The 286,559-nt window shown below is 43.0% G+C and overlaps 3 protein-coding genes across 24 annotated transcripts; 2 read left to right on the top strand and 1 right to left on the bottom strand.

The window, feature by feature from the left end:
• Positions 1-56,106: 56,106 nt before the first annotated feature.
• On the top strand, positions 56,107-130,761 carry TRAF3 (TNF receptor associated factor 3). Of its 10 annotated transcripts, none has more exons than XM_075029794.1 (12): positions 56,107-56,229; positions 73,881-74,020; positions 95,532-95,788; positions 98,832-98,883; positions 101,162-101,266; positions 102,166-102,333; positions 106,996-107,076; positions 109,762-109,836; positions 111,633-111,725; positions 116,239-116,379; positions 121,410-121,584; positions 122,844-130,761. In XM_075029794.1, exons 3-12 carry the CDS (start codon positions 95,547-95,549, stop codon positions 123,413-123,415), a joined length of 1,704 nt encoding a protein of 567 aa, XP_074885895.1. In that variant the 5' UTR covers positions 56,107-56,229; positions 73,881-74,020; positions 95,532-95,546; the 3' UTR covers positions 123,416-130,761. The 10 variants fall into 10 exon arrangements, with proteins under 10 accessions (XP_074885895.1, XP_074885893.1, XP_074885897.1 ...); XM_075029792.1 differs by having other exon boundaries at positions 73,878-74,020; XM_075029797.1 differs by lacking the exons at positions 56,107-56,229; positions 73,881-74,020 and adding exons at positions 56,595-56,649; positions 57,396-57,451.
• A 6,226-nt stretch (positions 130,762-136,987) lies between these two features.
• On the top strand, positions 136,988-158,928 carry AMN (amnion associated transmembrane protein). Its single transcript, XM_075031056.1, has 12 exons — positions 136,988-137,030; positions 139,280-139,398; positions 139,527-139,571; positions 148,846-148,933; positions 150,460-150,695; positions 152,273-152,410; positions 152,493-152,601; positions 153,709-153,791; positions 154,779-154,965; positions 155,708-155,882; positions 158,229-158,358; positions 158,644-158,928. The coding sequence occupies exons 1-12, from the start codon at positions 136,988-136,990 to the stop codon at positions 158,752-158,754; spliced, it is 1,464 nt and encodes a 487-aa protein (XP_074887157.1). The 3' UTR covers positions 158,755-158,928.
• Positions 158,929-164,789: 5,861 nt separating this feature from the next.
• Positions 164,790-266,530, bottom strand: CDC42BPB (CDC42 binding protein kinase beta). Of its 13 annotated transcripts, none has more exons than XM_075029780.1 (38): positions 265,985-266,529; positions 236,591-236,682; positions 223,179-223,262; positions 219,593-219,688; positions 214,969-215,117; positions 211,053-211,146; positions 207,652-207,852; positions 205,626-205,874; positions 204,563-204,642; positions 203,402-203,568; positions 203,183-203,302; positions 201,200-201,333; positions 197,607-197,849; positions 195,856-195,966; positions 195,152-195,396; positions 194,867-194,972; positions 194,173-194,297; positions 193,289-193,394; positions 191,502-191,650; positions 190,777-190,871; positions 190,609-190,688; positions 187,945-188,034; positions 187,428-187,517; positions 186,917-187,022; positions 184,321-184,457; positions 183,598-183,737; positions 181,961-182,042; positions 177,885-178,101; positions 177,441-177,503; positions 173,399-173,995; positions 170,650-170,747; positions 170,454-170,538; positions 170,181-170,301; positions 169,972-170,089; positions 169,019-169,057; positions 168,776-168,887; positions 168,612-168,682; positions 164,790-166,555 (listed from the first exon to the last, which is right to left on the bottom strand). In XM_075029780.1, exons 1-38 carry the CDS (start codon positions 266,160-266,162, stop codon positions 166,424-166,426), a joined length of 5,202 nt encoding a protein of 1,733 aa, XP_074885881.1. In that variant the 5' UTR covers positions 266,163-266,529; the 3' UTR covers positions 164,790-166,423. The 13 variants fall into 13 exon arrangements, 11 of the variants coding, with proteins under 11 accessions (XP_074885881.1, XP_074885882.1, XP_074885884.1 ...); XM_075029781.1 differs by having other exon boundaries at positions 170,181-170,298; XM_075029783.1 differs by having other exon boundaries at positions 170,181-170,298; positions 187,428-187,502.
• Positions 266,531-286,559: the final 20,029 nt, after the last annotated feature.

The raw sequence follows: 286,559 nt of genomic DNA, 5'->3' as shown, positions 1-286,559 counted from the left end.
CAGCTTTATGAAATAACAGTGTAAGCGTGGATTTTATTTCATAAACCAACTTCCAGTCTGAAAGATACAGTGTGATGTTTGAGAGAGAACTGGGTATCAAACCTATTATCTCATTCCCCTCTAAACCATGCTCTGGCTTATCCACCCAAATCGTCTTTGAACTAATATAAGGCAAATGTAATTTCTGCTCTTGCTGTTAGTGAACAAAATGTGCATGTGTGTATGTAAAAACAAACAAGAAAAAAAAAACAACCAACCAAAAACAACTCCATCCCTTCACCCCCCCTCCTAAAACTCCGCAAAGAACCTGCTGACGGTGGTAGAGGAAGTGTTTGCTTTGCTGCAGAAGGGCTAGGCAGAGAATTACTGTAAAATACTAAGGCAACTAGTTTCTGAAGTCATCAGGAAGGGAAATCTTGAGGACAGTAGCATACAGGAGGTCTGAACTTTTAGCAAAGATGGAGAAATCACCTGGAAGTCTCCCCTACTGAATGGGAAAAGTTTGCATGGAAGAAGGCCGCAGGCCTAACAAGGGCAGCAAAGGGCAGGGACTTGTACGATGGGGAAAAACATTGATCAGCCGAGGAGTTTACACTGGGGAGATCAGGAAATGGGAGTAAGAGAACTGCCAGATGTCATGCTGACTTCTGTTTGTTTCTAGCCAGAGATGATGGTGAGGGAGAGGTTGAGATGGTTGTTCTGACTCTGTCCAGATACTTAGTTTTCACTAAGGTCGTTTGGAACAGGAGAAGTTGTGTGGGGTGATGGAAATAACACACGCACATGCGAACTGGGAGGAGCTTTTCCCCATCTGCACATTTTGGGGGAGCAGATATAATTTGTCTGACACCTAGCATATGAAACTGTATGGCTTAGCAAGACCTGAATAAGCTTTTAAAATGGAAGATCATACTATGTGACTAACAAAGCTGTGAACTGCTTTCTAAAAGAAAAAGATGAATAGGAGGTCTAGGCAGGTGCAGACTTCTTGATACTGCCTTGTGTATTCAAGGTTTAGAATAAGTCATGATGGAAAGGAGAATTAGGTGAATTAATAAAATAGAAGAATGGCTGCAATGGGCTTGCCAGAGAAAGACTTGTGCCTGACTAGTCAATCACAAGGTGCAAGATTCATCAGTGGATACGGATATCACTGCCTGAGCTCGCTGTCCAGAATCCCTTAGAGAAATAAGCTTTTCTAGGGTATAATTAATTTAATCCTAAATTAGATGTTGAAAACTGATCTAATGTATTACATCCTGAAAGTGCTTATTGCTCCCCTTATTATAGATTATAGGCAGAGCCTAGGGCTCTGTCTTGGCTGTGGAAGCTGGGCATTAACCACGGTAGTGCCATGGCTGCCTCGCCTCAACCCCGGGAGGGGGCAAGGACTTAGAAGGGCTGGGGGTTTTGCCTGTTGTCTGTAAATGGCACCCCAGGGGTCACAGGTTAAGTAAGATAAAGGCAGTGCGGATGGGCAAAAAATTAGGCTGGATTTTAGTCTGTCCATAACCTTAGCGAGGTGGTTCTTCCAGGTTTGGGGACAAATCTCTGCCATAACCCTAAGCTCTGAAAGTTGTAAAGGAGATGCCATGGTTACTGAGCTGAACTCCACACAGCAGATTCTTTCCAGCTCCCTGCTTCTTGGTACAGAAGGCCATTGGGCAAACTCTGGTTTGCCAGTTGGGTCTACCCTTACTGCCAGCTGGTTTTCTTCCTCCAGAAGAGTAGTGGTGTTGAATCACAGGGATTTGTACTGTTGGCAGGGTCACAGCTTCTGGTGGAAGGGTGCTGGAGGAGACATGCCTACCTCTGATCGTATCTGTAGTCTTCCCCTGTTCCAGGTCCCTGGCTGCCTGCAGGTGGCCAGCACGTTGCAGAGGCCAAGCAGCTCTCTGCTATGAAAGGTGAAGAGAGGTGCTGTGAGCGTGTAAGAGTGCTGGCTGTGCTCCACCAGGATGAAGCTGCTGGCTGACAGCTGTGTGGGTGAGAGCTGGGAACAGAGGGCTCCCTGGAGCCGCCAGGTCCGTGGCTGTGCTCTGCGGGGTGGGGTAAATGGCTTTGGGATAGGGGAGACTAAGAGGGATGCCCTTGGCCAAGTAAAAGTTGCGTTGTGGCACTCTGGTCTGGATTTTGCGTGTGCTATTCTTGGTATAGAAGCTGATTTGAAGAAGCCTTGACTCGCTCCGGTCGCCTTGCCAGCCTTGGACCGCAGCCCACAGCAGCCGGGCCACTCGCCACTGGGATGCAGTAACAACTTGTTCTCCCAGTGCCAGACCCAGGACCTTGCTGCTGGCGTGGGGAGGCTTGGGAAGGCCATTCACGGGAACACCGGCAGATTCCCAGAGATTCCCGCTCAGTTGGTTTGGGGGTTTTGTGTTAGCTTATGTTTTCTTTTTCCTCATGTAAGATGAATTGGGTTCCCTATAGGAAAGATTGGCTTGAAGGATTCTGTTTCTTTTAATTTCAGTAGCTACTGGATGTTGCGTTTCCCCAAACTGCAGCATGGCATGTCCTGTAGGCTTGTCTCCATCGTTGACAACTGAATTCCTTGTCCTGCTTTCCTGTAGGGAGGGTCCCTACTCCTGTCCTGCGCTCTTTCCACATGAAGGAGGATTAAATCTGCCTCCTGCCATGAGATATAGTGGGAAATCTGGGACAGGATTGGAAACTTCTGCAGCTTCTAAACAAGTATGTCCTCCTGAAGGTCCCAGATCTTCATTGCTTGTTGAAATATGCCTCTGATAACAGAACCAGCTCCCCTGTGGCTTGGTACCTTTTAAGTACTCTAGAAATGTACCTGTATTGGGGGGGGGAACCTCACTGGACCCAATTTCCATTCTTTTGGGCCCTCTCTTGAAGAGTCAGCTCAGATAAGAAGTGTCATCATTCGCTGCCGAATGTTATGCCGAAAATGTTATTCTTGTATATTTCCTATCATTTTTAGCCTTTCCAGTAGAACTTCAGGGACAGCTTTTCTGATGCCAAAAGTAGTTTTGCATCCCTGATCAGTATGTTGTCTGTTAATATTCTCCCTTAAAAAAATAAATTAAAAACAGCTATTAAAAAAAACAAAAAAAACCCCAAAAGCAGTTAATTGGATGTTCTTCTTTAAGCTAATTCCCTTTTGCTGCATGGCTGGTTCTCTCCTCTTTGCACGATCAAGTCTCGCTGGTACAAATATTCTGAGAAGATAACTTCTAAGTTTAATCAAATTCTCCTTTAAAAGTATTTGTATACAGATTCCAGTTTCTGCAATTAATCACGGGAGGTCCTGGGTTCAGTGCCATGCTGTACTCGGGAAGCAAACAATTCTCTGTGTCTGTGCTTTATCACAAGCAGCCTCTTGCTTTGACTTTCAATGAGTGACCCAGAACCACAGTGGGATTTAGCAGCAGAAAAATAATTTAAGAGAATTGTGCTATGCACACAAGGAAGATAAACTAGTCAAGCAATTTGTTATGAACAATGCCTTTAGCCCAAGGCATGGATGGATAACTTCTCTTCCTCCTGGTTTTATTTTCGTGCATTGTTAGCTGCGAGTACTGCAATCTGCCTAGGGGTCCAGATTTGCGGTTCAGAATCCAGCATCAAAAAAAAAGACCCATAATAAATAACTATGAATTGACTTGCATCTTCACTGCCCTCAATTGTGCGCTGCCTAGGGCCTCCGTAATGTGAGATACGCTAAGTCCTCTTCTGCCAGCCTGTCTCTCAAGGTGCAGAGAAAATATCTTACAATAAGAGGAGAAAACTTAACTTAATTTTTATATACTTACATGTATATAAATAAAAATTACTCATGACTCCCTAACTTCTGCTGGATGTCCCAAGATATTTTTATATTAATGCTTTAAACTGCAAGTCCCTCAGATGAGGAAGCCTCTGCTACAGGCATTAAATAAATAGTTGGGAGCCTAATCCAAGCCTTGTTAGGTGCTTTTACATAGTCTTCAGTAAGAGTTGGACCAGGTGGATAGTAAATAACTTTATAATGTTAGGGCAAATGCAGTTTCAAATGATTACCCGTCAGCCTCTCATTAGTGTCTGTGGCCAAGCAGAAACTTGACAAGGAAAGATGTGCCTTGCTAATGAAGGAACGCGTCAGCATGCTGTGAGAAGCAGCAAGATTTCAGCAATGCTTTATTGGCTCGAGAGAGCATCTAGCACCTCTGAATTGCTTCCTTGTTGGTCGGTGAATCTGTTTTGAGGACTTGGAGGAGGGCATTACTTTGGATTCAGGAAACTCTTTGCATTTTACTTTGTCCACTGGAGATGGTAATTTCCTGGATCAGACTGGTTAATCTCAAGGATTTCACTAGTAATATGTGTTAACAAGAGGGCAGTCTTCTGTCCTTCTGCAATGTTTTGCTTTTGCTCTGGTATGAAAAGAAAAAGTAATCTGTAAAATGAAGTGAAGAAGGTTTATATCATTTTTGTTGCTGTTTTTGTATTTGAAGGTTGCCAAAAGGCAGTGGAATCATCTCTGTTTTTCTTGTAAAGGTGTGTTTTTTCATTTAGTAACTCAGTGTTGTTTCTACAGCCTCCTGGGACGGAGAGGTCACAATGCTGTATAAATGAAAGCTGAGTAATTGAAACAATTTTCAATGTTTTCATATTTTACTAAAAAGTTTAATGTTTACTTAATGCCCTGTAAACACTCAGGAGAATACATCTTTATTTAAAAATTCAGAACCTACTAAAGGCTTCAAACAACTGCTGGTTACTTGCAGGGACTCACAGCACTGCTGAGAGTCATTAATGTGCTCATGGTGGAGGAGGAAACTGTAATTTCTGCTAATTTCTGCCAAGACTAAGTCAATGTTAACTCACCTGTGAGCTCAGGGTAGAGAGTAGTAATGTCAGTGTGAAAGTGTTGATGTCTGTAGATGGGAAGTGTTAGGATGTGTCCTCCCTGTGGATAAGTAAATCCTACAATAATGCCCAGTTAGGGCTTGGATTGCCAATCTGTGGGTGTTTGGGAGGTAAAACCCTTCGTTAATATTGCACAGGAGGAATTATGTACCTAAGGAAGAAGGCATTTCCTAATCCTTGTGATACATGGCTACCAAAGGTCCCAGAATGTCATTTTAGGCAGTGCACTCAAGGTGTTGTACAAGAGATTTGTGGAAGATGTTGTCTGGCAGCAAAGGGTTATTTTTGACTTGTATAAAACAAGCCCTACGAAAAGTTGATGATGGTGGGAAGGGGGCTGACTTGAGGAACTGCGTGTGGTTGTGAGTGTGGCCCTGTTGGAAGAACATTGCAGAGGCTGAGGTCGCATGTTGGAGTAGCAGACTGAAGGGATGGGTCCTTGTTTGGATGCAAGAAGCTTCTGGAGAGAGGTGTCGGTGTGGACTTGCTTTCTGAAGGCTGAAGTTCTCTGATGCTAGAAGGGTATTGCCCTTGGCGTTGGCTTGCTCCTTGGCAATGATGGTATTTATAGCAGGTTTTTCTGGAAACTCCTAACCAGGGATAATCAAAGCACAGAAGAAAGTTGGAGAGCACAAGAAGAATGTCTTGATATTATACACATCAGCAAGATTGCTGGGCTGTGCTCCAGCTACAGACTAGCGTGGGCGTCTAGAAATCAACAAAAGGTACCTTAAACCTACGTTGGGAGTAGTGGAAGCACCGTCGCGGTGTGTGGGGGAGCTGGGGCTTGGGACCTCTGCCATGGTCCCACCTCTAAGACCATTCCTGAGTAATGGACAAACAGTTTGGTCTGTTTTCCATGCTGGGCCTGGCTGCACATCACAAGATCCATTTTTCATAACAGCCTTTTATAGCCAGTTGTTTTCCCAGAATAGCGAGAGCTTTGGAGAATACTGTCCAAATTTCTGCAGCGTGTGACTATTTTGATTCTAAATGAGTTGTTTTGTAGGCAAAACCCAACGGCCACTTGCCTGGGTGGCTCTAGCTCGGCTTGGTTTATTTTCCATATACTAATTATTCCTGTGAGATTCAGTTTGTGATTTCTGTTCAGCTGTTGAGGTGTCTCGGGTGTGATGACAAAGTAACGTGTCATCTAAGTAAATTAGTGTGTGAAAACTGTATGTCCTGAAGTGTTTGGGTAATGGTTGCAGAAGCCTTTGGAAGCCACGTGTTTGTGGCTGGAAGCTGGGCAGCGCATGTGTGCTGCTCTCTTAAATATTGCCTGCAGCAGAAGCTGGGGAAGAATCTGTAGACCCTAAGAAGGAAGGGGCACGGATGTGCCCTCGCATTTCCTCTTTGCTCCTTCCTACCCCCCTTACAAGGTCTTTCGTGTGGGAAGCTTGGTGTAAGTCCGGATTACTCTGGCTGTTCAAAGATACTGAAATCTGCTGCTAAAAAATCCACGTCTCGTCCAGTGGTGAAGCCGAGGCTACAGAAGGGTGACAGCAAGAACAGCAAATGACTGGAGGGAAGCGGTGCAAGTCCTTGGGGGATGGAGAGGAGGCACTGAGTGTAGGCTACGCCGTGGGTGCAGGGAGCAGCTCGCAGCCCTGAGGTGACTGGATTTACTTCTGCAGGAGATGGTTTCTGACCAGGGAGGTGGACAGGTGGGTGCTTCAGCCCAGGCTGTGAGGTAGGGCTAGAAATTAGGTCTTGATGAAGTCCTGGAAATGAGGCGGCAAAGGGAATTAATCATTAGCAGAGCTGAGTGACAGATGTGTCACATTCTTTATTGCTGTGAAACTTTGAGTTTGGTTGTCTTTCTACACAAACTGTTTCTCAACAGCCTGTGTTCAATGCAGGAGTGCCGGGTGGTACCTCCAGCCTGTACTTTGCCAGTGTCGGTAAAGCTCTGAGGAGGAGAGGATGGGGAAGGTGTTCCCAGTGGCTCCAAAAAGTGATTAATCTTGTCAGATGACAACCCAAGCAATACCTAGTGCAAAGGATTGGGAACTGCTTGAATAAATTATGAATCACAAATGATTTATTTGGGGGTTTTCTCTGAAGAGAAGTCTAGATGAGTATAATTTGAGGGGGAGGCACCAGCTGTGCTAGGATGCATGAAGGACCCACGCGTCTAGTGACAAATGATCAAGTGGGATGAAATCTTGTAGGTTTTGAATGCCAGAAAGGCCCACAGCCATGTTTTGTGTGGATTATCCCACCACACAGAGTTAATAGCCCTAAAACGTCTCAGAACCTGCCTGATGACCTCTGCACTGAGACCGCGTTCAGACCCCCAGGCTGGCCATACTTGCGGCTCTTCTGCAGCTCCTCAGGGTCTTCGCTAGGTCTTCTAGTGCCTCTATCCCACATTCCTGTCTCTCCAGGGCTGGGTTTTAAACCCACAGCTGCCTTCTGATGTATCATGGTAGTTTCCATGCATTGGATGTCAGCTGGACCTCCCCAGCTCTGCCAGGGGCCGTAGTGGTGTAGAGGCTCCCACAAAGCAAGTCCACGCTTGCTCAGGTTAGCAGGACAGCAGTGGGAGGAGGTGGTGCGTGGGAGCACGTGTTCGGCATTTGGTACCGGAGTGAAGACTGTTCCTCCAAGTCCAGCACTGTTGATATTTAGCTCAAGGGCTTCATTCAGCCTCCTGAGCCAAGCGGTGCTCTTTTCTTTGGGAGGTGATGTCTCAAGAGGACAAGCCATCTATGCAGGCAATTGTGGGAGCTTGCCCTAATTATCCCTTTCTCCCCTTTCCTCTCCCACACACTTCAGCAGTTCCCATCGGGTAAGGAATACCAATTTATTCATAACGACTTTTGCTTGATGTGACTGTTTCCACGGCCTTTATCATATCTCTGTGCTTCCAGAACATCAGCTCTGTCACACCTGTAATTTATTCTTGAGCTGTAATGTAGCTCTTGGAAAGATGCCCAGGTTTGACTTCAAGCAACGATGAATTCACAAGGTCCCTAAGCAAGTTGCTTCAATTGTAAGTTACCTTTGCTGCCTTAATTTGCCCAGCATCTTTTTTTTTTTCCTACTTGGTATATCTCATTGCATCTCCTTCTGCTATGTTAAAGACTATTATCAGACACTTCTTCTCAACCTGGTACTTGTAGATGAGGAGGCAGCTACATCTTGGTCTGAGTTTGGATGAACTGAGTAGTATGAGGTTTCTGCTGTTCTCACGAAAGGCAGACTTTATGGAACTGAAATGCCCTCCACTCAAACCCATGGTATTTGGCACTGGTGGTGAATCTCCCTTCCCCTGTGTTTCCTGGCATAAATTGTTTGATAGGTAGGTTCCTGTTTCATAGTTGCATTGAAGATGCTCTGGAAGTCAGGGAGCCTGTTTAACCTGATCCTATTTCCAAGCTTTCTCTTTTACAAAAGGCGATTTCCTCTCTTTGTGTGTGTCCTTGTGTCAGCCACAACTTGCATGGGAAATAAACATACGCGTGTGGCTGCTTTGCCTGTTTGAGGAACCTGGCAAGAGCCCATCTCCCAGCATGGCAGAGGATGCTGAGTGCAGAAAGTGATTAAATGTTTGTCTAGCAAGCAGAGCAGTGTGTTTAGCTGCCTGGAGGAAAAGCAGACTTGTGGGACTCGAGCTGAGCTCATTCATTTTCTGATCCCTGAACTAATCTAACTGAAAAAAATGAAATACAAAATGAGAGAAATTCTGCAGTCTCTGCAACTCTGTCTCTAATTGGCAAAGTCCAGGTAAGAGGCTCCAGGTGTGAAAAGAAGTCCCTGAGAAAAAAAATGTGGCTTCCTATGGAGGCCGGGAGGGGCACCAACATCTCGAGGCAGAACCGATCCGTGGGGCAGGGAGCTGGGTTTAGGCTCCTCTGGGAAGGGCATGGGGGAGGCTCCAGTCCCTGACCCCCTTCCCGAGGATACCGAAGGGGACTGCGGGCCAGATGTGCTGCCTCCCTCCTGCAGCAAGGACCTTTCTAGATGTTGCCTTTAACTAAGAGGCACCGCTAACAGGTTTGCATTCCCTGCGGTGCTCTTCCGTGCCACCTCTCCGCTGCTGTAGGGGGAGATGGGGAAATGGTTAGCCACTGGTGAGCGTGGCAGTGCACCGAGCAGCCTCATTAGTCGGCATTTAACTTCTCGTCTTCCTCCTCCTCCCCTGTTTATCTCTGGTACACACCTGTTGCAAGTTCGATCAAAAAAAAAAAAAAAAGGGGGGGGGGGGGAAGGTGAGGTTTTCCATGCCCAGGAAAAGGGAGCGCAGACCCCCTGTCGGTGTGCTGTCAGCAAATATCGAGCATGGTTGGGGATTAATTAGTAAGAACCCCTGGGTAGACTTGTTGAGCAGGAAATGCCAGCCCCAGAAGAGAGCCTAGTGTCATGTTAAGGACACTTGTCGGTGTGTAGTAACTGTAGTAACCGACTGCACAAAAATAAACACGTTGCTAAATTGCTCATAAATCTTACCCTGACCATGGGATCTGTTGGGTTCCAGCTCAAGCCAAGTGCCATCAGTTGAAGTGGGAAAAAGGCAGCGGGATGCTCACTTCCCCTCGGGAGCTGCTGATGGTTCTGGGTTGAGCCTTCCTAAAGGTGACTTTCCACCCAGAGGTGATGGCATTCAAATCTCCTCCCCTCCTGGAGAGGATTGCTTTGCACCTAAGTCGAGCAAAGCATCTCCAGCATCTGAAATAATGGGAAAGCTCTGGGATCTGTGGAAGAGGCTAAAGGAAGGATAAATGCAACTACTGAAATTGCCTCCCACTAATGCAGTGCCGGCAGTGTTTCAGCCAGTCGGTTAGGAGGAATGGTTATGGAGATACTTGATTCTGCCCAAGTGGGATTTATCAGAGTCAGCCTGCTGCTGTCCGTCAGCAACGGAGAAAAATTATGTTCTACGCTGGGAGAGGAATTTGCAAACCCTGGTACAAAATGAGTAACAAGAGTAAATCAATTGGAGATGCACTGTGCTTATTCTGGGAATGGCAGAGCGAGCAGTGCAGCATTTAGTTCAATTGGTAGTATTAGATAAAATGCTGTATTTCATATGTAGGCATTTACTGGTATTTCCTTTATTTTTAGAAATGCTCTTGGCTTTTGTAATCATGCTTCATTTTGGTGTTGCAACAGTATTATTGGGAAGAGAAACAGCGGTGCAGATGCTGGTTTTTTTCTACAGCACTGTCCCCATATTTCTTTCAAGTCTTGGGGGTAATTAGGGCCAAAGACCTGCCCAATTTACTGCAGCCTGGTTGGGTTACTTGAGGGCGAGGTATCTGCCTGCAGGGTTCCTCACCGCCGCTGCTGCCGCCACGTTGGGACCCTTCTGCATGTGCTTTTGCTCTGTCCCTTTAGGGACATGCCCCTCTTACCATGCGAGCCCCCAGGCCTCTGATTTCTGCAGGGAAAGCTTGGCTTAGCCTTTCCCCCAAGCCTGTCTCTTCACCTTCAGGGCATCGTTTCTCCCTGTGGCTCCCGAAACAAGCCCAGAAGCGTTGGAGCCCTCTTACAGCCGCACCGACCTCGGAGCTGCGCAACCAGCCGGTGCTTGCGGGAACCCGGGGAGCTTCCTCAAAGCAGGACAACTTCTCCATATGCTGTATTATAAGTGCCTTTATACTGGGTTGGAAAAGTCGAGCCTTCCACTTCGCTTCTCCAGGAGCCGCTGTCAGCCCGTGGGCTGGCGTCCCTCCCACCGCCCCTTGGCTTCGGTCACCAGCGGTCCAGCAAGGAGGCTGAAATGGCACGGGGAAAATGCTCTTCCTTTTCCACACTTGCGGGAGATGGATTAAAATGTTCGTCGCTTTTTTTGCCTCTAACAGAGAATTGTAATTAAATGTCCCTTTCCTTAATGTCTCCTATGGTAATTTGAGACAACTTATTAAAGGCTCAATGACTGTCGCTGCTGCATAGCACTGCCTCCTCCTGCCCAGTACCCCGAGCAAGGTCAGGGGTCTGTTGTGTGAGATGCTGCACTAATGCACAGCAAGATGTGACTCTTGCTTTAATGACCTCCTTCTCGGTAGGTAGCTGGGATCTGTGAACCCCCAAAGGAGGCCTTTTTTTTTTTTTTTTTTTTAGAGATGTTCCCTGAAAAATAGGAGTGAGAAGAATACCATATTTCTCTGTGATTGCTTTTAAAGAGGAAGGGTTAGCTATTGAAAATATTACACATGCCTTTGCCGATCCATGCTCAGGCATGTTGATGTGATGGACCAAAAGAGAAGCAGCTTTGTTCAGTGAAACAGTGTTTCTCAGTAGGAAATTTCCTACATGAAATTCTCCCCAAGTAAGGGCAGCAGCACAGAGATGAAGTGTCAACATGAAGCTTCAGCTGTGGAAAGGAAAATATATTACAGCTCTGAGGAGAAAATGAAAAGAAATCCAGCATGCTTTAACATGCATACTTTGCTAGGACTTCCACCACTCAGTCAGACTACTTCTCCTTTGAAAAAATAAAAAATTGTAGTCAATTAAAAATCAAACCGTCCCATGTGTATGAGTTCAAGTGACTGGGCTGGGTTTTTTTAACGTTTACTTCATGCACTTACACTAACTGAAATGCTAGTTATATTGAATGAGTCTTTAAAAATGCCCTGGCTTCACTATATCCCAGCAAATGTCACTGGAAAAAGACATTTAATTATAGCCTGCTTCAGGAAAAAAAAAAAATCAAGGTTAAATTAATACTAATGTCTGTTTGAAAAATATAATAAATGTTAGACTAGGTGAGGAAGCATGAACAATTGTCTGCAGCTTTGCAGGATACTGCTTTTGCAAATTCATGGAAAATTAAAACCCATTAGCATCTTGAGTACTTCGCAGAGGAGTTCTAGCAGAAGTCGTAGCTGTTCCCCTGCCCTGCTGGAAGTGCCCTGGGTGGCTCGGCCCATGCTGCGAGCTCCGGGCGATACCTGCCCTGGGCTTGATTCACTGGAGCCTTCCTCCCGCGGAGCCCCCGGTCAGGTAAAATGTAGGTCGGCTGCTGCGGCATTGGCCTCTGCGGGGAAGCAGGAGCTCGGTGGAGCCGCTGTGAAGGTGGGCGCTGGGCTGGGAGTTGGCAGCCTGGGGCAGCATCAGCGGGTCGGGGTGGGAAGGGGGATGCAGCGGGTTTTAAACCCCGGTGTGAGGTGAGGCTGCGGGTTACGTGTGGCTCTTAGCCATCGGGGACGCAAATTTGTTCCCTTCGCAAGCGCTGAAGCAGTAAAACGTACTGAAAGAGCCAACCCAGAATGCCTGTCAGCCTTTGGATGAGTTTATACAGGAGCTGATATGTAGCCAAAGTGGGAGGACTTTTACTGCCATTAGCAGATGTTGGTGGCTGCCACTCTAAAAATGAGCTCGGCTGTAAATCAGCTTTTCTACCTCTGCAAGATTATTTTTTCTTTCTCTAGTTTTCACGTTGCTCAGAACAGCATCAAATTCTTCTCCATCCCCCTCTCCCTCCTCCATCCTCTCCTGTGCCTCTGCCAAGGGCTAAAAATTCCCAGTTTCCGAACGTGAACGTCGAGCTTGCAGCAAACCCTGGGGGTTGCAGTGCTCCGGATACAGAGGACCCGCCGAGATCCGGCAGCAACTGCTCGACCCCTCGGCAGCGCCGGCCCCCGCGGGACCAGCCCCGTCCCGCTGGGTAGCTCGGTCACGGAGGTACGGCCACAGCGTTGGGTGGAGATGTCCAGATGTTGGCAACAGCTTCGCACAGGCACCACGTGTAGGTGGTGGTGGTGGTTGTGGCGGGGGCAGTTGCCTGGCTGGGGTAATGACTTGGATGCATCTTAGTGTAAGAGATGAATTAACAAGTATCCCTGCCGGCTGCAGAAAGGCATCGTCTGCTTGTCTCTGGCTGCAAACTTACTGTTCCCAAAACTGCTCTGACGGGGCTGCTCTGGGACGCTGCCGTTCAGCCCCACTGTCTTAAAGGAAGGAAGGACTTGCATAGCACTGAAAAAGCAATTCAGCGGGACTTGGTCGTCCTCAGCGCTGGCCTTCTCGCTCTTGTGCACCCCAAGTGTCCCCGTGCTGACATCCTTAGTCCCCTCCCTGGTGCAATGAGCCCAACCGGCCTCGTTCTGCAGCTTGGAGAACAGAGCTGCCATCTCCCCTTTTTCTGGATGTACCCAACGAAGGGTTTCATGTTTCTCTTATAGATCCGGTCCCCTCTAGCAATCCCTTCGGAGGCACGAGGAGGGTGGAATTGCCCCCCAGCACCCAGAATAACACCTCGTTATACATTTGTATGCTGTGCTGGGACTGTAGGCGTCGCTTCCCATGAAGTAGCTAGGCTGGAGATCCCAGACCGAGCCAAATTGCTTTCGGCTCAGAGGAGTTTCTTCACAATAATTTTCCCCCCCCGAAACACTTAAACTCATAACACTCAAGCTGTGGTTTGTTATCTGTTGTTTCCATAGTTGTTATGCTATGACTAGCAGATAGACTTTTAGACAGGAGACCACGTGTTTACTGGTTTGTAATCTTTAATAATGCTATTTTTGGATTTGAAGGACAATGATCCAAAATCAATATATATTTTCCCAGCATAAGCAGGTCTGTGCCAGCCTTGGCCTCTGAATCTGGCTTCCTTCAGTATGTTCAGAACATTAGCTTAGGGTTTTTTTATTCTGTCTCTTTTTCTTTTTACTTTAGAGGTATCACTTTCTGCATTGCCTTCACCTACTACTAGGAATTGGACTTTTATTTTGTTTTCTTTCCCTTCTTTAGTTCTGCTTCTCTTTACTTTTTTTCTCCACAAACTCCTGCCCCATGATATGAATTTTCATTCAGTAAGGTAAGATGGATCCCACCCTGGTTTCAGATGATGGTGACCAACCAGCTCATGTGTAGATAGGTACCTGTGTTGTAAAGCCTCTCTTTTTATCTGATGGAGAAAAATCCCCACTTCTAGGATACGACTCCTCTCTTCCTAAGCTAGATCTCTAAACTAGCTGAGATGATGTGCATCCCAGAGGTGCCTGTTCTCCTCCCTTAACCCACAAGGGACCCCAGACAGGCAGTGCAGACGCAAGCTTCCATGCTGGACATCCTGAAAGTTGGGGAAGATGAACCCAAACGCTGAAGCTTAACATGTTTTCAGCCCTAGAATAGGAACTCGTTACTTGAAACAAACTCTTCAACATTTTGTTTTCCTCTGACATTCAGCTTGCTTCTATCGATGATAGAAATTATTTTCCTACTGTGATAGCCGAGTTCAGCAATGAGCACGGTTACATTTTCTTTTCAACCCTTTTATTGAAACTCTATCTACCCACTCACAGAAGTGTTCAATTTATAAGACACCTTCATGCTCACGCTGACATTTCACTCTCTGGGTGCCTTGGCTTCTTGAGAAATCCCCGCGAGCAGTTCCCTTCCTCATCTTTGTACCGAGGCCATCTGCTCCCTGCAGGGCTGGACCTTTGGGGTTTCTTTCAAGGTACGTTTCTGTGGGTCCTCACCACGTTCTTGTAAACACACCAGAGTTGCAGAAGCCCACGTGTATTTCCACACTGGACGGAAAACCCTTTGTGCAAATATGCCGGGCTTTGCAAATCTTTTCTTGGGTCTTGCAATTCTGGCTCTGCGTCCCCGGTCTCTGGGGCTGGGATTTGCTTACTCAGTCCACTGTGGTTTTTTGGCCGGGATTTGCAGTTGTGATCTATAGCAATGGTGAATCCTTGCTGGGCTCTTTTAGCAGGCTCTTTTCCAGCTTTGGGTCTCTGACAGCCCTTACAATCTAGCCTTAAACTAGGCATTTCACTAGGCTATGGGTTTGATGTAAATCTCCCATCTCAGATCTCAGAAGCTTCTGTCTTTATATGAAAGCGGTATCCCTCCAATTTTTTTTTGTAAGACTGCAGTGTTGTTCTATTTCTTTTCTACTGTCACCTAATAACCAGCTCTTCCCACTTAGCTGTAGACTATTGAGCAAGACTAATCCTATTGACTGTGAAAAATGATATTTGTTTTAAAGCCATGCTTTGCTTGTCTTCCTTTTGAGCATGTCTTCATAAAAATAAAAGCTTGCATGAGCCTTTTTTGATGGTATTTCTGGTGCTAGGCACCTTCCTGTCTCTTCCAAATTCTCTCAGGCAAGAGACAAGTGTTATAATCCATTATTTAATTTCATATCTCGTTTCTCCTTTACCCCTGTCAGTTTTATCCACTTGATGCCCTGTGCTCTCAAAGCTTCATGTGTCAGTGGGTAACTTTCCTGCGATAAAGGCAAGAGATTACTTTTTTGGAGGAAAAGCAGTGATTTTAGTAAGTCCTATTGCCTTGGTCTTGCCTAGAGCATTGAGCTTTTCAGCCGTAGTACATCAGTGATGCAAATCCTGCCTGCAAATCCAGCATGGATTTCCTGTGTCTGGTCCCAAACTGCAGCATGGCACTAAGATATTCAGATATTCAGGTGCTTGAGAAGACCAGAAGATTGCTCTTGACTCAAGAACTTCAGACCTGATTCTGCATTTCCAGAAATACGGATACACTGTTGTTTTGAAATGTCCCTTTTCTGGCAACCCCATTCTTACCTGGCCTACTGAAGACAATATACCTTGCAATGCTGGTATACGATTTACCTCCTTGACGATTTCTGCGAGCTGCCCTGATGGGAATACAAGAATTCAAGCCTGCAGCTGGATCCTCTGGTATACAAAATCCTGAAATGACAAATTAAGCTTTCAGAAACAGGTACAGTGTAATTCCAGAGCCACTATGGAGCATTTTGTGTACATGCTGTTCCCCTGCCTGATCGCCCATTGTGGGTTATGATGCTTTTTCTTCCCCTCCCTTATTATGTGCAGTGAAAAAATGGATTATTCTGAGCATTTGAACAGATAGTTGCAGCCCTCCTAATCCATGGGTAAGAGATGCTGTAATATTTATTAGTCTGTCAATAAGGATGCCTGGAGAGGAGAAAAAGGAGGTCTGAAATACAAACATGGAAAACAAACAAACATATATATATGTGATATATATTCCTCACAAACTAGCAAAGAGAAAGCAAACCGGTATGTCCATGGTCTAGAAACGGGCTGCTGCAGTGAAAGCAAGAGGAACATTATCACCTAAACCCTCACAAAAACTGCAAATCAACATTTTCTGAGCTGAGCCACTATAAAAGAGGCACCTCTGCATTCCATTTCTAAATTAATTCATATAAAAGCAAAAAACCCCAACCAACCCCAACCCACACATGCCAAAACCCTGACAAATATCCAGCCAGCTCCAGTTCCTGTTGCAGTGCAGATCATTGCTAATTTTTCTGTAGAATGAGTTGGTGCCAGACTGTTACCCTGATGCTTTTGACTCGGGCTAGAAATGTCCTGCAGCTCCTTTCTTCCCCTCTTCAGGAGCGGGAAGGAACGATTTTCCCCCCTTCCATGATTAATTGTTTCACATCCTGGAAAATGGAATAGAAGGCTTCAGGTAAGGGGAAAACAGTAATTCCTTGTGACGCCGGAGACAAGGTCATGAATGCATCAGCGGCCAAGGATTTCCTCATGTTTGTTAGCAGCAAATGTGAATTTGTTGGTGGCTGTGTGTTGGATTAATGCTGAGTCTTGCGCTGCGTTAGCAGTGTGGGTAACGTGAGGGATTTCTGGGGAGGTTTTAATGAAAGAAATTCTTGTGATAAAGCGAATCTGAAGAGTATCTGCTCACTGTTGCATGGTGAAACACTAGGAATGAAGGGTACAGGTACCTCTAACCAGATCACTGTGAATGCCATTTGATTTTAAGCAAGAGCTTGTGGCAGGACACGTGGTGATGATGTGAGTAGAGATGCCACCTTGGGAGGGAAGAGCTGCGGGTCCAGACACAGCTGGGCAGAGGGACGCACCGTGCCCATGTGCACCCACAGGAGACTCGTGGATTTGGCATTGAAGCTCAGGCATCCACAGTGCTCTGCTCCAGCGACCCAGCCAAAGGTTGTTCTCTGCCACTGTGGGCATCTGCTTGCAGTTTCCATACCTAACCTCGCCCAGACAGCTCATGTCCTCTGGGACTGGTGGGGAAAAAACTGTGGAAGGAAAGGGAGGTACAGAGATTAGGGACCAGTTTTGGTGGGGGAGCTGATGCTCCTTCCCCAGGAAAAAGCACAGCTTAGTTCAGTGCTTGGGCTGCAAATGTCAGAGGCTGGCCCCATCTGGCTTTGGTGGGAACCAAGGGAGGGTTCATGACCAAGGAGAGAGGAGGAAGAAAACAGCAGAAAAAGGTAAAGCAAGGAATTAAAGTAATAAAGGAGAAAAGACGGAACAGAGAGCAAAAGCAGAAGGAAGATCCTCTCTCCCACCTCTCCTGCGGTCCCTCTGGTGCCACTCTTACCCCCGGCTGCATGGCCACGCTCTCCAGCTGGGCTCGTGCCACGGGTGCCAGGGTGGACGCGGCTGCCGAGCTGCCTTCATTTAGCTTGAGCAAACACATCGCTTCAGAGCGGTAAAACAGAAAACGAGAACATCGCATGGGTTTGGGGGTTTTTTTTTGGAGTCAAGTTGCAGTCCCAACCTGGAGACCTTGGGGCTGGCAGGCGGCCAGCTCCTGGTGACAGCGTGGTGCTCGCAAGAGCACCTCAGGCCCCAGTAAGCACAGAACTCCGGGTCTAGCTCAGTAAATTGACCTATTACGTGGAATTTGAACATCCCAAGTTGAGATCCCCTAAGGCAGATAACCCTCCACTGCTATCTGGAACAATAGCCAGGAGCCAGCCAGCTGACCGGCGGCATTAGCCTCCACCCTGCCCGATTGCCCTTTGCAAAGGGAGCCCACGGGGGACTGTACCAAAACAACCCCAGCCCAGAGGCTTTCAGCTGTGACTTGAGATGCAGCCAGATGCATCGGTCAGTGTTGCCAGTGCGAGTGACTTCATGACCTGGATCGAGCGATGCTTGCTTCACGGGGGAGAGTGGTGCACAGCGGTCCACAGGTCCCGAGTAGGTCAGGGTTAGCCGGAGGCAGCGAGGTCTCTTGTTACTAGCTCCTGGACAGCTTGGCAGTCTGCGGGTAAGTCTCCTGCCAAAAGATGATCTACAGCTTGTAGCAATGCATGCGGTACAGAGTGCTATTGGCTGGATCTCGCCTTCACAGGGAATGCAAAATGGGTATTTTAAAGGAACTTCCCCTGTTGTTCATCCAGCACATCTTTTGGGTATGGAGAATAGGTAGAGTTCTGTACTCTATACTATAGAGTTTGCTACTCTAGTGAAGGAGTGTGGGATGGAGGGAGTGTGCTCTTATAAGAGCAAAATGTCAGTTTTACACAGTAAAGACAATTCTGTGCGAGTAACAAGTGCCACCACTACACATCATCAGGTACTCTTTGCTCATTTGCGTTCTTCAAATATTGCCTGAGGTAGAGGAGAATGCAGATAGTAGGTAGGAAAGGAAAATCAAATTCTTATTGTCTGAGCCTGAAATGCATAACAGAGATACTGCTCTCCCACCCCCCCCATGTCTATACACAATTTTAGCTAAGCCACTGGGGGGTTTTCTGTGTTTGTAGGGTATCTGTAACTTCTGGAGTGCCTTTTCCCTCTGCACACGTAACAGAAGTTTTAGGTGAATTTAAGTGAGACAGCCCGTTAGTGAAATGCTAAAGCAGTGCTCGAGCCGACTACATTTCATTTGCGTGTCTTTCACTTCCCAGTTCTGGACCATCAGCCAACTGTGAACTGGGTTCCAGCTAAGCAGCTAGCGACAACAAGCTATTGCAGGCAGCTTCCCCTGCCCTCGCGCTGCAGGTCTCGGAGCAGAAGGTCCCAATAAATGCATTTAATAACTTTACACGTTAGGGTGCAGCGATCCAAGGCACTCACTCTTCGGGCCAGGCAGGAATCCCTTGTCTGCCATCACTGTCTGCAACCCTGGAAGTGATTGTGCACGTTTTTAACCTGAACGGCTGTGTTGCTGCGCTGTGTGTGATGGCGTATAACTCACAAATAGGAATCAAACTGAGCAGCCTCATTCATAGGCATGATTAGCTGGGGTCATTAAAGTTTCCTTGGTTTTGAAGCTACTACGCTGTGAGCTTTTAGAGGGAAGTTTCAATTCTGCTCTACCTAACCAGGCAACGCTCAGTTTTGTTCATCCTGAGGTTGAGGGATGATTTTGTTTTCTTTCGCATAAGCTTTATCTCCTCATTTTTAGAGATAGTAACGGGAAATAAAAAATGAGCATAGCAAAAGGTGGCAGACCTGTTTTCCACTGAGATTTGGGTGGTGCGGGGAATTGGTCAGGGACGGAGATGTCAAGAAAGGCAGGGGCGGAGGGCTCTTGCAATGGCAGAGGGGAGGTCGAGGAGGCCACGGAGCGGTGGGACAGAGCTGGGAAGTGGCCTGGGTGGGAGGAGGTGGCAAAGGAGGGCTGTGACATTTCCTAGGGGTCACCGTGTGGTGTTTAGAAAGCGAAGGATGTATTGAAGCGGCTCCCAGGCCAAAAAGGAGGCAGGTAAAGCTGCCTGAGGACAGAAAAACAGCTATGCTACTCCCCTATTTCTGATGAAGGGGAACAATACGTGTGCTGAAGCCCTGCAGGCTGGAACGCGGCATGTTGTGTTTAAGACCAGAGGTAACTTCATTAGAGCTGTTATATTTAGCCTGTCCTATAAAGACTCTTATTTCTATGGAATATTACATAGAAACTGTTACTATGTACAACACACTAGAAAAATGTGGTTTCTGTCCCACAGAGCTCACAATCTGCTTCTGCAAATTAACTTTGCTGACAAAGGTTAGATGGCAAAAGGTAGAATATTTGAATCTGTGAATTATCAAATACATGGACGGTGAACTCAGAGGAATAGGTCCAGCGGGGAGATCGAGTCTCCTGTGCTGATGTGATCACACCTCTGGGGTGGTGCGGGCTCCCGTGGGCATCAAGGAGCAGAGCTGGACCGGGGGCCCTGCAGAAGGTACCAGTTTTATACAGAAAAGGAGGAGACCTGGGGTAAGGGTGAAGGAGACCAGCTCCGCCCAAGCTTTGATGACATTTTCAGATGTTGAGTGAGATTAAATCCCAGCCTGCCTGGATGTTACCAGTGGTCAAACACGGGAACAGGTCGCCCAGAGAGGATGTAGCATCTCCACCCACGGAGATACACAAAGCCCGACCGAGCAACCTGCCCTGGCTGACTCTGCCCTGGGCAGGGGGTGGACACACCGTCTCCAGAGGTCCCTGCCAGCCTCAGCCATCCTGATACTGCAAAACATCCAGTCCCATCGCTCCTATTGCTCCCTCCTGCTTGGAGACACAGCTAGTGCACCGTAGCCCTGTTGTAAAGCTCGAGGAGGATGCCCTGAACCCCCTAAATGCCAAGGAAAGTGGCACCAGGCTGGCCCAGGGTGTGCTGGGAGGCCAGAGGGTTAATTCTGAGAAGCGTGTGCCTTTGAAACTGGCACTGAAACTCATCTCTCAGCTCCCCAGGGAAGGCGTGCAGCTGCCGCTTCCCCTCGCGCCCTGGCCCCGCACCCCGGGGACGCCCCGGAGCCCCCTCCCACCCACCCGGCCTCCACCCAAACCTCAGGCCCTCTCTCCCCTAAGATGGTCTGAAAGTGCTGGGGGGACCCATGGGACCAACTCCAGGCTGGGGCTGGGGCAGAGCAGGCCCCCAGGGACCTGCCCGGCAGGAGCTGTGCCTCCGTGAGGAGGTGGAGGCACTGAAGCATCCGTCTATCCATCCGTCTATCCCCCTGAACGAGTCGCAAAACCTGTGCTCTGGGGCAGAGGGAAGAGCCTGATGGAGGGAGCTGCTCTCTGGGCTCTTCCCACCCCAGGGAAAGGAGTTTCCTGGGAGAAGCCACGAGCCACTTGGAGGCCTCTTGCAGGGGCGACGCTCTGGGGAGGGTCCGTGTGCAGGGCTCAGGTAGCTGCTTTCTGCTCTGCCCGCCGGCGCTTTTGGACCACGAGGGGCCCCCAGGTTTGGCGCAGAAAGCCAGGGCTGGGCGACCACCTTCGGCAGGGGCTCAGCAGACGCTGCCACGTGTCACACCTCGCCAGGGAGAGGGCTGCGGGTGGCTTGCTTTTAAGAAGCAAGCAAGCATCGCCTGGACAGCTGTGAGCTGAAGCAGTGCCCTGGTCTGCTCACTGGAGGAAGGCTGAGCAGGTTGGCAGTCTTCCTCGTCCCGTGGGAGCTACGCCGGGATCCCGCCAGCCTCTGTGCAGAGGGGATGCAGCCTGCCCTGGTGTCTCTGAGACGGGGGCTTTTGGGAAGCCTTCAGCATTGATGGCATCGGGGAGAGAGATGTACGACTCCGAGACTGATTTCTGGAAATAGGGGGCCATGCTTTAGCTAAGTAAAAGTTGCTCCCATCGCTTGGCCGAGACAGGAGAAGGCCGTTTTGGCAGCATGTTGCTGCTCTGTCCAGGCAGTGGGTGGGGAGGAGCCATTCAAGGTGTCAAATGATAGCAAGGAGCTAAGAAAAACTGCAGGGAAATTATTAACCTCAGCTATAAATACTCTGTTAAATTGCCATAAACTGCGTGCGGTGGTTAGCATAAGACGCTGCAAACAAATGGTCATTCATTCAACTACTAAGCAGGGCTCCTAAACCACAATTAACATAAAAATGCTCTACCTCAAGAAGCCAGACTTTTATTCTATTGTTTTTCTATTCAGAGCAATATTACAATGCTGGAATGCGCCTCAGCAGCTTTTCAGGCCTTTCCCATAATATAGAGCAGGCTTATGCAGGCTGTGTTAGAAAGAGCGTCTGCCTGGTTGTGTGTCCCCAGCAGAAGCTGAATATTGGCGAGGGAAATTCCTCCACTAGCAGCATACTTATAAACGAGGTGGTTTCAGATTTTACTTGCTGAAAGGAAGAGGTTTGGCAAATTGGTTGCACTTTGTTTTCCATCTGGGCCATCATGGTACTGGGACCCCTAATGAAAGGTGAGCCGATGGAGGAAAGCCTGGTTAGGAGAGACTCAGGGCTTTATTCCTTGTGGAAGTGGAGCTGTACACCCAGCAGCAGAGCAGCAGCACATTAAGCTGTCACTAGCGATATGCGTATCCAGCAGCGGGAGAAGCCAGGGATTTCTTAGCTGGTAACCTCAAGTCTGTATGACTGATTTTGTTAACCCTCTCAAAAATCTGTCTTTTTTCAAGTATCCCCTAAAATCAATCAGGTTTTGGTCTTTGGTACCTGGAACATGCTACAGACTAGTACAATTCTCTGCTTGCTTTAGCTTAACACTTTGAGTTTTCTATTTCCCTGCTGTAGACTGTGGTCACCCACCTAGTAATTAGAAGGCGGATCTTCAAAGCATGGACATTAAACAGAAGCCTCCTCAGATTCAGTTTCTTACTGTGTATTTATCCAGTCTACAACTAGATTTGCACAAGTGGGATGTCCGCTTAGCATATTTTATATCAAGAAGCACCTTTTCTGAGAGGAACCTTCTTCAACTGATTTCCAGCGAGTATCTGAATGCACCCAGATTTGAGGAGGTCTTGATTTATGTGTGTCGACACTTGGTTAGCTGGCAGCTCCAGGCTTTGCGTGGAGAAGCGCCTCATCCTGAAAATGATTGTTTTAATTTCATTCTCACGCTAAAGGTAGAGGATATTAGAAACCGAAGTCTTAATGGCTCACGATAAAATATGGAATACCAACTACCCATTACATTTGTTATTGTCTCTTTCTTCTGTAAATCAATATAATTGAATTTCTCCTAACTTCTCCAGTATTGCATGAAGCCACGTGCAATCACAGGGGATGCTGCACAAAGATGAATAAGCACAACGCCTTTTAAATGAGCAAAGCACCAAGTAGCCTCTCTGTAAGATTTGTTTTGCAGCACACTCACGTCCTCCTAAGCTGGCCTGGCTCTGTCCTAAGGGGAAGACTCCTTTCCCTGCAGCAGCTGGGACTTTCTGCAATATTCAGAAATAGCGCGTGGACTTCTCACTGCCAGGATGGTCCTGGTCTCAGGAGGGGACGAGACCCTCTGCTGAATAGGCTTTTCAGTGTCAGTGAATCGATTCCCAACTGAAGCTTGTCTCTGCCTCAGTTTCCACAGCTGTCTGACTTTGCCAGCTACCTGGCTTCTCACCTGACTTTAGTAATTTCTTCTCCTTTGCCCAAGATTCCTGTTTTTTAAACTGAGAGACACCGGGTGCTAAGGCCCCTTTTGCTGTTCCTGCTACGCAGCTGGCACATCTACCTGCCCCCTTCTGCCTGCCCTGTCCCCAGTGCAGTGCCCGTGTGAAGGCGTTCACAGCGCTTCCCCTCCCTACCCGTCAGAGAGCTTACCAGAAGGGAGGTGGCTGCCCCATTTTACAGAGAGGGAAACTGAGGCAGAGAGCCAGGTGTCTTCTACGGGATCATTGGGAGGCAAAGGTGGTGCTGGAAGTAGAGACTGTGTTTCCTGACCTGTAGGTCTGTGCTCTCACCTCTATCGCTTCTTTACTGGGTGCCTTTTACCCATGTTAGTGCTGGGCTGGAGGCAGGCTGAGCACAGCTCCTCCAGCCTCCCGAGAGGCCTGGGTGCAGGACCAGGCTGCCTCGTCTATCCCAGGGAAAAACCAGTTTTTGTGCTTCACTGCATGCATTTGTAATTCCCCAAAAGCTCCTGAGGGACCCCAGGAGAAAGCAAACAGCATCTTGCATGCTGGGAATTCCCCAAATGGGGTCCAAAGCTATGAGCTAAAATGCCAGTGTTTCACTTTCCTCGCTGTCTTCACAGCAAGGCTGGGGGTCCTCGCCTGCCCCTGCGGCTCCTGCCCACACGGGCCGCCAGCAGCCAGCCCATCTCTTCCTATCGGGAGGGCGCGCATCTCCCTTAAATAACAGCAGTTAGAGACTGAACCAGCTTTCGATCTTGAGCTAGTCTTCTCCGAGGTGCAGGGCAAATTCGTTCGGATTTGGAGCACTGGTCCACGCTTGAGCACTGTAAACCGTTCAGACCACCCCTGAAGCGGAAGGCTGTTAGCTGACCCTCATCTTTAATCACAGCAGTGACAGAGGTGGGATCTTTGCACTTGGCAAACACGGCTGGGGCGCGCAGGAACCTACCCCAGGCAGGGGCAGAGCTGCTCCGGCGAGGTCCAGCTCCCCTCCGCCGGCGGCTGCGGGGTCAGCCTTGCGGGGCAGTCAGGGGTGCCGTGCCGCAGGAGAGGCAGCGGGTCCAGCGGCGACAGGGCAGTTAAAGCTCAGATTTGCACAGCATCGGCGGAGCATCCGGCCCCGCATTTTGCTGGGCTGCAGTCACACTAGCTTTTGGGGGGGGTTAACCACACTCCTGGGGCGTGCGCCTGAGCAAACCTCCTGCGTGCGTGGCCAGTGATGCCATTGCCTCCAGATATGGCTGCGTATGGAAACGGGCACATCGTCCGGCTGGGATGGATTAGAGCCAGCACCCGTGGAGAGGGCTTTCCGATCCCCACCCGGCGCAGAAGGGCTTTACTTGCTCAGCACACCCAGGGCGAGGGCATAGACTCTTCTCCTGGCTCGCTGCAAAGCGGACTAGTATGCTTATCAGTCATTAACCTCCTCCCCCACCACCGAGAAACCCCCTAAAAATCCCAAACCACCATAAAAATGTGTTGGCAGAATAGGAGCGAGTCATGCAGTGATATTTGGAAAACACAATCTTGTTTTCAAAATAGATTAATGATGGGTTTGGTGCCGGGGAGTCTGCCCTCCCCACCCCCCCTTAGAAAAGCATTACAGGCAGGTCTGCAGTCCAGCAGTATAACTTCCTAAAAAATAAATAAAAGACTAGCTAATAATAACAGCGCCGCTACTATTACTACTAATAGCGTGCTTCAGGCTGGCAATGTCTGCACTTTTACAAGCCTGCTCTGAATGAGAGGAGCCGGGCAACGGGGAGGTCACAAGCCAATTAACTGGGCTCCACCCTGGCAGGGGCAGTGGCATTGCCTGATGGAAACTTAATGGCGAGGTTAAACGGCTGCCCCACTGGATCCTAATGCAGTCCATGTCGTTCCGAGCGGGAGCTAATTTGACAAATCCGAGGCTTTTCCCTCACATCTTGCTGGAGGCCAGGCTCTTCTCTCACCCCGCAGAGCTGTGCTGGCTGGAGGTGTGATGAGATGTAGCAGGAGCTTTAGAGGATCGTGGCGAAAAAAAGCCCCTTGCATATGCCCTGAGCAGCTTTTTCCCTACTAGAGCTTGTTTGGGGTAAGGGGAGAAGAGGAGAGGTTGGGTATATTTATCTGGCAGAAATTCACTTTTGCAGATGACCGTCGCCTGCACACAGACCGCTTTGCCTGGGTATAGCCTGATCTAGTTACGCTGGTAAAACCCCGCCAGCGCAGCTCCAGCCCCTACCCAAAATGTTCCTGGCAGCCCCCGGCGACGTTTTATTCTGCGGCACAATCTGGTCCGAGCACAAGCGCTGCTTGGAGGGATTGATGCCGTGTCCTGCCGTGAAGGATTTTAGCAGCGGTTCCTGGGGACGCAGGGCAGAGCGGGGCTGTCGGCAGCAGCCTGGGGGCCGGGGGATTGCAGTCACATGCTGCGACTGCAGGGCTGGAGGAGAATTAGTAAAATTTGCTGCAGGATTCCCACACCCTTGCAGCAGAGACTGGCACTGCATCCCGGGGGCCTCTGATTCAGCTCTTTCTCCCCTTGGTCTCGATTGCCAGCACTACGTTTTTATCAGATACTAGGGACTACGAAGTGATTTTCCTAAAAGCTGCTATTCAGAGCAATCCCCCCCCCCCCAATGCTATTATTTAATGAAATCAATACACAGTGTTGTTACGCGTTACGTTGTTTGTAAGCTATAAGCTTTCAAGCTAGGAATTGGATCAACATTATTCAAAGCCTTTTCAATTTGCCATGCCTGCCAACTTATATGTTGATTGTGTTATTTTGCCCAAATAGCATCAACTTGCTAAACCATGGGAAGAAATTTAGGTACGTTAACAAGAAGGATTAGAGTCTGTCATCAGGATTTACCTGCATGTCAGCAGAGATGCGGCTGCATATACTTTATTTTTCCTATCTGTTGCTCCGTTTGCTTGCATGCATGTGTACCTACAGCACAGCCTCCTTCCAGGTACCGTCAGACTGCACCACGCGCTGTTTGCTAAAATGAAAGCCAAGGTGCGAGCCTGCAGAGGCGCTGGAAGTTGCATTCGGGCTGTGCCAAGTCTCCCTGAGCTCTCTGCTGTGCCAAAGCTTCGCGATCGAAGCGGTAACGCCGTCAGCGTTCCCTCGCCCAGGGACACCCACCTGGGTCACTGCAGCAAGGCTGGACTACGGCTGCTGCTAAAACAGCCCCCCCGCCTTCCCCTTCTTGAGCAGTTTTTTGAAGTGTAATTTTGCAGTTGCATTAGCGCAGAGTTTGGTATCGAACTTCTCTCCTTTTTTCATAGGCAGAAGGTGGGAGGGCAAATGAGCTTTGCTTAATAACGCTATTGATGAAACGGTCCCAACTCCTCCATGAAGTTCACTGCTCATTAAAGAGAACAGGCTGCAGCTACGCTTTTGGCTGTTCGCTTCTTTCAGCAGTGCCCCACAGACCAAACGGCAGCACTGCAGCTCTCATCGCTGACACGGTATCTTCTTTTGCACAAAGATCATTCAAACCATTTTCCTTTGAAACAAAAGCTTTGTAGTTAGCAAGGAGATCTGAGGAGCTGCTGTCGGGTTAGGGGCTCAATGAGGTGATGAGGGACTGAGTGAACGAATTGACTTGCAGCATACAGCCGCAGCTCCCGCAGGTCCTCTGGACTTATTTACATGAGACGTTTTGGTTTTATCCGCCTGAGGAGACACCAGTACATCCCTTCCCTTCCCTTCCTGGGCAGACCCGAAACTGTGTGTGTAAGTGGTGGTGGGAGAAAGTGGGGCTGGAGAAAGGGGACAGAGGAGACAGATGCTATCAGAGATGCAATGGCCCGTGCTTCTGTTTTGCCAGCTTCGCTATGTTGGTCGGAGCAACGGCTTTTTACCCTTCTCTTGCCAAAAAAATAGCTGTGCTGGCAAATGTCCCAGTGCTGATGCGGTCGTATCACTTGAAAAGGACTTTGCTGGCATTATTTGCTCTCTCCCAAGAGCCAGTCTGAGATATTCCAGCCGAAGGACGTTGCGATAAGCTGCATTTCCGTAAGGGTGTTTGCTGGCAGATGTGACCTGTAGCTGGGGAAGGTAGGGATAGTCAGGAAGGAAAAGATATCCTTTTAAAAACATGAATCAACCACTTGCAAATTTATATGCATTTCTGCTACCAAGAAAAAAAAAAAAGAAGAAACAAATCCCAGGTTTTTGGGGTGCTCCCCTGCATGCTTTTTGAACCTCTGCAGTTACTGTGAGAGCCAGACAAGTGCAAGCAGGAGAGAGGGAGTAGTTTTATCTTCATGAGAATGGCTAAACCACAGAGACCAAGGGCTTTGTCAGGGGAGCTCCAGGAGGTCCTGTGGTGGCAGTCTGAAGCCTGATTGCCTCTATCTGACCACCCCAGACTTTGCTGGACGTTACTGCCTGCGTAGCAGTGAATGCGAGTCCCTATCTTGGTTGTGAACAGTCCCCCCAGCATTAGTGGGCCAGCAGGAAAAAATAGCAATGGCTCCTCACCTACTTAGAAGTGTCCCATGTGAGGTGTGTGACACACACATTTTGCTGTGCTGTGCTCTTGTTCCACACGCAGGAGTTGAGAACTTCCCACAGTAAGGAGGTCTAGGCAGCACACAGCCGGCTGCCTTGCCCCCAGTTCCTGCAGAGAGCCAGGGAGCTGCAGGAAAGCTGGGGGGGGGACACGGACTTGGGCTAAATGGTTGCTATGAAAGTGAGATTATGTGCTCATATTATCACTCTGTCCTCCTCTGATTTTGACAAAATTAGACAAAATTTCGGAGACCTCAGAATTTTCTATCATCTCCTTCAGTTCCATGAATATGTAGACCTGTTACCACTCCTAGGACAGGGATGGGGCAGCAACTCATCTTTCCCTGGGTATCTGGGAAGAATCCAGCCTCACCTTTAAGATCTTGTTTGTAGGAAACAAACTTAATTTATTTGGCTGCGCACAGTATTACCTGCTTCTTTGACTGCTTGCACTTGTCTGTTTTACTGTATGACAATCCCAAGTAGGGCTCCACGATGCTGAGACTCAGGGCTTGTTTAAAGCCTGAGGGCAGGACAGCCTCGTTGATGTCTGTGCTGGACCTCATCATGGCATGCCACAATGGGAGGTGAGGGGTGAACAGTGGAGCAGCAGCTCTTCAGATGTCCCCTATGGACAGGTCTTTCAAGACAGCCCCTGGCATAGCCTGAAGATGCTGACGAGTGCTGATGGCCTGCAGCATGAATGATGAGGTGATAAAGACCAAGATGTCCCTGGCACTCATCAGGGTCGGTTTGGCTGCCTATGCCAAAATCCAATGCGAGTTTCAGAGGAACCCCCACCTGGACCTGGACCTGGACCTGGACCTGCACCTGGACCTGGACCTGGACCTGCCAGTTTGCTTGGTGGGTAAGTCCGCTGAGCGGAAAGGTAACAACAACCTGGATATGCCTTGGGGAGGACCCTAATGAAGTCAAAATTAGATGATGGCAGGTTGGTAGAGATGGGGGTGATGACAGACTATACTTTCCTTCTTGCATCTCAGAAGGAGGATGGGTGCGAGAGCTTGAGACAGTTCATGCCAGGGTGCTGAGATACCTCAGGATTGTGCTCAAAGCCTGAGTTTATGTGCTGCCGCTGCAAACCAGCATCAGCACTGACGCAGTTTCCCCGGTACTGATGGTGCTCAGCAGGTATTTCAGGGCTGTGATATGGGAGTGAGGCAGGGCAGCATGAACTGAGTCTCACGCAGACACATGTACTTCTGGCACAGAGTGGACATGCCTCTGAGGCTTACAGGGCTGGCACGGGCGTTGCAGGATCAGCTGGTTACTGAATCACGGGGACCAGGGCTGGGAAGGGATTTTGGAAATCCATCTGCCTGCCATCAGTGATACCAACGGTGCTATCGCTAGCAGCAGTGGTGTAGGATAGTCCTTTCTTCGTCACCAGATGGTCACAGGATGTTCCAAGCCCCTCTGTGATTGGTATCATGAAAAAATGTATGCCAAACTCTCTGGACTCTGAGCTCTCCATGGGCTTTAGATCCTATTTCTGCTCTGGTTCAGCCATCAATGTGTAGCACCTGGTAAGTGCTTCTGCTTGGAGCAAAGTCTGATCTCCATGAGCTGAAGCAGTCCAGAGCATGCATGGGCTACACGGGTGGAGTGTAACCATATTTACCTGAGCGCACTTCTGCAGGCTCTGAAGGTGTAACTCGTTTCTCTCCTTGCTTCAGGATATAGACAAAGGAGAGAGGGGCCAAGTCCATGTCCTCTGGATCCTGGAGGAATCACTTGGCAGACGAGCAATGGATGAGGTACTCACATGGGAGCACCACCTCTGAGCTCCTGGCACAGAGAGAAGGTGAGGGAGAAGTGGGGAGCTCTTCCCCCGTGGTCTCAGGGAACCAAAGGGAAGGGCTCACCCTGAGGATGCTGGTTTGGGCAGTCCCCTAGGCATGGGATATTACGTGCCGCCCAGGCAAAAGGGATAGATTCCTTTTTAGATGCTGAAATTAAGAGAATAAACCCCAGAAACTAAAGGTGTTTTTTACACAGGAACTTTAAAGTAAGAAAAAAAAAATCCATTCAGAAAACAAATCCAGACACAAGCCCCAAGGTGGGAGTTAAAACAGAAGCTGTTTCCCCTCAGTAACATTCATGGCAGAATTCACTTTACTGCAGTGTAATGTCATAGCACACAGTACATTGGCACAAATGATGTTTTAGGCAGAAATAAAACTTGTAGTTTGAATGTCTTTTAAATTCATCCTTTGTTTTCGTGCCAGCCATTTTCTAATTTTTTATGTAATCTCTTGCTTTCCTTAACAGAAGTAGAAAAACCCCAGATCAATGGCAGAGGGAGGTGTATGTACCTTCATTAAATGAGAAAATCCCATTACATAGAGATAATGCTCTGACCCCCATCGCAAACCTTCAGCCTTTGCTAATGCTGAAAGGATACTACCAACTTCAGCGTCACATGACTTTTACCACAAATAATTAAAATGTCTCTATTTTTCTAGTGTGTTCACTGGGTAAATTTCAGGATATACTCTGTGTTATCAGTTTTGCTGCTACTTTCAAGTAAAATCAGCTATTTTGTTTCCCTTGTGGTTCTGGATGGCTCTTTTCTTGAGTAAGAAGGAAGCTCAAAAGGAGACTTCAATTATATATCCAGAAAAGCATTCAGTGGAGAGAAAAGGGTCAGGTGTAGCACATGAAATTGTCTGTATTTTCTAACACTTTCCCAACATCAGGCTGAAAATGTCCCATGAAATTCACATGCATCTTAAAATAAAAGGGAAAAAAACCCACAACTGGAAGATTTTCGTGCCTTTGTTTAGACTCTGGTCAGATCAGAGAACTGCCTATTTGCACTATTCATGCTAATTATTTTCTCTGAAACAAAACCCGCACAAAACAATGTTGGGAATTTTTTTTTTCTTTGGGTTGGCTTTTGTGGTGAGCATTGTATTTGCTTCTACAGCACATTTTTCCATTTGTTTTCATGTACTTTCATAACTCCTACAAAAAAACCCACAACCTTTGCAGGATAACTTAGAACAAACCCTACTTACTTTAACAGTATTTTTCACGGTGCAAGTAATATGCACAGCTCATCCACTGATGCAGTCCTGTGGCTTGAAAGGTGTTTGTTGCATTATCTCACTTAGATAATTTTGTAGGCGCTGGCGAACGTGGCTTTGAAACAGTCAATAAAGTAAGGTGAAAACCTGAATTATCTTTGTTTTCACACATTTTGGAATACTGATAGAAAACTCAAGTTGCAACGCGAAAAGAAGTATTGTACGTGTGCATTTAGCCCTACAGAGTCATCTCAGTTCAGCTCCATGGAGCCCTTAGAAGTGGTTATGAGACCAAATGTTTTTCTCATTCATTAGACGGCACTGGCTGGCAGGTACTTCTGTACAGAAGAATGTTGGGACTGATGTAGTTACGAGACCACTTTGTGACGTGAGCTCTGATCTTACACCTGGTGTTGCTGTGTCTGTGGGCTGCAGAGCGGACCCGCGGGGTGTGAGCTGTAAAGAAGCCACAAAGCCAAGAGGCACGGCTCCACATACCCATTAGCCACCAGGAGAAGGGGTGAATTCCTGGTCCCACTGAAGTTGGTAGGAGTTTTCTCATCCACTCCAGTATGTTTTACTCTGACTGTCTGGTTCTTCGGCTCCAAAACACACATTTTTATCTCTTGAGCAAAAAGAGAGTCCCTGCAGCTGTCGGTAGTAATAAGTCTCTTCAAGTCAGTCACCGGGGAGCAACTTCACTCATTTGTACACACAAAGCTGGTGTAATGCAGGGATGTCAAAAAGCGACCGTGGCCGGCACCTGCAGACAGGCTGAAAACGTCGATTCTCATTGACTTCGGAGCTGCAGTTCTGTATTGACTTCCAAAGAGTTTTCCCTGCATGAGAACGGTGGGGTTTAGCCTGGAAAATGCTAGAGCCAGCTAAAGGAAAGTGCTATTATAGCTGCTGATTATAGATGAGGAGTGTCTGTCGGGATCTCCCTTCCTTCCCTCTCCAGCCCAGAGGAGTTGCTTGAACTGGAAAGCAACCAGCATGTGGAGTATGACATGGGTTTAAACTTCAAGTGTCTTTTAAAGGTGGCCAGTTGTAACACTTCGTAGAGAGATGCCACAAGATTTGTTCTTTTCTTTTTTTTTTAAAAAAAGGTGAATTTTATTTTTCTTGGAACAATTGAGTATGGTGGCTTTTAAAGGAAATTAAGCCCAATTTTTTTTCTGCATTTTTGAATGATAACTAAACTAATGTTGCTGGCAGTGAGAGGGCTGCTACTGAGTCAAAGGACAGCAAAGGTTCCTGTGCTTGCCAGCAAAGCTCCCCCTGGACTGAGTCTGGTGTGGCAAAGAGTTCCATATGGTCCCATATATCTGTGTGTGTGTGTGTGTGTGTGTGTGTGTGTGTGTGTGTGTGTGTATAGAGAGAGATATATATTCTCACGTGTGTGTATATACCCATATGTAGACAGGAGTTTTTAAAAACAAAAAACTAAAATCAAGGAAATAAACCACTTACCAGATCCTAAAGGGCTCCTGTCATTCAAAAATATTTTTATTTTGAAATATTTATGCTATTTAAAAAAATATTTCCTATGAGGTCAAGATTCAGAAGTATTGTCTCAATAGATTGCGTATTTTTTAGGAGTGTGGAGGGGTTGGAGGGCAAGGTTAAGTTATCAGAAATATCAACAACAGGCTATGTGAGTATCATGGCAAGTATCTGAAGACTGGATTGAATTTTATGCTGGGTTCATGGTTTGGTAAAGGGTTTTCGCCAGTGCTGTGCTGAAAACCTCTCCCTCTGCCCGTGTTTTGAATGTGGGACAGAAAGGGCTCTTCGAGCATTTCTTGTCAACAGGGATGAATTCTGGTCTGAGAACAGGGAATATTTTCTAGCACATGATGTAAAAGGGAAGGGGAGATTAGTTTACTAGCTTTGTGCACTTTGGCCCTTTTACACATACTAATTAAAGTGGTTTGATGGTAGTTTGAGGATAGTATTAGGATCATCTGTTAGTCAGACTTCAAGTTAATTAACCAGCCAACCCGCTCACACTGGAAGGGGCTCGTGTATGATTATGAGTCACCCACTTGGGTAACTGATATTTGTTTATTTTTAGGCAGACTACAAGGCACCCAGACACTATGGCAATGGGTTCCAGATCAGTACTTTAAATATATGAAATATACTGGTGATTTGGACCTTGCAGATGAGAGAAGTGCCTGCTTGCTCACAACCTCTCCCTTTGTAGATGATGAGGTCAGGCTCATCACATGAAGACAAATTCCTTATCCTAAGTATAGTTAAGGCTCATTCCTGAAATATACAGAAAGCATTATTTTGGGATGGATCTGTATGTGCTTTTGCAGCCCTTGATTGGCCCTGTATTCCTAAGTGAAAAAGTTGGTCTTGTCCATGTAAGAATATAAATATGCATGGCACTACATTAATAGCTTTCAAATATGTTTTGTGCCTTTGTCCTTTGCTCTTGAAGCATGGTGCTGGGTCCATGAAAGCATGAGAGCTTGGCAAAAGCGAGGTACAGAAAGCACAGTGGAATTTGGGAACAGAGGTGGGGGTCTTTGGGACTGTTGAAACAGGCTGCCTGTCTTCGCAGGTGATTGCACTATATAATCCCTTTAATGAATTCATCAAGCTCCGTTTCATACTGAATTAAGCTCCTGCCCTTTGCTGCCCCAGCGCCACGCTTCTCGCTGCCACCATAAACGCATTCATGGCCAGCTCAGAGCCGTTTGTTCTTGTGCCAATGCTGACTTTTCTTCAGTAGCTTTTTTTATAGGGCATGTCCCAGTCTGTTCCGTCAGGAGCAGGAGGAAAATTTTTCTTGTCCACCTTTCTGTATGGGGAATTTGGAAACAGGAGGAGGGCTTTGTCTAACTGGGAGTCTTCCAGGGGCCAGTGCCTCCTCTTCAAGCGGAGTAAGTACTTTTCTCCGTTTCCCCTTCCTGTCCTCAGTTTTTACCTCCTCCATCCTTTCCTCTATCACACGTTTCTCCCACCAGCCTCCTGTTTTGCTTCCTGTGGCACCTGGCGCATGCACTCCCTGTCACGTCTGTCCCCATTTTGCTCCCTTTCCTCTCCGCCATCCCTTTGATGCCCCGGCCTCCCGCAGACCGGCTCCTTCACCCGTGGTGGTTCGGGTTCCCCTTCCAGCTCAGGTCGGGCTCCCTCGCCTCCCGGCCAGGCACTGCTCCGTCAAGGGCCAGGCACAGCTTTACAGTGGTGGCTGAGGACTTCTAGTGCTGGTAGCTCAGGCCGGTGCTCAACCCTCAACAGGGGCGAGATGTCACCCATCACGGCTCTTCAACTCTGTTGCAGTGAAACCATGGTGCTCGGGGTCCTTGGCTCACCCCTTCCTACTCGTTTCTCTCTTCAGGGTGTCCCCTGGCGCTGTCATGCTGCATCTCCCATGGGTGGCCTCAAGCCTTTGCGGAGGGACCAGTGTCCACGTGCCTTTCCAGCTCAGCCATGAACCTTTGCTGTGGGGGGGTCAATGAGGAGCGCCTGGGAGAGGGGGCTGAGAGACGAACCCCGCCGCCCCCCGGGGTAAGGCAGCCGCCCGTCTGCTCCATGTGGAAGGGCAGCAGCGGAGAGAAAAGTGACACTGTCTCCATTGCTTGTTATTTGCTTTTGGTCTGGGGGAAAGTATGGGGTAGGGGGGCATAAAATGTCACCGATTCCCCTGCAGAAGTGACTTTGGACCGTGGAGGGTGACGGGAAGAGAGAAAGCCGTAGTGAAATGCAGTCCTGGTAACTTGTTCGTATTGCTGGATGCCTTGAGTCCCACACATTTATCTGTGACTGTGAGATATGGAGCGTTACTTAAATTGTGTAAATAATCATTTATTCATTCTTACTCTATGGCCTGGTACACAGAAAAAAATATGCTTGGAATAAGGTATCTTTCTGGAAAAGTGTCATTTTTATAAGAATTGCATTAAGCGAAGAGTTCACTTAATTTAAAATTCCCCTTTTGTGGATTTATGTCTTAATATTGCAATTTTAACATTGTTTTTGTTTAGTGTATTTTGTGTAAGCAGTCACTTAATTTGCAATGACTTTATTTTATTATTACAAAGCTGATTTCTGTGTTTTCTGGTGTTTGTTTTAGCATTGTAACTACATAAACACAGTCTTCCCTTTGATTTCCAAATGGAAACCTCTGCATTTTCATTTTCCTGAAATGAGATCTTTTAAGATTTTTCCTTGAAATTGTTTTGCTGTATACATTTCATGTTTGGTCACTTCTACAATGAAATTTGATGAGCTTTCCTTACAATAGTTTCCAGTGCAATAGTACTGCAGCATGAGTCCTATGATTTTGGTAAATGCAACAAGAAGACTTTTACATGAACTCTTTCTATATTGTGGTTAGTTAGGATTTGGAAAAGAATTTTTGACAATTATGGTGAAATTAAAGAGAGGTCCTTTGTGCATGAGTTCAGACTGAGACAACTTCTCACAGCAGTTTCATCCCAGTTGTCGGTGGTGGGGGAATCACATTAAGGAGGTTTAGCACTGGGTGATTGGAAAGGGATTTTCTGCAAGCCATGGAGGCCTGGCAACAGCAGCGTGATGGGGAAGTTTTTCTGCATGCCTTCTGGCTCTTGGCTCAAGCCAATGGCACAGATCTCACGCTATTGCAAACACTCAATTAAATCACCACTGTATTTTATAAACAATTTAAAAATATCAGACGTAGCAAAACAAACATGGAGATGACAGAATCAGTTTTGGTTTTAGAGGTGGCGGAGAACAGAACATCCTTTTCTTGGAAACACTACACTTCCAGCAGGAAAGCTGCTCCTTTGCAGCGTGTGTCATCTTCTCCAGAAATTGTTTGCAAAGTCTCAGGCAACACTGGCCCATGGAAACCCATGTGCCAATGTTTGTAGGAGCATGGGCTCCCCACCTCTCCCGGGGATGTTTGTTCTATCTGTCACCTAAATAAAAATCACTCTTGCAATTCTTGCATATGAGGGCTAAAAATTTTGGTATGAACTTAGGAAATAAATAATTTGGATAGAGAAAAAGAAGTGCTTTTACAGACCTAGAAGCAGCTGTCCATTTTGAAAAGCAGTGGTAAAAATCATGCCTGGGCTTTGTCTTGAAATCTGTTATTTTAAGCTGATGGCCAGGAAGTAGGTAGCTGCCATGCTTTCCACCTAGGCAACTGCAGCTAAGGGCTGGGTTTGGCTCACTGATGTGTGAGAAAGGAAGACCAACCTCCCACTTCAGGTCTCAGGTTGTGTTGATGCTTGAGTAGTTTGAAAACATACTAATGACCCCTTATTTAATAAAGGAACAGACCGAACCTCACTTGAACATCCCAAATACAGCACAGTATTAATTAATTTCTCCAAAGTAACCTTCCAAAGTTAAGCTGCATATGAGTCCTCCTTTGTGTCAGTGTCCTAATGTACTTGAAGTTCTCAAAGAGTTACCTGATTTTTGTCTCTTTTGGCTGACAGATGCATTTCTGAGCAAGCTTGGAGGCTTTCATGCAGGTTGCCCGGTTGCCCACATTTCATGCTCATCTATCGGGTCTTGAGAACCCACTGTGCTGCCGTCTGCCCCCATTTGTTGATGTTGCTGGCAGATATGCTGGTGCAAGGTGAGAAACTTACAGCTGAGATCCTGAGGGTTCATTTAGCATGCAGCATAGATGCAGCAGCTCTGGAAAGCTGCCTTAACTTGAATGAGTGCTGTATCCCCATCGGGTGTTGCAATGGCAGAGAAATTACAGGATGCCTCACTGTCTTTGTTTTTGCTCCTTATTCTTTCTATATCTGGCTCTAGCAGCCCTCTTTGGGGTACAGATTTTCTCTGCTGGAGTCATCCTCCCAGAAGGCTTTACAGTCCTCTCACCCTGGCTTAACAGCTAAATGTCTTGCAGTCTGGGAGCGTCCTGAGGTTTTTACATCTGTAAGGCAGAGCTGATCCTCCTGCATGGACTAGATAACCAGCTGGATTAGATGACCTCTCAAGGGACCTTCAAACCCTTTCTTCTGTCATCACACCCCTCAAAGAGATCGTCCAAGTGCCGGGAATGGGACTAAGGGCTGCCTGAGGGGTCGGAAGCAAAGAGACATAAAATGGGTATTTCCACAGAAGGGCAAGAAATGACCCTGAGGACTAAAATAGACTGGTGTCCTTCTGTGCGTCTTTGCAGTTAAACTCCCAGTATCACACATGTCGTCTCTGGGGGCTTGGGAAGAATCTAGAGGGACCAATACTCTTTAGCCTCTAGATAACACTCATTTAATTCTTGGGCTCTATACCTTAAAAAATTTGCATTGAAAATATCTATTAAGATTAGGTTCTCTTTCAGTAATGATTTATTTTTGTCAAGGACTACTGGTTTCATTCTTGGGCTGGTGTGCTCAGCTTTAACAGTCCTTCAGCTTCCAAAGTTTCTCTTGAAACAATGCCCAGGTTATTTAAAAAAATGATGGTCCCAAAGCAAAAGCAAAGAGCAAACCAATTCAGCTTATGAAAGTTTACAGGGAATGGGGGCAAATATCTGTTTAGCTCTGTTTCAGTTTTGTTGGCATAAAGTTAAGATGTATAAAATGTCCTGGAGTTTAAGATGTCAGTCCTTCAGGTGACTTCATGCAGGTGGGTCACTGCGTGATGTGGAAAGCCTGTCCGGCTTCCTTTGTTCCTATCCCCTCTCCCCCGCCAGACCCAGCAGCACTCTCAGCTGTCAGCTCCCTTGCCTGAACCCTGGGCCCAGGTCTGAATGGGATCCTCCTGCCAAGCCGGGGAGGTGTTTTTATCCTCCTTCCTTCACAGGGAAGTAAAGGGAACTGCAGCAAGAGAAGAAGAAAAATCAAATCTCTTCACTGGGGCCTGGGCAAATAGTTGACTCTCTTGAGTCTCCAAGTTATTTTTGTTTAATAAAACGCAGCAGAGGAGGCTTTCTCAGGAGACTCTCTTTGCTTCACTGTGTACTTCGGGGTCAATATTTTAACAACTTGTTTTTCCTCGCATTTGTACTTTTACAGTAAGTGTTTCTGCTGGCACGGCTCAGGTGGGACTGGCCCCATTCAAATGCAGGTAGAGAGGAATAAACAGCTGGGACCCTCAGCCTGTCACACTGCGATAGAACGAACAAAATGCCACAAACATACGCACCAGGCACGGGCGGTGGGAGCTTTCTCAGGTGTCGCTACAGCCGATGTGCAGAGAGAGCACATGGGCAGCAAGGGGCAGATCTGTACACGAGTAAGTGGAAAACCATGATCCTGAAAATCCCTCTGTAGCTAAAACCTAACTCAAAGAAGCACCTTGGCTTTTGAAATGAAAACTCACTGGAGAGCTGAAGTTTGTGTGCGTGTGTGGAGGCACCCTAGTCCTAAAGCCAAAAGCGTGTTGCTAAGACTGTGCCCACGCATCTCCCCACAGGGACGCCAGACGACAGGATCTAACCCACCTCCAACGTATCCGTAGCTGAGTTCTCTTGCAAATCAAGGTGAGGAGACCCCCTCGTTCTGCAACGTCTCTCCCATCCTCCCTTGTGCTGGCCCAAGGCTCTGCTCCAGCACAGCCACAACAGCCTTGCGAGCACCCCGTGGCTCAGACCCTCTCCAGGCGCTGGAAGGCACGGGGCTGCTGTCTCTCCTGCGTTAGTGCCTGGACCACTGTGCTGTGGGACACAAGGGAGGGTCTGCCTGCCCGCTTTCTGCGCGGGGCAGCTGGCAGGAGCAGCCCGCTTTTCTCCCTGGGGCCCTGCAATCCCTTCCCTGGTGTTTCAGGGGTAGGCGTTTGCTCATGCATCGAACACCGTGCTCATCCCTCTACTTATGGGGGAGAACAGGGGCTGGGGATGGCTGTGGTGCCAGCCAGAGCAATAAACCTGCAGGGTGCCTGCCTGAGACCCTGCGAAAGCGTGGAAGCAGGATGGGTGCAGTGCATGCTCCCTCCCAGCACCGGCCACGGGGGCTCTGCCGCAGCCCGGCCCGGCACAAGGAGAGTTTGTCCCACAGGAGGTGACCACCCTCTGGGAGCTTGCACGCCGCAGCAGATTAGAGTGGGATGGCTGAATCAGCTTCCCAGCAGTGCTGTGCCCACCCTCCACAGCATCCCTACAATGGGGACGGTTGCTGAGGATGTGCAGGAGCTCCTGAACTGCTGCAGTTGTGACAGTCCACTACATTAAATTAAAGCAGGACTGATTTTTGCTTGATAAAGCAGGGTGAAAATGTGGAAATCAACACCTTTAAGGTATTTGGAGTTACACAGGGTTGAACTCAGTCCCTCACACAAGATCTTTTAAAAAATAAAGGTAATGAAAGTATTAAAAATACACAGAATTGATTGGAGCAAAAGGCCTGTTGTCCCAGGCTCAGGGTTCTGCTAAATTCACAAGGCAAATTAGAAAGTCATTAATAAAGGATAAAATGATGAGTGAGTGAGGTTTCTGCCCATTTGGGGTCTGCAGTGGGCACTAGGTGAGGAGGACAGATTTCTGGGGAAGTTGTTAACTGTCAGGGCTGCCCTGCCCAGGCTCTTCTCTAATCCCAGAAACCACTAAGTTACTAAGATGGGTGTCTTCTACTCGATCTCAGAAAAAATTATGTAGTCAGGGAAACCGGAGGAAAGGATCTGGCCGAAATCTTCATTTCCACCTGGTTGGGCTTCTACTTCTTATTTTCTTTCTTCCCTCTGCCTGTTTCCTCTTCTCTCCTCTGTCTGCTTGTGGCCCTATTTCAAAGTCTGCATTAGGCAGCCAAGATGATTGCATTTTGTTAGAGTACTGTGAGGGTGCTCAGAAAGGCTGAGCAGTGCCCTGAACAGCTGAATGTTGGTACAAATCATCTCAGAGGAAATGATAAGAGCGTGCGCTGTGCCCTTTCTTTCACAATGATATGGAGAGGAAGAGTCAGCACCACAACAGCCGCTGTGTTTTCTGTCTCTTCCCTCTCGCTCTCCATTCGTGTGATCTTGTCTGTTTTTCCTCTGGAGGAACAAAAGAAAACAACATCTGCTCTGGCCCATTTAAAATAACCTTTTCCCTTTTTGCCAAAATGGACAGTTGTTGTCACCTCCAGTACCTTACAAGAGCCAGTCAAAGAGTGGCTTTGCCTAACGGTAGGTCATTCTGTAAGCAGGAAAAATAATGAAGCCTTTTTCTCTGCAGATCTATGTTCCTATCACGTAAAGGGCAGTATTGACTTTTAAGTTAATTATACCCCAATCTACTGTTATCTCTGCATAAAGCATAAATGATATCATACTCTGCGACTTCCATGTTCTTCAGCCACTCTGCCTCCCTCGCCTCCCCACGGCTGCTCCACTGCCTTCAGCTGGCTGGCTTTCCTTCTACTTTCCATCTTCCCTGCACATTACAGCTTCTGTGTTTTTCTGCTGTTCCAGGTTTCTCTTGAGATCATCTTGTCATTTCCTCCTCCTTTTTAACCCATCTCTTCCCCTGACGTGACCGTTCTTCTCTTTGCAGGGCTGTGCAAGCTGCTGTTGTAACTGTAAATAACAGGAGGGCTGTGGTCAAGCAGTAACAACTCCCAGGACACGGGGAGCACCAGGGGAAGTGGGGCGATACCTCACCCCACTCCCCCCCCCCACCGGTGATCTCTCAAGGTCTCTCACATCCCCATTAACCACAACAGACCCTCCAGAACTAGCCGTGCTCCAGAGATGGGACCCATCAACGGTCCTTCTCCACTGTTGACCATTTACCCACTGGCCGTAATCCAGCTAGGGAATCTCTTTTTCCTGCTATCTGCCATTGCACTGCAGGGACTACAGCTCTTTCATGCACCTCTTGATAGCACAGGGTTCATCCCAGCTCTCAGCATGGGGGTGGGACAGTAGCTGTAACGTCGGTACCAGGGCCCATGCGGCACAGCAACCAAAGGAGGAAGAACTGAGCTACAGCTACTCCTCTCTGGTACTCAATCAGCCCTTTGCACTGTGCCGTGCACTTCCTCAGTGGCTGCTATCTCTTATTATACATTTTTAATTGATTAATTTTTCATCCTTATCCTAAGGTCACACGTTCATGGCAGTCATTGTCAGCACCCCGTGTTCATTTCATGTAAAGCTATATATAGACATTTCCCAGATGACATATCCCTAATGTCCAATATCCTTTTATGGCTCGTGTTAAGTCAGATTTCAGACCTTTAGACTAGGATGTGTTTAGTCCTTGTCTGGACCATAAGCCACGCTGCTCAGGAGAAGCTTGTCGGTGCCACCGGCGTGACTGCAGTTACGCAGCTACATGAATTTTCCATTTTTTTTCACTTTTTTTTTTTGTCATTGCATTAGCCTGCCCTCTTCCCTTTACTGCCTGTCCTCGGCGTACTATCTGAGTGTGGCCGGGAGGGCTCCTGTGTCTGGCCTTTACCACAATGGCACTGCAGTGGCTGTTGCATATAGCGTGAGTTGAGGCACCGCGTGTACTCACCAAAGCACTATGCTTCCCCTTTCTTTTCCCTTACAACATTCCTCCCCTCCTAGGAGCCAAGTGATATTCTAGAAATTGGGTGACACGAGCAAAATCATCCGAGGTCAACTTGGGAAGGTCCAAACCATGCTCTCTGCTTCCTGGCCACTGGGTTTTATAAATCACATAAGAATTTAATTAACTGCGAAGAACTTTACTTTCTGTATTAAATTCTATTGAGATTGGTTAATGGGGGAAAGAAGGTGCGGGGGGAGAGATGTGCATTGCCCAGCTGATCTCATAAGCCTTATTTCTTTAGGAAATTGGGATAAAATGGGAAAGGGAATAAGGGTGTTAAAAATAACAGCCTTACTTGATCCTTCGCATATCCGATGCTTTTAATATTTTCTCTCTTTTTCAATATGTTAAGGAGGATATGCAGGGCTGAGATGCTCTGTCTGAAGCCTCGGACTTCATTTACCAAGTTGAAGTTGAGTTAGCACCTCCGAGCCTCTGGAGCTGTGTCTTGCATCAGAAACAGCACAGCTCATTATCATCCCTGAACTCTGCTCCTATCAGTTGCTGTGCTAGGTGATGCTAGGTGACACATGGAGGAAAACAGGTTCTCTTCCAGAATATGTGAAAAGGTAGGTTTGACATAAGATTAAATCAATAAGAGGAAGATTGATGAGCATTCATTACCTGTAGTTATTGAGAAGACTGTTTTAAGAGAAGGGAAAGTTTACCTTAGGACATTTGTTCCCCTCCTTTTTGTTGTACAGCTGCTTGTCAGTCAGCTCTTTGGCTGCCACAGTTGGGACTGTGTGCTTCAAGGTGAACTGTTGCTTATTTCAGTTTGCCTTAAAATGTTGCTTGGCACACCAAGGTAGTTCAGGAGATGATTGATGAGCAATGAGACAAGCACGCAGCAGGGACAGGCTGGACAGCTGGGATGACTTCAGCCACAGTCCAGAGCTGATCCTATCATTTAAAGGGCAGGATTGGGTCAAAAGGAAAAAGGATGCTAAGGGAGAAACGATGAATAAGGGAGAGACAGTTTCAAAGGCTAGGAGACAGGCTGTGATACGGTAGTCACCATAGTGATGACGAGGGAGGGAGGCAGAAGACAGGGCAAAAACAAAGTCAGTCAATAGTAAAAACATTCAAGGTTCAAAAAGCAGCCTGCTGGCTTTGTGCATGTCTGGGGATCCTGAAGACTGGGCAGGCACCGGCTGGCACCTCCATGCCCTTCTGCTGCTATTAGTTTTATTTTGCTAAAGGTACATTTCAAGTTCTTATTTTGACCATCACAGTAACAGTGACGACAATGTTTTAGCTAAAGGATATTCTCTTTCAATACAAGTGACTCTTTGCTAAACTTGACTGTCTTTTACTAGTGCCTTTGAATTGTTAGTGCATTTATTTGCTGTGAAGGAAGGATTGCCCTACTGATGGGGTAATCAGAATACAGCTACACCAGCCACAGCAGGATCTGCAGATCTGTGGTAGACCCCTTGGTCCTCCAGTGCATGGAGAAGGGATGGTAACATCAGCAGGGGCTCCACAAAAGCCACTATGCTGAAATGCCAGTTATCAAAAATAGTCCAAAGGAGACACTGAAAAGAAGAGACAGCCTTGGATATACACTACAACTTTAGAAGAGACTGCAGCAATTTAAGACATGATCATCCTTTTAGTTGTTTGAGTTTGTTGCATCTCTGCCCGAGGTTACCATTGTCACAGCAGAACGGTTCACCTGAGTGCTCTTCATCTGCTCCAGTGCAATGTCTGACCAGTTAGTTCTTGCACTGGAGCAGATGAGTTATGTCACAAGCAACTCTGCCAGCCCTGTTAAGGGAAAGCAAAAGTTTTCAGCCCAGGAGTTGTAGCTGAAGGACAAGGAGCTAATTCCTTACGCTGCCACAGTTACATTTGCAAGAGGCCATCTGACCAAAGCTTTAAATCCGTCCCTTCCCATGGCATGGACATCTTACTGCACACCACCAGGCAGTGCCTTTCTCCTTTCAAAATTCAAACTGGGGCCAGATGCCTGAAACTTTGCCTTATTGTGTTAGTCTGTTTGTTGTTGTTTTTGTTGTTTCTGTGTCAGCTGCTGGAGATGACACAAGAGGGGTTAGAGCATTTGACAAGAAAGAGATCTATTCACCTCCTGTCTATCAGCAGAGCATCCAGGCATAGCTGGAACTATGCTGGAAGAGAAGACCCTGCAGACCTTTTGAAGCTTTTTCTCTAATTAGAGATTCTTGAGGGAGGAGAAGCAGGGAGAATAACTCTGTTCCAGATATTACAGCACCTATCCCTAAGTCTCATAATCCCAGGACATCCCTAATAATTTAGCTAGTCATGCCTAGTCTTGTTCTGTCTTTGTCCCCTCAAAACTTTATTCCAGACAGCAATGTTTCTCTGAACTGTGGGAAAAGAGACATATAAGCTTAAGAGACAAAATCCTTAATGCTTCATAGTAAAATCGTGGTTTTTTTTCTTTCTTTCTTCAGAAATCAAGTGAATTTTAGTTTTCCTTTCAATGAGGAAAGGCCTTTGACTATGCCATGAGAAGTTTAGGGGTTTTGTGATTTTTGCCAGATTTTTAAGGGTGTAGGATGGACTGAATCTCTGGATTTACTTCACATTCAGTAAATATCCTCACCAGACTACTCCTCCCATTCCATTTGGGTTGCAAAACCAAGTCTAACCTTGCAGGAAAGAGGGTGTCAAGCCTAATTAGCCCCTTCCTTGGATCTCTTAAGCAGGCTGGACCACATATTAAAGTTCTTGATTCTTGGACCCTGCAGTTCTAGACAGCTTTCAGGTTTCCTGGGCCCTCCTACAACCATTTAAAAATGTGCATGTTCTGTGAACTGTACTGCATGATGAACTACTGAAATTGTGAACCTGAATTACAGACAAAACATCCTGGCCCTTACTTCTGCATGTATTTTTATAGTATTTCAATACTTTGTGTTATATGGCCCTCGTAGTGTTCAAGCACCAACAAGAGCTCAGATTACAGCATGGCAGTCTTCAATAACCTGCCTTTGGGGTTTTTTTTGGCAAAGGCTTCACAATGGTACCCTGGTGTGGGGCACAGGCCTAGAGGTGAGAGGGATAGAAAGGAAAAGGGAAATTGCATAAGCAATAGGGAGGAGAAACAGGAATTAACGTGATTAAAAGATGGCTGGTCCTTGGTGTAAAGGCATTGACAGTGTAGAAAGAGAACAGTACTTGGATGGAAAATCCAGAGATGGAGGTTATAGTGAGGCCATCAGAGAGACTGGGATGAGGATGAGATCCCTGAGCAATGGAGAGTGAAGTTAAAATGGGAAAAGTGAACAGCATGAGAGGAAGCAGGGATGTGGAAAAGACTGAGATGCAGAAAGGTCCATTTTAGGGGAACGCCCACCAAGATGTGCGATATCCCCTGTCAGTGCATGGAAAGGCATTCAGGCTGCTAAGCCTCCCTGTTCTGCTGTCTATAGATAGCAGTGAAGCTGTGATGGCAGGAGAGGTGCTCTCCCCTCCAGAGTGCACGGCATTGTAGAACTGTGAGCAGATACTCCATTAGGTCAAGCAGTAGAAGTCTGTGGAGTGGATCTAAAGAGCCTCCTCTTTCCAATCATGAGAATATGAATGATTCCAGATGACAGAGTAAAAAAAAAGTCTTCACTCTCCTTTCCCTTGCCTCAAACTAGAAATCTACATGTACAATTGACAATGAGGTTGAAGTTCAGGTGATTCAGAAATTCAGATGACTCAGAAAAATGACAGAATAAAGACTGCATTATGATGCAGTCCTTAGTGGGATACTATTTTTTCCAAAGGACTTGAATTTCTTCAGTACACAAGATGGACAGAGGATCCCTTAGTCATCCTGTTTTATCTGCAGTATTTAATGTGTGGCCCCCTACATATTTCATTGTGTGTCATTCAGGCTTGTTTTAAAAGCCATCTGTTTCCTCCTAAGTAAGGATGCCATATATTTGTTTTTCTCTGGTACATCCTTCTTTTCTGCCCTTTGAGTCCCATCTGGATGATTCTTTTAGGCGATAAACAGGATTTTAAAAGAGAGTTTGATGGATAGGTGCTCTTGACTTTGGAGGATTTGAGAGTTACCATGTAAGACCTCTATTCCTCTTACTTTTTGTCAGTGATATGGTAGCTCAAGTCCTAAAATTTTCTCTAGTGCTCATCACTGCTATTCTTGAGGGCTTCACAAACACTCAATTCATCTTCATATCAGCCTGGCGAGGGTTTCATTTTGGTCTGTTATTTTGGGGAAAAGTTAGGTGGGGTTTTAGATATAAATTTCATTATCCGTCTTTCAACTTTGATTATAGGGTGCATCTGTCCAAGCAAAGACCTTGCCAACAGCATGCTAGTAGCACAATGGATAACACCCTCTGGTTATAGATCAGAAGACTGCAAGTGTGACTCCTGGATCGTTTCTATTTTGCAGGCCACATGCTTTTCCCTTCTCATTCAAGGTGTTTGAAGCATAGCATGGTAAACTCGCTTTGCCATCTTGAATGCCTTACTAGCTGAGTGTGCAAATACCCCATTTTCACCCACTTTCTATAGGACTTGGTTTGTGTAGCTCCAAGTACGTCTTTAAGGTTAAAGTGAAATAGAGATCTGGAAGGCAGGAATCTCTCTTGCTGCACGCTTCACATCTAAACCCCAACAGAATGACCCATTACTCGGAGACGTAGCGCATCCTATGGAAAAAAAGTGATCGCATCATTAAAGGCTTCAGAATTAATATTAAGAAGCAGGGCAGAAGCGATATCAGTCAAACTGAAGTTGCACACACAGGCTTAATTTTAGTGCTTCCTCAATTCCCCCATCACATTGTTCTTACTAGATCTTGATACAAATGCTGGAACTAGAAATGGAATGACAAGTATGCTTAGCTGAGCTGATATCAGTTCACTGCAAAATATATTAGCTGTGACCAATAAAGTCAGATTATTTCACTGGATTTACTCTGGGTTTATCCTAGTGTAACCCGGAACAGACTGTGGCCCAGTGGGATGGGAAAAGTTACACTTTAAAGAAATAAATCTCACCTATTTCAAGTTTTATTAGCTTCTGTTTCTGTTGTGCCTTTCAATTTTTATATTTGTCATATACTGGGGCTTGGCTGGATGAAAGCTTTAGTCTTCATTGTGTTACAGAGTTTTTCTAAAGAGTAGATGATGTTTTTAAAAAGCCAAGAATAGACAATACGTGTAATTGTTGATAGTGAACTTACTCTTGGCTCAATTTAGCCTTTAGCGTGACAAAGAATTTTATCCAAGAGCATAGTGAATCTATATGGTATTGCCAAATTGAATAATTTAAAAATCATGAGTCAGATCTTTAAAAAAAAATATTATGACATGGACTTCTAATTATAATGTTTGGGAGTGAATATATGTTCAACTCATTTTGCTTTGCCTTCTGATTCCTGAGCCTTTGCAGTGTGCTCAGGTTATATTTTTAAGCTTTCTATCTACAACCATGAGAGCAAGAAAATTACTGCCTTTTTGTTTAAATGAAAGAAAAATGAGAGTTTCTCACATAATCACATTACTCCCAGAGCTGGTACTTTGAGGAAAAAGCCTCAAATATCACAAAACTTAGGATAAAAATTGTGAGAATTGGCAATTTGTAGCTCCTCAAAGGTGCCTGAGTTTTAGATATGCCCTTCTTACAAATAAAGAACTTCCTGAAGTATATAAAAAATGCAAAGCTATACTTCAGCGGCAATACCATTAGAAATAACTTCTCCTTTTCCAGGGAAAGATGCAGATTGCCACCTTCTCTCCACAACCACTGAAATGGGAGGCCCAGCTACAGAAAAAAAAGTTCTGATCTTAGCTGAGTCAACAATCTGTTACCACAGTATGGATTGGGAATAACTCCAGGAAAGTTAGTGCAAATACCACAGCTTTCCACTTTGGATCTAAGATCAGAATGTTTCCTGATACCTCGGGGAAACTGGAGGAGGGAGGGACACTGGTTTTTGGTTTTATGACTGTCTATTATCTCAAACAGCCCAGGAAAGGTTTGGGGCCTCCTTCTGCTCTGGATTACGTTGGTTTAATTCTGCAGCAATTGCATAAAGACAAATTATCATACCCCAGATAAGACTGAGGCCAAAGAAGAATTTAGCTTTTTGCAACTTTTAGTTCAGTACAAAGATGACATTAGATTTTGTGCATTTTAACTCACATCTGTCTGCGACAGGGGAGCATTTAATTCAGGACGTGGAAGCACTTTTCTCAATGGCTAGAGCAGACACTGAAGACTGAACTCAGGAAAGTGGTACAGGATCTGATATGGGCTCTTATCTCTCTGGGATATAATCTAGGAAGAATGAAAAAGTGAAGAACCTGGAAACCGCTGTGGCATGACCTCGTGAATGGAGAAGTCCCATTGTCCCACCTCCCTAGGGATCCTCAGAATTCAGCTATTCCATCTGAGGCTGGACGTGGCAGCCTCTTGTCCTCAAACCCAGTGACAACATTTGTCTGCTATTATTAAAGTGGGAGGGTTGCACTCAGAATGTTCTGGGGCTGCTTTGGCTACATCTGCTAATATTACAAGAGTGCCTGGGCCTGCCTGCAGTTTGACAACAGGTTCTGATCTATTATTATCTGTTTTTATGAACAAATACATGCACATCTCTTTTTGCTTTGCAAAGAGTCCTTGCTTTCCACACTGGCAGCAGATTACTGGGTGTGTCCTGTAAGATGACCAGATGATCTCTCCATACATCTGCTGCTGCTCCAGGGGTTCTTTACTCTTCTTTCCCCTTTGCAGTCTAAGCATCTCTCCTGAGTTTCAAGGGACCTTTTTTTTTTGTCATGAGGGCAGCTACAGCGAAGTGTTACCACCTTTTGCCCCTTTTTCTGTAGGGAGATGCCTAGGACTGATACACCATCCCATGGCTACAGCAGATGACCACTGCTGGCAGCAGTAGCTCACTCATTTCGTGTGGAAAACCTTCAAGCCAGTTTTGTGAGGCACGCTCCTTTCCAATCATCTGAAGGCTCTAAAGGAATTTTTCTAATACTTCTAGCTCTGACTTTTGCAGGGCCTGAGCTAATATTTCACCACTTTCACAACAGGTCTTTCAGCATCTGGAAGAGCAGGAGGGGCTTTTCTCCAGCGGGTATGGCTCTTGTGTGGGTTGGTGCCAACAGAACTTGTCTGTAATCCCCCCAATATCAAAACAGCAGCCTCTACAGTGGAATAGTTGAAGACCCAATGTCCAACAGGTCTGTTTGTTTGACTTCTTCTTGCTGCTTGGGCCTTGGTGTGGGTCTGCACCAGAAGTCTGAATAGTCCTGCACGATTAAGAAACTCAAGGTAGTTACCCTACCAGGGTAGCTCTCTTCCAGGTGCCGTACATGAAAGATCCACAGCTCATTACAACTGTCTGGCAGCTGACTGGCACTGGCCTTCCTCACACTGGGAGGCCTCCTCCTTCCTCATCCCTGCACTAGCAGTTCTGCCATCCTACATCTCTCAGGTTCATTGGAAATCTTACTCTGGATAGCCAGCTTGCCTTTTTCCTTCTCAGCTTTTCTCCCCAGTCTATGTGCTCTTGAGTCATTACTCCTTTATGCTAATCATTGGAGCTGAGTTCTTTCTAGCTCTCTTTAATTACTGTCTAGCTTATATATAAACCCCTCATACTGTAATCATGGAGATAGTAAAGATTATGCAAATGCTGATTAGGGTGTAATGTGGCTTGCAGAGCATTCATCATAACTGGTGAGAGGGGAGAAGAAGGGAAGCTTGATTCTTAGGGGCTAGGCTGAAGCTGTCCTAAGAGCATTTAGATTTTACTTTTTTTACTTGAAAACTGAACACATTTGATACAGAGAATACCGAAACTCAGCAAGGAATATATCTGAATATAATCATGCTTCCCTGAAGATACATTTAAACTAGATACCTGTTCTTGGGTCTCACCTATGTGATACGTGGGGGGTGCTAAGACAGTCAGTTGTTTGCATCCCAAGACAGCCACTCTCATCCTGAAACCACCTGGAGCACTTTTTGTCACTTTCTTCATATGCACAGGGCAGAAACCTCCCCAAACCCTGTGATAAAAAATTATAGGCGAAAGTGAAATTATTCTAAATATGAGTCAGTGAATATACTGATCTTCTTTCCTCCCCTAACTCTGAAGACTCAGGTGGATAAGTAGAATCCAGCTAAGAGAGATCTTCAGACAAACAGCTGGGTAATTATTTTTTCTTTGGAGTTACCTTATTTTATGTATACTATCATGAGGCAGAATGAATGGTACCTGGGAAACTGTAAATCTGAATTACCAATTACTATACAAGGTGAGAAAATTGCTAAGAATAGTGGAAAAAACTGTTGAGTAACAAGAGGCAGACCAACAAGGTACTACAGGCTTTATGGTAAAAGCCAGAGACAGAAGGACATCATACCATCACACAGGTGTGCATATGTCTTAGAACCAACACCTGCGGATCTACTAAAGGGCTGCATATATGTTAAGACAAAGGCTGGTGGGGAACTGTTAACGCCATGAAGGAAGTCCCCAAACTGTGTCTGTAAGAACTAGATCCAGAACGGAACATCCTTCAGTAGCACAACAGTATCTCTGTCATACACGCAGGGCAGGATCCATGCAATTTAACAAAGGGAATCAGGGTTAGCTTTATCAGCTGTAGCTCCCAAGGGAACAGTGTTGACAAGAGAAGTGTTGTTTTCCTCTAGGCTTCTAGAACAACGATTCTTTAGATGATGATTGCTCCTGACTGGATTCTCTCCAGGAATTTGCTGGCATTACAGCGTAGCAAACACAGAGGTTCCATCTCGTGGTAATCTCTTTGGTACTGGAGCCTGGTAGGTCCGCCTGGGTCAGGCTGCGTATGAAGTCAGGAACAAATATTTCAGGGTCTGGAGATGCATCTTTTGCAGACAGTTTACTTATAGCAAAAGAACACCCAGAGGCTCAGACAACCTTCATGAATACTCTGAAATCTTGCTTTAGAACTTGCTAGAGCAGTGTCAATAGAAGTGGGGTAAAAAAGCCTCTCAGCTGGCACAGCTGGAAACAAATCTGTTCTGATGCTCTGATGGCACTGGAGGTAAGGCACACAGCTAAGCTGGAAGCCAGGAAAGTGATGAGACTCAATGACCACCTCTCAGTCATCTCAAATGCTCAAATTGTTCCTAAGCCTGATTCTCACAGGTTGGTTTGTGTTCCCATGACTACATGCAGAAAAGGTGAAAGTAAAAATAGTTACGTCACCCTGAAGAAACAGCTATTATTGATTACTGTGAGGAGCCAATAACAATTTCTACAATAATGAACAATTCTCAGCACTGAAAGTATACTCATCTGGTCTTTCTGCCAATATTAGGTAAGGCTTTTTCCTCTTATATGATTAGATTCTGAGATTCTTGATGAAGAAAAGATCCTAAGGATATTTTCAGAAATAGATGTATCATCCAGAAAATGAGGGCATCTGGATAAATCAATACAGCTGTTATATTCATGTCAGCCTTTTATTTTGCCAGGTATTCAACAGAATCCTTGCAGTTGTTAGTTACAAACTAGTATAATAACTGATGTTTTATGTCTGGGGAAAACTTTTGGACCAAATCCTTGTTCCTGATAAAGCTGCTTTGTGCTGCTCAAAAGGCACAAAGCAGCCCTTAAGATGCTTTTACCGGTTATATTCAGATTCAGCTGTCACAGGGAAATCTCCATATGGTAGAGAGCTGGTCTTGCTGAGTTTGCACTCTTCCCATCACAGCTCTGATTTTGCAGCCATACTGAGAGACAGACGTACAGCTGAAGCATTGCTGTGCTCTGGTAATTCCCTGCTGTGGAACCGTATCTTGTCTCTTTTTCCAGGTACAGCTTAGAGTTCACGTGAACCACTTTACCGGCCTCTTTGGAAATCCACTGACATGCACTCAAAAATTTCATTTGACTCCAAAGTCAATTTGGCACAGGCACAATGACAGTCCTGATGGTAGGGGAGCCTGGGGACCTCAATATATTTTTAATAGTCTCAACAAGAGAGTAAGAAGGCCCTAAGATTACTGAGACACAGTTGTGATATGCCATACTAATATATCTTGTCAATTGTGAAGCGGATCTATAAGCTGACGTGGGAATTACAATTAGCTTGAAAGAAAGGAAAAATGTCACATAGCATACTCATAAAGGCATATATAACTAACTTCTGGAAGACTTGGGGAATGTTTCACCTCAAATGCTTGTCATTTAGAAAGCCATCACTTTCTAGGAATTTAAAGTAGAAAATCACTGCTTGGGCAGGGGAAATCTTTTTTTCTTTAAGCAAGTGGGCTATCACATTAGACATTATTGCTTAGTAGCAGTTGAAATAAACCCCAGGGAATCTTTATCTCATGTATAGGATGCAGTAAATGGATGTGTATTCCCATGATACAGCTCCTCTTGGGCTGTGCTTCAGCAATGAAAAGGAATATAAATTTAATGATTTTATTACTCTGTTAATAAGCATCTTCAATCCAAAGCATAGGATGAGGAAGCTGCAAGTCAAGAAGCTGCCTCAGTGCCAGAAACACAGAAACTGGGTCCTGCTAAGTCTTGCTCAGATCCACAATAGGTATCAATTAGGAACGAAACATTACCACCTTCTGCAGAAACTGTGGAGAGGGCATGTACAATGCACACGAATCACAATGCTTAGAGTTAGCATTATGCACAGAAGCAGTGCCACACTGTACCTGAAACAGCAGGGCTAATAAGGATGTACTGTATCATTACTAATTACAAATGTTCAGCTGAATGACTGTTAATTGCATTAAGCAAACTCAAAGAAGAAACAATGGTTTGCTGCCCTCTCCCCCTGCCCCTCCTCAGGTTTACTTCCAGCATTAAAAATAACCTGTTGATGCCACTTTTGGGAAGATAGGACTGGAAATGATCCCTCTCTACAACTATGCAATGACCATTTTGTTTAAGAGGTCTCACAGAATACCTTTCCTGCAGCCACCACTCATGGAGGGTCACAAAACACTTTTCAGTATCAGGTAATAAACTTAAGAGCTGCAGTAAAAGACCAAACCTCTCAAGCACAATATCACAGAAGACTATAACCAGGACCCCTGCAACAAGGTATTTGCCAGATAAGATTCTGAGAAAGTGGCAGGGGGAAAAAAGGCAAAACAGTCCTTTGCAAGGCTCACCTGAGGGAAGAGGTTTTGTTGCGACCCAAATCTGGCAATCAATTCAACCGTACGCCTGTGAGCAAGACACACCACAAACCACCTGATGATTTAATGTCACCAGTGTCCTTTCTACATCCTGTTTCCGACTAATTTCCAGTGCTTCAGAAGCAGTTGAAAAAACCCTCACAAGCCAAATGCAGATGGGGTAGAGGACTAGAAGAAGCCCTGAAGCTTGGGAATGGTTGAAGTACAATGCCAAAGGTCAGCAGCTCAGTCCCCTTTAAAGCTCCCTTGGCCACACCGAAGTATCATGGGCCCAGTTTAAAATAACTTAGGTGCTTGTGCCTAGAGTACTGTGTTTCTGCTCCTGGAATGGTTAGAAAGCTTTCCAGTCTAAGTGTCCTCATGACCAATTTATAATCATACACCCTTGTGCTAGTATAATTCTTTAATTTAAATAGTTCTCCTTCCTTGATATTTACTGTTTGAATGTATTTACAGTGAATCATCATGCTGTTTTGGCTTCATTTGGCTAGTTAAGGAAGCAAAGCTTGCTTGCTTGCAGCTCCTGTTCAATGCAATCTCTGCTCCCCTGCTACCCCAGTATTCCTCTTCTGCACCTGTGGTGACCTGAGTCAATCTTCTCTGATTGTAAGTCACGAGAATGGGACATAATTTTCCAAAGAAGGGTCCTTAGTAAAGCTGTATTAATACTTCCCTCTCTCTACTAAAAATACCCTACTTTGTGCATCATAGACTCACATAAGCCTTTTCCACAGCTATTCCCACTGGCAGCTCACAGTCATTTTCTCATGGAGGAATTCACCCATATAGTAAGGTCAGATGAGTAGGCCTAAGGCTATCAGAATCACCACCTTTCTCCTTTCACTATAGAGTGTTTTAGGCACAGGGTACTACTACTAAGCTTGAACAAATCCTTGCTTTGGCAATTGTAATTTCCTTTACCAGCTTCTTTCAATATCTCTGGGTAAAAATCATCTTTGGGTTCCTCTGTCCTGTCAGCCTCACAAATTTCCTCCATTTCTCTAAGTCTGCTGTTCTGTGATTCCAAGCCTTAGACAAAGATCTACATTTCTCCCTCTTGCAGTTTAACATAAGCTCGATTAGTCCGTGATCACTCAGTTCAAGATTAGTTTCAATACTACGGCCTTCTACAAGGTCCTTGCCACTTATTAATACTAGGCCTAAAATAGCATCCTCATTCATGGACTCAGTCCTTGTTTGCTTGAGAAATCAGGTTTCTATGACACTCGAGAACATTTAAGCCCTACTATTTCCCTGTGGTATTTTCCAATCTGTTTCTGAGAAATTATAGTTTTCCATAATCACATGATATTCGCTTTTCTAGATCTTCCCCGTACCTTTTGGAGATAACTATCCCTGTCCAAGTTTGTAATGGATTACCATCCTTCTCTCGGTAGATTTTTTTTTTCTTTGCTCTCATGTAATTTTCCAATGTAATGCCCTATTATTTTATTTCTTCAAACCATTTTACTAAAATATAGTGTTACTCCATGGTCTTTGCCATTATTTCTGTTGTTCTAAGCAGCTACCCCTCCAACAACTATATTCTAAACATTACTGCTAAGCGGTGGTGTGCAGCGTGTAGCAGCACCATTGAGACACTGTTTCAGGCCCCAGTGAAAACATTGCTTATAACACGAAATTCCAAACCAGTTAAAGACAAGACATTCGTGACACATCTCGCTGTAATAACCGTATTAGAAATCTTTAAAATCTTGTAGTCATGATGTGGAAAAAGAAAAAACCACTAAAGCACTTGAAACAGTAGATATTGCTCTAGATCAATGCTTTATCCCTTTGGCTACAGACATTTTTAAATGTGGAAAAGCTTCTGACATGTTTTAGATGGTATAAGAATTTGTTTTATCTTTTTAGGGAAGAATACATTAATATAGCTGCTAGAGCTACAGGCACTGGAATCCTGTTATGTTTTTTTCCTTTTTTTTTTTTTTTTATTAGGGCAAAACAAGAAGACACATATACAACAGCAAAAAGAGTGGCAAGGGAGGATATTGCAGGTTTGTCTCTGATAGAAACTTATTTGCAGCCTCGCTGCTGGAGAAATCCAGGCTCGGTGCACAGTCCTATCAGCTGGTCCAGAGCTAAGCAATCTTGAACAAGTGATGGGAACATTTAAGACATCGGTCTTAGATTGTCTTTCTGATCGCAGGTTCACGGCATCATTTCAAAAGGCGCAGCTGTCTTGACAGCTAAACCAGCCTCTTACTGGGGACAGCAGCGAAAGGCGGGAGAGATAGAGGGGGGGAGAGAGAGAAAGCAGAGAAGTGGGATGAGGAAAAAAACAGCACACAAGGCGGGAATGAGCAGGGCGAGCCAAGCTTCGTATTTTAGGGGCTGGTGAGGACACAGCCGGAGCTGGAGATGTTTGGTTTTGCAAGGGCAGGTTGGTGTGGGCGTTACAGAGTTCCGGGGGATGAAGACCGAAGAGGGTCAGGATGGATTTCGGGACGCGGGGAGATGCTGTAAGCGGCAACTATGACGCAAAGCTTGTCCGTTCAGGATCACGCATCCAACTGTTCCTCCCTAGTGATCCCTCGATAAACAACGTCCAAAAAGGATGGTGACCTCATCCCACTGAAATTAGCCAAACACCACACATTTCTCCGTGTTCAGCGCCGCACATTCCTTACAGCTCCGGCTCTCCCGGCTCCCTGACCTACCAGCCCCACCGCTCCTCCCGCAGCTCCGAAGGCCCCTGTGCGGCAATTCCTCCAGCCGACCCCGGCCCGCGCTGCCGACGGCTCCGGCCGAGCCCCCCCCCGGCTCCGGCCGAGCCCCCCGCACCGCTTCTGCGCCAGAGCCGCCCCCCCCTCTTCCCCCAGCAGCCCGGTGAGGCGGCGGGGAGATGACAAGCCGCAGAACGCTGCCCCGCGTACAAGGGAGGCCGCCGGTACCGGCCGAGCATCTGCCCTGTGAATCACGACATGCCGCGATACCAGCGGAGCCCGCTGCAGGCATCTATTTAACCCGGTCCTACGGGGCGTCAGCGTCGCCCCCCTTCCCCCGCCGCCGGGAGAGCCCTCTGTGGAGGGGGGACGGGTGCCTCCCGCACCTCCGGGACACCGGGGAAGGGAACACACCCCCCGCCCCGCCGGCCGGTGACTCGGGGTTGCCACCCACGGTCGGGGCCACCTACGGTGGGCTGCTCCCCGCCTGCGGCCGGCCCGGGCCTCCCTGAGGCGATCGGCCTCCCCGGGGCGGGGGGGGGGGGGGGGGGGGGACCGGCTCTGGCTCGCTGCTCTTTTCCGATCTTTTCCAGACTCTTCTCCCCCTCCTCTCCCTCCCCCCGCCGCGGTGTTTCCTCCCTCCCCTTTTTCCCCGTGGCATTTTTTTTTAATTATTATTTGAAATAAAGGCTATTGTGTTCGAGGCGACCCTTTGTGCGGGGTTGCTCCCACCCCCCTCGGGGCGGAGAGGGGAAAAGCAAGCGGCTCTCCGCCGCGCCGATCCCTCCCTCCCCGGCGCCCCGCGTCCCGCCGCCATCCCCCGCGCCCTTCTCTTCCTCAGCGCTCCCGCCCTTCCCCCAGTGCCCAAACGGCCGGGCCGGCGCAGCAACGCCCGCCCTCAGGCCGAGCCCCCGCAGCGGCGGGGCGAGCCTCGGCACGGCTACCCCGGCACCACCCCCCGCCCCGAGCGGGACGCGCCGTCTCCTCGCAGCCCACCCCGCGCCTCCTTCGCCGCTTGCGGAGGGCCGGGCAGGCGCCGGGCGGGACGGGCTCCGTCTGCCGGACGGGGAGCGCGGGGGCCCCCTCACCCCGGGTCGTGCCCGCGGCGGCGGCGGCGGCGGGGGGGGGAGGGGGTAACGGCGGCATCAGGTGCAGCCGGGGCAGGCGGGCAGGGCAGGCCCGGCCCCCGGTTGCCGCCTGCGCGCTGAGCGGCTCGGCCGGGCCCGCCCCTCGGTGTGTGAGGAGGAGCCGGGAGAGCAGCGGGCTTCGCCGGGGATTTCCAGCCTGAGCGGGCGGGAGAGGAAGTGCGGGGCGGGGGGAGACGGCGCAGAGCGGCAGGGACTTTCCGTCGGGCTGGCGGTCGCCTTCGCCGGGCTCCAGCTGCCGCCCGCCGCCCCGCTCCCCTCACACGCTCGCAGGTAGGGCGTCCGCGGGGCTCGGCGCGCCCCGGGGAGCGGCGCGGTGAGGCGGCGAAGGCGGGAGGGGGGGTAGTGTAGGGGGGGGCGCTTCACCGCCGCCGTGGCGGCGGCGGCTCCCGCTCGGGGCTCCGGCACCGGCCGGGCTCGCTTGCCCACACGGGCTCCCTGGGCAGAGGGACGGGGCCGGGCGGGCGGCGAGAGCTGGGCGGGTGGGGGTGCTCCCGCGGAGCCGGCGGGGGGCAAGGTGGCGGCGCGGCGCTGATACGAGGCATCTGCTACCAGGCAGGGGCCGAGCGCGCTTCACCCGCAGCCTGTTGCCGGGACCTTGGCGGCGGCTGGTGCCCGGGGACAGATCAGCCCCCGGCGGGGGCGGCGTGGACTCTGCCTGCCCGGACGCACTCGCACTCCAGGGCTTTGCAGGTGCCCCCTTTTCACTTACTTACTCCTGCCTCCCCTCCTCCCTCCCCCCTCTCCTCTTGCCTTCTCCCCCCTCCGCCCCGCGGTGTGTGTGCGTGTGTGCGTGTCGGGGAGGGAAGGCGAGGAGAGGGGAGGCCGGCCGGCAGGCCGGAGCGGAGCCGTGCGGCAGCGGGCGGCGCGGCGGCGCTTGCGGCGTTTGATGTGTCGTTTGAATGCAGAAGCCTCGCTCCGCTCCTGGCTCCCTCCATATGCAGTGCTGGGGGCGGGCCGACGGCCTTTAAAGGGGCACTGCCGGCAGCCGCCGCGGCTGGGAGCCGAGCGCGGGGCCCCCCGCAACTTTGCGCCTCTCCCGAGGCTGCCCTCTGCGGCGGCTCCGGCTCCTCGGCTCGGCTCGGCTCTGCGCCGCCGTGGCGGTGCCTGCGCCGGCGGCCGCTCGGCTCCCGTGCGATGGGGACTTGGGCGGCCGCCGCCGCCGCCGGCGGGGAAAATCCGGTGCCGTTGGTACGGAGCTGGCCCTGATCGGTGCGGAAGGAGTTATATTTGTGTAAAGTCTGTCTGCCGACGACGGCCCTGCGCTATAAGCCCGTCTGCCTGGCGTGAGCGGAAAGAAAAGTGTTTTGTTTTCACGCCATTCATTTTAGGGGCTGATTCGCGACACCGCGTTTTAATACGTTAAATTAACTACCGTGTTGTAGGTTAGAAAAAAATAACGAGTGTTTAAAAGTTTATACTGAGTCATTCCTCTGCAGATGAACCTATGACTGACTCATAATTTGAGAACTGCAGTGGCTTGTAAAATAGGAAGGTAAGGCATTTACATCTTGATTTATTTGTATCTTGAACTGTCTAAGATATGAATTTTCTGCGGAAAAACAAGAGAAACGGTATTAATGCTGAGAGGCGTGATCTCATGTTCTACCGATCTGAGCTCGTCTGTGACGTGAAACACTGTATGTGCACCTCTGTGTGGATCTTTACCGTGCTTTAGGACGTTTTTCATCTTTTTCTATTTCTGTAGTAGTAAATTGTGGGAAGTTCCAATGATACAATTTGAAATTTGCAGTCTCCTTGGGTCGGTGACTTCTCTAGCTTGTTGAGACCTAACCGAGCCTTGTATATTGTAATTCGTGCTTTTTTTATTTCTTCGGTGGAACTGTCTATTTTTCCTTGCAGGCTTGTCCTGTAGAATGCGCATAGCATTATTGAGCACTACACTGAACTTGCATTCATAGACTGATAAGGAGTTTAGTGTATGATGTGAAGGTGTACTAGCGGTATTTAGCTTAGGCAAATGAAATAGTGTAATTTGGAATGGTTTGTAAAAATCTGTATTTAAAACAGCTACTGACTTGCAGGGAAGCCTGGATTTAAAGGCTACACTGGTTGTTAGAGTTAGAACTAAGAGATCATAGCCTATACTGTATGTTGCTCTTTAAAATGAGCCATTTGGCTAAAAGTGTCTATAAATGGCAATCCGTACACACCATGTATGGATTAACGTAAATGTTATTAATTGTGATTAGGGAGAGGGGTTTTGTTTTAAGGTGAGAAATACTGAACATTTTGACTGAATCGGAGGTTTTTTATGGCTGAACTGGGAAACCCCTTGTCATAAAGCTTGATAACGGAAACATTGATGTTTCATGACTTTGGGCATTGCAAGCAGACGGCACTATGAGGTTATAAAAGTTGCTTTGTTCCAACGTGAAAATGGTAGGTGTTTTACTGAAATATGACTTGATGAGAAGCTTCCAATAATAGCTGGACCTAGAATATAGAAAGGTAAAGTGCATTCAGTAGCAAAGCAAATTAATTCTAATCAAAAGAGGGTGCTAAATGACTCAGTCTTTAGGCTTTCCTGAAGTCCTTCTGCAGTTAAGTTTGATGATACCAATTTTGAGAAGCCATTATTGTATGGATTCAGAGAATTTGATCATCCTGTAAGCATATTTACTGTTGGTATCTTGGAAAACTGTGTAAGATGACAGTAGTTAGCATCAGTGACAAAAAATTCTTTATGAAGTCTTACCAGTCCATGCTAATAGAGTTTGTCTTCTAAACGATTTCATGATCTCATTGTATTTTAGATCTTTATGTTGTTCTTGGCCATAATGAAAAGTTTAAGTGAGATAAGAGGAACATGTTTTTTTCAATACTGAAGTCCAGCTGTTCTGTTAGTAGGTATGGCAATGCTAAAAATGTGAGAAGCCAGAAATCTTAATTTTTAACTTCTGTTATTAAACCACTGGAACATAAATACATTGATAAGTAGATGATCGGAGTTCTGCAGATGGAAAGGCAGTTTAAAAATAGGAATGACTTAAATCTACTCCAATATCTTAAACTGGCTTTGTATGAATAGATATTGCAAGAATAACACGTTTTGATCTCTGATATGTTAGATGATGCAATAACTGGATTTCATTAGGTTTTTTTATTATAATAGTGTTTCTTAATTGAAGGTGCCGAATCTTATAACGTCTGAAGACTGCTCATTACACGTTGGTTTCAGATGTCTGTGCTTTTGTGCACAGTTCCTTTAAAGAATTGCCAAGGCTTAATTTTTATTTATTTTTTTTTATGCCTGTGGGTGGGTACTTTCTGAATGTGATGCTTGTATTTGAAACCTCCTGGCATTTTTGGCGTATGGCTCAGGAACACCAAAAGTGGTACGAGAGAGTGAAATTGGAGATTTCAAGATGTGGTATGGGGAAAAGAAGCCAAGGGAGGGAGAGTTCTGTATTTTTGTGCAACAGAATAAAGGTGTGATTGTAGCACAAGAGGTAGTGCTGTAGTCATGCTAGGTTTTATCTTATACTTTTAACCTGTGGTGGTAAAGTGGTGACATAGAAACAGCAGTGAAGGGCTGGCAAAGAGAGTGTAACTGGTCTCCCAGCTCTGCCTACTGGAAGCCCCTACCCTCATAAATGAATAGTTTAAAGCCAGTGTGTGTTTGTTTTGACAAATCACAAACACATTTCATTTTTTCTATGCCTTTATTTTAAGGTAGAAAGAGAAAGGACTAGAGAATTGGAAGGAAAGGGGTGGCAACTTGCAATGAAAGATCATGAGGTGTCTGCAAAGTAGGAAGAGGTGCTCCTCTTCTAATAATGCGAAAGAAGAGAAAAGGAAATAAAGACAAAAAAGCCTCTAGAAAATGAGTAAGGAACGTATACAGTAGAAGGATCTTAGAACTTATGGAGAAAATAAGGCAAAAGATTATTCAGTATTGGGAATTGAGAGAGAGAGAGAGTCTTTGAGGGTGTTTTCTTCCTGGAGATCTTTTCTACTGGAGCACTGATAGCAAAGTATCATTGCCACTGTGAGTTCAGTTGCTACTGACTGTTGGCTTTGTAACTAGGTTAACAGGGCGACTGTCTCTAAAATTATATACAACAACTGTAGGTCACTAGTCCTCTCCACCTCCCCCAAAATGTTAAGCTTTTGATTTCCACGCTGTTGTTCTTCCCTGCTGCTTTGCTCTGCATGTGTAAAGTGTGACTTTAGTAGAATTCCACGTTCTGCAGTTCATCTAGTCAAGGGCAGCATGGGAAGTGAAGTCTCAACACATTTGTGGTGTTGGACATGTGTGACAGCCTCCATCGCTGGCTCCCTCCTTGTACTGAAAATTGGGGTGTTGTGTACTTTGACGTCAAGACTGAATTTTTGCAAGTTGCAGACATTAGAATTGCAATGGGCATAGCAGGAATGCTTTAAGTTGGAATGCTTCATAGTTCCAGTATTATTTTCTATAGTATCATAAAATGATCATTTATGAAATAGATTTCTCTGATGTATAGTGGAAACATTCTGTAGATTATTTACAATGATAAAAATTGCTAATGATTCTGTAGTATAGTTTAAATGCTCTGAAGTGCATAATATCCTTTCACATATGGTATATGTAGCAAATGCTTCAGTCAAAAACATTAGTGAAAGAAGTAATGAAACTTCTATTTTACATGCTTTAATGATGACTGTATGGAAGCTCATAATTAGAAAAATTTAACATTTAGACTAATACTGAACTTTTGTCTAACTTTGTGGGTTTTGCATTAATATGAAAAACATATTTTTGTAAATAAAGTAAGATATTCCCACTCAAGACAAGCTTGAAATGCCATGTGTCTTTACAGCTTTCTTGGGCATCTAGCAAAAAGAGTTATTTTGATTTAGTCTGTCTTGAAAAGCATGTTGCAGATGCTACTGTAAGATAAGAATTGCCTTCCTGGCTGCCTCTTCATTCCTGCAAGCTTTGACATCTATCAAGAAAGAGAAGATGGTCCATTGAAGATGCCAGTGTGAAATCTAGGAGACCTGGAGGCTGTTGGTTTTTTTTTTGTTGTTGTTGTTCCTGTAGATGTGTGTACTGTAAGTCATTCAGTTAGGGCCAGACTGACAAGGGGCTTTGATGTTGCAGTATGGAGTGATGTGACATCATGCCTGAGTCCCAAGGGCAGAAGGGGGATTCCAATCCAAGTTTCCTACTTCCCTGGGGAGTATTCTCATCATCAAGCCACAGGCCAGTTAAGAGTAGTGTCACTTCCTTCTCTTGTAACTCTTCTGCTATGCCAGGAATAATCAAAACTCAGTGTGCCTGAGAAACAGAGCAAGAGGAAGCATGATGTCTCAGTCAAGCGGTTAGGACAATTACCAGGATGAGGAAAGATACATAGTCTGTTCGTGCTTCTTCCACTGCTGTTTCATTTATTGTTTTCTGGTGCATTTGAACTTGATGTTGAGATGCTTGCTGACGTGATCAACCTTGTCAAGACAGATATTTCCTTAAGCATAGAAGATGTGCTGGGGAAGAAGAGTACTGATACTTGGGTGCTGCTTGGGTTAGGTGGTAGCTGACTGGAAGTTCTAAGAATGACTTTGATGAAGCTGATGGCTTATGTGTGTCTGGCTTCTGGCTCCACATACAGACCATTTTCCTGGTCTGTAATAAAGTGGGAATAGTGGAGCTTTCCTGCAATCTGAGGACACAAAAAATGATGAGGTGCTGAGACCCAGCAGGGTGGTATAAGCGTCATCTGTTGATAAATGAAATGAATTGCAAGTGCCATGTAGAGGCATCCTGTTCTGTCTCCTCTACAGCATTGCACCATTCTGCACTGTCAGCATCGTGGGACAGGAAGCAGTATTTGCTTCACACTCTTCCCTTGTTGCGTACAGCAAACGTGCAGTGCTATATGAAGCTGAGTGTGCATGACAGAATTTGTCAGTGGTAGCTATTCTGGTGCTTGTACTTGTTACCAACTTTCTGCTTTGGATGTTCTAGAAAAGTAACGTTTTCTTATTCTATGGAACCAGCTTACATGATAAATGTGCCTAAAATAACTTTCTAACAGTTCATAAACCAAACTTTGGCAATGTAAATGGATTTTGTTTTGTAAGCTCATCCATGTACTTGAGAGAGGGAGATAATGAGAACAATTATTAGAGGTCTTATAATGGCGATCTTGTGTACTGTACCAGTTTGAGTATGCCCCTCTCTGTCTTTCTACAGAGAGGAACCTTCTGAAAGTATGTTGCCTTGCATGTTGTCGCTTCTAACTTAATGACTTGCAGATGTAAGTCTTGATTTTTGCATTGGAAGTATAGCCTTACAATTTTCACTCAACTTGTTCTTGTTTTAATCTCCTTTAAACCATCCCAAGTGACTCCTCTTTCTGCATTTTATGTTCTTCAGCTACTAAGGGAATGCTTTTGTCCATGATGTACTTCTCTTCCATCTGAAGTTGTTTGGCCAAACAGTATAAATGGTCTTAATTTCTCAAGCTTGTTCCTCTGATTCTTAGAAGTGGCTTAATTTGAACTGCTTTCAGTCACATCTCTTTTAATTTTAAAGTTGTTAAGGGATGACTTTTATTCCAAGGTGGTTTCATCCTTGCACTTGAGCAAAGTGACTGCATTTTCCCCTTTACTTCAATTTACATCACTTTTCTCTTGAAATACTTGTTTCCAGGCTTGTACTTAATTTCACACCTGGCTAATAATTTTTATCTGCAAATCCACTTTTCTTTGACCTCTCTGTAGCTACTTGCTTCTTTGATTCCCTCTCTACTCTACCTCCCACTCCATGTGAATTAACAGACTCTTCTCTTCCAGGTCACTAAAGATAGTCTAAAATGTACCCTACTGTTGTCTGAAGTACACATGTCTTTAAATCTACACTTGCTCTCTCATTCCATCCTTTTTACTGTCCTCTTTTCTGTTCAGCACAACACCCTTGAGAGAGGAGTATTGTGCTTTTGCCTGGAAATGTTTTTATTGTTGTGGTTGAATCTGATCAGGATACCAGTTCTACATTCAGTAGGTGCCAAAGGTAAAGTGCTTGTGGTTGTAAAATGACATGTTCTCAAAATGCTACCATTTGGCTGACAGTTTGAGTAGAAGGAAGTTGGATACCTAAATAAGTGAAGGCTGCTGATTTGCATATGTGCAAAATCTAGCAGTTCTGTAGCAGTTTTAGAACCCTTTGATGCAGTAATATTTTCATTGCCTTCTAAAACTTAGCATTTTGGGGGGCAAAAAAGAAAGGATTTGAGCTAACTTCATTTGAAGTTAATAATATGTATTATCACTTGAAGTCAGCGGTATCTTTTCTGTCTTGTTTTCCATCAGGAGTTGAATCATGTTTCTGTCTACAGAATCTCGGTGTGCTATATTTCAGATTAGCAAATATGTCTTACTACTCACCCATGGTGTCAATATGTAATGGAAAACCAATGGATCCTATGTTGCAGTTAAGCTAGTAGATATTGCTGTTGTGTTGCTCATACTGTTTGGCAGGGGGGTTTGTGTCTGTGTTATAGCAAGGTATTTTGACACTTTTTTGGAGCATGTGCAGAAGAATGCTCTTGGCAGTCTCTAGGAAGATAAAACAAATTTATTGTTATTTGCATGTTGTACTTCAGCTATTTTTCAATACCTGGGACCATAAATTTCCCTTATTCCTCTTTCTTTCTTACAAATTCCTGAAAACTTCACTTGCATGTCTAAATAATCCTTTTCAAAATGAAACTTCCAGTATTTTGGCCAGCAAGATTTTGAGGGAGTTTTGGGGGATTTACTCGGTTGGTTGGTTGTGTGGGTTTTTTTTTTATTATTTTTTTTTTGTGTGTTTGGGTTGTTTGGGTTTTTTTAGTTGTGTTTTTTTGTTTGTTTGTTTGCTTTGTTGTTGTGTGGTGGGTTTGTTTGGGTTTTTTTTGTTTGTTTGTTTGGTTTTGGTATTTTATTTTATTTTTTAAAGAAAGATTTAGGACAAGCAAATAAATACCCACGCACTGCATTCTGTGTATTTTTGCTGAGGACATTCTCTCAAAATAAATGAGGAAGAAGCTTGGAATTGTCCTGTTTGTATAAAGCAAGCTGTTTGTACATATAGCCAAAATATGATGCTGTATTTTTTCAGAATTATTTACTAAGACTTCTGGTGTATTTTTTTTTTTAAATATGAACTCTCAATTTATTAGTTGGCTGTTCTGAGATGAGATGGGGTAGACAGATGTTGGAAGTCCTTTGAGCTATACATAAAAAGGCAGTTATTCCAGAATAAGAGTGTCCATATGTCAAGTTAATTGGAAAAGTTCAAAGTAGTTGAACCCTTACTTGCAATGTTGTGATTTATATAAAGAATAAGGAGGACAAAGTGCAGCGAGTCAAAAATACTACTTCTTATAGATCTGTTTTGAACATAAGCTCTGTCATGTTTGTTTGCATGAGAAAATGTTAATGAGATAAATAGTGGAAGCTGACAACAGTCATCACGCTACATGCTTTACTGATGCTTACGATAATTTGCTACCCATCTCCCATAGTATGTTTTGTAGCAGAAGTGCAACCTGAAGATGTCTTGGAATGCTTAACTTCATCTTAAGCAGATGTAGATAGTGACTTCTGTTGCTATGGTTAAGGTCCAGGTTTGTCCATATTCCTTACACTTCAGAGGTACTGACATCTCTGTTTTGGTTTCAGAGGGAAAGTTTAAACATGCTTAAGGTAACTGTATTTTTAAGCTGGCATTGCTGCTTCACAGTTACTGTTTTGCTTTTGTTTTGTTTTGGTTTTTTTTTTAAAGTGTTTCTAACTAAAATCTTACTAAAATTTTATCTCCTGGTTAAACAAACATCCTGTTGTACTTAATAAATTTGTGTGTGAATGTAATGTTTGTGGGGAAAAAAGGGAGTGTCTATTGTCTATGGAGAAATGATTTGGCTTCTCTTGTAGCTAATCAGTTTTTATAGAGTATTAAATAGGCCATGTGTTAAAGTATCAGTTGTTAACACCTCCAAAATAAAATGTTTGTCATGTTAAAGAAGGGGAAAAATTGGTAAGCTCTCCATTAGATGGTGCTGCTGGGATTGAAATATTTATATACCTAATGGAAGCAGACCTCTGCCGAGAACTGTTTTCATGGCTGTATTTTATTTTTTTTTTTTTTTTTAAAGGACTTCTCTTTAAAATACTTTCCAAAGGCAGGGATACATGCAAACTTGCTGTTTGTGGGTTTTTTTGTTTGTTTGTTTGTGGTTTTTTTTTTTTTTTTAGTCTGAAATGAATAGATAAGATACTAAAAAGACAGGCTGTCTCCATGGGAAGGAGGTATGGAAGAAATAAATCATAGGCTTTTTGCATGGGTGATTTAGATTTTAGCAGCTGCCTCTGTTGTCGCTCTCATCTGTTTTAAGTGTTGACTCTGTGTTATGTTCATGCCCTGCCATCATGTAGATGGGGATATTGCAGTATTAAAGAAATATATTGTCAAGAAATACTTGATTTAAAAATCCAAAAATTATTTAGACTGACTGTTATAGCAATAACACCCTCATGAATCTAGTATTTGAGTTCCTGTCATCTTGATGACCCTTTTCCACTACCATTTCTTTTTAAAGAGCAGTATTTTAACTTAAACATGTTATGATAGTATTCCTTTGCCTGAGCCCTGATTCACTAGTGATTTTTAGAAAAACTTAAGGGAACAAAGATGGTGCCTTACACACAGAGGCACTGAGTACCACCTTGAATGCTGTAGGTGATCCCAGATGGTCTGAAGTTGATGCTCCAAAAGTGTGCAGTCCATATGGCCAAACCCTTATCTGCCAGTCCTGCGCATGTCTTGGATATTTTAGGGCATCTAAAATTATACTAAACACCCATAATTGGACACCTGACTTGTTCTGCAATAGTTAGAGTTGAGATGCATATTATATAAAAACCCCATGCATTAGCAAGTGTATTTGTTAAATACTCCTTGCTGTTAGGATTCCTTCACAGATAGCAAGACAAGGTTGCTGAGGTCTTTGAATTCTCCTGCACCACAGGGCTGCAAGTAGAACCCCCCCCCCCCCCCCAATTTAGAAATGGTATTGGTCAAGAGTGATAGAGTTAGTCAGGCTGGGTTCACGAAGCCACAGCTCTTGTCATATTACCAGTAGAAGTAATTTTAGTGTGATTTAAAGAATCAATATAATTATGACCAGGTAGCAAAAAAGTTTAGCAGCATTAAATAGCACTGAGCAAGAAATGTAAGAGACAAAATCTTTCTTAAGAAACAGATTTTTATTTTTTTTCTTTTGAAGAAGTAGTAACTTAGCAAAAATCCACTTCTTGAGGTTGGAAAGTTTAAATAATTTCAGATCGAGCAGCGGGAAGCCTAGCTTAGCAGACTTAGCCTGAGTTTAACAGCTGTTGAAGCGGTGTGCAGCAGCCAGTGGACTTCACATGTAATCTTCTGTTTTCAAAAAAAGAAATTGAGAAGTTTGCTAAAATCTTTGTTGACTTTCTAAGCTTGGCCAGGGTTAAAATGTGTGATTGCCAGGTGCTGTTATTTCCTCAAAATCTAGCAGGTTGAAGTAATAGGCAGAGGGATGATTCTTCTTGGTCTTAATCATCCATTTTGGAATAAGTCAAATAGGAAAAGTTATCAGTTATGTGATAACTGGAGAAATGGACAAGCTGTTGTGTGAGAGAACTTGGCCATTAGTGTTTTATCAGTTTGCTAATAATAACTTACAGCTTGCTAATAATGACGCTTAAAGGGGCAATTAAAAGATAGCAGTTATGATGTCATCCAGCCATACAATTTCACATCAAATATGGACTTGCTATTCTTCAGTTACTTGATTGGCTTGCTAAGAGAGGCCAAAACCGAAGGTGGAAATGAATTGGGCAAAGTTAGTTGTGCTTGTTCACCTTGAATAGAAAGTCTTGATTCTAACATTGCCATAGGATAGTGTATAGACAGAAGGGTGATAGTATTCTGGGCTCTATTACTATTTAATACTTAAACATTAGCAAAACCTAGCCTTGCTTCTTCCCTCCTACCTCAACTTTCAACTGGTTGAGTTTACAGGCTAAGACTTGGCAATTAATAGGATTTGTCATTGTATTTTGCTGTGCTTAGATTCCAGAAGGAGGAATAACTATTGTTCCTACAGTCAAAATGACATCAACAGCGTATCCCACAGGAATGTTGATCAGAGAGGGCATAGTAAGGACAGTCAGGGAAGAAGTGGCAATGTGTTGTAGCATATTAAGGATGCCTACGTTTATTTTTAGGTGTAGAAGCTAATGAGGGGAGGTCTAGGGAGTGATAAGAGCAGTATTGTGATAGACCCACCAAAAATGGGTGGGATGGTAAAGCTTATTTTCTGTTTTAAAAACATACTAAATGAACAAATGATCAAACATGAGATTTGGCGTAAATGAAGGATTTTATTTGCACAGGTATCTTTTGAGAAAGGCGCATGGGACATGCGCTCCTGTGCAAGAATTCATTGATGTACAGGAAAGTTCTTGTTAGTAAATACGGATGCTTGTCTTGATTTAATGTTGAACAAGAGAGGAAGGAGCTTGCTAAAAAGATGGAAGAAGGAGGCAGCTTGTGAAAGATTAACTTGAACTGATAAAACTCGGTATTTCTACGAAGTGAGGGAGGAAGAACAGCAAAATAGAGAAGAACAGCAAAATAAGGACAACAACAAAATTTCAGAAGATTTGTAGGTAAGAAGCCATAGGAAGCATGTTAGTCTTAAGAAGAAGGAATTCAGTAAAGTTATCTTTTTTTAGGGAACAAACTTGAGTTAGTAATTTTTATTTTCTTTTGCAATGACACGCAGCAACAGACTGTTTTGGCTAAATCAGTACATTGCCAACAATCTGAAATTTGAGAAGAAATTGTATGAATCGAGGTGATAGTATTAAAGATGAGTAAGAAAGAATGGCATAAGTGTGTAGGGAGAAGATTGGAGTGTTTGAGCCATAGAACAATATTAAACTAACATGGGAGATGAAAGGATAATGAGAAGATGTTTTTCCTATGGTCTTGAGCAGTAAGAGGGCATTGGTCCAGTAGCCAATATGGAGGGAAAAGTGACAAAAGTTGATGCCAAGAGAAATTAAGTAATTAATTCTTCTTTCTTCTATCTACTTTAGACGAACCAACTGATATAATGCATAACTCAATTAGCTGTTAACTCTTTCACATCTGTTTGGGATAATTGATTGAGGTTAAATGCAATTCAAAAGGGTTTTTGTACTTGATCTTGTTATTAGTTTTCTGTGATAAAAGTGATGTGAAACTGAGTAACGAAATTTATTTTCCAGAGAAACTAGAATAAATGTTTTGTTTATAAACATCTGCAAGATAACAAAATGATGGTAAGGGCCATTAGAAATTTGTCCATAGTATTTTATCACAATTCTTTCTGTATCCTGATGAAGGGTCTAGGGGACTGAGGAGAAACAATCTAGTTTAAATGACATGGCTGCAAGGGTAGCATGCAAGGGATTGGAAAAGCGAGCAGGAAGATGCAGGTAACTGTCATCCTCTTGGGTAATATTGCCTAGACATCTGTATTGGCTCCTGAGATAGTTAAAATTTTCCAACAGGGACTTTAAGGACTGAATAATAGAGAACAAATTTAGTACATTTGCAAATGGATACCAAACTGGGAACCCCTGTAAGTATTCTGGAGAACAGAACTCCAGTTCAGAATGAACAGGCCTTGATGGGGTCAGTGACATTGGGTAGCTCACTGCTCTTAAGTTTTCATATGGCCTATGTTTTTCTTGCAACCAAGGAAGCAGCTTCAGTTTCTCTTTTTCTCCTGATTTCAAATACTGAATCCAATTCAAGATGTCATTGAGCTTCAAAGTACTTGGCCTACAGCCTCTTGTATTATCTTAAATGAAATGCCTGAACCTGCTGTTAAGACTAGATGCAATGTGTCAGTCTTGATGCTGTTACCAACACTGAAATGAAATCATGTATTTCCGCCACTCTTAGAGTAGACCCAGAGCTGCAGTGTGCTAGAACTCACTTTGTACCTTGGGTAGTGTTTAAACCACCAGTGAACATGAGTTTTATGTTGTAAGACATTGCGAAGTGAACTGTAAAAAGCAAGGAACCCAAGGAGCCATGTGCGTTATGGTTTTTTCCCCCTTTTTTTTTTTTTTTTTTTTACTACCACAAGTGTAGTAAATTCCAAATGGAGAGGTGGGAAGGCCAAACAAAGATGTAGCAATATCTTAATGGCTGTAGTTAGTCATTAGGACTCAAGCATCAGAGCCTGTTGCCAAGTATGACATACAATAGGTAAAATAGAAACAAGAGCGTTTAGAGAGCGTTTTAATAATACATGTTTCTATATGGCCTTACTCCCTGTAAGTGCTCCCTGATCCTATATGATATGGTCCTTAAACTGCTGTTGTCTCTTTGTTCTTCTGGTCTCTAGTAATTTTTTCCTGTAGATAGAAATGTTCTTTAAGAAACCTTTATTGTTGTAGTGCATACAAGTGACTTCTGAGATGCTGTTTCCTTATGGCCTCCAGTGAAACCACCCTACATATCCAGACGTTAACTGCAAGAGTAAAAAGGCCAGCATATAATGGCTGTTAATTAGTACAGAACAGTTCAGCTTCCATTGTTCTAAACTAATGTAGGATATTAATCTGTTTTCAATAACTAGGATGAGACTAAGTGGTGACTGGGTCATTCTTTCTGCAGACACTCAAAGACTCATAGAATCATAGAATGATTTGGGTTGGAAGGGACCTTAAAGATCATCTAGTTCCAACCCCCCTGCCATGGGCAGGGACACCTTCCACTAGACCAGGTTGCTCAAAGCCCCATCCAGCCTGGCCTTGCACAATTCCAGGGATGGGGCATCCACAGCTTCCCTGGGCAATTTGTTCCAGTGCCTCACCACCCTCACAGTGAAGAACTTCTTCCTTACATCTAATCTAAATCTACCCTCTTTCAGTTTAAAGCCGTTAACCCTTCTGGTATCACTACATGGCCTTGTAAAAAGTCCCTCTCCACCTTTCTTGTAAGCCCCCTTCAGGTACTGGAAGGCTGCTATAAGGTCTCCTCAGAACCTTCTTTTCTCCAGGCTGAACAACCCCAACTCTCTCAGCCCGTCTTCACAGGAGAGGTGCTCCAGTCCTCTGGTCATTTCTGTGGCCCCCCTCTGGACTCGCTCCAACAGGTCCATGTCCTTCTCATGTTGGGGGCCCCAGAGCTGAACACAACACTCCAGGTGGGGTCTCATGAGAGTGGAGTGGAGGGGGAGAATCACCTCCCTCGTCCTGCTGGCCACACTTCTTTTGATGCAGCCCAGGATACGGTTGCCTTTCTGGGCTGCAGGTGCACATTGCCGGCTCATGTTGAGCTTCTCGACAACCAACACCCCCAAGTCCTTCTCTGCCGGGCTGCTCTCAATCCACTCATCGCCCAGCCTGTATTTGTGCTTGGGATTCCCCTGACCCATGTGCAGGACCTTGCACTTGGCCTTGTTGAACTTCATGAGTTTCACACAGGCCCACCTCTCAAGCCTGTCAAGGTCCCTCTGGATGGCATCCCTTCCCTCCAGCGTGTCGACCACAGCACACAGCTTGGTGTCATCAGCAAACTTGCTGAGGGTGCACTCGATCCCACTGTCCATGTCACCGACAAAGATGTTAAACAGCGCCGGTCCCAGTACCGACCCCTGAGGGTGTGTGGTCAGTCCTCTTTGTGAGAGGCTGTGACTGTGGCAGAACTAGTTAGTCCAAATTAACTTTGGAAAAGCAGGCGGGGTGAGAATTGATATCAGGCTGATGACTTTTCAGGATTATGTTAACTGATAAAACTGTCCTACTATCAATACTGAATGAGCAGAAATGCATAGGGGAAATAGATCTTGGAATGTTACACATTTTAAATCAGTAATACCATTGCTGCGGTTTGCCCAAATGTAATTGTTTCTGGTGGTTGTCTAAACACAGAAGGCTTCAGGGTTGTCTCCAGTCCATATTCAGACTTGCAGATAGTCAGACTGGAGGTATAAAGTCTGTGAAGTCAATATGTCAGTAGAGAACTCTTTAAGTGTTCTTAAACAGGGGGCTTTATCTTCTAATGTCCACAAGCAGAGCACTGTAGACGGATAGAAGTCTTCATTACAGAAAAAAAATGAGTCTTTCAGGTGTGTAGTGTTGTTCTGTCTGCCTTCATCCTTTCGTTTTTTCCATTCACCAGAGAACTAGATCAGGGGCTGGACTATAGGCTAGAACATAGCTGTTTGTTGCCGCTGCAAGGATGTATTTTTTTTTTAATCCATCTTTTGCCTCTGGTCTAGTTTGGGGTTTTTTTGTGTGTGTAGGGGTGTTGGTTTTTTTGTGTGTTGGGGGGGGGGGTTTGTTTGTTTGTTTGTTTGTTTGTGTTTTTTTTGTTTTTTTTTTTTTTTAATTTGCATTGTGCATTTTGTGTTTTGGATTACTGTACTCAGGTCTTTCCCTGAACCATATTGTTAGACAAGAACAACTGAAGCCTCTATAGCATTATATTGCTATCTGAATTGAGGAAATTGTTTTCATGGTGTGACCTTAGTTTACGACAGTAGCTCCAAGGGTTCTGATCTCTGCAGGGCCATCTTGCAAAATAGCGGATTAAGCTTGCTCCAGCATGATTTCCAGATGTCTAATGCCCTAGGAAGAGCTGTGCTTACTCTTGTGATTTGAAGTGTAGTAATTGCCTTAGGTGGAAAACCTAAGGCAGACCACAAAACCAGTATTGTTCTGGCTGTGGTTTTTTGATAAGGCATACAGGGAGCGCAGCCTGCCACTTCATGGAGGGTGAGGACTGGTATTCAGTATGTGGATAAAGATGATGCAGTCCATGTAAGTACAGCACTATCAAGACTGACAAGAAAACTCTAGTTGCGGGTGAGAAGTGCTTAGCTGTCCTGGGGAACTTAAAAAACTGTACTACTGTCTGTTTTCTGTGTGAACTGGTGGACACCTTTGGGTCCTCAGGATGGTTCCCAGAGATTGCTTTGGCCATTACAACATGGAGATGTTGCTTTTTACTTGGGCAATGCAGCTGTATTGCTGGTTGTGGTCTGTATGCTCCAGGGATAGAATTTAGGCCTTCAAATGAATAAGTGCATCACCAGATAACAGAAAGAAACATGCTTTTTGTTGTTTTGCATGCTTTTTTCTTTTCTCTTTCCGTAATTACAAGTTTGTTCTGTCGTGCAGTGGAGACAGCCCCCTTAACTAGGTTTCAGTTTAAAAAGGAGCATATAGTTATTGGAGTCAGAAGGCCTCTTTCATTCCTTCTTCTGTTATCATCAACTAAGACAAAATGTGCATAATCACAAATGTGGCTTTTGCTGGCAGATATATAGGTAAAGTAAATTGTCTGTGAGAAGAAAAGTGAGATAGAATGTCTTAATGTACTGTAGGGTTGAAAGACTGTTTCAGTAGGACAGAACGCTTTTTAAAGGATTTGCATCACCGTAAGTAAAATAAAAAAAAAGGACCACAGAAACAGTTGTTCATACATTGCATTATGGAGCCCTAACACCAGGAGCTGGTAAAAGATGATGAATTTAACTCTCTGAATTTGGGCTTCTAAACTTCCCCCCAACCCCACAAACACAATGCTTTGTGTTCTGTTAGGAAAGTTGTATTGCACTGTCATGGTAAGAGAGTTGTACTACTTCAGTACTAAAACAAATGTGGTGTTTGTGCTTTTGAGACTTTACATAGTAGGATTTAGTTTATGATCAGTTTTGTAATTTAAAGTCTGTTTTAGAGCTCTAAATCCTAATACTTAGGTATTTATGAGCCACAGCATTAATTAAAAATATTTATTCAATTTCCAGCTTTCAACAAGTTGTATAATTAAAAAAACAGGCTTACTCTTAAGTATCATTAAAAATATTTTAAAAGCAGCAACTAAAATATAATCTGAACAATCTGTATTTTTAAATTGATTATTTTTAGCAGAATAAGGTGAATAATATCTGAGCTGTGAGATGTTTTGAATTCACTCTTTAATTTTAAATACAATCTTTAAGCTGTTATTAGCCCTCTGAAAACTGAGGAAAGATTCTTTCATTCAAGCTACTTTACTTTGAGTGAACTGGATTTTATGCTATAGTGGTGGTGTAGCATATTTTCACCGCTAAAAGAAGGAAAGAACACCTTTCAGTTCATTACTGACTGTAGGGATTCTAGGCTCTCGTTAGCTTTTATTTCACAGTAAAGTGAAAATGGAAGAAATAAGATGGTATCGTGCTTTCTTGTAAATCCATTCCAATTGTTTCACTAGTATGAATTTTCTACAAGAATAAAACTGGTAACTTAAACTGCTTCAGTTCTCAGTATCACAGTTTAGAAGTGGTGATGATGTCCTAGCCAATATATTTTAATACCATTTTGTGGTAGTATTAAAACTACCTGTGTTTTCAATGTTCATATTTCCTTCCTTTTATATCGGAGTGTAAATCTTTCCTATGCTGAATAGGTTGAAGTACAGTAGCTAGTAAAATTAGACCTGTGTTGTGAAATGGAGCATGCATCTCAGATAGATAGTTTCTTTTCTTGGTTTTGGTTTAGGTTAACAGAAGTATCTTTACATCTGCAGTTTCTGGAAATTTAAGAACACTGTGAACCTCTGGCCAAGAAAAATTTTCCCATTATGTAAAACATTCTTGCAGACTAGCTTGACTCACTAAGTGGTGGCAGTGGTGACTTCCTCCATGAAGTAAATAGACTTTTGCAATGAATTTTCTAGTGAACTGATAAATCTCAGTGCAGCTTTTTGATTTGCTGTAGTTTGTTATGGTTTCGTGCAACCTTAACCTACTATTTCTCTTTTCTGCCTTCAGGCTTGTGAGAATTGTTTCTGTATATTAATAGGAGATGCTTGAAACCGACCTTACTTGTTTCTTTCCCAGCAGGAAAGCCTGAGTGCTTAGGCTTTAACTGAATCAAGACCAGCTCTCAGCAGTGGGAGACAATATATTAATCCATTGGAAGCACAGACTGCTGTCTTGTGTGTCACTGTGGTTTGTGTTGTGAATTTTTTTCATGTAAACAGGTAGGTAGCAACAATTCTTCTGCTGTATATATTTTTGTGATATGTACATTTTAGAAACCTCATGAAAGTTGTGTGAGTTGGGGTTTTTTGTTGGGTTTTTTTTTGGTAGAAGTAGTATTTGTATCATGGCATGAAACTGTAAAGTACCTTGTTCTCCTTTGTGTTTTCACATCTTTAAGTTGATTGTATTAATTTTACAAATCATCTTCAGTGCCTGGACTTGCTTTAGTTATGAATGAGGGTGATACCTCAGAAGTCAAACAAGTTTCATTCTTATTTCTCTAAGTAAACCCACTTACAGCCTTGCTCTTTCTTATTCTGTCTTCCACACAATCAGAATGGACTATTTAGCAAGTTCTTCTGCACTCTTTGCCTGATGGAATTAATTTGGCTGATAGTATATGGAGGTTTGTTTATTTATAAACTTTTGTTTCATTTTATCAGTTCTGTTGTATTTGTGAGAAAGGTAAGCAAATTATCTCAATTTTATTAAACATCTGAGGGAAAGATTTTTTTTTTTATTTTTATTTCAAATAGCTTAAAAAATACGATTAGAACTCTCACAGGTGGTAGCCAGCTTCCTCAGTCAGCCACAGCCCAATTCGGGAAACTACAGTATACCTTAGTTGCAAGAAGAGAAAACTTCCTGAAGCTTTTAGAACAGTACATTAAATGTTTGAGGTTGTGCTTTACTTCCTTGTTCCGCTCTACTTTTTCTGGAGTTTGAAAAGAAATGATGCTTCTACAAAAAAGTTAGTAGTCCTTTTTGCCTTCAGTTTAAGCTGTAAATTAGGAATGGATAAAAAAAGAAGTGAAACATGCTCCTTTCAACTTCTTGACACATAGGAAATTCCTCAGTCCTTCAGGTGAGTGATAGGGATTGTGTCTTTAGAGAGTAGCAGCAGGTGATGCTCTGGGACTGCTCTATGGCCTGTTCCTCAGAGTAGGTGCAGCTTTAAAAGCTGGAAGGTAGAGAGGCTTTTTCAAAATTTGTGGAAAAGGGGTAAAAATAAGCTTTTTGCTATAATAACAATAGACAGTATGTTAAGTGCCATGACTAAGAACTTCTCGTAAGTAATAAATTATGTAATTAATGATGCTGTTTATACACAGAAGTTCATGTTCTTGTTACAGTAAGTTCTTTTTTTGTAGATTCACATAACAGTCCTTTCTAGGTTGTGATCTAGATGTAGCACCTGAAGGGTGCAGGAGGAGGAAATAGTCTGCTGGAGTGGTTGGATGCTATCTTGGCCTTTTCTCTTTCTGTCTTACCCTCCCACCAAGAATACACGGGACCTCGAACAATTTATGAAACAAACTTGCTATCTTTCTGTAAGATTTTCTTCCTTGGCCCCATTTTCTAACTTAGTGCTAGGTGTTTTTTTTCCTAAGAAATGCTGTATGCATCCTCGATAGTGTGTGAATCCCAGCCAGAAAGCAACTAGGCTGCACGTGGCTGTCTTCAGTGTCCTGAAGCAAAACAGGTTAAAAAGTGTTGTTAAGGCACTAGTTTTAAACTAACTGAGGAAACTGAAAGATACTATGTTGCATTTTTAGGGGAAAGGGATATTTTTGTTCTCCCTCCCCCCAGCTTTACCAGGATACAATTATGGTTTGGTGTTCCTTATTACTAGTTTTTTTTTTTTTTTAACTTTTGGCGGTTCCCAGCTTAAGACTGAAGTCCTGTTATACAAGGTAATATTTATACAAGTATGTGAAGAGATGGGAACTTGGTAGGTGTCCAGGTAAGATCAGAGAAAGGAGGCATTATATCTGTTCCTCAACACAGGAGAATAGAAATGTACAGAAGTACTCTAAGTCATGCAGAAAGGCTCTGATAGCTCTTCTGATTTTTTTCTGTTTCAAAGCCAACATGCCTTTTCCCTTTTCAATTCATTATCGTATTTTTCAAATGTGGTATATGATGTTTGGTCTACAAACCAGAGAAGAGATTTGAAACTGAAGATGACCTTTAGTGTTAAATAAATTATTTTCAGCAGAGACAAACTTAAAATAAAACTAACTAAAACTTTGTTTGGGAACCTAAACTGAGTATATGTTGTCCGTTACAGGAATTTCAATTTTAACTAAGCCATGTTAGAAAAGAAAAAAAAAGTAAACCTGCTGTTTCAGTGCATGGAAACTCAGGAGCCTCTATGAAGAGTAAGCAAAGGACTTGGGCACAGCTGTGAGAAATTAATCTTTCTCCCATATGTGGGTGAGGGAGTGGGTAGTAGGTATGTTCATTATATCTGCGAGTCTGTACCTATGTTGCCCATTACTTTTTCTTTAAAAGGCCAGCATAAACCTTGTTGAAACACACCACAAAAACCAACCAACCTTTTCACTGCTGTGAGCCAAAACCCAAACCCATTTCCTTTCTTCTTAGCCCCATACAATGTGCTCTGAATGCTGGCTACTGCCCCTTCTCTTGGCAGGGTTGCAGCAGAAGGTAGAGAAGTGCTGAATTGCGGCTGGAGGTTTCTGAGCTTTCTGTGTCCTTGTCGGCATGTGTTCAGCCCCGCCTAACGTTTCAGTGAGGCCAAACCAGAAAAGACTGGGTAGGATCTTCCTCCGTGGAAGATCCATGGATCTCAAGGAATAATAGGTTGCTGATGGTAGGCAGCTGGGCTGCTATGGGCTAAAAGATCTGGCCTTGAGCCTTGCTCCGCAGGATGCAGAGGGAAGGAGCAGTGATGAGCCTATTGTTGCAAAAGAGTCAACAACTGGCTGATTGACACTCAGCACTCATTGTTGCTCCCTTAGCTCTTAAATGCAGCTGTGGAGAATGAAGAAGCGAGGTGGGGGAGAAAAAAAAAGTGAACCCAAGTAAAAATTAGACTTCTAGTGTTCAAAGAGGCAATGGGCATAAATTAAAAAACCCATAAAATTCCATCTAAACACAAGAAAAACTTTGACTGTGGGGGTGCTCAAACACTGCAACAGGTTGCCCAGAGTGGTAGTAGAGTCACTGTGTTTGCAGATACTCAAAACCTGATGGGACACCGTTATGGGCAGCGGGGTCTCGCTGATCCTGCTTGAGCAGGGGGATTGGACTAGATGATTTCCAGATGTCCCTTCCAATGCTCAACCCTTCTGTGAAAGCTTCTTTAATATTCAGATGTATTCTTTAGCTGCTGTTGTGGAACACTTGGGAAATAATTACAAATGCCCCTGCTGGGCATTACAAATGCCGGCTGGGCATTTGTCTCACAAATGCCGCTGCTGTGTAATCACGGCAGTTTTAATTGTATAGGGAAAGCATCCAAGTATTAAAATAGTTAATTGACTAAACTCCCTGATTTAAGCAGCAAAAGCAAAAAAACCCACCAGCACCACTACGTTTTGCCCCAGACCCAGAAAAGCCCCAAACACCCCAAACCTTAAAAGACTTTTTTTCTTTAGTTTTTTAACCCTCTAAAATATTAGAGGTTATGAGAATAAAAGGTTGCTTTAATGTAACTTATAAACAGTGAAGTCACTAAATAGAAGAAACAACTTAAAAATTTTAAAAATGGTTTATGTTTTTTTCCCCAATTCCCTCTAGTTTTGCCACAAAGTAAGATCCCAAACTTATCCTATGAAAAATGAAGGAAAAGAAAGGCAGGAACACAAGAGGAGAAACAGCAGAGAGAATCCTAAGAGATCCCACCAAACTCTGCAGTTTATTCCTTTCAGCCCACAACTAGTAAGACCTGAGGTGATTTGAATGAACTTTTCTGTAACTGTGTTTCTTTCCCTGGCTCTTTTAGTCCTCCCCTGTTTGCGTTTTGCATAGCCCTCAGAAGGACTGCAGTGCAGTAATTGGCAAGGAGGGAATTACTAGGAAGGAAAATCAAGCTATGGTGATTCCTTTTGCAGTGTTGTGTTGCTGAAATCTGCATTTTGGAGCAGGAGGTAATGAACGGGTGCCTTCAGGTTTCCAATTCAGAGATCTGACTGCTTGCAAAAGAAGGGTGTGGATAAGTTTTCATTAAGTGTCCCTAGTGTGTGCATGGCATGCTGGACAGCCATTAAGTTTATTGATGCAGTGGTTTGTTTTTTTTCTTGATATGAAACACTTCCAGTTTCTGCCTAATACTTTGTTTTTAATCCTCTGTGCTCAGACAGTGGAGAATTAAGGTAAGGTACTTTTTGTTGCCTAACACATAAAGGATAATAGAAGTAATTTCTGCATGTTGTAGCATGCAACAATAACTGCATTCTGTTGGAAAGTAAAAGTTTTGATTACCTTTTTTATTGCTTGTAACTCATTGAAATTCATTGTAATAAATTCCTTGAATTATCTAGTATATTAAAGTTGACAAACAGTTACTTGTACTTCATATATATTAAAATCTCTTTTTGTAGTCAGTTTTCACTTTGATTATCTAATATAATAAGGAATTGTTTTCAAGAACAGTGTTCTGGGAATGTCCCTCTTTTTATGATAATCTTAAGAGCTAAAAACCCAATCCTTTCTATGTCTTATCCATGTCTTTGGATGTTTTTTTAATGCCAGAATTTAAAGGGTATAGCACTGTCATAATGCTGCTGTTTAGCTGTGGAGTGCACTTTTTCAGTAAGAATGAAACCTTGGAGGTGCCTGAATCCTCTGTGAATCAGAAGGGATTGCTGTTGTGTTGGGAGAGAAAGGAGAGGCTGGAAGTACAAAACTCTCTGCTCTAAATTTAGTTTTATAGCTAAGAATATGAATGGACAGTGACCAGGGCAGTCATAATTAGTGTCTAAACTCAGGAGGGGAGCTTGAAAGAGCTTTAGAACTTAAATTTCTTGCTGAGTTACTGTATAAATGTTTATTACAGAAATTCATACTTAATTCATGACATCTGTAAGAATTATGGGTGATTTGCAATTTATATACTCTTTGGGTGGGGAAAGTGTTGTACAGTTGCAGATCTCCTTTTTGTATGTAAGAGTTCATTCCTCTAGTTTTCTGTAAATCTCAGAGCTGGGCTATTTTTCCAGCTGCTTTGTTTCTAGAATGAGCCAGATTGGGCTTTCTTTGGCCAGTGTGTTTCTTTTGCCAGAGTCTGTAACTGCTCATGAGCCTATTACTTAATATGATTCTGGTCCAAAGTAGCGTGGCTGTTACTTTATTAGTAGCAGTAGCCTTTCCTTTCTACCCCCTGAGGACCAAAGGTGAATTGTAGCATGTGACAAAGATCAAAAAATCAGAAAGCCACAAAAAAGACTCACCTATAGCTGTGGAAGTAGATAAATAAAAGGACTAGATAAATGTTGTCTTGGTCTCATGTTACCAAGCCACTTACTTTAGACATGATAATGGGAATGAGAGCCCATCACATTTACTGGCAGGTACGCAATTCTGTGACTGTCTGAACTTCCATAACCAGCTCTGTGTAACTGCTGAGGCTGATCCATCTTCGCAGCATTCTGTGCAGGATGACAGCTGGGAACACGCTGCCGAGGTGGGCCCTTGGTGCTGGTCTGCTTAGTGTCATCTGGGAACATCGCTGCTCTGGCACTACGGAATAGCTGCTCAGATTTGTCAGAGTTCACTGGCACTGTTGGACTCTGTGGTAGGTGGATGCAAACTTCATTGACGAGTTGAGAAACTAAAATTCTTGCAAAAATGTGGTTTGACTGTATATATTATAAATAGTCAGGTGAGGTTACTGCAACGTGGTTACAAAATGTTGTTGCTGAAGTGTAAATATGAGAGAAACTGTGGGGACTTAAGATTTAGTCTACTGGTGGCCTGGGCGTTGTTGTAGCATGGTTGTATTTAAACTTTACTATCAACATTTAGGAATGCATATAGATAGAGATTGATGAAGATTTGTATTAATTATGCTTTCAGACTCCTTTCCCCTTTTTCTCTGTGCTTGTAAAAATTCCAGGATCAAACAAGCTTGGCCAAATCAGGTTGCTTTCTTCTAAAACCAAATCAGGTTGCTTTTTGGTTTGAATATTGTCATGGGGTGTTTTTTTCAAGAAACGCTCTGTAGAACAATTAGTTACTTTCCCAGAATTGGGCTGATGTTTCCAAATGGAATTTAACAGACTGTTACCAAGAAAATGGTACTGCTTGGAAGATTTTGTATAGTCTGTAATGACATGTAATGTGTCTGGGTGGAGAAGTTTTTGAGTGTGTGAAGGCAGGAAAAATTAGCTGTGATCTTTACTTTGTGCATGTCCTTCGGTAATGTTGTGTTGTTGAGAGTCCTTTCTGAACAATAGTGGAGGAGAGGAAAACGGTGGTTGAAAAATCACATGTTGGTATGTTACCTGTAATGTTCTTTACGTTATTATTAAAAATTAGTTTGGTACTTCCTCAGTTTCATTAGACTAACTTTTTACAAATGCTGAGAAGCCTGTTACAGGGTTTTTCAATGAAGGTAACATAACTTAAACTTTTCTTTCTTTAGGGCAAAGAAAGAAACCGGGCAGACTATAGCAAAGCTCCCCTTATTGGCAAGAGTAAAGAGAACTCTAACAGAGCATTGAGAAAGCCTATTCTCCTTTATCCTCAACCTGCAGATCAAATGAGATTCAAATAAAACACAGGAAAAGTAAGCAAAGTCTTCCAAATTTGGGGGAAGGGAGAGGTGTTAGTGTGTGAAGAAAAGAAGTGTACAGATTTGATCAAGAAAACTGTTGCACAAACTGGAAATCAAAAGCTTTTTTAAACTAACAATTCCCCTTTTAATATTGTAGTCTCTTCAGTTGTCTGTCAAGGAGAACTGTTATGTGAGAAGGAGTATATAATTTCCAGACTGATAGAGAGTTTACCTGGTAGCAGATAGCTAGTGAAGAGGTTGGAAGAGGCAGTGAGTAAGAGCAAAGGCTGGGCTGGGAAGAAGACAAGAACTATCAAGGGTTTCAACCTTGATGCCATTCTGACAGCAGCTGTGATACTGATGAGGTATTTAAATGGAAAAGGGTCTTGTAACCTGTTCTTAATATGAACCTCTTCTGAAGAGTAGATTGTAAGAAAATACATATATTTTATGGAATTATGTTACTACTAGTTTGGAGACTCACCTTTAATCTTCTAGTGCTTGTAACTTGACTTGTGGTTGCTTGAAGCTGTATTCACATCTATGTCAAATTCTTTGGTGACACTGCCACTGCTTTGTGTGGCTGTGATACAGTAAAATTCTTCCTTGATGCTTTTGTTTTTAATATAACTTTTTTTGGCTGCTGGGAAAAATCTTGCATTTGTCAAGCATGAAAATTCTGAGAGCCTTGGATAAACTTTGAAGGAGAGAGATTTATTTGGAATTATAGATTTGATGTACTTTCTCTCATAGGTTTCTTTTGCCTTTTGTTTGAGTGCATGGCTAAACTGGGCTGTACTCGATCCAAACTTCATGAGCTTGCTAGCTAATGGTTAGGAGACAAATTGCTATTACATTTATGTAGTAGTTCATGATTTATTTATTTTTTCTACTAAAGCATGGGTATTTGTATAGAGGAGAACATTTTACCTGAACAGTCTTTTTACAGCTTTGAAGTAGGTGGTTAGGACTCATGGAATATTTTTTTTTTTTACCTACCTGTCATCTTGAACTTTACGGGAAATCTCCTTTTTGCTTTGTTTTTAATTCACTATCTAGTCATACACATAATATTTCCTCCTTACATTGAAAATGTATTACAACTTTTTGTGAGGATGAGCATTTACTTTGATGACTTTGGTCTGAATTTCATGTGCAATGCTTGGTTTGCATTGCACTGCTGCTATGATGAAAGATAGATGCCAGTAATATATATTGCAAAAATCTGTGTTGTTGACTTTTATGTTGTGCTTCAAGGTAAAACTTGAATGTGGTACTGGCAGGCTTGATTGAAACTACTGGTCAAAACTCAGCAGATGAGAGAAAAAAGGGGGCTTTATAAAGGATAGTATATGAGTACAAGAAGTTTGTATTAATAGAGATGAGCTCTTACTTGCATATAATATTCAGCTTAGGCCACTTTTTTAAAAAAAAATGTATCTGGACATGATTTAAAAAAAAAAAGGGGTGATGACATACCATTAAAGACTTAAAATTTTCATGTGGGAAGAGAGAGAAAATTGGGATTGTCCTCATTCAGCTGAATTTAAGATACTGTGGATTTGCCTTAATTACAGCTGTTGTTGGTGCTCTATCCTCTGTAAGTGCACTAGTGAAATCCCTTACTTCAGCAAGACACAGAAGCTGTTTGGATTGATAACAAAATGTATCCTTGTTCCAAAATGGGATAACCTTCACTTATACTTATTTGCTGACAGCTATGCTGGTGATAGGTGTGATTAGTAAAAACTCTGGTGCAATCAATACCTGGGAGAATAAATTACTAAAACTATATAAAGGAAAAAAAAGTACAGCATGAGTTTACGTATACCTAGTTTAATAATTCTTTTTTTTTTTTTTCCTCTGAATAACTCTCTTGAAAAGTGGAAGATTAAAAAAACAAAAGAAGCAAGGAAAAACTGATTTTTGATACTGTATGATTAACCTACAGAACTCACTAATCTGAGATAACAGCAGGAATTTTTTGCTCTTGGCCTCAAAATAATTGCTTCTAGGGTTAGCAGAGGAATAGAGGAAGCGGGGATCATGCTTAACATGCTTAGGAGCTACCTTTTTTTTTTTCTTTTTTTCTTTTTCCTCCAACTGTTGTATGTTGCTAGAAAACTTTCAACTATGTCTACTGAAAGCAAATACTCCTAGGCTTGAATGAAATGATGACATGATGTCTGTGCTGTAGGCTATGAGCCTATCCACTAGTGTGTTGCAGAGGTTGTTTAATTATGGAAAAGAATCCCAGAACTGGATTGTGCCTGGCTTCATGCATGTATATTATGGCATTTTTCATGTATTTTTGGACTTTATGCTATATTGTAGGAAGCACATTTATAAATGTTCTTAATTTGATTCAATCTTACACTTTGGGGGGGATCTTCTAAAGGCAGCACTACAAGAGCTTCCAGAACAATGTGAAGCAGTTAGAAGAAAGGATTCTTCACAAAAGCATTTATAATGTTAAGGTGGTAGTTCTCCTTTATATATAGAGATGAGGGTACCTTGACCTCTCTAGCTGTTTGTCTATAATATTATACCTAGTGTTTTCAGATCCTGAAATTGTTTCATATAGATCATAAAGCATTGGGCTGCAGTTTAGTTGGGAAGTATTATGAAAAAAAATCTCTTATGAGACTAAGAAAGGCAGGCAGGTGATTTCTTCTTATCCAGACTTCTAGGAGGATTTAGACTGGTGACAAATCTCACTAGAAGAAGAGTCTAAAAATAATACTTTCTACTGATGTAAAACACTTCAGGCCAGGGATGCTATAAAGGGTAAGCAATATAGTGCTTATTTTACAGTTTAGGGGGAAACAAAATGGTAAAGTCTTAAAATCATGTAGCACTCAGTAGAATTGATGGAAAAAAATTCCAAACCACTGCTGTAATATTGGAAGCTTCATTGCCTAGATACAAGTTATTTGTAAAAAGTGGGGAATCAGCACTCTCTGTCCTTTAAACTCTAATCTTAGGACTTAAGCTGCTTGCTCTTACAGTGACTGTCCTCTGCATACTTTTAAATCTGGCATTTGCTCCAATTGGAAGTTATTCTGTGCATTCTGCATAGCTAGACTGTGCCTACATGGATCTTTATAATGCAAGCAGATAGTCTTTATCAGCATAAATTCTCCAAGGAATCTCTGAGGATTCTCATTTAGTTTCTAGTGCAACACCTGGAGGCTTTCAGGTTTGAATTTTCAAAAATAAAAATGCACGTTTAAATGTAAGATTGCCATTAATACATTAAACAAAATTGCTCTATTCAGTATTTATTTGGTAGAGGTGAACACGATTTCATTAATATTAACTAGAGGAGCCCTCTGGCTTTAAGCATGCAAAAAGAATTTTCAACTAAAACTGGCATCTTCATATTCCAAATCTCAGAAATCTTTCTGAGGCTTTGTGGATGGTGTGGAAAGCACCAATTTTTAACATGTCTCTTCAGCAGCAGCAGTGCTGTACAATTCTACCAGAAATTTCTTTGAAAGGTTGCTGTCTCCTGTGTTAAACTTTTTTTTGGCTGTGTAACAGTGATAAACGCTTGCTTTTGGGTAGTGATATGAAATTTGGTCAGAAAAATTTGTAAAGTACTCTTACAATCTTCACATTAAGTATATTGTAGACGGACAACATCCTCATCGATTTTTGTTAATTCACAAAATCCAGTGCAAGAGAGAAACATTCAAAGGTATGTGGGTTTTTTTTGTCCATAGTAGTATCCTGTCTGAACTGGTGCTGTAGAGATGGCTTGTTTTCAAGATGTCAACAATGTCTATTGATCTGAAACCTCCAGAATAACAGTTGATAAAAACCTGCAGGCAGCAAATACAAGACTTAAGGTTGGCAAGGCAAAATAATAAAATAGTTTGATGTATGGAAAAGTAATCACAATCAGAGAGAGAAACTAGGCAGTTGCATGCAAGTTCCAGGTAAAAGAATCTTTTAATGGGACTTTGCAGCTGGAAAAACAAATACCATTATACACCAGAAGGAATTTGTGTCTTATATAGACTTGGCCTTCAATATTGTATTCCCAAAGCCTACGTTTACTACAAGAGGAAGCAACAAGTTCCTTCCTTTCTTACATTGCTGGGAAACATGTTTTGAGAATTTAAATCTTCAGTTACAAAAAAACCAGTTTCTTCCATGAAAACCTTTTGTAAAGGTAAAAAATACTGTAGATAGCAAGTGAATGTGAAGTTCTGATTCTGAACATTCTGACAAGTCTGAATTAAGGGTCTATGTCTTTTTCCAGACCTTGTTTTTTCCTCCTGAAAGTTCAGCTTCAGTAATACATTTTTACTAGAGATGTGGAAACTAGAATGCACTTTACTATAACTAGAAATACTAGCACACGTGTTGTGGTGGTTTGGTTTTTTTAAATTATTTTTTTTCTGTGTGTTGTTTTTTTTCTTCCAGATTCCATTTACAATGTGTTTCAATAGGTTTTTTCCTCTAATAGAAGAATCTTAACAATGTGCCCCCCTGTCACTTTTCCCAAACTTCAAGATGTTAGTAATAGAAAATACAATATAAGCAGTGAAGTATACAGTACGAGCACTGAAATCACTGAAGTTAAACCTGCTATCACTTCATTAAACAAGTGGACAATGTCTGTGTCTTCCCTCATGTTCTGATAAATAATAAAATAAAAATGGCGAGAGAGTTGCCCTTATGCCCTTTTTTCCTTTTTCTTCCTGAATAAGAAGCAATGATTTTAGACAAAGCTGAAGACATCATCTAGAATGGTGGAAAAATTCACTTAAGATTAGTGAGAGGTTGGAATCTGTGCATGAATGAATATTGCCCAGGCAGTTTAATGTTAAATAAAATATTCCGATGATGTTGCTTGCTGTTATTAATTTCTAGAATTTGGTTAGTATTTAGGGCAGTGTGAAAAAGTAATTCTTTCTTATCTGTGTTTATAGTATGCAGTGGTTGACTGGATAAAATGGAAGAGCAGGAAATGTTTTATGTGGGTGAGTTTCCATAGGAGACAGGATAGATAGATGATTTTTTTTTTTTTGAGCATTGGATGTAGGCTGAGAAAACTTATTTTGGTTACAATGGAAAGAATTTCTTGTGGAAGTGAGATATCGTGATCTCAGTTTCCTGGGATAGCCATTTCTAGTTCCGCAGTACTTCGTTACAACATTAATTCAAAAAGTGCAGAGCCATACTTGAAGTTGCATTCTGTGTCATTTACCAGCTTACTCTATTCTCTGCTGTGTTCAGAATTTCTTGGGAGGATTATTTTGTTAAAGATGAGCTGCATTTTGAAATTAGATTAACTAATATTTTGAGGATTCTTGAGAAGGCAGTTTTCCTGTAATTATTTATAATAAACCTCTTGAAGTGCTTTTGGTTTTTTTCTTTTTTTATTTTGCTTTTCATGGACACCTTTGCCTTCACACGCTTTCTTCTTATGCGTGTGGAAGATGAGGTGAAGAATTTTAAGACGGGTAGTACCTCTGCTTAGATTTCAAGGCTGGATTCATTAAGAGTCAACACAGATGCACTCTGCCAGAAATTGGCAATATAGAAAGTATTCTTCATGCACTTGCCAGTTAGCAGAGTAGATAGATAGACTGTGATTTGAAGAGTATCTGTTGCTATTTTGCTGGACTTCTGAAATTTCAATAGATTGGAAACGAGTATCTCTTTGTTTAAGAGAGTGGAAAAGAATAACATCCGTTGATAGGTCTAGGTTTAAAAAAAGAAAAGGAAAAAAAAGGCTGACAACTTTTAAGACAGCAAGATTTTTTGATTACTACTTGGTGATTTCAGAGATGAGACTTTGGTGTATTAAGTTGATATAATTTTAAAGCAAGTTGTTTCTGATAAATCATGCAGCAGATTTTTCAACCCAAGTTATGCCTTCAAGAAAAGGGGACTTTTTTAGGTCACTAGGGGATGAGACATCTTTTTCTAGGACACTATATTTTGGCCAAAATGATTGCGATATACTATCTGCCTTAGCCCTTGTTGATCCTTGTTAGGATGTGTCACGGGTAGTTCAAATTTACTGTTTCCCAGTCACAGCAAGCATAAGTGGGAAACATAGTGAATGACTTCTTTTTTGGGTGTATGTGATTTGACATTACCACTTGTAACTTGTGAACCAATGACTTCTATGCCGTGCAATAAAAGTAAAGGAAGCGTTAGGCTTGGTGTAAAACGAGAAGTAGAGGAAATCTGGACTGCTGGAAATAGCTTCCCATAAAAACAGAGTATTCAGAATGCAAATATAAACTGGTTTTGCTAGTTCTCTCTTCAAAGCATATATAAAATAATTTCGTAAAAGGAAGCTACCTTTAACTTGAAATATTATTATCATGGCATTTCCCAGAATATTTGATCTGAATATTTTTCTTTTGTGGTAGATCGAACTTTTCCTTTGTAAACAGAGCCAGAAGTTACAAAAAAATACAGTGTTGATCCACTTCCTCCACATGGGACTGGCATATCTATCTCAATCATGGACTTCCCCTGAACAGCAGTGGAAGAGATTAAAATACACTTTGTCCTGTGATCATCTGACTGTCTTTTGATCTTTCCTATTCTTCAAATGCTTCTACTAAAATCCTTGTATAGAAATATGGATCCCAACTGGGGGTTAACTTCATAAGTGAAATGCAATAACCTTGTATATTTTCTCTTCTCTCTCCTGCACCCATAGACAAGAACCAAAACTGGAATTCAAAATGCAGAAGGGCGAGCTTGGACAGCATGTCTCTTATCTGTTGTCTTGTGACCCAGGCTTTCAAAGCTTAAGAGGTCTTTTGATTTCTAAAAGAGGCTTTTGGTTTCTTGCACTTCAAATGACTTTATACTGTATTTTGGTAGCCCGCTGAGATTAAGAAGTAATTATTGAAAGCTGTAGATAGCAAGTGTAAGTCAAAATACAAACACTTTGTTTTTACTACTGCCTCAGGCTGAATCTTAAAGTGGTTTTGCCAGCCCATATGTCATGATTCAAAAGAATGCTGTTAACTTTCAAAAGAGTAATAGTTGAACATAGCATCACAAAAAAATCAGCTTTCCTAAAGGGCACTGAATTACTTTACTGCTCTTTTTTTTTAATAGTTAAAATTTTATCCCTTTTAAAGTTAATTTGTTTGTTTGGGTTTTTTTTGTTTTGTTATGTTTTCTTCCATCAGCGCAGTATGTGTTAGACTGAATGTGAATTCTATTCAACATATTATTGGGTAGTTACTAAAAGTGTCAGTCCCTGGGCTCTTGGATACTCCAAACTATATTAATACTACATTATTATTTATAAATATTCCCATTCTTATCTCTTAATGCTGATGTAATTACTTTACACATCTATCCAATGCTTTCTTTTCTATTTAGAATCTAATTTGTTACACTGAGCAGGAGGGAGTATACATTAGAACTGTTTTCATGAAAGCATAGTCTAGCAGGCTTGCTAAATTGAGTTCCCTGTACTGGGATGTTGTTCTGTTTAATCCTGTAAGACACTTCACATGAATGTGTAGACTCGTTGAAAGAAATAGAGCCAAGGAAAGTGATAAAAAGTTAAAAGAATAAAGCAATGTAAAACTTAGCTTATGGTTCATTTTCTGCTATTCAATCATTTTGCAAACTAGAACATGGGAAATGCACAATGGTTGCGATTCAAGTGACATGCATGATTGTTCTTTTGCAAGAATATCAGATAACATTCTTGGTTATACTTCTGATTTTCTAGTTCAGATAGGAAAAGAAGGACTAGTCTGTACCATCCAAGTGAAAAATAGTTTTGCTATTTGTTCAATAATTTTTACAGAATAGAGCCCTTAAAGATTATGGTGAGATCTGGTTTAGTTGCTTGAGAACATAGCAGTTTGTGCATTGGAACAGCCCTTTTTTCTACATAAGAATATCACGCCATAATTGCTATAATAAAAACTCCTCACAGAGGAGTCTTAAGGACTGGAAGAGGTTGCTTGTAGAGGTTGTGGTATCTTCATCCCTGGAGTTTTTGAAAACTCAGCTTTGGACAACCTGATCTAACTTTGAAGTTGGCCTTGCTCTGAACAGGAGGTTGGGCTAAATGGCCTCCAGAAGTGCCTTCCAACCTCAGCGTCCCTGGGATACTGCACTAAAAAGTGGCTGTGAAGAGCTTGCAAATGGCAGAAGCTTCTTGTGTGGAGAATGCTCAGTGTCTTCTGTGTGTTTTCAAGGGCTTCTGTCCTACTTGCTTATATCCAAGTAGTGATTTTTCCTGTTGATCTCATGTGTTCTATTATGTATATGATCTCAAGGTCTTCTTCACAGTAGGTTTATGTTAGTTTATGCAAGGAAGGTGGATGCTTATGGAGGTATAGGGCAAAATTTAAAGTAGTTAAAATACCCAGTTTATTTTAACACAAGGAAAAATAAGTTTTAAATATCAATGCTGCTTTTATTTTCATACAGGAATTGGTCTTAGTATTTGAATGTTTTGCATAAAAGAAGATAAGGAGTGGTCTTGTCTCTTTCACTGTGTAAAGTTGTATCTAGTGTTGGTGACCAGCAACCCTTTCCCGTCCTCCCATAACCCCCTCAGAATTTTCTTTTGAAGCATATGCTGGAAATACCTCAGCACTGGTTAGCTGATCCTATATATGCTGTATAGAAATAGTGAATAGTGCTTCAAGCATGACAAGTACATGGAGGAAAAAAAAAATAAATCAGTAGTTCCCCTGTACAAACAAGAGGAGTGAAAGTGCCAAGACTTCTGACCTCACACATGGCAAAATCGATGGATGGTCCTTTGCTTTCAAACCTGCGCTCTGGTGCTGCTTCAGTCACTGTCTAGGTATTTTTGTGGAGTGATTCAAGCTATTTGCATTTTATTTAGCAGTTGTTCTTCTGTGCCCTTGTCCAGACTCAACAGTGGGGCTTTTACCAGAATGCCAGGCTGAGGGGTGGCTGGATGCTGTGAGGATGGCTCTCTGCAGTAAGACACCTTCATGCTTAAGAGCTCTAGAGTCAAGATTCCCATGGCAGCCTCCCTGCTCAGCTTTAATTTTTTTTTGACATGTGTGCACTCAGTAAATTAATAATATGTTGTCACCAATATACTGCTTTCAGTTTGCATTATTGTTTTAACGAGTCATCGAGGTACAACAGTATATGTTGCATATTGTAGTCATGCTTGGAAATAGAAGCAGAACCAAGTCAGAAGATTTGTCTAAAAGATACTGAAAGAAAGATGTACGTTCTTTTTAGTACGTATGTGCTAGGAATTTATTAGAAGCTATAAAATGCTGAAATGTAAGACAAAGGAAAAGTTAAGGTTGTTTTAATAATTTAATTTTAAGATAAAGATTTCTGTGTGAGAACTTGAAGCAATAATTCTTGGTGATAGAAAGCATATGGGCTGGGAAGACTGAAGAGCTAGAAATACCACCCCAGGTACTTGATTATTTGGTGCTCTGAGGCTATCCTATAAAGCACAGAAGAAAATTCTGTGAAGAGTGAAACTGATGAAGTCTGGTTTCCTAGTAATCTGTGCCCTACATCCCTTTTTTTAACCCCTACTCCCCCTTCCTCAAAAAAAAAAAACCCAAACAAACAACCAAAAAAAAACCCCTGCCATTATTATATTGGAGGAGACTAAGACCATGAAGTTTGCCTGGACAAGAAGGAGCAGGTGGTCTTGTCTGGCTTGGATGTAATTGTGTACTGACTTGCCAACTGATAGATCACAGGTGGTGATGACCGAGGTACTTTTACAGCCTCTTGCTTAGTGAGACACTACATTAGGTTTCTCTTTCTGTTCCCCACATAGCTGCTCATTTTCATGAAACCTATCTGTCCAGTTGGTTCCCAAGTGTTTTTGAGAGGCTGGGAGGAGAGACAGCACAGTCACAAGCCCTATCTCATTAAAAGCTAGACTAAAAAAACATACCCCACACTACCAAAAAAATTACCTAGTTAGAATGAGGCCCTGAAGTTTGTGTGGTTTTACGCTTTTTAGATAAGATTATATAAACTGTTTTTTGAAGAGGAAAGATTGAATCATCTCATTGGTCACTCTTCTGCTGTGATCTTTAGCTCCCTCTTGCAACTTCAGGTTTCTTTTTCAGAACTTAATTTAGATACTGTTGTTCTGTTAGGAATGTCGTTCTGTTTGGGTAACTTCTGTTTTCAGTGCAAATTGTAATTTGATTGAAAAGCTTTTCTGTCCTAAATAATAACCAAATTAGATTGTGTCTTCTGTTATCCTCTTCTCTGGTAGTGTAACAAAAACACTTACTTCAAATAACTTCTTGACCTTTTTGAATTTTAAAACTTCGGCAAAAGCTTATTTACTTTGTATTGTCAATATGTTGAAAACTGTCTTCATGCAGAGCTTGCTAGCTGCCAAATCCTGTGGTCCCTTTTGCCATCAATTTTTTGGGGGGTGTTTTAGATTACATAAGAGTTAACACTTTTCCTGGTTTTTTAGATGCAAATTGGTTTTGAATTTTTATAGAAGCTTTACTGTATTTCTATGTTGCAAATTGGTTTTATTCCCAAAAAGCAAATAAAAAAAATATATGTGGTATAATACAGAACACTAATGCAGATTTCTAGGATGTTTGCCCTCTCTGTGGTGAGAACAGCATCCTTGCTTAAACAAGGAAAGAGAAAAATGCTTTTTGTTCGGGAACTCCTATGCTTTCTAATTCTTGGAACATCTTTGTCAGTAGATTCACTTTTGTTTCCAGTTTCTAATGCTCTGTACTAATGTTAGTATGAGCTAAGTAACAACAAATTGTTCTAACCTTTATTACAGTATATACAGCCTGAAATATTAACTGGGGTCTAGCCTCAGATACTTGAGTAGCACTTATATTGAACAAGAGTAGTGACAAAAATGCAGTGCAGTGAGACCTGACAGACTGGAGCGAGCAGTGTCACCCATCTGATGACCAGAACAATCTCTGCTTCTGTTACTCTGCAGAAGCATGACTATAAGCATGTGTTGGCTGCAGGAGAGGTGGCTGAAGGAATGTAATCAAGAGTGGACAAAACTGACCTTGGTGACTGTGCCTCTTTTTATGTGCTTATCTGGCCTGAAAGGTGGGATTGTCCAAGATTTAACAGTTTTAAGTCATCTAAAAGTCATATTCTTTTATTGTGATGATTTTTCCCAGGGATTAGAAATTGGACCAAGAAATAGCTAGTAGTGAATTAAGAGTTAAGATTTAGCTTGCTGAACAGGAACCAGAGTCTTTGACTTGATGGCAGCTTGCCATGCCTTTAGGAACCGGAGGCCCCCACCAGAACTAGCCTATCTTGAATGTTCTAGCCAGATTCCTCTCCCTGCTTTCTGGAGGTATGTTATCTTCACTGCTGTAAGTGCATGGTATCTTACTGAGGTGTGACTTCAAAATTGCTTCTTGTTGGCAGTTTGAAACATGATTATGGGGGTATAATCTGAGTCCTGCTGTTAAAGGTTCCTGAAAAGGAAAAGAAGACGTTGCAGATGACACCCTGTAGTGGTATGTAAACCATAATAGAAAGTTGTTTGCAAAAGGGTGGCAGCTGAAATGTTTGTATTATCTGCACTTGTGTTCACCACTGATCTCATACACAGGTGTAACAGCATGCAACTCACATGCATGAGGACATAGCTCTGTGCATGCAGATTTGTGTGTGCAGTTTGATAGACATCACGTCTCCCCACTCCCTTGTTAAATGCAGCTCTTTCATTGTAGTAAGGAGTTCTTTTGGTGTTCTTTTAAGCTCAGTTCTCTATTGTATTTTATTGCAGTACTTCATGAATGGCTTCCTAGTTTTGCTGCATAAGATAATGCTGGCAGTTCAGAGTATCATGGAAGAGAATTCCTCACCAAGCTGGCCACTCTGCTGCTGCGCTTTTTAGCTTTTCTGGTCTGACATACTTCTTCATAAAACAGAAATATATAAGCTGAGGCACACAAATATTATTCTTAGGCATATTGCATAGTAAATTTTATTTATCAGTGTGCTTTCTGGTTGTTTTCTGTGACGAGGTATCCAATATGTCACTTCCAAAAGTGGAGTCCTGTGGAGCCCTGTGCAGCTTATTTTGGTATGAAATCTTTCTCGCCAGCTGACAGTCCAGCCCCAGAGGAGTTTCATATCTCTATGAAACTCTCACCTGCTGCTCATTTGGCATTCAGTACTCTTTCTCAGTTAAATCTTGAATATTATTCTTACCCCTGCCTGCCTCATTGTGATTAATAAACTGAATAGTTTCCCTGAAGAAATCATGCTATTGGAAGACTTCACATCTCTAATCATCTTTAGCTTCTTTTTGTTTGGAAGAAACTTAATGGGGAAACAGATGTTCAATAGTTTTGTTGTATGACTTGCAAGTTCAGGAACTTTGTGCTTTCTTGACTTGCCAATTCTCCTGTCAGCATCTCTTTTAGTGCCTCTTTTTCTGAATTTCTTCTGTGGGTCAGAATCAGGCCATGCCTTGTTTTATTCTGGCATTTTAAGAAAAATCGCATTCCCTGTCTTGTTCTTACCAGTCAACATTCTTGAAGTTGGCTTTTGACTTCCAAGAGTTGACAGAATGGTAGAGGTCTTTAATATGATTAAAAAAAAATGCAGTTGCAGTGGGAAAAGAGGCATCAGTATCTACCTACAAATTATAAATCAGAGAACTGAAAACCTTTACAGATTCCTAAACTGCTAGCTCCAAATGAAGCTCTTCCCACAGTTGTGCACAAGAAGCAAATCCATAGATAGCATCCAGATGGGTGAAACTTAGCTTATGGAGTTGCACTTTTTTCTTTCCCTCTCTTGCTAATCTCCTTTTCTTTTACAGCTGCAACAAAGTGCCAAGTCCTAAGCTCATGACTGGGTTCCCCTCTGTCCAGTCACAGATGTTCAGCAATGGCTGTCATGTCTTGGACAATCTCTAAAGCTAGACTACTTTCATCAACTGCTTTCCTTTCTCACTCATGTCACTTCTCTTAACCTCCTTGTCTCTCAGCATCACATCTCATTTCTTGTATGCTGGTTATAGTCTCTTGAATTGCCTCTTCAGTATCATCATTATCTGGCTTTTTGTTTGTTTTTTTTAATGGTTGCTGCTGAAACTCCAGTTCAGGCTTTGCTTACTTCCCTGGTCTGAAATAACCTGAATTTCCTCATTAATGAGGACTGCAAGTTACTTACAGTTCAGCACTGATTTTTCTGTTTTTTCAGATACTGTTCTGCCAAGGCACTAGACTCTGCAGTCTTTGAACAGTAGACAAGGAACAGGCAGATATTAATTCAGATTATGCACCAGCATTTATATTTCCCTTTCAGTTACTGTAGAAACTGTTTTGTTTCTTTGTGGGGTTTGTGGGTTGGTTTTTTTTTTGGAGGAGGGGGAGGAGGTGGTGGTGGTGGGAGGGAATGTTTGTTTGGGTTTCTTGTTTTTCTGGTTTTGAATAAGACCCAAACATCGGATCTACTGAGTTATGAGGATGGTTTTCTTGCACTCTCTCTGTGTTTGATGGAGATACAGAGACGCTGTCCCCCTGGGGCAGGGGTCAATGAAGTGTGGATTTGTCATTCAGCACCTCTATCCTTACTCAGCTGATGTTGGTAAAGACATGAAATGGTATCAGTGATGAGATGCAATGATTTTGTCTTTTGTTTCTAGAAATAACAGTTGGCATCAGAAATGAAAGAAATTTCCTTGGCTGTTTAGTCTCCATGGAGAATTCTATACCAAAACTATAGATGCAGAAATGATTTACAAGAAAATACGTTCAATTACAAGTACTTGTGTGGTGGGTTTTAGGCTTAGCGAGGGAAGATAAGAGATGACAAAAACAGTGCACAAGAAGGTTTGCGTGTTTGGGATGTGAGTCATTCGACTCCCTTTGTCGTATTGGTGGACATACTTTTATAATTGAGAAATGAACTGGACCTCATTTCTTCATTCTGCTTCTTAAAGTTGAATTATAGCGCTCAAGGCAACTGTAGAGCAGTGGAATAGGTTTATATTTCAAGTGTCAGTTAACATGGAGGGAGAATTGGAGTATGCCTTTCTCTTGTAAATAGCCAGGCATTTCTCTTATGTAAATAGATGTTGATCCTCCAACTGTGCTTTCTCCTTCATGTGCTGAGGTTTTTTAAGACCACTTAACACTTGTTTGACTAGAAGATAAGCAAGGAAATCACTGAAAATGGGTTTTAAAATTTAACCTGGGGTATTTTTCCTCTGTTGCTCTGCTAATACTTTGCATGCTGACCTAGAAGAATCATAGTCCAAGATAATAGGTACTGTAATTCAGTCTTCAACTGCATTAATTATTTTTTCATCTGCCTGTCAGTTGTGCTTAGTCCTGGTGAATTAATCAAGTGGCCATGTTATATAGGCCTTTCTCCTCTGTTAATTAGACTTGTATCACCTGTTCCCTTCATGTGGGGATGTACAATGAAAAGGTTGGAAAGTGTTTAAAAAGTAAAAACCTGTTGTGTTGTTATAAAACAGACTTAAAGCAGCATGTCTTATACCTTGCTATTGCATGGGATAGACAGGAAGAGTTGGCAGTGAAGGTGCATAGACTCCAGATATGCTGTATAGTGGTTGTGTGCTTTTCACAGTAGCATCTGAGTAGTAGCGTGCACAGTACTGGACCAGTGCACCTTCACCACCACAGCCCTTGCTGCTTCCTCTGCTTCAAAGAGAGAGAGAAAGACATGGAAGAATGCAAGCTCTGTTCTTTTTTGTTCCTAGAGTGATGCCAATAATTAACTAACACGTTGCTTTCAGGAATAGGTTTTAATTCTTGACCTTCTAGAGCCATTGAAAAATATAGAATATTTTATGGGTTTGCTACGCTTAATAAACTTAGGCAGTTACGTATGTATTATGATGTGTGGACACATATTTTTTCTTAGTGCTTTCTGGTTTTACGTAGTCTCTCAGAGATGCTGTGTTTGTTTTATTTAAATGGAAAAAGAGGTCTTCATTTCTCAGAAGTTTTCTCATTTTTGCTTCACAGAAACTATCTTAGAGCATGGACACCAGTAAGAAGACAGAACCCCCTTTATCTGTGGAAATGGTGCAACAAAGGGCCAATCCTGATCGCAGTCCTTCGGCATCAATTTATGTTCCAGAGCAAGGTGGCTACAAAGAGAAATTTGTAAATGCTGTGGAAGATAAGTATAAATGCGAAAAATGTCACCTCATCTTATGCAATCCTAAACAGACTGAATGTGGACACAGATTCTGTGAGACCTGCATGAATGCCTTGCTAAGGTATGTTTTTTGTTGTGACAGAACATGTTAATAACTTTGTCTTGTGAACCGCTGAAAATAGCGTGAACACCGTTGTAGTTTTAGGAATACATTAAGCTAATGCCCTGGCTTGAAGCAGCCTTCCACTTGTTGCTTGCTTGATTATTTGTTATCCATATGCTGGTGCAAACATTTGTGTTCTACTCTGGGTCAGGATGAGACAACTAAGCTTTCCATCAGTATTGTTGGAATGGTTGTTAAAGTGGTTTAATCCCATGTAGTGATGTGCGTTAGATAAGAATTTCATTGCCTGTGGAGCCTAGACTGAGTAGCTATTTCACATGACTGGTAACATGGCTAGTTTGGCGTAGAATGCTCTTAGTGAATTGTGGTTATGTGAGGAAGTGAGCCTGCAGAGGCTCCTTGGGGTGATGGTACCTAACCTAGCTGGGGACCCAGCCTTACAGTTGAGTGGTGGGACCCTTGGATAAATGTAACTGCTTGTGGAGCTTCCTTTTCCCATAACCATTCTAGCTGTATGTCCTGGGGCTTGTATGTTTTGTGGATTCCAGGAGGGTCAGGAAGGCTGGCTTCTTTTACTGAGATGTTTGGGCCAGAGTGCAAAGTGGTGGTGAAGTGAATGTTATAGGTGTAAAATTAATGCTGAGAGATTCAACCTTTCCTAGTCTAGGTAAGAATAAAAGTGTGATCATTCAAGGAGTATCTAGCTTTTAACAAGTATCTGTGCATCAGTAGAAGTATATTTCTTTGCCTCTCAATTTTGATGCATTGCTACTGATTGTATTCAGCAGTGTGATTTCAAAACTTGGTCTAATGTTTGGAGACCATTCTGCAAGCTTTAATCTCCTGGGGTAAATAAGCAGTCAATACTTCCATTTGCTACTGGGAAAACAGAGGTATAGAAGACATTGAGCTCGCTGGATGTTGCACACTGCACTACTAAGAGGATTTGACTTTAGAAGGTCTTGGTGATCTCGCGTTTACTTTTTGTGACCATCCTGACTCTAGGTATTAGCTTATATTTCCCTTGGAAATACTGTAATCTCAGATGTATATAAATCAAGACTACATGCAGCATGGCAAAAGAAATTGGAGGATATTACATCACTGTGTCTCATGATAAAGAGTAACCTCCTGTATTGGGCAAATACAAGGGTCCATAGCTCACTAATCCACTCCTGTCGGTTTTGTGCTACAGCATGTCAAATTTAAAACAACAAAAAAACCCCGCCAACTTTTTTTTCAATACACATTTTCAGGTGAGGTGTAGTTTTCATTTAAGAAATGCAGTTATTTCTTTTGAATATATGTTTTTGGAAGAGTCTTACATGGTTAATAACAGTGACTGCAGAAAAGCAAACACCTGCCATGCTTGATGCGTGCAGATGGACAGAGCAGATCCTTAACAATCTAAGCAGTAACAATTCTGGCATTGCTGTAATCTGGGCAATTTTCCTTCCCTGCTGTGAGACATGCACGTGTGCTTATTACAGTGCAGCTAGAACATGTGTCATTTTACTTTCTTGACTTTCCAACTAGAGTGTTATTGAAAAGGACACATGGGTAAGACCATCTACCACACTGCTCTTTCATTCGAGTTATTTCACTATATTTAAGTGCTTGTTGCAAACAAATCCTTTATTAAAATTAAATTTACAGCTCTTTTTTTTGAGAAATAAAAAGTGCCATAAAACTGGAAGCAAAAGAAGTTTATGTTGTTTCTGCATTTGGCACAAAAAATTTTCATTCAGTGTTGATATGCTGCTGCATACACACACACTGATTATATGTTAGCAGCTTCTGTTCCAGTGTTATTTGAGGACAAAGAATTGGGAGTCAGTGTAGATAACGCAGTAAAGATGTCTGCTCAGTATGCAGCAGTAGTTTAGAAGAGCAGGTGGGATGCTTGAGTGAATTCAGTAAGAGCAAGGAAAGCATGACATTGTATTAAACACTATATGCCCTCAAGTAGATTAGTTCCCCCCCCCTTTTTTTTTTTTTTTTTTTTTACTTAACAAAAATATTACAGATACTGAAGCTGCAAGGTAGTTAAGCTGCTCAGAAATATGATGGGACACGTATGGTCAGTTCAAGAAGCAGAAGCCAGTGAGATGATTTGAAATAACCATACTGATTATATAACATAATCAAACTTATTCAGCCTTTTACATTGATTTGCACAGCTCCTAGCAGCCACAACTTACAGCCTGTCAGTGAGTTGCTTTACAAAAGAATTTACCTAGCTTTTACTTAGTGCTTTTCATCCATAGATCTCGGTGCTTTACAAGGGAGATCAGTATGACTATCCCCATTTTACATAGGGAAAAGGAGCTAAAAAGGAATGAAGGGTTTTACACTATGACACCTGGCAGATCAGAGCCAGAAACAGCTGTAGGAACCAAGATTTCCCACACTCCAGTTTCTGTTCACGGACTGCTCTGCTCCTCAACCTGCCTGTTGTCTAAGAGATCACAAGTTTGGTAATTAGATTACCAAAACAGCTACAGGGCAGTAGTTCAGATAAAGGAGGGAGCGAGGATCTGTAACAGTTACTAAAACCAGAACAGACTTGAAGGAGATGGACATAAATACTTTTTTACCCTAAAAGGATATATAATTGACTGTCAGAGGAAGTGAAGTTTAATTAGGTGTTGTTTGAAAAAGGACTGGATAATTGAAGAGAAAATATTTTGCCTGTTTGCACAGCTAGATTGAGAAGTGACAAAAATTGTGGATCAGGTGCAGACTGTAAAATAAGGAATGAATTTTGCCACCTTGAAGAAAACCACTGCGCAGTTGGCTGGAGGCATTGTGGTGGTCTTATTTCCTCAGCAATGCCAGATTACTGTCCACTGAAAACTTGGTGTTCAAATTTTTTGAAATAACATTGTGTTATCTCATTATAACGAACTATATCCACTTCTAATGATTTTAAAATATATTCAATAATTGTAACTAAGTAAAGTGCCTAATAAATGGAAATTTTTGTCCTACAAAAATTCAGATGAGTTAAACTAGTTTTTCTGTTTTCTTTTTTCTCCAGTTCTTCTAGTCCAAAATGTACAGCGTGTCAAGAAAGCATAGTAAAAGATAAGGTATTGTTAAAGTTGTTTTTTTATTCAAGAATATTGAATTGTGTGGTGTACATAAGAAGTGTTATTGCTTTGTGGTAATTATTTCATAAGCCTAACAAGCAATGTGAGGAGGATAATTTTGTTATAAGACCTAAACCTTGTATTTTATATAGGAGGACAGCTCACTTTTACTGTTAACGACATGGTAGAAAATGGCAGGTCAGCTTCATCCCTAATGGTCCAGCCAGGTGTCACATCTTGTTTTCATAGTTGGGAGCTGCAGCAACACACTGCAGTTGTCCTCCCATCAACCAGGAGGGTGATAAGAAGTACTGCATCTCCTTTAGATGCAGAGATGTGACAGATCTAGGCAAATCTTACTCCTGATTTAGCTCCAGACCAGTGTCTACTGTTTCACTAATCTGTTTTTACGGTGTGTTCTTCTGTGAACCACACTGGAACCAGAACAGTGTGGAGTTACAGTAACTAATAGAATCAGATGATTCTTCTATGGATATTTCACTGATACCCTCTTCACTGTTTTTCACAGCAAAACTTTGTATTGCCTTTGAAAGGTTGAGGGTAGAGAAAATTCTTTTTGACTTAGTACACAGTTTATGCAGTTTTTACATTAGATTTTTCTAAAGTGTTTAGTAAATTCTTTGTGTTAGTAGTCTTCCCTGCCTAAATGAACACTTGTTACAGTAACCATTTTCAAGAAAAGGTTAGTGGGTACATGAATCTCTCCTCATCTTAACTCAAAATAGTTCTCTAAACAGTGCTCAGTGTAATTCAGTTTTGACATGGACGGTCTCTCCAGGAGCTCAGACCAATAATCATGACGCCTACTTTATTTGTCTTTTTAACACTAACTTTCTGGCTCCCAATATACATAAATATGTACATTTATTATGAGACTTCAAATATCTCTAAAACAGGAGGAGGACAAGAAGGGCAGTGTATATTAAATACATGTTAGACTAACTGTGTAAGTCAGTAATTTTCATGAAACTGGAAACTTCTCTCTCCCCTTAGAATGCTGATGTCCAAAATCACTGAAGAGCTATTAGATGGTCTTGGAAAAACTGTTTAAAAATTGTCGTCTTACCTTAACTTCAGTCAGCAAAACTGTACCTAGTAACCCTGTGAATTACTTTGGAAAAAATACTACAGTAGTGGCAATTGATTATTCAAATGAGATTTGTTGATTCATTAAACTTCACATATGCATCAGTGGCCTGTGTCAGATGAGACTGGATGAGAATGGTTGCAGTGTTTCCTTCTTCACTGATACTGGGGATAGATTCATAGTCACTGTGGACAGATCTGATCATAATTGTCTGTTGTTGTTGTTAAATGTTAGCATGCAGAACCATTCTGTAATTACACTAATCCTCCAGTGCATGCAGTATAGCAGAACTGCATTTGTCAGAGAAGTTGGGCTTGCTTCTTTGGTGTTTCTTAATGGTCATGAAAGCAGCTGCAAAATAACTAGAAGTTTTTAGCCCTTTGTTTTGGTCTTCAAAATAGTAGTAATGGTCTTCAGTCCTTATCTCCAGTTCCTGCCCTTAGCAATGGGGCTTCTTGAGAGTGCGGTTGTGTTGTCTCTTTATCTTTTATGGGGTATCACCCATAAAAGGTGGAAAGTCCAAACCCCAAGCTGTGTATTTCTAATTTTTTGCAATTCTATTATAGACAAAAAATGCTTATAAACATTAAAATGGAGAGATAGTTAAAGCCTGCTTATCTGTGAAATAATAAACCTCCTCCAGTCTAAGACCTTAGAAAATGTCTTTAATATTGTGTTACCACTGAAGTGCAAGTAGGTGTTCCAACTAACCAGTCTAGTCCTTGTGGGACTGTCTTCCATGAAATCCTTCCTTTCTGAACCACTGTGCTTTGGCTCTTTTTTTGTCTTTATGGTATTGTGCCTAATGCATCAGCTTCCCAAACGTTGTAGAGAATTCTAGCTTATGCAGGCCTATCAAGCCTGGCAAGAAAATAGCAAAAAATTTAGTCCTTTCTTGTACCTTTCCTTTTGTTGTAGTTATAGTAAATGTGAAACAATAGTAGAGCATCTGTCCAAATAGTCTTTCTCACTGGGCTGCTTCACAGTGGAGGAATCTCAGTGATGCCCACATTCAAGAAAAACTGAATGGTAGGGTTTTATTTCTGGCACATAAAGCTAGAATTAAATGACACTGCTGTAGCCAAATTGCATGGCCTTTACTTTGTTTGAACTTGCATATTCTTGACAGGTTTTAAATTTCTAAAATGAAGTGATTTTTTTATTTTTCAGGTATTTAAAGATAATTGTTGCAGGAGAGAACTACTTGCCCTTCAAATATACTGCAGAAATGAAAACAAGGGCTGTAAAGAACAGCTGTCTTTGGGTCAATTACTGGTAAGTAATCTGACATACTCATAAGCTTCCTTTTGAGTTAAAGAAAGAGAAGAAATCTCACAAATTAAAGCCCCAGTCCATTTCTTGACTTGCTCACACTAGGGGTTATTCTGACATTTATAAATCAGAATAGAGTTAAACTGTTTTGAAACTCAGCTTTTTGATGAGCTATAAGGAATTGTAGTAACAAATCATGCAATTGTGTGACACTAAAGCTCAGAAATATAAATGCATGAAGCAAATGACAAGGGTGAACTAAAATTGGGAAAAATCTTAATGTGTACTTTACAAATGTGAGAAATTTGAATTCTGTTTTGGTGTGGTTTTGTTTTTATTTACTAGTCTTGATCCTCATATAAGTGGTGGTTTATGCATGGAGTTAAACCTTTGGTTTCTCCAGACTTGTACAGAATAACCTATAGCTTTGTTTTGTGAAGGTATAACATAGCAGTAATCCAATAATATAACAGTTGTAAGGTATGGCTAACCCAGCAGTTTGTAGTCAGATGTATAGGTACTTGCTTTGAGCGAGCAAGCTCAGGTACTTAAACAATTTAAAGCAGCATCTGTGTTTATGTGGAATAATACACCTTGGAAAAGAATGCTTACCTTTTGTTTAAATAGCCTGTGTGGAATTTTGGACTGTGTTGGAATACTTTTAGTATAAACGTAGCTCACATACATCTATAATACAGTGAAATCTGCTGTCTAGGTAAAGGGAGTGTAAAGTCAGAAATGTATTCCTGAGTGGATTTGTTAGTGTTTGCTCTTGCACAATACAGTGCTCAAAATAACTTTACTTACTTTGGTTCTGAAGTTACTTAATGTGGGATGTCTTCAAAGTATAGAAGACATGCACAAAATTTAGTTGGCTTGACTTTTTTTTTTTTATCTTTCAGATGCATTTGAAAACTGATTGTCAGTTTGAAGAGCTCTCGTGTCCTCGTGCTGATTGCAAAGAAAAAATACTGAGAAAAGATTTGCCAGACCACGTGGAGAAGACCTGTAAATACCGGGAGACGACCTGTAAATACTGTAAAAGCCAAGTTCCAATGATTATGTTGCAGGTGCAGTATTTTCTTGTGTATATAGAACAACTTTCCATACATTAGTGTGAAATAATAACTCTTCTTGTGCTTCTCTCTAGCTGCCAATAGAGCCTTGGCCTCTCAGCCAGAATTAGTAAGTCAAAAGAGAAAATAGGCTGACTTTCAAAACACTTTTTTTCTGCAAGAACACCAGTCACTTCATTGACTAGGAAACATTTTCTTTTTTCTGATGTTCAGATACTGCATTTTAAAAAAAAATTCAGATCCACTGCATAATACTGATACTAAAGTAATTTTTGCTATGCTTTTTTATTTTGCTTTAATTGATATAATAAATGCAACTGCCATGATAACAATTAAATGTTGTGCAGGAAGAGCATAAGCATAGCAATTGACTGGAGAAATAGCATCTTTCTGTATAATCCTTCTTCAGTACTGTGTGATCTGTTATGAGAGGAGAGGAGGAAATAGTGTAAAAGCAAACTGTGTCTTGGCATAACCAGGAATGGTACACGGCAGGCTTAAGCAGAGTTACTGCTGTTCCTGGCATACAAGTAGGTTATTGGATAAGCAGCATGTTGTGAGTTAGAAGTATAGAGCAGAGGTTGAGAAAGTCATACTTAACTTTACACACAGCATTGTAACTTGACTATGTTAACGTTATTTTTGCATTGAGCTGTATTATGCTGAATCTCTCTTGCTGTAATTTTGACATTTTTTTAAAAAACTCTGTTTACATAGTTTTCCATAGTTTGGACAGTCTCAAATTTTGGACTTTCTTAATACAGTAAGAGTGGTGAGAATTTGATTTTCATTCGTGTTCTTGTGTATTGTTAGGTGAAATCTCACAATGATGAGAAGCATTCTTTGCTCAGAGGTGGTGTTACAAAAAGGTGTAGGTAGAATCTCACTGAGTTCTGATTTAGATTGGGCTTCTAATTATTTGAGTGTATACTTGCAAGGGCTGGTACTTTAATAATTGTGCATTACCAAGCATAAGGTGGCTGAGACATGAAAATACACAGAGAAAATTAAGTTTACACTGTGTTTATTCTGGCACATTCTGATACAGAGGTGAAACTGTATTTAGTTAGACTATGGATGCTGTTCTCCCAGAATTTTCTTTAGGTGGGGAATTGATGTGAGGCAAAGAGTGACAGTAAAAGATGTGTAGTGTCTTAACAGACAAAATCAGTGAGTATTAAATATGTTGTCTTGTTTAAACCCTATTTCCATATCTAAGTAACATGCTCACAGGTTCCTTGCAGGCAGTTTCTTTTTATAGGAGCAATGTAGTTAGATTTTTGAGAGTCTGAAATCATCTGTAAATTTTGAGGAATATAGAACTCTATTTTAGTTTAAAAGCTTTCTCTTTTATGAGATAGTGATGGATTTAACATTTATGAAATCTTTGAACTAGCAGTAGCTTTCAAGATGCTCAGAAGCTGAGACAAGTTTTAGTCTATCAGATTTTTAATTCACAGCGAAACCAATTTTAGACATTCACATTGGAAACAAGAGTGGCATATTACTCTAAAGTACAGAAAAGAGCATTTGTAAATAAAGTAATTGTTCTCCAAAATCTTAAGTGGTGGAATTAAGAGTTGCTCTAAGAGGTAATAGAATTGGCTTATCCAGAGAGCCAAAGAGGTTTGTTAAAATGTAGTTTTATGTTGAGATGTCACTATTCTGATTGTATATAAGTTGGTACCACTATTCACCTGCTCTTAAAAGTTCTAAACAAATCTACATTTGTAAATCAGAACGTTTCCAAGCAGTGTTACATGTTCTCATGTTACATTGGCTTATATGTTCCAGTACAGTTTTGCTTCCATGCTGCTTTAAGGGTGCAGAAAGCTCTGCAATTAGAAGATGAGCACTTGGCTGCTTTTTTTTTTTTTGCCTAGATTTTTTAAATGTTCAGTGATTATAGAAATGCAGATTTTTTTTTTTTCTTGTGGCCTGATAAAATGTTACCTTGTTGTACTTTGGTAATGAGAATCAGACACTTAATGAGACTGTACATTTGAATGAAAGGCTCCTTTTGACTTCTCATTTGAGTTTTGTCACCTAGAGCCTGAGTTAATCTCTAGCTTCTGTAGCCTAAAATTTTCTCTAATGTAATAATGACTGAAGCAGGCCTCAGTGACTTGAACTGAAAACGGAGATAGAGGGAGCGTACCGAGAAAAAAGGTATGCAAATGGAAACAAAAATAATTTTACCGGAGTACGTATGGTTCATGTCTTCATAGAATCCCATGACCTGTGGGGTAGGAAATCCCCGTTGTTGGAGGCAGACTCTTTAGTTAACAGTGTTAGTACACATTTTTTTAGATTGTATTTGTCTTGCCTGTAATGTCACTAGGTGAGTTAACTTCTTAATTTCTTTTCTTTTGTTTAAACCATCTAAAAAGTGGGGGGTTTTGTCACAAAGGTACCTTTTCCATTCTGTAACTTCTGGCAGATAAAGATGGTGCATTGTTAGAACAGAAATTAGTAGCCTTGAAATGCTTCTGAGTTGTTATATTTTTCTGTGGATAATCCACAAAACTGCTTGGAAGTGCTTCTCCTATGAAATTGATACTTGGGCAGTAGTAGTATGATACAGATCTGGCAGGACAGCATCGCTAAGTGTGTAGGCTCTTTCTGGCCACAGAAAGGCTGTCCCAGGCAGGCCCTGCCAAGGCAATCTGGACTCTGCTCAGTAGTCTGAAACACAGCGGAGCTGACTGGGACAGCCACTGGGGAAGACGCAAGACCTTGTCATCTTGCTCCCTTGTCGCTGCTCTGGACCAGGCATGTTCGTAATGTGGCACTGGCTTCTCTGAGGAGCCGTGTTAATATCCTGCCTTCCCCTCATCTGTGCCAGGTGCCCTGCATGCGGTGTCACCCGTGTTCTGTGCTGCATTTGGCTTTTGGTTTTGTGCGCTCAACTGTGAATTTAGCTGGTCAGTAGGAAGAGGATTCTGCCACTGGAGTGGGATTACTTGTGTATATCCTGAAGTCATTGGGAAGGCTCCCCTTGGTTTTGGGGGGGGGCCCTGGCAGGCAGAGTGAGGAGGAGAACTAGAGAGAGGGCTGAGAAGAAGTTGCATGTTGCCTTTTTTCCATGAACTGAGAGTCAGTGCCATAGCCTTTGCCAGATAGTTTGGGTAAGTCAGAGGAGAGAGCAAGGGAATTAAAATTAGGGAATGGATGTTAGAAGGGAGTATTCATTTTCTAGTTTTGTAGTTGGTAAACCATTAAAGAAGCCTGTAGGGCAGTAGGCCCCTAAAGCTGCGCAGTCGTGTGTGGTGTCTCTCTTCAACATGATGACATACGTGTTCAGAATGAGGGGGGCCCAGATCCAGTTCTTGAGTCTGAGCAGAAATGGCCCTATGGGCCATTGCTTACCAGAAGAGTACCAGAGTCACCCTGACAGAGGTGTTCTCAGTCTGTTAGCATTGCTCCTGGTTGGGTATCCATGTCCTGGTGGGGAGGGACTGAAGCTACCTCCTCACCTCCTCATTTTGGGAGGCTGTCCCAACTCTCTGGCTAAGGAGCAACTTAGGCTTCCTTGCTTTCTGTTGCGGTGACTGTCTACATGTGCTACACCAAGTGAACGAGCACGAATAAGAAGGATGGCAGGATAGACTTGCTTCAGAGCAGCATACCTGATGATCTGTTTTTAAAAGTGAGGAGGTATACATTTTCAAATATTTGCAGATTTATGATAGAGTTCTGAACTAAGGCCCTTCATATCTCAGAGCTTGGCTCTCCTTCAAGTCTTGGTTTTGTTTCAAAAAATAGATGTCATTACTGGGCAAAAAGGGCATGCTATTTGTTCTTCCTTTTCTAACAGCCTTATAAATCTAGTCCTTTGTTTCCTTTGCTTTTCTTAAGTACCAGAAATGAAACAGCTTGTTTCAAGTTGAATGGGACATGTCACTTGACATGAAATGAAATTTTTTTTTCCAGATTTTTCATTTTGTTGAGAAAAACGAGAGAAGAAACATAAATTCAATTAGCTTGGGCCTGATTGTCTTCCCTCCCTATGGTGATATGGTTTGACAGCTGTACTAAAGTTTCTGTCATCATCTAGGTTCAGATCAAAATGCCTGCCCGGCATCAGGATAAAATTTCAACATCTATTTGAACTTCGGGTGTATAACAGTGAGACTTAGTATCAGATGTTTGAGAATCAAAATTAGAAAAGAATTGGAGGGGAATATCCATACATAGGAAGGAGAGATTCTCTGAGAGTGGGCAATGTACATTTCTGAAGAGCTTTTCCATGCACTGTATACCCTTACTAAAAAGGACATCTGTGTTGGTTCTGCTTGCTCTTAAAGATGCCCATTTTTGAGAGTAATTCTTGGGGAGGAAAACCTGAATTTTATTATTGTTTCATTGCTCTAAGTAAAAACAATAAAATGGGAAGCAAATAGATTTATTCTGTGTGGGAAAACACAAGAAAACCCATATTTTTGCTTCAGAATATCAAGATGTCTGTCGAAAGCAGAAACTGATGTTTGAGCAATTGCAGTTCTGTAACTCTGCACAAGTGGGATAAACATTGAAAAAAAATCTTGTGTGTTGTTTTTTTTTTAAATTATTGTAGGATGCTTTTCTTTGCAGGTAAGTCCTCTTTAATTTCAGAGTAAGAGTTAATTTGTGGCTTGTTTGCTTTTTCCTCTGTAGAAACATGAAGATACAGACTGCCCGTGTGTCATGGTTTCATGTCCTCATAAATGTAGTGTTAAAACACTCATGAGGAGCGAGGTAAGAAGTCATACCCAGTGTTGTGCTGAAAAATTAAATATTTTTTTTTTAGTAAGATCTCGCAAGAATTTTGCCAGAAGCCATTTCCTTATTAAAATGTGAGATCTAAAGAAAAGCTTTTTCTACCACACAGTTAAGTGTGATAACACTCAAATATTTTAAATGATTTCTTGAAAAACTATTTAAAAAGAAATAATTTCTTAGTTTTATGTCATTATTACACTTGGCTTGCCCAAGATTAGTGCATGCTTTTCCTGCTTTCATTTTTACTAGCTCTCCCCCTGCCCTTCCCCCATTTGAAGCATTTTTGAGTACAGTAGAGCAGCATCTTGGGGTAGTTAGCTTGTATTAAAATAAAAAGAGAGAATTAAAATTTAGTGGACATTGGCAAGAGTTAGTAAAGACTAGAAAAATCATATAAACATGTAGAATAATTTCATGGAAAAACTTAAATTATTATTAAATCTGTTAAATTTGGGGAAAAATAACTGACACTTAAAGAATTAGTGTAAGAAAGAGGGTAATATGAGTACAGCATTCTAACAGCCAGATGCAACAATGCATAAAAATTTCTCTTAATGTCTAGAAGCTTGCAGTAATATATAGACCAAATTAAAAAAAAATTGAAACCTGTCGTCTTTGAACAGATCCATGTTCTTGTACATTAAAAGATATAAGTAGCATCTCTCAAAGTCAATAGGTTTTCTTTTTTTCTAAAAATAATAACTTACTCACCAAGGATGGGGAAGAGCTTATTTAAGTCTTCAGCACTCCATAAGAATCACTTAAGTTTCTGGTCTGAGGATAAGCTTTTCTTTTCACTGATACTTACTTCCTGAGTTGGAGTTGTACTGTTTTTCAGTTACACTTGTAAATTATTAATCATGTCATAGTGACAAGGCACATAAAGCACCTGCCAAACACAGGGGCAGTTTTTTCCCCCAGGATAATGAAATATAAAATACATGATAGATACTGTACCTATTAAGAGAAATTGAGCTGCTAAGAAAAGAGAAAATATATATACTGAGCTAATTCTATCAGTGATTACTTCCGAGTTTAGATCCTGGTTCTGGAGCACTTAGGCATATTCTTAATTCTTGATGTTAGCAGTTACTTTGAGAAGAGGTGTATCTGAGTGCTAATAAGAATTGACCCATTAAAGCTGGGGTCATTACATATATTGTCAGAATTGGGTTCTCAAACCATTGGTAGAAACAGAACTTTAAACGGTCATCTTGCCCTGCATCATCTGTTGCTGTATGTTGCTTAATTTTTTTCTGATACTGTGAAAATGTATATATTACTTAACTGCATGGTTAGGGACAATGACTCTAATACAGAAAATGGGAAAATGCCTGCCTAACAGTTTGAGACGATTCTGTAGTGTACAAGTGAATATCTTACTGTAGAATAAAAGGCAATTTTTCATGTTTAATCCACAACTCTTTGGCAGGCTTCTAGTTTTGAGAAGTTGAAATTGTGGCATTCTTGTAAAGCCTGTTACACCATGTCTCTTTCTTATTTGGTCTTATTTGTTTTTTTCTGAACCACATGTCTTTTGAAACTATACTGTGAATTTCTACAGATGGTGTATAGAACATAATAGGTGTATGTCAAAGATGAGTGACCGATTGCATCTCGGTATCAGATTTTAAAGACTGTCCTGTCTGTTCCAGAGCTACATGTTCAAAGGAGAATTGGTTCACCACTTCTTTCTGTGGAGGTGGATGAGCTGAGTCATGTGGGGCTTATGGTGTGGGAATTTCAAATGAGATTTTGAAACCCAAAAGAGTGATGCCAGCTGAGGAGCTAGGCTTTAGCTCCTGTCTGCTTTGTGGGAGATGCAAACTGCAGATCCTGTTTTTGAAGAGTGTTTGTTGCACTGTCCTTTCCAAAAATGGCTCTTTGCTCCAACTTTTAGGCAGTTTGCATCCAGCTGCTGCCTGCTGTGCTGCAATGGCTGCTATCTGTATATATGTATATGCTTCTGTGAATTCCTTTATTTTTAAAGGAAAAGTGGTCTGTGCTCATAATAATCCAAGATATTGGAATAAATCTCAATCTGTGAAAAATGCAGGCATTTTACTAATCAGTTTTAATCCTGTGTACTGCTTTTTTTTTTTTGAAGTTACTCAACTGTACCTATTCTAAAACTCTGTCTGTTTCATGCAGTACTTGTTTAGTCTTTTTTGTGTAATTTAACTGTTAAATTTAGGCACGGAGAATTGCATGTTATGTTTTGAGAAATTGGTTCCTCATGAAATTGGGATTAGAAAAAATGTACTTTACTACAGTGAAACTGATCTTAAGACTTGCTCAGAACACCAGTGAAAAATTACCTGTTGGGAGAAGATTAGTCATTCGCTAAAGTCAAATGAAATCATATAAATAATTGTAGAGTGTGTTCTTTTTAATTGGGTTGCCTATTGAAATGGTCTTTAGTAGAAGTTTCACTGTATATTAAATGTATCACACTGTATACTGTATTGGCATGTGCGTGTGGTTTACATATGTGTATATATAGTATTTGCACTTTAGATCAGACTGGAGAAAATATACACACGTGTATTGTATGTTCTGCAAATGGCACACAATACAAACCTGATAACCTGTGCCCTTTATGTTTTGAGCATTATCATGCAAACGTCTTTTGCCAAAACTCACATTTTTTTCCTATTGCAGTTGAATGCACATTTGTCAGAATGTATTAATGCCCCAAGTACCTGTAGTTTTAAGCGTTATGGCTGCACTTTTCAGGTCAGTATATAACAATTATACTTCCCAATTGATGAAAGTCTGCAAATAAAAACCTAACTCTTTGACGTGAAAGTTCTGGACTTCTCTAGTCTTGGTTAAGAAAGTCATCCAGTTGCACCAAGTGATTATGCAGCAGATGTTTGGTTTTGCATTTTAAAGATAAACAATACAAAAGCCCACACATTCCTGCAGTGGTTTGGGAGTTCAGTTATTAGGTACATCTTGTTGAAATAGGAACATACACATTTGAAGAACTTTTTAATTTAGAATAAGAGGAAAGTCACTTTTGTTCTTCAGAAAATAGACTAGTAACTTCAGTTGTTTTTATGAAAGTATTTATTTTCTTGAGCTAAGTATGTTTATATTTTCTCTCATTTGTGTGTCTTAATAGTTTTATTAAGGTTAAACATAGGTTAGTGCCCTTAAAACATGTATTTTTATGTGCATTCATATGTCTGTGTGCACATAGGTGTATAATCAAAGCATAGCATGAAATTTATTTTAAAAAAAGAAGTTTTAGATTTTAATCCTGGCAATCCCTGCAATATTTTAAAAAATTAAAAAAGCACCAAACCTCAGAGTTTAGTTTCAGTAGTATTATTCCAGTCTCTTCCAATATTCTGCTTCCCTTACCATATATCTTGGGGAATTTGGATGCTTAGATAATGAATTAGGAAATTTCAGAAACTGCTGACAGGAAAAAATGGAGTTTATCAGATAGTGTGATTCATTTGTTAGCCCATGATAACTTAAAGAGACAAGAACCTTAAGCAGCAACACTTCTCAATAAACTACTTCCTGCAGGTATTTCCAGGTTCTTAAATAATGAGCATTCATCATTTTAAGTGTTAACAGTAATGCTCTTAGTGGTAGAAGTGATCAGTGCTGTAACCCTGCCCACTGTTATGTCGTATGTATTGCCATTCATTTTATGTATGTATATGTGTGCATATATGTACATATATCCACATATATATTTTTAGTATTTTATATAGAGTACATACCTTGAGGATCATTGAAACCTATTCAGTTGCTTTGCAGTGTATCTACTATCAAAGCTAATATACTCTGCATTGCAAAACACTGATGTAGGTGTAATACAACACAATACACGAAGAAAGTAATATGGTCTTCATCTTATGTACTCTGTATATGATCTATGTGTGTTCTGTAAACTTCTTATATAGTGGTTATTTGTAACAGCATTTATAGGTTGTGCAGAGGCAGCATATCTGAATATCATAGAGCAATCATGGTAACATCTTAGGATGACAAACTAGGCATTGTAATATCTCTCAAAGTAGTTTATAAAGCTGGCAGTTTCCAGTGATGATAAATTTATCTTAAATATTTGTCTTTAATAATCAACTGAGGGAAAATTTAGTGCTTATGAAGCTGTTCATGAAATACAACAGAAGTTTTAAATTACAGTTTGGGGAATTGGACATTTTAGGTTTTGCTTGACTCAAGAGTTTTATTGTGCTTTGTTTAGTGTAAAGCTACACAGAAGACTCTAAAATACAATTCATTCTGTAAATCTTGTTCATCTTTATTGTCTCTGACGTATCAAGCACACTGGATGGAGATATATGGCAGTTGTATAAAACACTTGCTATATTAAATGTATTCCTGACTTTTGTAAATTCCCAAGTAGATTTCCCTTCTCTCTACAGTTCTGCAACATGCATCCGTGAACCAAAATATGTAGTGTTGGTTCGATGTCTTGATATAATCTTTCTTTGTAGGTTTAAAAGAAGTGGAATTGGCTAAAATGTATAAATTCTTTGTTGTCACAGGGAACAAACCAACAAATTAAAGCACATGAAGCCAGCTCAGCAGTGCAGCATGTTAACTTATTGAAAGAGTGGAGCAATGCTCTAGAAAATAAGGTATATCTTCTACTCACTTCTAATTTTCATTGATTTCTTTAAATCATAAAAGTACTAGAAGAAGCGCTTTTTTTTCTGTTTAACAGCTGTTCAACAGTACAGCTAAAGTACTAGTAGGCTCCAAAAGCAATCAAGCCATTTAGCATATCTGGTACCTTTGTTATAATAAAATGCTGTGAGAAACTTGGCTTCGCAACTCCATGTACAATTTTCCTCATTGGTAACTTAATTAAAACACTTTCTTCACATAGATAAACAGTCCACTATTAAATTTCCTCTCTGAGCTGCCTTCTTACAAAAGGGAGGGTTCAGAAAGCTGTGGCAGCACTATGAGCTGTGTTTTTGCTACCTCAGTATTTTTCAGAGATAATATTATTAGAAATACCATGTAATAAACTGGTTATTCATTTATTTTTGTTCTTGCTCTCCAAACTTAACAACCTGCAAAGGTTAATTAAATTAAACATATTGTAACTCACAGGCATGATGATTTCTGCTTTAGTGCATGAAGTTCATGTTGCAGTGCTTCCTTGGGACTCCTGGTTTTAGATTGTTTGGGATTTGGGATTTGCTGGAAATTGTATCCATATCAGCTACGATCTTGTGAATCATTTGAATGACTTAACCATCTGTTCTGCAAATAAAATTTAAGGCTTTGATTTAAAAATACAAAACTTCAGATCAAATCACTGTTTTCTTAAATCTTTTTCAAAAAGTTTTACGTAGCCATTAAAATAATGTTTCTGCTTTTTTGGGGCGGGGGTGGGGGGGAATCCCAGAATTAATCCCAATTAATCCCAAACTGTTCTACAAATGTAGGCAGAAGAGTCAGGAGCCCCTTCAGATTTTTCTAGAATGAGTTAAATGAGAGTAACAATGCCAGTGTCAGCTCAGCGGCAGTTATGATGTGTGTGGCTTGTGACTTCTGTCATCTCACAGCAGACTGCTAGCTTGAGTTTAGTGAACTCTGTCTAGAAAGCATATTCCCTTCTTGGCCTACAGTGATCTCTCTATGCATGGGTTTCCAGCAAGGTCCTGCAGCTGCCAGAAAGTATAGTTTTAAAGCAGAAGTTAAGAGGAACAGCAAAATATTATTTTATCCCTGGCACATTTGTCCCTGGACTGCTTGTTTTTGAACTTCAAGCCCCATAAGGAAACCACTGAACATGGGAGAGCTCTAGTGTAGTTTTTTTAGACAGAATTTTTACTACATGTGTAGGCCTTAGTCTGATGATCAATAACAATACGTAAGTTTGCTTTTGCACTTTAATGTCTTTGTTAATGTAGGAACTGTACATTTTTCAGTTGTAATGGATACAAATTCATATCCTTAGGGTTTTTTTCTTTAGTCTGATTAAACCTATAGAATTTATTTTGCATCATAGGGAAAAAACATGTTCCCTGTGACTTCCCAAATAGATGATGTTCTGCCTTTTGTCAGTGTCCTGAGAGGTGCTTTGTCATTTAAAAAATACCCAGCAGTTCTGTGTTTGTCTCTTACAGAGCTAAGGGAATATACACTTTACTACTTTTTTATGTTCAATTTTTGTTTTAACTTTCATTTAGGACATAACTGCTTATCATTGTTTGTCTCTTTTTTTCTTTTTTTTTTCTCCCTTTTCACTTCCTGCTTTGTAGACTTCTTCCTATTCATAATAAAGAGTTGAATCACTGGAAATCCCAAGACCGTGCCAAGTTACCAGAATAGCTAACCGCATATCATATGTCAGTGACTTTATTCTAGAGAAGGATAACAAAATGATTTGTAACTTCATTGTTGTTCTCTTCTTTGAGAAAAAATTAATCGATACACTGAAGAACAACAGTGCAAAGTTAACTTAGCTGATGAGTATCACAGAAATCTTGGCCCTGCTGAAGTCAGTGGAAGTCTTGTTGGTTTCGGTAGGGCCAAGATTTCATTTGGGGTACTCACTGTGATATGTATAGAGGGGAAAGGAGGAGTTGCTTTCTCCCAGTCACCACGTTCTTTAACAGTGCTTGTGGAGTATGCAGACTGAAAGTCTTCAGAGCCGCAAAGATTGCGCTAAGTTGTGAGTTTGGTATTTGAATGGTGGTGCTGCTGGCAAAGAGCAGTAAGAGAAGGTCAGATGTAAAATCTTGAATCAAAACTTTGTGGGGCAAATTAAAATTCAGTGTTTTGTTCACTCTGTGATGGGACAGACTTGCAGACTGAACTCCCACGGGTTTTATGATGTTGGAAATAATGAGTTAAACATAATTTTGTGGCTTCGTCACATTCTTAAAGAAATCTGGTATAAACTGTTTTTTCTTTTTTAATATGTGACTTAAATATGGGACCTGTTTTAATCTAGTTCTTTGTGGCATAAGGTTTCTTCCTTTCTTCTTTAGTAAGCAATAATAAGCAATAGGTTAATTTGAAAAACTGCCAAATAAGAGCATGCTTATCCTAGGAATATTTCAAATATGACAAGGAAGTAAAGGAAGCTGATTGATGCAGTTTGTAAATAGATGCTGTGTTTCCTTTACACTGTTTTTTAACTGAAGTTAAAAAAACTTATGCCAAGTGCAATTAGGAAACTATATTTAGTGTTAAAGATTCCTTATTTACAAATTACCACCAAACTACATTTACTGCCTTAGCAATGACAGTTTTGTGTGATTAAGGTCTTCAGGACATAATTCTGTTTTTCTTGTGTTCTGTAAAACTGTGTGGAAAATCTCAGTACAAGACAGGCCTACGTTTTATAGCTTGTACAAAAATGGAAATGTAATGCTAGTGACACAGAGTGTAACTGCCTTATGATTGGGAGGCCTGGGGAAGGAAACAGTGAGAAAAGGGGAATGTAAAGATCACAATTAACTAAAGAACTCTGATTCATTAAGGAAAACAAGGTTGCAAAAAATTAAAGTGGCTACCCAGCAGATCTGAAATACGTGGGAGGCAGGGATACTGGTTTAAATTTAAACTTGTTCTTGAAAATTTTCTCTAGTACCTAGGCATGCATTCTGTCAGCCTTGAGATTGTTTCTCTCTCTGCACTGGCAAAATTAGCTTGTCTCATTTCTGTGGAGCCTCCTCTGCCGGTTTTTCCATATATAAAACATGGAACTAATGTATGTGTGTATATGCACACATGCTATGCTATATTTGAAAGTAGATACACACATATATTATGGTATCTGTGTTTTTGGGCCCCTGTCTGACAGACCTGCTGAATGCCTGTGGACTTTGGCAGTCCTTTGTCTAGTGTAGGCTAGTATAGAGATTGAAATTATTTACCTTTTTAAACAGGCTAGCTTCTTCAGTCTAGGAATGCAGTGACACGTAAGTGATTCTACTATGTCTGATTAGAGGGCAGTTAAGGTGGTGGAATTCTACAGTGGTACCCACATCAGAGGTAAAAATGGCTTGACTTCCAACTAGCATCTGTATTGAGTGTGGTGGTGTAGATTTTTTTTGGAAACATGAAGCATCCAAGTAATTGGTCTTAATGTGGAACGTTTATCAAGATTTTCCTGGGTCAAAAATGGTGCTGCTTCTTATCCATATAAAGATCTATCTGTGGAACTAGTCAGGGCATGTCCAAACTTCATTTTGTGTCAAGTGTTTGTTTTCTACGTTTTTGCCACTGAATAATCTTGCCTGGGGAAAAATGAGATTTTAAAAAAAAAAAAAAGCAACCCACCACCACAAAGGTACCCCCTTCCCCAAACCATATTAATGAACAGAGCACAAAATAGTGTGATGGAGAATATTTACTGTATTACTTTCATCCCCAAGGAGATATGTTATATGATCTTCTAACAAGGCTCATGTTTTAAAATCAGAATGAGTCACTAAGGAATGAATTCATAAAATGTCAATACAGAGAGAGAATATAATCCACAGCCTGTAGCTCTTTAGTCTTTTCTACTAGTAGGCACCATTGGATTTTCCTTCAAATGCATGGATCCCTTCTGTATTCGCTCATTTCAGGAGTTTTCATCACCATCACATTCTGTGAAGCCAAGCCAATCCCATGCAGATGTTTTTCCTTAAATTTGCTATAGATCAGGAAAGATTGGAGTGGGTGAGGAAGACTAATGTTCGCTTTCCCGACTAGCTTTTCAGCTGCTCGTCTTCTCTCTGGTATCCCTTCTGTGCAGGGCTTGAGTTCTTAACACTGATCTAGAGCTAAATAGGTTGTTTCTTGCAAACTCCAGGCAACTCCCAAGTCAGTTAGTGGAAACCAGGAAACCAAGCCATTAAATAACAAACTGAATAAAGAAAAGATTATGCATAGACACAAGTTCTTTTGCTGTTTGTGTATCCCATCTGCACTTTCATTAGCTAAAGTTGTACCAATACCATGCTGTGGAAGTGCAAAAGTAGCTATCAGAAGGTTGGGGTTTATTTATATATTTGCAAGATATGGAGAGAGATTTTACTAGGATCTCATCCCTTTCATGTGTTTAAGATAGTTTAAAACTAACAAAGTTATATAGGTATTTCTAATAAACTTTGGCAGGAGTAATTGTAGAATTTTTTCCAGGTGGCCTTGCTCCAGAATGAAAGTTTGGAAAAGAACAAGAGTATACAAACTTTACATAATCAGATTTGTAGCTTTGAAATAGAAATTGAAAGACAGAAGGAAATGCTGCGGAATAATGAATCTAAAATACTTCATTTACAGGTAAGAAATTTAGAATCTCCCCATTAAAGCAGAAATGGTAGTAGCTTCTGTTCTGTGCCTTTACACTTGTGAAGTGAGGTGTTCTAATTAAAAAGGGGGGGGGAGAGAGTTTACCTTATTATAAAGCTATTCTGATTCTTTTTTTTTTTTTTTTTTTTTTTCTTCTGGTCAGTAGCTGGTTTGTTGTGTTTGTTGGAGTAAGATACTTCACTATAACACTGCAGTTGCCTAGCCTATGTTAAAACAAAATCCCCTGTTTAAAAAGGGAAAAGATTGAAAATAAAATTACAAATCTTATCTGAAGAATAATCATAATTATTTTTTCTTCTCTACAAAAAATAACTGCTTGAGGAACTACTGTCAAACTGGAGGACAAGATTAGCACCTTAAAACTGTCATATGTATATTGTATATTTCTTTTGTACTTGCTGGTATTTTAAAAAATACTGATCATGAGTGAGATCAGTCTGGTGTGGAATTAATCCAAACGTAGTACAATGCATTTGAATACACATTTTAAAATCCATGTTTCTTTTGTCCTTCTTCTGAGGAAAATGTATCTAATTATTCCTTTGCCAGTAGGTCTGAGTTTCTTATTCTGTGGTCTGAGTCACCTGGCCACAAGCCAGTGTCAAGCTAGAAATCCTCTGAATGCTCTAGCATGGTGCTGAGCCCAAGCTGAAATTCTTTGCTCTGCATTCAGAGCTGACTTGGCATGTGGACGCTGGGAATTTGTGTTAGCTTGCGTGATACTAACCACAATTAGGGAAACCTTAGGAGATACTTAGCAGCTATTGTGAAGGTATTGTTTACATGTTATTTCAGCATGTCTGCTGCTAGAATATCAGATACTGTTTCAACATCCAGCTTAAAGGAATGTAAATAAAAATATCATTTTCACTTACTATTCACTTCACATGCTAAACTGCAAATGTTGATACTCAAGCCAGATACACTTATCCAGAGTATGGCTGCAATTTAAAGGGTGGCCCATTCAAGAGCTCAGAGCCTTGAGACCCTCAATGTTGGTTTATAAGGAAACCTTTAAGTTTGGCAACAGCAACATTTCTCTGTATAGCGCTTACTTCTTTCCATGTTCTGCCCACTTAGTAACCAGTTTAGCCTGCCTTACTCATTGTTATTTGGTCTGATGATAGTCTGGGATATGGCTGCATGCTTACAATACTGCATTCTGACACTGGGAAGCTAATCCTTGTGTGTATTGATATTGCTGATTGAATCTACCAGGAGGTAAGTTAATTTGTAAGCCTGGGGTTTTTACACATGCTATCTCAATAACCAGTGATGAGAGGGGAAATGCAAAAAACGTAGAGCAGAGTTTTTCATGATTGTCTTGATGACAGATGCAATATCTTTGATGTCTTCAAGCTGTAAGTGTTAGCAAAATTAATTTTCAAATGGTTTATGTCTAGGAAAAAAAAAAACAAACCACAAAACAATATGGTTGGCAGATTCCAACAGCTGGCTTTTTGGTGGTAATAAGTAGTAAGAGAGGATGTGTTTTGCCGCCAACCCCCCCCCGCCCCTTACTACTTCTCACCAGCTATTTTAGTTTAGTTAGTTTAAGCCAAACCGTGTCTTACAGCTATTTCAGCCTGATGCCTTCCACTTACTGGAACTTCCTGGTTCAGTCAGGTTGTTAAGAACATCCTGGAAACACACCTCAACTTGGTTTCCCCTGGGCAATATGATTAGACTTCTTCGGTTACCTACTAGGAGTTGAAGGAATCAGTTACCTGTTGTGAGCTATTCTTTTTCTGGGTTGCGTTGAGCAGCCATGTCTGTACAAGAGCCACAGATATTTCCACTGTAGAACTAGCCAATTCAGGTCTGGACAAGCGATATTTGCTTAGTCCCCCAAGTCCTATGCATGCTAGTAATTTCTAGTACAGTTTCAGTATTAGTTGTCGTGTAATCTTCTTTGGCTTGGGAATGGCTGTTTCACTGAGCACAACTGGCACCATTTGCACTGTGAGGCATTTAACACTAGCGTAAAGGCATCTAAGGTGTCTGGGCACTGGCAGGAACCTCAACCTCAAGGTGTTTTGATTCAGATTAATTTTCTATATACTGGTCTCTGGGGAAAGTGTTTTTACCAAGGGAGTATGTGATACTTCTTGACTGCTGTCTTGTAGAAAGGAGCTTTCACATCCAGTATTCAGTCTTTCTTACGAGCATACAGAAGCATATTAGTAAGCCAAGTCTTGAGCTGAGTGTGGACATGAGGTACTTAAAGATGAAAGAAACAGTGGCCTTATGAATATAAAATGATTTGACTGGTAATACATTCCTTCAAAGGAGGAGAATGTATGATTTGTTTTCCCAGTTAAGTAGTACCTTTGGTTCATTTTCTAGTGTGTTCTTTAGCTTTTCAGTTTGCTCTATCACTTGCAATGGAAAGGTCCATTAGGACCATCTGAATGAGAGAGCACTGCAAATATAACTTTCTTCAGTTCCTCATGACATTATCTAAATTCTTTTAGTAGTAATAGTGCTAAAATTCTGGGAATTGTTTATTAGAAATACCAAACAAAACCTAGATGAAAATCAACATCCAGAAGAGCACTCAGTGGTTTGCCAGGCATATAACTCTGGATTAATGATCTGGAGAGGTCAGTTGCTGGAATAAAAGTGCATGCAGAAAATTGATATCTACTTGAAAATTTATGAGTACAGTGTGAGACATCTGTGTGCTTTCTAATGGAATAATTAGAGTAAAATTCCCTACTGCTGCATTAAATTCAGATTTAGTACCTCCCAGCATGAGAAAGGTTGACTCCCTGTAGGGTGAAAAGATAGAGATCCCACTGCTTTTTAAAAACAGAATACAAGTCTACTTCTGATTATTTGGTATCTCTTGAATTCTCATGAAGAGTTACAGGAGATAAAATACTACACGTTTGCCAATGTGTAGTAGAAGCAGCTAAAAACCAGAATTGGTTGTGCATGTACAAAGGTAGAATGTTGCACGCAGGTTGATGGAGAGAAGTTGGACCCTAGTAACAACTTCTAGTAAACTTCTCCCAAAAGAAGAATAGTTTACAAGTTCTTCTGCATCTTTACCAGTTTCCCAATTAATCTCAAAATGTATTCATTCATTTTGTTTGATACCGTGTTAGTGCCAAGAGGTCCCAATTGGAAATTAGAGCATCTCTGCGTGAGGCACTGTACAAACCCACGACCATGTTACTGTTCTTGCCTTGGAGAGCTCGTTTTGTGTGAGTAGAGGAAAAAGATTGGACTTGGGCACACCTTGAGTTTACTTTTGTATGTTAACTGTGAACTAATGGTCAAATCTTGTGGCTCTGCTTTTACAATGTTCATTCAGGCCATTCCATGGTGTGTTTCCTTTTATATATAGCTAACAGCCCTTCTCTATTTTATTTTCTGATTACCATTAGTCCAAGTGAGAGGGTGCAACTGTGTTGGTAGCTGATGATTAGTACATCCAGGCAAGTTGCTTAAATGAGACCGTACCCCTACATTTATGATTCAGTACACAGCTTTCCTTCACAAAGTTGTAATTTTGCAAGTGAGATATATAAGCTTGTTTTAAAACACCAACATAGAAATAAATAGTTAATCTTGAAATATGTTAGATTACTCAGTCGTTTTGAGACACAACAAAATAAAACACTCCTAGAGCATGATTTTGCTAGCTGGCTGATCAAATTGACAGTCTTCAATTAATTATTACAGACTTTCAGTATAACTGAAACCACATGATTAAAAGCAAATGCATAAAAGGGGAAGTGAAGGTTGCATGAGGCAGAAGGGTTTTCCCCATCAGTGAGGAACATTGAATCCACATGGCTAACCAGAAGGCAGATGCAAAATAACTTTATTTTCTTGTTTTGTACTCAACTACTACTTTTTTTTAAGAAGTGAAAAATCATTTTTACACATGTTGGCACTGTATGAAGATAAACTATAAAGTTAGATTTGGACTTTAACTGTAGGTGGTAGTAAAAGTAGTTTCTTGTCTCAAATATTTGTGTTATCATTTGAACTTCACAACTGATTATGGGGTTCTGGCTAAAATTCCTGCTAGTCCAAATTAGCTGTGATAACATGAACTGCTATGTATTTCTTGCATCAGATTTGAGGTAGACTGGGAAATATGTTCTCCTTTATATTTGTAATATACTGAGGTGCTTGCAATGTCCCTCTTTCAGAGAATACCAGCCTTTCCGTATATTTTTTTTCTGTAGTATTATATTTCATGCCTTACCAAAATCAGCTGGGTTTTTTGCTTTGTTTTCTTGAAAAGACTCAACAGCAAGCACCTTCAGGATGCATGGCTTAATCAATTTAGGAAGTAAGGGTGGGAATTTTAAAAGCGCTTAAGGGGACAGAAGTGGTAGTTTTGTTTACACTCTGGAGGGCTTCTGCTATGGTTATGGGCAAATAATAACTTAGGCTTTGATAACTGATTTATGTGAGCTTGCTAATGCCGCTGTATCTGCACATATACGTACTCAGGCTCCATGTGTGCAAGAGTACTGATGTTTTTCTGGAGGGGTAAGTTATTTTGCTGTTGCCCCATGATAAACTCATGCACATGAGCAGCCACTTGATTCACACCATGGTAAGTTGCTGTGCCCATACTTTGTTGCTTAAGTACTCTGACATGAAACCCAGCAAATATCAGCCCATAATGTCAATATAGAGACATTCAGAATATTGTTCTTGCATGGAAAGGTTTTTTAAAAAAAAAAAAATTTAGGTAAGAGCACACTAACAATTCATTTTTTTAAAATAATTGTATTGATAATTCTGATAGTGCTCTAATACTAATACCTATGCAGCACTAAAGATTTTTATAAGTGTTTTATAAATAGTTGGGCTATTCCTCTAAATTTTCAAGGTTTGTGTTATTAAAATATTTGACATAAGTGAAACTTGTTTATATTGGAAATGCATCTTCTTATCGATATATAATCCTTGTTTAATTTGCATAATTTAATGTCTTTTTGTTATTTTAACTCATAACTTGCTATTTTATAAAGCGAGTGATAGACAGTCAAGCAGAGAAACTGAAAGAACTGGACAAAGAAATCCGTCCCTTCCGACAGAACTGGGAGGAGGCTGACAGTATGAAGAGCAGTGTAGAATCCCTCCAGAACAGAGTAACTGAGCTGGAAAGTGTTGATAAAACTGCAGGGCAAGGAGCTCGAAATACAAGTAAGTGTGAGCACAATGGACTGAAGTACTCAGCAGTGCTGTCAAGAGAAAAATGGTGTCCTTTGAATGGCACTCCCGTTGTGATTTTTATGTGGAAGCATCAATAATGCTGATTCTACTGGGTTTTGAATAGGAAACTGCGTAATCCCTTTGATGATGTGACATTGCTTCCGTGCTGTTTCTTAGGCTTGATTCTTGTCTTTTATTTTGTTTTCTTGACCCTTGTCTTGATTACAATGTTAGTTCATTATAAATAATTTCTCAGTTGATCTTTGACAGCTAATAGCTTTCAGCAGCTTCTTTAACTATAGTCTCGGTATATTGACAAGTAATCTTTTATTACTCTTCTCCCCCATGAATGGATCAACAGGATGGTACCTGAAACCACCTGTCCTGGTATCTGTTACAGAGGTGTATTTGATCCAAAGGAAACTGTGAGATCTGATTGAGAATAAGGTTATTGTTGTGCTTGCTGAATAAAGCGAAAACTGGAGTTTAGCAGGATAGTGTAGATCATGTGTAATTGTTTAAATGATTGGGACAAAGAACTTGACATTTAAATAGATCTGTATAAAAGAAACCTGCCTTATGAATTCATCTACTTCTCAGAATTCTTTGTTGGCCAACTTTCCAGTGTGCGAAGACAGAGTGTTATATTTTCATGTAAGGGAAAGGGGCTATTAAAAACAGCCCTCCCTCCAAACTAAGTAAGTGACCATATAATGCAGAGCTAAGCTTGAATTTTCTGTTCTTTTATGATGAACTTTAGACATGTTAACAGCACTACAGTTCAGAGACAAGTAGTGTCTGAGAAGAATATTTTGCTAGATCAGGATTGCTTCTGAATTTCAGAGGGATTATGTAGGACGTGTGACCACTTCCAAGGTGTTCACTGCCAATAGCAATCTACAGATAGTGCTACCAAGTCTCCTCTCAAAAAATGGAAGGCTCTGTAGTTATATTGCTTAGTGACCACAAAATTTATGTTAGATTTCAGTATTTGACTTTCACTGCACATGTGATTAACACCCATGTTTGTAAAAAATCCCAGCTAACCTAGATACTAGCTGGCAAACTATCATTTGTGGAAGTTGCTTCCACAGTGGCCAAATGCACTTTGGTTCTTGAGGAGGAAAGTGTTTTCATATACAATAGCAACATTGGCAATATTTTTTTCTTTTTTTTCCTCCTCTTTTTTTTTTTATACTCTTTAGAAAAAAACCACTTTTCTCACCCCTGTCCTTTCTGTTTTCTCACAGGCCTGCTAGAGACACAGCTGAGCAGACATGATCAGATGCTGAGCGTTCATGATATTCGGCTGGCTGACATGGACCTCCGATTCCAAGTTTTGGAAACTGCTAGTTACAACGGAGTATTAATTTGGAAAATTCGAGATTATAAACGTCGGAAGCAAGAGGCAGTCATGGGGAAGACTCTGTCCTTGTACAGCCAACCCTTTTATACTGGATACTTTGGCTACAAGATGTGTGCCAGAGTTTACCTTAATGGAGATGGCATGGGAAAGGGGACGCACTTGTCGCTGTTTTTTGTCATAATGCGTGGAGAATACGATGCGTTGCTTCCTTGGCCGTTTAAACAGAAAGTGACTCTCATGCTAATGGATCAGGGACCATCTCGACGCCACTTAGGAGATGCTTTCAAGCCAGATCCAAACAGCAGCAGTTTCAAGAAGCCAACTGGAGAAATGAACATTGCATCTGGCTGCCCAGTCTTTGTGGCTCAAACTGTTCTAGAGAATGGAACGTATATTAAAGATGATACTATTTTTATTAAAGTCATAGTGGATACATCAGATCTACCAGACCCCTGACATACAATGGGGGAGGCGGATTAAACAGAAGACAACTCCGTTTGGGGGTTTTATATCAGTTTGTCTTCAATCAGAGGTCCTAAAGCTCACAGAACCACCTTGTGGAACAGACGGAAGAGTTTGAAGGCATAACTGCATAGGGTCCAATTGCGAAAGTAGCAACACATTAAGAAATCATACCATGGTATATTTTTTAATAGAACTAGCAACACTTAAGCTCTGAAGAATCACTTATCCCTCATGAGGATAATGATTATGGTCAGAGAGGATTTTTTTTTAACTTATTAATGATCTAGTCAATTGGAGGTGAAAAGACGTACAGTATGTGCTGAATAAATTACTGACTTTTATTTCTTTAAGCTAGAATACAAAAACAAAAAAAACTTCACGTGGGCTAGCTGGAAATTGTCAGCATGTTAAAAGAAGAAATGATGAAGTAATGTTGCAATTATGATATTATTTGAAAAACTGAGGTGCAATCTTGTCTGAAATATAGTATATTGTCTTTTTAAGGCCTCATCTGGTCTCTGTTTTAATAATTACTTTGTTGGAAGATCTTGGAAAAGTATCCATGTCTTCTCAAAAGTATCTGAATCAAAATCATATTTTTATTTAAAGTTCTATTGTTACAGAAAACATTTTATTTTAAAACTGTTGATAGACTGATATTTCTTGGAAGAAAAATAGAAGATATCAAACACTGGTTATCACTTGTGATAGGAAAAAAAACTATTCAATTCTGTTATTTCTCTTTAGAAATGTAAACCTACAATATATGTCGTAGTTAATGACACTATTTCAAAATTAAGGAAAAATCACTCATGGATGCTGTGCATCATTATCAGATTTATAATTGTTTTCACCCTAAAATAGGGCATTTGTTGAACTTTGGAGTTCTAAACGGAATCCTGTACATTTTTTAAAGTTCTGCCCCATGCTTTCCAATCAAGCTATATATGTTGCACATTATGCTGTCAGCAGTATATAGTATTTTCAGTATTGGGGAGGAGGATTAGTGCTGAAAAAAGCCTATATGTTTGTTCTGTACTAGCAGCCATTGCTTCTAAAGGACAAATCAGCAATGTCTTAATACAGTGATGGTGGCTTGCATGCATACATGTGCCTTAGATGTGCCGTGCTGCTTATAAACCATAGCTTTTTATTCAGATTAATTCTGATATCTGAAATGGTAGTTTAAAAGGACTTCAGGCATAATGTTTAGCCATGTCTTCAGAGCGCATAGGTACCTTGCGATGTACAAAATAGAAGCCAAAGGCCATTTCTTTGACTTCTGGAGCTTCTATGACTTGGCCATGGTAGAATCCATCTTATTCAGGTGCCAAAACGTTATGCTCAGTGCTCCTATGGAGCTTGGACTAGACAGTCCCCATGGCCACTGTGAAGGCGGGTGACATTTTTCCTCTAATGCCTGTGGTTGTAAGGTGGTATCACATGAAATGGACCCATCTGAGAACTCGGGGGGGCTGCGAATGTATATGCTTATGACAGCTTTTCATAGCAGGCAAGCATCCTAACAGGGAATGCACGGGCTTCTTTCTTATAACAGCCTGAACTGTAGTGGAAAGCATTTGCTAGCCCTGAAACGTGCTGATTGCAGCCTGCTGTGTTCATCTGCTTCTTATTTAATAGCCTGTGACAAGCAAGTCTAGAGATATAGCCTGACTGTGGTGCTCTTTAAAATCCAAGAACCGCTTAAGCAGAGTGGGCTTGCACCACTGTGTTTTTAGCCTTTGTGGGCTTGAAAGAAAACGTTGCATCTCAGCCTTTAACGTCAGGTTCAATGCGTTTTCTGCTTTTTGAGGCATAGTCACAATTTCTGTCTAAGGTGCAGTTGAATTCATGCCTTTGTATTTCAGCTTGTCTTTGCCGTTGTCTTTTTTGGCTGTGCCTTCACACACAGTGCCTGCAAGAAGTATTTATTAATATACAATGCATGCTAAGTGGTCTTCATGGGTTTTCCAGGCACCTGCTAGAATACTGCCTGCTGCTGACTGTCGCAACTGTCAGCAGCAACTTGTCTTCCTTTTCTTGCCTTCCGTTGTCCAGGTACTGTACTCCCTTTATGGTACATAGCTGTCAACAGGTGCAAGCTCAAATATGGAGGCATGTGCTAGCATTTAATTTCTAGCATGGAAGGAGGACGTTCTGCACAAGAGATAAATATCTATAGATATACCTGCATCTATATCTCTAGATATAATTATATGGCACTTGCAGTTTTATGCAGGCTGCATAAGCAAACCCATCACTTACGCTTTAGGGCGAAGGTTCGCTCAACTTGTGTCATTTTAATAATTGTGAATGTAGGCAGCTGAGCTTTTGTGTTTGTGCATCACAGAATTTTACTGAAAACAGGATTCCCAAGTGGAAATGTCCAAAGGACTCTCCTCCCATTGCCAATGCATGTCTTGTAAACTTAAATGAAACCGTTTGGCCATCTCAAAACAGTTTATATCCTGTTTCAATCTGGGACTTGGAGGAGATTTCTAGTATAAGCAGGGCCCAGCATATTCTGCAGATTTGTGACTACAGTTTCCAACTCCTGTGACAGAATTGCGCTTCTAAATCCAGGCTCTTTAAAATAGGAGGAAAAAAGTGTTTCCAGCCTTTGTGATTGAAAGAGAACTTTGAAACATGCGAAAAGTGTAAACTAATAGGGAAGTCTTCCTGAGTCTGCGCACAGCCTAAACTAGTAGCTTTAAGAGATCTGAATATCTCCTCTTAGTGGGATATTGACTCAGAAACTTCATAGAGAAGTTTAAATATGAACACTGCTAACTATATTAATGCCGATCACTGTAGCAGAAACATCAGTCACTGTTGTATTTCACAGATCTCTATGCTGCTTTCCACATCTCCCAAGTGCCAAAAGCACCAGCTGCCAGAATCTTCAGCTTCACTTGGGCAGCTTTTATAATGCAGTAATGTGCTATCGATATAAAAATATTTTTGCATATATGCTTTTTATCACAGTTAATAAAATGGAGGCCTACTGCACTTATTTTTTAAAAATACATGAAGCTGCCAGAGAATTTCCAGTTTGCCAACCCTGTGTACTGTGAAATCCAGGATCTTGCTACACAAATGTAGACACCGCCTGCTGTGGAATACCTGAAGCCTTGACTGAACACACCTTTCTCCGCAGAACTCGCAGGCCATCTCTGTAGAGTTCTTACTGTGTACATAGAAATCGGTTTCCTCTGCTTTCCAGCAAGGAGTATGTAGCATTTTGTGAAAACAAGGCCACTGTATATTCTCTAAATTGAAAGGAAAAGATAGCTGGTGCTTTACTCAACACTTAAATAATTTAACTTTTTCTCTCATCATTGAAATGCCCTTTATCCTTTTTTCTATATGTTCCTGACCCAGATATCCGAAGTTTTCTAGGGACTGTCTGTTTAAAGTGATTCATAGGGCAACAGTCTGCCCCCACATATACTCCTGAATCCCGGCTAACTCCTGTGGTATGCCATTATTGCAAGGGGGTCCCAGAGTATTTGCATTACTTTGAACAGAGTTTCTTCAATGGAATCTTTTTTTCCTCTGCTTAGTAATTCTTAGCAGCACACAACTGAAGTCTCTTGCTGGTATTCTTTCTTAATGATGACACTCCAAGTTATGTACAAGCCTCTTCCGTTTCCAGCTTTCTCTAGGGAGATTCCAGTGTGTGACAATCTGGATGTTGCCCTTTTTGTACGCTCTTCAGCACAGGGTGAGTGCATCTGTTACCTAGAGAGTCTTGAATTTTAAACAGGATGAAACTATTTGGGTGTTTAAAGACCAACCTGTGATTATGATGCATGACCATGTCTGCATTACTTTTCTGATCTAATTAAAGGGGTCTTGTTTCAGTTACTGTCTACATGGTACACCTTCAACTGCTGACAATATGCAATGTTGTTTTCAGCCTTGTACTGTAAATGTTGTTCTTCACAAAGAGAATGTGCAATAGGAGAAGGGGATGATGGGTGGCATAATTTTGATGGAAAAAAAATGTTGTGGGTAACATGCTAGCTTTCTTTAGAAATACGAAATACAGTCTATTTCCTTTTTTCTGTGGGTTTTCCTACTTGGAAAAGGAAAGTTGAAGATATATGCCTGTCTCTGTGCCTGGTGAATTTCTCAAATGCAAAGGTAATCGAGATTTGTGTTAGTTGTAATTTAAGTGTTGAACCCATGAATGTTAGGTTGTGATTGTATCGTTTGTGTTTCTCGGCTTGCCATGATTCTGGTTTGTTGAGATGGAATTTAAAAGCTACCACCTATTTGTATCTGTATTCCATCATGTGGGATAGGCATTTCACCAACAATGCAGGGTTTCTGTTGTTTTGTTTCATTTTTAAAACACGGGTGCTGTTTGGTCCAAGACAGAGAAGCATGTGGGGAGTGACAAGAAAAGTTGCCTGCACCACAGAAGAGTGAAAAATGTGACTGCAGTATCGATGCCTTGATATGATTTAACTATGCAAATATACAAATAGGTGAGGGGGAAAAATTCTTGGGTTGCATACCTAATCTCTTTGGTTTTGCTCTGTAAATTACTCGTACATGTGTAGGTACATACATATACGCACAGACGTGCATGCACATATATATGCAAAGTCTTTTCTTTACGTAGAAGTGATGAAACAAAACCCTTTCCCCCAAGTTATACTTGATCAGTTGGTGCAAATATAACTTGCTGCTGCTAAGGGAGGATCTTGGCTAAGGGCAAACTTTGGGTTCACACCTCACAGGTTTGAAGACCTGTATATAACAAACAAACAGTTTGTTTAGCCTTTCTGAAGACCTTGGAATGTCACCTAGGACACAGGTCCTTCCTCATACTCCGCTAATTTGGAGATTCCTGAATTTTAAACAAAAATAGTGATGGGCAACTTGTTAATTGCAAATGCTGTCCTTTAATTTGGGAACAAAGATAATAAAAAGCAGCTGGACCTCTTCCTGGAATTCCTATCCTGTTGAGTCAATACCTCTGTATTCTGGTTGACCTAGAAATCATAGCTACTGCAATAAAAGCAATCGGTTTGGGAATTCAGTCAGAGTAGTTTTTAGTGCTATGTACAGCATAGGAAGCACTTCACATCTGCAAACATGTTCTTCTTCTAGCAAGTGCTGTTTTTATTTTCTGGAAAAAGGAAATCAAGGATGAGATGTGAAGTGACTTGTCCGGAGTCACAAAAGGAATCTCCTGGAACCAGGACTGAATGAGAGGTTCCAGTTCCCTAGTGTTATCTTCAAATCCCTAGGTTTTGCTCTTTTAATATGTTTGTCCCTTAAAGGAACCAAAAATCAAGTTGACATACCTTAAAGACCCGCATCAGGACAGTAAGGGCTAGAATTAAAAATACAAGCTGTCATGATTTGGGGTTGTACGTGTGTGGTAGCCCAGATGTTGCTCACTACTTGGCAGTGCTTTGCACAGCCTGCAGAGCGGAAGGCCAGCGCAATGTGTCGATGTGAATAATAGCAGCAAATGTGTGTCCTGCTCTGTTTGTTCAGAATCACCCAACAAAGTCAGTCTCATTTGACACTCCTCTTAACTGAGGAGGGAGAATACCATTTTAAATTGAAGTGGGTTCATCTTTGTTCTACCAGCCTGTAGCATGACTGACCATTTCTTTCTTGTGGGGCTTTCTCCTGTTTTCTTTAAACCAAAATATGGAGGGCTTAATTGTTCTTTCCTGCCTCTTAATCCAGGCTTTTGCTGAGAAGCACCAGTTAGGAAGGTTGTGGAAAACTTTGGACTGCTGATTCAGGGACATCCTCTTAAGATTTAGAAGAGTAGAGATATACAGCGTGTAAGGGATCTGACTATTCCTATTTCTCTTCTAATTTGTGGTCAAGACTGCAGCTTCTGTCTTCCATTTCATGATCTTAGTGTAGATACTAGGCTGTGTTTATTTAGTTTTTTTTCCCTCCAAGTTAGGATTAGTTCCTTAGGGTTCGAATAAGTTCTGAATTTCACAGAGAAGCACCTGAACCAAAATCCTGGATCCAAACATCCCAGACTTGATGTGGAATTCAAATCTGGATCCCAACTCTGTGGCTTACTAACCTACCCATTTAGGGGAGGGTTTCTTGTCTCTATGTGGTGTTTGTGTTTTTGGTCCTTTGGAACTAAGCTTTTAATTTGGTTGCCAGTTCTGCAAGGACTTTTTAACTTCTTAGCAATGCCGGTGTTCACACGCTCCATTGCTGGCAGTGTGATGCGTAGTGATAAAATTTGACTCTGTCTAAGGGTTACTGAGATAAACCAGCATTATCATTCGTAAAGGTCATTTTCTTGCATAGTGTTGTGAGCTTTGGATTTGAATATAGCTCACATATGAAAGGACACATCTTCCAACTATGACCTGCGTCACTGGCAGAGAGTTGTATAATCTGTACTTGTGGAATGGGAAGGTACAAGCTTCCATTGTTGCTGATGCATCATGTGATCCACCTATTTTGTTTTTCTTATAGCTGTTGTTTGGTTTATATATTTTTTTCAGTTTTATAGGAAAAAAAAAAAAGAACGGGGGAAGTTCAGGATTTTTTCTACAAGGTATAAAACTCCAATGATTTAGTGGTGATTAGAGAGCTGTGAAAAATACCCCATTAGGAGATGATGGGCTAAACATAGGTCCATTTCTCTTAGACAAGTAGGATAACCTTTAAGATGCATGGAACAACGTAATAATCGGGAAAACTAAAGCTGACATTTGTTTCCAAGAAATTCTGTAAGAAATATCTATGGAAAAGACATCAGTAATCGAGAATAATGTACAAATTAATATGTTTGAAACTTGTGTATCCATTTCTTTATTCTCATACTCTTCAGTGAACGGTACACTTGTGTTCAGTTTTATGATCAAAAACAAAGACCAAAGAAGGCCAACCTCATTTGATTGTGTATATTCTGCCTGTCTTAATTATCAATAGCTGTAAGGATACAGTGCAAGTGATCTGGTAACCAGTGGTTCTCGTCCTTTTCTTTTAGGGGGGAAAACAACTTTAAAATGTATAATTTATTGCTCAGCAATAACCATGTTGTTAAAATAATAATAAAAAAAAAGGAATTAGCAACATGTCTTAATTTCCCAATAGCATTATTATATGTTGTATTTCAGTTTATTGTATATTGTGTTTTTGTATTTATTTGTGTTTGGAGGTCTTGCTATGTCTTTTTGTGTTTAAATGCTAATAAACAAGGACAGTGTGTAAGAGTGTAGAATGCCAAACTCTGAAATGCTAAACTGTGTTATTAAAGGAAAAATAAATCTAAGTAGGAAATCATATTTTTTAAAAAAAACCTGGTGTGTTGAATTTAAATGACTGCTGTTGACATGTAAATGGCCAAGGTGCATCCTTTCTCCTCTCTGAAGCCACTGTATGTTGGCTGTTCAGTGCTTTGTGCTTACGCACCTGATAGACCTTTGTTGTGGCATTTCCCTTCCTCTTCACAGGAAACTTAGCTTATTATCAGAGTCCTATTTTCCATGGGATAGCTCTGCTAGAATAAACTAGGTGATGGTGTTCATCCTAACGTCAGTGTCAAGAGTCTCATGCAAATAGAGTAGAAATAATTGAAATGGCTTTTCGTGCATTTGTGTTACACGGCTTTCCCAAAGAGATGCAGGAAAGGAGAGACAGTGTGGCTTGAATGTCTGAAAATGTAATTATTTTTTTTTTTCCTCCTCATTGTCATTAGTGACTCTTCATTTCTCAACTCAGAAATGCATTTCAGGTGTGTGCTTGAAATCATGGAACACAGTGTAGTCTGTAAAAGCAGCACGCTGTTTTGAAATGAGTGAAGCAATAATATTTCCACCACATTTCAGATTCAGCCTAGCGATGAAAACTCTGATCCCCACGGGTGGTGTATGAAGCATGTCACTTCTACTGAGCACTATGCTGATCTGTGTGTCTTTCCATTTCTTCTTCCCTCCCACTCCTTTCTTACTGAAATTCCCACTTCCCCTCTTTCACGTCACTGCAGGGGCAATACTGGGTTTAGCAATGTGGGAATGTCTCGTCTGTGCTCAGAGGCGAGACCGCAGCGCCTCGGCAAAAGCCACCGCCGCGCTGCCGGCACCCGAATGTGAGTGCGACCCAGCCGGCCCATACCGGCGTTTGCAGCAGGTAGTCTAAAAGTGCACTGGGTGGCACTGAATGCCTTTTCTTGATAAAATGGGGATGCCAGCGAAAAGGCAAAGACAGGAAGGTGGGCACGGCGAGAAGGAAGGGTGGCGAAGAAGTGCTGTCCTTGCTGCGCGCAGGATGTGCTGAGGTGGATGTTCCCTTCTGCTGCTGACAGCAGTCACTGCTAAGTGACTCTGGATGCTCTGGCATCCCCTGCCCACTCATCACACTTTCCACTCGTGCTCCCACGGCTGTCACTGGAGGGGCTGTGCTGCCTAAAGCTCTTCACGTCTCCTCGCTGTGGAGCATGAAAAGATGGTGAACTTCATCTTAATGAAGTGGGTTACTTTCAAGCAGAGGCCTCTTAAAGAAGAGCAGCTGTTGCTAGCCCTGGAGCTCCTCCTTCCAAATTTCTTTGCTTGGTGCTGCTCAGATGTGACACTTGTGTCATTACAGTGCAGCGGGATAGGTGGAGAGGAAACAAATTGCTTTAAAGATGAAGGCAAACGCTGATTCTCTTCTCACCTCCCTGCTCCTCCTCTGCCACCAATGAATCACAATTGAAACGATACACGATGCTGTTCCTGGCAGGAGTGAGTCTTTATAGAAGGTTTCTTCCCCGCGACAGGTCACGGAAGGTGACTGGCAGCGTTACAGCGTGCTTTCCCCCGGCGGGTGATACGGTAACTTAAGGTGATGGGAGCAGAGTGCCAGCTCTGGGAGAGCAGAGTGCGGAGCTTTCCTGGTCTACAGAGGGTGCTGCGCAGGCATGTATGTTGCCCGAGCCTGGACCTGCTGCTGGGCCCATCTCTTGCAAGAATTGCAGGGGCATTTTTTAAAATGTTGTTGAAGTTTTCCAGAGTTTCAAGCCTTGGGTTTGCTTGCCATCTAGTAAGGAGAAGCATTTTCAAAGCCTCTGACTTCTTGGTCCTGCAGATGAACCGATCTCCTGCTCTCTGGGACAGCCTGCTTCGATGTGACCAAGTCCTGGAATTGTTTGAGGAAGGGGGAAACATCCGCTGGTCAAAACGAGTGGCGAAAGAGGTGATTTCCCGTGTCCTTCCCCAAAGCTGTTTTTCCATGAGTCAGTGGTGTAGTTCCTTCCCACGCGCCCGGGTTGAACCCGGGAGGCTGTTGCCATCGAGTAACCTGTCTGGCTTGTCCTTGTTGTTTGGCCAAAAGAGGGGATAACCCCAGTGCCTTCCCCTGCCCCCCGGCGAATGCGGCACCTGGGGAGGGTGAGCCCACCCAGCTCTGTTCATTCGGGGTAACCTCTGGCAGTGGTGAACGTCAGACCCCGATGCGTGCTCTCGCGTGTCCCATAGGCTTCCAAGAACGGGGAACGGCCCAAGCCGGGACCTGAATTCCCACCGGCTGGGCTGGCAAACACAGAAGAGACCCTGGGGACTGACTTCCACCCCGCGGGCTGCAAATTGGGTTAAGCGGTGTTTGGCCACAGTACCGGTTGCAGCTGGTGGAAATGTGTGTTTTGACAACATCGCTGTGCTGATTAGAGGCAGGAGTTGTTTGCAGACATCGCTATGGACGCTCGATGGCTGCTTTGTGCCAACACAGAAGCTCCCGCGGAGGAGATAATTTGGATCAGCCCTGGCTGGTAGAAATGGCATCTGTCTCGGCGTACCCCGCGCCATCAGGCAGCGGGAAGGCAGGCGAGGCGCGAGCCTCTCCCCAGCCCTTGCCCCTTTAGCAGATGTCCCGGGGGCAGATAGCGGTGGCTGGTAAGTGGCGCTCAGTTCTCCGAGGATAAAAAGAAACCTTACCCAAGCGCAGGGGCTGGATGAAGGGGGCTGGTTAAAGTGTGCGGCAGGGTGTGGGCTCGCGACTTTGGGAACGGGCCTGCTGGCTCCGATCCCCCCATCCACACGGATGTAGCTCCGTAGCTGCTTCTTGCAGCCATCCTCGGCAGGAAGCCCTTGTTCTCCTGCTTCAGACTATGAGATAAAAAGCAAGTCATGGCTTCCAGGTAGCTCTGAGATCAGACGTGATCCCCTCCGGTGACTTCTCCTGCCTTGCTGCTCCCAGGGGAAGGTGACCGTGTGGCTGCTGGAGGCTTGTTAAGTGCTGGGTGAGTTCCTCTTGCTGAATCGGCGCAGAGTCCCAAAGAGGGTTTAACTCCATGGGCTGACTGAATATTCAGCTTTAGCTCCCGACCGGCCCTGGCGTGGGGCCGTGCCTCTCCTGGCAGCGTGCACAGCTCCTCTGCCACTGGGGATCAGCTGTGGCAGTACAGAATGTGCTGTTGCACCTGAGACTTCAATGTTTTCTTAAATAAAAGGAAATCCCGTGGGGGATCTTACTTTGCTCCCTCTGATCGCTGCTTGGGGCTGCCTGCTTTCGGGGCAGCCATGAGATGCAACAGCTAGAGGGTCTGTCACCAGCCAGGGCACTTCTCCCCAGTTATTTAGGATTAACTTCACATCCAAACCTTAAGCAATGCCACACTGCGCCAGTGTCACACCGTGCCTGGCAAATAACATGTGCTTGGGTACAGCCTGGCCTGTCAGCGTGCCCTGGAAGCAGTCTCCTGCCCCCAGTGGGGTAGCTTCAGTTTGGAGCCAGCTGGTTTTGGCATGCCTCTGCCCTCTCTGTTTGAGACCACGGGGCCTAACAGGGTTATCACAGAATAATTTTTCCATGCGTTTAGTGACTTTCTGGAGACAGTGCTATTGCAGCTTTGCTGTTCGGAGGGCTGCAGGGAGCGTGCGTGAGTTGGGGGCGATCACCCACCTCGGGGACTGGTGCTCACAACCATCGGTGCTTCATACCGATGGGCTCAGCGCTGCTTTCCCTTTCCAGCCACCAAGTGCTGGGACCGAGGGCTCGCGTAGGAGGAGATGTCCCTTGAGTTGCAGGCTGCAACCGTTTTAAGCGGCGAGAAGAAATGCAGTTGTACAACAGGGAAGAATTCAGAGAGGTGCTGGATGTCCCTGAAGGTCTTTAGGAGGTGGCTTTGCTGACTGACTAAGGGGAATGGTGTTTCTGGCTTTGATACCAGTTTATAACTCAATGCTGGGAAGGTCAAGCATCCGCTGTAAGCTCTTTTCGCCCTCTGTGGTGGGGATGTGCTTGCCCTCCCCAGGGGCATCGGGGGGAGCAGGCTGGGGAGCAGAAGGGCGAGCTGTGGCGGCAAGGAGTAAAATGTGCTGATCTCAGCATTAGGGCAATTGCTTTCATTTCTGGGGACTCATTTCTCCTTCCTTTCGTCTTTGCTTCTCTCTCCCTGTAACCGCCTGATCCAAGTCTCGCTCCCGTGCAGCCTTCCGTTGTGCCTGCCTGGTCCTGGGGCGCAGCAGCGTCTTGGGGTGGTAGCGGTGACGAAAGCTGGGTTGGAGAGGAGTGTGCTCTGGCCCTGGGGAGAGACCGGCAGCCGGGGCCAGCTTTTTCTGTCCCCTCACTCCCAGCAGTAACACTGCAGTGAGCGGCTGTCCCCAGTAACACAGGTTTTGCTGGGATTTCTGTAATCGCCCTGCCCTGCCCTAACACTAGAGTGGGGGGAGCAGGGACTATCCATCCACAGGGAAGGATTTTGCAGCCCTTTGATGAACACAGGGCAGATGGGGTATTTTAGACCTCTGCCTGCTTGTCAGATGAATCCTGGCTCACTTAAAGTCAGACAGGTATTAGCTTTGGTGGGACCGGAGCTGCTGAGCAGCTGAAAGGAGCAGGGTCCAGAAGCAGCAGCTGCAGGGCACAAAAAGTAAAAATAAGGGTGTGGAGCACCTCCCGAAACACTGGGTTTCAGGGCCCATGGCATCGCTCTCTGCACAGGGTCCTGTGAACAGTTTCTCCCCTCCTGCCCGCCCCAGCCATGCTGTGGGATGCTGAGGCCACAGCCAAGCATGCACCCTGCCCTCTGCACACTGCCGTCCTTTCTGTGTGCTGTTATTGCTGACTATCCATGATTTATATTTTTTCCTCCTCTATTAAAATACAGAACGTCTCACTGCAGCCAGTATTCACCCCTCTCCCCTGGGAGAGATTTGTGAGTGGCAATGAGAGCACGGGAGCCTTTCACCTTGAGGACATCTCTCGGCATCCAGCTCCCTGCACAGAAAGCACTGACCGCATTCTGGCCGATGCCCAGGCTGAGAGCTGCTGCTCAGGAGCTTTTTCTCTTGGCAATTCGTGGGCCACACTCATGACACCGGTGGGCCCAGAGCTCCAGGAAGGGACACCTCCACGTTCCTTCACAAGGCACGGTGCATCGCCCGGGGCTGCGCCGGGCATCCTGGGGACAGGAGCCCTGCTGCTCTTCTCAGTCCTGTGCTTGCAGCAGAGGTGCAAAATAACACCAAGTGGGTTAACGCTTTGGGAGACAGAGAGATTACCCAGGAGTAATGGGTCCCTAGTCCCCACTCTCCCCCCGGTCTGCCCAGCTGGAAGCTGGGAAGCAGTGGGAGCATGAAGGGTGGGATGGGGATGGCCTGTTCCCCCTCCTGTGCTCTTAAATGCTCGCGGGTGTCAGGTCAGAGCTTCTTGCGGTTGGTGACGCCTCCACTGATGTCCCCTCCAAGCACTTCTCCAGTCTCCTCCTGGGCTCCTGTAAACCCCTGTGTTCACAAATCTTCCGCCCTCACCCTGCTTGTACCAGCGTCAGCCGAAGGGCTCCTGCCGGAGGGGTGCTGAGCCCTCGGGCTCTCCCCACGGCATGGGCCTCTGTCACCATCCCCAGGCTGTCCCCTTCCCAGGATATCGCTGCTCTCCTCCCGTCCTTTTCTGCTCCTAACACACTCTTGTGAAGACGTGGGCATTGCTCCGTGCTGGGGCAGAGGAGGAGGATGGTGGAGTCCTTCCTCCTCCTGCAGTCACGTGCGCTGGTGCCGCCGCCGGCTGCCACCTTCGACCCCCGGCAGCCTCAACAAAAGCAGCGTGGGGCTGCGCCGGCGCTGCCGCGGCGTGCGCCGGGTAATGAGCAAATCAGCTGGTGGCCAAAGTACAATTACAAGTCGTCGCTGGAAGCTGCTCTCTTCCAAGCGAGCTAATTGAAAATACATTGAGACCATTATTAGTAATTACAAGGTAGCCGGCATTCTGCAGGGGAGGGCGGCGTGGGACGTGCACGCGGTGCCCTTTAGCAGGACCCGGGTGGGTGGAGGGAGGGTGGATGGCGAGGTCCGGCGAGCCGACCCGGGGACCCTCTCCGCCTCCTCCCCCAGTGGCTCTCCCAGGCTCCCCGTGGATGCCAAGGCAGCGGGGACCTCGGGAAAGGAGCAGCTGTGAGAGCGAACCAGCTTCTGGGACTGAGCAAGGCTCTGGTCCGTACTGGGGGAAACCTGCCTCCCGCACCGGTTTACTCCCTTCCTCCTCGAGCCTCCTCGGGGCTGAGCCCATCACGTGCCCCCGCGGAGGGTCCAAGGTCCAGCCGGGCAGGGGCTGTGGAAGCGAGGGCTGGCAGCCTGCTGCAAAATGAAGCGCCCGGTCTTCCTCCTCGGTGTCCTGCAGCTCCTCGGTGAGTATGCCCAGGGCCCCACCGCCACGGTGAGCAGGGGTGACCGCCGGACAACTTGCCCATTTCGGGTGTGCTTTTGGCAATTCTGTTTCAGAGCAGAGCTGCAGGCTCTGTCACTTAAGGCGTAGCTGTTAACACAAATGGGGAAAGGTATTTCCAACCGGACAGAGCGAAGGCAGGGGAATGAGGCTGGGATCAGTGTATCATACCCCCTGCACCTCCCCAGGTTGAGTTTTCCTGCTCTTATTTGAAGCCAGCAGCTCCGCACTGCAGGACACATTCTCTGTTGAATATGCATGTCTCTTTGATGTTCAAGGACTGCGCTTCCCGGGAGACAAGGCTGATTAAATAGCACGCTGATATTTCCAGGGCTGTGGAGGGTGCAGGAATGCATCAGCGCAGCTGCACGGGGGGAAAAGGCTTTGCATCAGGAGATTAACCTCCACAGCCCCAGAGCCCCTGGCCCGAGGAGATGCCGCTGCTGATGCAGTCAGGTCAGCGCAGAGATCCATCCCTGCGTGTGGTGTGGCACGAGCTCGCTTGACACAACACCTTGCAGCTGTGGGAGCGTGAGGCGTGTGTGCAATGGGACCAGCTGAGCCTTTCTGCTGGGGCTCTAACCTTCCCGTTCCCTGGTTTTCCAGGAGAGGAGGGATGCAAGTCAACCGCAGCAGGGACAGAACAACTTGCAATTACCATCTCAGGGCTTTTTGCTTTCTTAAGCTCTTTTTGACTCCAAGCCAGCAAGGTGTTTGTGCCCACAACACTGCAAGCGGCTGCGTGGGTCCTGTCCTTATCACCGTTACAGGCCTTTTCCCTCTCAGTGGGTTTTAAAGTGGATATGGGGCAAGGGGGAGTTTGCTCTGCTTGAGGGCCCCTTCAGGCAGCTGAAAGCGGTGGCTGCAGCCCGGCGTGGGGCTGGGGGAGCCCATCTGTCCCTTGCACTCGGGTTCCAGCCCCTGTTCCTACATTAGGACTTCCGTTCTGATTAAATACACATCATTTTCTCTTCGCCTGGACGTGGCTACGTACAGCAAGTGGTCTCAGTGGTGCCCCTGGCAGAGTCAGACAGTGCAAATTACAATCCAAGACGTTTGTTGTTTGCTGATAAAGCCTCTGCAGAGCCTATTTAGCACAACTGGCCACATCTCTCCCCATCATTTGAACTGGCAGGGCCCAAGCTTTCTGCAGTGCACCTCCCTCCATCAGCTGGAGTCTTTCAGACCTCCCTCCCTTCCCCGGGTCGGGGGGTCCCCGGGCCCCCTCCTGCCCCCTCTCCACCTAACCTTCAGCACCCAAGTCCCACTGCCCTGCCTGGTCCTCTCCACCCCTGGCTTGCTATGTATTTTGTAGTTTTGTGGGGTTTTCCCCTCAAGAAAAGATGATCCATATTAAGAGCAAAGGTTGGTTGGGTTTGGGGTTTTTTTCCTCTTTTCTGTCTCATAACTCACTTGCGTGAAGCCATTTAATTGAGGCTGCTGGAGATTCATCTTCAGCTGGGTGTGCATCTCCCAGCCAAGCCTGGGCAATGCCAGGCCGGGAGGCGTGCAGCTCTGCCACGCTTATGCAGAGCGGGGTCAGGATGGAAACCCACCTCTGCCACGGCCCATCCCTGGCCAGCGGCCTCATCCCTGCGGGGACCCATGGGCAGGACTGCCACCATCCTGGCAAGCCCCATGGGGAAGACCTCTATTTCCCAACCTGCCTGTGCCTCAGGCTGCAGGACACCATTGAATCCTCCTCCTCCCGTCCCAATCACATGAAGCAAGCCCATATTTTGTGCTACACATCCCAGAGCAAATGCCTTTTCTCCTCTCACCCTGTCTTCATGGCCCTGCTGGCTCTGCATGCCCGCTCCGTACCTACTGGAAACACCAAGGTCGAGGGGTCTCTGCATGTTTGATTAGTCCGAGTGGCAACAAAACCCACTGCAATGAATGCTTAGGTACCAGGTGTATGTATTCTTGCCCATTGCTTGCAGGACTTTCCTGCCTTCTCTCTGTCTGCCAAGTATTTGTCCCTTACTCCTCTTCCTACCTGGGTGGGTAAAAGCCATCACCCAGCCAAAAAAATCCCTTGTACAGAGAGGAGGGCTGTGACTGCTCAACTGGAAACATGCAGGGGTTGCTCCTGGGTGGAAAATCCCCAAATGTGGCCTGAAAAGAATAACCCATGCCATAGCACATCCCAGAGAGGGCTCCCAGTGTCTCCCACGGACTGGGTTACGCTGTTTTCCCTGCTCCTCCCAGCTGCTGCAGCTGCCGTGTACAAGCAGTGGATCCCCAACACCAATTTTGAAACCGCCTCCAACTGGGAGAAAGGCAGAGTCCCCTGTGCCAGCGACGTGGTTCGTTTTGAGAAGAACAAGGTATCGGCCATTTTTATGTTATTTTAATTTTATTTTTATTTTAATTTTTTGCAAAACGCCATTGGGCGTTCAGAAAAGCCCTTTACCTGCCAGGGGAAAGCCTGCTTTTATTTTTCCTTTTCTTGTAGGTCATCTCAGTCTTCGTCGGGTCTCCCCATGCTCTGACGGACATGGTAAGGCAGCGTCTGGCGGCGCCGGGGGGGTGGGCAGGGGCAGGGCTGGCGCGGGAGCACTGCCAGCCAGGTGGCACATCCCCCTGTCCCCCCTTCTCCAGCGACTTTGACGTTTTGCTTCAGCCAGACTCGCCCAGGATGCCTCAGCTGGGGCAGGGAATGAGAGTCACAGCAGCCTTGGGGGTCTCTGTGCTGTGGAGCCAAAAAGCCATTTTCTGGGATTTTTTTTTTTTTTTCATTGGGGGTTACGGGGGGAAGAACCCTAAAACCCACTTTCATTTGGAAGAAGTTAATTTTTCCTCCCCAAAGGAAGGATAAAACCCCCTTTATGGGACTGAGGCCTTGGCAGTAGTTTGCTGAGGAGCACCAACGCACGGCACTGCCGATACAGAGCACGCTGTAGCCCTGGGCAGAGGCTAAGCGAAGCTGACATCAAAAGATCTTGAAATGAAAACAAACCGTTCTGGGAAATCCCAAAATGTTGCTCAAGAAATTTTCTTTCAAGTGCCATTGGGTTTTATATTTTTTCTGTGGCATTATTAGCCTGGCTGTGGAAGGATGGGTGCAACACCCTGCCGAAATGCACTTGTTGGGTGAGATAAGACTGGGGGGGTCTTGCCTCGGAGGGGTTTTTGAACAACCCAGTATCCCCAAAAAGAGGAGCCCTGCCCGGAGCAGGCCGTGCGGTGTCTCAATCCCTACAGTTTGGAGGGTCAAATTTAAGAGGGAGGAATTAAAGGGCAGAGCAAACCCACTGCCCCAACACGCTGGCATGGGACAGGTCACCGGCAAGCCCCATCCCAGCACTGGGACAGCACGAAATGGGCTGGATTCTGTTTGCAAAACCTCCTCCCCTGGACAGCACGAGCTTGTGGCCAAGTTTTCTCTCTCGGTTTTAGGGCGGCATTGCTCTTTTATCAGCCATTAAATCCAAACAAGCCCTTGAAATTTATGTGGTGTAATTTGTTCAGGCTGTCTATGCCACTAATAGTTTTGATGCTTTAATAATGCCATGTGCCACATTTAATCCCTCTACAAATATTTGGAGGAGTTACTTTATTTATATGGCATTTTAAATATGAATTTTAGAAGGAAAGAATGTACTGGGGAAATACGTACAAATATAATGTAATAAACGATGTGGAATTTACCCAGAGAAGAAAAGAGCAAAATATCACTCCAGTAGATTTTATTTTACTTACAGATGAATGTATAATATTTCTAAAGTACTTTCATCAGAGGCCTGCAAAGTGCATAATTGCAGAGCAGCGTTACTCATTACGGCGTAAGCCTTTCCCAACCAAGCTAAAGAGCGGCGCTGAGCCGCCCTGCGGCTGGCTGAAGGAGAGGGAGGCACACCGCCACCTTTGCACAGCTAATGACCCCCGTGGCTGTGCCGCCGCGCTGACCGTCCGACGGCTGCTCGGGTGGACGTTTCCCATCACGACTGAGGGATGGGGTCCGGGTGCCGGGCTGGCCCCCGACTCATCCCGATCAAAGGATCCAGCGGTCCTCGCGGGAGCTCCTGGTGACCCTCTGCTACCCCAGGGTTTCTCCAGGGCCCTGCTGCTGGCCAGCAGCTGTGTGGGCTCCAGGGTTGCAGTGAATATTATAGCCCCGCCGCTGTGCAGGAGGAGAGGAGGGCTGGGGGGCCCACAAGGGAATAAATCACGGCACCACTCCCCTCCAGCCAGGGGCTCGTCCCACTGCTGCACCGAATTGCACCGCCTGTGAGCAGCCAGGCTCGTCCCAGGCTATAACCCGTACTGCAGCTCACGCCTTTCTTCAGAGCATCACCGCCCCAGCGATTCACGATAAACTGTCCCAGCAAGTTTCCTAGCACGGTGGTTAATATTTCTTTGTAATTTCAGCTCAGCCACTTCCCTCCTGTACGCTGCCATGCTCTGTTGTCACCAGGTGATACAGGGACTGCCAAGATTAGGGATGAAAAAAGAATGAAATCCAGCACCTGAGCTGGTCTGCCACTTGTGGGGATGGCGTGAAATTTGGCAACCGGGCGATTGGAAAATGAATTGGTCGTGAGGCTTTTTGCAGAGAGGCTGGGCTGCACCTGTTGGGCTGCTGGCCGTGCTGCGCTGGAGCATTAATCACTTAAATCAGTAGGAATACATTAAGCTTTAGAGTCGCCATGGAGATGCGATACAGCCTTTGGCCAAAAAAAAAAAGAGCGTGTTGCTTGCTGTAGTAGCACAGGAGGAAACGCGCGGCCGGGGAAGGGGCTGGGCTCCCGTTGACTTTCATGAGGACAGTGCCCACCACGGCGGGTGCAGGGGGGGATGCTCAGTGCTGGTGCCCTGCCAATGGAGGGGGTTTAAACCCTCTGGTTATGGCTGCGCTTCCATAGGGACCCAGGCCACGGCACGGCTGTGGCTGCGATCCCGACATTTGCCCTGATAACACCAGCCCTGGTGCAGTTTGTGCCCCAGCTGGCCAGCACCGCAGCGTAGGCCAGGGATGGATGATGCCGCTTGCTATTTTTGGGGTGGCAGGAATCGGGTTTAGCCACGTGGGCAGAACAGCCTCGCTCGACCCCCACGGTGGCAGGGTCAGGGCACTGGCTGGGCTTATTCAGCAGCACCGATGTCACCTTTCCAGCTCTGCCCCGTCACCGAGCCCTGCCACGGTGGCGGCAGCTGCCCGTACGTCTTTCTTGCCCGCCTGGTGAGAGGCCACAAAAGGCTGGGTGAGGGTTGGGAACATGCAGGGCACGGGGGTCTAACCAGGGACGCCTTGCCCAGCCTTATATTTTTAGCTGCCTAATTGCGAGAGCAGAATGTACTCAGCTTTGCTGCAGGATGCTCCCGCTCGGTTCCTGGCAGAGATTGATCTCGAAATGCCAATTGCTCTCCAGGGGTACCGGCTCTAATGAATTGCCACAGTTTGTGCTCATCCCAGGCACTGGCGTTCCCTCCCCCCTGCTTCCCAAACAGCAGGGTAACGAAACACCCAGAGAAGGGATTATTTTTCCTTCTCCTGAGATGAAGATAAAAAATTTCATGGGAGCGCGTGTGTGCCAGCACATAATTACAAGCCCAAATCCTGCAGGCTTTTCTCCGGCAGCGTTCCCACTGAAGGTTTGCCCTAGGAAAGGAGTGCAGTAAACCAGCCTTTTACAGTCACCTCCCCAGTTTATTTGCTCCTTGCAGGCTAGTTTCCAGCGGGAGGAGTTATTAAAGCCTATGGTGGCCAGAGCAGCTTGCCAGCATCCCGGGCTGGAGCGGATGCTGGGGCAGGTCTGGCTGGGTGGCTGCTCCGTGGACCGGCTGCCTGCATCTCGAGCCGCTTCCCAGCTCTCTCTGACCTTGTCTGTGGAGGCAAATGGCTTTAAGCCTCTGTGTGCCTTCTGCATCCATAGCTCAAGTGTCTTGGGCTGGTTTACCTTAATGTGCTCCCTGAAGGGCTCCCAACGTCCCCGTGTCTCCCCGGGACAGCTGATTTCCGCACCCTGCTGCGACCTGTTTGGCTCCACATCTGGAGGTGTGCGCTGGGAGGCTGCAGTCAAATTAATGGCCTTTTGAGGCCCGTTGCTTTTTTTATCCCCCCAGTAAATGGGGCCTGCGGGGTAGTTTGGCAGGGGTGTTCCAGCCAGCACCTGCGTGGGACGGCCAGGAGCTGCGGCTCCTTTGTGGGGATGGGCAGGAGTGTGATGTTTCGGGGGCCCGATGTGCCAAGGCCACCCTTCTGCCAGGGGACACGGTGGCAAGGCCAGCTTGGGCAGGTGATGCGGGGAGCCCGCACCCTGAAACGCAATGTAAAACGTGATGAGCAGACACGGCAGGGGAACCAGCTCCTGCATTAATGACAGCGTGGCCGCGCTGCTGCCGAAGGACCCTGCCTTGCAGGAGGGGGAGGCAGGGACTCAGGCAGGGGAGAGCAGCCAAGCACCTCGTTAGCTTGCAGGGGATGACGCTGAAATGGTGATGTCCCACTGGTGCACTGCTCCTTTGCCTGAGCCCCTGCCTGCTCCGGGGGGGCAAAAGCAGGGGGGCAAAACAGAGGGGCAAGTTATTGCTGGGAGCAGAGGAGGGCTGGTGGGCATCTTCTGCCTGCCACCAATGGGTCCCACGGAGAGGAGCACTAGCTTCTGTGCCCTGCCCTGCACCAGCCTGCCTGAGTGTGGGTTTCATGGGGATAAAAACTGTATTTTTTGCCTGTTTTCCCTGGGATGCTAAAGCCCCCGCTCCTCATGGGGGCATGTGCCTGGACAGGGAGCTCTTTGGGCAGCAACCTCGTAGCCCAGCAGCAGGTCACCCTCCTCGGCTCACCCAGAGATCTCAGGGTGGCCGCAGGTCATCCTGCCTCAGTGGCCCCTCTTGCCAAGGGTCTGGAATAGCTGCTGTGGGATCGGGGGCCATGGCGGGGGCAGGCCAGATCTGGCAGTGGGCTGGCGGTGTGGGGTGCTGTGTGCGGCCGGGGGGAAGGAAGCCGGCCCAAGGATGCAGGTGGAAGCTTTACCCAGGCAGGAAAGCGACTAAATGAACCCCCGCTAACGAACCTAAGAAACCCTGTGGCAAGCAAGCCCTTGGCAACGCTCCAGAGCTGTCAAAAGGGATTCACCTGCAGATGAATCTGGCCCTGTGCCTTCCTGGCACTTTCAGCCAGCAGCTGGATCCCACCCAAGCACCCGCACGCCCAGCTGCGCTCAGACCTCCTGGCCCCAGTGGGTGTGGGGAAAATCTCCGTTATTCCCACCCACGGGCAGCCACAGGCAAGGGCTGCCTGCCTGCTGCCATCTGCGGGCTGCCGCTGCCCCAGCAAAGCAGGATGGGGAGAGATGATACAGAAATGGTTTTCCTTGCGCATTAATGCCTGCGGTGGGCTACAGCACTCCACGTTGGAGAAGTAACCCCCTCGCGTCCTGCCCCAGCGGTGTTTTTCGATGAGGTGCCACCAGCCGCAGCCCTGAAGCTGCTCCCGGGCTGGGATGTACCCGGGAGCCACGTGCAGCCCTGATGGCGACCGACCTGCTCGCTGGTGCACCCGTGGGTGCAGCACTGCGGAGTCCAGCGCGCCCAGGCAGTCTCGGTGTTGCGTGATAGGGATGGTGGCACCATCTCACCCGAGCAAGGAACCCAAATGTGTTGACGCTGCAAATTGAAACAAGGCTGGGGGAATAGCCGGCTGCAATCACGAGCCTCGCTCACCCGAGTTCAAAGCAGAAGTGCTGCGGTTTTTTTCCTGCGCTGATGACAGTGACACGCCAGTCACACTGCTGCTGTCAGTCATCTCAGCCCAATGCTCGTGAATCGAGCAGAGACAGGACGTGCCAGAGGCCAGTTCAAAGCCACCCACTTCAAAAGCTGCCTCTCAGGCCTTTGCTGTTTTTTTCTTCTGCGTTTTGGAGGTTAGTGTCATTTTCACTTACACGCTGGGGCAGTGGGGTGTCTTCTCAGTGAGTGGTGCAGCGCTGGAGTTGCAAACGTCGTGACTGGGGGCCGAGAGCCACATGGGGTCTTTCCTCTCTCTTCTTGCTGACTTTTTGATGAGAAAAATGATAACTGTGTTTCAATTGTCATTACACTTGATAATGATGACCAAGGAGATAAGTCATTTACCGGTATCAGGGATGGGAAATGACTAATGGGACTCTAAGCTTGCTGTATTAATGGCCCTGGGGTACAGGTTGGCAGGAGCAAGGGAAAGCAGATGAAACTGCCAGCTTTTTGGCTCTGCTCCTTTGGTACATGTCATTGCTCAGTTCAAAATGTACTTGGAAAGTGGCCCAGCCTATATGCAATTTCTATACTAAACTCCCAAATGCAGAAAGCCACTGCCCAACCAGAGTCCCTATTTGTCCTCTGCAGTGAGCTGAGATGCTTAATTTATGCTAGGAAAAAAGAAAAGGCAAATTATTTACAAACTAGGATCAACTGGACAATGGAACTACTTCTGAAATGCTGCCCAGTGGTGTGCATCTCGGGGAGGGCTGGTGGTGGATGGGCAACAGGTCCACCTTGGTGGGCAAGGAGCCATAGCTGTGGGGGCCAGCCTCCGAAATTCCTGCTACGAAGCAGAAGTACAGGGTTCTTCTTGCACTTCATGTCTGTGGAGATGAGGTGACTCCATCCCCTGGCTTGCATTGTGTTGCGTTGCATTTTAATTCCAGGGCTGGGGCTAACAGCATTTGGGCAGTCCCAGAGTGTCAAGTGGGACACCCTGTGTGCTGTGGGACTTTCATTTCCCTGCCACGCTCACGCTCACGTGGACTGCTTCCTCTGGGCTTGGGAAGTCCAGCCAGCCTGGGGTTTTGGCCCTAGTGGTGGAGGGGGTTCTCCAGTGCTAGCTGGAGAAGCTGCATCCTCTTGAGAGAGCCTTGAGGCCAGTGTCTCCTGAGCTCTGCACAGGCACGGCAGGCGTGGGGCAGGTTTAGCATGAGGCATTTTCTCCCACCTCTCCCCGTGGGCAGGATTGGAGCCGTGCACTGCTGACCCCGTGTCTGCTCCGCACCCCGTCCAGACCCCCCTCACCTGGACCCTCCCAGGCACAGGAGGACGCAACCTCAGTTGGTCGCTGGACCAGCATTTGCGCATCTGTGCGTGCATGTGTATCCCTAACCAAGCAAGCCCACCTCATCCCCGCTCTTGCCACACTGAACTCAGCCACGCCATGTGAATCCTTACCGGGTTTTTCTTGCTCTGGTTTGTGCATAATGCGTGCACACAATGCTCTTGCATCGCTCCCTGCAGCAGCGTGAGTGATGCAGCTTACAAATGTAGGCACATATTTGTCTAGGTGTTGTCTCTGGCTTTTTTTCTCCCCCCTAGTTAATTTATGAAGAGCCACACGAACAACCCCCTGGACAGGAAAGTTCATTGTGTCCTGCATGGCCACCGCAGGGTGTTTGGGAAGCTCTGACCCACAGCCGTTGTCAATGTGTTTGGTAACTACAGGGGAAAGAGCTGTCAGGCAGGCAGGGATGAGAGCAGGGACTTCCCAACCTGGTGGTCTCGATCCAGCCACATCACTCACAAACGCTGACTTCTGCAGCCTCGGAAAGCAAGCAGAGGCCAGCCAGTCGTGGCCCTGCTGTGTCACCCATCCCTGTCACCAGCAGCTGCTCTCTGATTTTTCTTCCTCCACCCAAGATCCCTGCAGCTGTGGGCCTGAGTGCCCACAGGTGACTGCTGGGAAGAGCTGGTACCCCGAGTCGGTGAAACGATCCACTACATCCCATCCAAAATCCCACTCTGAGCAGCACAGCTGGCCCCCAGCAGCCAGCTGGCCCCCCTCACTGCTTGGCCCCGTCATGCACAGCAGGCTGCAGGGTGGCAACCTGCAAACTGGGCAGGAGGCAGCGGTGAGGGGCTCCAGCCCGAAATGGCCCAGCGGGTTTGGGAGAAGGGACTTGGCCGGCAGTGCTGCTGGTGTCTGCCCTGGGTGTAGGTGTTAGCTGATTGCTCCAAAGTGTTCCACCCCCCCAATTCCTGTGTGGGCTTACAGGAAAACAAGCCAGGGCACTTCTGAAGTGAAGCACCTTGTGAAAGAAGTTGGTAGCATAGACTTTGCCCAGCAAAAAGCAGGCCAAGCCCTGAGCCTCAAAACATCACTAGACACAGCTTTTATATCTGCAGCTAAAGGGCACATTGTCATTCATATCCCAGCAGACTTTTCAGCCTCTTTCAGTGCTTCAGTATTGGAAGAATTGGCTTTACTCAAGAGTAATAGAAATTCAGAGAACTTGATGGCGTGGTTTCCAGTTAGGCACGACACATGCTCCTGGAGCAGGGTCCATAGGCAAAGGCTTCTTCCTAGCCGGTGGGGAGACTCCATACCCTTGGGGCAGATGTTGCCCAGACCTCAGCTATTCACCTCGTCATCCCCTCTTGTCCAGCCCAACGTACGACATCATTGCTGGGTCTGAAGCGGATGGTGCACGGGAGCACTGCAGGGCTCTTCTCAGTGTCAGCCGTCCTCTGCTCTCCACCCTGGCTTCTCACAGTTCCTGAACCAAGAGGGGGACCTGGGCTATGGCCTTCAAAGCACCACACCACCAAGGCACTACACACCTAGACCGCTGCCTACAGCTTGGGGGTGAGGAGCATTTTGCCATGTCCACCCCCCCCAAGACAGTCCCTGTGTGGGACAGAGCATCCTCAGGCAAGACCGCCCCAAGGACAGAGAGCTATCGCAGCCACCCACAGCAGTCGTTCATAAGTCTTGCTTTCTCTAACCTACATGCATATTTAAAGACCAATTAAGTAGACGAAACCTTAAAATCCCATCTAACGTGCTTCTGCCTGAGCACAGGATCCAGTGCATCAGCATAACGCAGCCCTGGAGGGCTTCCAGCTGCTCTCTGGGGAGTGATGCTAAAACCCTGGACGGACTGAGTTAGAGGAGAAGGGAGCCTTGAACATCACTCCTTCCTATGTGAAAATATTGGGGAAAAACCAGACTTTCTCTCTGGCAGTTTCTAAACATAAAATAAGATGGGCTGGGCGGAATAACCTATGTGCTGTGAATGAGTTGCCTGATGCAGTCATTTGCCAAGGCCTGTCTCGGAGTCGGCAGTGCCAGCTGGTGACCTGGGTGCCCACGGCTCCTTGCTGAAAGGGCTCCCATGGCAGAGCTGCACGTGTTGATGTTTGTCCTTGTGCCCACGAGCAGAAGCCTGGCTGAGCTGAAGCCAGGCAAGTGTGGTGACCCTGACTACCTGCCAGTGACGTTCTACCCAACCAGAAGAGGGTCTAGCTATGGCAACTTGTGCCAAATGCTGCTGTGTGTTTTACTTAGCTTGCGCTGAGTGCGAATCTACTAGCTGACACCTCACCAAGCATTGCTTGGGCCCCTGAGGTATTTTTCATGGGGCAAGTGCAGCCCCCGGAGGTGGGAACCCATTAAGCGAGGGGACATCTGGGCACTTGCTGAGTAAGGTTGGGTTTTTTATGGCATACCAATGTATAAAGCCATTCCTGAGCTGCTGGGAGTGTGTGCAAGAGGAGGAAGGAGCTGTCAAAAGAGCTTATTTTGCTTTTACTTTGTTCTTGCTTCCCCGAACGCTTCATGTTTTTCTGTGTTACTGGAAGATAACGTCAAACTGCCTCTCCACATCGCAGCGTCCCCGTCTGTAAGAACGGGAGCTGATACTTCCACATTAACTTGGGGCACGGCGAGGGTAACTCCTAATGACTGTAAAGTGCCTTGGAGACAGCAAGTGTAATAGGCAGCCTAATAATTAGCACTGTTATTTGATTACAAGCCTGGGTGGCTGGCAGCGGGATCACACAGTAATACTCTGAATCCCTTCGTCTAGTACCTGCCCCTGAATGGAGAATTCGTGCTGGCATCTGGTGCAGGATTTGCAGCTTTCGATGGCAGCTGGGATCCAGGCTGTGACTCAGGTATTTTGTGCCCAGACCAGTCACCCCGTCAGCCCCTGATTAATCATGCAAATTCAGCCCAAACACTTCTACAAAGGTCTTTCCTGTCCCACCTCAGAGCAAAGTGAATCACTCCTCTTTTAATACCTACCTTTTCTTTGATGACCTCCCTCACATCAGATCTTTTTTTTCCTGCTAGATCACCTGTCTTCTAAAAAAGTAATTATAGTAGGGAAGCCTTTGAAGTTGTAGCAGAGAGGCAAATATTGTTTGTATTTTACCCTGCCTATTAAGCATGTAGCCACATCAAAGCCCTTTTATTTTCTTTGCCATGGTTTTTCTAAAGAAAACCGTTTAGGAATTACACACCGGTGAGCTGAACCGCAGCCATCGCAGCGAGCTGGCCTTTGGCCCAATGTGCACAGGCACTTCGGTGTGAGCGCATCCTTCCCTCCTCTCTTAGCCTCCAGCCCAGGTTTGCTGTGACTGAGACAGCAGGTTTGTTTCACTGGTGCCTGTTATTAGCCTGAAAGCTGTTTGCTAGGGAGATGTATTTTGGGTATTTAAGAGCTACCTAATGCTTTCAGTGGCAAGTAATTTTTTTAGTTCAGCTGCAGGAAAGGAAGAGTCAAAAAGTGTGCCTGTGTTCTGACTAGCAAAAAAAAAGAGAAAAAAGAAAGAAAAAGCCCAAACGGGTCTGCCCAGAGGAAGGGCTGTAGCATCAGGCTCTCCGGAGCCACTCCAAAATCCTTCATCCCTATCATTTTTCTGCTTTGGAGCTGTTTGCCCCCCATCAGGGATGCTCTGGCAGCTGCGCTTTGCACTGGGCTTTTCCTGCTGACCATGGGCTGCTCCCCTGAAACCAACAGGCACTTCTGGGGCAACTTTCACAAATGGATTTTTTTAAAGCATGATTTTAAAACAAATGCCAATAATTCAGTCAATAAATGCCTGCACGCTGGTTGAATCGGTAAAGATTCAGCTGTTGGGGAAGGGTAAGAAGGAAGCAGGGCACTGCGTGATGATACTAACTGTGGTCAGCAGGGAAATGGTTAATAGTTAAGTAATTAATGGTTAAATGAGCCACTGGTTTTGGGGTTACCCACTGCAGGGAAGAGGGCTGGTCACATTTCTGCAGGCCTGCCAGGCTGCTTGGGAACTGGGATGTGAATTATCATACCCATTTTTATCGAGTTTAGCTGTTATTCAGCATTTAGGCAGCTGGTTTACTCCCTAACCATGAGGGTGAGCTTTAAAGAAGGGGGAAAAATGTCCTGTGGGATCTGGGGGCAGAGGTCTGCAGCCAGAAGTGGGGTCCAGGCTGAGCTGCTGAGACCCCAGCCCCGAGCACTGGAACGCTCCGCAGAGCTCCGGGACGTGCCTGCGGCAGCCGGGGTGGTGCCGGGGCCAGCTCCTCACTCCCTGCCCGCAGGGCGAGCTCCTCCGCTTCGGGCCAAGCAGTGCCTGGTTTTACCAACCCAAATGCATCTGCTGGGGCTGCGGATTTGGGTCCGGGTCACGCTCAGCCTTTCCTGTTGCTTTTCCAGGTGCGACAGTGAGGTTCGCTGATGCTGAGCACCACGCCTGGTTCAACCCCACGCTGTGGCAGGCCGTGTCCCCCGACGGCGAGCTGGAGCCAAGCGGGCGCATCTTTTCCGTGGATGAGGAACGCGTCCCGTGCCGCTACGACGATGTTATTTTCCAGCCCGAAACCTCCTTCCGGGTAAACGTCGACTCATCGCAGCGAGTGATTCATCTCCGCAGCATCTCTCTCATGGGCCAGGTAACGAGGGGACGAGGAGAAACCAGCTCAACGCCTCCTCGCCACGGCCCCAAAGTAGGTCAGGAGAGGAAGGACCAGCCAGGGGTGGAGGAGTGGGGCTGCGTGGGGAGATGGGGCACTCCCACGGTGCTGCAGCTTCACGGGCTGCTGCTGCTGTGGATGGTCTCGACAATTTTTTTTTCCTTCTACTGTTTTGTTATCACCTCCCTCCCTGCGGTGTGGGAGCACAGGCCATCTCACTATTCGCATTAAAAAAAAAAAAAAAGGCCAGTATGCACAGGTCGAACCACCTGCGAATGGCATCTTCTCTGGCACCCAGGGGCTGCCCCTTTCCCAGGCACGTGTCCGCAACCGCGCTGCTTGGGGACTCTTGGGGACACCTCGCTCCCGCCCCCGACCTTAACATGGCCCGTGGCTCGGTGATCGTCTCCCAGCTTTGCTTCAGTACTGTTCTTTAATTGATTGGAAGGATAATTATGGAAATGCTGGCAGCCTGCTGTGCTTCAGCCCAGGAATCGGGCGCACAACGAGCCCCGTCCCTCGCCGGTCGGAGGAGTGAAAGATCACAGGCGCTGCAGCAGTAAACACAGGCTCCTTCCAGGAGTGGGAGATGTGGCAGACATTTTACATGTTATTTATTATTTCTACTGCTGCACTGCCTGGGATCTGCCATTTCAGGACCAGGCATTAGGTAAGTGCTTTTTGAGTTATAAACTCAGGCGGTGTCCAGGCGGGTGCAGGCGAGTCTGGACAAGGCAGCACCCAACGGAGCTCACCTCGGGGACACGTAGCCCCAGGGATGCAGAGGTGGATGGTCCTGGGTGCTTGGAGTGATGCCAGTCCCACTGATACCCGGGGACTACCCCACGGCACATCATCCGCCCCCCCAGGGACTGCAGCGGGCTGTGCCCCAGGGCAGAGGCTGCTGCTGAGCAATGAGGTGGAAGGAGAAGGAGCTTTTTATTTTTATGATTGTGATTTCCTAAACACTGACCTTGTAAGCTACTTTTTGTCACTTTGTAGCCAGCCCACTCCTTGCTCTGTGTGGGGTATTTTCACCCCAGGGCCTGAAAAATTCTTCTGTTGTGCCAGGGCACGGGGGAGCCTCCTGTGGAAGACGGAGGGTGAGGGAATTACCGGCAGCTTGGCAGGACAAGGCTGGTCAGTCCAGCTCAGCCTTTGCTAATGCCAAGCCCGCTGAAACGCTTCCCAGATTGAAGGAAAATACCTCAGATCCAACCCCTTCCTCCCAGTAATTAAAAGCTGATAACTTGAATTCTCTGGGCCGGCAGAAAGAAGGAAAGCAAGAAGAAAAAGAAGCCCAACCACCTCATGACTTATTTGTGGTCCTTTTTTCTGGTTTTAAATTAGAAAGGTTTTTTTCTCTTGGCCCCGTGGAAAAGCCTGAATGGATGTATTGGCAGGATTTTCCTTCTGTACTCTCCCTGTGATGGGGCTGCCCCAAGCCGGCCGTCAGATGTGGCACCAGGCATCCCGGTGACACGGCCGGGTGCCCGGGGACAGCCCGGGGACCTGGCTGGGGATACTCATCGGCTTTGCTGCTCTTCCCCGTGCAGGAGCTCAGCAGCCCCGAGGCCTGGGCTGGGTACCTGCGGGGTCCCTCTGCCCCGCTGCAGTTTCACGGCAATGGCACTCTCCGGGTGACGGGCACCGGCTGTCCCGACAAGTCCGGCTGCGCCTGCGGGAACGCCCCGGTGAGTCTGCCCATTGCAATTTAGGGGGGCTGCCATCGCCGTTGGCGGGGCGAGGGACTGACGCTGCCCTGCTCTCCTTTAGGATGGCCACCGCATCTGCGCGGCCCTGCTCGGGGTGTCGGGGAGGCAGTGCCCAGCGCCAGCGTGCCAGAGCCCTTTGCAGCCCCTTGGCCACTGCTGCGGGGTCTGTGGTGAGTGGGGGGCACGGCCCTATTCCTCCTCCCCGCTGTGCTGGCTGCCCCAGTTCCCTTCCCCTGGCTCCGTAAGGGAAAGCTGGGAGCGGGGGGTGCTGCTGGTCATGGGCTGAATTTTTGCTGTATCACTGCTCCCACGGGTCCTATCTGCGGGTCCCATCCGCAGTTCCCATCTGCATCCTGGGTGCCACCCTCCCAGGGCATGTCTCCGAAGCATCAGCCTGTCTTCTGGGAGCCTGTTCTGAGTTGCAGCCCTTTGTCCCTGCCTCTGGTTTATCTTGTCAGGATGTCACAGCTCGTCAAGCTAATAGGGCTCTGCTGAGTTTATGCAGTGTAAAACACTCAGAGGAAATGCACCTTTTTCACCATAATGTTAGCTTTCCAACAGCAAGTTTGTTTCATTTCATTTGAAATAAAAACATGCAGATTGACAGCGTTCCCTCTGCAATGGGCACTTCTCCATTAATCTGCCTGGAAGGTTGCTAAGGGGAATTTTTCATGCACAATTGTACCTAGATATTTGGTATATCATATTTGGTATATCGTACCAAATCCATTAAAACGGCATCATATGTTTCTCTGATGTGCTCCTAAAAGCAGAGCTCCTTAAAGCCTTTAGGAGAATTTCATATTTCAACAAATGCTTACTTGCATTTTTTCCAAGGAAAACTTTTGACTCAATGACTGCAGTGCAGCGGTATGGGGAGCGCAGGTGTTCCCCAATCTCCGCCTTCTCCCCAAAGCCAGGGTAGCGTTGCTGAATCGCAGCCTTGCAGCCCCAAAACCAGGTACATGCAAAGCGTCCTGGAGGGACACATGGGGGAAAGATTTCCAGGGAAAGCTTCTCTCCAGAATATGGTGGAAACCAAAAGCCTTTCATCAAACCCAGTTAATAAAAAGACCAGCGAGGGAGAGAGAGGTTTCTTGGGGCAGCACTGCTCAGGCAGGGCTGTGGAGCCGCCTCTCCTGAGCCCAGCCAGACCAGTTGCACAGATATACTGGAGGGTCCCCAGTGCCTTTCGTGGCAGTCGGAGCTGCGCTGCCGTGGCAGCTGTCTGCCCGGGCTCGGTGACAGTGTCATGTCTGTCTGTTTTCGGGTTGCAGGAGCCACCATTAACCTGGATTTCACTCCTGATTTTGACCTGCAGAAGTACCGGGACAGGCTGGTCCAAGGCTTGCTGAGCCAGGTACGTGAGCCTGCTGGATTGGGAGGGACTAACGAAACCACAAGCCACTGGCCACATCTGCCGGTGACCCGATGCTGGTGGGGCTGTCTGGGGGAAGCATGCGGTCCCAGCGATGCAGGGCGTTCAGCATCACTCCTCACTAGCCTGCAAGGGCTCACCTCCCTCATTTGGCCTCTTGGATGAGCCAACTTGCCATGGGGGCTGGCACAGCCTCCCTCGCTCCCCACCACAGCCCCCTGCCCCTCTCAACGCGGGGCAGGAGCAGCTGCCGGCATGCAGATGGGGAAGGATGCAGGGGGGCTTGCTGGAAACCCTGGTCTAGAAAACACAGGAGGTCAGCTCTGGATAACGTGGGAGGTCAGCCCATGCAGCTGGGATCACGCAAACCTGCAGCAGGGGATCCCCGTGACCTCTGGGAGACGGCTCCCAACGCTGGGCTGCTTTTTGATTCCCCAGTAGTCCAGCTCTAGGTGGGTAACCGGCACTGACCAGCACTCGGATGCGTGTTCTACAAGGCATCGCTCCACGCTGCTGCTTGTCAGACACAGCACGGTATCCCTCCTCCTGGCTGGGAGCTGCCGGGGGAGGAGGGGTGCTCCGAGTTACACCGGGAGGATCGATATCAGAGTATTGCTCTATTGATCCCGAGCTGAAAGCCTGCTGTCTGCCCTCCTTACAGCCGCACATGTCTTAACACAGCGTGTAATGGGTGCGCTACACGAAATTGCTTTCTCGGCACGCTCACCTCCGCGGGGGGATGCTGCGTGCAGGGTGCTGGTCACAGCTTGGAAGGGAGGGGAGGTATGAACCTCTCGTTTGGGAGACGCAACGGCACTGCAGTAACAGGGATGGCAGCTCTGTGATGGGGATCACATGAAGATTTATAGGTGGGCCTTGCTGGTGCATCCATCGTGGCTGTCTGTAGAGGTGACTGATTTCTGCCTGCCACTTTCATGGGTTTTACGTGTCTCCTTGTGCTTTGAAAAGCCCAAGTATGCCAGCGTGCGGATGGCCATATCCAAGGTGCACAAAGCGCAGACCTTCCTGGGAGTCATACCCCGAAGCTCCACTCCTCTCATCCAAATCGTGCTGATCGATGATGGAGCAGGAGCGCAGATGGGCAGCACTGCGGAGCAGCTGGCAGCAGACATCATGGAGGACGTAGCACAGCACGGTAATGCCGCTGTCCTCGGCGGGTCCCCCGCGGGTGCACCAAAACCCACTGCTGTCCGGAGCTCCTTGTCCTCCGCCAGCAGCCCACGTGTCCAGTTGGGTTTTGAATGTCTCCAAGGATGGAGACTCCACAACATCTCCAGGCAACCTGTCCTTGCGATTGACCACCTTTGCAGCAAAACATTTTTTCTTATATTTAACTGGAATTTACTGTATTTCCATTTGTGCCCATTGCCTCTTGCCCTGTCACTGGGCATCGCTGATAAGACCCTGGCCCAGCACTCCATCTGTGTCTCACCAGGGCAGAGCAGAAGGGAAGGCTCACCTCCCTTGACCTGCTGGCAACTCCCCTCCACATGCAGCGCTGGATACCATTGTCCTTCCATGCCACGTCTGGCTATGGTCAGCTTGGTGCCCACCAGGACCCCCAGGTCTCCCTCTGCAGAGCTGCTTTCCAGCCAGAACGCTGCATGTAGAGGCAGCCATGTAAGTTGGCAGATGCCGATGAGCACGTAGGTCGCAGCCAGGGGACCTGGTGGTTGCGTGGGTAGCAGCCCCACATGGCCTTGTCCCAGTAGAGTCCACCCAGCTGTGTACCCACCCCCTGTCCCCGGGGGAAGGTGATCAACCAGGCGAGAAGTGCCAGACCCAACTGCAGGCTCCCTCTGCCCTGCGCGTGAGTTGGTGTGGGGATGTGTTGCCCTGTCCAGTCCTCACCCCTGTTTCTTCCTGCCCTTTCCCAGGTGAAACACTTGGCATTTCAAGTGGCAAAATGGAGGCGGCCACTGGCAGCGCTTTCAGCAGGCAAGAGGGCAGCCATGCATTGAACAGGATCATAGTGGGGACGGTCTCAGGGCTACTCTTCAGTCTCCTATTCCTTGGAGGGATCCTCTTTCTCTACAGAAAGGGAAAGCTAAGGTACGGGTGAGGCTTCCGCTGGCAGCATGTTGCCAGGCTTCTCCTGCCTGGGGGCAGCTATCATCCCCAGGCTGTCCTTCTAGCCAGGCTGGTGGCAGGAGACATGCAGGGCTGCCCAGAGCTCCCATGGTCGTGGGCATGGCTGGGTGGTCTGCTATATCCAACATTACTAGTTCATAGCATCACAGAATGGTTTGGGTTGGCAGGGATCTTTGAAGATCGTCTAGTTCCAACCCCCCCTGCCATGGGCTGGGACATTTTCCACTAGATCAGGTTGCTCAAAACCCCATCCAACCCGGCCTTGGGTGCGTCCAATGATGGGGCAGCCACAGCTTCTCTGGGAAACCTCTTACAGTGCCTCACCACCCCCACACTAAAGAATTTCTTCCTTATATCTAGCCTAAATTTACCCTCTTCTAGTTTAAAACGATTGCCCTCGTTGTTCTTCACAGTTTATTGGCAGTGAGGTGGCTGAAGGGAACTTTGTACTCTTGGACTGGTACGTGGCTGGGAGGACTTGCTTCTTGGTGCCATGGTGCACGGTGTACTCTGGTGGGAGTGGGTGGCTCGGCTGGAGCTCTGCACAGCCTGGTTGTGCTGCCTGGGGCCATCTCCTGTTCCTTGTAACTGTTAGTTTGTAGTCCTGCTGGGGGATGGAGGACTGAAACTGCCAGCTGCTAAATAGAAACGCATCAAAATAAGTCAAAGCGCGCATCCTGCAGCTTTGTAGCCATGAAAGGGAGTGACAGCATCCAGAAGCGAATGCAGCTTCTGGTGCAGAAGTTGCTCACGCTGTGAGGAGAGTGGTGTGCGGGTCCCGGGGGAGGGACAGTGGGGTACGCGGCACCTGACCTCACCGCAGCTGGGAGCTGGTCAGAAACACCTTCTCCATCACCTTTTCTCCTCACAGCTTGGTGACAGGCTCCAGCAGCGAATAGGGCATCCCAGCAGCACCCACAGCAGGCGCTTGGGTCACCCACCTCTGCTCCTCGCTCACGTGCCCACCTTCACGCGGGGCCCTGTGTCTCCCAAGGAGGGTTTTGCAGGATTTATTGGCAGGTGTATTTGTGTGGGGGGCTGTCCGCTGAGCCGCTGTGGATCATCTCACCTACTTGACCATGGGCAAACAGGATGGACCCTGTGCTTTCTATAACCGGGGGGGTGGGAACTGCTTTAATTTGTGCGTGCAGGGTGCATTGATGACTCCCAGGGCGTGCCAGCCATGTTGCAGGCTCACAAGTCAGGTTGTTTCTTCCCTCCTGGTTCCTCTGCTGGGGTTTTCTCACCACAGAGCAGAAGCTGTGGCCAGGGATGCTTGCCCTGCCACTCAGCACGTGCTGACGTGACATTTCCTAGCAATAAACCTGCGCCTTCGTTTAATTTCTAAATAAAACTCCCAGCCCCATAATTGCTACTTGATGATTTATCTTCCACTGACACTTCTTTGGATGCCGGACAGGCCTTTGAAACCGGCTCCGTCAGCGGCGAGAGGGAAGTTCGTGTAGCTACAGGAGACAGAGCTGAACCCAAGCCCAGGCCATGTCCCCAGCTGACCTGTTCCTGCTGCGTGTCCCCAGGTGGCTTCGGGGCAGGGCCCTTACGGGCAGCGCTGCCGAGCCTCGTGGAGGCATCCGACACCAACAGGGATACTGCAAATTAGGCAGGAGGCTCTGCGAGCTTGCAAACAGAGTCTGCCTCCATGCAGCGGAGCCATTCTGACCAGCAGCGAAGCGGCGAATGTAGCTTGTTTCCACCAGAAAGGGCCTGGCACAGCCTCCCTGCAGATAGCACAGCACCTCCGATCACGTACATAGAGCCTGTGGTCACAGTGTTTAAGTATCGGTGGGCTCTCAGGGCCAGTGGTGACATCTGCGGCCCCACTGCTGAGCCCACCCACACCAGGTGCCTGGTGCAGGGTATGATGCTCAGTGACTGGGACCCTTAGGATAAGAGTAATGAAGAAAATAATAAAAGTAGTGATGGTGATTAAGAAGATAATATGAATAACATGATAAAAATAATGATAAAAGTAATTAGTGCTTGTTGAGACTGCAGTGGGAACAGGTGTCAGCTCTGTGGCAATTCATTTTAGGCCACAGGGGGAGAGTGATGGCTCCAAAACGAAGCCTGTGCTGGGGTTGTCTGCCTCTGACAAACTCCCCTCCAGGATGCAGGTCCCAGCCCTCCAGGTTTAATGGTTTCTGCTGGATAGGGCTGGTTTTCCCTGTGAAAGGGTACAAACATCCTGCTTCAGACAGCCTGAAACTTTGCCCCCATATTTTCCCATCCACCTCTTGAAGATGCAGTGTTTCGGCTGGGGGAGCTGCTGGGACAGGAGGGGTGCAGGTGGGTGATGCTCGGGTCTCTCCCCAGATTGCCCACCCTGCGCCTCCCCCGGCCCTGGGACAGAGCAGAGGAGATGGCGGCCCCTGACCCAGCCGGTGACAAAGGCTTCGACAACCCCATGTTTGGGGTGGTGAGTTGCCGCTGCCCCGGGGACACGGGGATGCTCGGGGACGCTCGGGGACGTGGGCAGGAGGCAGCAGGGCCCCAGCCAGGACCCTCTCAGGTGCTGGTGGAGGTGCAACGCGCCCGGCAGGGCTCCTCCTTTCTCCAGCCCAGGAGGGATTTTGGGGATGGTCCCGTCCTCCCATGGGTCACCAGCTGCTCGGCTGCTGCAGGGAGTCAGCACTGGGTGGGTTTTGGCGAGGGTTTTGCTTCCCTTCCCCATCAGTTGATTTTCCCTCATTAGCCACTGCAGGAGCCACCGAGCACTGACTGCGGAGAGGAGACGCCGCAGGAGATGGCTCCCAAAGACCACCAGGTCTTCTACCTCAACCCTCTGTACGATGCAAGCGAGACGGAGACCTGACGGCGCGGCCTCATGCTGGGGACACCCACCACCTCCCTGGGAACACCGCCGCCTCTCCAGCCCTCACAGCCCCTCTCATCACTCCTGGTGGGATCTAAAGAACAAGCAGATTCCTCCTGAATAAAAGTCAGCATGGTGAAGGAAACCACAGCAAACCTTCACCATTAGGGCTCAGCCGCACAGACACAGCCTCCCTGGTGTCACTTCTGGGTTTTAAACTGTGGGGGGTTTTTTCAGTTGTTTTTAGACAGTTCAACATTGAGATTTGGGTCTCAGGTGATAGCTGGGGTAGTTGGGGTCTAACTCAGCACCCTGTGCTTTAGCCAGCACCATGCTGGACTTGCCCAGGGCATGCAGCAGGTAGGAGGATGCATTCCTAGATGCAGGATGGAAATTCAGTGCTCAAACACATTTCAAAATACGTCCCAGAACCTTCGGGGCTCGGACCCATTAGTTGGGTTTAAAAGGAGTTATTTTGCTTTCCAGCAGTGTGCGCGGTGCTAGGGGATCTCTGCTCAGGGTCCCCTGTTCCTTCTCTTGGGGACCTCACTCCCGTCCCCCGAGTGCTGGCACGAGGCGCAGTCCTGCGCAAACGCTTCCCTCCCCATCCCCTCCGCCGAGCCGCCTGAGCTTGCTCCTTCCCTCTGCGCCCTGGCTGACAGTTACAACGCCCTCTTGGACCTACCTGGGGATTTATCGCGGCATTCCCCATGGCGAGAGAGCGCATCTGTATTCCTGGTACAAGGGGAAAGAGGTTTGGTGCTGGTGGCAGGGGTCCCCGGGGAGGGATGCAGGCAGGAACCCGACGGCCGGGGACAGTCACGCTGCTCCGTCTCGGACGAGAGTTGGGGCAGCGGCACCGAGGGGCCTTGTTAGCAGTGGCATTTGTGGCCTGGCGTGTGTCAAATACCATCAGCTGCCCGCAATGTCAGGCAGCGCTTCATTATGGCAGCAGGTCTGATGGGTGAGGCTGAAATTATGGAGATGTATGCAAATTTATGCAAATTTACACTCTACTGGGTTTCCAGTAGGGCTTGTTGGCATATTCCATAAGGAAGCAGCTATTTTAAGTTTATTATATTTTGTTCTAGTCTCTGGAAGACACAATCCCTTCTCAAAGGCCTGGGAATTCATCATTGGGTGCATCAGAGCCCTGATGAAGGGTGCCGGGCAGCGTGTGGCAGTGAGTCCGGCCCTGCTACGCCCCTGCCCTCAGAAAGACCTCGGGGATCAGGCAGGACACAAAACACGAGCCAGGCAGGGAACAAGACCATCCCCATGGCCCTGGTCGCTGCCATCGCTTTGCAAGCGGGACAGAGCCGGGGCTGGGAGGAGGTCTGGGCTCGGGGGTGCACCGCTGGGATTTCACCACTCGCTTCTCTCCTGAGGGTGTCCCTCCGGCAGGACTGGGATGAAAAGCCACTTGTCTGGGCAGGAGCTTCCTTCAGTGAACTGGTCATCAGCCGGGTCAAAAAGCAGAAGCAGCCATCGGCTGCTGCAGGCCACCCCACGGTCCTGCAACAAGTGCATCTCTGTGGAGAGCAGTGACCCAGGGCCAGGTCCCCAAAACTCACCCCACAGCACACAGTCACCCCCATGACATAAACTCAAGGGAGACCCCCCCCCACCCCAAGCCCTCATCCGGACCTCACGAGGCCGGACAATACCCTCTGGCCGGGGGGGTCGGTGCGGACACGGAGGAGCGCGGTCAGCCCGTGCGTTGCTCGCCGGCGAGGTGCTGGCGCAGCGATGTTACCATGGTGCCTGCGAGAGCAGCCGCGGCATCTGCCGTCCCTGCGCCGCAGCTGGGTCTCGCTGCGGAGGGGGAGGCGTTCGGATCTGTACAGGTGTTGTACTTGCTGCCTGTGAGAGTCTTTTTTGCTCTTTTCCCCCTTCAGATCAGTTCATCGCAAGTGGCTGAATCTCCTCTAGCTTACAAGCGTTTGAATACACATGTACACATGATTTATTTTTCCATGGCCGAGGCCGATGCGGTGCTGCATGCTGGAGGCCATTGCACCAGGCAGCCCATCACCCCAGAGCCGCCCCGCGCAAGAGGAGGGCTCAGGGCCATCCCCCAACGACCCCCTTGCCGCTCGTCCCGGAGCGAATCGCTTCCCTCCCTGTGCTAATTTTGGGCTCCAGGATCACGAGGGGTCTCGGTGGCTGCAACCCTGTGACGTGTGCTAAAGGCGAGAGGCAAGAGCATCCCGCGGCCACGTGCTAGGGGAGGGAAAAGACAGCCCGCTGGCAACAGGCACCATTGCACAAGATGGTGGCAGGATGGTCTCCTTCCCCTGCCAGCAGCCGAGGACCTCAGCTCTGCGTCCCGCCTGGGCACGGGGGGATTTCAGGCGTGTGCCCGTGCGGTGGGACAGCCTCCGGGGACGCGCAGGGGGAGGCAGCCCGCCCTGCGGCACGGCTCACCGCCTGGTCACCCCTCCGTATTGGGGTGTATGGATTTGCTGCTGGCGAGGCTTCATTTTTAAAATGCATTAGCAGCTCGAGGTCACTTACAATAGAGGCTTTAATTAAAGCAGAGATCAATTTTTGTCAGCGTACTAGCAGAGCACAGTCTGTACTTTTCCTTCAGGAGCCACGTTCGCTTGCTCGTACAGAAAGCATTGCAGGGAGGGGGGAGCTCTGCAGAAAAAAACTGAAGCACCAGAGTCGGTTTGCGACGTCGGGGGCCAACAGCTGCTGGAAAAACAGCTGTATCACTACCCTGCGCACCGGCGCACGCAGGCAGGGTAACGCAATGGGTTTCGGTACGTAAGGGTCTCTCCTGGGATCCTGCCTAACCGAGGACTTTATATCTTTGGTAAGCAGTGCATTAGCTGGGTGGTTTATACCGCCGAGGCTGTGCACGGCACGGCTGGGCACCTGATGGCTTTGTTTTGCTCTTGGTCCTGAGAGTCAAGGGTCCCCCGCTGTGGCAGACTAATGCAAAATGCATTAGTGTTAATGGCAAGATCTTAGGAGTCATTGCTTCCCAGGGTCTTAAAAGAAAAGGCAACCTGCACACTATTACTGGACACCAACTCGTGTCATTGTGCCTTCCCTCCACATGTGCCAGCCGCCCGCAGAAGTTGTGCAAAGCCGGATTCAGACAGTGCAGCAGGCAGCAGGGCTCAAAATGCCGCTGAGCCTACAGACAGACTTGGCCCACTGCATTTTTTTTAATTTGTTTTGTTTTGTTTTGTTTCTTTTTAGCAGGAGGTAGCAGCAGCGAAAGGGAGATTTGGCAGCGACGGGCACCGCTGGAGTGCGGGAGGTGGCCAAGACGCTGCGGGATGGCAGCGGAGCTGTGGCCATTCCTCCATCGGCACGCAGGGCTCCGCGCTGCTCTTCCTCACCGGACCGCAGAGCAGGGACTGCGTAAGGAACTGGGAAGCAGGCGATGCTGCAAAAAGTCTGAGGGTTTTATCTACGAGAAAACAACCAATAAAGCTGCATAAACCTGTGTAGTCAGGTGACAAGAAAGTGCTGCAGCTTACTGGGGAGCAGGGAAAATATTTGCTGCAAGGACGGGGAACCGGCTGATTCCTGAGTTCATGTTCCTCCTCTGGCTGTAGCGCAGCATTGCAGCTCTCGCTTGCTGAGCACGTCCTGCTGTCTTCTGCTCCTGTCCTCAGCTAACCCCGCCAACAACGCCAGTCTGAGCATCATTCGCCACTGGGACATGCTCTGCCAACGTTTGGCTTTCCCTGGCATCCCGCAAAGAGGCGTGCAGCTGAGGTCCGGTCTCGCCATCACCTCCCGACCCCAGAAACACGTTTAGGAGGGCTTTTTCCGACCCCGCGGTGCTGCAGTGCCCTGCCGATGGGGCGCTGAGCCCAGGCTAACGGGGCAGCAGCTCTCAAGCCCAAGGCTGCCGAGGAGGGATAGAAGGGGAAACGGAGAGGGGACCCACAGTTACAGGAGTGCAGGCAGTCAGGAGAAGGTGGTCCAGACCTGCTCCCACTGTAAGAGAAGGCAAGGGCAAGTGAATGCTGCTTTTTGGTATGTCCCCCTCACTTCTGCCTGCCGGACCTGCTTCGTACAGAGCAGGCAGAGCGTAGACTGGAACACGAGTTGCTCCAGCAGGCCGGCACGCAAGAATACCATCTCTCTTTTTTTTTTCCTTTTCCTTTTAAAATAGGTTAAACTCAGCAGCAAGACAAGGTTTGTGGTCATGATGTGACACCTTCCTTTGACTGTTACTTTGCTTAACTGCCCCTAATGGTGCAGTTCAGTTCCCACAGTCACATCTCCCTCAAAGGCTTCCCTGCTTCTCAGTGCTTTAGACTACCGCGCCAGCTCTTAAGATGTGTATGCGTCTGCTTTCTCCCAGGGCTACCTGATCTGGTGTTGTGCAGAACGAGGGTGCCTGGACCTTCAGCATGTCCACCCTGAAGACCCCTCCCTGTGACTGCGCTGTGTTAAGCACTTACCCCGCAAACACAAAGTGAGTGTTTACGCACCCCCCGAGCAGATCGCACCCATTTAGGAAGCTGTTTATTTTCAGCACATGTGCTGTAGGCAGAGGTGTTGGCAGATGGGTTTAGTTCTTGCATAGCAAGTGACACCAGGATGTATTCCAAAATACGCAGCCTTTTGGGGCAAAGATCTGTGCTAGAAGTGACCAAGTTCTGGTGAGCACACCCATCGCCCCAGCTTTGGGACCTGATGTAATGCCTCCATGGAAATTGAATGGGCAGAGGAATGCAGAGACCAAATTATCCTCATTCCTTGGAAAATTCAATTCCTCACTTGTGATACTAGACTGGTAGCCTCCAGGGAGAAGAAAGTGCACCGTCAGAAGAATATTTCACATCGAGTCTTGAATTTCTGCATTTCTGAAAGTTCTCCTGAGGGCTTGGGAGGACTCTTTAGGTAACTGGAATCGGAAGCCTTAAGGGAAGAGGTTTGCAAAGGGCTGTGGTACAGGACTTGAGGAGGAATTCTGCTTGGCCAGACTTGAGGGGGAAAAAAAAAAAAAAGAACAGAATAATGTATTCATACTAAGCAATTAATTTATTTTTCTAGAAATGTTCTCCTGCTTAAATTATAACCTAGCCCTGGCACTGCTGAGTGCTATGATTTAATACCCCCATAATTAAAGACTTTGTTGTCATACGAAGTCCTCACTGCACAGAGAAAAATCAGCTCAAGAGCAGTAGAAATGTTTTTTAAAAGTCAAAGGCTGATTAGCATGAATACTTGTGAGAAGGCTTCCAGCACACAGCCCTCAAACCTCCTGTCAGCTATCACCCCAATCCCCAGGGCAGAGTGTGGGTGCACTTTCCCAACCCACCCCACTTCAGGCTGCTGGCCTTGCCCAGGTGGGTTTGGTCAAGCGAGGAACGACACCATCCATGCCTTTCGACATGCCCCTAGGCCTTCCCCATTTAAATAGCCTGGAGTAGGATGGGCAAGACAAAGCGAGAAGTAATCCAGGAGCACTTAGGCACTCCGTAAGTCATGAGGGACGCTTACCCAGGACACGCTAGAGATGTTGGCTCTGTTCTGGTACGGTGAGCTCCGTGGTGCTCAAATACTGGAGCATGAGGGGAGCTTTAAAAAAATCCCCTCTATCAGGGGCTGCACCATTCACACACCAGTCCTTGAAATGTTCCCAAGTGTTTCTTTGCAACGACTGCTTTGACAAGAAGTCAAAAGTCTTTATTGTTTTATCACACTTAAGTTGCTGGAATAGATCCTGCAGCCTCCTTATTGTGCTTTGGCCATAAGGAAATAGTCACATCAATAATTTAAAAATTAATTAATGGGGCCAGCGACTCGATGAAATGACAACTCTAACACAAACCAAGGGCACAAAATTTCAACACTGTATTCCACCAAAAGGACTTCCATCACTCCTGAACATGCATTTACGTGCAGAAACACACACCTTTCTCATAGCATTCAGGTATGGAGCTTCAAAGTATCTTTCAGTTTATGTAAACTGTCCATGTGAACAAAGTGAATCTACCATGAAACTAAAGCAAGTGTCAGCGGTGGACTGTTTTCACATGTCAAGACAGACGACTATGAACTTTAAAACCTCCCTCTTCTGCTTTATTGACAGGTAAATTGTTCAAAAATGTTCTCACAATTCAATAATTACAAAGACTTAGACTTACATTAAAAAAGTAAAAACCAGAAAACCCCCAAAGCAGTAGTGTCCAGCTCTAACTGAGCCCCTTTATCAAGAATCTGAGAAAAAGAGCAAGTACTGTCGAACACTTAACGTAACAGGATTAAATGTTGACTAGAACACTCAGTTTAAACTAAAGATAAGTGCACGTCCTATACAGTGTTTCAGAAAAGAACATTAGCCATTGGTATATCATTAGCCCATTTAAACCAAATTTTAAATAAGTGACATCCAACTGTCATAAAATTGGCACAGAAGGCACACTAGTGTGACAATGACAAACTGGATATGCCAGCCACTGAATTAATTACAAGCTTTTAATGAAACATGGTCACAAATCTTTGATTACTAAATGTATAATACATGGAAGCATGAGATTAAATATACACGCAAAACATCACCACTGCACGTGGGCCATAGCAAAATATACAGGAGTGTGTTGTGCATTTTTCTACATGATCAATACTTGATTAATAATCATGGGGTCTTCATGCAGGTGAGGATACAATTAATGAGAAAAGCAGCACCCCCAGTTACACATCCTTCACGTTCCACTTTGGTAACCAATACAACAGACTGATGTTTTAGTGCGATATAGTCCCTTAGATCAAGCAGACTTCAAGGGCAATGCGTCCATGGGAAGGCTTGCTAGCTAAACAATGTAGTGTGTCCTTACACCAAAAAACCCAGGAGAAACAGCTTCTCAGAAGGAGATAGGCAGGAACTAGGAGTAAAATTTTTTTCACAGCAGTAGTTACCAATATTTTGAAAGCCCTGACTAATGACTGATTGATGAGGACTAAAAAGCAGGGTATGGGTAAAAGATAACTGGCAGTAGTCCTATGTACAAGACTAAAAAGTTGGTAGAAAGATAGAAAGACAGTTATGCAGCTGTATATGTAATGGCTAAATGAATTAAAAGGCCACAAAACTATAACCAACTTTTTTTTTTTTTTTTTTTTACTTCCTGGTGATTCTATTGATGTTGGAAACGACCTACAGCTTCCTAGCATTCTCCTTAAGATTTAGGAAACAAACAGTTATGGGAAAAAGGGAGAAGTGTATTCATCTGAGGATGTAACTAGACCTGCTCGCATTTCCTATTTAGAGGTCCAAATTGTGTCTAAAAGGATTTCCTGCTAATGAGACATTACATCATTCTATAGAAAAATAATATTCCTGATATTGTAGCAACATTATCAGTATCTCTCTCTATTTCTTCTTCAGCATAAGAATAAGACTATTTACTGGTGGCCTTAAATGCTCCTATGCAATAAAACTGTCACAGCTGTGCAGAAAGGAATCAACCGTAACTGAGCAGTGAACAATTCTGCATAAAAAGCTCAATTGCTATTTAGTAAAGAATTTTCTTCAATAGTTGTATCTACAATCTGGATATATAATTATTCTTGTACAACACTAGAGATTCAGTGTCAGTCTTGGCACTAGCATCTGAGACAGCTTTGCCCTGCTCTTGAATACTCCACGGAGTAGTGGATGATCGAAGCCAGAACGGTGAAAGCGGTAGTGTTATGCGTCACAGGTTGACTGGTCCAGTCCATCTAGTGTAAGCTGATTCCTATGAGGAGAGTTGGGACTTGGGGGACCACTTGGATTTGAACTGTTGGATGGAGTAGAGTGTTTCGTGGAGTCTGAATCAGGCTGTTAACAAGAAACATAAAAAAAAAATATGCTTACTTAAAATCAATTCTTTACACTCAAAAGCTTTCAAAGGCACTCAAAAATTAGGGTGAGCAACACCTACGCAGCAGTGTGTATTAGATTCATTTCATAGCTAAATATTCATGCAAATACTTCCATTATCGTCAACAGGCTGTAGTGCAGTCCTGAAGGTGACCTTCTGACTTCACCGGAATTATGGCAAAGTATGTGGAAATTGCTACATCTCAGTCTCCTCTCCTTTAGCCATTGCAAAGCTGTCCTGATGCAACACATCCGTCTGTCCACTGTTGTTCTGGGTTTACCCGCCTGTGTTTTTTAAGCAATTTTTATAGCCCAGGAGTAGATTTATCCGCCCATATAAACATGTAAACAATTACGGTCAAATCATCTTCACTTTGGTGAGAAGGAAGGAAACAAGTATATGGACTGTTTACAAAACAGCAACAGTGGCAAGCATGTGAAGTGCCTGACAAAAGAGTGAAGGTTGCCAAGTATCAGGCTGGAGATCTGGAAACAGAATATACTTACTGGAGACTCCCTACGTCAATATCTAATAAAGACAGTCTATCTACAGTTGTTTCCCCAGCGTTAGACTGGTTGTTGGATATTTGCCTTCACAGACTCCTCTCACTTCAACAGGATGGCTGGCAAGTTTCCCACTATTTTGATGAGTTACAACTCTGAGCACTGCACACATTCACAGCTAATGAAATACTGCACAGGAAAAACTGGTACCATTGCAGCAAGTTATTTTCAAGAAAGGGAATATATATTTAATGAATAGCTTGAAAGGTAACATCCTTCAAGAATGCTGTTCACAAGGTTTTGCATGGCTCAAACAGTAATAAGATCATCTATAACAGGATTATCCTAACATGATCCAGTTCATTCTGTGATAAAGCCAAAAGCCATGGGAAAAATAGTATAAAGCCAAAAGGTGTTATTAGAGCCTCCTTTTTTTAATTTAAGAAATCATAAGAAATTCTAAGATCTACCAAAAAAGAAAATGCAAAACCTCAGAATCCACCGCTACTTGTGCCTACAAACAGCAATTATCGTCACAGCATGGAATGTAATGGAATTTGGGAAGGATGCTGCAGAATAAGTCAACTGACATAGTCCGTCAACAGCACCTTTGAAAATCAAGACAGTTTTAAAAATACCTGTGTTTAGAGATCCCTATTTTCACATGCTTTTAATGGCTTACTCAAGGTGACAAAGGAAGTCAGAGCACAGCTGTGATCAGAACTCTGGACAAATGCTTTGACTTGGGGTGTACTAAGGCATCCTGCAAAGGTCTGGCTTTAGGAAAACACCCTTCAAAATCCAGAGCATTACATGGGCCTATAGTTGGGTATGAAAAAGCACTAAGAAGATGTAAAGATCTTGATCTAGGAGTTTGCTTCCCAGGAGTGATTCCTAACACTTTCCTTGCAAAGGCAGTGCTTGAGCAAAGCTTGGAAGAAGCTACATCCATGATAAATCAAGGAAATAAAAATCGTACGTCTTCTCCCCTTAGATTCAGGGACACCAGTTTTGTACAGCCAGGGCACTTTCAGTTTGGTGACTACTGGCACATACTTTTACTCTTGCTAAAAGCAGCTTTATGTGTTTTAAAATATGATTTCTTCTCAAGTTACGTGACAAAAAGTCTTCCTTAAGGCAGCACAGAAAATTACTTAACTAGTCGTATTACTTTGCTATTCTATGCTAATAGCCCAGAGAACATTTTTAGGAGCTTTGAGGACATTTCATCAATTAGTCACATTTCCCTTGTCTACAAAGCTTAATCCAAGACATAATATACTTCTTAAAATATCACCATAAAAAGATCTCTTCACAGCTTTGCTTTTTTGCTGGCATATCTAACTTGCAAACATGTATTACAGGCTGGGGGAAATATTTGTGGAAGGAAAACATCGTCAAAATCATGGTCTTTATGAAGTATTTCCTCAGAAATTTAATCTATTGGAAAAAGAAAACCACCTACGGCAACCAGACATCATAAGTCTCCATTTAATAAAAGCTACCTTACCTCTTTGTCAAACTCCTGGTCAGGATCGGACATACTTCGGGAAGGCATGGCTCCTCCCACATCACTGCCACCTATAGAGAAAGAAGGAAAAAAAGGCAGGTTTACACCTCTTGTTGAAGCCATAAATTACAGCTCAGAACTGACAAGCTTGCTTCCAGCCTTACTTGACGAGGGCCATGAAATATAGGTTTTGTTTCTCTGCTGCTGCTGCTGCTGCCGTGAGAGGTTAGCTGTAGGTGGGCATGGTTTTTCATCCTGTGCAGCAGGTAGGACACTCTACAGTTGAAATGAAACACCTTGTTAGCCAGCAACAAAAGCTATCCAACTAGGAGTTGTAACTCATGAAAACTTTACTGTGCTTTTGAAGCTATTACAACCCAGTGTTGGTAGAAAAACTCTGAACTTACTTGACCACATCCACATATTTTCAGTAACAGACACAAACCCTGAGAAAGACAGAGAAAGAACTAAGCCCCATAGCAGCCACTGGAACCTGTCAGCCAGCAAACCCTCTATGAAGGGGCAGGGACTGTACCAACAGCGCTGCTTTCCTTCCTCCTCCTGCTGAAAGGACAAATACATTACCCTCACCTAGGCTAGCTGAGAAGGACAAAAGAAAGCCTGACTAGCAGCTATAAAATGGAGGGTACAGAACATAAAAGTGTATCTTCACACCTTCCTCTCACGGATTTAACACTGAAATAGCTCAACAAAATGCTGTATTTTTAAAATACAAAATAAAAATAATGCTATAAAGCACTGCAACTTACATGCATCTTAGTTACCTCCACAGCATTAGTTTTTTTCCCCTTTGTTTCTGCTCTAGAATTGGCGAAGTGCCACAAGCACACCATTCCAGTTCCTAACAGTTTGTAGCTACTCCTACCCTTGCTAGGGAAGCAGAGGAGGGACAGGAAGAGGAAGAAAGCAGAGGGGAGCCTTGCAGTGAGGAATGGTCACTCTGGAGAAGTGTGATAGACGTGCTCAAAGCCTGTTGGAGGTGATATCAGAGCAGAATGCCGAGAGGATGAGGGGGAAGGAAATTCATTCTGTTATTTTAAGAAGACAAACAAGAAAAAGGAAGGAGGAGAGACTGATTATTTACAAAACTACTAACAAGCTGTTGGCAGTGATATCTATTTCTTTCAGTGTCTCATTCATAAGTCAGCTACAAGTCAGCAGTATTTCCTTGCACAGGATTTAGAAGCATTGCACATCAGGAAGGTTCACCTTTCTCAAAATGATTAAAAGAAGAATTTGCTACAGAGAGAATACTTGAACCCCACACACCTCAGCTTCACAGTTTTTCTGAGCACAAACAAACGCACATATATCTCCCTCCCTTTTAAATGTATTTTACCAGTGGGAGATCCATGAGAACCTGCATTCCATCTCCTGGTCCCATATGAGCCACATGGTTGAAATTTGTTGGGTTAGAAATCATCTTTGACCTTAGCTCAGGGTCTCTAAGCATTTCCCTAAAAGAACAGAATGATTTTTACTATTAGCATTCTCAGTGTCTGCATGTCATCATGCATATTAAGCTACAGAGCACGATTAAATTCTTACCGCCTTTGTTGTAATCGCTCTTCCTCGGGAACCTTAAATACAAATCTTCTTTTGCTCCTAGTTCGAAGCATTTGCTTCTTGCTATTGTCAGATGTTTCTGGTACACTGAGGACAGCTCCTGCTGCAATATCACAATGGAATTTTACATACATAGGTACACGTTGACCCAGATGCATTCAGTACAAGTTTCATCTCATGCAAAGGTAACATTGCTTAAAATTACCCAGTTAGCTTTGTATCATTTTCCTGTATCTCCCCTTGCTCAGTACTCACCTGCAAACTTGTTCTTGAAATATATTAGTCTTGGTGGCTCGCAGTTAAGGAGATTCAGCGTGCCGTCCATGTTTAATGGTCTGATCTGTTTTGAGGAAGGAGACAGAGAATTAACTCAAGCCTAGCATACACACTGAAGAAACATCTCATTTGGAATTAACCCAGTTAAGTTCTATATTCAAAGAAAATTACTTACCCTTCGCAGGCCAATAGTCTGGACCCATTCCATAGTGTTAACATCAAATACATCAACACCATACTCGCTATACACTGTTACATACGAAGAATTGCAACCTGCACAGATTAAAAAAACAGAAAACCCTAATATGGTTTCGGTAGTCCAGAACTACATATACATGAGCAAATTTCAATAGTTACATGTTGTCCGCTATACGCAAGATACATTTTAAAACAATTTTTCCCAGCCTCACTTTCAAACAGATACTTTTGTGATAATAGATTTGCTAACAACAACTGCCAGCATCATGAAAGATCTAAATTTGACCCTTTCAGTATTTTTAAACTTCAAATTATGATTTCATGAAATTGCAAAATAGCATCTGAAGTTTTCAGATGCATACAAATTTGCTATTTGGTAGGAACTGAGCAGCTAGCTTTTATACAGATGCAGATTACTTCATTTCGGAAGCAGCAAACTAACTATACATCTGCTGCGTGCAGGGGAAAAGAGAGGGCCACCATCTGTGAGGTGGGTCATGAAGTCATGATGCGGATCTGTTCTCAATTTCCTTCCCCTTTTGCTAACAATTATCTAGCTTTAGATATTCATGTATGGGTTGCTTTCATCAGGTTAACAGAAGAATGTCAATGCTTAAAGCCCACAACCCATTTTCTCTTTTCAACTTTTTTTTTTTTAAAAGCATAAAAGGCATCAGCAGACAAGTTCATTTTAGGTCAAACTAAAAGCAGAGATCCCTGGAGCTTCATATCAACACGCTTCTGCTCATGTAAAGCCTGTGTCATGATGTAAAGAGCAGTTACTAGAAATTTATGCCATTTAATAAAGAACTGCTTCAATAAACAAAGGGAAAATAACCCAGTAGGATACTAAACACATCACAGAATCTTCTTGTAAGATCTGAAGTAAGGTTGTGGTGCTATTTTTAAAATTCATTCACAGAAAGTGTTGGACAGCTATCATAAATATGCATCCCAGCAGTGATTTATAGTCAAGTATTTATTACACGGGGTCACAGTTGGCTTGGATGGCCAGATCAAGGGAGACCACTGAGCATCAGATAGAAACACCAACTGCTTCTGCCTAGCCAGCTTGTAGCCAAGGCCAGCACTTACCAGTCAGAGCTGATGAGCTTGATCAGATCTCAACTGATTCCCAGTCAGACACGTCAGTGTCTGCACTGGGCTTGCCCACGCTACAGCTTTGAGACCTGCTGGCTCCAAGTCTTTGCACTCCACTGTACTCAAGCTAAGCAGCCCCACAATCCCTACACCGACTCAGAACAGAAGCAGCACATTAAGCTGGTTTAACTGCAACCTAGACAGGCCACCCAATGTACAAGAGTTGACTGTCTTAGTGCAGACCTCGGCCTCTCCTAGCATGAGGGGACTGAATGCCCTAGAGACAAATTCTCCACCGTATCCTAAAACCTCTCTACAACATGGTCCTTTACCACAGCAGAAACTACAATGGGGGAGAACCATTTCCACTTCAATGATGTCCTGATGGGACAGTTAAAAAAAAGTCACCATCACTAGTGACAGATACCAGGACTAAGGAGGGAGGACAAGGCTAATGAAAAGGGAAGCAATCCCATTTCCTTTGGTAGCGGAAAAAGTTGCTCTTTCCAAAACAGCCCTAGGCCAACACCACTCAGGATTGCACATACAAGAATGCTATAAAATCGTTTACAGTAAGAACAGCTTCTAATAATAACAGACAAAACCATTAACTAGCAAGCCTAGTTTGCTGAAATGCAAAATACTGTAGAGATGATAAAGGAAAAGGAAACATTAGCTTTGGCTAATGGTGTTTTAAAGTAAATTTGCAACTACATTGTTTCCTTGGGCCTTTGCTTCAGACTCCTGTACAGAATTAGGTCAGAGTAAAGCAAGCGAACAATTTCAGTTCAAGACAATTAAAATTAAACAAACTGCTATTAGACCCTGGCCTGATCAAACCAACACGCACCTAACTGTTCGCTGTACTATTTAAACAAAAAGCTATTTCTTGCCTTCAATCATTCAAAACATTTTAATTGCTATTTGAGGTCCAAACAGAAATCCCTGTTTTATCATGAACTGCCTTTGACTACTGAATACTGAAAAATGCTCTGCATGTGCTTCTATCCTAACTAGCTGATAAACCTATGCTCCCGAAATGAGCAGAGCAGTTGAGAAGTCACCCTCCACCTGCCTATGTTATTTTTGGAAATTCTCCCCCTAAAAATAAAACCAAAAGGTGAAAAATTGCTACCAGTTCTGCCAAAAGCAGTATTTTTACCTGTTACTTTGTTATCTTTATGAACCTTTAGAGTCACAGCTACACCATTTCTTCAACTTTCTATTGTACTTTGAGTACAGGATACAGAAGACATCCTACAGACAACTAGACGTTTACACTCTCTAGGGGAGCAAAAATCTTTACAGAATTTCACAGACCGGTAGTCTTGCACTGTCCTGCATCCAGGACTACTCTCTGTAAAAGTTATTTTGCATTCCATTATTTGTTCTTCTGTGTCCTGTAACAAGACAGAGCTTCTTTTCTTGCAGCATCCAGGATCTCAGCCCAGGAGATCGCCAAGTCCAAAACTACCATCAGGAAGAACTATGTATGCTGTTAACTCATCAAAACTTGAACTGTAAATATTGAAAGACAAACCGAAGCAAAATAGAATACAGTGCTGATTATTTTTAGACAAGTAAAGCAGCAACAGGGATATGGCAACAGAAAAACATATACATACTACAGGCAACAGGAGTTGCAGGCCACATTAGTTCCTGCATGCGTGACCTTCGACCTTGCGAATCGACGTATACTCCCATATGGCTGAAGCAAAGCAGGTATTCCTCATTACTGAGCTCCACAGCACAAAGGGCATCAAAAGACTGCTGTGAGAGGAAGATAAGCGAGGGGTCATTAGGATTTACCAGGTTTATAGATTGTCCATCTCCCTGGATGGTCAACAGAGAGAACCCAGACTGGTAGCCAACACAGAGCTTGTCCTTGAACACTGCCATCCACTGTACAGTTCCTGGAGCCTGAATTTCACCAAATTTTTTGTGGAAAGGTTTAGTTCTGTGAATTTCATAGCAAAAAACCTGTCGTTTGACAGCCACAAACAAACAAGTTGAAGAACTCTTCTTTAGTGTTCCAGTTGTAATCAATTGGCAGCCTTTAGTTTCTGTAAGCTTAATGTCAAAGTTTCCTTCCGACCCATCCAGAGAGGCCCAGGGGTAAAGGTGAACGTGGTGGTTCCGACCGCAGATGAGGATGATAATTTTCTCTTTGGGAGCAAGCTCGATCTGGTACACCTTCTTGCAGTCAGCAGCTCGGACTATCACTGCAAAGGAAATAATAGCTGCCATAAGTTAAACAAGAAAACCATCAGGCCTGGAAACACTGCAGTGTTACATACTGATATCTGAAAGTGACTCTAAACACATACCAGATAAGAAAGAGCACTTATTACACATTTGATGCTCTCTTATTAATTTTCAGAACAAACAATGAAACAAAGCATTCCTGTAACTCTCTCTATGGATGGATACAAAGTCTCAGCAACACTTTTCAGGAAAAGGCTGCTTAACATCTGGGATAAACAGAAATAATAAGATCTGTACTATCTATACACTGTAAGATGCTGTACCTTCTGAAATGGGTCCCACCTTCAGGAAAATATCAGTATCTTCAGTAAATTACGGAGGAAGACCAAATTAGCAGAACACAAAGAGAAGAAATATAAAGTATTTAATGCTGGTAACTGAGGATACAATGCTGTACTGTTGGCAAATGTCTCAGCCAATAAAATAGCAGTACCGTAAGTGGGTGTTAAACATTTACATGGAAAGGCAAAAAATTCTGTGTGTGATGGGGAAAGGATAAGAAGGAATGGGCTTAAGCTGTAGGAATAGAGGTTTAGGACAGGCACCAGGAAAAGCTTTCTCACACTAAGGACTAGTCAGGCTGAGGAGTTTCACTGTTCGAAGGATTAGAGGCAGCTAAAGGGGTTAGGTACAATGTGTTCTGCTTTTAGGATCATGGGTATACAGGCACTTTCAAGAAAGTGGTTAGTATTTCATGGGGTACAAATAGAAGAGACTAAGCAATTCCAAACTAGGAAATATAATACACATAAGCCAATTATACTAAAATGTCACTTTCATCCTTCTGTTAGCTGAATGCATTCAAAGTATTTGTAAATGATAATTAAAAAGAAATATTAACTGGAGATTATATGCGTTTTTCAGTAATAGTTGAGTAACCTAGCCAAGTTAGCAAATTCTGTAAACTTTGTAACAAGTCTTTAGCTGTTTAGATCAAAGTCAAGTGCTTTTGTGGCACCCCCCCACTTGCACAAATAGATATATGATATGTCTGAAGAAATGTTCTATGAAATAACCAGCTGTTGGAACTTTGCCGCAGAGACAAGATTTTTTTTCCCTAACTCTAACTCCAGCTTATAGTTTAGTTTATTTGTCAAGAACTAAGTGATATCCAGACCAAAGACCTTTGATATAAGCAGCTGGCAGTTAATTAACACTGAAAATTACAACTGCCATAAAATGAAAAAGAGATTAAAATTTATAAAAATGGTATTAACACACAGGAACCACCCACAGAAAACTCCTGCAAAACATCCTTTAACTTAAAACCAAATTTGATAATTTATTTTCACATTTACATATGACACGGTGATGCAGATAATCATTCCTTTATGAAATGACCTTTCAAATTAAATGTACAATTTTCTTTTATGCAAGAAGCTGTACTGGAATCTCTGGAATTATCTGCATCTAAAGTTATGTTTATATCTAACTACTTACAGAATTGTGACCACTGGAAGTTTACTCGAAGGAATGGCATGTATTACTGCTAAAAAGAATTTCAAGTATCTGCTGTCTCCATGTATAAAGCAGTTTCTCCTGGAATTGGGCAATGGCTTATTCTAAGCAAGAGGAAGCAATAATATTTTGCTTTTTGCCCAAAACCCACATCCCTGACTTCATTTGATTTTGAAAGTCAATTAAGTCTTTAAAAGTCTGTATTCACTGCTTTATTTTACATTGAAATCCAAGTGTAACTGCAATCCAACTTTCAAATAGCCACAAACTAAATTGCATTGAAAAAGGAAATTCAAACTCTTCCATCAAGGCTAAAATTGAAGAAATATCTTTTCTGATATTTGAGTGACAATGACTAAAAACAATCAAAGGGATATTTCAGGAGCATCTCAGTGATTTTTCCAAAGTTGGAAAAGACACCTTTTAATTTTACAAATCTGTATCACTGACCTCAACATCCTCAACACCCAGATAGTTAAGGACACCTGAAGAACATAAGCTCAGAGGTTATAAATATAGGTGAAGAAAGCACTAGGTATTTTGTTAGAAACAATACTATCAGAGTGCCAAGACTGTCAGCTCTTGTACTACAAAAAGTATGGATTTAGAGTGTTGTTTAAATTTAGAGTGCCTCAGAATTTATAAGAAAGCACGGATTTCACAAGGTATGCTTGGTGCTTTTAAAGTCAGAGAGAAAGAAATAACTAATATTTCCTACGGTAACTTGGAAAAGGATATAAATAGTAGTAGATTATTGTACTTTAAATTTGGGTTGCTTCTTAGAAGTATATTACTTTACTTCTACAAATTCAGTTTAACTCATCTAGTTTTTTCTTTTTCTTTTTTTTTTTTTTTTCATTTGTTTGTTAAAAATAAGAATACCTTATTTTGGAAGCAGATTGAAAAATTAACCAGACTTGTTCTTTGCTTTTCTATGTTTAAAACTGCATTTTGTAGATATTGACCCCAAACGATCCCCATGCTCATGTCCTAGTAATCCTTTGGGCCTCCATGCTTTCCCCACCATACCAAGGCACATCTCCCATTGTTATTTGTGTTTGTGCTCAGTACATCAGATTAAAGGGAAAAATGCTTCCCTTACTCCCTAGCTGTGACGCCTAATAATTCGACGATAGAGGGATATGACTGTGCTGCCCAGTGACTACACAGCACACACTTTGCTGTGGTGCCTGGAGCACACTCTGTGTGAACTTCTGGAAGGGACACGGTAAGTCTTCAGAAAGAATAGGCTAAACTGATCCCATTTTTCCCAAAGCAGAGGGCAGAGTGTATTAAGAACAGGAAGGAAAAAGCAGGTTCAGGAGGAAACACAGGATCAGGGAAATAAAGAGATAATGGAAAGGGGAAAGCAAGGCATTTGCTTTGGCCATCATCGGTCTGAAACAGGATGTGAGTGGTTGTCAAATTTCTGGAAGAAACAGACAACAATATGTGGTGGCTTTAATGGAAAGTCTACAAACTCTTGTGTTGCTTGCACTGGCTGTCTAACTTCGAATTCATGGCAGTTTAAGTCCTCTGATGGTGCAGGTCAGAATAAGTCTGTTTCCATGTCAAGTTTTTCTCACTCAATTCAAGTTCTATTTAGTGAGTGCCTGATAATTTGCTGTGCATCAACTGCTGCTGTGTGTGCTCTGTGTGCTGAAGCATTTTGCTACCTGCTGTGGGAACACAGTTAAGGTGAGAATGTGTCAGAATATGCCCAGTAACTCATCTCTCTAATTTCAGCCAGTCAACTGAATGTAATGATAATCACCAAATTAGTGCTTGTATCTCACATTCACTTTTCCTTCTCATCAATTAACTGAGTGCTTAATACTTACTATACATGAAGGGCTGTTGTGTAACCTATATTATAACAGCACTAGAAGTTATGGAGCTCATTATTCTGTATGTAATTACTGCATGCATTATGGCCCAACTTACCGTCACGGGTCACCTCTATCACATACAGTCCTTCTTCTGAACCAATTGCTATTCTATCTCGATCTAAACCAGCAAGGAGAAAAAAGGCTATTAATTCAGCTACACTTAATCTTGTCTCTAAAACAGACTGTTTGCTTTGAACGGCTGGAAAAGTTTCGGGACAAACAGATTTTCAACAGCAAATCAATTCTGCTTAAGTTCACACAGTCTGCCAAAAGCATGCTATATACCATATTGCTAAAACAACTAAACAGTATTATTTACTCCAAGTGGATGAAGAAATTTGAATATTGATGCAAGATTAGCATTTCCCCCCCCATTATTAAATTCCTATAAAGGAATTCAGCTGAGGAATTTATTTCAAGGTGTCAGTGCTCTCATTACAGAAGCCCATGTAAAAGCCCCAACAACCCTCACACACTTAAAAAGTTAAACCAAACATACCTACAATAGCAGCAGCTAAACTTGCTTTAATAAGAGGCAGCGTACTGTCATAGGCTTCTTGTGGAATATGCACAACCTGGTTTTTCAGTCTGTTTTTGTGCAGGATAGACTGCAACCCTTCTAGGATTCCAACCCACTTTCTCTTCTCATTCTCATTTTCCGTCAGGATGAGTAGAGAACAAGACTTTGAAGGCAAACCTAAGAGAGAAGCTGTCACCTTTTAACAGATAGAAAAAGTGAAATTAGTAAAGAGTAATAAAAGCCCTTTTTGTCGGTATTATATACTTCAGAACTGTGAAAGTGAAATACACTTTTTCATAACAAAGTGATGGTGTACCTGAGGGGTATGCAACACAGCATGCAGCTAATATGGCCACAGTGCTTCAAAAAAACCCCGCACAAGCCACAGTGGTTTTGTCAGTTTTGCTTAATCATTCTGAATCCTAAAATATGGGCAAGGAATGCTACACTGTGTTGTGGTTTAACCCCAGGCAGCAACTAAGCACCACGCAGCCACTCACTCGCTGCTCCCCGCCCCCCCCGCAAGCAGGATGGGGGAAAGAATTGGAAGGAAGAAGGTAAAACTTGTGGGTTGAGATAAAAACAGTTTAATAGAACAGAAAGGAAGAAACTAATAGTGATAATAATAATAATAATAAAATGACAATCATAATAAAAGAGTTGGAATATACAAAACAAGTGATGCACAATGCAATTGCTCACCACCTGCCAACTGATGCCCAGTTAGCTCCTGAGCAGTGATCCCCCCAGGCCAACTGCCCCCAATGTATATACTGGACATGACATCACATGGTATGGAATACCCCTTTGGCCAGTTTGGGTCAGCTGTCCTGGCTGTGTCCCCTCCCAACTTCTTGTGCCCCTCCAGCCTTCTTGCTGGCTGGGCATGAGAAGCTGAAAAACCCTTGACTTAGTCTAAACATTACTTAGCAACAACTGAAAACATCAGTGTATTATCAACATTGTTCTCATAGTGAATCCAAGACATAACACTATACCAGCTACTAGGAAGAAAATTAACTTTATCCCAGCCAAAACCAGGATAATTCCTTTACTACAATAATCAATACATGGCAGTAAAAGGCTCCTTCCTGCTCCCTCCTGATCCCTCTCCCCACCATCATCTAATAACTTACTGAAAATGACATACATGTTTTCTGAGTCAGATGCATTTAAACCCAATGGTATTGCTATGATCGGTTCTAGATTTTGATTTTCCTGCTTAATTTTCAAAATATTTGTCTGGGGGGAAGAGCACATCATGTCTGCATTAAAAGCTCTGGAGGAAAGCAATGTTTTGAGACTGAAGTAGCGCATTCTCCCACTTCCCCGTGTTAAAAGAAAATCACTATGGCTTCACTTAATTTTCAGGTAAATCATCCTTATATCTCAAAGCAGAATGCATCCTGAATAGAAAAACTATCCAGGAACTTTCTGTTGCCCAAAGTATGCACTTACTATTTCTTAATATTAGTTTTGTGTCCTGTATGAAGAGATCAAAGGGTTTATGAGATCATGGGAACTGTGGCTTTCAGTCACAGACAAAGTTAGGCCATCAGCCAATATCAGCCCTCACAACAGACTTTTAGAATAACAACAGTTAGAGAGAAAAAAAGCAGCAGAAGGTGCAAAAGTGCAAACCTGAAAGCTGTAACTATTCATACATGGAATAACACACCTTCAGCCTATACACCTTTATAAGAATATCATGGTAAAGATGGATGATGTGGTTATGCAACATACACTTTCTTAAAGAGTGAATTAAGCAATAACATGCATCTTAAAAGATAAAATATATCTGAAAATAAACTTGGGACAATAGGATTTGAAAGACAGAACTCCAGAAGAGAAAAGTGAAGAGCAATAGGAAAAGAACCGAGTAGCCTGCAATTGCTCGAAGCTCTTATTACTCTGCATCAAGCTTTGTTCATGTCTAAACTGTAACTAAGCATTAATATTTTTAAGATGGATGGAGGCATAATGGATAATATTTCTAAATTTGAAAACAAAACAAAACCAAACCAGACTTCAGCTATAGTTTTCCCTTTGAAGTACCACCATGTATTACTTCTCAGTCTTTTGAAGGTGGCATCTTACATGCAGTCAAATGCAGAAAACATGGGAGAAGTTGGTCATAATGTACCTAGCGTTATTCATCATACAAAAATCCAGTATTTACTATGAAACTCAAGGCTTCTTAAATCAAACTACTAAGCTGTGGAAGGACTCCACTACAGACACTCTTACACTATTATCAAAAACGTATTGATGGCAGCACTTAGACTGTAGTGTCTGGATGCCAGGATGGCCTAACATCCAGCTTTAAAAACTGGTTACCAAGGAGAGAATGTTGGAGTCTGAGACAAGTTCTTCCTCTTCCTGATTTCATGGGGGGGTCTAAGGTGGCAATATTTTAGTGCTTGGCAGCATTCTGATACTGCTTTCTGCTGGTGGAGGATCCAAAAGAAATTAAAATCTGTCTTTGGTGGACCACCAATATCATCCTGTGTTACATGAAATAACAGATATGAAAGAAGGACCACATTTTTTACACAGATGACATAAAGTAACAGTTTTAATTGTTGCGTAGAAGCCACTCTATATCATTATGTCAGCAAGATACAAACCTACAACTAAATGAAATTGAGAAAACAGACTCTCTTGCATCAGATATTACTTGTTTCCATTTTAGAAATTCCTTCTTTTGAAGGGGGACATAAAACTGAGAAGAGATGGACTTTGGCAGCACCTTCTCTGGTCCCTGTCAACAGGGTATCTAAATGGATATACTCACACACCAGGTTTCCAGTTAATTAATCAGATCCCTTTAGTAGGGGATAATCTGATCAAACCGCGGAGACATTTTGTCATGTCTAGCCACACAAATATTCTTACATGGGGATATCTGACAAAAGTTTTTTTCTTAGATACCCTTTCAGTTAAAAACTGCAGGCAGAAATTAGAGCAGCAAGTCAGGCAGGCTAAACTGTATGGATGCTTTTTTCTTAAGCAAATCAACCACCATTCTGCATAGTTCATTTTCTCTCCTCAGAAGTCCTTTCCCATAGTATTCCACATTTGCTAATTTGAGAAGAGAGCAGGCAGATGGGAATAAAAAAAAAATTAAAAATACATTTAGAAACAAGAGGAAAATTAAGGTAAAAGCAGTAGTAAACCAAAGGATGAAAATCCACTGCAGAAAATATTTCTACAAAAAAGCAGAAAAGCAAAGCCACAGGAGCATTTAAACACTCAAGACATTACCTAAGTAAAACCCTAAAGGACCAAATGATTGGCACTGCATGTGACTGTCAGCTCTTTGGCTTCCATGTTCCATTGACTTGATTCTAAATGACTGAGGATTAGAGACGCTGAAAACAGTGAGTTTCTATATTCAAATTCAAGGGATTATAGATATTGGCTACTAACATACTCTTCTCTGTATTTTATAACTCCAGATTAAATATAATTCACATGAAACCCAAGAAAGAAGTTCCTGCTGTTAAAAACTAAATACAGCATTCACATATAATATTCTCTTTGATGTATGTTCTAACGAAGCTAATTATTTTCTCTTAAATTTTTTCTACTATACTTAAATATGAAATTAAGGAAACTAGAATTTCAAATGTATTTTTTTATACAAGACAATACATGGCAAACTAGAATCAGTGAGCACAACCCGGCTTCAGCCTACTCTGTTACAGCATCAGTTCCTAAAGCTAGAGTCCTCCAAAGCTAAGAAAGAAAAACCAGGATCTGGTAATACCAATGGAAGTGGAGACAAAAATATACTGAATTATAATCAAGAATACAAAAAAAGTCAAACTTGATATACAAGGAAGCAGCAAAAGAAGGAGAACTTTGTTCTTTACAATTCAGTTATAAGAGAAGTATCATATTATTTATTCTTCTACACATTTCAGCACCCCTTGTAAATTCTTATACTTCTGCATAGCTTAATGAACATTTAATATGGATAACATACTTCACTATCAAAACAAAACACGGGTATTTAACTTGTATTTTCTTTAAGAGCAAATTGGTAACCATACCCTGAATATACAAGGGATGTCCTTACGAGTTGCATGTATTACATCCGATGCTAGGACAGAGCTCACACAAAAATCTTCATCTCTAGTAAGAAAGAGAGCAAGAGAATCACATACATGCACACACTAACATTATTCAGCAAAATCTAATTGATATCACAACTGTTTCAATAGCCTGCAATCTCCTAACACCGCACAGAGGTCACAACTGCCATCACTGCTTTATTATGCTCTAACCATCCTTGACCCAAACAACTCACAAGCTTTAGTTATGTTTCTACAGCATTCAGTACATGTAACTCAGTCCACCTGAAGTGGGGTGGCTTTGTGTAGTTTTGGTTTACCGACCACACCTACTCTACAATTAGCAGCAAGAATATTGCTCTTCCAGCCCAGCAGACACATTAGAAATGAATAATTCATACCTCAATGTGTAGCAAGAGAGGGGCCTTTGGAAAAAAAGAAAAATCACATAAAAAGCTCTTGGCAACATAATTATAGTTTGTGGGATTCAAATACGGGTTTTCAAAACAGCTAGATTTTATTCTCTATTACAGTAAAATAAACAGACATCAGAACTTCTGCATTTCAGTGCTCCACCCCAGCGGGCTTGTCTACACAAGACTTTTTAAACTGAATTTGACCAAGTTGATCACCATAATTGCCAATTTTAGCGTAAAGATGACACTAATGCCTGAAATTTGCCCATGCTAGAATTCATAGCTGTGGTGGTTAACGTCTATTAAAACATCTAAGAATCCTCGGAAGACAGACTCGAAGAGGCAGCTACAATAAGCAGATAAAGCATGGGACAGTTGGCATTATATCTGGCTGAGATGCTTCAAGCAATGTACAGATGTGAATGCTGTTATTTGCAATACTTCCACGCTTCTGCTCCTGCTGCCAAAATGTCAGAGAGAGCTGACACTGATGGTTCTCAGAGAATAAATATGAGAACAGAACAGCAGTACTGATGCAACCCCATGGTATTACTGCCTGGAAAAAATATATATCAAGGTGCTTGTGAATGCAAACTTTATATTCAACAGAGATAAAAAGTGCTGTAACATGAAAAGGTATTACACCTTCTTGATAATTCCATAAATTGAAATTAAAAAAACTTCTTGGTTACTCTGATCAATGCAAGTCGCAGAACTTTTGTAGACAGCGTTCAGTGGTTCAAATGTTTCACCATGAAAAAACTCCTGTGAGAAGGCAGGGTCAGAGCCACTGGCATTGCAAATTACTTGGTGCTTTTCTGAAGACTACTTCAGTTTTTCTAATGTTCCTGAAATGACCGGCTATGGGATGATCTGTGACTCAATGTTAAGGTCAGAGTGCAGAGGAAAAACAATCTACCAAATTCTATTTGTTTTCCATGTGTGCATATGGAATTCTAGGAAGAAGCATGCTAATACTGTAAATATTAGTGATTGTAATATAAGTGACTATAAAGTCACTTAAGTGACTTCTTGTTGAGCCAACTTGTTCAGCCTAAACTTAGCTGAAGTCTATATACAGAAGACAGGTCTTCTCAGACCAGAGCTCTCATGATCTTCAAGTTTCCTGTGTACTATAAATATATATTCCTGTTAGGAAAAAAATACGGAGGATATCTACTCTGTCATAATAATACAAACCTGAGATCCAAGACTTGACTTGCAACAACTCCAGGCTGGGTGGATTTTCCTTCAGGCACATCATATAAGAACAGTTTACAGTCACAGACAACTGCATAAGCCCTCTGCCACCCTTTCTTAACTCCTGTAGGCTTTGGGACCTGTGTATAAATAACTGATTGCTTATTAAATGTAAGCACATGTAGTAGACACAAAAAGCAGGGACATTTAGAAAAGCTTGTACTTAGATCAACGGAATTAGAACACATTCTACTTGCCCTTCAAAACGGAGTGAAAAATGTCAAGTAATCAAGCAATCAGTTTTCCTCCCTTAAGTTCAACCATTCCCTGTTACAATTTAATAAGTCTATTAGGCAGCATTAGGACAAACAATGGGGCTTGTATATTCCACAAATGCCAAAATGGTAAGAGTTTACCTTTTATATTATGCTTACATCAACACTGACAGAAATTCTTCCTTAAAGCATGCTTCCCCCCACTCCCCTCCTGCTTATGAACGTTGTAGCTACTAATCTACTAACCTTTAGCTCTTGTAGTAAAACCAACCGTTTCTCCCACATCTAAAGCAATGAAGGTTAAATAAGTTACATAAGATAGCACACAAAGCCTTACAGCTTTAGCACATTTCAGGAGATCTGTTTAAACATACTTGGACGTTCCAAGCTGCATAGCTGTAAGTGAAGTTTAGTATTCTTCTCTTGTCCAAGAACAAAAGACTATTACCTTGACATAACCTTTATAGGCGGTTCCTATTCCTCTTTGCACATCTACTCCAAGAGGCCTTTTGGCTTGCTCAGGGGGTATGGGGCAGACCTGAGGTGCGCTATCCTTGCAGGAAACATGGCATGCAAATGAACACACTAAGTACAAAAGAGAAAATTCACAGTGAAATGCGTGTATGAGTCAATCATAACAGGAGATTAACGCAGTCTACCCTTACGCTCAGCAAATTAATTAATCACATTAAAACAGGCAGTCAAATATTGCAATAGCCCACTATGCTAAAGGAGTAGGACCTAGATATTGTACAAGACCCTCCAAAGTGCTTTTATTTTCTCTTTTAAGCCTATTACTTCCATAAAGGGCAGGAACTGAGTCCACACTTCAAGGCAACTTTTGAAAGCACTGTCCAGAAGGAAAAGGAATTGGTCAGCCTCACTGGTGTTAAGCAGAAACTAACCCAGTCACAGAAGAGAAAAAGTATTAATAAAGGAGGAATAAAAAATACGGGGCAGTGATAGGGAACAAGACAAATATAGTAGGTGTTTAATTTGATCCAAGTATGCAAGAATACTGCAAAGACAAAATAACACTAAATTGACAAAAAAATTAGAAAGGGTTAAACTAATAAACACAGGCAATAGACTTGTAAAGCATAATAAAGTAGAAGCCAAGGGACAAGGACTGAAACGCTGTGTGGTGAAACGGGTATATCTATCTATCTCAGAGATCAAATAAGGACCAAACATCTATACTAATTGTTACATTCTTTCTTACCATTTACACCACTTTGTACCACTTTGTGCTACACCAGCAAGGGACAGACATCTCTAAGTCCCTTATCTATACAGCACTTCACACAGAAGCACTACACAGAAAAAACTCAGAATATATGCTACTTCACATGAGACAGACTACCAAGAACTGCAGAACGAATTGACACGTTATATCGAGGAATCTGACCCACAGTTTATGGACCAGATCTTTCCACAGAGATTTTGCCTGGTTTGTCCCAGCTACCCTGTTTCTACCAGTAGGCTTGGGAAGGCAGTGGGAGAGTGGCATGGCACTCTGACCTACCCTGTGCGTCCTCCTAACCATATTCTTGGAAGTGAGCATCTGGCAGATACCCTTTGCACATATAGTCCCATTCTTACAAAGGGTCAAAGGATTCCAGAAAACCTGGAAACAGCCTGCTTCTGCTAGAGCCACAGACTGTGCTGCAAACCAACCCCTCACAATGCCCAAGGGAACAGCCAGGAGAGAGGGCAGCCCAGAGCAGGCTGCCTGGCTTGTTCTTTGAACTACAGTTGCTCCCACAAGAACTGGGGTTACCAAAAAGTTGTGCGTGCAAAGTATTGTAGGTGCTCCCCAAGACCAGATAATAAATTCAGCTCTTTCAGAAGGCATCATAATTATTTGGGACCACGCATATCAAGGCACACGCATTGCAGAACAGGGGAAATCCAAAGGATATAGCCAGTTTTACAGGCCTCTGGCAATGCAGCTGTATTTTACCATAGTCTCCAGCATTAAAAAGAGGAGGAACAGGGAAAAGCCAGTCATTGGGAGTGGAACATGGCAAGTTTTGTTCTACTGGAGTCATCTCTGTTCTCATGTCAATGTGATTCCAGTTTTTTCTGTAGCTGTCAAGATCTGGAGTAGAAGAGGCAAACTGGAAAACTAATTATGCAGAGCTTAATCAAAATACATGAGGGAAAAAAAAAGACCTAAGTTGATAGCTACACTAAAGGAAAAAGACCGTTTCAAACTTGCAGAAAGAGATGCAAAAACAAGAGTTCAGAACTGCCAGCAATGGGAGACAAAAGGCAGCCCCAGGGCAAGTGCTGGCAGAACAATAGGTGCTCCTGGGGAAAAACTGCCACCAGAAGATCTGCCACGAAAAAAGCCCTGAAGGGCAGATGAGGCAATCTGAATATGATATTGAAGGTGTCACTGGAGAGAGTGTCACTAGCATGAACTATGCTAGGCACAGAAATGCAATAAGGTTATATATACTGTAGTGTCTTCAACAGATTTGTGGACTATTTACTGAGTTCATGTGTCTAATCAAGATACAGATAAGTATTTTCAAATAAAAATACCCCCATATACTCAAACATGAAATTCAATAGCGACACATGCATCAGAGAAAGCATTTTAAGTAAAACTAATGGACAGCAAGACAGGCTACAGGCCCAAAAACCTAGCAAATGGTCCTTCCAACATACAGGGTTTATGATCAGGATAGCATAAAACAGACTCAGATTCATGTTACCAGAGCATTCCCATAGTCTGCTGTACTATGGAAACAGAAAACAGTCCTGCCTTCTCCACCTCCCCCCCCCCAACTCACACTGTAACAGCACTAATGGTAGCAGAATTAATTAATAATATGAACATGAACCATGAGGGCTTACATTAATTCTTTAACTTTAGAAGTCTGATGATGATGCAAAAAGAAAGGAGAACCATTCAGTGGCAGCCACCCCCCTCTCTCATGCCCTCCCCAAAGAAATGGCTGCCTTAAAACACATTAGTGTTTTGGGATGATTTTTTCAGGGTCTTGCTGAAAATATAAAAAGTTTAACTGACTCACCGTCACAGGCATAACCTTGTCGAACTAATCCCACCATAAGAGAGGTGCAATGACTACACTGAGTAGGGCTTGTGAATGACTTGATATTGAGCTGGTGAGCTTTAGGCTGAAAGATACATTCAGGATAAAAAATAACTTTTCACTTTCTGTACTTAGGTAATGCAAGCATCTCCCTTCACCACCCTCCACTATATCAGAGTGTACATTATGAAACCTGGGCTTCTTTTAAGTAAGTGCAGCTTGAAAAAGCCACTGCAAGACAATAGTAAGAGTTTTATTTCCAACTGCACAAGACACTCAAACCCAAGCCTACAACCAACTATTTTTTGTCATTCCTTCAGACAAATCAAAACCCATCAACTTGCATTTGGAAACATTTGATTAAAAACACAGACCTAAACAAACACGCACATGACAAACCCAAACAGGACAAGAACAAACATGGAGGGCTAACTTATAAATGGTATTTTTTCCTTTGTTCTTTAGAATAAGGTTAGCACAGTCCCCCTACCTTTGGTACAGCTAGAGAAATGGATTGAATGGTGGGGGAAGGAGCAGCAGGCATCCTCTGAAGCCGAATTGGTTCCTGAATCACAAAAAACTGTAATTGAGCAAAATGAGGCTTCAAGAATTTGCTTCAAGATTGGGGTGGCAAAACTTATTGTTTTCTGATTATTTTTTTTCTTTTTTGAAAATTATAAAAAATGTAATTGTCATAAACATCATAATTCTGATTTAATAGAAACAGATTGTGTTTTAAAGCACTCACAGGAAAGCCTGCACACTAACAAACAAGCAGTAATACAAAAAACATATGAAAATGAGGTACATCAACATACACAGAGCCAGCAAAAAGGTTTCATTTGCAACTGTCCTCAAAGCGGGTGCAATTAACACTGACACATTGCAAATAAGCAACATTCAATACTGCTTCTTCATAATGAATGCTGCAATATGTATTTATCATGAACAAGACAGAGAGACTTTCTAGTGAATTACTCTTTAGGGTAAAATAATGGCTCTCTTACTTCTTGTTGTTGCTCTGCAGTTACAACTGAAGTAGATGGTGAAACTTCTGACTTGGGACCCTGTGTTTCCTGCTCACTAATAGAACTGGTCTGCAAAAGTGACAGCAAACATGTTAGATTAGATACCACAGATCTGATGAAGTGTTCTCATGTCAACAAAATGGAAACAAAAAACAATGGTGATTTCTATATGCAGTACACATACATCTAACAACTTTCCACTCTGAAAAAAAAAAAATATCTTTCCTCAAAACAAACCCTGCCACCTGACGGAAAAGCTGTAAAGGTGGAAGTACTGAAATGCAAAACCTCATAGTAGGTAGCATAAATGCTGTAACAGCTGCCTTCTCCCAGCAAGGCTGTGTCTAATCTCTTGCATGCAGGTATGGAATGATGTTTGTGAAGCTTGGTGATCATCCATAAAATAGCTTATTTCTCATGGTACTACACTAGGATTTTTCTAGCACACAGCATCCAGCAATTCTGCCACAAGAAAAATTAAGTAGTACTACACAACCTTTCAAAAAGTTGTTTAAAAATGGTTGGCCTCTGTCATTAAAAGAATCATGTCTACTTAATCACATTGTCTTTTACTTCACTAAAATTTAAGACCAGCATCCATTACAAGCCTTCTATTAATTTCACACTTAAATTAGCAACTACTAATTGCCAGCACAAGGGGGAAGTATGCTACAATTCCAGAGCTAAAGCAGCTGGGTGTGGAAGTAGGATACTGTATTACTGTACTCTGAGGACATCATGAAAATCATGATTAACAAACATCAGATTAGACTTCACATCAATGATGTAATTAGCACTAAAGGCAACAGTAATGAATCACTCACTTCCCAGCCAGCTTAGACAGGAAGATGGCTCAAGTTCAGTTAGCTCATTAAATATGTTCAGATATTTGGGGTTTTTTTTGTTATGAATTGATTGGTAGGGCTGGGCCATTTAAGATCAAATTGTACCATTATGTAAGATGAACTATTTAAAAATGCTAAGTGTGATTCAGCTTTAGCCACAGAGATAGTCAAAATATATAATAGTAAGCCTGTGAAGAGGTATTAAAAGAAAATTAAACTAGCTCTATTTAGTGGATTAAGTTACAGAGAAGTTAAGGAAGTAAAATATCTAGTTTTAGAAGGCCATTTTTACTATGACAGGTCACAATAAAGTAAAGAGACAAAACTACTAGCAAAAACTTACTTCTTCCCAAAAGGCTAGCAGAGAAGATGTAGACGAAGAAGAAACAGAATCCTTTGTTGTAACAGATATGAGGGATAAAAATGATCACTTATCACCCACAGGAAAACTTCAGCTAGAGTATTAGTAGCCTAGCTAAATAAAATGTTTTATATGGCCAAATGATATTTATTCAAATTAAATTAACCCAGAGCAGATGACATGGACTATCTTTATAAGTACACATGAAAAAAATTGTTAATGGAAATCATTAAGTACAGTATCAGCAATTTTAATGTAATTCATCAGAAAATGCCACCTGCATTTCCATAGCGACTACATATTTATTGCAAGATCTGTAGAACGGAATCTTGATTAGTTATGGGCTTGATATTCTACATGCTAAAGTATATCTGGTACTTTTTAAAGCATATTTTAAAATATCAAGGTTGGTAGATAAAAATTATTATTCAGATAGTAGCATATATCATGTTTCTCTTTCTTCCCTCCACCTCATCCATATAGCACATCTTACTGCTTCACCAAGAAAGGCAGCGTTGACATTTTTTGACTGGGAACAGCACATACACGAAGTGTATGCAAATATCACAGCATGTCCATAGGCTTTCTTTTTAGCCACAGTGACAATTGGGGAGGGGGGTACACATTTCAGATATAAAAATCTAACCAGCCTGATGAGTTTTTAACCTGAGCCCCTTTAAATCAGCTCCATAAACATAACAGATTATTCTTTCCAGTTCAAGCTCTTGGTTTTATCCTAAACTGTCTGTATGTTTTGCAAAAAAACATCCCAGAAAATCTTCACAGATCAAGAGTTCAGGAAGTAAGGAAATGTGATTCAACGTTGCATTTAACAGTTGCTTCCTTGGGGAATGCACAAACCTTTTAAAGTGAAATGCCCACTTGGAGCTGTGATTTGTATGGTTAGTTTTCTAAGGATCACAGGGTGTGTCATGATAAACTTGTTATACCAACATCTGTGCCTCCTCTGATTCTCTTCCCAGTTCCTTCTACTCTAACCACTCCATTAAGATCTGGAGCCAATAATTTTACGTATCTGTTTAAACACTCCTTGAACTGTGTGAACACTTTTCCTTGTATTAACCAGCATCTTTCAACTGCAAAGCATTTAATCCCTTATTTGTAACAGGGTGTGCCAGCCCTTCCAAAAAGGCCCTGAATATATATTATTTAGCCAAACATTTGAGATTAACCTAAACAAAGAAGTTAGAACGGGTAATAATTAATGTGAACTTCTGGGAATATTTCCCAAAGGTGAGAGCTTCTCTACAAAATACCAAGCAATCTGACATCTACTGGGCATCCAATTCTGTGTCACACTAATTTCGTTAGTATGCCAGATCCAAACGTGCCACATAGTGCCCAAGTATTACTTTTATGTAATAAAAATATAATTCTGTTACCATATTTTTATAGTTACTTTATGTAAAAACTCACTCTGAAAGTCAGATCACGTGCAAGAGGAGAGGTGTTGAAATATTCAAAAATGGAGTCTTGAAAGTCTGGAAGTTTGAGACCTAAAACACAAAGCAGAACAGGCTTAGCTAAAAGGCAACATTGCAGGTGGTGTTAGAACTCTTGTTAAAACACAGTAACTTTAATTACCTGAATCTGTTCTGTATTTTTCTTCCAGTTTTTTCTTCAAACCTTCCATCTCTTCCAACAGTTCCCTATTTTTCGCTTCTGATTCCTTTAATTTACTAAAGCAACAAAATATGATCAAAATGCAATCTGAAATATCTCAAAGGCAGCAATGCCAGTGCACAGGGTTGTTCATTTCTGGTCCTACATCTCAGATGTTTGGAAAATGCCTTTTTTTTGTTTTGGTTTTTTTTGAGCAGTGGTGGTATTTTAAAAGATATATTATTTTTTTAAGCTGATTAATTTTATTTTTCCCCTGAATAGGCACCTCACTACTTGACTAGATAGTGAAAACTGTACTTGAGACTCCTGCTATCATTGCAGATATCTGCCAAACAAAAACTATTCTAATAGTAGTTTGGCTTTTAATTCCCAATATGTCTACTCGCCAGTTTGTCTAAGAAAAGGTATTGAATTTGCTTTGAATTTGCTCTTATGTTTTTTTTTCCTCAGGTGCCCAAGATCTGTATCTTATTACCAAACTATTCACAGCAGTGAAATGTTTACTTGAAAAAATTTTTACAGTTCTCATTTGACTATGTAAGAAATGTGTAGTCTGTAGAATGGCATCTTTCTGGCAAAGTCAAATATCCCAGGCACAAGGGGCCATTTTAAGAAAGTTGTTACTATTCTAATCAGCAATTTAGAGCAGTACATTAAAACACAAACAGAGCCAAAGCCCTTATTACCTTTCAAAAGATATGTTTGCATCTTTAACTTTTCGTAGTTCTTCTTGAACTAGTTGTTTGGCACGAATTTCTGCATCAAGGGCAGATTGTAATTCCAGCCTAGCTGACATATCCAACTTCTGACTGCGTCGCACTTTCCAAAGTGGATCCTGTCGTAGTAAGTTACCGAGTATTAATATCAACTGTCTAAAAATATTTCTGCTCTTGTTCAAAGACATGAATTAGCTTTAACAATGGTTCAGAGAATGCTCTTTTAATTAGTTATGGACAGCATACCTGTGGCATAGCAATCAGTCAATAGTCAGACTTTGTTACACAAAAATGAAGTAATGAGCAATATTTATATTGGTTAAACCACTAACACAATATGCTTGAAACCAAAATGCTGGATCACTGAGCATGGAATTCAAACTAAGAGAACACATTGAAAATGCCTAGTGTTCATTGTCCAATCTAGAAAAGAGTATAAAACTTGCACAGTGACACACTAGACTTCCAATCATGAGATAAATGTAATATTTAATGTAAAACATACCAATCTAAAACATACCAAGAGTAACAAAACCACGAAAAAATGGAATAATTCAGGTCTTGAGATACCCAAGATATCTAGAACGTTTGCCTAAACAACTCTTATGCTTGCTAAGTAGTATACACTATACTTCTTCATACACCATGCAATTCTACCCTACTACCCTCAAAAGCTAATATTCTGAGCTGTTCAGGCATTTTTCAGTGTCAACTACCTTTTTTTATATTCCCTGATGGATACCTTTCTAGTCACACATGAACTTGTAACAGTCATAAACATGAAAGGAATTTTTTATGTTGAGAAATAATTGCCTTAGATCAGGTTCTGCTGAAGTTACAAAACCAGTTGTAATATAAAGAACAGACAGCATTCAGACAGCATTCTTTATTCTGGCAGTAGCTAAGAGGAAAATGCCAACTACATTTGATCCGATATTTCTTCCTATTAAACCTCTCAATATTATAACTGTCTCTTGATGATGTAGGCAAATGTTAGTTGATAGGAAGTCATGACTTTCTCTTATTCTCTCCAATTCATAGGTTTGGAAGGGGCAAGTAACTTCTTATCTCTATAAACCAGCAGCAGATGGACTCCTTGCATGGCAGACTGTGCTGACTGGCATTGCCAGGGATGTGAGCTTCCATGCCTAGCTGCAAATGGCTCTCCCTTTCCTTATGGCAGGTATTTAGTACCTGCCAAGGCAAACCAGTGTTTTCGTCTTTGAAACCATGCTCCTTTTTGAGAGCTGTTCTATTTTGCAGATTTTATCGGGAAATTCATGTTACTACTGTATTGGAAACTTATGGCATAAGGTCTCACTGTTCTGCATGTAAATAAAGCTACATGCTCTCAGCATGTCACTAGTTTGTAACAATATCAACCAGCTAATACTTGTTCACAAAAGAAAACTAACTTTGTTATCTCACTGTAACAGCAATTAAAATTATTCACTTGCTTCTAATGTGGCGAGGTACATTTCTGTACTCCCCTTTAATGGTTTAAGTTACTGTTTCTTCTCTCCTCTGTACTGTTTGAAGCAGTTTATGATGGCAGATTAGTATGAAACAACCGCCCCCTGTAATTATCAAATTCTGATCAGATTACCTAGATGGATTTCACAAGCAATAGATAAAAACTAGACAGCAGAGCAGAGGATATATTAGAAAAGAATTCTGATTGTGAACAGATAGCTGAAACTAAAAATGTATCATCTTAGACATCCCCAGGACAGCCTGAATACTTGCTATTTTCTTACCAGTGTTCGTGACCCCAGACTAGAACTTCTCAATGATTCTAGTTCTTCTGTCATCTTGGAAGCTAATGCTTGGAGGTAGCCACGAGCATCCTTCTCATCACTTACCCTGTTGTGCAATTACAAAAACCTGTTACTTAAGTTTCATGGCTCATAGCACCAAATACTGTACCACCAAATAATCAGAGTGTTTGCACTGGATTTAGGGATATAACAGAAATGGACAAAGCAGGGAAAACTCCCAACAACAGAAAACTGAATACATCTTAGTTCGTCTGCTTTAGATTTTTCTTTTATCTGATCCTCTTGATTGTGGCTGTTGCTAAGGAAACGAAGTTTCCCTTCTGCCATCAGCAAGAATTCTGCAGAGATTCACTGTTATTGTTTGGAACACGATCTGCATATTGCTTGCTCAATTTTTATAAGGGCTACCTTCAAGTCCTTCTTGTCTCGCATGCTGAAAATACTTGCACACAGCTTGCTAAAACAGCAAAAAACAGAGGGAAGAACTGACCTGTGAATTAAGTTCAAGTGCTTGTCTAGTACAGCTAGTGAGGTTCTTCTATATGTTAACATGGATCTTCCTGAATGAATTTATCAAAATATTCCAAATTGGGTGATTTAATGATCACTTTAGAGACTGAAGCAAGCTGACACCAAAACCCTCTCCTTCGTACTTAATAGCATCTGGCAATTTCACTTGTCATTACTACTCAGCAATACTAGAAAGCAGAAGAGAAACAGCTAATCAGCGCTCAGAAGTACCATGCTTTTGTTGATCCCAGACAAAGAGAAAGGGCCTAGCTATACATTGAAAGAAAAAAAAAAAAGCCAATCAATATTTCAAAAGTTGAAAGTAGCCATCTGGATCTCTAAACAGCACATACCATTGAATAATTTCTGCAATTTGAGCTTCCCAGTGAGCAACAGACTCCTTCTTTGCTGCTAGGTCTTGGAGCTCATCTTCTAGCTGTCTGTTCTGTGCTGTTAATTTGTCCACAAAGGAGCAGAGCTGAAACAAAAGATTAATTTAATCTGTGACTTATGTCAGTTTCAGACTTTTTACATATGTGTAGGTCTACACACCTACAGAATCTGAACAAACAAGACCACCCTGGGCTATCTGGAAGTTCTAACACAGACCAAAGAACTGGAAGGGGTTCTTTTTTTGTGGAACTGGAGACTAGCTCCTGAGCATAGAAGAACACACCGCTAGTTCACACAAAACAAAGGAAAAGTAAATGTAGAGGTCATCGAGAGGAATGAGGTTTAACTGTAAGCCATCAGGAAGGCAGGCAGTCTTTGTAAATGCTTCCCTCTCTGTGTGGCCTTCATTAAGAAATCAGAAGGTGGTGCCCTCTGAGTTGTGGGAATCAATCCCACAAAGAGCAGTACTGAGATGCTCAAGTTACTATTTAGCTAGATCTCTGACATTTATATGGCAAAAATGACGCTTGTTTTATTCAGGTACTGCCTGAACATTCACAGATCTTGTTCTGACCAATGAGTACACTACTTCAACAAAAGAAAGTAATGAAGTAATAATATATTTTGCTTAAAAATGTTTCCTGAAATAATTACCCTTTCATTTTCTGTTGTCAGCTTTTTGTTATCTTCCAAGAGCATAGATCTTTCGCGCTCATATTTCTCTTTCATTGTTCCTACTGCTTCCTCCATTTCACTGTGCCTAAGGAGAAGGACAAGAAATAGAAACACTTACACTGTAACATTGCTGAACCTGTAGACTGGATTTTCAAAAAGGAATAAACAGAGTTAAGGTGAAATACCAACCTGCACAGATACCTATGCAATGCAATACACAAAAAAAAGAAATCCATGGTTAATGAATCATGCCCAAAAGCTTACCTCTCTCGCTTTGTTTTCTCTAATTTATCCTTTAATATCATGATCTCTTTCTGCAGTGCAAGCTGATGGCTCTCTGAATCATGTACTTCCTTTTTCACATTTTTTACTTCCAAAACATGTGATGCTTCTCGTCGGACCAGCTCCTCTTCATAAAATAAGATTTTCTTTTCCAGCTCAGACTTAATTTTGGAAAGCTCCTGCTGATGTTCTAGTGTGGCACCTGCTGCCCGGCCTCCCTGCTTCAGCTGTAGAAGAAGAGAAACCATCAGGAAGAGTCTATGATCTTTGTATTTTGGGAATATTATTTAAAATTAGAATTGTCCAACTGGTGGCACCTGGGAAAATTTTTATTTGGGCCCCAAGTGATTTAAAAGGTGCCTGTCTCCAACCATTAAGACCTGTAAGTGACTGCTGTGCTTACATGACCCTAATAGGGGGTTCGAATGGGTTGCAGAGATAACAGATTTGGACCATATTGGTTTAGTATCTGCTTAGAATTTATATAAAATGGACACTTTCAAGATGTTCATGTCCAATGAGATATTAAAGTCTTTCAAGCAAAAAAGCAAATAAATCTGAACAGGATAGGTCAGGTTTCTAGTAATGCTGTAGTTTTTAAGTTTCCCACAGGTATCAACAGTTGTGCAAGCAAAACTATTGCAGCTCCTGTGCCATGAGTAAACAATTATCAAAAAACATGTAACCTTTAAAGCTTCCAGTTCATTTTCCAGTTGTTTGGAGAAGACCTCACTGTGCTCCCGAAGCTTGCGTTCTTTTGATGCTTCTGCTACAACTTCTTCAAGTTGGGCTTCCAGCTGTAACAGAAGTAATTTTAAGTCATTTCAACACAAGATAGTGTATTATTTCCTTTCCTCCATATGGACAAGCAGCAAGTTTTCCTTATTTCTATTTTACATTACACCACTATAACAATCATCTTAGAATGTCATGATAATTGTTTTGCCTTCAGTGATCCAGGCATCTGTCTCATGCAGTAGAACTATTACTATATGACTTTTGTACTGATATATACCAAGTATATACAGGGAAACTGCTCAGCTTCTGTTAATGCTAAGAGAAGGAAATGGCACTAGGAAGTCATTCCAGTTGTGAAAGAAGTCTCATACATTTACAGGTCAGCTCCATGCCTCAGTATCTACTAAGGCAGCTTAAAAATCCCAACCTTTGAGCCAAACTATTGCAAAATACTTCAAATTTGAACACTGAACACTTTTATTTTGCAGTTATGGAACAAAGTAAGCTTGATCATCCATTTATTGACTTCAGAAAGCTTATCAGAAAGACGATTTATATTTAGAAGCAACTGTTGGGATTCAACCAACAGTAGCACAGTTTTAAAACATGACAGGAAGAGTAAGATTTGTTTTTCTGCATTCAAATGCAACTACCAAAGTTGTTTTTAAAAGGACCGTATTTACAATTGTGGGCCAAGATAATGAATTTATAGACTATGTTCTGAATAGAAGATTGATACAGCTGTTAGGAAAGGCAGAACAGAGGAATTTGGGAGAACAAAGACAGGAGATTATAAAGCCCTGCATGGAGATATTTAACTGAATAAGCAACAATACTTGAATACCTGCTACACTCTACTGTAGAGATGAGGTGCCACAGCCCTTCAACTTTCCCAATTAACTACTACTTATTCATAGATAAAAGTCCGAGAAACTTCATCTCTTACTACATTTTCATAGACTGCCCTTCAATTTGCTAGAAGTTTTGTAGCAATGTTTATAAAGCTCTTGAATTTCTCTTCTACACTTCACCCAAAGAATATATAAAATTTAATGTTTTTCAGTAATTAAAACACTCCGGGTTAACTACAATAGCTGTTTCTTCTGCCCTCTTCTGGTTATCTACTTCATCTCATATAAAACTATAAATTACCTAGAATACTAATTGGAAATAAATTTGCTTAAAGATATTACAGACATTCTCTAAAATGACTAACTAGAGAGGAAGGAAAACCATGTATTTAGTCTGTATCACTATTCCTCCCTCCAGCTGAAGAGAAAAATTCAGTTAAAAAAAACAACAAACAAACTCAGAATACTCCAACCTTAAAACACATGAAGACATTAAGCTTTCTAGGTTTCAAGCTGACTATGAGTCAGAGTCTACAAGAATCAAAACACAAGAACTAAGAAGCTGGGCATATAGCAAGAATAGTTTCCTCCAGACTAAAATCAGCCTGAGTACAAATAAAAAAAGAAGACTCAGTTAGTTTCCTGCTACATCAGTAAAACGTTTAGAAACAAATTCAAGATCTATTTTGTGACCTGTAGCAAAGTCATATGGAAGAGTTACTGTGGCGATTTCTTACAGATGGACAAAGTAAATTATCATTAACAGTCCCAATTTTTCAATACAATCACATATGAGATACTGGATAAGCAGCAGCTGAAACATGCTGTTAGCTATTTTATCAAGCTACCTCTTTTCTGATCTTCTCTGATTTACGGATGTCCTGTCGCATAGCATCAATTTTCTGCATGCTCACTTCCACCTCTTCTTCTTTGTCGCGAAGTTGCCGGGACAGCTTCTGCTTTTGAGACCGCAAGTCTCCCATCCTCTCACTGAGCTCAGAGAACTCCTGCACAGCTAGCTTTCTTTGTTGGTGGGCATCCCTCAATTCTTTGGATTGCATCTTTAATCTCTCTGAGGCTTCTACAAGTTGCTGGTTTAAATTAAAAAATGTAACAAAGAGAGTCATTTGAACTTCATATATTCTTTCCAAGAACAAAGGAACTGCACCTACATAAGCATTGAAAGCTCAACCATCTCACATAACTTCTAAATATTATTTCTAATTCTTAATTTATACTTTTTCTTTTTTCCTGGCTAAGCAGCTACAGTAACATACCAAGACAGCAGTTATTCTGCTTCTAATGTGGCAGCTCCAAAAGTGTCTTTGGTGTACCAGAAGTTTTTCTAATAAATCTGACTACACAAGGCCACCCCACTTCTAAATAACTTAATTTTAGATTACCACCATGTACCTGCATAACAGTAACCTTTTTTAAAGGAATGTTTTAGCAGACAGCACATTCAAGGGACATATCAGATATACTACACCAAGACTGAGATGCTGCAGCAAATCTTGTGAAATTCTTCAGAAAACTGAGGAAGATTCCTTAGAACAAACTGTGAAGCTCTAATACTTCAACTGAAAGTATAAAAGCTGTTTCTTTTACAGCAAGTAGTTAACAAAAATTAACAAGATTAAAATAAAACCTGAATGTTCTACATAAAATCATTTGAGAATGGGAGAAAAAAAATAAGAAAAAGAGCAGAATTAGACAACAGAATAAATGTATACTGGCCAAGGGACTTCTAAAAATCTCTGCCGTTAGTAGGAGTATTGCAGGAGCATTCATCAACTTCCCAAAAGGCATGTGTTCAAACCAGAAGGAGCAGATTTTCCTTCTCCGCTACTCATACACTCTGGTAAATAACCCTTACCAGTGGTTAACAGACAGAAGAGAGGCTGTTAAATTCTAGTGGACAAAAACCCCAGAGATTTTGGCCCATGGATTACTTTTGGGTCCATCTAAATGCCACGTGAGCAATACAGTTGCTAGACTTTTCCAAAACTAGCTCTTTGAATAGATATAGTTTTCTTGATATTATTGAAAGTGGTATGTAGTATATGCAAACCCATATTTACTTTACTGCAAAATATTTTGCTGACACACTAAGATACTGTTACACTTTAGGAAGCAAACAAATGTGTAATTTACACAAGAGTAAATAAATCCAGCAATTACATAAAAGTCAACCTCAGCCTTAAGCAATAATTAACCTTTTGGTATTACAAAGAGTAAGTGGGCTCAAGTTAGAGCAGTGACCTAGCTCTATTAACTCTTTCAGATATATATATGCTTTCTGGTATCTACAGAACTGATGACTAGCCATAGATCCGAGTTTAACTCCTGTGTATATTATCATAGAATCATTTAAGTTGGGCGCTGGGCACCTGAGAAACAACTGGTCTTACTATTAAAGACTGAGACAAAGTAGGCATTAAGTACCTCAGCCTTTTCCTCATTCTTTGTCACCCTGTTTCCCACTGCATCCAATGAAGGATGGAGATACTCCTTAGACCTCTTTTTGTTGCTAATGTATTTATAGAAACATTTTTTATTGTCTTTTACAGCAGTAGCCAGATTAAGTTCTAGCTGGACTTTAGCCCTTCTAATTTTCTCCCTGCATACCCTCACGACATCTTTGTAGCCCCCCAAGTTGCCTGCCCCTTCTTCCAAAGGCCATAAACTCTCCCTGTTTTCCGGAGTTCCAGCCAAAGCTCTCTGTTCAGCCAGGCTGGTCTACCCTGCTGGCTTGTCTTTCAGCACATGGGGATGGCCTGCTCCTGTGCCTTTCAGATTTCCTCTTGAAGAATGTCCAGCCTTCCTGGACTCCTTTGCCCTTCAGGACTACCTCCCAAGGGACTCTGCCAAACAGTCTCTGAAACAGGCCAAATCTGCCCTTCGGAAGTCCAAGGTAGCAGTTCTGCTGACCCCCCTCCTTACTTCTCCAAGAATCAAAAACTCTTTGTGATGACTGTGCCCGAGACAGCCTCCAACCATCACATCACCCGCAAGTCCTCCTCTGTTTGCAAACAACAGGTCCAGCGGAGCACCTTCCCTAGTTGGCTCACTCACCAGCTGTGTCAGGAAATTACCTTCCAACCACTCCAGGAACCTCTTGGACTGTTTCCTCTCTGCTGTATTGTATTGCCAGCAGACATCTGGTAAGTTGAAGTCCCCCACGAGAACAAGGGCTAGCGATTGTGAGACTTCTCCTAGCTGCTTCTCCTATTCTCCTAGAATATTTTGTCTGCCTCTTCATCCTGGTTGGGCAGTCTATAACAGACTCCCACCATGATATCTGCCTTGTTGGCCTTCCCCCTGCTTCTTACCCATAAACACTCAACCCTATCATCATCACTGTCAAGCTCTGGACAGTCAAAACACGCCCTGACAGGGCTACCCCACCACCTCTCCGTCCTTGCCTAACCCCTTCTGAAGAGTTTATAGCCATCCATGGCAGCACTCCAGTTACAGGAGTCATCCCACCATGTTTCTGTAACGGCAACTATATCATAGTTTTCCTGCTGCACAATGGCTTCCAGCTCCTCCTGTTGCCCATGCTGCGTGCATTGGTGTAGATGCACTTCAGTTGGGCTATTGATCCTGCCACCATTTTTGGGGGAGAAGCCCTAATTCCTACGTGACCATCCTCAGGCACTTCTGTGTTTTCTAACACATCAATAACCCTTGTGTCTTTGCTGTCACATGGCTTGCCATCCCATACCTCCACTGTGATGGCAGACCGCAAGACCTCACTAGCACACCATCCCTCAAACACTGGTGTGCCAACCACAGGCTTATCTCTAGCAAGCAGGTTTTATCCCTTTTCCCCTTCAAATCTAGTTTAAAGCTCTTTCAACGAGCCCTGCTAACTCCTGTGCAAAGATCCTTTCCCCCTTTGAGACAGGTGTACCCTTGTCTGTCGCCAGCAGGCCTGGTGTCATGTAAACCGACCCATGATCAAAATCCCCCAAATTCTGGCGGTGACACCAGCCTTGGAGCCAGGTATTGATCTGCTGGCTCCTCCTGTTTCTTCCCACATCATTCCCTGCAACTGGAAGGATAGAAGAGAAGACTACTTGTACTCCTGATCCCCTCACCAGTCGTCCCAAGGCCCTGAAGTCTCTCTTCATTGCCCTCAGACTTTTACTGAAACAGTTGAGAAAAATTAAACAGGTAAACTAAAACCATTCTTTAAGTGTTTGTTCCATCTGGCAGAACACATTTGAAATAAGTGAGATGCCTATCAATTTCCAAAAAAACAAAGTGTGCTGCTTTGGAAAACTACTCTATTGCTAATGAAATTAACAGGTTCACTAACATCTCGGTATAGTTTTAAAAAGAAGCATTTAAAACACTAAAATTGCAGTCACAACAGAACTGTTCTATAACTACTTTACATGATCATTTTTAAACATATCTGTGTTTGGATCAATACCTTATGAAGGTCCTCCTTTTCTTGCCGCAGTACTCTGCACTGTTTTTCTAGTCCTTTCAACTTGTGTATAGAGTCTTCATGTTCTTGTCGAAAAGCCACTGCATCTGCAAGCTGTCCTTCCAGTTTACTTATATCTGTAGATTAATACACATTAAAGGTAACTGGTCCCAAATTTACACCAATAAAGCAAGCAACATTACTCAAGCAAACTGGCATCACTTTGCTTGGAAAATCAACTTCTTTCCCTTTCCCATGAATTTAGACTGTTTAAGGTAATATTGAGGCACTGACACCAAATAATATTAATTTTCTCAGCCTGTTAAAGAAATCCTCCCAAAGACTGTGATCTCTAAGTGAAAAAAGCCTTAGCACAGGGCTTTGGTTTGAGGAATGCAACTTCTAGCCCTTTAAAAAATTGATATAAACTTGAGTTGTTCCAATTCTAGTTCTAGTAATTTGTCTCCTAAATAGTTTTCATTATATGACAAGCAAGGCTACAGTCAATCATTAGTGCATCTAGCAAGACATGAAAGGACTATTTATTTCCTAGAGCAGACAAGAACTAACAATCTGGGAAGGAAATACCATCCTGCATGAGGCAGGCTGGAGACCCAACTGCCCATATTCCTGGCAGCATGTTCTCCTTGGTAGTTCTCTCTTTACTCTCAAAGATAATTAAAGAAATTTGATTTGAGATTATCATCTTTAAGCACAACAAACTAACCATCTTTATATATTTCTGCTCAATCTTAAAAGCTGGTAAGAAAATGAACCGCCATTCTCCATTTGGTTTTAATTACTACTTCTTTTAATCAAATAAATAAGAAATTGCACAGGGAATAACTTTCTGAAGTTCCACTGATGTCTGTGGCAGCACAGGAAAATCAGACATATGTATTCAGGGATCCCAAGCACTGCTGCAATGATTAAAGTATTATTCCTTTCATCACTTCAGCACAAACGTCCTCCCACCCTACATCAACCAATACTACTTCTTTTTAAAAATCAGTCCATACTGCTAGTTTTTATATTTAACAGGACACCATTGGCTGAAGAGCTAGATAAACATGAACCATTTGCAGAAGTAGCACCTTAATCTAACTATTTTGACTCAAACCTAATTCCAGAAAACACAAGAATAGCTTTTTTTGGAAGGATAATCTACGTAGGAGAGCTGAGCTGATTTTTGCCATGCATGCACCTACAAAGGGAGTATATTGCCAAACTGCAGTTGCATCAGGAACTCGGCATCTGAACTCACTTATGCTATTCTACAGGCCCCTATAAACCTCTCAGCCAAGTCATCAGGATTGAAAACTACAATTTTATCACTGATTCCCACTTAAAAATTAGATGCTAACAGTTCTGTATGGATAAACTAATAGCATTGTCAAGCAACAGATTTTTAGTGATATGGATGAGTCAGTCTTCTCTCAGGACAGATGCCAGTATTTGTTTTTCTGCAATACTCAGTGCTTCCTAATTAATGCATCACCAGACAGAAACACAAAGGGAGCAGGAGCTCAGAAACATTTAAATGTGAACTATTATTATACATCCTCCCCACCTATCCCCTTATGTTACTAAAGAGCAACTAGTCTTCTCTCCCCACTGCCTCTTACATCTGCCTCCAAGTAAAAGCACTCCAAAACAATACTCCCCCAAAAAAGAAGGGAACAGGATCTCCTGAGATTTTTAGGGAAATAAACACCACACAAAATATTTAACTGAATCCATACATACAATTCATTGTACTCTAGACTCCCCACGCTAGTATATGCTATCAGGCCAAGCAAGTGGAAGAAAAAGTGCTCATCTGGAAAAATTGAAATGCCTCTTAATATTGAACAAGACTTTAAAAACTGTTTGGTTTTTTAGCACCTCAAGAACATTAATTTTTCTTATTGCAAAAACACAATACCTAATGTTACCAGGAGTAGCAAAATAAATTGCATTACTATAATTACCATGCCAGAGGCTTACCTGTTAATTTGTTCTTCAGCCGTTCGATTTCTTCATTTAATTTTTTAATCTCCTTATCACGGCTTGTATTTACTGTAACACACACTGGACCCTGGAGGTTCTGCATTGTCTGTGTAGATTCTTAAAATCAGAAGAGGAAGGAAAAGGTTTTCAATAAAATACACTCCAATTCCTCCTAATGAACAGAACTAAGAATCCGAACAAATATAAATCACTAACCTTGCAGTTTTCTGTTCAAATCCTGCTTTTCTTGCTCTAACTTCCGTATTTTCTTTTCATAGCCTTCTATTTGTGAAGTGTTCTTTAAGTCACGCTGTACATCCATATCTTTGGTTACAGTGTCAGACTGCATCGCACTCTTTAAAGTGCCTCTATCAGATAAAGAGCTGAAAACAAATACATAAGTTAGAACATTTTAATAAATACTCACAGCAATCTACAGCAGTGACATGCTGCGATTCCACCAAATACGCACCTCAAATTTACATGAACAATTAGTGCAGTAATTTTTACTGTTGAGACAACTGTCAGGGTAGATAAAGTTATTATTCCCTAGCTACTGTGTATGCTGCTGTAGAATGAAGATACCTGCATTCAGGACTTCAATGATGTGGACGTACATTTAGTTTAGAAACTGCCTAAATAACTGAAAATGTTAACTCTCCTATGCCAAAGGTTACTTCTACCTGACAGCGAAGTAAGCAGGTAAATGTACCTGCACTGAGAGCTGAGAAACAAACCCAAAAGTTTAGTTTAAAATGTGACAAAGATGGATTTAAGTTAAGCCATATGATCTCACCCTGAAAAGGATGAGTGTACTGGGTTCTTTCTGAAATAGTATTGCACGGGGTAACAAACCCCAGCAAAGGGAAATAACGGAATAACAAACAGGGCAGCATAACCTTAAGATCAGAGACAAGTATATGTTTGAGGGATCTCTGAAGTCAGATGGAGGTCATTTCAAAGATGTGCAAAGTGAGCCACTTTGACCATGCTCAGAACCATCTATGTTAACTACCAGCAGGACTTCGGAGCAATGAGCTAATCCTGAACTGTTCCTGGCAGATGTGCAATGTGGACAAGACTTGCTCTCAGCCTCTCAGTGCAGGAACAGCAAGTTTCTACCCAACTGCAAGTGACATGTCTAGTCCCTTAACTTTCATTTATTTCAAATAGATAAAATATTAAATACAAAAGCATCTAATCTTGACAAGCATGATCAAAACACGTTCAGAAACCTGGGGGAAAAAAAAGGGATAAAGGTTTTTCATAGGTACACCTATGGACATCAGCCTTTCTACGTGTTTATAAAAATGAGAATTTCCTAGAATTAGCTGCATTTGGGAAACAAGTTTAATGAGCAACATATCCTTTACTTACCTATCAGTTGTGTATGTAAACCCAACGAATGGCAAATGCAATCCAGAAAACCCTGTATGAGAACTTGGTGGCACCACTTCCTGCATGAAAACAACATGCATGAAAACCCGAAAGAGAACCCATACAGAGCTAAAGGCATTTGATTTAGCCTCAACAGTTAAAGAGAGACAGCTAATGGAAAGACTTTTCTTAGCGCATACCAATTGACAATTGGCAGTTATGCTTCACTGTATAGCCTTCTATTGTCCCTGGATGAACTTTATTTCAGATTAGGTCACTTAATATAATGACTAGAATTTAGGAGCCTCTTGAACTGCCACTTGGAAGCATTTCAACAAGTTCAAAGCATAATGCAACCAACAAAAGAAAACCTGAAATTTGAAGTTCCTAATTAAAGGTGACCTGGCAACAAAATGCATGCTGTTAGTTTTAGTATGCTAGTTACTGTTAAGATACGTAACCAAAAAAACATGCCAAAAGCTCTTCATTTCTTGGAACACAAGCTGATGAACAAATTACCACTTAAGCCCTCTGCTTCTCCTGACCCAAATTTGTAAACTGCTACACAACAGAAATGGAGGAGGGGAACACCAGTGTCCCCACTCCAAAAACCAACCTCCTGGTTCTTATGCGAGTGGAGAAATAGCAGTGTGAGCGCTCTCACCTGGACAGCTCTGACTGCAAGCTACATGGAGAATATATGTGTATTTCTGAAGACAGATTATTTTTTTTTTCACCTTTGAAAAGGAATAAATCCAAATACTAGCTCCTTGTAAAGGTAAACTAAAAGGGCAACTAAGCATTTTTTCCCCACCTAAATATGTTTTAACTTTGACTGACTGTGTAACAGTAGTCCATTTTGGCAAGTGCTACCATTTAGAAAAACAGCTCACAATTTTTGATAACCCAAAATGCCAAAGAGATGAAAAACTTGAATTTTTCACATTCAAAATTACTTATTTTTCATTTCTTACATTACTTATTTTGAAATAAGTTCTCACTACTACCTTATAGTGCAGCAAGGTTGCATATTTGCATTAGTAATATATAAAACCAGACTCACTGGATTTCTTAATACATCATCATCTACATCAAAGTTTGAGGTGTCAGAAGGACTGCTAACTTCTGGAATGTAAGGTGCTTCTAGGTTTCGGATGTTATCCCAATTAAGTCCTTCAAAAAATGCATGAGACTTAAAATCTTCTATTCCATTCTGTCCCAGTCTACGTTCCCTACTGCAGATAAGTCGCTGAATAAGATCTTTTGCTTCTTCAGATACATCTGTAACATGGGATGGAAACTGAAATCGTTCCTAGAAAACAAAACAAATAGAGAAATTTTTAGAGGAAGAATCCATTCCATAACTTTCAACAGTAGTTTCAAAAAGAACATACTAAGTTACATCAATAAAACTGGAAGTGAATAGTCAAACATTGCTCTTGTTCCAGCAAGCAGCGGCAAAGCACAATGCAATACATTCAGTGTTAGACTTGTCTTAAAATGGATTTCAAGGACAAGTAATCATTTCTCAATTTGTTTAACACAGATCTGTTTGAAACTAACTGCAATTACAGTAACTCTATTTGGAAAAGCAAACTTCTTTTTTTAAGACATACAGGAATTTTGACACACTACAATATATTAAAGATCATACAATAAAGGCAGACTCTCACTGGTATTCTTAGTCACAGATCTACTGTTCTCCTGAAGATGTACTCCTTGAGATTTTATTAATTTCAATTCTTAAAAACTCATGACGGTAGTAAATTCTTTATAAAACATTGTTCTATTTAAGGATGTATTTTTCTAATTTATAGGTTAAATACCTAGTTTTCTTACCAAAATATAACCCACATTTAGCAAAGATTTATATTATTATAAACAAACAGAAGATCTAAAAATTGTAGTTACCACTAACATCTGAAATTACTTTAGATAAAAATTGGGAAAACTTTTTCTGTATTTTAGCTTGCTACTACTACCACTGCATAGTCAAAAAGGGCTTTTTGGTTTGGTTTTTTTTCAATAAAGGACAATAGCATGCACATATATATACACACACATATACATATTTACATATATATAAACCCCCCAACTTTCCAAGTTTAAAATGAGATCATTAGGGACCAAACCAGTATAATTGAAATTAAAGTTTAAAACTTTCACTAAAAACCACACAATCATATTGATTGTGTGTCCAAATGAGATTAAAACATTAAGTCTGCAGGACAACAGTTTCAAACTTCCTCCCAAATAGCTTAAGAGCCAGGTAGCCAGAATTTGCACTGGTTACATTTGCAACCAGTTAGTTCGTTGAAGAAATTAAAGCAAGAGAGAGATTAATATTCATCACAGCAAGGGTGTCAGCTCTGGCAAGGATTTCACATATTATCCATCACTGCTTCACCATGAGAGCACAGCTTTGTAAACACCAGTAAACTGCACGCATCCTGGGGAGAAGAAAATGCAACAACACACCCTATGCAATAGCTTCTGGCTACCTAGGATGAGTATGCACCTAAACACATCCTCCTAATACAGCTCTTGAAAGGACACCATCAACTGGTGTTCTTACTTCTCTGATGTTCAAAATGCACCCAGAAGTTCCAACACTTGTCTACCACTTTGACTCTGGACAAACCCCCCTACCTCATGTTCTTCATGCAGCTCATGTCTACACTGGTTGACTTGCCTTTTCCCTTTTTTGTACTGTTACCAGTGTGACAGAAAATGTGCACAGCTGTGTAAATAATGCATTACTTCATTTCTCCTTCACCGTCCAGAGGAAACTTTCAATGGGCCCAACACGAGAGTTGGTTTTTATTTCGATTTTGTGATGACTGCTTAGGTTTTCCAACAAGAACAACGTCAGCATTTAGAGAAAAATTTCAATTTGACAAAGAATTCAATTTCTGCAGTTCAGAGAAGCAAATGTTCCTATAAACCTGAACCAACAAACCTACACAATATGGTTCTAAAACACTGAAAAAGCAAAGACCTACTATCACTTCAGTATCTTTCAGTGATAACAGTTTATCTGTAAACATTATAAACTCCGTGAGTACACAGAGATTTAATATAGCTCTTACTTCATGATTCATAATCTTCCCATAGGTTTCCACTAACGACTCTGCATAAAAGGGTGTTTCACCATACAGCATTTCATACATGCAGACACCCAACGACCACCAGTCACATTCAGGCCCATATTTTCCCATTCCATCTTCCATTGCTTGCAGTATCTCAGGGGAGATGTAGTCAGGTGTACCCACTGCTACTGATGACTGTACCTTAAAAATAAGGCAAACAATAATTCTTGTAAGATTTCAGGTTCTCTCAGCAATTTCCTCACTCACACACTAGTATTTCTGACAAACAGAGACACCACAACATGATTTTGGAAAAAGAAGAGATTTATAAAATCACTGCAACAACATAAAGAAAATGTTAAGAAAGTAGCAAAGACTGCAAAGATTAAGTTTGGATCTACTTCTACATAAAATCAGTTGATAAGTTTTATTCTGAACACAGTAGAAACCCAAAATAATCACAGCTACTGTGAACGCAGAAAGACAACAGAAGAATATGTTTTGCCTTTGTGTCTGTTTATACTTCAAAATTGCAATTGGCTGCCAGAAGTTGAACTGAAAAATTAGTAAGTAGGAAGTTCAAGTCATATGACCAAATTTTACAGTTTCATTTGAAGATCACAAAACAAGGTGCTCGGGCAAGTAGTCCCCTATTTTTAGTATGACAGAAATTGGTTTAATGCTTATTGCATAATGTGTAACTGGTTGCAATACAGGGGTAAGGTGGGGAATTGTCGTGCACCCAAGTACTAGGGAAGCCTGGACCATCAGGGCAGTGGCAGAGCAGCTCTAACCTCTAGGAACGTGTTCTCAGGTTTCACACAGAGTTACAATGGCTCCTTCCAAATTATTTTGTATGTTACATGGTAAATCCTTAGCAGGCATTTTATGGCTAAAGAATGTCACCAAGACCTGAGTTTGTGCCAAAATTGGTGAATGATGTTGCATGCCATACCTTGGCAGGACTGGAACCCCTGGAAGCACCCAAAACTAGGCAAAACAAACAAAATCCATCACGAGTGATTTAGCTTTTAGGGGTGTATCCAATCTGGTGGACAAGATGGCCACTTATCATAACGTTGCTGTTCCATTTGTAAAAAGCATATAAAACAAACCGTTTTTTAATTATAGAATCATAGAATCATTTAGGTTGGAAAGGACCTTTAAGATCATCAAGTCCAACTGTTAACCTAACACTGCCAAGTCCACCACTAAACCATGTCCCTAAGCACCACATCTACACATATTTAAATACCTCCAGGGATGGTGACTCCACTGCTTCCCTGGGCAGCCTGTTCCAATGCTTGACAACCCTTTCAGTGAAGAAATTTTTCCTGATATCCAATCTGAACCTCCCCTGGCGCAACTTGAGGCCGTATCCTCTCACGCTATCGTTTGTTACTTGGGAGAAGAGACCGACACCCACCTCGCTACAACCTCCTTTCAGGCAGTTGTAGAGAGCGATAAGGGCTCCCTCCAGCCTCCTTTTCTTCAGGCTGAACAACCCCAGTTCCCTCAGCCGCTCCTCATAAGGCTTGGGCTCCAGACCTTCATCAGCTTCGTTGCCCTTCTCTGGACACGCTCCAGCACCTCAGTGTCTTTCCTGTAGTGAGGGGCCCAAAACTGAACACAGCACTCGAGGTGCGGCCTCACCAGTGCCCAGTACAGGGGGACGATCACTTCCCTGCTCCTGCTGGCCACACTATTTCTGATACAAGCCAGGATGCTGTTGGCCTTCTTGGCCACCTGGGCACACTGCTGGCTCATACTCAGCCGGCTGTTGACCGACACCCCCAGGTCCTTTTCCACCGGGCAGCTTTCCAGCCACTCTACCCCAAGCCTGTAGCATTCCATGGGGTTGTTGTGACCTAAATGCAGGGCCCGACATTTAGCCTTGTTGAACCTCATACAGTTGGCCTCAGCCCATCGATCCAGCCTGTCCAGATCCCTCTGTAGAACCTTCCCACCCTCAAGCAGATCAACACTCCCGCCCAACTTGGTGTCACCTGCAAACTTACTGAGGGCGCACTCAATTCCCTCATCCAGATTGTTACTGAAGATATTAAAATGGCCCCAATACTGAGCCCTGGGGAACACCACTTATGACCAGCTGCCAAGTGGATTTAACTCCATTCACCACCACTCTTTGGGCCCAGGCACCCAGCCATTTTTTTATCCAGCAAAGAGTACGCCCGTCCAAGCCATGAGCAGCCAGTTTCTCCAGAAGAATGCTGTGGGAAACGGTGTCAAAGGCTTCATTAAAGTCTAGGTAGTCAACATCCACAGCCTTTCCCTCATCCTCTAAGTGGGTCACCTTGTCATGGAAGGAGATCAGGTTAGTCAAGCAGGACCTGCCTTTCATAAACCCATGCTGCCTGGGCCCGATCGCCTTGTTGTCCTGTACATGCCGTGTTGATGGCACTCAAGATGATCTGCTCCATTACCTTCCCGGCACCGAGGTCAGACTGACAGTCCTGTAGTTCCCTGGATCCTCCTTCCGGCCCTTCTTGTAGATGGGCATCACATTTGCTAACCTCCAGTCAACTGGGACCTCCCCGGTTAGCCAGGACTGCTGATAAATGATTGAAAGTGGCTTGGTGAGCACTTCCACCAGCTCCCTCAGTACCCTTGGGTGGATCCCATCCAGCCCCATAGACTTGTGTGTGTCTTAAGTGGTGTAGCTGGTTGCTAACCATTTCCCCTGGGATTATGGGGGCTTCATTCTGCTCCTCGTCCCTGTCTTCCAGCTCAGGGCGCTGGGCACCTGAGGAACAACTGATCTTACTATTAAAGACTGAGACAAAGTAGGCATTAAGTACCTCAGCCTTTTCCTCATCCTTTGTCACCCTGTTTCCCACTGCATCCAATGAGGGATGGAGATACTCCTTAGACCTCTTTTTGTTGTTAGTGTATTTATAGAAACGTTTTTTATGGTCTTTTACAGCAGTAGCCAGATTAAGTTCCTGTTGTGCTTAGTTATGTCCTCATTTTGGATGACTTATACTTCAAGTCTGTCACGGCTTCTAGGTTCCTGGTCACCTGTGATTCCAATACATAATTAGTATCAAATTTCTATCCTTTTTGAACAAAGGGTGTTTGGACAGTTCATAATAATCTCATGAGAACTGAAATAGCCAGTAGAAGAAAACATGAAAGACAGAAAAACATAGCAAAGAATAACTTTAAACGGTAGCAACCTGTAAAACAGGGAGATGAAGATGTCAAAAACGTTTTTAGAAGTATGTTGAATTATACTCTTCCCTTAATTTTTAGCATGTCAATAAGCTTACAATCTATCACCTCCCTGATGCATGCTCACAATGTCTAATAGCTTTAAGACCAGGAACTCACTCACGAAGTCCCACTACCAGTGACCCGATTAAATTTTTCTTCATACATACTGTGCCATCTTCACTCATTTTCAGACAGGACCCAAAGTCTGCCAGTCGTATGTGACCATTCATGTCCAAAAGAACATTATCAGGCTTTATGTCCCTGTTACAATAGAAAGAAGTGAGAAGATTTAAATATATAGTATTAGCTCTGCTTGTAAAGATTAATCTTGCATCAGAAGAACAAAGAATTTTATGTTGGATATCCACTGATGCAAACTCTTTTTACTGCACTACTTACGACTGTCTCCTCCTGCCCAAATTAAAACTTTGCCCACAATATTGAAGCTTTAGATTACATCAGTTTTTCAAGCTCATCAAAGTTGAACTCTGAATGGTCAAATAACCAAGCAGAATAATTACAGTGAGTCATACTGACTGTAAAAGATAGGCAGTTTACTTCACCAACATAATTTCAAGATTATATGCATCACAATATACTGTTTACAAGCAAGATAGATAAAAGAGAAAAGGCAATATTTTAATCTCATGTTTTTTACCGAGACTTAATAACTAAATCCTAGCTTCTTATCTAGGAAGATTTATTTTTTTTTTTACTGATTCTCTAAATTTTGTCCAGCATTTCTGTTGGCCATTATTTTTCATTTGCTATTCAAGACTTTCTATACACTATTGCACAGCACATTTGGTTCTACGGACACCTAAAGACTTTTGCATCCCATCTACATGTGGCAGTTACTCTGCAAGCCACTGAATTCCCCCAGCTCTGGGATCAGGGCAATGCCATTTCAACAGGATACAGTAACATTAGAAAGTCTCCAATATCAAACAGTTTTTTTCCTATTCTTACACATATATAGCAGGTTATAAAATGATATACAGCATGCTAAAATGATATACAGCATGCTAAGGCTACTAAATGACATGGAACTAAGATTCCAATTTCATTCTAGCTCATTACTTGATATTCTTTTTGATATCAGGAAGGTAGGCAAAAAGGATTTACTAAAGAGCACGTTAATTGAATTTAGTCTGCTGATTAACCACATTTTATTTCACCACTTTGTACTCAAATTCACACAAAGTAAAGTATCAGTAAAAGATCAATCATCCAGACAACATAATAAGACAGTCCCAATACATATTATGCTGTTTGGGTTTTTTTTTATTAATAGCTTCAAAATATCCCAAATGATTTTAAGAGCACCTAGCCAAGATGTTGGGAAGGTGACAAGAAAGGAAGAGAGAAGAGCAAGTGCAGAAAACAAAACCAACTCAGTTATGCATCAATTCTGCAGGCTAAAAAGGAGAACATCCATGTCTTCCAAGGTAACATACACCAGTCTTCTTGCCTTTCTTTACCCAACACTATCCAGGATCAGCTCCCAACATGGCAGCATATCATCATGCTATTCTGAAATATTATTATTTATCTGAGATAGCCAAAAAGGATAACCAAGCCTATAAATGTGCTGATTTGATGGGGGTTTTTAGATATCATATTTACTTAAATAATACTATCTATTAGTAATAAATAAAACCACATGTGCTTTACCTTAAACCCACCAGTCTTGTTGCACCATAAAATCCTGTATTTCTTTTCAAATGCTCAAAAACTTAAAAATTGTACAATAGCTTCAGCTTAATTTTTGAGAGACTAGAATTACTAGGAACAAAGAAAAAAAAGTGCTGTAATACACCTTGCTACATAGATGTGTAACCTGACAATGTCTGATTTTTAAGATGCTGAATTACAGAGTTTCACACCTGAGGAGACTTATGAGAAAAACCATGATAGGTTTAACAAAGGGTCCTCATATGTGTAAAAAACCTGCCAATCTGATAAATTTTTCAAACACAAACTTGGATTAACACTTTTTAACCAAGGGCTAATGCTTTGAAATTAATTACTGAAAACTTCACTAATACTGTTGCTCATTAGCCGTATTAAGACAAAATAGTAAATGCTAATCTATGCCCGTCAACATAAATTAAATGCATACTTACTTGTTGTAATACAGAAAAATATGCATTAACACAGAAGATTAGACCATCTCACTATGCTTTCCCGATAAACTCTTTAGTAATTTTCTACTGTTAAACTTATTCCATACATTCCAGTTCCAGCTATTGTCAACATTTCCTTACAGGCCAATGACCACAAGTCAAGCTCAGTAGGTGCAGAGAACTATTAAAGCTTATATACAACTATACACCAATTTGTTTGTTTGTTTGTTTTTTAAAGAACACCACTCACAGTGCCACTCGAAGCATGAACCAATCTCATCCAACACATCTCCTCTTTTCTGCTTTGCATGCAGATCTCGCTTGCCTAAGGGAACACTGTTTCTGTTCAGAAAAGCTTAATGCCTCATCTCTGAGCTCTACTGTTTCCTATCTACAGCTAACAGGTCATATAAGCCTTTAAAGGGTCCTTGAAATCCTCTCCAGAGCAATCATGCTTCCTCCTAATCCATTCCAGTTGCCAAGCAGTAATTTCTTGGGCATTCATATATCTCCTATTCAAAGCGTATGTTTTGGCCTCAGAGCCATTCATTCCTATTGCCACAACAGACATTCATTCAGTCTCATGCAAAGGTATAGCTGGTCAGTTAGTCAGGCCACTTTCCTCAGAAATGGGTGCAATGGTGCCTCTGGTGAACTTCTCTGAGTCTGTAACATTTTTATATCCCCACATATTGTCCACATTCACTCACAGGCATATTAGAATTTATGCATCTTTTCTTTTTTTAATTTTTGAAACAGTGATCGAAGTCTGAACAGAAGAATTCAAAGTTTTATAGTCTGAGAATTCCCTGTGTCTTTTAAACAATGATTGTAAATAAAAATCACCTCAATTTGGTTTTCACCCATAAATTTCACAAAAGAGACAGTAAAACTGTCTTTATTTCACAGTCTAAGAAATAAAGGCATAAAGAGGTAAAGGGACCTGGCCGAGAGGGACCTGCCAAGTCAGATACAATGCTAGTATGAAGTCCACTTCTCCTGAGCTGGGACTTTCAGTGACCTACTGTGAACCTACACATACAGCCATAAGCAGTATTCAGTTAACTGAAAAACCTCACTGCTCTCACACTCTGTATTTTCTAACTTCTCTGTTTATTGAAATCAAGCTATAAAGTCAGCATATAAAGAGACAACTGCAAAGGTTTCCAGAATTAGTATAATTTTGGTTTCTAATTGACATCTCATACACAGTTGTTAAATCTGAAAAGCAAACAAAGGATAGAAATTCTCCCGATCAAGACTCTTACAATGATGAAAAAATATTTATCAAATGCCTCCCTTGCACTACTCACAGCTCTTCTAAAACAGCTGTTCCAAGAAGCAGCCAAAAAAGCATCACACAAAGTGTACTCTACCTTCCTGACCTGTTTCCTCTGACAGAGAATGAGGAATATTATATACTCTTAACTACTACAGAACACAACCTAAGTTAACATGATGGTAGGCACTGAGCCGGAATATAAAACCTGTGCACAGAAACAACTAGACCAGCACATACCACTCATTACAAAAACCGTTTGAGGATGACCTCAGGTAAATAGATGCATTAATGTTATCATGGTCTTACTGTGCGTAAATTTTGCAGAATGTCTAAACTTTTGCAGAGAATTCAAACTGCTTCAAACTTTTGGCTGACTTGGACAAAGGCAGATAAATATTCATGAAGTGAATTGAGAATAAGTCAAGAAGCCTGATTAAAAATAGAAGCTTTAGTAAAAGCTTAGTCAGATAAACGTCACTGCTTCTAATATCAATCCATCAAAACTTGATATTTAAAGTGTAATAGCTTATACAGGTATTTTACAGTATATAGTAAGCAAGTACCCACAGTAGTTTGCCTGTGGCTACTGTGTCCATCTGTATACATAGCAGTATCTTTACAATTAGCTTCATATAACTGTGCATGTATTTTTTGCCAAGTGAGACGGTATTTTACCTGTGCACATAATGCAGCTCATGTATGGAATGTATAGCAAGCACCATTTCACCAATGTAGAACCTAGCCATATCTTCAGGAAGCTTGTCTTCAAACTTACTGAGAAGCGTCAGTAAGTCACCACCAACATAGTAGTCCATCACTAGGTACTGAAAAGGGAGAAATAAAGCAGTCAAGTACTGAGAGACAGCTGGTAAGAAAAAAAAATTAAAGTTTATCAGTTAACCCCTGAAAAAAACTCTTTCACTAATTTTTTTCTGTACCTGGGGAAAGTAGTCAAAATTAGTAATCTTTTGCATTACTTTTATTTGCTTATTTAGTTTAAAAAGATATCATATTCCTTTAATAATAACAGTAAGGATGACACATCAGCATTCAGTTCTCACCATAAAAAAAAAAAAACCAAACACCCAAGATACAGCAGCAACAAACAAGTAAATTGGGGCGAGTTTATTTGTCTTAACTACAGTGTCACACAAAGAAAATGATCTAACATCACCAAAACTACTGTAGGTTATCAACCCTTAAGGTGAGAACTTCCAGAGGATGCAGGAAGAAAAAAACATATTTAAAAACAGTACTTGATGCAGCTTAGTATAAAATATACATTTCATTACTCTTTTTAGTTTTGGTACCATTTCAATACTACTAGTGGTTCCAAAAGTGGAACTTATCACATCAACATCTTCAAATATTTATCTTGGCACATGCCACATCATGGATGCATAACATAGCTGGCAAGAGCTTGATGACACGATACATTAGGGATGCCCATGACAAGCCAGAAGCACTGTCAAGCCAAAGGCACTACAGTGGGAAATTAAAACAACAACAACAACAAAATCCCAAACAAACAAACAAACAAAAAAATCAAACATTAATGTTCTTTTGAATATATTTCAATGAAAAAGTAAACAGCCTCCTAGGCCAATCAGCCATTATCCTCTCCATGGAAAGGACGAACACAGATAGGGTAACATGAAAGAAAAGGACTCAGACTTGCTATTTGTTTCTTATACCACCAACTGAGGATTGCACTATAGTTATTTCCTAGCAATATCCACCTAAATCCAGACCATCACTTCAGGTATAATGACTTTATCTAGTACTACCAGTCTTGAGCCATTTTGTTCCATGCTTCCCAAGATGATTTGATAAGTGGTTTTAGGAATAACTTTGCTTATTCTGGAATTAACTTCCCAAAGCAGTCATCTTATTTTTCTCCTCAAGGTAAAACAACCTACAATCCACTGTCCCTGCCACAGATTCATCTTCCACAAGGGAAGCAAATTAAAGAAGATAGGAACCCAAAGGAACATAAAGTGGAATACTATCTCACTATCTTTTGGCTTAAAAAAGCAACTCTGAAAGGCACAGGTTGTGATATTTTTCTCCATCTTATTCAAATTATAGCTTAATCTGATAGGCAAATTTCATCACTTATGTTGAAATCAATCCGTTCATATTGCACAACCCATCAAGGAATTTTAAACGTGTGTTGGAACACTGTAGACATGCAACAATTACATTTGAAAACAAAAAGCTACAGACAGGAACCAGCAATGTTTTAAAAGGGATATTGTATTAAAGTATTTTCTCTCAAATTCAAGGCTAAGAGAGCTTATAGAGGCTTCTGTGGGAGCTGAAATATCCTGCCTGTCAGAGACAAGGTAATGCACTTCCCTCAGCTTCCACAGCGTTCATAACTCAGCAAGAACTCAGCTGACCCATGAAATGAGGCACTTGGATCAGAGGAAGGTTGTGAGACCTCTTCTGTAAGAAAGTCAAATTTTATTCATCTTCCAATTCACAACGATCTTCTTGCCAGGAGGCACTTCTCCCTTCACATGGGGTTAAAATAAAGGCTATTCTGATGCTGAAATCTAGCGGTATTGCATTTCTTCTAGGGAAGTGACTACATCAAATAGGGACAGCAGTTGGAAATCAAAGGAAAAAAATACATCATAATACTCTTATGAATACTCAGATGCCTTTAAGAAGCTGACAACAGACAAACACACATATGCCCTTCTTCATGAATAAGACTGAAAGAAAATTATTCTGGTAAGTCACAAGAAAACTAAAAGATTTTAATCTGGAAGAGATTAAGAACTTCAGGTCCCATACATGTTTCTAATATTCATGGACTATGTTTCACCTACACCATATCTGCTTCAGCAAAATCACAAAAGGTTTACTTAACCCATCTTGACTCAAACTGTCTCTACGAAAGCTTTCTAAGAACCAGAAAAAAGCCATGCTAGCATTTCCATATAATGTCATTTAGGAGTTGGCTGTTTAGAAAACAGTACCACATGGTGTATTTGCCTCTCAAACATTTTAAAACTACAGGAGCAGAACCAGAAAACGAACCCCAGAACATATACATTTCATAGAATTTTGTGTTTCTTGCTTATACTTAAGTTCTGCATCATCACATATTCTACTAATATTAAATAGAGGGAATGAAACCTCAATTAATTCTAGACTCTCAAGGGCACCTACTACTTTTCTACCTTAACATCTTACCTTCTTTTTATTTGTCTTGTTCAGAACCCTTTATCATGCAGCCAGAGGAGGATGGCAAAGCCCTAGGTGTGGGAAGACACCAAGGTTCTCTCTCTGCTTCAGGGTTAGCTTACGTGGTTTTGCATTTAAGAATCACTAGCTATAATGCACAAACATCACTGGGAGCAGATACCAGAACCTAGAGCTTTCTCTTTCAGAGGACCGATGTCCACTCTAGGTTGAAGAACCAAGCTCTCTTGCCTGTTCTTGTTTTGTTCTCAGCTTTACATTCCATTCTACAATGATCAAGGATGCACAGCACAACTGAAAAATAAACCCAACCTGCCCAGGTTCTGTAACATGGCAGCACTCTCCCAAGATGTGCAAAAACGTGGATATAAACTTCTTCAAGATGAGCAGAGATCTTTTAGCCCCTGGACAAGTGAAGCACTAAGATATTATGGAAGAGAACCTTCTGCCCAGGTTCTTGGATGAAAGTCACTTCCTAACGTGTTTCACCTTTTCTTCACGCATCATTTACAATAGAGTGACTGAGATGCAGACACACTCCATCTGTGAGCACCAGACATTTACATAAGATGGATGCTGAGTAACAAACAAACCAAATTGGAAGGCAGCATCTCAGCACACACAGAGCCAGACCTCAGGCAAGCTGGGAATCTGCTGACTTTGGCTGCTAGGCAGAGTTGTTGCTTTCTGAGATACTGGATCTTAAATTAGATGCTAGATGTCTAATTCTGCTGTCGAGTGAAAGTTCAACATCTAAATGTCTTTGGGAACTTGAGGAAAAGAACTGTATTATACTGCTATAGCTTATTGGAACAGATTTGTATAAAACGGTATTGGCAACGCTAGAACCATCTCTATACTGTCATTGCTACTGCTTGCTATCTTGCACAGTTAACAATTTTTTGTTAGGTAGCTCCATTCTTACAAGCTACTTGGAAATACTTTACAGGATGTCTTAGGTTATTTTTATGCAAGTCTGAAGGCTGTTTGGTTCCAAGGGAATTTGAAATTATGAGCTATCTTCATGAGGCAGTGCCAGAGATGACTAAACTTTGAGAGGTTGAAAATCTGGATCTATCACAAAGCATTCAATAGAAATAGCTTGCAAATGAGGGTAAGACCCGACTACTTATTTGCTTACAATGTGCTTGTTATTCTGAAAATACTTTTAACATGACAGTCAAAATAATTGTTTTGTTTCAGCACCTGTGAAAACGTTTTGAGTATCTCCTCTTTCATATACTCAGTTCCTGAACTTGCTGACAGCCTTTTATCAATACATTTTTTTTCTTATTTATAACCATGACTTGCTACTGTGGTACTCTCTAAAAAGCATTAAGAAGGTGAAAACTTTCACATTACAACTGTGTCAGTTGTTACAGAAATAGCAGGTTTGCAAATGCAGCCTCAAGTAACCATTTGTTACTGTATGGTTCAGTATATTGCAGTACATTGGGGCTTTACTGACTTTGCTCCTGACCAGTACTCTCCTGATTTCTGTGACTATAGTGACATAGCTTATATGTTATAGTTCTAGTAACCCACCATTAAAAAAACATAACAGGAGTAATGACTTTCTTTATAAACATATTTTATTTAAATACTTTTAAGAAATAGGCTATTTTTTTTCCTGAGGCCTTTAAAATACCAGTTTAATATTTTTTTAAATAAAATTTTAAATTCCTTTTGCCATTTTAAAACAAACTCTTGCTTCAAAAGACATTCTTAAAGTTTAAAATAAAATAAAAATATTCTTTACTTTCACAGGGTTAACTCCTCCCAAATTATTTAACTGCAGTGTTATCCAAAACATTAAACTTAAGCATGACATATTTTATGCAAGGGTAGATTAGTTAATATAAAGTGCTTAACCAAACCTCTATATACCATAGTACTACAAGTCTTTCTCACTCTCCTGGAATTACAGTCAGTCCGTTTGAAGTTTCTCTTCGAGGAGAAAACAAGAATGTTGAAACACTTTTGAGGCATGAGGTGGACTGATTTATTGCACAAATATCCTTAAATGCACCAAAAATAAAGTTTTTTCATAACCTAAAGTTTTTATTTGCTGATGAATCAAACATACCAAATAGTTCTCGTCTTGAAAGGCATAGTGCAACGTAGTAATCCACTGACAATCTCCATTCACGAGCACATTTCTCTCCTCTCGGAAGCAAGCTGTCTAAAGGAAGAGAGAGGAAAAAGCCATTGTCAACATCAACAAGTAGTTTTCACAGGATGAATATATATGGATGTTTTATGGGATTATTTAAAATTACTGAACAGAGGTCTCTATTCATTGGAATTCAGCCTGCACAAGTGACAAGCCAGGGAATCTGTGCAGGCTTGTAGTCAGGCATTCAGTCACTCTAATCCTGACTGTGACCTTAAAAAAACTGAAACAAAACAAAACAACCCAACCAACACACACCCACCAAAACACCAAAAAGCCCACAAACCAATTTGAGTCAACACTGAATCTTTGTTCCATAATGTATTTTTAAAAGGCAGAAAAATGGTAACTTGTCACTGCAATCTGTATCAGAAAGATACCAGCTCTAGGAAAGTAAGTCTGGTGGTTCTGAAAAAGACCTTTGTGAAAATGGAGTTTCATGTACACTTTTCTTACATTACAGTTCCAGTTCCAGCACTGCCAACACACTACAGGAAATAAGCAGATTTTACTATTACTGTCTTATCTTTGTTCAGTATAATACATTTTCATTTTCAATAATCTTTCCTCTACTTCAAACAACACACTGCAACACTTCAGAGAAGCAAGCTCCGTGTAACAACAGGTTTTCTCAGCATCTTTACATAAAACCAACTTTCATAAACTTCAAGCGAGTCCTCCTTAATAAAAATATATTAACGTTTTTATTGGATCAGAACCATAAAGATGCAGACCTTGGGACTCTTACACTACTCTCAACTCAGAGAGCCATTATTATGATATTCTGTAGCTGCAGATTCAAGTGTTTGGGTTCTAGATAAGAATTGTTGGGTTTTTTTGTCATTACCACTTGTCCAGATGTCTTGGAAAATGCACTATGGAAGACACATGCCTAGGAAGCCCAAGCCTTACCATATACTGATTGCACCTTATAAAGGTATCTCAACAATTTTTCCCCCTAAGGAAGCAAAAGTCAATCTACAGTTCTACTGAAGAAGACCATACTGTGGCCACATTGTAAAGTCAGCAATTATTGGTGCAAAGAGATGTAAACTGTAATTAAATGTTAACTGAGAGTGGTTTAACTGTTTATGAATGCAAGGGCAAAGTATCACTCTACAAAAAGTTTGGCAGCAACAGCAACTCCAAGTAATCCTATCGCCTGCCTACAGGCCCAGAGCACAGGACTTCGCAGTTTTTCTGGCACCACAATGTGAGGAGGCTGCCAACACAGAAAACTAGTTTGTTTATTTTCAAATACATCAGTTCCTTGATCCAGTTCACTGTGCAACCTCAAATAGCGAGGGAATGTTATGAACCCTCCAAAACCAGTAATGCTGCTGAACACTTTGCATCATGACTTCGAAGTATAAAACTCTCTTTCTCTGCTTACACTATCTTAAAAGGCCTTGAGATGTGCCTTGAAAAAGCATGACAGGCTACCTAATCAGACAGTCAGGACTTATTTGGAGCTGTCAACAGTAATACACTAATGACTATGTATTTTGCTGTCAGAACAACGAATACAAATGGTCCACCTTATCAACATAAATGGCATGCCTATTTTTGCTTGCAACCCATTTAAGGATGTCAGCTGATATTCACTAATCTTTCCTGTATTTTAGTGGCTTCCGACCATATGTTTTTTTCCTGCAGCTAGTGCACAAATAAGCAGTATTTAGATAACTTTTTGCTATTTTTAATAAGTCATACAAAACAAATAAACCAGTACAACAATGTGCTTCTTAAACCACTCATACAGTGGATAAGAAACCACCTGAAGTCTGCTTTTCAGTGGAACTACCCACTTAAGAGGCTACTGTATTCTTGCAGGCTTCATTTTAAAAACTAACAAGTTTTACCACATTTGGGAAATTTTAACACGCAGATGTTTTATGAACTTGATATGCAGGTTATAAAGTCTTGCTTATCCAGAAAAGCCAAAACAAGTAGCAACCTTTACTGGAAAAGACAAAGGGGCACAGCAGAGAAGACAGTTCCTTTATTGCCCTTTGTAGATGGGGAAAATCAGTGGAAAGAGAACTTAGCTGGACTGTTACTTGTCCTATGTGTGTACTGGGAAAACTATTGCTCATTATACATCTTTCTTGGTGGATAATCCTCTTCCACCTCTCACCTGCCTGAGAGGGTAAGAGGAGTTAGTCGCATAATTTGAAGACAGCTTGTAAACATCTGTCTTCTCAGGACATCTCTACATGTAAAAGTTTCAGCTATTTAGGTAGGCCATTTAATTAAGTCGCTTTAAAAATGACTGAAGTAAGCCAGTGTAGCTGTATTTCCATTAGAGTTTGGGAGCCCTCTACAAGCATTGGGGTTTAAAACAATTCTATACTGACCAATGAATTAACCCAACTGAAATCTGTGTAGAAAGGGCACCAAATTTCCCCTGTACAGGGGAAGGCTTAATGCAGAACCACTGATGCAACACAGCCAAGAGTGTGAACACTCCTGACAGCTCAAAGAACAGCTGAGTGGCAGTGGCTGCCGCTGCTTGTAAAGAAGAGCATGGACCGATGGACAGAGTGTGACTAAATTAAACTTAACAAGAGGGAGAAGATTTATTCACAGGAAAAGAGCTGGCACTGATTCACTGAAAGGAAGGGAGGGACTAGGAAGGGTAGGCTGGGGGGAGGACGTGTCAGGAAGGGGACAGAAGAATGGGACAAGGAAGGGTCAGCAGGCTCAGTCCTCTGCAAGCAGCTAGCCTTCGCCCCTTAACAGAACTGCTGCAAGTATTAATGCACTACATATATTTTCCCCTCAAATCTACTGCTCATTTACCTGCTGACTTATGTAATATTACATTTGCCGTAACGTTTTCCTCTACCAGGCAAGAGTAGGTATCCTAGGAATATGCCACTTCCCAAAGCATATTCTTAGTAGGTCTTTTCCTAATCTGTGAAGTACCCATTCACATTTACATAATTTGTTGTGACAACGTACATATCCTTTAATCAAAAATACCCTTCTGAAACAGATTTACCTTCTTAACACATTTTGTTTTACAGTCTGAATCTGTGATTCCAAAATACTTAGTTATAGTTTCACCAGTTATATAAATCCTGTTACAAACTGTAGGATGCAAAGCTCCTTAATGTATGCTTTCTGAATGCAAGGCAAACAAGACCTTTTCATAACGTTTTTGTATACAGCTGTGAATGTCATAGTAGCACCAATCTCAGCTTTCATGTAGTCTTTAACTTGCCTTTATTGTAAACAAAAATCTGGCCAATAAATTCAGGGTAAGAACTAGGGCAGACTGTCTGGTAAACGAATACACAGTAATGCTGAGAACAGATGCCTGGAAGGGACTGTCAGACTTGATTGCATTAAAACAGCTTAAGAAAAAAAGAAAAAAAGAAAAAAGAATGAAGCTCCTATGTTCATGAAATAATTCTTCCTAATCTGGAAGAGCTTCAATGTAATTTTCTTAATACCATTTAAAAAATTCTCTGCATTAAAGAACCATATTACTTACCTCTGCCCTTTTAAGCATTTCCCACTTATTTAGAATTTTCATTGCGTAAATGCGCTCTGTACACTTCATTTTAACAACTGCAACCTGAAATAATAAGATATCTTTATTTAACAAAAGCATGGTCAGAAGAGAAATACAATTTTCAAACAGCTTATTGGTCACAAATTAATAAAATAAGTTACTAAGGAGTCATCAGCGATCAACTCGCACATTGATAAACTACAGCTTGAGTCTTTGCTCCTTCTATATTCCTCCTACATTATTACTATGTGCTTGATGCACAGCACACCATGTGTGGTCAAGTGCTCATGATTAAGTACACTGGGAATGATACAGGAGGAGCATGAAGCTTTTCATATGAAGATGCACAGTAAAGCTGCATTGTTTGCCAAGAACAAGTGATGCTTGTACGTCATGCCTTCAGCCAATGAGGCAACATTTAAAAGGGCAGCCTGAGAAAACAAGAAAGACTGCTGTCAACAGAAATACACTGCCATTTGACTAATTTGTTTTCACATTTCAGGTTTTAAAAACTTGAAAGACATTTGCAAATTAACATGCTTTTGTGTACTGTATGCAGATATTTAAAAAGAAGCAAAAACAGTATTCATTTACTTATTCATCATTTTGCTTGAAGCATTTTACTATGCATCCTGTGTATCAGACTTGCTTGGACTGGTCTATTACAAACAGTAGCTGTGCACATAGTTGTACAGTGAAAGAAAAAACAGAAGACTACAAAAACTTCAAGGCTTAGGAATGCAAAGACTTTATTTTGACCAAGACTTGTATTCTTCAAGACCAAAACTAATTCTTCTTGTGGTAAAGCCATCATTTCCACAAAATTCTTCCAGCTGGCAAAAGAAGAGCAGGCATCATGACTAAGACAGCAACACTTTCACAGGACTATACATGGACTGCTTGAATATTTCTGCTGCTTCTCAGCTCATCTCTATTTCAGAAGTAGAAAACCAACCAGCTTTCAGTGCTTTCAACAGGGCTCTGAGTAGCAGTGGGAAAAGTAACAGCTTGCCCCTTCTGTTGCTTAAAAACTCTTGTCTATAAGGGATTCAGGAACTACAGCAGCTCTAAGACGACACTGACTATAAAACAAGGTTGGAATAGTGCGTCAAGCAGAGCAATACTATACAAAGTCAGAAGTTCTGAGGAGGGAAGAGGGAAATACACCACCTCCCTGCACCTTATCAGTAAAGGACTTCCAGATGAGGGGCAGGGAGACAACTGCTTCTCCGGTAACACAAGAACGGAATTTTCACATTCAGACAGACACCTCACTCTGCAGATGCACACCTAAGCCTTCCACCCCTCAGTGTGTGAAGCTCCACTCACCAGGTCACGTCACAGATGAGCGACACCTAGTACACACCTGCACACAGAGTCATGTAATGGAAACAGCTTAAGAAAAGGACTAGCAGGCACCCATCACAGGAAAGATGAGGGAACCTGGCCCTAAACACAGCCGGGAAAGACACTAAGAAGAAGCTTCTGTAAGCAATGCAGAATATCCACGGCTACGTTACATCCCAGTGTCTCCTGGCCTACAAACACCTCCCGCAGACACTGCTCGTGCTGTGGGGGAAGGATGAGTAAGACAAGAAAGTCTCAACCAAACACATGAGGTTCCTTGGCACATAAGAAAGGGCTCAACACTGACTTTCAGTAATGGCCTAAAATGTTGAGCCTTGCTTCTAGCCTCATCACGGCCTTGCAGTTAAAAGCCATTCTAACAACCTCTCTCCATACACTTAATTGAATCATTACCCTGATACAGCTGAAGGCACACTAAGTCAAACTGCAGATTAAAAGCTTTGAGAAACTGCAAGATGCTGACATTACCCACTATACATTTTAAACTCTGTTCCGTACAGAACATGATGACTCAGGAAATACCCCCATTTCCACTGAAGGGACAGACCAGAATTGAGCGCAATTACCCGCTGCAGACGAACAAAAGCTCTGGGGCAGAAGCAATTTGCAAGCATAGCTCTGCAAGCCCTGAAGAAGCAACATTCAAGTTTCATTACACCACAGCACTAGAACTGCTCAGCCATTTACGTACAAATATAGTGCACAAATCAGAACCCAGATATGCATCTACTGTACTTTATCTAAGTCCATCACTGTCTGAAAGCACTGCAGGATGGCAGAAGTTTGAAGCGTGCTCAACTGCTGAGGAATGACGTGAGCCTGGCATCGCCGAGCACACGCACAGCTGAGGAGCTGTGCAAACGTTAGAACAAAGTAGTAAATGAGAACAGGCCTGGAAAAAGAAAAAAAAGAAAAGAAGGAAGCCGAATCTGTAGAACCTATTTAGCAATTCCCCAGTTGCTATCTATATTAGTGCTATTTATTTTCAACTGAAAGGACTGCTTAAAAAAGCCCCATTTAAACTTTCTGGAGGAAGGTAATTGTCTTCTGTGGAAGAAAAGTAGAATTAATAAAAGGAAAGTTGACTCATTTTCACATTAAGGGGATGTCAAGTAATGGCACCAGTAAACACACTGCTGCTTTAGTTGTAAGGGTGACAGTGGGATAGATTCTCGTGCCAGTAGAAAAATTCATGCAACCATACAGCAAAACAGGTAATTCCCCAAGAATTTTACCTCTGAAAAGAAACCTGAAAAGTGCAGATGATGCCTCACAGAAGGAACAGAATTTTGGCCTCTCTGGACCTGACTCCTCAATGCATTCTAATCATTAGAATTTTATTTTTTTTTTTAAGAAAACAAACAGACATGCACAACCTAAACCTCACTGATGCCTGAACTCAAACAGGCAATAAACTAAATTATGCCTTGATAAACTCAGTACTATTATAAGAAAGAATATTTTCACAATATTGCAAAAAGTCCTACACCCTTTGTTCCATAAAACACCTCAGTGTTTCCTTGAGTTAGCTTTCTTTCACTTTCTTTCTCAGGTGGCAGTATTTTTAAGTTTATATTTGTCATATAATGCTTTGGCTGCTTCTGAGATGCCACAGTATAGCTGTTTTTTCTTACTTTTGTATTAATTCCTCTTTCTCTGGCATACCTCAAATTCAATTACAATAACCACACTGACCACTTTGCGAGATCAAACAGAAACCTCTTACATTGCAATTGTGCTAATCATGCAAGATGTCAGGTTTCAAATATGATGGCTCCTATACTACATACCAATCCACCACATCTAGTAACGTAAGAAAAAATACTCGGTGTTCAGAGGTATTCCAAAATTCCAAAGGATGCAGATTTGTACACTGCTGCAAATGCCTACTTTAAGAACAAAAGCATTGCTTCTATTTTCAAAGTTTAAAAATCTACTGGCTGAACAAGTGCTCATGTTATGCACAGACTGTAAAAGACCAGGATTTAATTTTGACGCTCGCTCTTCACTTCCAAGACTATTACAACTTACACTGTAACAGGAGTTAAAAAAAAAAAAAGTATGTTAAGAATAATGAAATGAAAAAAAGGCACAAGCAGAGGTATAAAATAGCTTCTGAAGAAGATTTAATAACCTAAAACATTCCAGGCCTGGAAGAGATAACAGCTATGATAGGCATACAAAACCACGAATGTTGCAGAGAAGATGAACAGAGAACAATTATTTGCTGTTTCTAGCACAGAAATTGAAAAGAATCAAATCAAATAAAAAGGTAGCAAGATTAAGGAAGTATTATTGTCACACGACAGTTCTGGAACTCGGCCACAGGCTGCTGTGGACACCTTAAGTATTCAGAGAGTATCTAAGTACATGCTTAATAACCGAGTAACACACATAGTAGAAGTCTCAGTGACTACTGACCACAGAGTTACAGGTGTGGTTAGGGAGTCCTTGAACCCTCAGCCACTGGGAGCTGGGAGGGTTCAGCTCTGCTCCATCCTTGGAGTCTTTTTTTACACCTCTCTACCTGGCCAAAGGGATGGGATGTGGGCTAACTAGTCCACACACCTTTGACCCAGAACAACTATCTTTGATACCTGTGTCAAATTAAGGAAATTAAAACTTACTCAACTTGCATCTCATTGTGCTAGGCTGGAATGGAGAATCAGGGGTTCCGAACACTCAGCAATCACAGAGTGGTTCGGTAGAGAGATTTAAATGATTCTGTTTTACCAAGTCTTATAACACTGACAAGGAAAAATTCCACACGCAGGGGCTCCCCCACCACTGCAACTCCCCTTCCAGGCAAGCCCGTATGGGTCTAATCTGTCACCAGCCGATTTGATTACCATCACTGTGACTTGTCATGCTCAAGATTCACAGCAACAGGGACGCTGCAATAAAAATCAAGAATGTTTCCTCAAGGACCTCAGAAAGCCTAATGAATCCTAGTGTCTACAGTTCAACCAACTTTAGACATATTTACATCAAAAAAATGTACGAGAACTGGGGCTAAAGCATAAGTGAGAGCCAGCTGTGGTAACTACATACCACAACACCCTATCAGATTTGTATTACTTCTGCTATCCATTTTCTTGTCGTGCTTTTTGCCTCAAAGCTCTGTTTCACTTGTACTGCAATAAAATAAAAAAAAGAACCAATATAGCTAAAATAACATTTTTAGACTTTGGCAAGAGCTAGTATTTTGCTTCTTGAATTGTTTTATAGAATTATTTTGCTGTGTTTTGATCTTCAAAACCCACTTCATATTGACATTTAGGGCAGTAATTCACAAAGCCATCCTAGGCCAAGTACCGCCTTTCTTCATGCCCCGATGAAACCTACAGGGTGGGAATCTGAGCCAAATCAGCCTCTACAAACATGACAGAACTTCCCACCACTGTACTCTGCCCTTTGAGTGACATGATCAGCATTAGTAAGCAGCATCAAGTTACAAATTATCTTTTATGTAAATGATAAGAATGGCATAAGAAAGTGCAGAAATCATTTAAATGCAAGACTGGATTTCCAGAAAACAGTTAAGATAGTTAACAAAAAGACTTCTTGGAAACCATGCTGGCATTAATTTCAAAGCAAAGATAAAAAAGCTAAGTAGGACACTATTCATGCTCATGGTATGTTAAACTTACGTTGCAAGTAAAACTTATCCTCAAGGACTGGACTTTCAGGAATAAGGCGAAACACAAATGCAAAAAGTTCTCAGCTGAGAAGAGGAACACAGACAGGTGATAACCCTCATGCAAGCAGCTTGTAACAGCAGGTAGTTAAGACAAACACAACTCTGGAATTCATAGGCAGATACACACCACGAGAGATGGGTAAACATTACTGCCTTGTAGAAATACAAACTCACCGGAAACTCCACACACAGCCACACCTCAGAGAACTAAACTTTATCTGGAGCAGATGTCAAGGAGGGCTATTGAGATGATCAAGGAACTAAAGAGCCTCTCACACTACTGTGGGAATAGAAAAAGCTTTACTTGTTAAAAAAGAAAAAAAAGTGGATATGATTGCTGCCTACAAATAAAATTGAAAGGAAGGACATCAGTAATAAGGATGATAAAAGATCTGTTTACGCTAATGGACAATAAAATTACATGGATAAAATAGTGTAAAATTACCATGAATTAACCTTTGGCAGGAACTTGGAATGGTTCTAGACATTTGAGCAGAGATTTTAGACAAGCCTTTCAACCGGGAGAAGAGTTGAAATGTCATTTCAGATGTAAACAATTTATCCATAATGTCTTATTACCAGATTCATAATTGAATATTACAGCCATTTCCCTCAGTTAAAGCTTGTATATGCCACTTTTACTCTACTATTTCTGTCTCACGCTATTGATACCTTGGTCACTAGCTACTGAAAAAACACTGCAGGAACTGCTTTACCCTCCTGATACTTCGGATATGAAAAGTCTTTGATATATAGCTCATTAGTTAACAGTTTTAATACTGCATCTTTGAGGAAAAACTGGTCTGGACTGCTTTATCAGTTTTTTCATGTCTATTTTACATTTAAAACGAGCAACCAGAGTGTCTTTTTGTAGGGTTCATATGATTTTGCTTTGGGAATGTGCACTGTGGCATATTTTTGAACACACAGTGTGGATCTTCATGTTGTGCAAATAAGAAATCACTTAGAAGTGCCAGCCAGAAAGGTTCTGCAAAAGAAGAATAAAGGCCCCGAATAACACCTAAGCTCTTCCTCAGCAATCAGGGGACTGCAGAGACAAATGGCTGGTCTCGCAGCAGCACTACAATGAACTGTGTCTCTCCAGCTCCTTGCAACCTGCCTGTCACCATAGTAACTTGGTGCTGCCATACAAACAGACATGGAGCTGGGGAGGACGAAGATTGCAACCAGCTCTTTTGAAGCATTTTCAAAACAAAGCAGCTTCTTTCTTTGTCCATTTCCACAGCAGAAAATAGCTTGCTTTGGTATTTTTCTTGTGAAGACCACACTGTAGAAAAGCAAAGCTAATAAAATATTTCTTCTGCATCATATTCTGAATGCTCCGACTCTTTGAATAGCTGGATGAAAAGTGTCATATGTTGTGTGCGATACTTAGGAATTCAGTTCATCTACAATGTAGGAGGGTATAGTCCCTGCTGGGTACCTAATACCAATCATCAAAGCTTCTGAATAGGCGAGACAGCCTTAATTGCAGTCCATAGGCTCACTGTGCCCCAGGTTAATTTCTAGAAGTACATAAAAACATTAAACTCAGTACCCTACAGCTGCGGGAAAAGGCACAAACAGCTCTGCATCTCACTGCCAAGCACAACTGTCCACAGGAAGCTTAGGTTTTGCATATTCACTTTTGAGTCTCACTGCACCCTTAGCCAGTATATCTCTCATTAGGAACCACATAATTTATCAGAAACTGGTGGTACACAGGGGATCATCTTGTTCTCTCAACCATTATTTTTTGTCTTCTGGAAACACTTTTTTTTTTGTCTGTTGATTCCAGCTCAGACTCTGACTAAGCATCCTTAGTCGAGGTAACACATCCTATTGCTGAACACTACAGAGATCAAGTCTGTACACAACAGCATTTATATGAAAAGGTATTTCTAATCCATCCAGAGCAGTAATACTTAGGTGGGGCACATTAGGAGTTTTAGTTATTTTTGTGCTAAGCAAGACCAAGCAGTTCCACCCTTCCGCTGGAACCACAGTAAGCGTTGCTCATTCAAGAAATCCTTGCTAACAAACAAGGGAAGGAAAACAATTGTTTCAGTCCCATGCTGCCAAATTTCCAGGAGGTGTCAGCCACGTTATACAATCCAAGTTCTCAAACAAGGTACATCGTGACCCGGTTCTTCTTTCAACAACTGCTCTTCATTGAAATGCATTAATCTACAGCAGTGTGCCTAAATTGTCCTTTAAACAAAATGAGGAAAAGTGATCTTAAAGACTTACAAGTACATTACTAAGAGGTCAGATAAACCTTGCAGAAAAGCAAGCGCAAGTATTTAGAGCCAGACAGTCCCTATACCCAGGATCCTCCTCCCATCCCTCCCACCATACTGTGGCACTAGTACTCCCAGTTCCTTTGACATGCAGAGGCAAACACCAAGCACACAGAAGGCACTTCTTAGGCTGGCATAAGTTTCTCAGGCAAGCACAATCCCACCCAGCCAAGGTTCTCAGGACATTATTTCATTTCAAATAATGGTCCACAGTATTTCCAGATGGAAGGAATAGTCAGGCACTTGCAAACTTCACGCCACAGGTGGTTTGGGTTCTTTGTTTTGGTGTGGTTTTTTAAAGGTCTAAAAGCTGGAGGAGTTTTCCATTCCATGCTCATATTATTTAAATCTTCTCCTATAGAATGGGTATTTTCACTAGTTAACAAAAACCTTCACCATACACAACATACTCATTCTTGTCTACAAAGACAGACTTCTACATTAAATTTATTAATAGAAACCAGAATTAAGATTATAGAAAACCATTTTAGTTCTGATTTTATTTCAGGGGGATTTTTAATTATTATTAGTTTTATTCCTCATATAGGTTGCCGCCCTGTACACAAGCTATCTGCCTATCTGACCCACAAAAAAGAAAGACTGAAAGTAATATTGGGGCACTCATGAAAATGTTCCACCCAGCTGGGTGTATGCCCAGGCAAATACAATATAGACAGGGAAGAGTCAGGATAGTTTATCCTTCTTACAGCTAGCATTTCAAATTGTATGCTATTCTAAGTGTCATGCACTCAAAGAACATTTAAAACTTTTCTTCATAACTATGAAACTTCTGAAAATATTAAATTATGTTCTCAAGGCTGTAACTCCAGGAGTCAAGAGCCTTAAAAGTGGGTTCGCATGGCAAGGTTTTGGTAGCGGGGCGGGCTACAGGGGTGGCTTCTGTAAGAAGCTGCTAGAAGCTTCCCCTGTGTCTGACAGAGCCAATGCCAGCTGGCTCTGAGACAGACCCGCTGCTGGCCAAGGCCAAGCCCATCAGCGCTGGTGGTAGCGCCTTTGTGATAACACATTTAAGAAGGGGAAAAAAAAGCTGATGCGCAACAGAAACTGCAGCTGGAGAGAGCAGTGAGAACATGTGAGAGAAACAACCCTGCAGACCCCCAGGTCAGTGAAGAAGGAGGGGAGGAGATGCTCCAGGCACCGGAACACAGATTCCCCTGCAGCCCGTGGGGAAGACCATGGTGAGGCAGGCTGTCCCCCTGCAGCCCAGGCAGGTCCACGGTGGAGCGGATACCCACCTGCAGCCCGGGGAGGACCCCACACCAGAGCAGGTGGGTGCCCGAAGGAGGCTGTGACCCCGTGGGAAGCCCGCGCTGGAGCAGGCTCCTGGCAGGACCTGTGGCCCCGTGGAGAGAGAAGCCCATGGTAGAGCAGGTTTTCTGGCAGGACTTGTGACCCCGCAGGGGACCCATGCTGGAGCAGTCTGTGCCTGAAGGACTGCACCCCGTGGAAGGGACCCATGCTGGAGCAGTTCATGAGGAACTGCAGCCTGTGGGAAGGACCCACATTGGAGAATTTCATGGAGAGCTGTCTCCTGTGGGAGGAACGCCACGCTGGAGCAGGGGAAGAATGTGAGGAGTCCTGTCCCTGAGGAGGAAGGAGTGGCAGAGATAACATGTAATGAACTGACCCCAATCCCCATTCCCCGTCCCCCTGTGCTACTCAGGGGGAGGAGGCAGAGAATTGGGGAGTGAAGCTGTGCCCAGGAAGAAGGGATGGGTGGGGGAAGGTGTTTTTAAGATTTGGTTTTCTTTCTCTTTACCCTACTCTTATTTGATTGGTAATAAACTAAATAATTTCCCCAAGTCGAGTCTGTTTTGCCTGTGATGGTAATTGGTGAGTGATCTCTCCCTGTCCTTATCTCGACCCATGAGCCTTTTGTTATATTTTCTCTCCCCTGTCCAGCTTAGGAGGGGGAGTGATAGATGTGGCTTTGGTGGGCACCTGGCATCCAGCCAGGGTCAACCCACCAGAGTTGCTGTAAAGGATATTCAGACTTTCAGTTTACCCAGCATGCACAGTGGCTGTCTTAGTTTATGAGAAAAGGAGAACGGCGTGTTTTGGTAGGTGGCTAGAGAAGAAATCTCTATGTTCTGAGCTAGGCTATTTGTGTGCTAGCATAATAATGAGAACTTTAAGGAACATTTTTTTCTCTTGCTTTCTCAGATCTCCTGTCCTATGAGAACTTTCACGCAGGTGGGTTTGGATTACCAGTTAGGTTTTGTTCTCATATTGCTGGAGAAAGTGTAAAGAACCAGGCTGAGTTCTCCTGGTTTGAAAAGGAAAAAGAAAGAAAAAGGCACTGACATGCCAGTACAGATATGTACTGGTGGTTATATTAAGTTGCCTTACATTAGATACTGATTTTGCAGTTGTGTTCACAGGGACAAGCTCACATGTGGTCTCAATCCTCTCTCCAGTCAAAGACCATGTTTCCTTGGCTTACATGTTGTATGGCAAAAATTGACCACTGATCCTGACTAATAACTAATATCACATCTTTATTTTGTTTAAGGTATCTTTCTTCAAAAGCTACTGATTTACACAAAAGTTCTTTGGTAAGACTAAAGCCCTTGGCATTCTCCAAAAAGTCCAAAGTAGCTAAACTGGGAAGAATGGAATGTAGTTTTCATCCTTTTTGAAGTCTGCCTTGTTTAGCTGTTCAGCATTTAAACTACTTAATTCTAATAGGAGTATGTTTAGTTTAATTCTGATTCATTTCTTTATGCATTCTAACAAATATTTTATAGGTATTTTTAAAATGTATTTCTAGCAGATAGTTGTGTTTGGGTTGGTGTTTTTTAAATAAGAACTAATGAATACCTTTATAACCACTACAATCTCATCAACTAATTTCTAACATAGCTCCTATGTATGTGTGAACATACTATGGAAAAATTACAGCTCCTCCATTCAGTTTTCTCAAAGTTGCTTTATACCACTCAGATGCCAGAAGTCCCTCTCAAGAAACTAGATTTTATTTTCTTATTATGCAATGCCAACCTTTTATAATTACTATCTTATAATGCCTACAATATTTGGCAGTTATAGCAGTGTAGTATACACAACAGTCAAAGGATTCATTCATAAGCAAAAACCACGAAATATTCTCTGGCAAGTGGGATTAAAGTATAATGAACTTAAAATCAATCACTCCTGCATAATTTAAACTGATAAAAAAGTTTCAAGCTGCTACAACTATAAACTGAAACTTTTATAATTAAAAGATGAACAAGACAAGGTGATACTGACAGATAACTAACACCACTGACTTTGTGAGCACTCACAGCTCTAACAGAAGGATGAAATTCAGATACTTTCTCATTTCACTTCTGTGAAATTTCATTTCCACTGGGGGGGATGGGATGTACAAATTGCTTTAGTTAAGTTCCATGCTTTTCCAAATGAAAGAATATGTAAGACATTGCTGATTCAGGCACTCCAAACACTATTAATACAAGTTTCCACCCAGAATTTGTTTCTTTTATACACCTTAAGACTCTTGATCCAAAGCTAAGAAAGGTCATCCTAAATGCCCTAGCAAGCATGAAGTGAAGTCTCCTGAAGTTCATATAAATACTTCATCTGCTGTTGTACTGAGATTTCCAGTTGGTCAATCCCTTAAGTGGAGAAGAGCATCTTTTTGGAAAAGAACAGAGCAAGTACTATGGAAAACAGCCCTTCCTTAAAGTTACACTGTGTGAAGGAATTCCCAACACTGACTCCATCTGCGAGTCACTATAAAGGGTTCCCTTGACCTGAAAGCATTTTTGATAGCTATAGCATTCACAAGTCTTGCTCTGAAAAGATCCAGAAACCACTTCTAATCCCACAAAAAGACAAACTGCCAAAACACTAATCTAAAATTCTTTAGATATCAGTGGTCACAGCCACTATAGCAAGTAATTTGGCACAGCAAAACCAGAACAACAGATGAAAGCAGCCTGTGCTGTGCCTTCCCATCTATACTGTATGCAGTTCGGGAATTTTGCTTCAGACTGTATGTAGCCTAGTCTCCTGGACCAAACATGCTTTGAAGCTGTTAGGAGAGTCAAACCCAGTGATTGATTCTTATGTACTCCTTGGGGCCAGAAGCACATTTGGTGCACACCTGGAACAGAGGTTCTGGCTTAGCTTCCTCCAAAAGAAAGCCAGCTCATGCATAGCAAAATCATTCCACAGTAAGTGGGGGCAATCTCTTCAAAACCGTGCTACTGCTTTGAATTAAAACCCTAATGGAGAGATAGACAGTTACCTACTACTGTCTTGATTCTCTAGGCCTTTTATCTATTTATAAACCTCTTCGCTCAGACCTCTTTTGTGGACTTAATTTGTAGCTTTCAGCCCTTCCTTAGACTTATCTAATTTTCTCTCCCATTTCTGCTTCTTCCTGTCCAACTCTTTGTAGTAACTTTTCTCTCTAACAGCCATGTTCAAATAATACATGCCAGCTAAAATCAAACACTCAAGTGAAAGAACCAACTGATTTTCATGCAGTATTTCTACTACCCTAAGATAACAATTTCTTTTTGTAACAAATGTTGCAACTCATCAAGTTCAACATCCACTAGAAAGTGAACTTTTGTCTTACAGGTCAAGATGTTACTATTTATCTGGACATTTTATTTAAAATGCTCAAGTTCCTTCAGCAGCTATGCTCCCAATGATTACATGTGAACTACATGTTACCCATCACATCATTAGATGATGGCACAGATGAAAACACTTGAAACACTAATTTCTGTCTTAGGTGTCCACCTTCCTCCAAAGCAGTCTCTAAGGTAGCTTAAAATTATGTGGATATGAAGCTATTACTTCACGCACTACCAAGTGCATCTGAACACAGAAACCTCATTGCTTTCTGAACCTAGTTCAAGTAGGGTCCTGGCATTTTTCTAACTTAGTTTCTGGTCTGCCCCTGATACCTCTGTCCCACAATCAAACCCTATGAGAAAGAGTTTGACGTGTCCAAGGGCACACCATGCCTGGAAGGAGAGCCCTGCACAGCACACAGTCCTGCTCTCTGTGGAGAAAATGGGAGATGAAGATAAGGAAGCCTAGCCTTAGCCATTGGCAGCAGAAGTTGTAACAAAGTGCTAATGGGCTGAAGTGAGCCGCTAATGGCTGTCACTACATTTGACTTTAGTGTGGGACTACTTAGAAGAAGCTTCCTGAAAGAAATCTAAGGCGTTTTCTACTTACAGAAATTCTCTAGTTAATAAACTCTTTTGCTGACAGCTATGGCTTTAGTTACACATACTTAAATGCTGAAAGGGTTGTCTTTGAGGTTCTCCAGAAGTCTCAGGTATCCTATTCCTACTGGAGGGGACATACTCATGAATGCTTTTGCCAGTGGCAAGCCCTATAAGACTTCTGTGACTGGTGAGACTTTCATCAAGTATATTAAGAAGTAAAGCTTCAGTCCAGGGTCCTGGGACTGGCGAGTCCTCAAAACACAAGGCGTTCCTATCATCCCAGCATGATTCAACTTGCTGTCCAAAAAACAGATCCAGCAGCCTTTGATCTTCAAAGATGACAGGGAACAGCCTTTGAGGCAGCCAAATGCGTCTTTGTGCATTACCAGATTGCTACAGAGACAGGCAGATGGGTGGAGCAGCCTCCACGTTCCTACCATAGAAGCAGCCCAGTTCTGTGTTAAATTATAGCAGCACAGAAGAGTACATATGGCAAGTGGGAGAAGAGATCCCAAATTCAGCTGTGCAGCTGCTAGGTGGGACCACCCTGTTCATACACACATTGAAGAGACACTTGTTTTGCTACACTGAAGTCAGAATGAGCCAGTCACAGAAATGGCAGAACTGGACACTAAATATGCTGCTTCCAAGGGACCTTTCACTAGTACCTAGCTACATCCCACATTTGGTAGTATTTTAACACATCTGTGTGAATCTTTTGTCTTTAGGACAAGTACAGCTCAACTGTAGCAAGAAATCAGATGCACAGACGATGAAAGTTACATTACTACAACATTAAAAATCTCTTACCTCACCAAATGCACCTCTTCCAATCACTTTTATAATTTCAAAGTCATCTCGATGCAGTTGCATTTCCTTTACCAATTTTGTAAATGGTCTTGCTGTTTAAGAAAAAAAAGAATCAATTATGAAGAGAAATATTGTAAGCCAAAATAATCCATAAACCAGAGATCAAAAGTACTGGTTGCATAGCCAGTGCAATAATATTTTGTCAACTACTATTAGAACTATAGAAGTAAAAAATATTAATTACGCTATTTAATTAACACTTAGAATTTTTTAAAACATTCAATCCTATGATTGGTTCTGCCTTGCTGCCAGTGAGTAAAGAGCAAAGTAGTCTTTCAGAATGATTTCCCACCACCCCCTTTCTTTAGGGTTTTGTGAATCAGTGAAGGACCATATGAAAGGAAGAGAGCTGATTCCTTATTGGTAAACCCTAGAGAAAATCTGTCCTATCCTTCAGTCACTAGAATAATTCTCTTCCTAAGCAGAGTTCAGCTTTACTTTTTATTATTTCAGCTAGTACCAGCTAAAGCTTTAACAACTCACTCTCAAGAGATAGCTCTATCAACTCAATAGCAATGAAACCATTTTCTACAAGATCTGTGGCTAATTTAAGATTCTTTACTTTGAACTTTCTTTCCTGTTAAGCAACATTCACCACATCTCAATTAGACCAAGTATTGAAGGGTTGCAGCCTAAAAGATGTCCAGCAATTAACTAACCTACACTTACTTTATTGTCACGGTCCCACTGGATTCAAGATATTTCTCAAAATACCTGGTTGATAAAATTCCACTGTACCTGCAGATCCTATCAATTTTCTCCTCTCCAGTTCCCATTCAGAATATTTTATTTATTTCTAGCATATCACAGGATAAGGATTACTGTTTAGATAAAACATGTTACAATTCACTACTCTGATTATGAAGACCAAATCAATAAGGAAAAACAGCGGTGCAAGTTAAACTCCACAACAGCAAGTATGGTGTCTACAAAGCAGCAGCTTACACTTCTTACTAACCACAAAAAAGATTGCTCTTCTTCACCTCATCACAAACATCATCAGACTAAAGAGATTGAACTTTTTAAACACATGTATTTTTCCCATTTGCAACTGAACAAAACATCACAGAACTACTACTTGTAATTCAGCTCAGAATCCCGTTTTACCTCACCTTACGTTATGATTAAGCTAATGAGTTATAAGCCAAACAGAATTCCTGAAAGAGGGGTCACTGCTTGTTGATGTATTTCAGACACTAACACAAACAAAACCTTACAAACACACAGAAGATATGGAAGTCTGAACTGGAGATTACAGACTTCATACTAAGTCTAACCAAGAAAGCCTGAAAACCTCTCAGCAAAAATTCATATAACAACTAATAAATTGAAGAAATAGCTGTACTGAAGAATAGCCATGCTGCTTCTTTCTACTTAGGAGAGGTGTTATTGAAAAGGTTTTCCCCAAAGTAATACCCCTTTCACTGCAAGTTTCTTTTGTATCTGAAGTACAAAATGTAAGAATGAGACTCTACTAGATTTTCTGCTAGATTCCTCATTTCAGCTGGGCAGAGAACACCTACCATGTTCTGCCCCACCACAAGGCCACTGAGACTACCATCCCCAAACCCCAAATTGTTTCTAACAAACTCACCCAGCAACACCAACTCAAACCAGTTAGAGACCCATACTAGTCCAATCAGACACCTATACAACTAAATACCACTGCCGATGGCTGTGATATATATCCATTATTTTGCCAGGTTCTCTTGCCTTCTTTCCTTCCCATCAAATCAGGACAGACTGAGGAAACACAGCTACAGATAAGAGATAAATATGAAAGTTCTATTATCAAGTTATGGATCACTATGACAGAATGCAGGTCATTAGACTAATTTTGCAGAACACCAGCTTCTGTTATTAAAATTCAAGCAGAGGGGAAACAAAATCTAGTAATTTTACTTCTGGGGGATACTAATGAAATAATTTTATTTTTTTTTTAAAAGAAATAACCAATTTTAGCAATAATTTTGGTCAATAAACAGAATACAAAAATAATTGTTTTAAGTATTTATAAAAAACCCTGCTGCTGTAAACTGATCACAAGCAACTTTCAAAGCAGGAAGACGCAAACCTACGCAAGCTTAAGCTGTCTTGTACACTTAATAAAATCAGCCTTGTTTCTTACATTTTTCTTGTTTTGTCAACTGGTGACAAAATATTTTATTATTTTGTCTACAGTTTTCCTTGGTTTGAAGTGTATCAAACTTCACCTCGCTAAAATTGGGATTCAGTTTAGAAATGCATTAAGTTGTATTAAAGCGAGTGAATCCAATTAGTTTTCTATTTTAAAAGACAATAAATATTATGTATCAAGCAGAGCATGTACTTAAATTTGAGTAAACAGAAGAAACAGTGTCTGCAGAGAAAGGCATTAATGCTATATTTCTAGGAATTGTACCCTTCAGGAAGGAAGGGTTAGCAGACCTCATTCTCTTTACCACTATTTCAGCCGGAAAACTGCAAGAGTCCTAGATTGGTCCTGCTTTTTTGAACTCAATTGGTCAACTGAAGTAGTACATATTAAAATGAATTAGTTTAATACATGTAAATGAAAAAAAGTATTCCCTCCTAAAAGGAAGTTACTATTTTTACAAGCTATTTGTGCACTTAACTCATGTTGGCTTTTAGTATTTAGCAGGTGTGTTGGTGTTCAGAACCACTGCAGCTTCAGTGGTCTCTCTCTTGGAAAGCTAAGCATCAAACATGAATATTTGAATGTACAGAAAAACTTTAAATTGGATAGGACTTCCACTGAAATGCAAAAATTCGAGTCTTTGTCAAGGTATCCAAGATTCCTTAAAAGTAAATACAATTTGAAAATAAAACCTAATATCCACAGAATCTCATCATCACAGAGACTGCAGCAGAGGTTACGCAGCAGATCAGAGCTCACGTAGCAGATCAGAGCGAGCTCAGAGGAGGCAACACACCATTAATTCATTTAAACTGATATTCACCTTATTGGCATTTTTGGAGTAGAACCTTGTTTACACCAGGATCTGACCTGCTGCTTTTAAGCACTGGATTGCACAATTTTTACCTCTTAGTAAGTTAAATCAAAAAATATTTCCAATTTGCTTTCCTGCTCCCCCCTCAGGAGGTTGCTGTTCCTCAACACTCTCATATCCAGATCAGTAGCATGTACAGAACTGGCACAACTGAGTGAGCAGAAACTTGCACCGAAAAGCATCAGAGAGCTGTGTTCACTGTGCTTGCCAGAATGATGCCAAGTGATATACCCACCACTACGTAACTGGTAAAAAACTCCAGCTTCTCCTTTTACATATCACTATTTTACAAATAGGGAACTCAAAGCAAACTTCTCACCATATAGTGGAATGGATAATTACACTTTACTCTTTAGTTTTGATCCCAATATTGAAAGCAGGACTTAGGGAGTTGATTTAATACTTAATGAAAGTATTTCATCCTGGCAAACAGAAGCATTAGCTGTACTGGGGGTTGTGTTGGCAGTGATTACTGAATTTTGTTATATATACACTGTCGTCAGGGTAACATTAGCTGAGAGTAATTGCAAGAGTTTGTTTATTCGTGACTATGAGGCTGTAATCATAATTTGGGATAGGCCTTCTATGTGGAATATATTTGTATGCATCACTGCCTTTTCTCTCAAGCTGATTTTGCATTATTATACTTACACTTGTTTGGAAGAAGGGTATTCTCCATAAGGCCACACAAGAAAAAAAAAAACTCAACTAATTTTAAGGAGCCAAGAAATGCATGCTCTCAAGAGTATAATACAAAACAGTAACAGTCGATGTTTTGATCAATATTCATAACAGGAAGTGAAATGCCAGCATTTATTTCTTCATTGAAAACCAGGTTATGTATCAAAGACATAATTCTCTACCCACAAACAAGTTCTATTCCGATCATATTCTCCTCTTCCCCTGATAGATGGGACTAGGATATTTTGTTTGCACAAAAAGAAAACATCAATTTGAATAATTTGAAAACATAATTTGAAGCACAGCCATACGTAAATAGGTTTGTGATTTAGGTTTGTAAGTTGGTGCATCTACACTGAAGTCAATTAGTATTGTGCCACCTGATAAAAGATATTTGAAGACTGTTTCGGAATGACTAAAAGGTGCAGGAAATGCCAGCGGACATAATCTGACTCATCAGATCAGGCACTCTGCACTGCTACCCCAGGAATGGGCACATGCTGGCCTCTGTCAAGGTCAGAAGCATATGTCAAACTTGCTCTCATTTCCAAAAGCAGGTCAGGGAAGGATGGTAGTATTGTCAACATCACCCTCAAAAAAATCATAGGACAACTTTTCCCAAGCTAGAATGTGGTTAAAAATGAGAAGTGTTGAGGTATGTTTGGGATTTTTACTTTCTGTTCAGATTCTGAACCATTCAATTTATGTCAATAGTATACTATCTGGAATCACAAAAGCTAGCACCTTTATCTTACAGTGGAAAAAAGACTACCCGCTGGGATTATGATATCTACTGCTTCAGTGGTGGAGCTACCCAACGGCTCTAATTTGAGGACTCCTGAGAATTTTGTCAGGCAGTGCAAGTTTCCAGAAATTCAGAGTCATAAAAATCACTGAGTCAAAGCTGCCAAATGTTCAAGAACATCTGATGTTTTGTATCATTGGCAGCTTCAAGTTTTAAATAAATGTCACAACTGCAGGAAAATAATATACAGGTTTACAGGTCTCTCTCAACAATTCAAGTTGAAAGGGACCTCAGGAGGTCTCTAGTCCAACCTCCTCCTCAAATCACAGTCAATGTTGATTTCAGACCAGGTTACTCAGAGTTTTGCCTGGTCAGGTCTTAAAAACTTCCAAGGATGGAGACTCCATGGCCTCTCTGGACAACCTATTCATATACTGGACTGCCCTGCACCAGATAGCTTCACAGTTCGGAACTGATCGTGTAAGTGATTTGGGGTTTAAGTCATTATATAACATGATGATAACATTCAGGTATATCTACCCAGAAAGTATGTCCAAACTGTCTGGTCATACAGAAATTCATCTGCCACCACGCTGCCTTTATCTACTCATCCCCTTTACAAAACATTGTGGTAGGAAACTATGCAAATTGCAAAATATTAATGTCAGGGAAACAACAAAATGACGCAGATAATTGTCTGTGGAGCCATACTCCCACCAGGCAGATGCAATATTTTATTTAAGATGTTTTCTTTGGAGGAAGAACATGAAAGAGCAGCAAGTTTTACCATTTCCCTCAACCATTCCCCTTAACTTACATTCTAGAAATCAAGTAACTTGTTTGCCCTTTGTGCACCCTTTTCAAAGAAACAGCATTCCTGTGATATTGCTACTAAAACAGTAGGCTGACAGGTTTAACAAGTTAGTGCTTGTATACATGTCTTGGGAGATACCCACACCCAGGTAGCCCCAACCTGCTTACTAGAGTGATAAATACCAGTTACAACCCACACTTGAGTTTTAAAGAAGTACAATCCTCTTGCAACCTGATTGTGAAATTTTCCCTGTATTTTAGAAATGTAAATTTTTGTTAATCCTTCCATCCTTTGTTGACTCCAGTCTTAATTTTTCCAGTATAAATTTTGCCAATAGATCCTTGCCTCCCTTTTCCTGTGCTGGCCTGTTTCCTCTTACTGTCTACCCCTGTGAATGTTTTTTTTCAGTCTGGTTTCCTAAGGAAGTAAGGTATGTGTGATCATACTGTTTGGCAGTCTGAGTTCATTCCTCCTGCCTGCTACCTTTTGATCCCAGTAAAGACCCTTAATATCCCCTTTACAAAATGTCACTGAAGTTGTCCAAAGATACCAAGTTGCTACAAGTTTTATAAAAAAAAAAAAATGGCAGTGAATAGGACAGCCACCCACAGTATCATCTCCACTAAGGGAAAGGCTGCAGCAGGAATAGAGCAATCACCTGCTTAACTGGACAACCAGCACATACTAAGGTGCAAAGCAGACATATCTTGCTGTCCATAGTCATGGAAGGACAGTAGACCAATACCAACACAGAAGAGGGAAGAAAAGAAGCATACAGCAGAAAAGGGAAGGTATTACAGTGGGAAGGGCAGGAGTTTATTTCACTGAGCCTCGTAAAGGAGGCAGATCCCAGTTCTGCAAGAAGCCAAACTTCACCAAGTTCTGCTGTTTACAAGCAAAAGGTGACACGTTCTGTGTTCTCCGACACATTTTCTGCTGGGCCTTTGACTTCTGCCATGCCCTCCCTCCCGTTTTTATAACATACATACACACAGTTCACTTACTCTGCCTCCTGCTCAATGATCCGATTCTTCATCATTCATCAACATCCACTAGACAATAAATTCAGTGGTGCAAGACTTTGATTATCATTAAAATGACACAAGCTCCACTGGGTAAAAACCCGAGAAGCACACCTGGTTACCTTTTGCAAAGTGCTTACAGCCCTTGCAGAACAGCCTCTTGATACGGGGACACTGCTTCACACACTGTCAGAGTCCCCGGTCCACCTAGCCAGTGCCTGCCTAGTTAGTACGTCCCAATTTTAAGATGTTCTCATCTAACAGTATTTATCTGAACTGAAATGCCAGCAGAAATAGATATATACACTAATACAACACCAAGAAAGTCTGAATCTTCTTGAGGCTGATTGCCAGCATTTTTCAAGAAAGTGGTAACTATTATTAAATTAAATATTGTATTGTGATACTTAATCTAGTATACAAATTATTTAAAGAAACCTCAAACTTTTCTGAAGCAGCAGCACACAAAGATAGCCACTTGCAGCCATGATTATGGATTTTGCTTCAATTTATGAAAGCCTTCTGACATATGCAAAATAGAGTGCCTGACCACTTTCAATCAGATACCTTGCTGGTATGAGTTTGGACAAGATTTGGATTAGATAATTACATGCGAAATCCTCAAAGGTTTTAAAGGATAAAACCGTCATTACTTTTAGGCATAAACCAAGACTGAGTGCTCATAGCTTCTCCATTTTACTCCATGAGCATCTTTATCAGTTACAGAAAAACTGATCCTGGCATTTAGAATTTGTGTGCTAGTTTGAGATAACTGCATGAAAAATTTATCACTGTGCTAAAGGGTAATGGCATCAGGAAATGTTTTGAAGAAAAATATTGAGTAATAGTTCTGGTGCTGAACCTATTAGCGTCGCTAAATTTGCCAGCAGAAGAGCAGGGCACTTACCTTGAAATATCATCCATGTTCACTGTTATTCTTTTTGTGTGGCAAGCCCCAAAAGCAAGTACCACATAGGACTAAATCCGCAGCAATATGCTACCATTTGCCAGCTCCTTGATGAATGTTACCACAAACACTTAATAGCTGGCTATATGCCTGACTAGCCCATTCACTGCCTTTCATGCTTACAATGAAAGGACACCAAAGATAATACTCAAGATTTGTACAGACAAGTACTGAGGAACATGCAGATGGTTCCAAGTAGTCCAAGCAACAAAACATGTTGCCAGTTTAACTGCTGTCAAAGCCACCATGCCTCTCTTTGAGAGCTAGACAACAACAGAGTTCTAGCAGGCGAGAGGAAGTAAGTGTTGGCTTACATATCCAAGAACAAACAACAAATTACTATTCTCTATACTCATATATATATATGTATATATATATAAAAAGACAGTAGCTTACATTTTTTTATATTTATTTATTTATTTATTTTATAGATATATAAAAGACAGTAGCTTACCTACGGAAAAGTAATGGTCAGGTAAAATAAAAACCACCCTCAAAGGTAATGGTATACACTAATGCTAAAATGGATGCAAGTCCAAGGAAGACAAAGCTTGTATCTGAGATCTAACAGAGGAGGAAGCTCACTGCCCAATTTCTCCTCTTCATGTTGTGTTACTGTCATGGAATGATCCATAATTTAGGAAAATACAACTTGGTCTCTAGAACCAATTCAGGCAGGGTTTGTCTTTTTTTTTTTTTTTTTTTTTTTTTTAAATACTGAAGTGGACCTTGGAAGGCAGAACTATTAGTACTAGGACTGAAAAAAAATGTGACTGTGAATAGCATTTAGTTTGGGAAACCCAGAAGTGACTCACTATCCACACAAGCTTGGTGCAGCCTCACAATACATAACATTTTAGCATAGAGCTGTCAGGACACAGACAGACTTTTTTAAGAAGGATGACACATTCTGAACAAGAAAACCTGCACCTTTATTAGTACTAACCAGAGCATTTCAAAAAACACTCAGCAGCTTCTAGCCCAACTCATGGGAGAACTAAGAAAGCTCCTAGAGAAACTGTGTTCCTGACTGCAGTTTGTAGTCCAGTTTTTCATACCTCTTTCCAACTTGTTACATTTGTTTGGGAGAGGGAAAGCTGCCAGGCCCCTCTAACCTTTTCCTAAGGTTCCCAGCTCTTTCAGCAGACTAGACACCCATGATGGAATCCCTGGTGGTCCATCAGCCTCTTCAGCTTTAAAGACTTCACTGACTAATCTATTGTGCAGAAGCTCAGTAATGTCTGCAAGCTGTCACTTTCTGAAGAGACTGAAATACCAGATCTTCTACTTGAACTTCCTAAGGTTTTCAAACATGGTTCCTTCCTTCCTCTTAAGCCTTGCTAAAAGAATGTAAAGATTACTGTTCCACAATAAGAATCTTTTCTCCTCTTGAATAACTGTCAATATCCAATGCCTTCTTAAGCTTCATCTTCAGGCCTTTTATTTTCCTCAAGATGATCATACCCAGCCCAGAAGACACATGCACATCAAGTCATATAAAAGCTCTTGAATTACAGACTTTCCCTGGGACTGTCTGACATCCCAGACATTTGAGACAGCTGAATGGGGAGCTACACAACCACTTTAATCCAGGAAATCCATTCTGCTGCTGAAAGAGCTCCTCGTTCCTTCCCACCACACTCCACCCCTCCATTGCCTGGATCATCATTAGTGTTCATGTGGTATGTCAAATCAGGAAACATTTCCAGGTGAAAGCTAACTTGTCTATCCCATCCCCTCCCAGCGAACCATTCACCCAGTGTGACTCACATACAGCTGTCACACTGGAGCCGCAGCCCAGGCGGGCAGCAGGATGAGGCTGGAGAACGGCAAAATGGCCTTTTTTGGAACTGATGTGGATCTGCCTCAGACTGCAGTGAGCATGGGAGTGCTACGCTGTTTCTAGCCAACCTACAGCACATTAGGACAGGATCTTCCAAGATACATATAAAAAAAACATTGTAAGAAATGGATGACAACAAACACCACAGAGTACGATCTCTGTTTAATACAGCTTTATTTGTACCCGAATTTTTCTGTACTCCTAGTCCAGGGCCAGATTTTGCAGGTGTCGGAGAGGTCGTTTAAGCCACATCAAATGGCGATCACGTATTGAAGCACATCAGTAATGGAAAACTTGTTTCAGGCTTCTACATGAATCACTAGTTCCAAACAGTAAAATTTCAATGATTCAATTTCTTTCATTCCATAATGAAGTTGTAAATATTGCTAAAATCCACTTATTTTACTGCATGATGAATAATCTAAAAAGCAGAGTTAATTTTTTTTGTAGAATAGTTTGAGAATTAGGACTGCTCAGAAAAACCCTTTGATATTGTCACTTATTTTTTCAGATAGTTTCAAACTAGAGATTAATAAAATCCCAAATTTGAGCTCACCCAAACTTCAGTAACAATGTATGAATGAATCTAAATTTCATCAGACTCAGCACCTTTTGCACACTCTGCTAAGAAATAAAACAATTCCAATCTGATGACCACACTGTGGTGATATAAGCTTACATACACTTACATTAATTAAGAAGCCACCACTTACATCACCAACACATAAGCAAAGTTCTGGTTTTCTGACTGCCTGCTTCGTTTCATCTTGAAAGTAAAACTTAGCAAGACAAGCAGCATAACTGTTTTATCAATTATTTACAGTAAATGCATAACTTTTGTTTTCTCCAGATATATGGAAGATGTTCTCTCAAGTTACTAAAAACTTAATACATGCATTATGTAACAGAACAATTCATACTTTACATTGGTACATTTACCACGTCACCTCCTTTATTTTAAAGGTTAGAGGTTTCTATTAATAAAACTTTTCTTGACAAAGCACCCTACACAAATGCACTTACAGTGACAGGAGAGAAATCCACTTAGGAGGCATCCTTTTTCTCTGCTTATAAATTTAGAGCGAAGTAAAGATGTAGTTCAATGACACAATTGAAATGGATCACTGTGAGAGGGGCAGTTACACGGATCTGCTCTCTTCCTTACATCAGCTGTAACAAATTTGGCTGGTCTCACCTCACTGACCCGATTCTGCTCACTAAACCAGCAGAAACCCAACCTACCAAGACACATAATGCAACTACCATCCTGTGGCCCAACAAACTGAATCATCGTCACGGATGGCTCGGAAGAGGCTGCTACACCTGCGCAAGCAAGAAGGGTAAAGGAGCGCAGCTCTTTTTCAGAGGCCGTCATCTTAAGTAGCACAGACCACGGTGAGATGAACTGCCCACGCAACAGCCTTCACGGCCGTCCAGCTGCTGCAGAGGTGGCCTGTCTTGGTGCTAACACCCAGGCAGCTGCACGGCAAGTTGGGTGAGGGAGCAGAGTCAAATGACAATTACCTTCTTCCTGATACTTCAGTTCTCAGCCAGATCAACACCACTATGGTGGAAATAGGAAATATAAGAGTAAGGGGATGGGGCATTCCATCAGCTTACGGTGCTACAGAACTGCACCTGATTTTTTTTGATGGCTCAAGGCTGTAACACTATGCATATAAACACCCTGAACTGTTTTTCAATTTCAAGAGTTCAGACAGCAACAGCTACTTTAAGCACAGGTGTGGCAGATCTTTCTCTTCATTCCACTTCCTTTTAAATGGCAGCGGGCAGGAGGACATTTTCTCAGACATTACTCACCCTGTTTCAGAACCTCCCTGGAGCTCCAGATCTAATTAAAAGGTCAATGAAAGTCAGATTTTGCCATAGGAAAAGGCCACAAAGACATGAGACAAGCAATTACTGTAAACAGGCACTAGAATATTTGGAGTAGCTCAAGCTACTCAGAAGCAGAGAAGAGGAGGACTGTCTTTAAATCTGCGGAGGATACTAACAAGTCCTGTACGAAGATTTGCTACACATGATAGTGGAAGGCTCAGAGTGCTGTTGTTTATTATTATAAGTACTTTCATTTCTTCAGCTCCCTCTCTGGATGAGGAATTCTAGCCCTGCTCCTTCCAATGCCCCTGGCTGGGAGTGATGAAAAGGAAGACCATTTACAGCAGCACTGTTTTCAATGACTCAAAGTGCTGAAAGTCACTACCAACAAAACACAAGGCAAGCAGGGCATTAGGAGCATGGTCAGCCACCTGTAACAGAAAAAAACCTGGGTTTTGGGGTATTCAGAAGGCAAGCACATCTCCAGAGGGCAGGATGCTTCCTGACACTTACTTGCTCAGAAAGTATGTAAAGAGAGTAGAAAGGGAAGACAAATAAACCTCTCAGCCTTCCAAGGTGTGATGAAAACTTTATCCAGATAAAGCAATGTGCTTCTAATTTCACTATGCAGCTTTTCCTTAATGTCCAACACTGACTCAGCACACTTCAAAATATGTCTATATCTATCCCCACACTTTCCATATACTACAGTTAAAATTTAAATTGAAAAAGGGAAGTCTAGCTTTTGCAGGGGGACAAAAAAAAAAATCTGCTGGAAATCTATGAGGAGATCCTAAACCTGGCCTTAGATGTAGATTTCCAGAAATGCAGTCAAACTGTGTGGTACACGGATCATTAGCAGTACAGATTTTTTAAAAGTGCTCATGGATCAAAGAAAAAAAGCCAAAATTTGTCATTATTAAGAAATAAACCAAGAAATTGTCATTATTAAGAAATAAACCAAGAAGCCTGCAGAATTCTGGTTTATAATTTAGTTATCAGTTTGCTAAATAGCATCAACTAATTGTTCTGAAGTTTCAAACTGACCAAAATCATTATACCTGCTATTAAATAAGAATAAAAATCTATCTAAAGCTTGCTGGGGGGGGGGGGGGGGGGGGCAGTTAATACAGACTGAATAGCCCTGAAAGAAAACATTTTGGATAAATGATAATTTAGAATATTAGACACATGACAGTTTATACATGTTCAAATTTTTAAACTCTCCTTTAAATCAAATAGTCATCCTTAAGGAATTCAAACCCTGGAACAGTTAAGAGTAAATTTTTAAAATCCAACTGATTTAGTGCACGACTAAGGAGCTTTAACATTGCATGTATATGCAAAGCATACGCAACAAGAATCTAAAAACAGAACACCATGCCTTTTCCTAGAGACATTTCCAAGTCTCTGAGCATTATAAATTCAGCTTTCTCTAGTACAGTTGGGATAGAGTTTTTCCTTCTTCTCTTCCCCTCATTCTGCATTTTTTCATCCCTTCTTATCCAACTTCTTCCTAATTAATGTACAGTACACTGAATAACCTCTTTCCCCTTATCTCAGTATTTTGTGTATCAAAGAACACACTTTTGCTTTTGTTTAGTATTTTTAGCCCATCTTTTCCTAACACCTTTGCCCTGATGTCTTTCAGAAATTCTTAAATCCAGTTTCTGGATCATGATTTTAGACAGCGAGCTCTCAACAGACTGCCAGCCCACATGACACACTGTTTAATGGACATGCTTCTAGGCATTCCCAAACCTCTTGTAGGCTCCTGGAAGCTTGTATCTCCACACCACCATTCCAAACCAGAACATACCTCCTGTTACTGCACACCCCAGCACGATCAACAACAGCCCAAGCTCCCTGGGCTCTAGCTTCTCCCTCTTTCTTGCATAGGCTTAAAGCCAGTAGAAAACAAAAATATCCTCGTTGTCCTTAGCTCATACCAAAATTACTGCCATTAAAATATGAAAAGTATTTCAATCATTACACTCACAGTTGTAAACACCACATGGCACCTTTACATCTTGCTCCTCAGCTTTTCAAGGTAAGCGTATCAAGTGAGGATCATCCGAGCAAGTTTTTATATCAGATGCAGTATCTGATACAACATTCTGCTTTTAAAAATCATCATTTTAAACACAACTTCTCAGTTTCGTACACTCCTCTTCACTTGAATTTAAGGGTAAGATTATCTGCATGCAGGTTTTTTTAATAAGCACTACATCCATAATCCTTTTGCCCTAAGATTTATTTCCATGCATTTAAGTAGAGAATTCCTTTTCCTTCCTCATTTACAGCCTATCTAGACAGGTGTGTTGATTTGAAAACAGAAAATCAAGTACCAGGACATACAGAACAAGCTTGTAGTAGGCTGGCAATCTCAAAACTTCACCTGTACCTCAGGATCCATTCTGTTGGCTCCCAACCTTTTCCTTTACTCATACTTGAAAATAACAACCAGACGTTTAGATGCTCCAATGCAACACCGGGGTGAGCACCTGCATGCCAGTACAGATGCAGTTGGAAAACCCTGCCAGTGTAGATGTGCTTTTACAACTTTCCATTTCCCGAGTAGGAGCCAGTGAGGATGCATTAACTTCCTTCCAGAAATCTTCTGACATACTACATGGCCTCTGAGGACGCCACAAGCAGAAGATGAGACCACAAGCAGAAGAAGGAGGAATTTCTGCCACTCTTCAAAATACTTCAAGCTGTTGCAATGTAACTGCAAACTAGCATAGACATTGAGTCAACCACTTACACAGAGAAAAGCCGAATGGTTGCCTTCCTACTTCCTTACACATCATTTTAGCTATACCCCATTCCCTTCTCTTTTTCCATGCAGAATATAACATTTTCCTTTACCAATTTATCTCCAGTGTCATCTAAGTAAACCTTAGCTACTTTGCCCATCCAGTGATTGTTTTAGCTCTTAAGTAATATTTTCCACTTGCATTGACTCACTTTAAAAAAACCATTCAGTCCCAAACCACAATCTTTTAAAGGCTGACAAGCTCTTCATCGTTGATACTGTAGTTCAGACGTGCTAGTTTCATTTTTTATGCTAGTATTGTGGAGCTGAGGCTACGTAATCCTTTTGTTCCATAAACTTTTTGGAATTTTCTAACGGAAAAGTCTGGAAGAGATGTAATCTTTCTTTTTTTTCCTTTACTTTTTCATCTCTTAAGATTCTCAATATTTATGCCACTTACATCTGTTTTTTTAACCTACATGAAAAAGGTGCTCAGGACTGCTTTAGTAACACATCATTCCATCTCTGGGTTGCCACTGTGAATCCAGCAAGGACATAAATATTACCAAAAATGTTTTTAATCTCTTGGTAGTTTCATGGCCTTTAAAGTAACACACAAGATTTGATCTGATTCTTATGGGCAGGTACACACACAACAGAAGTCTTTGTCAATGGTCTCCAAGACAGAGATAACCATGCAGCACTGAGGGGAAAGAAGGCTGTGCTTATAAAGCTTGCATTTTTGTTTTTCAAATCTTCTGTAAAGGAGTTCAAGTCTTGAAGACTGTTCTTCTGGCAACCATCTTAATGTTTATACCCTAACAGATCAGCAATTTCACTATTATCATAATTTCTTGACGCTTAACTCATTTTCTATATAGTTTGAATTTTAAAACCAAGTGCATAGCAGCATCATTTAAAAAAAAATCTACGTCCACAAAATCTTTGAAAAGAAGTATCAGAAACAGCTATATGTTGAACTATTCCACTGTATTATTTGCATGAGCAGCAAGTGTCACTTTGTCAAAATTTCTAATATGGTGGTCAGACTGCACCAGTAGTTACTCTTACACAGGACAAAAATGTACCTAATTATTTTAAGAAATTTTACAATAGCTGAGTAGTTTGGGGAGTTCCCTACAAAACTTCACCCCTGACTGACTGTTCAGCTGTATTTTAAAGGAAGGAAAGAAGCCAGAATTGTTTACAGCTGTATTACATGAAATCAAAATTTAAGAAGTTGTCCTTTTCTGAAGAGCTACTCTATAAGAAACACATTTTCAAAGAACCAAGAAGTCAATCTGGAGTCTTGTCTTTCCTATGTGAACATATTTTAACATATCAAAACCCCCAAAAGTCTAGTAAGAATCTTTCAGTTACCACATACGAAAAAATTTTCTTCGAGTATCATTGGTTCCATCTCTCTCCTTCAAAATCTTATTTAACAGACATTTTAGTACATAAGCTCAACTTAGAAGTTTTCCTTAAAGTACAGGCTATCACTGCTGGAAGTACCAGGTAAAGATGTCTGGCCTAACCACAGTTTGTAGTAGTACTGTAGATCAATATTTAGAACTTCAAGTGATGCTTTGCCCAGTTCTTTTCTAATTCATGTACCTGCTTATTTTTTATTCCAATACTGCAAATTTTAATTCAAATACCATGAATCCTCAATAACCTATTTCTGGACAAGTGTTAAAAGATTACAAGTAGACAGTGTTGACTTCCTCTTCCACAAATTGTTATGCACAGCTGAATTTATTTCCTTGCCAATTTTTTTTTTTTTTTTTTTTTTTTAAACACAAAAGTGATAACTAACAGCAAGTCCCTCAGAAAACAGAGAGGACAGGTTCTTAAGTGTTATATGGCACATGAGGGGGGAGGGAGAGATGAGGGCAAGGAGATTGAAGTAAGAAGTAGGTCTTGCCCATGCCTCTCTCTTGCAGAAAGATTATCCATTATCTTTCACCAGCTGTCACCCATTTCAGAGCTCCCCACAGAGCTCTGAAGGTAAATTACTGGAGCACATTTTCCAGTAAAGTCTCTGTATTATTTATTCTGTAGCTATCAAGCATATACTTGAAGTAAGAGCTATTATTACCAACATCCATAATGACCTATTACAGCCACTGATGCAAAAGATCATTGCAGCACTATGTGTACAAACATGCATTGCTGTTTTAAAGACAACACTGCAAAATGCCTTCTCTAAACACAAATAGGAAATAAGAAGTAAAAAGTCTGAACAATGAAACAAAAGAGGAAATTAAGGACATGAGATGATGGGAATGATATTTCTCAGTAGTTTTAGTCAGCAAGACTCAGTTCGGTAAAGAAGTTATTGCCATTACTTCACAATCTGCTGAGGGCTCACAACCACAGCATTTGAAACAACTACACAACACTTGTAACAAAGTTTCTTCTGAAAAATTAACACATATTATAAATTGCTCACATACAGTCCTTGCCCCAGAAGGGTAATGGACCATTACATTATATAGTACTGTCAATGAATGCCTTCATGACATAGCCAACAGCCTATGTTCTCTGGCAAGGATGTCCACCAAACTTGTGGGCATTTAGGAATCATGAGAATTTTGAAAAGTCTTATTACTTTCCCAGGAATTTTCTGCAAGCAATGTACTCAAAAACAGAGATATGAATTAATTGTATGGAAAGTCAAGTGTCACTTAAGATACCCTATTAATAATTACAACTCACCACTAATAAAGGATTCAGTTCTTTTTGTCCCATTTGTACACTGTTATCCTCATCATCAACACTTCCTGTGCTATTTTCCATATATCAATATGATTTTGAAACACTGAATTTGTTGTGTGTTTTGGTTTGTTAAGTGCACTATCATCAAGAAAGAGTGTCAGCATTTAAATGACGTAGAAAGTCCAACTTCATGCAATTCATACAAGTTCTTATTTTAAAGAGGAAACCAAAAACCAGCTAATACCTTCCATTAGATCTTCACAACTATGAGGAAGATTTGCTTCACCCTGTTATTAGCAACTGCTTAGTCAGACTCCTTATAATGTCCGATATAAGGACATTAGGAACCCTATTACAGATCCCTTTGTGATATGAGAGCATATCTAGCAGAACAGCTGAACCTGTATTTTTCATAAAGGATGATTCAGGCTCACAGTCATGCAGGGACTGCAGGCTCTTCTGACAGCTCCTTGGAACAAAGCTTTAAAATACTTCAACTGCTATCAAGGCTAACAACTAGACATAAGGAAGTCACACTTGGGAAAAAGCAGTAGACATAAAACACAGGTTCAAAGTTCTTGAAACCTGTTCTGGAAATTCTCTTCCAGGAACATGGAAACCTGTGCTTTTGTTAAATATACGGCAGAACAACATGAACAAAATTTAGTTTCCCATCATTTACAAGCCTAAAATTTAGTTAAAACCTTGTCAATACTTACGTTCAGACTACATGGTAAAAAATGCCAACCAATCAGGGTAAACACCTAAGATTACAAAAAAATGAATAGTAAATATATACATGTCATGTCAACTACTTTACCTACAACAAGAAGATTCTATTTCACATATTTCTTTTCATTCTGAGAAGTATGAAGAACAACTGTTTTCTATTACAACAGCCATGATGTTAAATAAATTTGCTAACACAGGAGAAAAAAAAACCCAACAAACATGATACTGAATGACAGAATAATTTTAGGTTGCAAGGGACCTCAGGAGATCAGAGTCCAACCTCCTACTCAAAGCTGATACAAAGTCAAAGTTCGATCAGGTTGCTCAAAGCCTTGTCCAGCTGAGGTTTATCTCCTAGAATGGAGAGACTACCTCCTCTCTTGAGTGCCTCTTCCAGTGCCTGACCAGCCTCAGGAGGAATATTTTTTTTCCTCTTACACATAGTCAGAATCCTCCTTGCCATAGCCTGTGTCCATTGCCTCTCCTTCTTGGCAGTACACCTGAGAAGAGTCTGCCTCTGTGTCCTCCCTAACCACACACCTGGCAGTTGAGGATCATGATCAGATTCCCCTTCTCCAGGCTCACCAAACCCAGGTATCTCAGGCTTTTCTTGCACATCACATGCTTCAGGCCTCCAACCATCAGTGGTTATCTGCTGGACTCATTTCAGTTTCCCAGTGTTTTTTCTGTACTGGGAAGCTCAGAAATGGCCTCACAAGTGCTGTAAAGAACAGAATAACCACTTCTCTCAACCTGCTGGCTACACTCTTGCTGATGCAGTCCAGTACACAGGCAGCTTCCATTTCTACGATGATGCACTACTGACTTTTCCAACTAATTGTTTACCAGGATCCCCAAATCTTTTTCTGCGAGGCTGCTTTCTAGTTGGTCGTTCCCCAACTTTCACAGCTCCACAGTGCAAGACTTTGCACTTAGTCGTGCTGAACTTTGTGAGGTTTTACAGCATGAAGGAAATATAATGCTGGTATGCAAAAGGTAAAGTATAGAATGTAATCTCTGCTATCCCTGCCCTGAAAAAGTGCCTGAAACATTAAACAAAACCTTTACAATGTTTAATACTACCCAGAAGAACAGGTAGTTTATAACTAGACTACCTGTAGCTCTGATTCTGTCAAAATGAACCAGGGCACTTCTGCTCCTGGTTTGAGCCACTCAAATGCATGCATACCTTTAACATCGAGGATAATTACTGCAAAGCCCTTTCCTAAGTGCAGTAAAAGCTTCTGCATCACTGATTTATTTTTAAAATGAAAAATCCCTCCCTTCCCTCCTTCTCAAAGTGTCAGGTCTTTTGTCTTTACAATTCACATCAGACACAGTCAACTTCAGGATGCACAAGGATTGATTATTTCTAGCCACGGATGTAGACTTGCCTGGGTCTTGCATGCCTGGGTCAAGCCTGACCAGTATAGCCCCGTTGGTTGGTATGGCACTACATCCCATCCAGTAAATCCTGCCGGCCCACAATAACATACACAGAGCGATAACCACAGTTCAGTTGCCATAATAACCAGTAAATACTTCTAAGGGCAAGATAAAGACAGTCTGTGGGCCTGATACAGCATCCAGTTAGGTATCCCCACTGGATGTTGTTCTGTATTATGTTATCTGGAGTACTAGACCAGCAGCACCACATTTTAAAAACAGCTGTTTGATATTGTCATTATTCCCAACTTAAATACTAACTGTCCAGGAAACCAAAGGCTGAACTTACTGGTAAGGGACATCTTCAGTTACATAACAGAGTAAGTTAACACAGTGAAACTTAATTCCTCTGTGCAGCAACACCATGCCACATGACTAAGGCATTTTGCTACAACTAGTTAAAGCTGGTCTGGAAGGAAAATGTGCTTCTTCCCTGTGACACAACAGGCTAACTCATCTGCAACTTCTCAGAAAGTCTGCTCTGAAAGATGAACTGTTGTGAGTTTAGGAAAAATACCATATTACCCATAAAAGGCAGAAAAATTAAATACCACAGACTCCAGTCTTCACTCTCCATTTATAACCCAACATCTAGCAGTTACTAGCTACCAGTTATTCCTTTAAGACCTTTGGATCACTTTTAGCCATTTGTACATGTAAAAATTTTATTCTCCCAGCCTCCTGTAGTAAGTCATATAGGATGAGGTTCTGAATCACAAAAATGTAGTTTCCTTTTTTTAGGTGAGTAACTTGAGAGGGTTGCAGGGCAACAAAGCCATCCTACAAGGAACCACTAATAGCAAGTATGCAGTGAGATCCCCTCCTTGCCTTAAAGAGCATACAAACTAAAAAGAAAGAAAATGTGGACAGATATTACGTTCCCAATTTACTCAGACGCAGTGCAAACGATCACAGACTAAATAACGGAAACCAAATTCCTTAATTTAAAATTTGCAATACAAACTTCTTACTCAAGCGTACCTTTTGTACCTTGCGTACAAAAAATACATTTGCTACTTGTCTTTGGATCCACCATCCAAGAATAGCCAGAAGCCTGCAGAACAAAGCCTGCAGAGCATGCACACCAGGCATCCATCTCTCAGCGCTAACAAGAGGCAAGGAGACCATAGCCACATAGCCACCATACACAGAAACGGGGGTGGAGGGAACGACGACACATGATAACCTAACTAATCCTATCAGAAAAAGAGCTAAATTTAAAGACTAAACATGCATCTTAAAAAGCAAACCCTTGGGAACATATTTCAAAATGATAATAGGATCTTCATGCCTAAAGTCACCCTCCTGCTGTTTCTACTCTGCTTTAATTACAGTAAAATAAAAGACACTCAGAACAGTCCAGCTTTCAGTACTGATAATCCAAGTCACACAGGCAGCAATAAAGCCGGCAGCACACAGAAAAGCTCCGTGAAGAAGCCAACTTTTGAGGAAGGATGTGCAAAATGAAGATCATAGAAGTCATGCTGTAACAACAGCAGAAATCCAAAGGCATGCAAGGCAATGGAGACGACCCGCACCCACCCCGAAGGTACACACGGATCTCTGGGAGAGGGGGGGAACCAGGGACAGAGGAGTTCCTCAAGAGTGGGAAAAAGGTTTCAGATGCCCCAGAAGTATTACTAGAAACCTCGTCCTTCCTCAGATGAGGACAGAGATTTCCCACACATCACCTGGCACAACTCTAAAAGGGATTCAAGTTTTTAATGCCTTCAATTAAAAAAATGGGTTCTTTGCTGGGAGAGGGTATTTGTTGTCTTTTTTCTCAGTATTATAGGGTTTAAACCAATTTAGGGCATGATCTATTTTTACGTACCTTTGGAGAATTTCTAGTGACCCAAAGCTTTTCCTTAAGTCTCATCTATCCAGGGAAGGCATACAGTTTAGTTCTTAGGCTAAGGGACCATTACTAGCAGGAAAATCACAATATACTAAAACCCCACATACTTCTGTAGGGGTTGCTGTATCTTTGGGTAAAGTTACACCATCTATAAATAGAGCGGATCTACATCCCACAAACTACACAGTCCCAAATAAAAGTACAATATTGCCAGAATAGCTGCAACACTCCTTTAAGACTGACTTCCACATTATCTCCTTAAGTGAGTTTATAACTGGCTTCATCTTATTTCTTACTTCGTCTTTCGCTGAACTTTTTGATGAAAATCAGAACAATATAACCTAGGTTTAAGCTGAATTAAAAGTCCAGACAGAATTTTGTATAGACTTTTCTAAAATCCTGAACATGCATGTCTCACTAAACTAGCACAAACACATTTCAAGTAGGACTTCACAAAGCAATTATCCATGTTTATTTTTATGTTGGAGAACAATTATAAATGGTGAAAAGAATTTGGGATATATCTGGAATTGATGCTGCTTCTGATCTTTTCTCTTCTTGGCCTTTTTAGGAAAGGCAGCTATACATATTCAGCCCTCAACAGCACTACACTTAAGCAAATTAAGAACTATACCTCAGCCTTCATTAATGCACACCTGACTAATAAACTCCATACATTTTCAATCATTCAATATTTGGTGAAGACTTTTCCACCATTTTCCAAAGCTCAGACTCCTTTATAGAGGTCTCATGTTGGGCATCCAGAGGTACTAGTCACATTTGAAGCTTCAGGCCATGGTTAAGTAATAACATGTTTCAGTGTTAAGACCCTGACGACATGAATGACAGAAATTAAGATCTCAGGCACTTCAGGATGCCTAAGGCCTCAGCTGGCAATGACGGATGCACACACTTAATCTGAATGCACTCTAAGTGTATCTACAGACATGATTACTGAGGTCTATGCAAAATCAAGGCTTAAGAAAACAGTGTGCAGCCTCCTATTGAAGAGAGCTACATTCATTATAGTGAATAAAGATCTTTATAAATGAAAGTTTGCTTTCTGGAAATCTGCATACGCTGATGAGAAAAATAGAGTGGAGTATTTCAGTATTAGGAGACAGCTAAAATGAACACATCACATTGAACCACAGACCAAATGTACTTAGAAATTTTTAGATGTGGCAAAGCTTTTTAAAATTAAATCCCTTTTCTTAAAAACAAAAACAACTCCCCCCCCCAAAAAAAAAAAAAAAAAACAACCCTAGAGCTTCAGTGGGATACATCAGTGAGCATGACACAAGCTCTTTGGTAACTACATCAAGAATATATTGGAATTCTCAAGTGTACCTTATGAAACACTTAGAAATCTCAACTCTGTTTAAAGCATTATCAAATGCAAAAATAGAGTAAAAAGCTTTAACAAGTCCCTTCTGTTTTCCTAAACAGATTTGCATGTGCTCCACCACCCTATTCATCTTTTCAGACATGGATAATGAAAAGGATGAATCCGTAAAATTTTTCCTAATCCTAGGCAGTATATTCTGTTAATGGCTGAAATAAATTTGCGATTGTTTAGGTAAGTATTATAATTCTTCCTTTTTGTAATACACATCTAAAACAGCTTGCATGAATTGCCTCAAATTACGAGCAACGGATAAAATGTAAGTTTCATAAATTTGAAGAATCTGTAGTAGTTTAACATTCCCAACTAATCTCAGCTACAGATCAACATTTCTAAAATTCAAAACATTAACATATAACCATGAAGTAAAAGCAACTTGGTAAAAAAAGCTAATGAAACAAGTCTTTTCAGTTCTGACTCACACAGTTAAAATCATTTGTTTCTAGTAGGTGTAGAAGAAACTGACTCACTCCCACATGTGAATTATTTGCAAAAAAATGTTAGTTCAACTTCATTTGTTAAAAAAGTTCATTGCACTGAATCTGCCGACTAAACCAACATCCAAGTCATTTCCACTGATAATGCATAACTGTGCCAACCACAGAAGTTTTAAGGATGTAAATTACTTTTTTTTTCAAAATACTGTATTTTAATATTACCTATGAAGAAGCAATATGAAAATAATTTAGATTTCTAAGCAAAACAAGTCAGAAAAAACATTAGATTTATGGATGCTTATAAAACCTTACTTCTGCATTCTATCTATACCTTATCATGTACCATGAGTGAAAAACTACTAGCTGCACACATTTTTTCCTATATGTAGGCAAATTTATCAATGACTTATTTACCCCTTTCTGAGTTTTCATATGTAAACAAAATTAAAATACAAAATACAGGTCACAGCCTTTAACGTACTGCATAATTCCTCAAGCCCTCACTAAAGACAGTGGCTATTTATTAGCAACTTTATCCACAGGAGAAGAGATATCAACTTCCTTCTATGGAACAAAAGACAAGCTTCACTCAGGATGTCTGTCATTTTAACAGCACATGCCAGTGTATCTCTTATCCTCCAGACCACATTACTTTCCCACTCTCAAAACACGGCTGTGGCATTCAGTGCCAATGTTTCACAGCATAAAGTTTTACAGAAAAAGTCATTAAAAGATATTGCCTCATTCTAAAAATAACAGATTAGAACAGATGTACTGTAAAGTGTCCATCATACATACAGCACCAGACTTTGAACCTCATGCCTTCAGATCACTCACCAGCCCTGACTACAATGCTATCAAAGCTAACATGGCGGTTTGGGCTACTTAACGTGAATTAATCCTAACACATATTTTTCAAAAGAACAAAACTAGTCTACTCAAAGCAGAGAACGCAGGAAACCGGGATTCGGCAGTCAGGCTCACACTATTCTGCCAGATGACCATAAAAGACTTCATTAGCAAAGGCGATGCAAGCTACCATGCCCCATCTCTGACCACAGGAAAGCCTTCAGGGAGCAGGAAAGGGTTCCAGCTGCATCCACACTGCACTGTGCACAAAGAAACCATGGCCACCACCACCACTGGCCTTTCCAGAACCTCTGCAAGGCACCTATAGCTTCATCCTGTCCCAGTGGGCCCTCATCCACACCCTCCTGCCGCTAGCTCTAGTATAAGGGATCGTAATAGGCTTTGGTAGATAGAGGATGGAAGTAGAGGAACTCAGGCCGGAATCTGAAATTCAGTTTTCTTGTTCATCAGCTGTCTTCATTATCCAACCACACTCACTTCACACATGTGCCCAACAGGCTTATCGCTCACTGCACAGCTTTTGCCTGCACAGAAAAGGACATTATACAAGCTAGCAGAGCCTGAGGTCCCTTCCTGGCTTTCTATGTGTGTTTCTGCAAGCAGGGGAGGGGGGAGGAGTGCTAAAGGGAAAAGAGAGGAATTTAAGCCCTCAAGAGATATGTCATGTTATCAAGAGACAGTTTTTCCCCTGGTGTAACCCAAAAAGGCCAAAGAAAAGATCCTCATAAGGAACCCTCAAAGTCTGACAACTCTAAAGTCATCTCAAAAATACTCAGGGATAGTTTCTGCCTCCTATACTGCCAGCCCACTCAGCCACACATCGTGCCCCCACCTTCACCTAGCACTTTTTCCAGTACATCAGTGCCTGTGGCAGTCAGAGGACTAGGTCTACCCTGCAGCTAGTTTTCGAGATGCTCTAATGCAGGCTGGGAAGAACTTTTCGCAGGTCCACATCTACACTTCTGAGTACAACTACTTTCAGGCTGAGAGAACAGGCTCTACACTCTTCTGACAGAAAGGCCACCCTGCAAGGTCCTCCCTTCCCTCATTAGATTTTTTTTTTTTTTTATTTGAAAGGTTAAGGTGCCTCTTTAAGCAAACTGGAAAGAGAAGAAAGTAGATCTGGGAGTAGACTTTCAAAGTTCACAGAGCCGCCCCAACAGCAAGATCCAAATTTGAAGCATCAGTCCTGACAGTGACCCAAAGTTGTGAATCGCTGCACCAGCAGCAGCAGCATGACAGCAACCCTTTCCGGTGAAATTTCTGTGCATGATTTTTCCATCTATGGTCCAACCTCAAGTGTAACAGATATATACGCAAAAGTGGCAGCTGGAGTCTAGGCTTAGAGAGGTTGCTTTGAGTGCTCTGCATGCACGTTTCCCCCTCCTGCAGCCCAGACTGGGAATATATTGCTGTTACTACACCATCATCCACTGCCTATTATGCCAGGCTGTCTTCAAGGGCTCAGCAGCAGGTGCCCAGTCGGCCAACTTGTGCTAATCTTCTGCAATCTTCTTTCTTTCCCCCACAGCTTCAGCTCCCTTAAAGCTCCTCTCAGGAAAAATAAAAACAAACACCCAAGCAAAAAAACCCACCACCACCATCCAAAAGCAGAACACCAGTCTAGCTGGGTAGCAAGCTTTGCACAAACTAAGAACACAGAAGATAAGTCAGCATTCAGACAGCTCATAACACATCAGGAGAAATAGTCCATAGAAGTATCTCGCGCACCTGCTTCAAGGAAAAAAAACCCACATTTCAGATCAGTCTAAACTACTCTGACATTGGTTTTGAGGTGTTCTCACAGAGAGGACTAGCTAGTACATAGTCCAGGATTGAGACAACACTGAATGAACTATGTGGGGACATGTGCCATCTTGCCCTCTGTAGCATGCCAGCCATACAAAACAGGGTCAGAGGAAACAAAGGCTGGAGCAAGAGAGTCTATGCAGCACCAAGAGCATTTGGAATACAAATAAGGCCCATTCCTGTTAGGCTCTTCTCTGAACATGCTTGCCTACTGGCTGCAAACTGTGCCAAGTAGCTGTTCAAAAATGGAGCAGCCGGTTGCGCCAGTCCCTGCTGAGTGGAAGTAAGGGGCAGTAAGCACCAGCCACAGCCAACTAAGATAACTCCTGCAAAACAAGGTGATGTCAGACAAGCATGAATGTGATGCCAGCCAGCAAGGTGCCCTGCAAGCAGCCGTTCTAGCACAGGATTATGAAAGATTCAGATCTCTCAGTATGACAGAACAAGGGGCTCCATAAGGAGGAACACACTGTACCTGAAAGCCAAAGGATAGGTGATGCACGGACACCTAAGCTGCAGCCATACTGCTCCAGCACTCCTGTACTTCTCTCCTTGTCACATGAAACACGGGACAGCACACATTTTTTGCAGGAAGAGTCTCTTAGGAGGTCCCTCTGCAGTGCATGGACAATACCACCCTACAGCACCCAAGCACTGGCGTGCACCATAATCTAAGTCGAAAGGCCACGCAGCCTCCTCTGTGCTTGCTGAGAGCTTTAGGTAGTCTTCACTAGTGGTCTAGGTCAGCTTTACCAAGGGAAGTACCTCCATAGACTTCCAGAGCTATGCAGACTGTTTTACAGGCTTTCTAGGACCCGGGACTGTCTAGTTCCAGCATCTCCCCAGATAGCAGCCAAGTTGCTCTCGTGACAACTGGAAGGATGAGCAGAGATGGTCAAGCAATTTGGCCTCAGAGGCACAAGGGCTGTAGCAGCCCAGTCTCACTGATGACTTTCAGAGAGGAATGAGCAAGTATAACTAGAATAAACAGGACTCCTCACTGTTAGGATTCTTCACTATTTCTCACTCTAGGAGCAGCAGATGTAGCAACAGTTTAAAAGACACTAAGCACAAATTTGGAAAATTCTTTCGGAACATGTAGACATAGGTCTGCTATCTAACAGACTTGGATTCAATTCCCACTAAGAATACTGAGCATTATTTCAATATCTATTCTATAAACAATACAGTGATAACCAATTGGGCGAGACGTTATTCAACAGGAGTTATAAATAAAAATAACTAGAAGACTTTTGAACTCCTCGCAGCTCAGCTAGCTCTTCTCCAAAGACGCTTGGCATAAAGATACATGTATTACACTTCCAGTACAGGGAAAAAATATAGGCTGTTTGAAAGCTCCATTCACCATGGGAAAGCTACAATCGCCAAGGTTAAAATGGCAGATTCTTACAACATTTCTAAAGCGATGGAAGCCACAAGTTGCCTCAAGGCGAACAGCCACACCCTACGCTCTTCTATGATTAGCAAATAGGAAGAAGATTTTGAAGAAATAAGCCTGTGGCAGGACTGCAAGGAAGCAGCAGCAGGATTTATAGGACAGAGGCAACGAGATCCACCATTTGGGGCTCACCAGCCTCTGCAGGTGAAGTGCAAGGCTTCTACAGATGTTGAATGGGGAGAAGGTGGCTTAAGTCTCACAGGATAAATGTGGGACTTAAGTTTTCTGGACTCCCCACTTCCCTTCTCCCACAGTCACAAGCTCCAGAATACCAGCAGCATCATGCTGCTGTCAGAGAGCAGAGATGTCCACATCCAGCAGCTATACCACGCAACTCAGCATCTCCTCTGCACCCCAAAGCCAGGAAACAACTCTGCCTCAACTACCACGCCTGAACTCTGTTTTCTCTTGGCAATTAAAAATGCAAGCAAGTCCATTAGCCACGCTGAATCATTTTAAGGGAATTTTACGTGTGTGATACCTCACACCCAGTTTTAAATCCAAAATAGTAAAGAAATGCTTGTTATATAGTTCGGTTTAATTTAACCTTAATACCTATGCAGCTTATTTCCATTGTCAATGATAAGTCTCCATTTTGTCAAAAGGAAATTCCTTCTGTCTCCAGCTGATAAAGAAACACTGATCTTCAAAGTATATCCCAAATATTTAACTACACTCTCATGCTTTTGCAGACACATAACAGCACACAAAACTTATGTACATCAATCCAGAATATCTTCTAACAGAGAATCAGGCTGTAATTAAGACTGCACATCGTGACATGAGGAAGATTAGAGTGTTTGGCATGATATTCTCCCTATTAGCTGGAGGCAGAAACAAGTTCCTTGTCAGTGGAAACATACTGTGAGGGCATTAGGACACAGATAAAAGGTGTCTCGTTGTTGGCATTTATTTGTTTTTAACAGCTTGAAGGAAAGGGAGGAACACACAGTATCGACTGTAATTGGTTTTAAGGGTATTCCTTGTTGATGGAACACAAATATACAGCAGTCCAGATTTAGGCCATCCCCTTACCATCAAGGGCCTGGATTATAAACTTTTATCCCCACTCCGCAGCACCAGATGGTAGCTCACATACATTTCAATTATTTATTGAATAGGCACTTTGTTATACTAGGGTAATCCCACACTGCAGTAAGAACTACACACTGTTTTTATTGCGAGCTATACTTTTCATCAAGTCAGTAACCTTTTCACATTCAGTGAACGCAATAAATAGAATTAAAAGAAGCAATTTTATAAACAATTGGATAATCGGCCTCTCCATCACACAGAAAATGACAACGCAAGGATCAATCAGTAAGACACAACCACCAGCAGTGCTATAGAAAAAGCATATCATTCTTTGGCCTGCCCCAAATCCTTTCCTCAACTTCAGTGCTCAAAGTACCGTTGTAGTCTGATCTATCACATTTAACAGTTTGTAGGTGCTCACTTGTTCAAGCCATCAGCTTGAAAACAAGAATATAAAACCAGACTGCACTTTGCAGAAGACGTACAAAGCTCCCACCACAAAACAAATAATCAATGTTCCCCAGGCTGCAGCCTTGCGGGGCAGATGTGATAAAGCGGTTAATTATTCAGTTGGCAATCGCATTACTGACGTCAATAGAAGAGTCCAGGAAGTGAATCCTCTTAGTTTGTTAGTGTATGACAAAGAGTGGTGGTCCCCACAGAAATTAAGGAAAACCAGCTGTCCCTACATGTTAGTGCTCTGGTCTGTAGTGCTAAAGACACACATTTGCATTTACTGAAGTAAATCAGCCCCTCCCTCTCCCTTAGGAAATCCTTTGTTTTGTTTCTTTTTTTTTTTTTTTTTTTTTTAAGAGGGCTCTTTAAAAGCCTAATTAACTGTACATGCATGGAACAGCTGATAAACGGGACAATATACTCGTGAGCAATGATCCCTCCTCCCTCCCCTCCAATTCTTATTCCATGGAGAAGTTAAGTCACCTCCGTCGTACATTATTATTCATAACTTACTCAGCTGAATAAACCAGTCAGCCACCATGGCCATTTTAACATAATTTCATTTAAGCATGCAGCAGGGAAGGATCTCTACTATCCACATACCTGTAGTCAATAGTCTTAGCTAAACAACACTGGACAGAAAACTTTTATCCTAGGCGTTATCACAAGTATCCACGTTTTCTTTTGTCAGCACGCTCCGGATTATTGGAGGTTCTCATTATCAGGCTGCTTAACAGTAGGAAACCATTAAACAAAGCTGTTATAAAGGCTGCCTAGAATTGCTCTGTCCTTCGGGGGCATGCCCAAATTAAAAAGACTGCATGATGAACGGTAACTGTTGTTCCTTCAAGACACACACGCACACACACACGCCCTCTCTAGCAGCGACGAATCCGGCACAAGAGCCGCGTTTCAAAGCCTGAGCCTGCTGCTCTCCCCCTCCCCCAGGTAGGAAACCCTCCGAGGAGCACGGGATTAGCCTGACATTTCGGGTTAAGCCGAGCAGGGTTGCAGGCCAAGGACACTCCGGTGCTGTTCCTGCTGCCGGCTGCCAAGCGGTTCGCTTGGGACCGAGCGGAGCTGGGAGGAGACCTGCGAGGGGTCAAGGCCCGGCTGGCGGCGGGGGTGTTCCCCAGGGAGGCTCCGCATCCAGGGGCGGCGTCTCCCCACCCCGGCCCGGCCCGGCTGCAGACGGGAGCGGCGGCGGGGAGCGAACTCCCGGGGCCGGGCCGGGCCGGACCGCTCTCCCGGGCCAGCTCGCCGCCCCTCGCCCGGGGATCAAGCCGGCGGGGATCCCACCACCCCCCTCCGACACACCCCCCCGCTATCCGGGTCCCGTCCCTCCCCCTCACGGCCCCGGCCCGGCAACGTCGTCCCCCGTCCGTCCCGTCCCCCCCCCATCCCCGCGGCTCGCCCCCGTCCTCACCCCACTCGAGGAAGTCGGAGACGTATCGGTCGCGGCGGAGCGGCGAGTCGCGGCTGCACTCGGCGTAGACGCCGACCAGGAGGTCGAGCAGGGTCTCCACGCTCAGCACGCTGTCGTGCCGCTGCGGCCCGTCCAGCACCAGCTGCTCCAGCCGCTTCAGCCGCACCTTGGCCGACATGGTGCCGCGGCGGCGGGCGCAGGGCAGGGCCGGGCAGGGCCGAGCCGGGCCGAGCCGCTCGGGCGGCGGCGAAGCCGGCGGACGGCGGCGCGCAAAGGCCCGGGGCGCCGCGCTCAGCCGCGCCGCACCGCCCGCGCCCCGCGCCGCCTCCCGCCCCTCACGGCCGCGCCGGGGCCGAGCGGCTCCTTCCACGGGCTCCGCCTCAGGCCCGGACGGTCCATGGGCCGCACCCGGCCACCCCCCCTCCCCGCTCCGGCCTCTCCCCGGCGGCGGGGAAGGGCTGCTCCCGCTCCTCCTCCTCCTCCTCCTCCCCCGGCAGCGGCGGCCCCGGCGAGCGCAGCCCGGCGCGTCCCACGGAGCAGCCCCGGCGGCGCCCGGCCACGCCCACCACGCAGCGTCCGCGCGCTCCGACGTGGGCAGCGCCGCGCGAAGCCGCGCAGGAAGATTGGGACGAGCGCCGCGCCGTAGCGGCGGCGGGCGGGGGGGGGGACGGGGATGGGGCCGGGCCTGCCCGCTCCGTGCAGCGCCTCGGCAGATTCGCCGCGGAGGGCGTGAGGGGCGGAGGCAGCGCGGGCTGCGCGTTCCCATCCGCACTTTCGTCCCCCAGCCTCTGCCACCCCGACAGAGTTTCGGGGGCGAGGTCTCCTCCCCGCCCGCCCGGCCGGGACCGCGGCGCTCTGGAGGCCGGGTAGCCTGCCCCGAGCCACCCCGGCCCGTAGCAGGCTGTGCCGGGCCGTGGCTCCCCTCGAAGGACAGGGGTGACCCCGGGGACCGCCATCCCCCCAGGCCTTTGCGGGCTGCTGCCTGCCCAGCGCCGATGTCGGGCTCGGGAGGCTTCTCCGGCCGCGGCTGGAGCAGGGCCTCCCCTTGCCCTGCCTCGGCCGCAGTTCCCTGCTCTCTGGCCAGGCTTGCCTCGGTGGAGCCCCTGGCAACAGGCGCGGGGCTGGCAGGGTAGGCAAGGCCCCACAGCAGGACATGGCATCTGGAAGCTGTGGGTTTCTGCGCTTTTCAAAACCTACCTGGTGATGGGGCTTTATTTCAAAGCAGCGGCAGCAGCAGCTAGCCTGGGCAAAGAGAGCCCTGTGCGTTAACAGCTGCTGTTCACGCTCCCTTGAAGGAGAAGGGAACTGGGTGTAAGGCACTCAAAACTTTCTGCTGTGCTTTTTTATTCTTATTTTTGCATTACAACTTAGTCTGAGAACTGTTCTCTCCGGAGGCTGCAGCACCTTAAGGCAAGATGCTGAGTAGCTTGAGATGGGAGTTTACGTCTCTAGGAATGCAGCCAGTCAGGTCCTGATGCAAAGCTGAACTGGGAAAGATGCCTTTTCCTTGCTAGTCTCCCCTGGAGAGTACATAGAACGCTGTGTGCTGAAAATCATCACACCGGAAAGAGAGCCAGCTGGGTGCTGGTTCTGTAGAGCTGGGAAAACCCCTGCCCCCAGGAGCTGGAGCTAGACAGGGGTTTGCACCATGGTAGCTGCAGTTGCCAGGGGTCCTCCACAGTCAGACATGACATGTCAGTCGTCATTGAAAGACCTGAATGTCCTCAACCATCACCTTCAGGGCCAGTGGCTATGCCAAACCCGACCAGTGCTGCATACAGGGAGCTGCCCTTTTCAAAAGGGCAAGAGCATAACCAGACAGAGCTAGATGGAGTATTGCGTAGCAGAAAGTATTGCTCCCAACGTGACAGAGAGGTGCAGCAAATGATTACAGAAATACTTGTTTCTGGGAGCCCTTGCCCCTCAAGCATGTCTGATAGGTATCTCTTTGACACCAAATACCTGTTATATATGAGAGCTCTTCAGGTCGTAATAATACTGTGCTGTGCATTTGGACCTGCTACCTGGATCAAGAGGTACGGCTGTGTTGGGACCTGTTAATTCTAAAAAGTGCAATTCAATAGAAGATCCCATGAATCATACTTTTATACCGAGAACCTATAATTTCAAAACAAAGAAAACCCACAGTGGACTAAAATAGTTTTGTTTTGTTTTCTTTTTCCTAAATTACTTCTATCTCTTTGTACTTCCTTCTGCAAACATCCACTTGAAAAAAAATATTTCACAGTGTATCTTGAAGTTTTCATTGTTTCTCTGTGTTCCTCCCTGGTTACAGTTGTTTCATCTGACCTCAAACTGTTTAATATCACAGATACATTCATTTGCAGGATCCTTAGCATTTTGACAATCCCAATTGTTTTTCTGGTGCTGTTGCTTTATTTTAAAGGAGAGTTTAACATTTTCCGCTTATTACCACTTCGGAGACTCATTTTGGGGCAGTTGACCAGAGTAATGGCTAGGGAGAACAGAGCTTTAAAGATCCTGTTACAATATCTATCTTTCCCCTTCTTATCTGTTCCTGCAGATGGTGATTATCACCACCTCCTTCAGCAAGGAAGAGATTATAAAGGAAACTGCAGCTGGATGAAGAAATAGCCATTTTCTGTCTACCAGTCGCTCTAATGTTTCCAGTTTCCTCAGTCTGTTTTACATTAGTAGAATACAGAGCAATTCCTGACTTACACCAGTCACAGGGAAGAATCAGGTCCTGTGCTGGGAAAACGACAGATGGGTGACAGATGATATTGAAGCCTGCTTTAACAACTATGGAAGGTTTAGTATATCGGACCAGCACATGCAGGATTATTTATGAGCAATACTGTAGGTATTCCAGAATTAGTTCAAAGATTTCAAAAACTCTTGCAAAGAGTTAAAAGGCTTGTGTATTGTGAATAATGCTGGGTTTTCACAGCAACATTTTCAGTTACAAAAAACGTACCTAGCTGAAAAGTGACATTTGGTATACATACTAAAAAATGTATGTAAGCTTGAAAATGTAGCTGAAGGTATTCTGCCTCTGTTACTCATCTGTGCCAATTCCATATACTAACAATAAATGTGGTCTGGCTAAAATGAATTAAATGATCCATCTTAACAGTTCCCTTTTCCTGTGGCATATTTCAGTGGAAAAATACAGCCCCTTTTTCTGGGACTGATCTGATTTTAAAAATCCTCTCTTTTTTGTGAGAAAAAAAAAGTAAGTGAAAGGTTCTCACTTATATATTTTCTGGAATCATTGTAGAGCCACAGAACTGAAGGCACAAAGTCCATATGGCTACTGGAAAGTTTTTTCAGATCGAATCAACTTAGGTCTCCTTTTTTTTTTTTTTTTTTGTTTTTGTTTTTGGCTGTACTCCAAGTAACTTAGTAACTAGTAGAGGGAGAAATTCTGTTACAGAATTTTGATGGCAACAGGAAATAGCTGTGTCACCACTTTATGACTTTAGGAAAATCCACCCACAGATCATTTTGGAATTGAGAAGAATGAAGAAATATGAAGAGAATGGACAGAAATTGCAAACATAGCTCATTGACAATGAAGACCCCCATGCTAAAAAAAAAAAAGCGAAGATGTGGCAAATATTTACTTTGTCACATTCAGACAGATAATTCTAGAAAAAGAGAAAAAAACATCAAGTTTCAATCTTTTATTTGCTTTTTGGTTTAATCGTTTTTACATTAATAAGCAAGGGGAGACGCTGAACAGCTAGAAAACCTAGCTAGAAGACCTAAATATATTCTACTCATTAAGGAAATGAGCTGAAATTTCTAACTGAGAGAGGAGCTGACTAATGTGCAGCAAGGGAGGAGTTTTCTAAGTATTCAGAATGCAAAATATAATTAAATTGAAATCAGAGAAAGCTCATAGTAATGAGTTCCAAAGGTAGAATATAAGAAAGAGTTAAACATGCTTAAAAGCAACATGACTGGTTTATATCTTGTTGTTATCATAGACTTTCCTTCCTGGAATTATTTTTTAGGAAACTGTCACCTTTCCAGCTCTGTTTGTATTTGGCAATATTCTAAAAAATTCCTTCTTGCCAAAAGCAGTGTAAATCTACAGCTGTCATCCATACTGGGAGCCAAAAATAGTCTATCAGTGGGGGCTGTCTTTGATGACCTTGCATCATGTAAGTTTGAGCATTGAGCTAATGTACTCAGTATTAAAAACAACAGCAGCTAAGTCACCATTGGTGTGATGTTAGCCATGGTGGGAAGTACACGGAAAATTTCTCAAAGAAGAGAAGGTCTCTTCTCTTTTGGTGATGAATGCTAGAACTCTGCTTCAGCTTCCAGGGAGCTCTGTCTGCCTCAGCTCACTGGTAATGCACTAGCTGAGCAAGAAAGTTTCACAAATGCTCTTGTCTTTGCACATGATGATGAGTGAAGTGGGAGGAAAGAAAGGGCAGTTGTTCACAGAGAAATGCTGGGAAGGGCTAAGAGTCTAGTCATTTCCAATTTTCATTTTCCAAATGCTTTCTCATAATAATAATAAAAAAAAAAGAGCAGCAAAGCCATTTGGCAGGCTACCTTCTGTTAAGTGCATTCTGCCATTAAGTGCATTTGTTGACAGTTCTTCTGTTTTGCTTTTGTACGTATCTAGATTTTGGTGATGATATAACCCAACATTTTGAACTGAAGGTGAGGCAAACTGGGATATGAAAAGATTTTGCACTTGGTGCATGCTTTCTTAAAGAGAAAAAAACCTAAAGAAGCAAAAAATCTTTAGGTGTATTAGTAGAGACGTTTAGGGATATTATCACTTCTGACTCATTTGTTTTGCGGGATTTAGCAAGTGGAGTGCCATCATAGGGGAAGAAACCATGCTAATCCCTCACTTCTTCCAGACTAGATGCAGCAGGTTCCCAAACACATTGGGTTTTACTTCAGTACTTTTTCTTACTCCTATAGTTTTCTTACTCAATAATTTATGCCTATTTAAAGTTCACCTGAAAGAAGGGAACTTGCCTCCCTGCTGCTGTTTCAGGAAACCGTCAGTCTTATTGATCAGTATGTTTCCTGATTACAGGCAGTTTAACACAAGGAGCCTGAAATGGATCACATCAAATTAACGGGCTTCCCATTCCATTCACACTTTGAGAGCAGCATTAGCTGAAGTGGGCAGCTGCTTCCATCAAAATCATTACGAGGCCACTTGTTCTTTTTTTTTGCAGAATTTGTCTGAAAAATGACTTAAGTGTAGGAAACTAGGGGTTTAGATGAGGTCATTGTCATGGACATCTGGAACAGAATGTCATCACCACATTTAGGCAACACAAGAGCTCATTTTTATTTCAGTTCTGATTTCAAGTCCACAATATCCTAACGAAAGCATTGGCTCAATGATCCAGTCTGTTCAGGCACATGGCAGTGTTGAAAGAGTGACAAAACAAAACATACCTCCCCGCCTTAGGCTCATGGTACTTCAGGGATCTTAAAGGAGATGGAAGCAGTGGTACAGAGTTGATATTACAGAACCCAAATACTCTTCTAAAATTATGGCATCTTGCAAGTAGCAGTACCACGTCTTGCTCTCTGTGCAGCTGCCATTTTGTCATTTAATAGTGTTGTGTTACTGCAACTTCACATCTGCCAGACTCAGTCAGATCAATCTTTGTACAAAGTGTGAAAAGCATCATGTTGCTAGAGGCAATTTTTTTTCGCTTGAGTTGATGCTAGACTAAGATTATCCGATTTTGTTTTGTGGGCTTTTTTATTTTTTGCTACATACTCTGGCACTCTGGTTCAGCCAAGCTGACAGTAGTACTGTTCGTTGCAGAGAATAAGACGAGTTTTAGGTGATACGTGCAAAAAATAGATAGGAAATGTGTTCCTTTTTCTTAGCTAATCTGTAGGATTAGTTCTCTTGGGTTGCTGAGAGTAGCAGTGTTATTCATATTATATTTTATATTAATCCTGTGTTTTATTAATTTTTTTATGTCTTGAGAGGAATGACTGGAGCTGAAAAATAAAACTTCTCCAGTCTTCTCTCTTGAACCTTTAAAAATCTGTCACTGACTTTAATAGGAGTGTTCCCATGGAGATAAGCACAACTAAGTCTACCTACAAGGAAAAGAAATAATCTGCTTTGAATGAAATATTTTTGCATTTTAAGTGATGTTACCTTAATATACACTTCTTTCTTCTATGACAAAGTGCTCTTTGATTTTCAGAAACTGTATAATCAAAATAAAAAGCAAGTTCTATTGTATTCTCTTCCCTGGTTCCCTCTCCACAATGGACAATCCATAGATAATAATTGTGTGGCAATGAGAAGTTGAAATCAGAAAATATTCCAATCTATTTCTAAGATACATTCAGGAAAAATACAGCTGTACACTGGCCTAAAAGCAGCAGGAAATATTGTGCAGAAAAGAATTTTACTTCTTCAGTAATGACGACCTGGCAAACCATTCTCAGCTGATGGTTCTTTATTATAAATTTCCAAGCACTGTTCAGAAAGGCAGAGGTGAGACCAGAATGGCTTCAATTTATTCACAGTATCCTGGGACAGTGAAAAAATAACTGTACCAACTTCAGCATCAAATATCCTGACAGGCTGCTCCTGATAATTCTCACTTTTCTGTTCAACAGAACCTCTTCCAAAAACAGTGATTTTTCTGACAATGTGCAAAAAAGACATTTTGCTCCTATTCATTTGCTCTGAGCAAAGATTGTACCCAAGCTTCAGGTTGATCTTGGCTGCACCATTACACATCCAGAGGCACTCAGTCTGGATTTATACAAATGCTACTATCTTTGGCTTCCGCCTTACCCCATCTCAGCAGAGCTGCGCAGAAGCACTCCATCTTACATGTTATGCCAGCAATTACCAAGATTTGTAACAACATTGACAGCAATTCAGAAGAGACCTGAACTTCACAGCACTGGAGGCAAGTGTGAATGCTACCCCTGTCTGACTCCCCTTCTCCCAGCCACTGCCAGTCCCCCACCCCATGGGAAATTCTTGATCCCCCCCTTTCCACCTTCCTGCTGGGGGCTGGCTCCCTGTCATCCCTCATGTTGACCCCCTTCTCTTCGGGACTAGCGATGAGCTACTCATTGTCCGGTAGCAGATGCTGCAGGAGTGGGTGGTGGCACCCAGCTGGACTCTTCGGAGGTCTGGGGAGATCATGCAGTCTGCAGGAATCAAGGGGAAGGGCAGACAAAAAGCCAGGGAGGACCCTGAAGAGCTGGATATGTACCTGCTGATTTGGGGTTGGGGGCTGAATGGCGATGCTCCTGGAAGGGCATTCACCTGCTCTTGGAAGGAGTAGCAGCAAGCCTCACTCTTCCACCTTCAGTGAAGAAGGAAAGGACAACTGCTGGCCCTGCACAGGTCTCCAGCTGGCTCCATAGTTGCCAGCCCTCAACCACTCCTGGCAATAAAAAGTTATCTGCAGTCCCCACTCTTTTATCTTCTTTTCTTTTTAGCTCTGTATAGTTGTCTCCATACAATGTTGAAATGATCCACACATTTCAGAACAACTTGAAGTGTTTAAAATCGAATCTGTGGTGAACTGCTTCAGTTGGGATTTCAACTTTGCAGACACGATGAACCACAACGTTACAGGTGTGGGTGCAATTCCTACTAACATGGGGGGTAGAGACTGCATCTGCTAGTGCGTGAGGCAGTGTCAAACATACACTTTATGGCATCACACATGTTTTATCAAAGCCCTGTTTTCAGTGACAAAAGACCAGGCAGTAATTACCACATGGTGCCAAGAGGCCGTAGACCCAGGCGAGGAGGTCCTCCAACCAGCAGGCACCAAGGGAGGAGCAGCAAGGAGGGATTCCCCAAGTAGGCTTGGGTTCAGAGAGCTGCTTCCCTGCCGTGAGATATAAGGGCAGATGGATGGTGTAAGAGGAAGCAGCTGCTGTGATTATGACCTGTTGTTCTGAGTCTGTTAGCTGTGATGGGGAAATGGGGACTTTTCTGAGTGCAGAAATGAAGACTCTACAGTCGCCATTGCCACAGGCTGTGTGCTGAGGCTGGACAACCCAGAATAGCGTGAAGGTGTGATTGTTCTTTCTGAGAGGATCACCTCGAATACTGTGTGTAGTTCTAGGCCCTGCAATTTAAGAAGGATGTTAAGGTCCTTGAACGCATCCAGAGGAGGGCAACAAAGCTGGTGAAAGGGCTGGAAGGAATGCCATATGAGGAGCGGCTAAGGACTTTGGGCTTGTCTCATTTGGAGAAAAGGAGGCTGAGGGGCAACCTTATTGTATTCTACAGCTTCCTGAGGTGGGGAAGTGGAGAGGGAGGTGCTGATCTCTTCTCCCTGGTATCCAGTGAAGGGATGCATGAGAATGTCTCAAAGCTGTGCCAGGAAAGTTTAGGCTGGAGATTAGGAAGCATTTCTTTACCAAGTGGGTGGTCAAACACTGGAACAGGCTTCCTAGAGAGGTGGTCCATGCCCCAAGCCTGTCAGTCTTTAAGCAGCATTTGGACAATGCCCTTAAAATGCCTTAACTTGGTCAGCCCTTAAGTGGTCAGGCAGTTGGACTAGCTGATTGTTGTAGGTCCCTTTCAAATGAAATATTCTATTCTGTTCTGTTCTATTCTATTCTAAATGGATACTGCTTCTGTTCCTGACATTAAGCAGGAGGGGGGTAGATCCTCAGCTAAAGTAAGTTGTCATGATTTCATTGAAGTCAATAGCAAATTGCAGAGACTCACTGTCAATAACTGAACTCCCCAGGGCTGATCTTCAGCTGGTAGAAATGGTCATAACTTCATTGAAATCCACTGATGTCCAGCTGACCCTGAGGTTTTGCTATTGATTATGCTGGGAGTAGGTCAAGACCTAAATTTAATTTTGTGATGGTCTGGGAACAGGATACATTATTTCAAAGCATCCATCATTACTGCAATTAATTGGTGCCTGTCCTGGGTAAGGCTGTGTCTTTCAGTCATTGAAATGCTGCTTGCCAATCTATGATTTGCCCTGCAGATGTGAAAATCTGCACTGACATAATATATGTAAAGCAGAAGGGGTTTGACTATTTCAGGTTTCATTTAGGTGTGTAGCCTATGGTTGCCTCAGGTAACACCGAGGTACTACTTAATCATGATAACATGATTAGGATGCAAATCCACATGCCTAATTTAAATACATTTGTTCTCTGAACCATCCAGCTGGGTGTAGTTTCTAAGAGTAAATGCAAAGTACTCACAGCAGGCTTCAGCTCAAGCAGAATCTCAGGGACAGCTTCCAAATGTAATCACTCATTGTCATAGTAGAAAGTTGAGGTCACCTTTTTAAAAGTGCTGGGAGTCCAGGTGTTACACATGATCCTCACTGCTTGTATTACAGAATCACAGAATGGTTGGGGTTGGAAGGGGCCTCTGTAGGTCATCTGGTCCAACCCCCCTGCTCAAGCAGGGTCACCTAGAGCCAGTTGCCCGGGACCATGGGCAGTATCTCCAGGGATGAGAGAATCATAGAATGGTTTGTGTTGGAAGGGACCTTAAAGATCATCTAGTTCCAAGCCCTCTGCCATGGGCAGGGACACCTTCCACTAGACCAGGTTACTCAAAGCTCGCAATATTTCCAGGGATGGAGACTCCACAACCTCCCTGGGTAACCTGTACCAGTGCTTGGTCACCCTCACAGAGAAAAAGTGTTTCTTGATGTTCAGATGGAAACTCCCAGGTTTCAGTTTGTGCCCACTGCCTCTTCTCCTGTCACTGGGCACCACTGAAAAGAGCCTGGTTCCGTCCTCTTTGCACTCCCCCTTCAGGTACTTATGTATGTTGATAAGATCCCCCCAGAGCCTTCTCTTCTCCAGGCTGAACAGTCCCAGCTCCCTGAGCCTTTCCTCATAAGAGAGATGCTCTAGTCCCTTAATTATCTTAGTGGCCCCTCACTGGTCTCTCTCCACTATGTCCATGTCTGCCTTGTACTGGGGAGCCCAGAACTGGACACAGTGCTCCAGATATGGCCTCACCTGTGTTGAGTAGAGGGGAAGGATCACTCTCAACCTCCTGGCAACATTCCTCCTACCGCAGCCCAGGGTACCTTTGGCCTTCTTTGTCACAAGGACGCATTGCTGGCTCATCTAACTGCCATCTTTTCTGGGGAAAACAGGCTTTGTGCAGGAGTAGAGAGGGTATCACCCCTCAAGCCAAGCCTCACAGAGAACCTCCTGTGACACTGCTCAGTAGGGCTGATACAGTCTCTCCTCTGAACATAACAAAGACTGCTCTAAGCTAACAAATGGACCTACCTTGTCAGGTCCTCACTAGTCATGTCCACGCATCTATCTTGCCCCGAAACTATCTGGTGTGTTACTACTGAGAAAGCCTCCTTGAGGAGCAGCCACCACTGAACAGGCTGATGTGCAGATCCCACTGTGGGATCCTGCTGGACCCCTAGCAAAGCACGAGGATGTCCTTGGCTGGTGGCACACACAGTAACATGGGGCAGCAACCCAAGGTTTGAGCCATGCTGAGCCCTGGGTGGAAACCTACCCCAGGATTTTGACCCTGATGTCATGTAGGCAGACTCATGTATCTAAAGTGCCTTGTAGCAGCCTCCGACTTGCCGAGATGCAGCCTGGTCAGCTTGGCCATTGCCCCTCTAGCTTTACTGGTGTTGCTGTGAGTAGCTGTCCTGCCTGTGTGGGACAGGCCGTGACATTAGCAGTGGATTTGGCAGTGTTAGGTTTACAGTTGGACTCGATCTTAAAGGTCTTTTCCAACCTAAATCATTCTATGATTCTGTGATTCTAATGCAGTTGGCATGCAGTCTCCGGTCCTGTTCTGCCTGCACCTCCTCCTGCATTTCCCCTTGAGAATAACTCCTGAGGCTCCCGTGAAGGTTTGCTTCATTTTCACTACCTTGAGGCAGGGCTATGGGCCTCATTCATCACAAAGTATGAGCTCTAATGGTGTTTTAATGGCCCTTTCTAGTTAGCATATGACCATGCAGAAGGGCTTTTGTATTCCCATGGGCACACAGCTAAACCTATAGTAGTTTTGCTTGCAGACTCCTTCCCCCATCATGCTGAAGGAAAGTGGTGAGATTAAGAAGCCTGGTCCTTTAGACTGTAGGCTGGACATATGCTTAATATCTCTTTCCTATAAAAGCCCTGATTTGCAAGAAACTCAAATACACTTTGGGAAAGCACCATCTATAATATGTGCAAATGACTTACGATGGAAAAGGACTAGAAACTTGGAACATGGAATGTTTTGATCTTATGCAGTTCAGGCCACCTCCAAAATACGGCATTGCAACCAGAGGAGTGTCACAGCCATGCAAAAGTTGAGAGAGCTGGAAGACTGTCTTTTAAAAATGAGCAAACCCACTGTTTTGTAGCAGAAGCAAGCCAGCTAGATATGCAGTGTAAGCATGTATTATGATGAGCCTCGGTTATTAGCAGTCACCGGTTTGGAAGCCGTCAGTGAATAAATTTGCTGTTTCAGGATAAAAAAGAGAGCATGGTATCTGCTTCGTCAGTAGTCACTGCAGAAGTGAATGATGAAATAATAGGAACAGTCCATGAAGGACTGGACTGAGGCATGCTGGTTTTCTCAAGTTTGACATAAGAAATGGGCAAGAGAACTACAGTGCTAAAACAGAGGAGGAAACCAATCACATGGTAAAACCGTCCTTGGGCTATGAATAGTTATAAGGGAAGGAGATCAGCTAACTGTGCCACATTTAAAGATACGGCTGTGCAGAACTCCGGAGATCAGGTCACTGTTAATCATGTCAATCAGTTAGTCAGTATTGATCCAGGATGGAGAGGGCACATGAGCAGCTGAACTAAGGAACCTTTTTCCAGTGGATCTGTGCCCTGTGCACTAACGCTCATTCCTCCACTCGTCCTCTGTATCATTTCGACAGCAGCATCCTCAGATCTGCTCTGCATCCAGCTCTCCAGTCCCGTTCCCACCTTTCCCGCTCATGCTTCCCGTGTCCCTGTCCTCCAGCCCTGCAGCGTGCCAAAGTGTTTACAACTTCCTTCTGGCTAATCACAATATTTCCAGTTCCCCTCTTGTTTCCCACCCACCTCTTGTGGGCTCTCAACCAAGTGCCGCGAGCATCCTGGCTGTGTTTGTTGCCAGACCTGGTAGGTAAGGGCTGGAGGCAGTCTTGCCTTTCTCTCTGGGAGGGTACAAATGCAGCATCTCTCTCTATTAAATCATCCATTTGCACAGAACTTGCAAGAAGACAGCGTCATTGCTATTTCTGTGCTTTTGCCAAATTTGGTAGAAATCAGATTCAGTAGTTACTGGTGCAGGGAGAACACCAGACACATAACCAGAAGACAGGCTGCTAAGTAAATCAGAAACGACCAGAACACCAGACGCCTGAGGAGCTCTGACTGTGACTTGTAAGAATGCCGATAGCAGAAATACCTGCATGATGAAGCAGCAGACGAAGAACAGCCATAGAAATACCCCGGAGGCTTTGAGGAACCCAAATCTAGATAGGGACGTCACAGAAATGTTAAGAGTTTGAGGTTTTGACTGAGTGTTGTATGAGAGTTATGAAAGATGTTGGTATCTACAAGATAACACGAGGAAGATGACACAAAGGCAGCTGAGGATGAACATGCAGCGTGATGGACTGTTTGCATTCATAATCCAACTCAGTCTCTTGCAGAGGGTTATGATATTGCTGAAAGTGGATACAAAAAGCTGATAGGATGAAGCAAAAGATGTTTTTGTGGCTTGCCGGACACGATGGGGCAGAGTGGAAGTCCTAACAGCATGTGAGCATTTTACAAAAGTGGCAGTGAAGGGAAGATAGCAAGTGGGAGTGAGTCCAATAAAGAACAAAAATGGGAGCTTTTAGTTCTAAAGAATTCAATTGCAGAAAGGCAGAGGAACACTTTAATGAGCTCCTTAACAGAGAGGTGGGCAAAGGTGAAGAGTAAGTGGCCGTTTTCCAGACAGCTGAGCTGTTCGCAGCAGAAATTTTGAAAAAAAGATGCAAAAGATGCTTGGGAAGCTCAGGACCAACAAGGCATCAGGGCACAGAGTGTTCCTGCTGAATTACTAAAAAATGGGTGGTGGAGATAAGATGAAAGCCATTACAAGCTATTTTTATTGGCTTGGAGGTTTGAAACAATAATGGAAGGGTTGACCGTGACCTAAATTGCATGCCCAGTTTCGAGAAAGGAGGAAAATGAGAGTGTGAGAATGTCAGAAAATGCTCTTTAAGGCTTGTAAAATGGAACTGTGACACCTGGGAGAGGCAGACCCCTTGCTGCAGGGAGCTAGTCTGGCTTTCCCAAACACAGGACTCAAGACAGTCCGAGATGGTTTTGCTGCTGACAGCTCTGGAGGCCTTTCAGCCCGTGCCCTGATCCGAATAAGCAGCTCTGTGGGTTCAGGCACAGCAGACCCAGGGACAACAAGCCCCACACGCTCCGCGCAACTGCTGGGGCTGCGTTTTTAATGTAACTCCTTGTGTCTGTTTCTGGATGGCCTCTGAGTTTCTTCTCTGTCTCTCAACCCTTGTCACTCAGCTCCATACACTACCCAGACAAAACCATGCTATCCAGAACAGTGGAATTCCTGAGCAGCCTCCCCTATATGAAACATATGTTTACTGAGTCTTAAAGATCCCTTAAATGGAAGAGCAGCACAGAAACCTACCATAGCTCTAGCTCATGAGATTTAGCCCAATCCTAAACCAGCATTTATGGAACTACTGCTTTTGTTTTGTGCTGTAATCTCAGCAAAATGCACCTACCACAGGCCATATGGTGCAGATTCGGCATTCAGTACCACCAGTGATGGTGTTATTCCTCCCAGTTTTATTGCAGCTACATACAATGCTGACGAGCTCGAAACTTTTCTGAATAGGACTCCGGAATACTTGGCAGTGTATTGCATGACAGTGCTATTTGCAGCTTGGCACTTCTCCCTGATTTATTGTTTCACATTAGTCATCAACATTAAAGCCCATCTCTCCTTTATTGGCTTCAGGTCAGAGACTGATGCCCTGATTCACTTTGAGAAGCACCCAACTTTACAAATATTCCCACTGACGTTCAAGGATCTCCGGTTCAGTTTGCAGAGCAGGTGGTTATGAAACTGTCATTTGCTTGTACATGAAATATAACCGTGTAAAAAAATTCCAGTATGTAATCTTCACAGTCACCTTTCAGAGTAGAGCTGTATTGCACACAGACCAGCTCCCTTCCTGCTTATTAAATTCGACTGTTGTCTTAACCTGCAAATTTTGGTAACTAATATTTCATATCCCAACCTAGTCATTTAAAAATACAAGGCATTACAGATGATTAAAATCTTAAAATCAAACGCTTGCTGGTTTGCTTATGTCCTAGCCTTCCCTCATAAGCTGTTTTTAAGCCAGTTGTCTATCTAACTAGATGCTTTACTGCATTATCATACCACAGCCAATACTTAATTAATCTTTAACTTTTCTCTTTATGAAGTGCTTTTTAAAAATCTTGGCACAAAATATCCTCTCTATTTTCTTTTACTATCATCCCATTAACAGCTTTGAAACATTGCAATGAATTAGTTATGCAAGACTTCTCATCATTTCACATCGCCTGTCTCATCATTGTAAATAAGGCACTGAAGCGCTGATTTACCAAGACCTGTCTCAAATAGATTACTGCATCCTTCAGAAATAACAGTATTTTCTTCCTAATACATGTTTGTGTTGGGTTCCCCCCCCCCCCCATATTTGACTGCATTTTTCTTTTGGGAATATTGCCTCACTCTGATAGGATCGGTTCAAGTATTTTTGAACTCTGCAAATTCTATGATGACTCGCCTTTAATTGCTTCTGATGTCTTTCACCTTTTTGCTGGGCTGGCTGGCAAGTTCAACCAGCTCTACGTTCCCAAGGTAGAGAAAAACCCAACAGATTTCTGCAGCTTCTGTAATCATTCCCCTCAGCAGAGTTGCTGAAAGGCTGAGGAACACCAGCCTTTGCCCTGGCAGCATATCACTGCTTAAGCATGCTTTATAGGTACTTCAACTGCTAGGACATATGGTGCAAAATATGTGCCGGCAAATCATTTCCAACTGTCATGGTCTTTAAGGCCCCGAGATACCTCGTTCGGCAGCCTAGGCTGCGGCAAGCACATTGCTATGTCCTGTGGCATCCTCCTTTTCCCTGACTTATATCCACTTGAGCAGAAGGAAAACAGTAGCAGCAGATTGATTGCAATATAGTTACTGCTTTTCAACACAGAAGGTTTTATTTTAAAATCACATTTGCCCTTTATCTTGTATCTTGCTTGTACCTGTCATGTCGATAGTTACCAGGTAGGGAAAGGAAAGAAATGCAACCCCAGATAACCCAGCAAATAAACATGTGATGGGCTAATTTTTACTGAAGAAGTTTTTCCACTTTGCAATGATTCAGCAGCAGCTGCCATAAAATCTTTGATTTTTTTTTTTTTTTTTGTGATAGTGGAATAAATACAGTATTATTAATGCTCAGAAAAAACCCCATACCAAAACCCAGAGATTTTTTTCAGCTTGCTAATAAACCTGGCAGTTTACTGTTCCAACAAAAGCAATATATCTAGGAAAGCAGCAAGTACAATTAATTCACACTTGATGCAAGTGTCCAAAGATGCAGAGTGATCTAAGCTGCAAGGCGAAAGCAACTTAATTCTTGCTTTTAGGACACTACAAAGTGAACAAAGTGCCCTGAAATGGCTTTTACACGCAGGACGCAGCCAGGCCTGCCCAGCAGCCGCCCGTGGCACTTGGCAGGCGTGCAGGGCACACGGGCTCATCCTTCGCTTCGGTGTGAGCACTCCCACTTCGTTCACTCAAAGCTGGCCGCGCTCCATCGTAGCCGGTAAACCGGCAATCCCCTTCTCTCCAGGATGCTGACACAGCGTGCCACACGGCACAGCGCCGACAGCTAGCACTTGGTGTGCGTGGCTGGCACACCGTGCTGGCGCGCAGAGGAGGGCTGCAGCCCGCTGCCCACCCGGCTGAACCCGGATTAGCCCGGCCACCGGAGCCTCTCCTGCCTCCCCATGGGCTGTGGTGGCTGAAGGAGCCTTCTGGTCCTGCTTTGGAGAAGCATCTCCGAGCGCGAGCAGGGGATGCCAGCCCAGCTGCTGCTCCTCATTGCTGGCTGTCATTTGCCACACTGCAACAGCAGGTTTGGTGCTGCAGGTAACAACCTGAGCCCTGGAGAGCTCGGGGCCATGTCCTCACTGGTGCAGACTAGTGCATCCTCCTTCCCTACCCCATGCTTTCTACACAGGTGTCTTTTACTTCAGCTTGAGGAGAGCAGCAAAGGAAACCAAAGCCAATACAAGCCCCTGGAAGGGACAGAGGGTGGGCTGAGGTCCCTGTAACACAGTGACTGCTGCAGCCAGCAAGGGCAATGCTCAGCTCTGCTCCTTCCTAGGGGAGATGCCACTGAGAGCTGGCACGGCCAAAAGAGCTCATGGCTCCACGCCAGTGGAGATCCTTGAGAGGCAGGGTGTAACTCAGCAGGCGGTAGGTCATTTTTTCCAGTCTGAGGTAAGATGGGCATCTGTGGAGAAGGGAGATGGGATGGTCTGAGTCACCCCACAGCCAACTCACCCTGCAAGGACTCATGCCTGTGCAAGGGAAGGGACAATGGCCAGTGGCTGTAGAAATGGAGAAGTGGAGGGCAGCTGTGCCTGGTGGAGCCTGGGCTTAAGCCCAAGCTGCAGCCTCAGTCTCCTGAGACTCTCTCTGCTTGCTGGAGAGAGACAGGCTCCTCTGGGGCTCCATCGGAGCAGAAATCCAATTTGGATGGCCAGATGTGCCTTCTGTTTCTCCTCCTCTGTGGGTCGCGAGGAATCCCACGTCCTCCAAGCATGCATACATATGAGTGTGTAACACAGGTAAGCCAGTCTCAATAGATGCTCAGAAACATTTGAAACATTAATCTGAGTGGTGAAAATCGAAAGTAGACACAGAAATATATATTAAAAAAATACAGAGATACATAGAAAATAACTAGTTGAGAAAGCTACATATGGGAGCAGTTTTGAATTAAATACCACTTAAAAGTGTGATGGTTACTTTAACCACAAAAGGGTTGGTCTTATGCTGCAACAGTCACAGTGTCAGAGCACATGAGAGATGCAGGGAGTGAGCACATATGACGCAGCTGAGTCGTGGAGAAAGAGAGAAAAAAGAAAGATGGATTTAACCCTCAGATTGTGGTTGAATAGTTCCAGACCTCCAGCAGCAAGACCTCCTCCTGCTGCTCGCTCCTTTGTGGGGCTGGGTGCATGATGCTCTGTCCCTGCACTCCTGCTAGCATGGTTATTTGTAGCTCCTCCGTCCACTTCTTGGTGAGACCAGGCAGGGAAAGGAGCAGAGGGGGCAGAAACCGCCGTCTCGTGTCTCAGGGCCAGGTGGGAAATGAGCAGGGGCAGGGAGATACCTGCAGAAGGACCACTGCCAGAGGCAAGTCGTCCTGGATCCCCAGACTTGGCAGGATGGTTTCATAGAGAAGTGAAGCATGGGGCATAGGAAAATATCTGGGTTTTCTCCCCCTGGGTGATGGAAAACATTTCATGATTAAACTGAAAGAATTCTTTCATAGCAATTGGAGCGACAATTAGTGACAATGGCAGGCAGCTGTTGTACTGTGACCACGGCTTATTAAGCTAATCATAATTGTCTCCCTGTTACCTTGTGCTCCTCCCTGTCTGTATGGGGCATCCATCTGTTGTCGCTTGTTCTGTAATTAAACCGGAAGCTCTTTGGGGCAGGGACCATCTTTTCATTATGTTTTGCACAAGGGGGTCCCAATCAGAGCCTCTGGCTGCTACTCCAGTGCAAATAAAGTGGCAATAAATAAGGGAAAATATGCTACTTCTCTTTGATTTGAATACCAGTTACAGCTTAGAAAGCATTACTGCTAATGAGACGTGGTTTCTGAGGGGGAAATGTGCTTCATCACTGGAGAGAGACACACACTTTGCTGCCGGCGAAGGCTCGAGGGTCGTGGTGAGACTGACCCTCCTGAGACTGCAGTGTGCGAGCTCCAGTGTCCCATGGGAGGCCGAAGGCTTTGCCCCCAGCCGAGTGCTCAGCAGTCAGTGGAGGAGGCATCAGTGAATTTGCCACAGGTCACTTACCCCCTGGGCCAGGGCTGGCCCCGATCAGTTGAGGGAACCTGGGAACCGTAACCCTAAGCACCCGCCACAGCCTTGCTCCTCGGAGCTGCACCCTGTGCCAGCTGCTGGCTGCTCCTGGGGCACGTGCCAATGGTACCCCGTGTGCTGATGTGTGTGTGTCTGTGTCTGCACACGCATCCGTGGGCAGGACACGGGGAGGACCTGGCGTGGGGCATCCTGCAGCTGGGAAAGCGCAGAGCACGGCGCTGAGCCAGGGAGGCTGGTCCACGGCCCCTGCGCCCAGGGCAGCGGTGCTGCTCCGGCTCGGGATGGCGCGTGGGCAGCAGCTGGACCCTGCTCCAGTGGGGACACCAGGAGCCTTAGTGTCAGGTCAAAATAGGGGGAAAAAACCCTCCACCTGAGGCCTGCAGTGCAACACCTTGATGCAGGCAGTTCATCACTCACGTCTCCTCTTTCTACAGCATGTTTTCCACGTCCCTATAGAAGTATGTTACTTCACCGCTGTGTTAGTAGTCTGCTTCAGAGGCAGTAAACAAAAGCCCGCACGGCTAGTTCACACTTCACCGGGCATCAAGCTTCGCATGTGTCAGTACTCTTATTTTATTTGAAGCTCCAGGAGGCTGGGAGTTTGCTGCAATTAGCGCTTTACTGAAAGCCCTGCAAGGCCAGGACCCATCTCTTTCTCCGGCACGGCTTCGAGGCGCAGCAAGAAGGGGTCCCAGGTACGGCGGGCGCAGCAGCCTGCGCAGCACACGCCGTGCACCCACCATTTCTGGCGCTGCCGTCAGCCCCTGCGGCATCCCCTCTGAAAACAGGCGCTGCCTTTGCGATCGCTCCCGCTCCCTGCAAACCAGCTGGAAAAAAATTCTCCACTCCCCTAAGAGAATATTGCCAACCCGCCCCAAGAGCGCGGTGCATGTTATGAATATTAATACTGAAGGCTTGGTGGAAAAAATAACCCGAGTGCCCTCTAGTGACACGGGATCCGAGCCGTGCTGGGGCTCCGGGGGGGGATCGGTGGATTTGGGGTGCGGAGGTCTGGCTGAGCAGGGGTGATGGGAGCCCAGGCAGGCCCGAGGCGGTGATTTGGGGGAGAGACCTTTGCAAGGATGAGGACTGATAAAAATAAGCTGTGGCCTTGCTGCTGTAGCCTGCTGGAAACCCTGGCTGTCGGCAGCAGCCGTGCAGCCTGTACGTGCAAGCTGACCACCCAGAAAGCCCACCAGTAAGATACTGGTGCCGTCCCTGACCTGCCTTTTCCCAGCTGCCCTGGCCCAGCGGCAGCAGCCCTGTTATCCAGCTTCTCCAATTCTTCAGCTTTTTCCTGCCTTGAATTCATGCTCCCCTGTGACACAGTATTTTCCATGGAAACCAGCGATAAAGTCACAGACAAATGTTCCTCGCAGTTCTGTCACCAGCTGCCCTTTCAAATACATGAGGCAAGAGAGGCGGCCGGCGGTACCTTACCTCAGCCCGCTCCCCTCGCCTCTGCAGCCTCAGGGCTTCGAGCCGGGGGCTGGCAGGCACGGGCATCTCTCCCCTCCCTCTGTGCAGCCCTGCACACAGCGAGGGCGAAGAAACGTCTCTTCTTCCAGCTGTCCCCTGCGTGGGGACTCTATCTGTCCCAGGCAACTCCCTGGTTTTTGTCGGGATTTTGGTGTGTCTCTCCATTTGCCTTCTTGCAACGTTTCCTGCGGTGGGCTCGGGTAGGAGCCTACCTGTTCCTTGGCTTCCTGGTGGAAATCCATTTACTGGAATAAGTCAAGTGAGGAGATGAACAGCTGAGCAAATTGCCGGCGTCCTCAGCTGGCAGGCCTTCGCTCTGCATGCAGGCTGGACCGGCGTTGCCATTGCTAAAATGAGGGCAATTAAAATGGGCAGCTTGACTGCCAATATATCTTCCCAGTCCAATGTAGTTGCTTGGAATAGAGAGAGGCTTTCATGCGATAATGCAAATTATCATCATAAGTCAAATAACAATAATAAAGAGCTAGGGTGATAATGCTGACTGTAATTATTGCATTTATTACAGCAAAGCAAGACAAGAACGAAACGCGGCTGAGCTGATCTTGTAAACCATCCTTGCCCTAAGCGGGCTGCAGTCCCAACACAGCAGTCCTGCACAGCAGCAGAAGGATGGGGACATTCAAACTAGCCACACAGCTCCTCAGGAAAGTTTGCAGGTTGTACTGGGTTGTCTAATGCACTCCAAGTATTCTGATGGTTTTCCACATTTTGTTTTAAAAACGAGCTTAAAATAAGCGAGAGCTGAGTGGATTATTACTTGGCTTTAGTCTGCCGAAGGATGAGGCTTTTAATATGCATGCCCAGTTTGCAAAGCTTTTCCTTTTCTGTTGCTCTTTTGCAAAGCATTTAAACATATTGACTTGGAACCATAAAGCAAATCCCTGAACATTAATTCCAGACAAAAAGCCTTTTTTTTTTTTCCCTGGGAACTCTGATT

The sequence above is a fragment of the Buteo buteo genome, chromosome 6 (genome assembly GCF_964188355.1).
Source record: "Buteo buteo chromosome 6, bButBut1.hap1.1, whole genome shotgun sequence".
NCBI lineage: Eukaryota > Metazoa > Chordata > Aves > Accipitriformes > Accipitridae > Buteo > Buteo buteo.
This window is presented reverse-complemented; position numbering and strand designations above follow the sequence as displayed.

What these genes read in the sequence shown, in the direction of transcription:
- AMN (XM_075031056.1), top strand. Translation starts at nt 136,988, where the DNA reads ATGAAGCGCCCGGTCTTCCTCCTCGGTGTCCTGCAGCTCCTCG. An exon ending in GCGCCTGCGGGAACGCCCCG is followed by an intron (nt 152,411 to 152,492) that starts GTGAGTCTGCCC and finishes GCTCTCCTTTAG; the next exon opens with GATGGCCACCGCATCTGCGC. An exon ending in GGAGGACGTAGCACAGCACG is followed by an intron (nt 154,966 to 155,707) that starts GTAATGCCGCTG and finishes GCCCTTTCCCAG; the next exon opens with GTGAAACACTTGGCATTTCA.
- CDC42BPB (XM_075029780.1), bottom strand. Translation starts at nt 266,162, where the DNA reads ATGTCGGCCAAGGTGCGGCTGAAGCGGCTGGAGCAGCTGGTGCTGGAC. An exon ending in ATGAACTGGAAGCTTTAAAG is followed by an intron (nt 195,397 to 195,855) that starts GTTACATGTTTT and finishes CTTCTTCTACAG; the next exon opens with CTGAAGCAGGGAGGCCGGGC. An exon ending in AGTCAAGTCTTGGATCTCAG is followed by an intron (nt 182,043 to 183,597) that starts GTTTGTATTATT and finishes CTTTCTTACTAG; the next exon opens with AGATGAAGATTTTTGTGTGA.
- TRAF3 (XM_075029796.1), top strand. Translation starts at nt 95,547, where the DNA reads ATGGACACCAGTAAGAAGACAGAACCCCCTTTATCTGTGGAAATGGTG. An exon ending in TGTCTTTGGGTCAATTACTG is followed by an intron (nt 101,267 to 102,165) that starts GTAAGTAATCTG and finishes TTTATCTTTCAG; the next exon opens with ATGCATTTGAAAACTGATTG. An exon ending in CTAAAATACTTCATTTACAG is followed by an intron (nt 116,380 to 121,409) that starts GTAAGAAATTTA and finishes TATTTTATAAAG; the next exon opens with CGAGTGATAGACAGTCAAGC.